Source organism: Lepisma saccharinum, chromosome 1, assembly GCF_977018435.1.
Source record: "Lepisma saccharinum chromosome 1, izLepSacc3.1, whole genome shotgun sequence".
In the NCBI taxonomy this organism is placed as follows: domain Eukaryota; kingdom Metazoa; phylum Arthropoda; class Insecta; order Zygentoma; family Lepismatidae; genus Lepisma; species Lepisma saccharinum.
Window position 1 is genome coordinate 94,642,921 of NC_139229.1, and position 258,550 is coordinate 94,901,470.

At 38.2% G+C, this 258,550-nt stretch overlaps 6 protein-coding genes across 14 annotated transcripts; 4 read left to right on the plus strand and 2 right to left on the minus strand.

The window, feature by feature from the left end:
• Window positions 1–4,164: 4,164 nt before the first annotated feature.
• eRF1 (eukaryotic release factor 1) lies at window positions 4,165–40,490 on the plus strand. Of its 2 annotated transcripts, XM_083134725.1 has the most exons (10): window positions 4,165–4,603; window positions 10,977–11,152; window positions 11,573–11,700; window positions 12,527–12,677; window positions 21,118–21,308; window positions 27,085–27,214; window positions 28,247–28,467; window positions 29,134–29,281; window positions 34,756–34,871; window positions 38,477–40,490. In XM_083134725.1, exons 1-9 carry the CDS (start codon window positions 4,503–4,505, stop codon window positions 34,833–34,835), a joined length of 1,326 nt encoding a protein of 441 aa, XP_082990851.1. In that variant the 5' UTR covers window positions 4,165–4,502; the 3' UTR covers window positions 34,836–34,871; window positions 38,477–40,490. The 2 variants fall into 2 exon arrangements, with proteins under 2 accessions (XP_082990851.1, XP_082990846.1); XM_083134720.1 differs by lacking the exon at window positions 34,756–34,871 and having other exon boundaries at window positions 4,166–4,603.
• Window positions 40,491–57,189: 16,699 nt separating this feature from the next.
• Window positions 57,190–125,385, minus strand: LOC145998323 (charged multivesicular body protein 7). The gene is made up of 7 exons (XM_083134731.1): window positions 124,950–125,385; window positions 122,220–122,400; window positions 115,909–116,280; window positions 66,105–66,224; window positions 64,408–64,512; window positions 63,187–63,397; window positions 57,190–57,776 (listed from the first exon to the last, which is right to left on the minus strand). Exons 1-7 carry the CDS (start codon window positions 125,234–125,236, stop codon window positions 57,697–57,699), a joined length of 1,356 nt encoding a protein of 451 aa, XP_082990857.1. The 5' UTR covers window positions 125,237–125,385; the 3' UTR covers window positions 57,190–57,696.
• fbl (pantothenate kinase 3 fbl) lies at window positions 77,885–153,946 on the plus strand. 4 transcript variants are annotated; one of them, XM_083134734.1, is made up of 10 exons: window positions 77,885–78,005; window positions 131,240–131,411; window positions 131,708–131,886; window positions 133,285–133,458; window positions 136,985–137,152; window positions 139,801–139,877; window positions 140,890–141,066; window positions 142,309–142,462; window positions 148,388–148,501; window positions 151,359–153,946. In XM_083134734.1, exons 2-10 carry the CDS (start codon window positions 131,285–131,287, stop codon window positions 151,410–151,412), a joined length of 1,224 nt encoding a protein of 407 aa, XP_082990860.1. In that variant the 5' UTR covers window positions 77,885–78,005; window positions 131,240–131,284; the 3' UTR covers window positions 151,413–153,946. The 4 variants fall into 4 exon arrangements, with proteins under 4 accessions (XP_082990860.1, XP_082990878.1, XP_082990865.1 ...); XM_083134752.1 differs by having other exon boundaries at window positions 142,327–142,462; XM_083134739.1 differs by lacking the exon at window positions 77,885–78,005 and adding an exon at window positions 125,958–126,023.
• A 4,023-nt stretch (window positions 153,947–157,969) lies between these two features.
• Window positions 157,970–181,575, plus strand: LOC145984984 (cytosolic beta-glucosidase-like). The gene is made up of 12 exons (XM_083118468.1): window positions 157,970–158,215; window positions 165,058–165,273; window positions 172,473–172,606; window positions 172,995–173,129; window positions 173,763–173,885; window positions 174,594–174,777; window positions 175,210–175,304; window positions 176,782–176,929; window positions 178,730–178,869; window positions 179,300–179,434; window positions 179,909–180,015; window positions 181,349–181,575. The coding sequence occupies exons 2-12, from the start codon at window positions 165,123–165,125 to the stop codon at window positions 181,476–181,478; spliced, it is 1,482 nt and encodes a 493-aa protein (XP_082974594.1). The 5' UTR covers window positions 157,970–158,215; window positions 165,058–165,122; the 3' UTR covers window positions 181,479–181,575.
• Window positions 181,576–182,848: 1,273 nt separating this feature from the next.
• LOC145998349 (myrosinase 1-like) lies at window positions 182,849–238,305 on the minus strand. Of its 5 annotated transcripts, none has more exons than XM_083134756.1 (12): window positions 238,185–238,305; window positions 221,063–221,229; window positions 219,968–220,101; window positions 213,789–213,923; window positions 210,428–210,550; window positions 209,131–209,314; window positions 195,080–195,174; window positions 191,696–191,843; window positions 190,543–190,691; window positions 189,224–189,358; window positions 185,200–185,306; window positions 182,849–184,295 (listed from the first exon to the last, which is right to left on the minus strand). In XM_083134756.1, exons 1-12 carry the CDS (start codon window positions 238,217–238,219, stop codon window positions 184,103–184,105), a joined length of 1,605 nt encoding a protein of 534 aa, XP_082990882.1. In that variant the 5' UTR covers window positions 238,220–238,305; the 3' UTR covers window positions 182,849–184,102. The 5 variants fall into 5 exon arrangements, with proteins under 5 accessions (XP_082990882.1, XP_082990895.1, XP_082990900.1 ...); XM_083134769.1 differs by lacking the exon at window positions 238,185–238,305 and adding an exon at window positions 230,246–230,292; XM_083134774.1 differs by lacking the exon at window positions 238,185–238,305 and adding an exon at window positions 227,580–227,597.
• Window positions 238,306–242,598: 4,293 nt separating this feature from the next.
• Window positions 242,599–244,777, plus strand: LOC145984993 (adenylate kinase 8-like). The gene has a single exon (XM_083118480.1). It carries the CDS (start codon window positions 242,760–242,762, stop codon window positions 244,623–244,625), a length of 1,866 nt encoding a protein of 621 aa, XP_082974606.1. The 5' UTR covers window positions 242,599–242,759; the 3' UTR covers window positions 244,626–244,777.
• Window positions 244,778–258,550: the final 13,773 nt, after the last annotated feature.

Sequence of the window (258,550 nt, forward strand, 5' to 3'; positions counted from 1 at the left end):
CCTTTGTTGGAATGTAAACTTTTGTCAGTGGCGTCTCGTCCCTTGGGCTTAGCCCCTAAAGAAAAACTGACGTATTCACGTAATTTTCAATCACCATAATACATAACTATCACACAATCTTTTAAAAGGCGATTTTTACCGACGTAAGTTCATCGTCAGCAGCAACTGATACGACAGCGCTCCTAGCGGCATTGATGTCAGTTATCATATCGGGGCTCGTCGCAGAGGAAGGCGTGGTCTACGCTACACGCTACAGTGAAGGTCACGTGCTAGCAGAAAGAGCGAAGGGAGGGGTGCAATGGGTTTGGATGTTGATTCGGGGCTACTTCCGTGGAGTCGCGTTCGTTGGATCCCGCGTGTTGTAGTGTAGCGTTGTGGTGGCTTTTATTCTCTATGAACAAAGTGGATTTCTTGTTGGCAACACCATTTCAGACATTGAGTGACCAAGAAAAACTTGTTGATAAACAATTAGGTTTAGAGGGCTTCAATGAAAAAATAATAAAAAAATAATAATTACAAAATTTGCTGAGCAGAAGAACAGGAGAGCACAGTTCTTGTTTAAATGAGAACCAACGTTCGTAGAAGGTACGTTTCACAGCAATACCTGTTTCTTTTGTAATTCATGTGAATGGTCATTATATTTTAAATTCTTTAAAAAAATAAGTCCAATTTTGTAGTTTAGAAGAAGATAAATACCTGTTTTTTGTAATTCATATGATTTGTTATTACCTTTTAAATACTTTTTTTAAAAAATAAGTCCCGTTTTGTAGTCTAGAAGAAGAAAAGTACCTATTTTTTGTAATTAATTTGAATTGTCATTATATTTTAAATACTTAAAAAATAAGCCCCGGCCAAAATTTAAGGCCACGAGACGCCACTGACTTTTGTGGTGTCATATTAAGCCACAATCTTCAACACACGGACACGACACAACACATCTTCCGAGGGAGGATTATACTGGCGTCAGTCTGCAACGTCAACAGAAAGGGAAAGAGAGCGAAGGCAGGAAGAGCGAAAAAAGCAGACTGTAGTATGACATGTAACTATACAACATATATTTTATTTATGCAACATGGAAAGACGTAAAATAAGAAAATACATAAGTATGCAACATGTTAACGCTAAATTGTGTATGCATTCAAAGTTTCTTTAATGTATATATTATTTATGAGAATACATTAAATACATTACATAATCAATTCATCCGCTTCGTAACAAATCAACAGTAAAAATAATACAAATTTTGTCTCCTTTTCCTCAAAAGAATTATTCGTGCATTTGAAACAAAACTTTTTAGCAGCAACAGTCTGCAGACATATTTGGTCTTACTTCTCTCTCGGGTAATTTAGAATGCATTACAGAAAACAATCATATTGGGATCGATGCGAGCAAGAAAATTTCAGATCCAAATTTTTCAAACTGAAAACATATTGACTTAATAGGGTGCAAATAATTTCACAGGGCGCCATGGCATTTTCTTTAACACATTTTTAATTTCATTTAGACTGTTTTGGCCCCATAGCAATGGCTCTGAACTTGGACTATAACAATATCAGAAATTGCGAGCGAAGCGAGCAAGAAAAGTTTACGAAAATTTGAAATCAATGGGGTCAATTGACCCTCTGTGTCCCCCCTGCAAGTTCACTAATTCCATCTTGAGTATCCATTTGTCCTACTATTCTTAGATTCTGCTAGTCTTTTTTTTTTTTACTTAAATGTTTGCCCGCCCCCCTAGAATGGACTTCCGTTCAAGGTTGGGAGGACAATGCCCCCCTGCCCCCCTGTGGTTGCGGCACTGTTTGTGAGTGCCTCTTCATCAATTTCACGTCATCACTCATTGTCGCGATTAGCTAGAAGTGGCAGAAAAGCAAAGGGGTTAGAAGTCGGTAATAGGTATAAAGCATATTTTTGGTTAACTTATAGAGCTTATAAAAATAGGTACGTAACAAAAATGAAATATCCATTCCCTCTCTCTACTGCATGAATCACTATTACCAATGGTAGACTTGGGAAACAAAAAATTAAGTAGTTCAAACTTCATATCAACTTCATAGCAACACATCCAAGAAAAAGATCCAAACACATTAGGCACCTTTAATATAAGACTTCTCAAAATGTCATAACTGTTCTAGATACTGAAAATTACGAAATAATTTCCCGAAGTCTGAATCAGGAAGGGATCCTGCCACCCAATCCTAGTACGACATTATTAGGAATGCCACACACCTCATTAAATCACAAAATCAATAAGTGTCTTTGTTAAGTTGCTACAGTAATACAGGATATAATTGTAAAGATTAGTGAGAATACCAGGTAGGATTGTGTTCTGTATATTTCACAGGGGGGGGGGGGCAAAGCAGGCTCTGCCCCCCCTCTAGCTACAGGCCTGCTCACAGCCAGTATAATCTTATGTGGGGTTTGTGTCGGTTGTCCCTATATGTTTATCCATTCATCCATCTTATCTTACCATCATTCATCCTCATCTTCGCGATTAGCCAATGGGACAGAAAAAAGTGAAGTAAAATAAACTAAATCAACCAATCAATAGCAAAAATTCTTGACCACAAGAATAATTTATTGCCTTTTTAGTGACTTCTTGTTGATTTTTTACTTTTTCTTGACTTCCATGACTTTCTTGACTGGCAGACACCCTGACTTTGTTCTCTATACGCCTGCTTACAATCAAATTATGTTGAATATTGAATAAGAATGGGCAACACCTTGTTCCATCAGTATAAACCCTAAGGCAAGAAATTCTGCTCAGGCATTGAACAGTGACGTTATCAGAAAGTCGTCCCAAGACTTTGTTCATTAATTGCTTCCGTTTTCCCGTTTGTTAAATAGCATGACAAACTTTATTATTTTTGTGCAATGACTGAATCAAAATAAATTTCACTATTGAGTTTGGAAGCGCAGTTCATAGACTTGTAACTTGCATGACTTTTTTCTGTTACGTATTTTCCTAATTAATATTATGTGACGCTCAAAATGTAGGACATTTATGATATTTTTCAAATTCCTACCGGACGCCGGACATAATGCTAAAATGTAGGACATGTCCGGGAAAATCCGGACGTCTGGTAACCCTAGTTGAGATGGACCTAAAGGAATTTGGTAGGGATGGAAAAGAGTATATAGATCTTGCTCAGGATAGAGACAGATGGAAGGCCTGTGTTGCTGCAGCCACGAACCTTCAGGTTTAAGAAGGCTAGACTGTTAGTTAGTTTATACAGGGAAAGAACGTGTTCATGATCATGCAAACAGAGAAAGAACATGCTGTCATACAAAATAAAGGCTAGTATACCCTAAGCACCAGTTCGGCATCTTTGACATAACCCCAGAGGAAGCCGTATCTGGTTGCGAGCCACCACCTGTTTTTCTGTAAAGCGCTGTTGTCGCTTTGGCGTGCAGTGTTTAGACATCCATTCATTCACTGCGACGTTTTACTCCCATGGTCTTTATATTGTATTAAAAAAAATGCACAGTACAATAACACAACCTAGCAAAGATAAAGAATCGCAACCTCGCGTTCAAAAATCTCTGAAGAAACTGAATTAGCAACATCTCATTTAGTCCACGTGGAGTTGACGAGAGCTGTCATTTTTTGGACGGACACTATTGGTGGAAAAGGTTTCAGGGGAGGATTTACTGGACTCCACGTGGACCTGATATATGGTTGTAAGGGGGAAAACTGATCTTTCGGAACTTTCTTTGAAGTAAAGTGAGGTTTCTTTGGGGACGAGCGCTATAACAACACTGCTTACAACCAGCTCACAACAATGTAGTCCGGTATGATATTTTCATTGTAATGTGATTTTAAAATATCTACCAATTATTATGTGAAAAGGCTTACTTGTCTCCGGATGCCCCCCCCCCCCCCGCACTGCGGGGTTTTGCGGCTTGCAGATCCGGAACACTGATTACAGTAAGTTATCACATGTTTTCACAATGCATATTTCACAGATAGAGCTTCACAATAGAGTCTGTTTTTGATGTATTATTTTGTAATGTCCTTTGAAACGATTTATTTTAGCGAAGAAATCTTTTAATGATTTAATTTACGTGGAGTTCTTCGATATTCGTCCCTTCGTAGTAACGTAATTATACGGTTTTCAGATTATTCCAACTGATTTGTCATTGGCTGATTCTTCCGACTGACGTTGCAGGTCTATGACGTCGACGGCAATAGACGAACATTCACCCTCACACATGGTAGTTTTACATGGTGACGTGAAAGCTTGTGAGGATTTTGCTGTTTTGTGGGGAAATAAGCCGTATATTGTTGCGAATGTGAGGTGTTGTGTCCATTACACATCTTAGAATAAGTTGAAGGAAACATTTGTGTGCTAGTTGCCCAAGTCGTTGAATCTACAAACCGCATTTGGTGAGACTACGCCAAGAGGACGGATCAGCCGCGCCATTTTGCTGGTGATTTGTTTTAGAACTACTTTGTAGTGTTATTGGCGTTCATCGAGACAGGAACGCTCCATTGAAGAAACACAATGTCTTCGACAACATTTAATGTGGAAGATAATTCGTCGGACCGAAATGTAGAGATATGGAAAATTAAGAAACTGATAAAGAGCCTTGAAATGGCACGAGGGTAAGCAGCGTAGATTGCGAAATTCTAGTGCAATATTGTGCATCTGCATTGATACAGTTTGTTAATATTAATTTGCTGTTTAGAGCAACAGTTGGTGAAATTAACTAACGAGTTTAATGCATCCTAACTCGTGTGACGTTCTATGCATAAATTAACATTAGTGCACTTTTTATAGTGTTTGTGAAATATTTTAATATTGCGTACAGATCTTCTGATTTCTCATTTTGCAAATACCAGCAATACCAAATTGTAGGGGATAATGAGAATAAACAGTTTTCAAATGGCCAGTTCAGCAACTGGAGTATTACTGTATGGTTGCATGCATTTCAGTTTTCATTTGAAAGTATTTTTGTTGGTGAAAACTTCCAACTCACCGCCCTCTCCCCCCTGCGAATTTACATTAACATACTTGCTTCCTACGTAGTTTTAATTGCATATACCATGTTGGCTTATTTACTGCAATTTTAGTTTGAGACTCTTTACTACAACTACTTGTACCCTCAGGGGATGAAAATAGATGAAGGGTCTATCTTCTGCCAAAAAGTTCATTCAGATATGGTGTTACATGCATCATTTGAATAAAAGTGTGATGTCATTGCGTTGTTGATGTGTAATCCCGTATTGTGTGTGTTAATCGCGGTAAATATGCGATATCGCCCGGATGGATTTCTTCAAATTTACAGGAGAAAGTACTTACTGAAATGAGTTTCTTTAGCATTCTGGACGTTCTTGGAGGTATTTTCTTTCACGGAAAGTGAAAACCTTGTTTTTGAATACTGCCAAACAAGAATTAATCACTTTTTATGTAAGAAATTGGCATTGCCTGCCACATTATGCCGTTGTTTCCATTGTGTGCATGCAGATGGCGAGAGCGTTGAAAGTCACGCGATGTCTGCAGTGTTTCCAAATGTGCCTTTGGTACTAGTTTACTATCCTTCGGACACATTTATTTATTTTTACAGAAGAAAATACGGTACTTGTTTACTATCCTTCGGACAGATTTCGTACATAGCCCCACGAACCATTTCCGGTAAGGTTAGGTTAGGTAGGGCCACGCATAGGTTACAATAGTTAAAAATTGATTTCGAAAAAATATTGGTAGCCCCACACACCATTCTCGCATAGCCCCACAGGTGTCCGAAGGATAGTAAACATTTACCTTAAAATTTGGTGTCGTGTTAGTATCAGGATCTAGAAATTGGAAATAATTGCGAACCATTGACGCTAGCCCCACAAACCATTGGCGCTAGCCCCACGAACCATTGATGCTAGCCCCACGAACCATTGGCACGTGGTTAGGTTAGGCAAACATAGTTAAAATTTGGTGTCGTGGTAGTATCAGGAATATATATATATTGTTGTGAAACAAAAAAAATCGCCAAAATCGCCAGTTTCCATTCCGAAAACTGACGCCTTATTTTAGCTTATTTTGCAATTTCTAGATGTTCTACACCTTCAGGAATGTTCCGTGAAGCAGATACGTAAGTACGAATGTCAAAAATTGACGAAATGAAAAAATTAGAGGTGTTCGAAGGATAGTAAATTTTTACCGTGCCTTTTTCTTACGAGATTTTTTTTAACTATGCTAACCCAGCCTAACCTAACCCTGCCGGAAATGGTCCATGGGGCTATCGTGAATAGTTTTTGGTGCTATCGTGAATACTTTTTGGTGCTATCGTGAATGGTTTGTGGAGCTATCCGTCAATGGTTTGTGATGACATAATAAACACGAAATTATGTATTTTTCGGTGAAGAAGGTTGAAACACTGCATACCCACTCCAAATCGACAAAACACAAGCACGACGCGTGATGATCCGTGACGAGTGCACGCCATATTGTCTATTACAGAAGCGGAACAAGTAAGACAAATAATCAATCGTAATATGAAAAGTTGACACTATTTTATGGAAAAAGGCATAACTTCACCTTAAAGAATGTCCCGCAAGGCAAAATAGCTAGTACCAGTGGTAAAATTAAGGAAATAAATGAGTGAAAGGTGTCCGGGCGTTATCGCATATTTACCTTAATCGCGACTGGATCTACAGTTTAAAGTGAAATCCAAACCAGTATGCAATCTGCCTCTAACAGGGATTGAATGCAGGACCCTTTGAATGCAATGCGACAGATTCGTCATTAGGAGGCCTCAATTAGTAAGTATGTCAAATATGAAGAAAATGTGAGGAAGAGTCCGGTCATCTTCAGTCATACCCACTATGTAATCAGGAGGTCGTTTCTTGTTGGCGCACATAATTGTATTGGCCCCATAATATTAATATGGTTCAAGCATGTGGAAAGCACAAAGTACAGGGGTATTTGATTCAAACGTATAGCCCGTGTAAGTAAAAACCTTCTGTCTCAGACTATTTTGCCACTTTTTATTGGTAAAAAAAATGTTTGTTTGCACACTAAAATAGTGAAAGAACACATTGGAAATGGCTGCTACACTGCATGCACTGCTACATTTAAAAAATGCGGGGGAAGTTCAGTTTTGGAGCTGACAACACCAACTTCTCTTGGGTACCTAATAAATCAAACCTTTTGCAATGAGATTTCACAGATTTCCAATTGTCATACCCTGTAATTTCAATTTCTGGTAAGTCAAGTATTAAAACCATATGTTACTATATTTTCTGAGGCTAATTTAACCCAAATTTAAAAAAGAAAAAACTTTATTATTCTAAGTATGGAATGTAGTTTAACCTTACTTTGCAACGTCAGAAATTAGGTGACATACGTTACCTCATTGACCAAAACGAGTTGAATCTAAAAGTTGAGATTTTTACTGTGAGTTGGGTTCATGCAGGGCTTCCTTTCTGCCAAATTTCAGAATTTTTCAAGAGGACCCATCGCATTTCTAAGCACTGATATTTTACTTAGACACCCCTCAAGCCTTAGACTAAACCCCTTCATTGAAAAAATCTGACTTGCTAGCACAATTGCTACCCCAATTTCGACGATAATTTTCGTACTTACGATGCAATTTTAAGCAAAGCATACTTGATTATCGTAGAAAGTATACTTCATTAGCTACAAAATGAATTTTGTTTCAGGACTCTAGCTCTAATGGTTTTTGAGATATTAAGGTTTCTGAAAAGTGCTACATGAGCAAAAAAAGCCATGCGCCATGTTGGAAAAATGGCTGCCCCAGGAGAAGTAAAGACAAATTTTCTTGAAGATTGTTTTTGGTATCTAGAAACATATACAAACGTATGTACTAATAATTATTTTTTTCTAAAATGTTCATGCAACCACCATTGGATCGTTTGTCATGGAATAACCCTGCTACGAAACTGATATGACCGCAAGTAGACTTCCACCTCACAACTTTAAAGGGCTGTACACGCGTAAATATTTGTTTCCACCCTGCCAAGTTTCATGGAAATCGGAGGGGGACACAGGGTTCAGATACCCACTTCAATTTGTCCTCATCTTAACATTTAAGGGGGGGGGAGTGCCCCCTAGAACAGTTTTTTTAGTCGAAACAAAAAAGAACACATTTCTTCCTTTGGGCCCCTCTATACACCTGTAAAGTTTCATGGAAATCGGAGGGGTACACTTAGATAACCTCCCTTGTAAGCTAACAGATGAACTTTACTTCACAATAACACTTTCAGTGATCTAAAAACTTCCCAAGTTCCTTTTGTTTTATTGTGATTTCATCATGTTATGTATGCAATTTTTACATGGTTCGATTTCGATGTACGTCTGTCAACACACACACTGCGGAGTTTTAGCGATTACTTAAGGTTTTGTTCAATATATGCTTTCGTGGTTAGTTAGGCAGGTTAGGTTTGGTTCCCTTAGCATTAACATAAAGTCCCTAAATGCATTCTACTATGGGTCAGATTTACTTCTACATTCATTCCCACGCTTCTACGATATTCACTGTTGCTTGTTGACGGAGAATATCTTGTCCATGAGAAGTGTGTAAGGTAATTTTCAAGTTGTTTTTTTTCAACATAAATAACTTTTTTCAAGTCCAAACAGTGCTCATTACTTTAAGGAAGGTTCAAATTTCGTGTGACAATGATTTCCAAATTTCTACGATAATTAGTCTTTGTGCTAGGAGAAATCCTAAAACAATCTGAACCGTTACCCTAAAAACAACTGAAAACTTTCATAAACATTCAAAATATTTTACTTTCTCGGAGGAGAGTTCACAAGGTCAAGGGTACCATTATATTTACAAACAAAAAAAAAAAAAGAAGTTTTTTTATTTTCAATAAAAGGATTGGTGACTCATTCAAAAGTCAATACTCACAGATGCATGCTTGTTACATCTCAACAACTTGAAAGCATGCAAATCCACAATATAAAGCAGGTCTTACTTGATTGCCTTAGTAATTATACACTTTTTTTCCCTCCATGTAAGATATCCCCGCCAGCAGCGATTCATGAGCATGGTGCTAGTACCATCTAATTTTCTGTAATTTATTACAAATAAATATTTGTGCTGCTTCGAAATGCATGAAATAGTTTATCTGAATTTCAAATTTACCTTCAATCATTTACAGTCCTCTACAATATGCTTATACTCACCGGTACACGACACCATCTTCTGGATCTCTTAAGTGAGCTTTCATACTGAAGTGATGTGGAAATTTCACACTGAAAGTTCAAGCAACATGCGTAACTTCAGTCTAAAGCAAAACATGCATGAACAACAGACTGAAGTGACACGATGCAGAGAATTGAGGAACAGCCCATTCTGCGTGACTTGCAAGAAACAAGCAACACTTGTCATGCTGCGTTAGTTCAAAGTTGCATTTATTTTTTAAGGTTTCCAAGACACACCTGTTATTTGTTGCTTTGCTCTGATTTCATATCTAATGCATGCAGCTCCACGTGAATATCACTTGGTGACACTTGTACACTTATTTCACTTAGTACTCTGGCAGGGTTTCTTTATGTTGCATATTTGTGAAATATACTATTCAGCCTGCATGATTGGACTTTAGTAAAGCCAGAATCTCTACACCATCTGCAATCTATTTTTTTCTTATTAATGTAGATGAAAAAGTTCACAAAGAGTGAAAAATAAGAGTATCATGTACACTACTAAATTTGTTAACTCTGTATACTGTAATTTTCTTGTAAGGGGAAACATGCCACTGAACCACATATGACTGCAAGTCTTGCATAGACTTCAAAAGTCAAAGCTCAACTGGTTCAGTGTTCAACCTTGGCTACGAAACTGTGCACACTCCTGTCTGACCTGAAATGAAATACCCGAACATAGTGTTGCAAGCAGCAAATGTTAACACTGCTAAGCCAGTTTTCCTCCCACCACCAATGACGTAGTGCTTCTCAAAGTGCAACTGAATCAAATCATCTGGCATTGTTGATCATGCTCTACATGAAACATAACTTTCCCCAACCTCCCATCCCAATTCCATTAGTATTCTTGTATGATATGAATCCCTGGAGACCATTACAGGACCTTTTCTTTGTAATCCTTGTTTTCAGGCAACAAATTTATGGAATACTGTTCAAATGCATGAAGTAAAAAGCCCCGAAACATTCACAGTATCTTGAGGTCACTCCCCTCCCCTTCCAAATATAGCCAGAATGAAATTAAACAGCTGATTACATACCTCAAGGCTCATGTAGCTCTCAAAACATCTCCGAACATTACTTGAGTCACAGTGTGTTTTAAAAGTCACATTCTTCATGAAAATGCTCTTTGTGACACACATGTAACATCTTCGCGATGGGAGCCATATCTGGGTGTGACGTCAGACAGGTGGTTGAGGGTTAATCGTGTGCAAAGATCCCCAATAGTTTCCAGGTTCATACACTGTAACTAATTAGTGATTTGGAAAACTTAAATCACACCAGAATTACCTTCCCATGACTTTACCATGATTTAACATTTTATTCAAAGCTTACAAATGAATTGCAGTTCGAACTGTAATAAGTCATCTAGCAAACCTATACTTGGTGTCTCCCTAATCTGGAAAATGAGTGATGTCTTACAAACGTTGACATTTTAAATGAAACACTGCAGTTGATTTTGACCTGGTGTCTGGGAATGGCATTGCCCATGCACTTGGTGTTGCAGACTAACCAATAACGCATCCACTTTCCCACTAACGAATCCCTTTTTTTTTTCTGCCAACTGATTTAAGCTAGAGTACATAAATCTGTAGTGTTATCAGTTTACCACAAAGGAAAAGCAAAGTTGGAAGCAGGCAGAGTAGTACTCATGGGTGAGGTCAGGGAGATACTTTTTATAATTCTGGGGATACCCTGATCTTTCTTCATGAAGTAAATTCTAGCTAGAAAATTTTTAAAATACTCCTTCTGAATTTTGATATTTGTTGGATCCTTTGGTGAATCTGAATGTGTGTGTGTTTTTTTTTTTTTTTTCAGGAATGGCACAAGTATGATATCGCTTATCATTCCACCTAAGGACCAAATTTCTAGAGTGAGCAAGATGTTAGCTGATGAGTTTGGTACAGCGTCCAATATAAAATCCAGAGTTAACAGACTATCAGTATTAGGTGCCATTACTTCTGTGCAACATCGACTAAAATTATACACAAAAGGTACTGTATAATATATATTATCAGTTTTCCGTGAACATGTTATTCCATGCTAAATTTGGCAAAATCTTGAGTTATATTCTTTGACTTGGATACAGTTTTTTTTTAAAAAAATTTATATCAGCTCCATAGTGAGTTTTTAAATGTAAGAGACTTTTCTGGAGACATGAGGGAACAGGGAATAACACTTCTATTTTATGTTGTGAGAAAATTGGAAATATACCACACTTTGAAAGAAATAATTCTGCATAAAGTGAATTTCTCCAGGAATTAGTTTGAGTTTGTTTCTATAAGCTTTGAATATCGGTCATGAAATTGATTGCAGGCATTTTTCTGGTTATTGTTAAAGGTGCAAGATAGCATATTGAAAATGGTTACTGAAATGTGATTGATTTTTCTCAATTTGTTCGTTTCAATTTTCAGTACCTCCAAATGGATTAGTAATTTATTGTGGGACAATAGTCACAGAAGAAGGAAAGGAAAAGAAAGTTAATATAGATTTCGAACCATTTAAGCCTATAAACACATCCTTATATCTATGTGATAATAAGGTGAGTGCCTGTTTTGTGTTATTTTATTTTCTATAATTCAATTTTTTATGGATTAAGTTAACTGTAAATAACACAGTCCTAATGTGGATTGTATTATTTAAATGTTCTTGTTGAAGGTAAGGTAGTGAAACCATTAAATATTTACTGTACTATTCTTTGCAAAATTATGACCAATAATTGATATAAGTATGAATAGTATAATATTGAAGCTGTTGCAACTGAGCTACTTTTAAATGTAAATATTGACTGAAAATTTGCAAACTATGTATATATGTGTATTTATTTGAGGAATGATGGTTATAATTTTCCTTTCAAAACTTTTATCAGTACTTTGTAGCATGATGGCTAACACGTGTGTTTAAAATTTACACCTTACTTGTGGAATTTTAGTATCTATAGCTACATTTTCTGAGTTAAAAGTTTTTAGTGGCAGCACTCATAATAGAGGTTTCATCATGGCTATTTGCCTGGCTACCTATTCATATCTCCAAAAAAAAAAAAAAACATTTTTATTGAAGTAAATCTGATATTGCAATTTTGTAGTTTGTTTAGATGCTTCATTTCTTGAAGTGCTTCATGCACAAATCATGCTGCTTTTCTTGAGTTTGTCTTTTCACAACAAATTTTAGTAAGTTAGCGTATAAACTTTGAATGTCTGTCATTATAAATGTTTCTGCTGAAATGATGCAACTATATTTTACTAACAAATTATCTTGAAATTAGATGAAAATGGAAACTTTTGTTGTTGAAAAACATTTAGGTAATATGTAGATGATGTGTCTTTGTGCCCCCAAGAATTATTGTTTAATTTTTTCAATGGTTACAGTTTCACACAGAAGCCTTGACAGCATTACTGGCTGATGACAACAAGTTTGGATTCATTGTGATGGATGGTAATGGTGCTTTGTTTGGAACCCTTCAGGGAAACACCAGGGAAGTGCTCCACAAATTCACGGTAGATCTGCCAAAAAAGCACGGTATGCATATTTCTCTCCGATACTTCTATTATCTTTATTTTAACCAGTATGTATTAAATTTGAACCTGTGGCTAAATTTTCAAGGGTGTTTGATAAACTGCATCCGTTCATGTCATGGCACTGTAACATAGAAGACCAAAAGACAAACCAGCGGTGGTGGACATTTTTCAACACCTTTTGTTTATCACAAGCCATGCTATGTATTCATGTACCAGGTGTATAAGCTTAAATCTGCTGTTTGCTCATAGATGGCATTAGTGAGCGTATGAAGCTACCATGGGCACGCCATACCTGGTGTTTGTATGAGTTGGACATCTGCCAACACGAATCAGTGCACATCGTCAGCACGTGCAGACAACAACAGACAGTGTTCCTGTGGTAAGCATGGCTAGTTTTGTGCCAGAAAAAGAGCATATGCGGGAAGCTCTGCTTTTCTGCTTCCATTTGAAGAAATCGGCTGCCGAATCGCATCGAATGCTTGTGGAGGCCTATGGTGACAGTGATGTATCGGAAACAACGTGCAGAGATTGGTTTCGTCGGTTCAAATACGACAATTTTGACCTGAGCGACAAGAAGCGTGAAAATCGACCCAGGAAGGTTGAGGACCATCAATTGCAGGCTCTTTTGGACGAGGACGATACCCAAACGCAAAAGATGCTTGCCGAGCAATTGGGTGTTACTCAAGCAGCCATTTCCATGCATCTACGTGCCATGGGAAAGGTTCAAAATATCGGAAAATGTATGCCGCATGAATTGACCGATCGGCAGATGGAGAGACGCCAAAACACATGCGAAATCTTGCTTGCCAGACAAAAAAGAAAGTCTTTCCTGCATCGGATTGTGACTGGCGATGAAAAGTGGATATATTTTGATAATCCTAAATGCAAGAAATCGTGGGTTGATCCCGGCTAACCATCAACATCTTCCTCGAGACCAAATCGCTTCGGCCGGAAGACGATGCTGTGTGTTTGGTGGGATCAACAGGGTATTGTCTACTTTGAGCTGTTGAAACCTGTTGAAACTGTCACTGCCCACCGCTACCACCAACAACTGATCAAATTGCACCGTGCTCTGTATGACAAAAGGCCGGATTATCAACAAAGGCATGACAAGCTGATTTTCCTCCACGACAACGCCCCATCACACACGTCAAGACTGGTCCAAAACTACTTGGAGACATGCAACTGCGAGGTGCTACCCCATCCCGCCTATTCACCAGACCTGGCCCCTTCCGACTACCATCTGTTTTTGTCGATGGGCCACGCCCTCGCTGAGCAGCACTTCGATTCGTATGCAGACGTCCGAAAATGGCTTGATGAGGGTTTGCCTCGAAAGAGAAGGACTTTTTTTGGCGTGTTATCCAAAAATTGCCCAAGAGGTGGTCAAAATGTGCAGCTCGCGAGGGCAAGTACTTTGAATATATTTCTTGTTGCTTTCTATGAACAAACCATGTGTTTTTCTGACTACAAAACAGCAGATTTAAGCTTATACACCTGGTATTTCTGAATAAAATATGAGGAGGTATCAATAAGTTTTGCCTGTTGAGGTATAATTTGTTTAATAATGGAAAGATTGAAACAATGAACATACATATAGTTTGCCTGTAGTGTCCTCTACTCAGAGTTACCCTTCCACACAGTTGCCATCACGTTCGATGCATTTGTGCCTGCATTTTATCCAGCCCTCAAAACCAGTTTGGAAAAAATCCACAGAACACTCCCTGCCCACTGTTCAGAGCTGTTTTAACCTCCTGTAAATCATCGAATCTCGTGCCACGAAGCTCAGACTTAAGAGCCCGTATCACCGCTGGTGACGATACCTAAAAAATAGGTTCTTGCGTCGACGTTCTGTGCTCGAACAGTCAAGTGTGTGGCATTTAAATTTTACTGAGTTAAAGATCAAATATGAAGTTAGTTATGTCACGCAGCCTTTTTTTAAATACATTATCTATTACGTAGTTTTCCTGATCTCAATTTCGTAAAATTAACTTGCTCGCCAATTGTATGTAATAACTTAAATCAACATTTTAAAGCGCAAGAAAGTTTCAACTGTTCTTCTACAGCAAAGAAATGAAACTGATCTTACATAATTTTCTTTAGAATGTCTGTAGTTTGTCGACGTACAGAGCAATGTATGTAAATTTTAACTTCGACTTTTCTAAGCTGGTCGCGCTAGCCGTTTCCCCCTCTGTACAGCTGGCGCTCAACACCCCCCCCCCACTTCTTCGCCGTCCCTTTTGTCTTTCACAATCGGCCAACTTCCAAGAAAACCGCATGCTGAGAGCTAGGAAAAGAAAAAAGAAGGCAGGGAAAGGTTTTGGGGGAGAATCAATGGTTTGGGCGATGCTTGTAAACAGTTCTTTACTACGCTATATCCTAATACTAAATCACAATGGGGTTGTAGTGCAATGACAACAGTGAAGGACGTGGGGATTTTCCCCAGTATATTGTTCACAAATGGGAAGGGCTGGTTGCCTGCAAAAGAAAAATTGTGCCAAATTATAACTTTTTTTTGCGAGAACACGAAAGGGATTTTTTTTAGGGGGAAGGTGACTTTACCCAAAGTTTTTAGGTAAATATTGTGTAAATTCTATCTGGTGGTGGATTATCAACCAGCCACGCGAATGAACGACTTTTTAGCTGTCGATCATAAATAAGTTCAATGAACGTTCATTGTCAGTTTGAGATATTTCTGAGGGTCAATGCTAAAAATACTTGATGATCTGTTATGGAAATAGTGCTATTTTTAAACATTTTGAACGTCCGTTCAATTTAATTTTGAATTTGACTCTTTGAATACTTTACTGCGGTGCTATTTTTAAACATTTTGAACGTCCCTTCAATTTAATTTTGAATTTGACTCTTTGAATACTTTACTGCGTTATTTTATCACCAATTACACATATATATATATATATATATATATATATATATATTACAGTCAGACCCAAAGAAATCACAACATAAGATAGTTCTGTGTCATCATATATACAAAAATACTTTTAGGCATAGGTCTTTTGTAAAATAAAATACATTAATTATATGTTGTTTTTTCTTTTCCAAATACATTATTTAGTGGAATAATATGACAGACTTACTATTGATAATGACCATACAAAACACACGATAAAAATTTCATTCACTTTCAACTTTCTGGGGCCTGCCACCGTGGGGGAGTGGTTAGCACATCGCACTACGATGCCAGGGGGCCCGGGTTCGAATTCCGGCTTGGCCGCGGATGTTTGTGAGTGTCCATTCATCAATTTCATCATATCATCACTCAGTCCCATCTTCGCAAATTGGCCAAAAGTGGCACAAAAAGCGAAGTAAAATAAAGCAAATCAATCAACTTTCTGGATATACGACAAATAACACTATTTCTGTATAAGGAATTTTAGGCATGCTCAGATCTTCCGATTATGGGGAGCAAGGGCCTTGATAAAAGTTTAGCTGACGAAATAAAGCCCTCATTCCATCTCACTGTTTTTATTACATTGATGGGAACAAAACAGGGTCGTGTGTGTCCCGACCCAATTAAAATCACTTTATTAGATGAATTTCAACTTCAGTGGCACCATTGTTCTCTGCTGGCGCTTTATTTTCCATCTCTGTCGTTCAAAGACTAATGTACGTATAAACGTGGTTTAGTACCGCAAATTCAAAAGAACTACACATAATTTATTCATGTGCAATATATGGGCAATTTATTCTGCAGACACATACAGATAATACAACTAAAGAATAAAATATGTGGAGGTGTTAATGAGAAATTTGCTAGTGTGAGAGTCCAATTACATAGGAAGTAATACACTACCCTTTCCTTACGTAGTTACTTGGAACTTTCGTAGGTTTGAAAATAGCATTAACTTTTATTTCTATTAAAGCATAATGTTGTTTAAGAACGGTTATTAGATTCCTCTGCACTAAATTTCTAAGTGAAACTATTAAGGGGCAACTTCTCCCTTCCCCCCCATTTACTCTCCGTATGCAAAGAGTGTGAATACTTTTTTGCTGAAATGGGAAAATGAACCACAGCAAGAAACTAATAAAATACGTCTGTTTTTATGAACAGCTGCAGAATTATCAACAAACTTGTTGAAATTCACAGTTTTGCTAGCTTGTACTCATTCGACGAAATACATACAGCCAGGGACGGCCAGGGGGGATGAAACCCCAACAACAGATCTAAGCTCCCTTTAGCCCCAGATTTTTATAGTACGGTAGACGCCTTGCGATCTAAAATTAAAGAAGTAGAAGCTATCTTACGTAATATTTTCCATTATAAAACTTCCCTTAGGGCAAGGCCATTGCAATGTTCAAGTATATTTCCATTTTCTGCTTTTATAAGATCGCAAGATTAATACAACGTGTTGTACGTAAAATCGTGGTTGGAGATGGCAGCTGCAGATCTGCATGGATCAACAACGGACATTGATTATTTAATACGTACCAAGTAATTGTTAAATCACAAGTCTCCAAATTTGCCAAAAAAATTTAGAGATACTCTGCTGCCTATCTGGTAGGTGGATGTGTTCAGTGGCTTTGGGATTGCTGTTTGGTTGTTGGAGGGTCAAACGATGATGATAATACGATGCCTACGAAGCTAAATGTTAACAATTATTATCCTATGTGAATCATGCCACTATTTTTGGAACAAGTGTTAAAAATTAATTTTTATAAGTTGGAGGATGTTACCAATTGTATTCTGAAGGTAACACTGAGAGAACAAACATATTTTCACTGCAAATTCACCTACACTAGGAGACAAAAGCATTGACTATCAATATCATTGACATAAATCAACGGATACAGTTGCAGCTCTCGCACTGGGCACTTGTGATTAGTAGTGAAAATAACTACCAATAGTTTTATGTGTGTTTCACATCTGATTCATCTCCATGGAATAGAAATTGGCCTCCGTGATGGAGTGGTTAGCACATCCGGGAGTTCGAATCCCGGCATGGATGCTCTTTGTGAGTGTCCGTTTATCAGTTTCATCATAGAATTCATCCTCAGGTGGAGCACAAAGCATGACACCTTAGGTTGTAAGACACGTTTTTATTACGTTAAGAAAGAACATCAAAATCATCTCATCTAGGATAATCCACCAACTGCAGAAAACACAAAAGAATGTCTTCCGCCTGTTCTGCACATGTCGCAACAGGCTGAATAGCTATGCACTACTACAAAACATCGTCATTATTTCCCTAGTTTACAGCACCATACAGGAGAGATATCCTGCTACTCGATGTTATAAACTATTCCATATATGTTGGTCATAGGCGTGCGCACGTGCGGAGGGGGGGGATTGCCCCCTAATCATGCACGTTCGCAGATTTTTCCACAAAGGGACAAGAAAGGTATTTTTTTTTTCATGGGGCATATTACCCCGATACTAATGCTGTTCCCTCAAAAAACACCACTTGAATTTGAAATTATCGCATTCCTGTGTCCCCATTACATAATAATTAATGTAAATTACTATGACTGAAATCTAATTATACTTGTGAAATATATCCTTTTAGGTTGACCTTCGTTTTCGAGGTGTGGTCATCCTTGTCCCCTTGCAGACGTTCCATGCCCCTATATTATTATACTTCCACCTAGAAATTTAGTGGAGAGCAATATTGTTGCTGTTATTAAACAATATTATACTCTAAAAGGAAATGGTGCAACCACAAGGGGACAGGGGGGCATTGCCTTATGCCTTTTTCAACCTTGGACGCAAATCAATTATTGGGGGGGGGGGGCATACATTGAAGTAAAAGAAAGCAAGACTAGCAGAATCTACTAGTAGTAGGACAAAAGGATACCAAGACGGAATTAGTTTTCACGTTATTCTTGCATTATTTCTTCCAGACGGTCAGGATAACTTGCAAGGGGTTACAGAGGGGCAATTGTCCCCTCGACTTTCAATGTTATACAAATAAAAATACATTTCGTAAAATTTTCTTTCTCGCTTCGCTCGCGGTACCTGCTTTTCTTGCAGTCTTGTCAACTTCCGAGCCGTAGCTAGGAAGTAGCGGGAGTTGGCCCTGGGCGCCGAACAATCTGATTGAGAAAAATTGTAAAAGGGAATGCCATGCCGTCTTATGAAATTTTTTGCGCCCTATTAAATCAATACTGTTTTCAACTTTCAAAAATTTGGATCGAAAAATTTTCTTGCTCTCTTCGCTCACAATTTTTCTCCAATACATTGTAAATTACCAGAGAGAAAGTAAGAACAGATAAGTAATTCAGACAGTTGCTGCTATAACAGTTTGGTTTGGAGGAAAACGAGCGCTCACATTTCAGAGACAATCTATATAATTTTTGCTGTTGGTTTGTTAAGGGGCGGATGAATAGATTACGTAATGTATTTAAATAATATGTTAATACCTAGGTATATATACATACACGCGCGCACACACACGTATATATATCACATCAATGCAAAAAACTAAAACAGTGAGATAAAATGAGGTTTTTCTTTCCCGATCTGACTGAATTTTCAAGGCTTTTGCCCCCCCCCCCCCCCTATCAGAGGGTCTGCGCACGCCTATGATGTTGGTACCTTCTTCTAATAATAAAAACAAATTAAAATAACTGTAATATTAAATTAATAATTAAAATACTAATTAATATTGTTATTACAATGGGAAAAAGACGGCATAAGAATATTCATTATCTAGCACAAGAATAGTTCAGATCGCTTCAATTTGTATAAAAACAACTGCCCTGGCAAGGTGATTGTGAAACAGATAAGGAATTGAATATTTGTTGAATAACGAAAAAGGATGTTAGATCCATTTGACGAAAAGAAAAGCTCTTAATTTAATATTTAAGCATATTACTTAAGTAGTGGTGTGCATAAATCTTACTTGATACAGTCATCCAAAGTTGTTTGACCCCAATGTAATCCTTCCCTTAGAATATGTTTGACGGAAATACACCTCTCTCGATTATACGACAGATGCTAAACAAAACAAGCATATTTACATTATTAATTTTAGTACTAAGTCTCTCGTGGAAGATTCGGACTCCCTGGACACCCCGCCTCCCCTAAATAGTCCTTGGCTCTATTACATGTAAGTTGTATTGCGATGTTCATCAATGTGTGTTTTTCTTCTTTCAGACACTCGGAAAAAGTTTTGTCTTGTCCCAGGAAACATGTCGGGGTAATAAACGGTGGGGGCTGGAAAGAAAGGTCTGTTATGGTCAGACTCTGACCTGCATGAATGGGGGAGAGTAGCGGACAGGGAACCTTGTGGTCTGCTTCTTTCCACAGAGCAACCCTCCTTCCAGCAAAGTCTACCATGCAATGGATTTGCCTTCGAAGGGGGAAATGGAATCAATATTGGCAAGACTAGGAAGAATAAATGACATCTGTCCGCTTCTTTTTTCGAGCAACGCTGATACGGGCTCTTAAGTAGTTAAGTTCAAAGTTGGAGAAACCGAAAGTGTGGACATGACAAGGAGTTTCAGGCCATCAACGTCGTTGATCAACTACAACCGCCACAAGGATGATGAGCTCATTCGAGAGGATAGACATCACCATCCAGGAAATTTCTGATGCAGTGCACATGTCTATGGGCCAGCACATGCAATGATGAGAATTTGGGATACCATAAAGTCTCAGCTAAGTCTGTGCTTCGTGGCATGAGATTCAATGACTATAGGAGGTTGAAACAACTCTGAACAGTGGGGCAGAGTGTTTTCTGTGGAATTTTTCCAAGCTGGTTTTGAGGGTTGGATAAAATGCTGGCACAAATGCATCGAACGTGATGGCAACTGTGTGTAAGGGTAACTCTGAGTAGAGGACACTACAGGCAAACTATATGTATGTTCATTGTTTCAATCTTTCCATTATTAAACAAATTATACCTCAACAGGCAAAACTTTTTGAAACCCCCTTGTACATAGCCTTTGATATATTTGCATTTTCCAGGGTCTTGGAGCAATAGAATCGGCCTGTATACCAAATCTTTTGGATTGAGTGTCCATGGTACCCTATTAGTAACAGATTGGCAGGCATTCCTTATTTCTTGAGAGCTACGAGTGCCTTTTTGGAACAAGTCCACGGAATACATTTGCCAAAGATTCGTTTTAAATCACTATATACTTAGGTATACCGAACCAGAACTGGGAATTCAATCCAGTTACAAAACCACAGTGTTCAAATTTCATGTAAAAAGTTAACAAAGTGATGTTTCAGGTTTTTGTAATAACCATTGTTTGGATAGAAATTCATTGTTACTAATCACCCACAAGGAACTTCATTCCGTATTAAAGAGTAGTTCTGTTCATGAATTCAGTTATCTTATTATTTGCTTTATATAACTGAATGTGGTTTGTGAGTGATAGTTGTAATTAGTTTTATTTTCAAGGTTAGGTGCTGCAACATGAAAGCGCACTAAGCTTAAGTAGAGGGGAAAAGCTTATAACCTACTGTCTTCTTGTAGGAAGAGGAGGTCAGTCTGCTCTTCGATTTGCCAGATTAAGAATGGAGAAAAGGCATAACTATGTAAGGAAGGTAGCAGAAGTAGCCACTCAACTTTTCATTGCAAGTGATAAACCGAACATTGCAGGACTTATTTTGGCAGGAAGTGCGGATTTCAAGACTGAACTTAGTCAGTCTGACATGTTTGATCCCGTAAGTATATTTCGATTTATATTTTTTACATGAAGAAATGGGAAAATATGATATTATTTGTACCTAGTTTTGCATGGGTTTTCTACTAACTGCTAAAATCATTAAGAAATTGATTACCTTATTTTGCTGAGGAGTACAAACATTGCAACTACAGTAATGCTAAACATTCCCCAGTATTGCTACTAGAGTTGGAAGTGGTTGGAAAAACATTTTTTTGGTGTCCTTTTTGCTTTTTTTCTTCCAAAATGTGTCAAATCAATTCAAATACATTAGTTGGTTGCATTTTTTTTGTCCCACAGCATTCACTTATTTCACTAGTGTAAAAGACTGATTTCTATATTCAAATTACAACTTCTAGCATGGAATTCATAGGTAGGCACATCTTCACATTTCGGTTGGCTTATTAATTTCGGCTTTAGACGAAAGCATTTCCTTCAGCACTTTGCTAGCATAAATGCAATGTAAATGCTTCCAGAAATCTTATAGCAGAGAGTACTTTACACGGAAGCATTTCATGGAACTTTTCGGCTAGCTTTTGCGATTACAATGTATGACATTAGGGATGGTATCAATTAATCAGTACTCTATTGGTATTGGCCAATATAGGCATATCGGTGTATCAGTTTATTGGTAAAATTACCAATTTTACCGATCCGATATATCGATAAATATCTTATACTTTACTGCAAAATTCTGCCATTTTGTTGTAATTTTTATGGATACTTTCCATGCTCTTCTTTCTAAAAAGTAAATGTCTAAATATTTAGCTTCTCTTGCACTGCAGTCACCTCAAAACACACATTTACGAGGGTGGTTTGAAAAGTTCTCGGAATGGAATAGAAAGAAACGACTTACAACAGTGATTTTTTTTTATTTTTCAATGTAGTCTCCCTGTACACTAATGCACTTGGTCCAGCGATGTTCCAATGCCTTGATCCCATCTCGAAAATTAGATTCCTCCAGGCCTGTGAAATACGTGTCAACTTCGGCTATTAGTTCTTCCTTTGAAGAGAATCTCCGTCCACCGAGGAAACTTTTGAGTTTGGGGAAAAGATGGAAGTCTGAGGGAGTCGAATAAGGCGGATGTGGCAACAATTCGTAACCAAGTTCATGAATTTTTGCTATGGCAACGACACTTGTGTGAGGGCGCGCAATGGCCTGATGCAAGATGATTTTCTTTCTTGCCAAACCTGGCCTCTTTTCCCGTATCTTATGCTTTAGTTGGTCGAGGAGATTAGCGTATTGTCCCGTAATTGTTTGACCAGTGGGAAGATCGATCAACAGAATCCCTTTCGCATCCCAAAACACTGACGCCATTACCTTTCCGGCCGACCGTATTGCCTTTGCTTTCTTTGGTGGTGGTGAATCAACATGATTCCACTGCTTTGACTGTTGTTTTGTCTGTGGGGTATAGTAGTGGACCCACGTTTCATCTGTCGTCACAAACCGGCGCAAAAAATCTGTTTGGTTTCTCTTAAAACGAGTCAAACATTGTTCGGAAATGTCCACTCTGATGCGTTTATAGTCCTGTGTTAAAAGTTGCGGCACCCATCTTGCAGATAATTTTCTCATATCCAATTCAACTGTTAAAATGTGATATGCCCATTCGGATGACATTCCTATAGCTTCAGCAATTTCACTCACTTTCAGTCGGCGATCCTCCATGACCAATTTATGCACTTTTTCAATAATTTCTGGGGTAGTATCACATTTTGGGCGACCACTACGTGGATCATCTTCTAAGCTGTTCCGACCAAATTTAAACTCATTTGTCCACTTTGCAACAGTTGAATATGAAGGAGCAGTCCCCCCCAGTGTGTTCAGAAAATCGGCATGAATTTCCTTTGCTTTCATACCTTTCTTTACGAAGTACTTAATCACCGCTCGAATCTCGATTTTTTTCCATCTTCACAAAGCACTGCACGGGAACAACTACAAAGTGATGTCTGCACCACAGATCTCTACCCAGAACACTGACGCGCCACGTGTTTATGAATAAAGGATGGCCTATTACTATGCGGGAACCTCGTTGTCCTAGCACTGACATCTGGTGGTGATTCCGATAACTTTTCAAACCACCCTCGTATTAAGGAGATGAATTAACATTTCAGGTTCTTCAAGGACCATTTCTAATTTTATATCTGATCGGTAAATTTTATATCGGTTACTTTTTCGGTATCTGCCAAAATTTCATATCGGCCCATCCCTATATAACATATACAGCATGAAAGGCACATTGAGTTACACCATCTATGCTCAGTGCACTGTGTTTACATTTGAAACAACTAAAATATTCTTCAATGTGTGTACAGTAAACGTTGTAAAGTATGCATTTAAGCAGTGCCATTGCTTTATACCTAATAACGTTTTATAGGAAACTTGATTTCTCTCTGTTGAATAGTTGTCGGCTTTTAAAAATGTGAAGTGATACATTGTTTACATCTCACGCGTCCGACATTACAATTGCTCTCGTGACCTAGAGGTCACTTCTGGTTGGTTATGCTACGGAAATAGGATGGGTTCTATCCTTGAGAAATGTCATGAAAGATGCCATGATGTGCATGACATCTGAAATGCCATAAGATTTTTCACTTTACACGGTAGCATTTTTGTCATGGCGTAAATGCTAAGGGAAATACTTTCGTCTAAAGTGAGCCTAAGTATATTACATATTATAAACACATTCACAGAGATTTTTAAATATTTTTTGTAAATAATATCAAATAGTATGATAAAGATGATTTCAGGGGGAAAAAACATGAGTTTGAATGAAAGAGAGTCCATTGTATTTGTTTTCTGGCTTCTAAGTGTATCATGTATAATTTGACTTATGACTGCGTAAACCTAGTCTCAGAGCAAGTTGTGATATGTTGAGAAATGTCAAAATTAATTTTACATTACTTGTGAACTTCTCATTGGTATAATTGTGTCTGAATTGAACCTGGAACCCCTTGATTACATGTTGACATCAATACTTTATGCTATTGGGAGACCCAATCATTAATAGACATACACGTAGCAAGTGAAAAGAAAACATGAAACACTCACCAAATACTGGAAAAGTTCAGCTGTAGTTGGCAGAGACAAGTAATCAAGAGTACCTGGATACCGAATCCTTGAAACCACTCCTTTGACTCTTGTTATCGACATTTTTATATTCTGGACACAAGGAAAACCATCTTCAGCTCTTTCAATTTCATAAGGATCCACTCCACCAATCTAATCACTTCCTAGATGTGAGTGTACTAGGGATGGGACAGATTATTCTGAACTCTATTGGCACAGTTACCAATAATTTTTAGGTGGCCGCGGTGGCTCAGTCGGTAACGCGTCTGACTACCATGCTCAAGGTCCCGGGTTCGATCCCCGGCCGGTTCAAATCCGGGAACTTTTCTAACGGTGGAAGCGGCCCCGGCGCCTACCCAGCGTCGAATAACATGGGTACCTGGCGGAAACCCTGGGGGGTAAAGGCGGTCAGGGGCGTGATGCTGATCACATCACCCCCACTCACGACCGGATCAAGAAAGTGTGGGGCGTTACCCCCACACCCCCTATACGCCTTCATGGCGTGGTGCTATGCACAGGGGAACACTTTACCTTTACCTTTTTACCAATAATTTTACTGGTCAGATATACGAGGGGCATAGAATAAGTTTGTGCCCTGACCCACTTCAGGTAGTGGTATCAGTAAATTTCTTCCATCAGTTTTCGACATAGTCCCCTCCGAGTGCCAGACACTTACAGACGTTTTTCTAAAGCTGCAATTTCAGTACAATAAAATGTTCTGTCCTGCTCCTGTAACCACCCCTCCACATTGTCCATGACATCAGAATCATTGTTAAAATTTCTTACCACGCAGCTCTTCCTTTAGTTTATAGGATGACTACTCACCGGGAATTGTGCGTGAATTCTATGTGGATATTTCTCTATAGACGTGAAAAATTGCAACTTTTATTAATCCAAATTAATTCATACCTTTACAAATGCCCCCAAGCAAATTTTTCACAGTTTAGCTTTTTCTTCTATCGAGGAAGGAATAGAAAAGTGCCTGGAGAGAAACACAATTCTTTCAGTCCGTTTACTTTGTTAGTACACTGTAACCCCGATTTTACATTCCTGCATTATATGTTTTCCTGCTTAATAAGTTCATCCAGCCAGGCCCCGTCAAAATGCCATATTAAATAATAGGATGCATGTGTCAACATTCGAAGTACCCAACAACTACTTTTTTTTTTTAATCTGAAGTGACCAGTTAGAATGGTATGAATGCTACCATTTGATATGCCGATGTGAACAAGTGTCCTAGTAGTGAATGTCCTATCAGTGTTTTATAAGTTGTTGCACACAATCAATAGTTTCCTGGGTAATGGCTGTTAATTGTCTTCCAGTACGTTTTTCATCTTCACATAACTCACAACCGCAGCTGAATTCCCTCTGCCACTTCTTTACCATGGAATATGAAGGTTCTGTATCCCTTAATGTCTGAACCATATCACTGTGGACTTCTTGAGGTGATAGACCTTTCAACAGTAGATACTTGATTGCAACTTTGAAGGCTCAATTTTCCAATATAGCTTCAACCTTCTGTTATGTTTACACCTCGGACACAAAAGGTTTATTAGATACGTGCTTGAAACTTGAAATGTACACAAAGAAAGGATACATGAGTAATACTACAGATTTTGGTTAATCAGACACAACTGGAAGTGGGTCAGGGCACAAACTTATTATACACCCCTTGTATCTATAAACATCTTATAATTTGGTGCAATATTGTGCCATAGCTTCTTTTGCATTGCAGTTATCTTGTAACATATGTTTATTAAGGAGGTCAATGAACCATTCAGATTCTTCAAGGACCACTTGGTACTTTATTGGTATCATCCAAAATTTTATATCGACACATCCCATAACAGTAGACGAATGAAAGTAATTTGAAACATCCTTCCACATGGAACCCACCAACTACATGCAGTACTTAACACTTCTCCAGTTCCTTCTCATTCCACACCGAGAATGTTATCCCATTCTTCCCGGCCCTCAGAGAACACCTCTCCTCCTTTTCTTCCCCTGTTATGCTCTGGACAATATACCATCGAAATTTCCCTTTCATAAAAAAAAAATCCCTCAATTTGCGATAATGTATGGGTTGCATCAACTGCAACACACGATCTCCAATAGGATGGGTTTGCAACACTACATTTACTCGCATAAAGATCGCTGCGTTCACAGCGTTTCTAAATGATGCAACCTCCCCACACATGGCACTCAAGCCAAAACACCCAATCAGCATCCTCTACGCGACTGCTGCAACAGCATCATAGCGAGCGAAACTACCATTGTGTTCAAGCCCCGATTGCAGCCTGGTCTACGCGGGTTGATATCACGGATCACAGACTTCTCCACCATCTCTCTTGGTGGAGGGGCCTGGGAACACTTGATGTTTCAAAGGAGATAGAGTTCAATGAATAAGTATTATAATAATGATTTGCATTACAAATTTATTTGGGTGTGCACGTGTGAATAGGCAGAAGCCACTACTGGCTCAGGCCAAGGCTTGTTAGTAGGCTATAAAAAACAATTGGTATTTCACTGTCTGTTATCAACATAAAAATGTTATGAAATGACATCACATACCTTGTGCTTTCTCTATTTTTGGACAGACTTTGGTTCTTTTCCAGGGAAAAGATAAAAGAACGAATTGTGAAAGGGTTAACAGTGTAGTAAAGATAAAATTAGACTTGATCCCATTTCTGGGCCTAATTGTATTTTTCAGAGGTTACAAACCAGAGTGATCAAGCTAGTAGATGTGTCCTATGGTGGAGAAAATGGTTTCAATCAGGCCATAGAGTTGGCAGCAGAGTCATTGCACAATGTAAAATTTATACAAGAGAAGAAGCTAATAGGTGAGTTTTTTTCCAAATATTTGAATTTCTTTCCAGTGTTTGGTTTCAGATCAGTCATCTTTTCTTTTTTCCCTTCCTTCCTTCAAGCATCCCACATTATCTAGTGCCTATTTTTGTAAGATATTTTCAGACTAGTCCAGAAATTAGTTCTGGTAAAATGATTTTCTTTTACAGTTGACCTATTCAATAATCTTCCCTGACGATTTTTTGTGGCCTGTACACAGTTTTAGATGGTCAATCTTTTATTTGTTGCTACAATTTTAGTGTAAAATTGTTCTAGTATTGTTTTATTGAAATTTCCAATAAAGAAATTAGAAATGCATAGGCTAATTTACATTGACTTACATAAGCATATTGCTTTATCAATAAAATAGCAGATAATTTCACTGGTCAAATGTTACTATAAAAAATTGACATTTTGTGAACTGGGCAGCAAATCTATTGCTACCTGTCGATTATCACTTGGATGTGAAACCTGTGTGTTACTTCTCACTTATTTACATAAATTAATGAGGCAGATACACCATTCATTTCTTAATGTAAAATACTAGGCATGGGACCAATTAATCAGTACTCTATCGGTATCGGCCGATATAGGCATATCAGTGTATCGGTTTATCTGTAAAATTACAGATTATTTTACCGATCCGATATATTGATAAATATCTTATAATTTAGTGCAAAATTCTGCCATTTTGTTGTAATTTTTATGGATAATCTCGATGCCCTACTTTCTCAAAATAGTAATTGTCTAAATATTCAACTTCTTTTGCACTGCATTCACCTCGAAACACATATTTATTAAGGAGATCACTGAACATTTCAGGTTCTTCAAGGACCATTTCTAATTTTATATCGGATTGGTAGAATATCTGTATTGGTAAATTTTATGTCGGTACTTTATCAGTATCGGCCAAAATTTCATTTCGGCCCATCTGCATAAAATACGGAATAAATACATTTTGTATCTTTGCTTTATCAATATTGATACACTCCCACATTGACATAATTTTCAACTGTTTTTCTTTCCAGGTCGGTATTTCGATGAAATCAGTCAGGACACTGGAAAGTATTGCTTCGGTGTAGATGATACCTTGAGAGCCTTGGAGTTGGGATCTGTAGAGACGTTGATATGTTGGGAAAATTTAGATATTCAAAGATATGTACTGAAGAACCACACATCAGGCGAAGAGAAGATCCTTCATCTGACACCAGAGCAAGAGAAAGACAAAACACACTTCACAGACAAGGAGGTAAATTTTGGTTTATTGTAAACTCCTGTTCACATAAAGTGGCACTTAATTGAGAGTTCCTGGGTTCGATACCTGGTGGAGGCACATTGCACAGTAGTCCAGATTCCACTTTAAACTGTAGATCCAGTCCCAATCAGCCTATGTGCATAAAGTGGCCTTAAAATGACAATTCGAAATAAGTGGCACTCTTTATAGGGTTGAACAGTTGAAGTGTACATTCTTCCATTTTACAAGGATTTTGAAAACTTTTGCAATTTGAGAAAACGGAAGATAGAAAAGATGCATGCAAACAGTTCATATTGTTTTCATATTTAACATCTATGAAGGGGCAAAGGCTGCATGTTGTGTAGTCCTTGTGGCAAACTTTAATATTGCAGCATTACTGCCGATTATGTTAAGTGATCAACTTTCAGACTTGCCACTGAACACACAGTTTGAATCCTGGTTATGCCATAACCTGGGCAGGGTGTTGGTGAGTGTCCCTTCATAAATTTAATCCACTCATCCTCATCGTTGCAATTAGATAAAAGTGGAGAATAAGTGACATCAAATAAAAATATGAAATGCTAGATTTAGCTTCAGAAAATGTCAGTACGCTTGGAACAGATTTGTGAGTTGGGGTCCCCACATATTGAGCTTATAAACTTTTTTTTGTTTGTTTTACAGACTGGAGTTGAATTAGAGTTAGTGGAGTGTCAACCACTCTTGGAATGGTTAGCAAACAACTATAAGAGCTTTGGTGCCACGCTAGAGATTATTACAGACAAGTCCCAGGAAGGATCACAGTTCGTGAGAGGGTTCGGTGGAATAGGAGGTGAGTTTTGCTTTTGTTCCTTATAGTATTGTTAATGGAGAATGTTGCTTGTTGTGTGTGTGTATGTGGATGCAGATGGAACAGTGGTTCAAGCACAACTTCTTCCATTGTATCTCTGTACAATTCAACATTAACATGTTCTAATGGCTTTTTTCTTTGATCTCGCAGCTTATACACATACTAAATGGTGAATCTATTACCCCTTCCGTAGCAGTATATAACAACCATAGTGTTGACTGGAAACTTGCCTTTACTACCAGCCTGGAAGTATAGGAAAACAGTGGATGCAGATAATTAGTTCCTGCGTACATGATGTGGCATCATTTACAATGCAGTGTTGCCTGGTCCAAGCATCAAATGGAAAGAAACCTAAATCCCTGATGCAATTTTTGTATCATAGCTATTAAAAAGACTTCAGAATAATATAAACCTCTGAAGCAATCCAATTGTGAACAGATGTGCAGATACCGTGGCAACAGTGCTCCTAAAGGATTAACATTTTTCAGCTTTATACCAACACACTGTTTAGTCCTACCAGCAATGTTATTACTTTTCACTATGATCACAGAAGACTGCACGATGCTAAAAATACCATTATGTTTTATATGCATGTATTAATTTTTGAATGTGATTTTTCATAATGTAACATCTATTCATATTGAGGGGAATAAACAACGTGGTTGATATTATAAGACGTAAGCGAGTTACTAAAGATATATCCGTGAAACTTACTTGTAAATGTTCTATTAATTTCGGTGGCCTCTGCCACCATTGACTTGGGAACTCGATGCTTTGCTGTTAGGTTGACTTCCGGTTCCTGTTCTTGTTTCCTCGACTACTGCCAGTGGTGCTGGTGTAGCCATTTCATCTGCTGCAGGTGATGGGTTTGAGCTGTTGTAATAGCGGGAGTCAAACATGATGAGCCTGACCGCTGTCTATATTCAGCTCATGCATAATTGCATGTGTCTCTTTGATTTTGGTGTCGAATAAAGTGTGTAATGTATGCCTAACTGAAACATCTAGGATCCTGTGTTTGTTGAACTTGAGGTGCCTTGCTAGTCTGGTAGTGGGTAGGGACTTCTTTGCATCCGCTAAGTGCTGTTGTATACTCTTGTTGACAGATCTGATGGATCTGCCAATGTAGTGCGAATGCCACGAATGATCTCTTGTGTTTGCTTAGGGCACTGGCTATTTTGTTCATTGGTTTGTGTGCGCGAGTTTTTTATGTCCTATTGTTTCAAAGTCTTGGCTAGGCGGTTGGATGTAGTCTGGTGGCAAGGGAAGGCAATCCATTTAGCTTTATCAATGCTGGCAGGATGGAGTAGGTTAGGTTGTCGTACTTGCATTTCTGCTTTGCTGCACCATGTAGAGAGTTGGTGTACTGTGTATCCATTTTGAAGTCCTATTCCCGTCTATGTTTAACCATGTTGTCACAGTTTACGCTAAACAGTATTGCATCCAGAGATTTCTGTGAATTAATGTATTATCTTAAAAATGTAAAGTTGTCTAATTTTATGGACACATGTAGTTTCTCCTCTGCTCCAAATGCTTTGGTATTTATATATCTTTTAAATATAATTTCCCTATTCATATTTCAAACAGGCTCAAATGATGACTTTTCATGTTTCCACCTTACTTAGGTATTTGTGTGGTGTTGCTGAAGATATGTTTGATTTTCGAGATTCCTTCAAAGGCAGTATTTGGAGATTTTGTACCAAAGTGACAAGCGACACAAGTCTGCATGGGTCGTTGTCTTCAAATGACTGCAGTATGAGTTCCTTGTCACTTTGCTGTTGAATCTCCCTTATTTGTCATGTCCAATCGATTTCATTCTGGGCTTCGTGGTGATTAGATCTTCGTGTCTATTGTGCGAGTGGACAGAACTGCAGTGGAGTAGCAACTCAGTTGCTAGATGTTCAGGGATAGACAAGTCACCTTTTCTCTGATGTTGTAAGAGCCGGGCTAAAATGTTGGAATATAGAAATGCACTGTATAATTGCAGTTGTGATAGTTACGTGTATTAAAAGTTTTGCTTTAAATTATCAAAAAAGTGTTCACATGGTGGTTAGAACACAATGATATGTGGCTGAACCAATGCAAATGCAGTACTTTGTAATTATACCGAGTAATTGTATGCGATACTGTTATATTCCTTGATAGATATTGATAGTTACAATCACTTCAAAGACTTTGGCTGTTAAACTGTTGCCTACAGGTTCTGGGTTTGTCACAACCAGGCATGGAAATTTGTCTGTGCTGTTCTTTCATCTAATTACTGTATCAATGTGATTAACTTAGGGCACTCTCAGCCCAAATGTTGCATCTACGTGCTTCATGGAAGCAAGAGGCATAAGTTACGCAGAAACTGAAGAAAACGTTTACACATGCTATATTGTTATGTGACTTCTGTGTCTATTAGAGACTGATGACATTTAAATTCCCAATAAGGAATACCGATATTTTATGAATAAGATTAGAAATTTTCCATGAAAAGTGTTGACCTGCTTCTTTTTGTTTTGCTTTGGAAAGAAAAAAGTGAAAATTTCGAGATTAACTTTATGAAACAAAGATACGTGATTTAAACTCTTGTATTTCTAAAATAAAAAACAAAATTGCAGAATTTTACTTAAGAGAAATGAGTCTCATGAGGGTAAAATAATTCACAATTTGTATTAAAAACCAACACACTGGTAGGTTAGCACGTCGTGCTACGATGCCAAGGGTCCCGGGTTCGAATCCCATCCTGGATGTTTGCGAGTGTCCATTCATCAATTTCATCGTATCGTCAGTCACCATCACCATCTTCGCAAATTAGCCAAAAGTGGCACAAAAAGGAAAGTAAAGCAAATCAAGCAACACACTAATATTCCAAAACCAGAATATACTGTTGGATCACTAATGTATCCTGTCCCTAGTATGAATGCTTTCATATGTTAGTGTTTTTGCAACAAAAAGGAAGTGCATAGCATGTAGCTGAGACTTCAGTTTGCGAACTCCCTTAGAGGTTGAAAAACTATGTAAAATAAGCATAATGTAATACAATACAATACCAGTATGTTGGTATTAGTGTTGTTTCTGCTCTATCTAGGATGTCATGACAGGTAGTGCATGCGGTAGTGGTGGTATATTGAACCTTCTTGTAATTCTTGAAATGTAAGCATTGCTTAGTAATTCACTTACTTTAAAACTGAAATGAATCAGTCTGAAATTCCAAGGAACAAATTACTTCGTTGCCAGCAGTTGTTTGGAATTTTATACCAATTCATATCAGTTACATTTCTTGCATAACAAAACATGCCTCTTTGCAGATCCTATTAAATGCTTTATACTAACAATGGGGTTTATGGATAAAATTTGAATACTTGCTTATTTCTCTCTTTTGGAGTATTTACACTGATGCGAATATAACTCCAGTTTTCAACTTTTTCATATGAAAACAAAAGCACTTTAATTAATTTTTGTAAGGTAGCTCAAAAGAATGTTGGGAATTAGAATTTGTAATTTGTGAAATACTTTGAATTGTTGCAATTTTCATATATCAGGGTCGGTAATGTGGGAGTTGGTAATAGTTATTGCAAGTGTCATCTGCTCAACCCAAATTATCAGCAATTGTATTATAGAGCGACCAAAAACAAAAGAACCTTCGGCTAAAATTGTTCGTGCACCTTTCCATCTATCCTTTCAGCTCAGGCCATAAGGAAGCATGGTTCACCCTGCCTCAAGGAGTACGGTGCACAGGAGTCACGGGTCTGCGCAGGCTTTTTTGCCTGTGGTTCCACTATAATAAACTGGTATACATAGATCAGCAGATACGGATAGAATACCCCCCCCCCCCCCAACCAAATGCATGTCAGTTTTGATTTAGTGAGATTTGTCTTGCACAATCTTCTACTATTGTGCTGACTTCTAGCCTGATAGGAAAAATTTAGCACCAATGTTTGTAGAATACCAACAGGTGGTATCAGCTAGAAATCGTATACATGCAGGAGGTACAACCTGAGATTGACAAGTTTCCTTCATACATATTACAAGAGCTTAGCCGTGTGGTGATCAGTGATGTGCGTCAGTCCGCAAACAACAATTGTCTACGTTCTGTGTAGGCAATGTAGACATAAAGATATCTCTTCGGTGGTTACACAAAGAAAGTTTACTTTTCATTTTTCCAGGCTTTTTTACTTGTCTGATGGAGTCACCAGACGGGTGATGAAATCGATCGCAAAGAAAATTTGCACGGAAAAATGAAAAGTAAACTTATCAGAGTAAATGTAGACACTGTAATCATGATGATGAGGGTGAACTTAACAATGGATGTTGTAATGAAATAAAATTATCCTGCATTTCAATTGTTGTAGTGAGAAGTACCGTGTATTGTTCATAACAGTTACAATTTTACACTCGAGTGTCAAACAAAATGAGCTGAGCCAAATGATAAGTGCTGTCCCCCTTGGTGCAAAGTGTCATGGGTTTGATTTCCAGTGGAAGCTCAAATAATTTCACAGTTGACCCATCATCATGAGCTCAATTGGGGAGTCCATTTTTTGCTTTTTATAACTCCCTGCATAATTCAGACTTCAGAAAGAGCCACGTTGGTAAATAAAATATTTCATTTCACCACAAAACGTGGTAGGAATATGCACTTCACACCTTTCAAAACCATGAAAAATTAACATTACAATGTGTAATTAACTGTGATAAATTTACGTGGAAAAATGAGAAGTAAGTTTATCAGAGTTAATTACCTATCTCTGTGTAACCTCCAAACAGATATCTTTAGATACAATAAAAAGTAAAGTAAAGTGTTCCCCTGTGCTTAGCACCACGCCATGAAGGCGTATAGGGGGTAACGCCCCACACTTTCTTGATCCGGTCATGAGTGGGGGTGATGTGATCAGCACCACGCCCCTGACCGCCTTTACCCCCCAGGGTTTCCCCCAGGTACCCATGTTGTTAGATGCTGGGTGGGTGCCGGGGCCGCTTCCAACGTTAGAAAAGTTCCCGGATATGAACCGGCCGGTGATCGAACCCGGGACCTTTAGCATGGTAGTCAGATGCGTTACCAACTCAGATGCGTTACCAACTGAGCCACCGCGGCCACATTTAGACATTTAGATACAATTACAATGTGTTATTTCACATTTAGTGTTTCTGTGAAAAAATAAATATGCATTCCTCTGTAAATAGTATTTTTTTCACCTGGACATGAGCCAACATTTTCTCGTCCCAACAGCATTATAAATTAATTTTTAATAAGTTTACATGTAGAGTCATAGTGTATGGTACATCACTGTCGACTCTTCTATCACAAATCACGTTTACAAAAACAAAATGTAAGTTCAGCATCGGCTGGTTGCAAGAGGCTCACTTCTTATACCATTATAGGAGTCGCCATGTTGGTAACGTATGTTTGTGTGTGTGGATAATGTCTGATAATTTCTCTTTTTTAACGCTCTGATCTGTTCTTTGCCCTCACCTAGGCATTCTTCGCTACAAGGTCGACTTCCAGTCGCTCCAGGCGGATGAACCCCTGGACGATGTTGACCTTGATGATTACTAAAAGCTGCAGGTTGGGAAATTGATCCCACCTCACCAGGTAGACGAAGGCTGTTTGCTTGTCTGTCATTTTTGCTTTTGAGTTTGTTTACAGCCTGATTTCTTGTTTGCAGTTAGGATTTTGCAAGTAGTAACTCGATTTTGTTTTTCTTAGCAGCTCAACATTATTGGCATGCACTCCTGAACTGCGTATTTCTTTAGCATTGTTTTGTTGCATTTTATGGTGGGTAGATCGTTTTTACCAGATCTTTTTTTAGTTACCTTTCAATTTATATAGTAAATTACGGCATGTTCTTCCCCCTGCATAATTTATGTAGTAAAACAGTGATTTTTATTTCAGTATATGTGTATACTGTACATACATATATATTTTTTTTTTGCAGTGTTTTGACAGAATTTATTATGTATATGTTCATAACACACGCATTTTTGTAAGAGATGTGGTGATATTGTCACTTTTTTTTAAGGTTGATTGGTTCAGAAGGTTTTGTCTGTATGATATGACAACTAATATGTATGTGCATTTAAACAAATCCAAAGAGTACTAGTTCAGGTATTCTGTAAATTGAATTTCAAATTTCTAGGGAGGGAGGTAGTGTATGCACATGTTATTTTTCTAAAATTAGGCAATGGAAATTTATCTTTGAATGTAAATTGCTTTCAAATTTACATTGCTCTGTAAGTCACAAAAATACAATAGTGTGATGTTTTAACTTGCACCTTCGGTGTACGTAGCTGAAACACAATTTTGTGATTCCATGCATTTTACGCTTTTCTGGTCGCAGTAAAGCAGGATGGGAAATTTTCACATTTCCCACACTGATACTATGGACAGAATGCCAAGATATAACCCTTGAAAGGTTCTGTTGTGTATTAGGTAATCACACTTCTAGCACAATGATTTTTTTTCACACTATTTTGTTAAACATTGCCTTGTTGCAAGTTAACACTACTTCTTTCATTTTGTTAAAAAAAAACTGCATGCTCTTTTAAACAAGATTTTGTTCACTTTGCTTCATGGGATTGTTCAGTGTTTAACACCATACTTGCATTTTTGATAACATTGCACTCTTGTTCTTTATATTTGTTCTAATTGTATGTTGTGAGAAATCATGACTGTACCTTTCTGAGAAGAATATACATTTTTAGTTTCTAAAAATGTAGCACACATTGTCTTTAAATGCTAAAAATAATGAAAATATGAACATTTTAGGTAAGACAATGAGTTGTAGTCTCGTTTTTGAGCTTCTAGGCTCCCATGTCTTATTTTGTAACTAGCTAAATGATCTGACATAGCTAAGAGAGACATTTTTTGACTACTGCTTTTGGATTTCTATAATTTTTTTTACCTCTCTTGAGTGGTGTGTACAGGGTGGTCCAGAAGTATGGAAACTTCCTTTTAAATCTACAAATATGGAAACTCAAATGGAATGCTTATGTAGCAGAGGGAACAACTTGTTCGTATTTCTCTATCTGTGTTTGTTTTTGATGGATTTTTCAACACTTACCGAACCACGAAAAGCATTATGTAGCCCCTTTTGATATGTTACATGTTCACCTTCAAAAATTGAAGTTCAAGAGGGCTACCATGTTGGTAAATATACCCAAACAATTTTTCCCTATTTCCTACATTATGTATAGGGATGTTTTGTTTGTGTTTGACTATCTGTAGCATTTTAAAAGTGTTTCACACTTACGTACCACCCTGTGTATATCAGATTTACATAAATGGTGGAGTCAAAGGGATTAGTTATAGAAGAGGGGTGTGCATGTTGGAAGCGCAACCCCCATGAAACCTGTCTACACCACTTGTCACTCTCCAGCCAAGAACATTGGATTACTAAATATAGTTTTTTTTTTCCAGCCAAATTACACGTTTTGTGTATGGTATTTTTGGCTGTTAAATGTGCCTTTAACCTCCAAATGTGGTTAAGCAATATATGCTAATGTAGGCTCATTGATTTGAGATAAGTGGAGAGAACAATCTCACCTTTTCTCCCCGAAAAACCATTTTTCTCACCACTTTCAACTCTCAGGAAGAGTTACACATATTATGTGCTGTATCTGTTCTACCCGGCCCTCATAGCAGAGTAGTAAGCACATCATGCTAAGATGCCAGGGGTCCCAGGTTCGAATCCTGGCCTGGGCATGGATGTTTGAGTGTCCATTCACCAAATTCATCATATCACTCATCCCCATCTTCGCAAATGAGCCAAAAGTGGCACAAAAAGCAAAGTAAAATAAAGCAAATCAATCAATCCATAGTTTCTTTGTAACACTTCGGATTATTCTTTTGTTTTTAGAAACCGTTACCTTATATACTTTTTAATTTTGATTTGTTCACTGTTTATGGTGGTATATCCTCGCCTCAAAAACAAATACCTTTTGCAAATCTGTGTAGTGTGCAGAAAATTTAGGAAGATCACTGAAAAGCATCGAAGAAAATGCTGCTGCTCCTTTTGCAATATCACTACTATCAAACATTCCTGCAAATTAATGTTGTGATATAAGGATCGTAAAAAAGTAATACATTTTTGTTTTATGTGCTTATTTTTGGACCATAATATTTAAAAATAAAATTACATGATTTTGATTCACTGAACAATGATGTAACCTAGCATATTCAAGCTCTCCGAGATTTTACTTTGCAAGGTCCAATATTAAAAAATGGCCATGATTTTTATGACGATAGTTAGTTTTCCAACCTACATTTGCACCATTTTGTACAACTCTTCTGTAGCTAGTTTAGCGACGTATAACAGGCAACGATTCAAACAGGGTAAAATGCCTTGGAAGAAATCACACTTACGTTTACATTCATCTAAATTTGTGGAGGTTTTACTGAAGTAAAGCTGATAATTTAGTGAAAGTAATTACTGTGATTTCACTAAATTAAAAGGGGGAAGTATTTTTTTTTTTCATGGAGTTACATAAATACCGTATTTACGTGTGTATAATGCCCACCCTGGTTTTTGATGGGGAAAGTATAAAAAAAATATATCTTGAATATAATACAGGTTCAAGAAATGGCTTTCTTAGTTGCAGGTCGTAAAACTGTTGCTATGCAAATCAAAAGTGAATGACATCATACCTATTCAATAAATCACCTGTTGCTATGTGGACCAAGAGGGGAAGGTTGCTTCATTTTGTGATGAGCTTATTTCAATTGCATTGCACATTAGTGTCGCCATCTTGAATAGAATACTGTTGCCATATTCGGAAACTGCAGAATTTAAGCTTCACAACGATATATAACATGATAGGGTTCCTTAAACATGAAAAATCAATGCAAGTGTCACAAAATCATGGAATGACCCTGTACGGTGTCATGTTGGCTGTCCGAATTATTCCGTGCATAATACGCACCACAGTTTATGGGGGTAAAAAGTTTGGAAAAATGTGCGCATTATACATCAGTAAATACGGGTAGTTCCTTGTTACATTTCTTTTGTGGCTTGTGAATTTTTACATTTACTTTACAAAACCAGGATATATGAATTATACATTTCTATGCATTAAAAATAACAAAACACACTACACTATTCCATAACTATAAATAAATATACTATATAGAAATGGCAGAACAGTATTTTTTTTTTTTACGTTGTGGTAAACTAGATCTTTATTGAGTTCCATTTTTCCCAGGTCTCCTCCGCTACAAGGTTGATTTCCAATGCATGCAGTTGGATGAATTTGAAGAAGAACTGTATGAAATTGATGATTACTAAAGAACTTAAACCATTTGCCAAAATAGAGGTTTTCACCTGGTGAGGATGGTTGTCACGAGATGGAAGTTCCGTATGGAGACAGTAAGAAGAAAGCTATGCTTATTCCATCAGTTTTGTATTTTGAAGATTGCCTTTGCAAAATTTGTAAAGTAGTTAATCTGTTTGTAAAAGGGATAAAAAAAATGTAAAAAGTTATTTATACAACTTTTTTTTTCACACACGTTAAGTTTAAGGACGTAAATAATGGCAAAGACTTGTACAGTTGGGTTTATCTTATAAATAATGCAGTTTTCCCTATTCAAATTTATTTTTCTTTGGTTAAAGGTTATTATACAAAAAAGAATAAGTATTGTTATTTTTATTGTTAAATTAAGAAAAGGATTGGGTTTTCATTATCTCAGGCGTGCTTGTATAATTTGGTCACCCAACAGTTTTATCATCATCTCCAAGCTCCAGGGGCATTTCTAGACAGACAGACATTTTAAAAATGTCTTTTACTACATATACATATATAATGCGTATAGCAGCAGCCTATTGCTTTATATTATTGTATATTAATGGTAATGACTGATCGTAGAATGAACGTAACTGTACAGTGTTTTAGTCATCAAAGTGATGACGTGAGAAACTATTTCCTTATTTTTAGCACATTTCAACTACGGCCACAAGAATAAGACTCCATTACCAACACAAGCAGAGATAACGTGGATAGATAACTGATAGATGAGGAAATTTTGTAATTCTTTAGTCCATTCCTGAAAGGCAAAGTGTGTTTTCCCATTTGTTGAGAGAAACATGATTGTTACCCCATATCTGTGAGGACGAGTTAATGTCATATATTATTGCCTCATTTTGAAGCAAAGAATTTATAATGTCTTTCCTGAGGAAAGCTTCAAAGTCCACTGGACATAATGTTTCCTTCAGTGTGTGAACATATGTTTTGCTCAATATTTGTAACGTACATAGAAGTAAAAAAAAATGCAAGGTTGTGTTTACAGTAAGATTCTAGCATTTTTTCGTTTGATGCCTTTTTTGTGTAAAGGTTGAATTTTGAATGAGGAGAGTTGTTATATGTTTGTGACCGAGTGCTGTCATAGTTTCTATTGAAACTATTCTGTTGCTGATTGTGAGACATTTATATGAATCAAAAATTGTATTCCCCCTCCACTCTGCCCTCTAGGTTTTTATTATTATTACATTTCTTTTTAAATCCTTGTCCTGTCACTTCTGAATCTTAGATTAGTCTCAAATCCTCATATTCTTGAAGTAATTTTGCATATTTGTTTCATAGATGCGTGGAATATGATGGATTGTGCTCAGGTTAAAATAACAGAACTAAAAACTTTGCAGCATTTGTTAACGTAAGCACCATGCAATGCAATGAAGCCTTGCTAAGGATTTAAAATAAACTAAAAAAAGTGTTGATTTCTGCTTTTGCTCCAAACGTGGGAGATAGGTCTTTTCTTGATGGCCCAGTGTCATGCCCCGGGAGAGATGAGCGGATCTTGCCATAGTACTAAAGATTATGGTAAGGTGTGATGGAGATGATGAGACAAGCAAATCGTATATGTACAGTATGTATGCTTTATGGTCCTTAGAAGTGCTTGCATCGTTTTGATGCAGACTGAGTAGTATATTGCAGAAGCAGAAGCATTTCTTCTGGCTGTGATGGTAACTTGTTAAAAAAAAAAATATTAAAATTTTCACTCTTGAACCAGTAAAAGATTTAAATGTTGGTGATGACTATTTGGAATGAATTTTGTGAAATTGTTGAGGACAAAACAATCAGGATCTCTGCTACATATGCGTAATGCTCTTTCACAAGTTAAGAAAAATTTGGACATCGCAAATTTTTACTGTATGCCTAGTGCCTGATGTGTCAAATAGGTGAATACTTTCAATAAAGTGAATGAATGCAATTTTTATGGAAATGCGTGTTGTGATTGTTTCCCTAACATTGTACAGTATGTGCATGTGCTATGAAACAATAGTGCGTCTGTTTATGTACAACAAGAAGTTTTTGTGAAAGAAAAGGTATTTTTAAATTTCTTTTAATTAGTAACATGCAAGTTTTTCATGAGCATGGCCTTGCAGCATGATATATGATGAACAAAATGACAAAAAAAACTGAACCGATATTAAATTTTCTTTGTGAGCAATAAATAATTTCAAATTTTATGCAGAAAGGCCATGTATTGAGGCTAATGCTGGGGAATCTGAAAGGAAGTTGAGGGTTAAATCCTGCTGGTTTGTTCTTTTTAAGTTTTTGTGCAGTTTTTACAAGACATTGCTGAATCATCATCAACTGCAAGACAAACTGTCGGATTAAAAATTAACCTGTAGACCTACTGGGTGCAGTGACAGCACACAGTTTCCATGGTTGAATGGACATCGCGGTAGTTACTGAACATGCTGTGTTGGTTGAACAAAAATCTCTATAAAATATGTTTTGCAATGTAAATTGACAAATGATAATTGAATTTAAAAACGGATGCAAAGAGCTTCCAAACAAAACCAATATCGTATTTGTAGCACTACCCAAATCTAAGAAAAAGTTGTTTCACAAAATGAGCCTTTTTTTTTTTGGCTGATTTAAATAAAAAATAATTAAGAATTGTGTGAAACCTTTCTGTATTTAAATTTCATCACAATCAGACCACAATTTTTTTATTTATAGAATATCATATAGAGCAGTCATTTGGAAAACACCAAAAAAATTGTTCTCGTGGAAAAAAAATCGAAGGCATACTCGAAAAAAATTGGTTACCATTGCTTAATGTAGAATTGAATAAGCTAAATTTTGATGTACTCATTTGTGTGTGTGTGTATATTTAACTATAGTAAATTTTTAATTAGTCCAAACTCTGGTATCCATAATTTTTAATCCGACAGTAATTTCTTCCGAGTTGCCTCTTTAAATGACTACAGTAGAACCCGGATTTTACATTTTCCTGCATTATACATTCAATGTGTATGGTCCCAACATAGCAAAATTTTATAAAACTTTCCTAGATTTTAAATTTTCCCGCATTTTAAGTTTTTCCAGCTTGGTCCCCTGAAAAACGTAAAATCGAGGTTCCACTGTAATCAAATTATCAAGCACCAGATGATGCTCACCCTTAGGGGATGAATGTTTAGGACTATTATGTATAGGGGAGAATTCACACCAAAGCTACAGGTGACACATGTCGCTTGAGGATTTCACCAATTGAGTGCAGGTTTGTTCAGCCTGACATGCCGCTATGGTGTGAAACATTGCAGATGATTGGCTCATTCCCAAGAGACATGCCTTGCTTGTCGCATCAGTGTGAATTCTCCCAGAGAGGTTTGCATTTCCCTAGTTTTATTATTTTGACTGAGCAAGATTCATACCTAAGTCACATTGCCCCTTAGGGAGAATTCACACTGAACCAGTGGCGACAATTTGGTTCCAAAATGGGGGGGGGGGGGACAAAGACAGTATATTTTACTTAAGTTTTTTGCGAGTATAATACGTTTTCTTCAATTACGATGTTTCGAGAGATAACTTCTCTTCTTCAGGTTTCGGTGTTTTAATATAAGCAATTCATAAAGTCATAGCTTCGTCAAAATATTTCTTCCATAGTCATCAGGATTAAAGGTTAGGTGAAATGTGAGCGGGAAAAAGTATAGGAAGATTGATTATGCACTGAAAATTTACGTGCTTTAAAGCCATCATTTACCAAAGTTAAAACCTATAATACAAACTTATTTGTCCTGTATGAATTTTTGAAAACTGTAAAAACTGTTCACTATCACAGTCAAGTTGTGTGCAAGGAGCTTTCCTTGCGAATGTGGAAGCAGTCGAACCGGCTGTCTTTTGTTCATCATTTCTCCTCCCTCCCCTCCTGATTACGTCATATCTAGTTCAAAATCTTGCTCTTTTGAACACCATAAATAGAATTTGGTTTCTCCAAGAATGTAAGAAATGGGGGAATTATTCCAAACTTTGTTAAATGGGGATATAAACCACTGGGAATCAGAAGGGAGGAAAAGTAAAATAAACTTAGACTTAAAATGATTAATGAATGTATAAGGGAAGCATACGGGATAATAGATAGATTGAATAGGGAATGTTTGCAACTCCATTTAGAGCTAAGTAGCAAATTTGACGGAGTGATGTGGAACAGGTTAGAAGAAATGCACCAGAAATTCGTTGAATTCGTAAAAAAAACGACAAAGGACGAAGTCCAAAATAAACTAAAAATACTTAAGAAAATTGCGAGAGGTTATCAGAAAGGGAATGAAAATAAGGGTATAACTGAGGAAGGCAAAGAAAGGGAAGTTGAAGGTTGCATATTAAATTTAACTGGAAAGGAACCCTCTAATGAGTTGGAGATTTTGAAGAAAGGACGAAAGTATGCGATACGGGATAATCATATTGAAAAGGAAGAATTCGTTATAGCTGCCGAAGGGATAGTGGCGATGATCGATGATAGGGAAGACATGAAATCATCGAACACCAGATTAGGAAAGAAAACGTTAAAGTAGGAAGGGAAGAAAAATGAAAAAGAAAAACAGAGGGCAGATAAAAATAAGGTAAATAACGTTAAAAAATGGATTAACGATAATGACATTCATATAATTAGATCTGATAAAGAAAACAAGGTGGTACTGATGAACAAAGAAGATTATAAAAAGAAATTAGAACATTGCTTCTGTAGTAATGACTTTAAAATTGTAGAGAAAAATCCGATTAACAAAATTCGGAGGGAAATAAAGAAGGGAATTGAGACTAGTATCACATTGTCAGGGAGTGAAAGGAAAGTGTTGATCGAAGGGTGTAAGGGGGAAATTCCTATTGAATTCGGAATCCCCAAACCGCACAGAGGGAATTCCACTTAGGCCTATAATTCCTATGTACCCACACCCAGGGTATGGACTAGCCAAAATACTAGTCTGTAAAAGAAAGAATGTAAGGGAAAAAACAGAATATAGCATAATGAACTCTTTTTGAAGTAAAAAATGAAATAGAAAAACATGAAATCAATGATAACGATCGGATAATGAGTTTTGATGTTGAAAATCTATACCCCAGCGCACAAAGGGACAAGGCAGCCGATTTCCTGCGAAGGTGGATGATGGACAAGGGAATAGATGCTGTTGTAGCTTGGAAATACGTTAGGTGGTTTAATCTTTGTACAGATTATAACTATTTTCGTTGGGAGAATTTATATTCAAAAGGCCGGCTTAGCAATGGGGACCCCCATATCAGGATCGATCTCTAGTATCTTTATGCATTACATTGAAAAAGCCCCATTAAGCCTAATGGGAAGGGAAATTAAATATTATGGCAGATGTGTCTGTATTTTGGTTATTGGGGATGCTAAGGGGTTAACGAGACTGACATATTAGGAGAACGAGATGATAGGATAAAATTCACTAAAGACCTTTCGATTCACGAAAAGAAAGATAGAAACCGGCGTTCATCATAAGGCCTTAGCAGGCGAGTTATACATTAATAAAGAATTGGCACACCCCAGAAGAACGAAAAATAAATTTTTCAAAACTTTTTCATTAGAGCCCTTAGGTTATGTAACAACAAAGCAGGTTTGAACAAGGAAATTAATTGAATAATAAGAATAGGCAAGAAGAATGGGTATAAAGAGAGTGAAATGAGAAAAGAACTAAGTAAGGCAAGATCCACATGTTGGAAAAATGCAGAAAAGAATAAATTGGAAAATGACACCGAAAAAGAGACCGGTAATGGAAAGTATGCCCAATAATGATACAATAATAGTCTTAGGAGACATGAATGCCAAAATTGGAAAAGAGCAAAAATATAGAGGAACGATAGGTATGTATAGTCTGCACAATGAATCCAATGAGAATGGAATGAGACTAATTGAATTTGCAGCAAGTAAGAACATGATAATTAGCTCCACTATTTTCCCACATAAAGATGTACCCAAAAGAACATGGATATCACCGGATGGTCAAACATTTAATCAAATTGACCATGTCCTAATAGATAAAAGATTCGCCACAAGCATATTAGATGTAAGAACCATGCAAGGAGCACATTGTGGATCGGATCATCACCTAGTAACAATCATATATAGATGCAGAATGAACAAAAAATAAACCAAGTAAAAATAGTAGGCAGGACAAATACAAGACCGAGGGATTATATCAAGAAGAAAAACTAACCGAATACAGAGGAGTTATAAAGGAAAAAATGCAAAGAAACCCAATAATACCAGGAGAGACTAGAGGAAATGTGGGAAAAAGTAAGGGAGAATGTAACAACAACAGCGATAGAGATCCTAGGATATCAAGAGAAACCAAAACAACAGGAATGGTTTGATACTGAATGTAAGGAAGCGATTGAATTTAGGAATAGAAAATATATGGAATATCAGGATAGACCAACTAGAGGAAGAGCAGAAGTGTATAAAGAAGCAAGAAGGGCAGCAGACAAAATTTGTAGAAGGAAGAAACTGAAATATATATAAATGATAACCTGAGACAGATAGAAGAAGAATTTAAGGCAAATAATATAAAACAAGCTTTTAGAAAAGTTAGATCCTTCAAAGAAGGATACAAACCAAGGACAGATCTAATCTGCAAAAGTGAGGGAGAAATAGTAAGTGAAAGACACGAGATTATGCAAGTATGGAAAGACTATTTTGAACAGCTACTAAACCCACCCCTGAACGCAGAAGATAAGGTAATAGAAACACAGATAAATAGAGAACAGCAAGATAATATAGAAGTACAAATCGAACCACCAACAGAAGAAGAACTTAAGAAAGTAATGGACAGACAGAAAAGGAATAAGGCACCGGGAAGAGATGGCATACCCAGTGAACTACTCAGAAAAGGAGGACCGGAATTAATAAAGGCAATATACCAGTTGATATATAAAATCTGGGAAGAACAACATATGCCGGAAGAATAGTATTATATGCCCTATTTATAAAAGAGGGGATAAGCTAACATGTAACAACTACAGAGGTATATCACTTCTGTGAACAGCATATAAAATATTATCAGGACTTCTTAAAGAGAGATTGGAACCCTTGGTGGAAAAATGCATAGGAGAATACCAAGCAGGTTTTCGAATAGGAAGATCAACAGACCAGATTTACACATTAAGACAGATTACTGAGAGATGCTGGGAATACAATATGGATCTATATATGATTCTTATAGATTTTAAACAGGTATATGATAGTGTATTGAGAGGGCAATTGGAAAATATACTACGGACATTGAAACTGATTAGTCAGACAATGACAGAAACCAAAAGCCAAATTAAAATACAGAACGAACTCACAGAAGACATACTAGTGAACCAGGGATTGAAACCAGGTGACGGACTTGCTCCTTTACTTTTCAATATGGTTTTAGAATATATAATAAGACAAACTAACATAGACAGAAATGGCAGTATAGTATATAAGACCACTCAGATAATGGCTTATGCAGACGATGTAATTATCATTTCAAGAACTATGGCTGCAGCAGAAGAAACATATACTCAATTTAAAAAAGCAGCTAAAACAGTTGGCCTAGAAATAAACTTAAATAAAACAAAAATGATGATGCAGAGTCGAAAGACCAAGACATATGATGCAAGAAAAACAGTATCAGTAGGTGATGACGATATTGACCTAGTAGATGAATTTGTATATTTGTGAGCAAAAATACATAAAGATGGAAATGAAAGCTATGAAATCAAAAGGAGAATAAATCAGGGAAACAAAGTTTATTTTTCCCTATTGCCGATATTCAAAACCAGGGAAGTACACAGAGTAACTAAGGTTAAACTATATAAATCTTTAATCAGACCAACATTGTACTATGGAAGCGAGAGCTGGACGTTCAATAAGAAATCCGAGATGGACCTGGATGCTTTTGAAATTAAAATTATGAGAACAATATGGGGACCAGTAAGAGACAGAGATGGATGGAGACTAAGATATAACAATGAATTATACCATCTATACAAAGAATTATGTATATCCCACTTTATTAAATTTAAAAGACTAGAATGGGCAGGACATGTCCAAAGAATGGATGCACATCGCATACCCAAGATAGTGGCTTATAGTACAATAGGAGGTAGATGATCTGTAGGGAAACCCAGGAGAAGATTGATGGAGGCGGTGGAGGAAGAGTGAAAGGAATGTTAAGAATGAGAAATTGGAGGAGGAAAGCATTGGACAGAGAAGCATGGAGGGGCTCTATTATGGAGGCCAGGGCTCGATATCGGGCTGCAGTGCCATAGGAGAAGAATGGAAAGGAGGAGAAAGAAAATTTTAGATTCATAGGTATCCCTTATTTTCGTGGGTTATCAGAAAAAAATGGAAAAATAGTAAAAGAATATGGAATTAAAACTCTAGAAAAACATTTCATGAAATATAAAAAAGGAGGAGATAAAGGAAAGAAGGAGATTTGAAGGGAGTGTATGGAATAGCATGCAAATGTAATAAAGAGTACATCGGCCAAAGGGGGAGAAACATGAACATAAGGTGGGGGGAACATGATAAAGACATAAGAGAAAAGGTTCCCAAAATGGATTTGTCAGAACATATCCCCGAAGGCCATGTAATCGTGGAGCGTAGAGTTTTAAGGGAGGAGAGTAAATTAGGAAGAAGGAATGTTTATGAAGGATCATATATTTGTAAAGAAAGAGAGAACAAATTAAATAGGGACGATGGGAATATACACGGTAACCAAAAAAGTTCTTGCAGTTCTAGAGCAGTGATAAACAAGGAGCAATACATTGGACGGTACGTACCTTTAGGTTTCGAAGTAATCTCCATCAGCATCCAACACCTTTTGCCAACGTTCCTGCAGCTGCACAATTCCCCAGGTGATACAACTCGGTGGGCTTGGATGCAAAGAAGTCCATGAGTGTGTTCCGCAGGTCTCCCTCATTTGCGAAGGATCTCCTATGGAGGTGGTTGTCGAGGGAATGAAACAGGTGGTAATCTGTTGGTGCAAGGTCCGGTGAATATGGTGGATGGCACAGTGTCTCCCAGCCAAGTTGCTGAAGGGTCTCCCGGGTCCTCTTTGCCACATGTGGCTTGGCATTGTTTTGCAGGAACAGCACAACCCTTGCGATTCACCAATGCCGGTTCCTTCTTCTACAATGCATGGTGCACCCTTTGCAACTGCTGAGGGTAGAGGTCAGCAGTGATGGTCTGACCAGGTGGAAGGAGCTCGTAATGCACCACTTGCCGACAATTCCACCATACAGAGAGCATAACCTTTTCTAGGGTGTAGAGGTGGTCTTGAGGTGTGAGGAACAGGGTCACGTGACGACAACCAATGTCTGGTACACTTGGGAGTGTCATAGAGGACCCACTTTTCGTCACCAGTGAGCAAGCGATCAAATATGGGTGTGTTCAGGTGCCGAGTGAGCAAGGACAAACAGGCTGTCACTCGTTGTTCCTTGTTGGCTGCCGACACTCTGTGGGGTGCCCACTTGCTTAACTTGTATGACTTCCCTATCCCATGCAGGTGCAGTCTGACTGTTTCAGCGGAAACATGGAATCTTTGTGCAAGTTCATCACACGTTAGACCACTGTCCTCCTCGATGTCTGCTTTCAGGGCCTCGTCATCCAACACATTTGGTCGTCCACTGCGAGGTTCATCCGAAAGGCTCACATCTCCCAAACGGAATTTCTGGAACCAATGCCTGGCAGTGCGTTCGTTCACGGCGTTCTCCCCAAATGCCTGGCAAATGCGGCGACTTGATGCGGCAGTTGACAGGCCCACTTTAAAGTCACAACAAACACACGCGAACAAGCTGCTTTGATACCTCCATTTCTCTTCGACGCTGGACGAGCTTTGACAGCTATGTGTGCGCAACGTGCCTGTATTATTGACAGTCGATGGTCAGACTAACTCCCGATCGCTTGGCAAGCACCTGCGTCATTTAGTTTCCTCTCTGTAAGCGCATGATTAATGGGACGTCAAAAACGGCAAGAACTTTTTTGGTTACCTTGTACATGAAGTTTGGACAGTAATGTTTAAAAAATGGGATAAGAAAGAATATGTGTGTCTTGGATTCCACGTCACCCCAGAATTTTTGCGCAAGGCTTCGAAAGAGCAAGATTTTTTACTACAACCTCTGACAATAAAGTTCGGTGAATGATCCTGAATATCGAAAGTAGACAAATTCTTAATGAAACCTACCTTACTGTCCTTCGAAGTAGTCCCCTCCAGGACATGTACAGCCGTTCTCAACGGTGCATAGCCATGGGAGGGGACTACTTCGAAGGACAGTAAGGTAGGTTTCATTAAGAATTCGTCTACTTTCGATATTCAGGATCATTCACCGAACTTTATTGTCAAAGGTTGTATATATGACCTAATCAGGAGGGGAGGGAGGAGAAATGATGAACAAAAGACAGCCGGTTCAACTGCTTCCACATTCGCAAGGGAAGCTCCTTGCAGACAACTTGACTGAAATAGTGAATGGTTTTTAGAATTTTAAAGGTTTTTAGTTTTTAAAAATTCCCACAGGACAAATAACTTTGTATTATAGGTTTTAACTTTGGTAAACGATGGCTTTAAAGCATGTAAATTTTTAGTGTGTAATTGATCTTCCTATACTTTTTCCTGCTCGCATTTCACCCAAACCTTAATCCTGATGACTATGGAAGAAATATTTTGACGAAGCTATGACTATGAATTGCTTATAAAACATGAAACCTGAAGAAGAGAAAAGTTATCTCTCGAAATGTCGTAATGGAAGAAAATTTATTATACTTGCAAAAAAAGTAAGTAAAATTGTAATTTATATTGTTAATCTTGTAATTCGCACATAGTAAATATGAACGCATATTTCCCTTTGTAGATAGGGTTTAGCATAGTACGGGGGCAACTGTCCCCCCTCGCCACCACTGCATTGAACACATGCTTGTGCAGCCTATCATGCACCTACGGTATATGAGAAAGCTGCTGACCCAAGTATGTGTTGCTTGGGTCTGAAATCTCACTTAGAGGCAGTTTTTGTGGAAGCGTGATGCAATTAATCCCTCAAATCGATGAACTATAGGTAGGGGCATGCACATTTCGTTTTTGACGAAAAAACTAAATTTTAAAAAACCCTTTGTAGTGTTCATTTTTCATGTTTTTGAAAGGTGTGAGACGCATTTTGTGACCATGTTTTGTCACGAAATAATGCGAAATGAACTGCAAAAAGCGAAATTAAGTCTTAAACACGAAATTCAGGGTTTATTCACCGACGCGACACCTTCGGAGGTCTGAATTATCCTTAGAGTTATGCAATTCCCGGAAAATTGATTAATTCTGCTGTTAATATTGGAGAAACGAAAATGGACTCCTTTACACAGAAATAAACTTAATACTCTGATAACTACATAAATGTGCTATTAGAAGTGAAATGTTAATTCTGTGGAATAAGTGTAGTTTTCAAATCAAATTTAGGATTATATTCACAATTTTAAACCCAAAATGTATTTTTATATACCACTTTTCATCCAATTTTTCACTGCTATAACTCCGATATTTCATTTTATTTACCGCTTTTGCACCCGAAATTGACTGTTTTTGTACCGAAATTTTGCTTTTGTATTTACCAAAAATATGTGCCTCTAACTATAGGCAATAAGGATAACTATGTGGTAATTTTGTCGCATGAAAACTCCTGATGCACCAGCAGGAAAAAGTGTCATGGCATGCAGATTGCATAGACTATCAACAAGGGAGGTAGGATCTTTGCAGATACCCCCATACTGTCTGTAGCTGTGGCAGGAAATGCAATTGATTTGGTTACTTTGCTTTTCTACCACTTTTGGTTAATTGCAAAGATGAAGATGACTTGATGATGGGACATCATCATCGCCACGACAGACCTGGAAAAATTGGGGAATTGTCAGGGAATTTTGTCTTGATTGACTTTATTTACTTATTATTTCTATTTTAAAGGTCGTTATAAAGCTCTGCATGGGAGTAGGAAATCTTATTGCAAAGTTTCGGCCTCAAATTTTAGGCCCGTTTTATGCACAACACAACCACGGCGCCAGAACAACATGGTATAACATTTGTCGGATGAACATTTTAGGCTCTGTTGATACATACAATTTTTGTCGAATAGCACCGCCCGACAAAATGTCTCACTACAACATGTGACAGAAATTATATACACGACACTCTTGTGGAATTGATTTTTGTTAGATGTCTTCGGACTGCAACATCCAACAAAAATCCCATGTATAAACAGAGCTTTAGACTGCAAATATGCTGCTGGAATTTTATTTCGCTTGTGGCTCACTTAACCTTATTTAATGTAGGTAGCAATGTGTAGGAATGTTTTCTTTCATCATGCTGGCGTAATACTGGTCTTACACAAGTTAACATACGCTTGCAATTACATCGCACTATTCTTACAGTCGGGCCGTGATAAGGAGCGGTGTGCAATCAGAACGCAGAATGGCAGAACATGACCCAATTTTCGTTGGCTGCCATGTGGCTGGGGGTTTTCTGCGTTGCCACGTTCGCAGAAACAGGCGGACAGGCTAATCAGCTGTTGGCAAGCTCGGGAAAAAATAAAACGTCACGTGAAATTAAGCACGTACGTATCAGTATGCTAATATATGTTATTTCCGTCGTAAAGTGATAAATTAACGAATCTAGAAGTTTGAATCTGAAGTTCCTTGTAGGTTAACGTTAACTTCCCGTGTGAATTTTACTTTCTGGCAAGCATGAAACATTTGCTGCTCTACACAGCAACGGAAAACCTTCACTGAAAGAACCTCTGTTGTGTTTTAATTATGGTACATTGCAAGCATCAGCTACCGGCATCTTTTTACTTGTGTTGTATCGTATCACAATTACCTACAAAAGAAAATGCATCTTGTGTTATGAACAACTGTGGCAAATCGTTCTTTGATTTCATGCCACCTCTATTTGCCTTCTTTGTCACACCGTGGCGTTCATCTTTTTCGCAACTCGATACCGACCGCAGCTATGCCTGCCTATTGTTTTTGTATGTGAAACTCGCCCTTCGTTTTGTAATGACATGGAATTTATACTTCTGTGACATTGTTGAAGCTTCAGAATGTACAAATGAAATGCATTTATGCATAAACAAATTATGCATAAACAAATTACGTACAACTTGGTTTCGTTAACACGTTTTTAAATTATATTTTGTGGAACCTACAAAAATTTACCTCTAAAACAGAATTTCACAGAACTGAGTTACTGTATTACGGAGAAGAATTTATCAAGAACAAATCAATTGTGTGTGAATTGATTGATTGATTGAGTTGGTGTTTCGAAGTCCACTTTATGCACACTACGGGTAATCTGGAATGGACTTAAGAGTTGGAAGTGGGATCCGAACCACTGTCTCTCGACAGGGTATTGAACCCAGGACTACTTGATTACAATGCAACGATGCTTACCCTACCACTGTACCATCGGGGAGCCACATGTGGGTGTGTGAAGTGAGATCTTTTGGGAAGCTACATAAGAATACAGGCTCTGCCAATACAGAGTTCAATAAATTACAACGAAACGCTTGGCAATTGCTGGATTTCCTTAACATTAATGATACGTTTGGTGCATGTGTTATTAATGCTTCGAGCTACCTGTATGTAAAAACATAAAAAATGAATGAAAGAACAGAAGTAGTATCAAAATCATTTCTCTTCCCTGTGTACCAATTACTTTCTTTCTTCTTTCCGACATTGCAGTACAATTTCTCCAACAACTCTTACAAACACACACATGAACGCCCGCTCACACGCAAAAGTATTCAATACAGAAATCGGACTGAATATAAAAAAAAATGCACTTCACTTAGCCAAAAGCTCTCCGCCTATTAATGTTGTTCCTTCAAATATGAACAGTCGGAATGAGAACAATTGGAAGTGTCCCGTTGTTGACTGTTTAACCAGATGTTTAATCCTACACGTTTCTGTGGGCTCGCGAAAATCCTGAAGTAGGTCAATCCGGCAACAGCACGTTGCTACCAGAGCGGGTGGTTCCATGCTGGTTGCTAGCACGTCCCGACTTTAGATATCAAGAAGAATCCAACAAAACATGATACATATTGAATAATATCATGAAAAAGTGAAACATAAATCTGCATTGGTAAACGTTATAAAAATTTGGCAAGTGCCTGCTTCCAACCTCAGATTTTATGCAAAATTCGTATTGCAATGAAATTAAGGCTCCCCTCTGTTCTGCCTAGTTCAACTCCTAAGAGATGGTCATTAATCTGTCACTGAATGAAGTTAATATCCAATATTATGAAATAAAATACTATAATAATAAATACGTAAATATTTTAATATCATAATTACTAGTCATCATTCAATCCTAAAAGCATATCACTTTTTTCAATAATTGACGTTTCTCTGCCAGTCTTACAAAATTTTCACTTTTCATCTACTGATTTATATGAGAGGAACCCAGAAAGTAAGTTCCAATTAGTAGGGACCTTGATTTTTCGCAAGCGTGAAAACCGCGAAAAATGTTAATTGCTGCGAAGTGGTGTTTATGAATGTGCAATGAAATTAATGCTCCCCTCTGTTCTGCCGGTTTATACTTGTGAGAGATGGTCATTAATCTGTCACTGAATGAAGTTATTGTCTAATATTATGAAATAAAATATTATAATAATAAATATGTAAATATTTTAATATCATAATTACTCGAGTCATTCAATCCTAAAAGCATATCATTTTCTTCAATAATTGACGTTTCTCTGCCAGCCTTACAAAATTTTCACTTTTCATCTACTGATTTATACGATGGGTGCCCAGAAAGTAAGTTCCAATTAGTAGGGACCTTGATTTTTCGCAAACGAGGAAACTGTGAAAAATGTTAATTGCTGCAAAGTAGTGTTTATGAATGTGCAGTGATGTCTGGACACATTTCTCACCATTTGAAATATCGAAATAATGCGAATTTGGCATAAAATGCGAATTGTTGACATTTTTCGCGATTTTTTAAAAATTTCAATGAAAAATTCCCTGAAATCCAACATTCTTGTTTTTTTTCTAAGCTTAAAAACAAAATGTGCCACATTTGTGTACATAGAAAGTGCAAGTTTTCAAACATTTTATTGAAGAGAAAGCTATAATTCATGTTATACATGGAATAATTCCGACAGCAACATTAAATCATATAATTCCCACAATTTTTTCAACTTCTATCAGAACAATCTGCATCACAGAGCAAAGTGGCAGGGTTCTAACAGGAGATCGAGTGCATATCTACCGTCACACGAGAGCCACATCTTCAGTATTTGTAGCGCAAGAAGTGTTTTTGCTGAGCTAAGTGGTGCGGTTTTCGGGGAGATCGGGAACTCGCCTATCACCACAGGGAAGTTGTAACATTGGCATTTGTCGAGCAATAAATATTGGAGCTCAGTCGTTAGGGCATCTGACTACCATGCAAGAGACCTGGGTTCAATCCCCAGCGAGGAAGAACCAGGATCTTTTCCACCTGTTCCAGCACCCACCCAGCATCGTATCAAGTAGGTACACAGAGGAGAAACTGGGGGTAAAGATGACCAGGGTTGTGGTGCTGATCACATCCCTCCACCTTTGGCTGTGATCAAGAAAGTGTGGAGCCATAATCACATACCCCCTATACACCTTCATGGCGTGGTTCAAAGCACTTCCTCAAAAATGTGTTCCAACATATCAAACTGTCACAAAAATAGGTAGACCATGTGTCCTACAATTTAAAATAATAGTTTAAAAGCACAGTGGAAGTATGAAGTATAACTTTTGGTATATTTGGCAGAAAAATGTTCTAAAACAAAAACGCAAATTTTGGAAAACTTAACACTAACAAGTAAAAAAAAATAAAATATTTTGGTGCCATAATATATCGGTATCTGTCACGTGAGAATGATTGATTTAAATTTCTTTGGTGCATCACCACTTATGGTCATTTTGCACCCATCAGTATGTAGGGGGAAAACTCCATTATCTAAGACTCTTACCTTAAAATTAAAAAGGGAGTATGTGACTTACAATTTGAAACAGTAATTTAAAGACACCATGAATGCATAATTTCAGATATTTGCCAGAAAATGCGCTAAAATGAAAATGTGAATTTTGGGAAAAATAACACCGAATAGTAAAAAATAAAAAAATACACCAATTTGAAAAAAATAACAAAAAATCAAGGTCCCTACCGATTAGGCATAAATAAAACAAGAATAACAGTTGTAATTTATTGCATTAGTAACAGTGAGTCCTAACCTAATTTTCAGCAAAATCACCACCATTGTTCTGGCATTTGTCGTAGCATGGCACTAAATTTTGTATGCCTGTGGCATATGTTCCTGACAGCAAAGACTGGAACTGTGTCTACTGCAGTGTAGCTGTCAAATCCTTGTCCTGCCAGAAACCTCTTCAGCTGAACAAAGAGAAGAAAGTCGGTACATGCAGGCCAGGGCTGTACAGGGAGTGGTCCAAGATATCTCACTTAAAGTGATGCGAAGAGCTCACGTGTACTCAGCTGTATGGGGTTGTGCACATTCGATTGGCTTTCTGTGAATTGTCTGCACCATCGTCTGACCATACTATCACTCACACCGTCCAGTCTGTACACCTCACACAATTGCTGGTGGCTCTGCCAGGATCTGAGCATACAAAAATCTGATTACTACACGTACCTTGCAGTCTGTGAGAGACTGTATGAGAGCTGCCACCTTTAACCTAGAACTGTCCTAAAACGGCTGCATTGCGACTGCACCAGATTACATCCACATGCCACTTCTTCCTGCCTGCGTGTGTGTGTGTCGCTCTCCGGCCACTAGTGCTGTGTATAGGCACCATTGGAGCTTTTTTCTGGATGCTCCTTGTATATGAACTTTCAGAAGCTATTATCAACAGTGTGTTCCTGTTTTAATATTTGATTAACTAGATTAGACTAGATTTATAGAATTGCTTGTGTTAGATTTCTAATACCTACATACCCTTTTCGTCAGCAATAATGGTATAACTGCATGTTGTCATTTCACATACTTCACTTGGATATACTGTACTGAAGGAGAAATCCCATTGATAATGTATGGAAATATGACACTTTCTTTTGTACAATACAGTTGTTTCACTTATGTGCAAGGGTTAAGTTCTTTGCTTTACAGAGAAAAGAGAAGTAGGTTTATGCATCGGAAAATGAGTCTGCACTCATGGTTGTTGCAAGCAGAGGGTTCCAAACCTCAGTGGAAATATGAACATATAATACCGAGAATGGCTAAGGAGATTGATCAATTACAAAATTTCTTTCTTCATCAATCACTCTTCACTAGGGATGGGCCGGTATGAAATTTTGGCCGATACCGATAAAGTACCGATATAAAATTTACCGATACCGATAACCGATATTCTACCGATCCGATATAAAATTAGAAATGGTCCTTGAAGAACCTGAAATGTTCATTGATCTCCTTAATAAATGTGTGTTTCGTGGTGACTGCAGTGCAAAAGAAGTTGAATATTTAGACATTTACTTTTTTAGAAACAAGGGCATGGAGATTATCCATAAAAATTACAACAAAATGGCAGAATTTTGCATTAAATTATCAGATATTTATCAATATATCGGATCGGTAAAATAATCGGTAATTTTACCGATAAAACGATACACCGATATGCCCATATCGGCCGATACGGATAGAGTACCGATTAATCGGTCCCATCCCTATTCTTCACTATAATCTTATTTAGTCGTAACTTTAAAAATAATCAAATATTTTATTTAAAACTGACTGTGTATGATAAGATCCCATAATTCCTCCCTAGCTTGTGAATTGTAATAATTTTCCAAATTCACTATTTTGCAGTTTGAAGTCAAATTATAGAGAATAGAGAAATGAAGTCAATTTCTTGGAAGATAATATTGGTACTTAACACAATACATACATAACACAATGTATGAATTTATAATTTCCATTTGTAAAAACATTGATTTAGTTTAGTTTTGTAATTGTCAGGGAAAAATGTAAATTTTGTCCTGGAAAAGTCAGGGAATTTCATTTCTGCTTGTTTGTAGCCACCCTGGACATTCACAAATAACACCCATGCCCAGCTGGGACCTCTGGCATCATAGCACACTTCACTAACCATTCTGCTCGGAGGTTATCTCAAGCGAGAGTTCTGTATCATATAGTTTAAGAATAAAACATGAAATGTGCAAAAAAAATGTATATAAACTCTATAACGGCCTCAATGTTAATTCGCTGTTACTATGAGATGACTCTTGTTTTTACTACTCATTTCTTTCTTGTAGTTTACAGTTGTCGCAAGCATAAAATCAGTTTTTGTTGCAACATTTTGGGAGAACACATGCACCCATTATCAGATTTATTTGTGAATCAAACTAAAAATGTCAGATGTTCTCCCGAAACGATCACATGAAAAACGGTTTTTTTATGTTTGCAAGAGCTGTAAACTGAAAGAGAAAAATAATTCTACAATGCAAGCAATTCATAGATACAAGAAAATTTTTACTAAACTTGCAATGGCTCTAGTGCATTGCAGTTCCCTCGTGGAAGTAATGGCTTTTAACTTTACATTTCATCTAAAGAGAGTGTTGCTGTGGAAGAAAAAGTTATATATAAACCTATTTAGAAAACCAAGAAAGATGCACAAAAGAGTGGAGTATGTTCAGAATAATGTATTTGATCAAATTTCATTTTACAAGTTCCCCCTCTCCTTCAAGCAACACCTTACAAAAAATTTTAAATCACACAGTGAACATGGCTTAGGAAAAGTCAACTAAATAACTAACTTTATTCACAAACCTCTCTGTTAGTGTATAAGTATTCAAATAGAAAAAAATGAAGACACTGGCAATCAATTGTAAAGATTAGTTCATTGCGCTATAAAATTAAATATGGGACCTAAATCAGCGTAGGAGAGTAAGATTTCATGATGTGAATTAATCACCACATGATTTTCACTTATACAAACTGCGTTATACTTCATATTATGTTGCTTCGATAAAATGCTTTTAAAACTTTCAAAATTTTACACTATATATATGTACACACACACAATTGTGTATAAAATGTATTTACAAAGATAAGGCCACTTCAGTACTATTTACAAGTGCAAAGTAAACTTGCTGTAAACGCACGACTGATCACAGCTCTTACAAAAATAATATTTATAATGCATATTCACTGGCAAGTTGCTTTTTTCTATCACAACCATCTGATAAGGATGCTGATGGTGGACTTGGAAGATCTGAAAAGATGGAAGGAGAGAAATTTTAATACTACCATAGAGACAGGAAAGTGATATAAACGACCAAAAGTACATCTAATATATACAAGAGTTTGTCCTCTGACTCAACAAGTCAGCCCAAGCCCTTTTCAAGTCCTGTCATAAGTGCCCTCTAAGAAGGGATTTTTCAAAATTAAACGCTTAAGGGGGAAATTGACTGAGGAACATGAAAAACAAATACTGTATTTAGGAATGTGTAATGCACACCCTGTTTTTTGATGGGGAAAAGCAACAAACATATCTTGTATATAAAGCGCAGTACAACTTAGGTTCAAGAAATAGCTTTCTTAGCTGTAGGTTGTAAAGCTGCTGCTATGTACCCTCTTCTGTATACAGTGAGTCACCAACCCATGCCCACTCTCCCTTCAATCTTGTGTTTAGCATCCCAAAGCTCTCACTTCTTAACCACCTTGTTTATTCTGTAGTAGAAGAAAGCAAGATCAGAAGTATATTATGGATTTCGGTGCTCAGGAAGTGTTATTTTCTATTATTTCTTGCCTGACAAATACAGCCGATACCCATCCCATGTGACAGGAGGTGCATGCTCGAATTCTGCCAGAATGGCACAGCGCCGCTTTACTCGGTGTTGCAAAATGTTTCGTTACAAAGTGAAAAATCATGGGAAATGGTCATTTCACTTTTATAGTGTTTTTTAAAGAATTATTATTACTAAAGAAATTCAACCTGGTAATGAGTATTTGCCCCTGTTGATATATACGTGTTATGTACAGTGACCGTGAAAGCATGGGTTTAATGTCAACTGTCTGAATTATTCCGTGCATAATATGCACTACAGTTTTGGGAGGCAAACATTTTTGAAAAAAGTGTTCATTATACATGAGTAAATATAAACAAAAGTCCTCAATGGATGCCACTGGGTGTCCCCTATATTATATTACATAGTACAAATTACCCCTAGATATATATCATGTGTATATTTATTTATAACATATGTATGTATTTACATAATATAACTGGAAACATAATGTAACAGTACATTGTTTGCTCTATCCATTGTTGTTCGTGCACCCCCACACAGGTCACTAGCCATTCTTCAGCTCTGTAACTATATCTGCTCACATCAGCCATGGTGCAACTACTGACAGACGAATTCAAGCAAGTGTTCCATGTGACCTTCAGAGCTGGGATGCCAACCACGAAAACAAAACCATTCCTAAGCAACCAAATACTGGCCAATTTTCAACATGGTCGCAACAGGATACATGCAAGTAGGGGTAAAGGGACTTCTTGGACATGCTGCACATCTTGATATGGTTGTCTTTTGCTTAAACATACATAAACTAACTAATGAACATTTCTATTATTCTTGTGAATGCTAATTTCTGACACATACTGATTTTGTACTAAACTAAAGCTTCAAAATGATGTGCTACTCATTCATTTTATCTTGACAATGTGGCTTGAATCTGATTATTGATGTAGACATTTTTTGTCATCTGATGAATAAAAATGACAGGTGTCTATAAAGCGAGTCCCACTTTGAGTTCATAATTAATTTTGTGCCCCCAATATATATGGATGCATCATGTATCACATGGATGACCATGCCATCATTTTTTTTGGTGTAATTTATTCTAGTGTAGTTACTCCTGATGGCCACAAGATGTGCTGTATGCAATGCAGCAAGATGGCATTTTCTGGTGCTCGGAAAGCATTTTACGTTGTAAAAAGGTAAAGGGTTCCCCTGTGCTTAGCAGGGTAACGCCCCACACTTTCTTGATCCGGTCGTGAGTGGAGGTGATGTGATGTGATCAGCATCACGCCCCTGACCACCTTTACCCCCCAGGGTTTCCCCCAGGTACTCATGTTATTCGACGCTGGGTGGGTGCCGGGGCCGCTTCCATCGTTTTACGTTGTTCAATTTGATTTACCACCATGTAAATTTTCTTGTGGGGGAGCTGATAAATTATTCATGTCACGTATGCTACGTGATCTGCAAGAAGAAAAGTGAGCATTGAAGAAGCAGTGGCATCTGAAATGTGTAGAGTCGAGCAGGGGATCGACTATTGCTTCAATGTTTATTGCATCACACACAGGACTCACATTTAGGCACTATGCTGTAATGTCAGGATTGTAAAACCTGGACATCTTGTGCATTTGTAAGTCATAAAACATCACGTAGTGGGACTTACATTATAGACACACTGTATAATACAAAGCATGAGAGTCACTAGTATATTATACAGGGTTTGGTACTTTCTGCAGTTTGAAGTATCCACGTGATGCTTGAAATGGTAGTGGATATGATGGGCTACCGTTTTTAAAAATTCCAGTCATGCAAGAAAAGTTGAGGCACCATTTAATATATTGGAACATTAACATTTGGTGCAGTCTACAGTACAAAGAAGCTCAAGTTTCTCACATTTCAGTATGCCACACAGTATTGGGCCATTCCATGTGAAATCAACCGGTGAAGATGCACTTTTCAACCTCACATATTTTGATTCATTTGAAATTTGGCATACTGGAAGGGCCACCTGAGGTGGGAAAATATGCAAATATCCATATCTTCTGTATTTCCGAAATTACAGTGTTCCAAACTATGCAATTTTGACCATTTTATCCAACATCTCGTTAACTTAAAATTGCAATATTTTGGCATTCAGACGGCGTTGGAAAGGTCTTTAAGGGCTCTTTCACCCAAAACATTACATGCTTATGTCAAGGTATAAAAACAATTGAAGGTGGTATAAAGGAAACTTTGGTAGCCATTTTCTCAAAAATGGGTCTTTTAATTTTTTTCAAAAAAGTTATATATCATACATACATTATAACTCAATAACTATAAAATTTAAAAATGGGATGTCAATGGGATCCGGAGTTATGTTAGTTTTAAGTTAGGTTAGGGTAGGTTAAGTAATGCATGATAACTAGGCCTCGGATTTTTAGGTTCTAAAAAGTGCTTTTAGGTTCCAAAAATCCTAAAATAGGTTCTAAAAAACTTAAAATAGGTTCTAAAAATATTAAATTAGACTCGAAAAATCCTGAAGTAGGTTCCAAAAAACGTACATTGTACAAAATTTCTGAATAGTACTGATTAGATACACTCGTTAAAAAAAATCACAAGAACCGTAAGAAATTTTACAAGGTATATGTAACAACCAAATAATAATTTTCTAACCAAATTTTCATTTGTATGCATTATTTTCAAAATTATCCACAAACTATTGTGATACTTTATCAAAAGTTACTTGTTGACATGAAAAATGAATTATGAATGTAAAATTTGCTCCACAATATCAGGGCAGCTACTCACTTTGAATTATGGTAATTATACGTGAATTACTGGTTCTGGAAATCATGCGTGAATTCTTGTAAAACATGAAAAAAAAAAAAAGATACAAGCAGCTGTTTTTCTTTTAATTATCTTTCAACGGAAACAGCCAGTGGTGCACGTCATGAATGCCACATAAGGAACTGACGTGAAAGTGAACAAGGCCAAACAGATCAGAAGTTTGCATTTTGGACTGTGCAGGCAGTAGAGGCGATTGGTAGGCCAAGAATGGGAAGTCGGGGAGGGGGGGGGGTAAGGACAGGTTACTTTATCTTAGTAGAGAAGGCTTAGAATTAAAGAGTCCATTGTGTGGGGGTAAAAAGTAGGTGGCAACTGCCCCCTCTAATCGTCGCCACTGTGTGCAGGTAATGGTGGCGTCACACATTTTGATTTGTTTAGAGCTTTGAAAAACATCATATGATTTAGAGGGGGATCGACAGAAAACGTGTTTCAAACATGCCAGTCTTTGAATTGTTTCGTCACTAAACCGAGTAAATACCTCTGTGAGATATAAAAATCCTTTAAAACCTAAAATAGGTTGTAACAAGCAAAATAGGTTATTTTAGGCACTATAAAACTTCTTCAGTTGTTGCATTTTTTAATGATACACTGACATAACTTGTTATTTCATAATTACCAGCAAAGGATAAAATAGGTTAAAAATCTAAAATCCGAGGTACAGTCTGAACGGTGCATGATACGTTGAAAATTCAAGCACTTTAGATTGAAAAACTCACCTATTTCCAACAACTTTCCCCTCTTTCGAATTTTTGCTATGTGCACTAATAACAGAGTTGCCTATGCAACAGGACTTTTGAATCACCCTGTATTTCTAATAACTGGGAATTTAAACATCAGATTCATGTACGTTAATTCAAACAATATTGTATTCAATTTCTGTTAGACTTTTACTTTTGAATTATAGCAATTTATCTATCAAAATATGTTATCATGCATTACCTAACCTACTCTATCCTACCCTAACCTAATCTAAAACTAACATAACTCTGGATCCCATTGGTGTGCCATTTTTAAATTTTGTAGTTATTGAGTTATAATGTATGTATGATATATAACTTTTTGAAAAAAACAAACAAAAAAGAACAGTTTTTGAGAAAATGGCTACCAAAGTTTCCTTTATACCACCTTCAATTGTTTTTATACCTTGACATAAGAATGTAATGTTTCGTGTGAAAGAGCCCTTAAAGACCTTTCCAACGCCGTCTGCATGCCCTGATTGCCAAAATATTGCAATTTTAAGTTGACAAGATGTTGGAAAAAAAAAATGGTCAAAATCGCACAGTTTGCACCACTGTAATTTCAAAAATACAAAAGATATAGATCTACTACAACTTTGCATATTTTCCTACCTCAGGTGGCCCTTCCAGTATGCCAAATTTCAAATTAAACAAAAAATGTAAGGTTGAGGGCCTACTACCTCTCATGGAGAGATTGATTGCCCATGAAGATAATTTGTGCTACAATAAACTGTTTAAGTTGGTAGATCTTGGTAGTCCACCAAATTATATGAGGATCAAATTTTTGTGCTGGTCCTGCATTCTTGCAAAAAAAATAATAATAATAATAATTGGTGCCATGACTTATATCTCATACAAACCTCATATCTTGGCAGCTTTGTAAGAGTCAGTTTGGAAACTAAGCAGCTTTCAGATCAAAGCAACATGGTGTTTTCACACCACGACGACAAGCAACACAAGTTCCTTCAACATACAAATTCACCGTACATGCACGAACAAAAGAGCGAGGCAACAATGCACAATATTGAGGAAACGGCCCAGTCTGAGCAACACGTGCAGCTTGTCACTTTGGTTTGAAAAGTTGCATTTATTTCTAAAGAATGGTTTCCAAGAGATGCTCATCGCTTGCCGCTTCAAACATAAAGCTGCTAAGGGAAATTTACACTGAAGTGACAAGCAACCCATATCATACTGCTACAATATAAAACGTTGCTATTGATTGGTTCATTCTGAAGTAACATGTGTCATCCATAAAAGAACTGGTTAACCAATTCAAAGTGTCACATTACCCAAGTGGTGGCTTCCCAGTTGTACGTACTTTCTATTGTCAGTCCTTCTAAATCCTGTGCAAGACCTGCAGCTTCTACATGGCCAATGGCCACAACTGGAGATGCTGGGGTCTGTGGAGAGGCAGATGATGGTTTTGGCACATTTGACAGCAACAGTTGATTCAGTTCATCTTCCACATCATAATCAGTCCCAACAGGCTGAGAAAGAATTGCCTGTAAGTCGTCATGGACTTCAAGCACCTGAAAAAAGCATTAAGTACTCCAATCAAAAACACTTCATGTAAAAGGAATATCAAAATATTTTCTAAAATAATTATTTGGATAGAAATTCAAGTATTATACATAATTTAGCTAATAGCACATATTATTTCAACTTTTTTATTTACTTTTGTTTTGTATTGTGTCCCACCTGTGACACCAAGAAACAAGTAACTTCATCTGTAGCTTTTACATTTTCCCTTCAACTCCACTAGAATATTCAAAGGTCAATTACTTCCTCTCTTTATTTTTCATTATTTAAAAATTCACATAAACGAAAATAAAAGTTCTTATTAAGTAAAGAAGACGTGTTTTATCTGCCCCACCCATGACAAAAAATTGTTCACCTATAGTTATAAATCTGTGAAAGTATTCTAAGTATGTTTAATCAACAGTGTTTAGTTTCATAATTCATTGCACAGAAACTGTAAGAAAAATGTTGCTCAACTATTACTAGATTAGTTACTTTAATGTAAAGTAGTCTGTGCACAGATATATATAATATGTTACATTTTATGTACATTTTCTCACATTTATGAATTTTTCTGTAACAATTGAAAGTAAAAAAAATATATATAACATTGCATAAAAGTTACTGAAAGCGTATTCTGAATAGGTAATATAAAATTCATGAAAATAACGTAAAAACTTCCTAATGGAACCGAACTCTGAAGCAGCATCATCATAAGATATTTCCACAATGTGGATATAAATTATTACATGCTATTCTCAAGAGGATATACAAAAGTGGAACCTAATTCGACATGAGTACAAGTAAAATTCAGCAACCAAGAAAACGTGACATCTAGCTGTTGAAATTTCAAAGAGGTGGTTACAACACACATGGTCAAGAGACACAGTGCGATTATAGCCCTTTGTTCATTCACAATGGAATGTTATAGCCTGTCGCTCACCCAGAAAGGGTTAGGCTGCCACCAACATTTCTATTTGTATTAAATGGATTACTCTAATAACAATAAAAGTACACCAACCTCCTCAACTTCATCCATGGTTGAGGCTACATTCTCTTGTGAAAGCCCAGCATCACTGAAGGTCTTCTTCATAGCCTGCACTCCATATTTGTAGCATTCCAACACCTGGAAGAACATATTTTATACATAATGATAGTCTTCTGATGCAAATGTTAATCTTGTGATGCCTATACAAGGATAATTTATCTGAATTGGAGATATTTTATTGAAATTTCAAATATTTATTTATCTATTCAAAATAACCAGACACAAGGCTCATCCAAAACTAGCTCTTGACACAGAAATATGCATCTTTGATGCCCACGTTACCCTGAAACATTCATTCTTTACTAGGAGTGACACCAGTGCTCGAGGTGAGGGGGGTGGCATGTAGCTAGAAAAATTTTCGCAAAGCATCCTCTCAGTTGTCGCCAAGTTAAACCATTAAGAGCACCTCCAGGTAACCCCAATGGCTTGACAAAACTTACCCCCAGCTAACATTATCCACTTCAGGGACTGAGTGACAAATTCTAATTTGGTTATTTTATATTGCTTTTCTACAACTTGGACTAATTGGGACAATGAGGATGAATGATGAAGTAATAAAAAGGTGATGGGGTGAGGACAATGATCTGTCAGCAATCTGGAATCTGACTCAAAAAGACTTAATCCAAAGACTTGAACGTATTCAGTTAAAGTTCTTTACATATATCAAATTTAAAACCTGTGAGAATATACAACATTTTAACCATGTAAATCTACTTTAACAGTACAACTTCAGCGAACTAGCACTCTTGATGACAAGTAAGTGACTTGGTCTATCTCTACGTAATTAACAGTATAACAGAAAATTTCAACATTATCAGCCATAACATTTACTTTTCCCATTTTTAAAATGTGGCCCAAACACAAAATCTTTCATTGCCAGAGAGCAAAAACATCAGTTCTTTCAGCCTCTCTTGTGGGGCAATTCAACACGATTACATGTCAAAAAAACACCACTGATATTTGTGGTGCTAGTTTGCACAAGCTAAAAAAACACGTAAACATTGCAGTGAATCTTGTAATTATAACATGTACTTAAATTAGAGCACTATAATTGATGGACTCTGCCTGTTGGCATCTATAAAAAAAAATCCATGCCTGACCAGGTTGAAACCTGGCACCTCTGGCTTTGTAGCATGTAATGCTGACCACTCTGCCTAGGAAGGCTGAATAAAAAGAATCAAACTATTATACATGCAAGTTTGTAAATACGGTTTTTCTTTTGTCACGTCATTCTAAATTTTTTTAAAGTGTGTAGACCAAGGCAGTACTAAATAGTTTACATTTTGTTTGGAAAACTAAATTATGTACATTTCAAACTGTCAGGAAGGTAAAAATATACAGCTCAAAATTGATCCCCAATGCCCTGGCCAATACAGAAAGATAGAAAACTGACTTAACAATTCCAAATGTTCTTTTGCGACCTCCATGGCAGAGCTGTTAGCACAGCATGCTACAACACCAGTCTAATCTCGGGGCTGGGCATGTGTGTTCTTTGTTAGTGTCCCTTCATCAGTTTCATCATATCATCACTCACCCTCATCTTCATGATTAGCCCAAAAGTGGAAGAAAAGTGAAGTAAAATAAACCAAACAAAAAAATACTTTTATATTTGTATCATGCCCGAAACCATGTAGTTAACAATGATAGTGGTATGGAATGAAACAACTTACCTTGCTGTCTGAATCTGCTTCTTTGATCCTATAAAGCAGTTGCTGGACGTGATCTAAAGCTGCGGATCTTTTCTCTATACACGTCTCTAGGTTCTTTTTCTTCCTTAGACAGATTTTCGCCTGGTGAATACACAACAGATTCTTTACAGGACAAAAGTATTAGTCATTTAATATACAAATAAAAAGGAGTAGCATATTACACAGAATGGCAATGTAAGTTTTACCTTAAATCTGTATTGTAAGGTTACCACTTGGTGATGAGAATGAAAAATGTAAATAACCGAGCAAAGTACGGGCGTGTAGCAGATTAAAGACCTCTTGTATAAATCGACCACAAGGAAAAAACCTTGGATGAAAAGTCCCCACGCAGCTTTCCCTTCAGCTCGGGCCATAAGGAAGCATGGTCCACTCTCCCCCTCCCCTCCTCGCGGGAGTACGGTGCACAGGAGTCGCGGGTCTGCGCAGGTTGTCTTGCTTGTGGTTCCACTATAGGACTGACTTTTTCCACTGGCAGCCCTTGTGTTTTATATGGGGGTTTAGAGCGCAATTGGTGTAAATCCATTTTGATAAAAAGGCACATTTAAATAACCGAGTACTACACTATATCGCCAAAAATCATCGGACACTCAAGTAAAAGTGGCAGTAGTGTCATAGTCTGGGGCTGTTTTTCCTGGTTTGGGCTCGGGCGTTAGTTTTGCTCAATGGCAACATGAACAGTGGTGTTTATGAGTACATTTTAGACAATAACATGCTGCCCACACTGTGGCAACAGTTTGTAATGGGCCCTTTTCTCTATCAGTACGATAATGCCCCTGTCCTTTAAGCACGAGTCCATTGCATTGCGCTTTGAGGACAATCAGCGGGGATGTGCTTAGCTGGCCCACTCAAAGCCCCGACAGGAACCCCATAGAACATCTTTGGGATGAACTGGAGCGTCGGTTGCGTGCCAGACCCACTCAACTGAAAACCACCCATGAACTATTCACGAGGCTACAGAACGAATGGGGGAAAAAAAATCCACAAACAATATACCATAACTTAATGGAAAGCCTGCCCCAAAGAGTAAATGCTGTAATAATAGTGAAGGGAGGTCCAACATCTTATTAGTTACCTGGCTGGTGTCTTTCGAATGAACAACACTGGATATCTGGTGACTTTTGGCTATATAGTGTATGTTTAGCTGTTGGAGCACATCGTAGTGCCTCTATGAGCAAGAATTTGAAACTTGGGAGATACTTACTTCTAGCACTGAAAAGTTGATACTTCACAGTTCTATGTTATACAAAAAGTGGAGCCATTGCAGATTTATTGGTAGTTTTAGAAGTTCCCGTAGGAGGCATATCCATGGTTCAGGGTTCAAATCTGAAGGTACTAGTGAACAATTTATTGCATAAAAGCTTCAAAATTGCAACGGGATTCAGACCCGTACAGAGGATTTTTTTGAGGGGGGGAGCAAGCCAAAAACCTTGGTTATATATATATGAAATTGTCATGAAATATATGTCAATTATTAAATAATTAATTTATATCATTAATTAATTAATTTATATATATTTATATTTATAAACATAATAAAATAATTAATTTGCTACATTTATAAACTAGCAAATTAATTCTTTTAACGACTGGTTCAAAGTGTCGAGAAATTATAAGATACGGAAAATGTTTTTAATAAGTGTTAGATATTAGTTAATTACTGCTTTTTATTAAAAATGATAATTACATTTTCATACTTTTATTGTGTTATGTTTTTAGAATGGTGTAAATCTATTAATAGTCTCTCGAAAGGAAATACCATGAATGTGACCACCAACACTATGGAATTATCCTTATAATAAAGAAAATGTCTGAATGTGAATTAACCACAAAGAGAGGACATTTCCTCATCAAGACTGCAGTTCGAAAGAAGTCAAAACAGGGAGTAAATATGGTGAATTGTCCCGACTAAATTGGAACATTTAGTAGTTTCGCATAAATGGTTATAAAATTAAAATTACTAAATATAGTGTAGACTGCAGACTTCTGCCAGAAGTCTTCTGGTGTCTGCCTCTCTACAAAGACAGCCCATTCATTTATACAGGAAGAAAATCTAAATTCTTGCAAAATCTTAAAAATTATCCATGTTATTTTTGTAGGTTTGCATCAAAATATTTCATGGCTCGAGGGGGGGGGGGGATGGCCCCGTTTGCCCTTCCCCCCGGGTACGGGCCTAATGGTATTGATTACTCTTTGTATGAATACAATAGGCAATAAATACAGTACAACTCGTGCATATACTTCTTACTAGGTATTTGCTTAATATTTGACTTTTTTTCTAACCTCTAGGTTAATCACAATTAACAATGTTACGAGGGTCACTATTTATATTTTGAGCCTAACAATGAAAAAACAGGAATTTGGCATTGAAAACTGCTTTATTGTTTTTCGAAGTATTCTCCTGTATGGTCAATACACTTTTGCATTCGTTCGAACCATTTGTCAAAGCAGTTGTTCCAATCGTCTTGAGACACCTCCATAATATGGTTTTTGAACGCATCAACGGCGTCTTCCGCCGACGAAAATCGTTGTCCACGCAATTTATTCTTGACATTCGGGAACAAGAAGTCATTGGGTACCAAATCAGGACTGTACGGCGGATGCCCCATCAATTCGATTTTTTGACTGTTCATAAAGTCGGTTGTTAGACGAGATGTGTGACAGCTGGCATTGTTTTGATGAAGAATGATCCGACGGCGTTTGTTTGTTTTCCGTATTTGACCGAAGACCTCTGGCAAACAAATTGTTGTGTACCATTCAGAGTTGACCGTTCTACGTTCCTCTAAAGGCACAGTTGCCACATGACCAGTTTTACCGAAAAAACAGGCGACCATTTGTTTCGATGTGCTTCGAGCGCGAACAACTTTTGTTGGATTGGGTTCATCTTGAAACACCCATACAGTCGACTGCTGTTTACGTTCCGGCTCATATCCACATATCCATGATTCGTCACCTGTTACAATCTTATATACGTCTTTTGAAGCACCACGATTGTATTTATTGAGCATTTGTTTGCACCAATTGACGCGAGCGTCTTTTTGAGTTTTTGTCAAATTGTGTGGGATCCAACGAGAACATACCTTTCTCACAGCTAAATGATCATGTAATATTTTATATATACTGGTGGAACTAATGCCTATGGTTGCCTCAATCTCACAGTATGTCACATGACGATCTTGCAGTATTAGTTTTTGCACAGCATCAATGTTTTCTTGAACAACAACTGATTTTGGACGGCCTTCGCGAATCTCGTCGGTGAGCGAATGGCGGCCACGATTAAATTCGTTATACCAGCGTTTCACAGTGGCAAAGGATGGGGCTTCATCGCCAAATGTGGAAGTAAGTTGATCGATGCACTCTTGTCTTGATAATCCACGTCGAAAATAGTAAAAAATCATCGCACGAAAATGTTCACGAGTTAATTCCATTTTATTGTTGTCGCGCAATCTCCAAGGCAACATAAACAACACAAATCAAGCTATTGACAAAACATTTGAAGTACGTTATGGTCAATAATACCAGACGATTCCGTGCAAACGTCAAATCGCGCCTAACTTCAATCAGTGTTGCCAAGGCTCAAAATATAAATAGTGACCCTCGTATACTAGAATACTGAAATGTGAATTATTCCACTAAAAAAACAGTATTCTATTTAAATCTTTAAAAAGTTATGTGTAATTTGAATTTCTGGATCATGGATGTAAAAATACATAAAAAGCTGAAGCTCTTCCTTGTTAATTGAAAGCAAAGAAGTGCACGCTGCTGCAAACGTCTGCTACACAGGCTCCTGGAATAGAGTATAAAGGTGACTAGAACAACACCATGCTCTGGTCATCTTTAAGAGGCCATATCATGGGCAGCGGAAAAACAGACCTTCATTCAGAACACTTTTACTCGAAAACTATTTGAGGCATTTGAATGAGCTTTGTGGTGAATTGATCAGAAAGGATGAATCTTAACAGTGATTATCGATTTTTTTTATCACTTCCATATTTTAATAGATATTAGCTGTCAAATATCTCAGTTTTTGGATCGGCGTATAGAGCCCGATTCTAAGTTACTGTAAAAGGTAAACCTTGCAAGCCTTTCTTGCATCCTTCCTGAGTAAACTGATTTTTTTTATTTTTCAAATTGAGAGGCCCATTGTGACAATACGCCATTGCAAACATTGATATGCATTTTCAAACACCTTTGAGAATGGCTTTATTCGAGCCATAGCGGGGCTGGCCATCGGCTGGCGGGGTTATGTTCAAGTCCTACAAGTTCAGCCGTCTGCCGATAGATGACTCTGACCAGGTTTTACAATAGTGGGCGTGGCTTGGATTACTTCTTCTTCTACCCTTGGCATCGTCTTTTCCCTTGGGGGCGGCTTTTGACCGTGCTCCGACCATTTCGGAAAATCCAAAGTTGATTTCCTTCACCCGGCTGTTTTTTCATTGTGTTTCATTTGTCTTATTTCTATTTTCCAAAAGAATAAATACATTAATACAGAGACTGTCCCAATTGAATCTTACATAAATTATAGCAAAATTAAATTTGTAAGTCAATTACATGCTCAAATAGGGTAATCGGGACTGGGGCTACAGGATACAGTGGGATCCAGACCACTGTGTAGTTCTACCGGGGATCGAACCTGAGACCCCTTGAATACAAGTCGAGATAATTACTACTAATTTCATCGAGGAAAGTCAAGGACTTATTTGGGGAGGGATCCGGATCCCTCCCCAAGAAAGACTTACCAAGTGCAAAAACTGAATAATAAAAATATATTTGTGTAGCATTTATTACATAATCGATGGTTATAATTTCCTCTGAACTTATTGATTGATTTGTTGTTTCTAAGTCCACTTTTTGCACAGAGAGGCTAATCGGGACTGGACTTACAGCTTAAAGTGAGATTCGAACCACTACTTGCATCCACCGGGTATCCAACCCGGGATTCCTTGATTACAAGACAACGACGATACCACTGCGCCATCGAGGAGGCCCACTCTTTGAACTTATTAGAAGAAAGATTGGAATTAGGGGGCTTAGAAGGACAGTACCAATTACCAAAGATTTATGCTTGCACGCTACTATTTATAACAATATGCATAAAATATTAATCAGGAACTTTACTTTTCGCTAACCGGATCTAACATTCTCTTTTATTCAATAAATATTCAATTCTTCATCAATTTGAAATGAATTTTTTTGCCAGGGCACTTGTTTTTTATGCAAATTATGCCGATCTTAACTACAGGTAAGCTAGATAATGAATACTTGCTGTTATCCGATCTTTTTACCTATTTATGTGATAATAATATAATTTTAACTTAAACATCATATTATTATTATTATTATTATTCCTGACACAATTGGTTCGGTGTATTTCTAGATACGTGTAGATATGTAAACGCTCTCTCGTTTTCGTCTCGATCTCTGAATATAATTTCAATTATAGTTACATTAACTTCAACGCATTTTAAAAATACAATTTGTGTCTATACAAAGAACACGCTTGGGCAGTACATTCACATTTAGAGAACACCGATGTATTTCATAAAGAGGTAAGACAACTATGCTGAAGGTAGATATTTAAATTTTAAAAATAATTCACTGCACATTCAATTATACTATATGTAATGTTATGTTATAATAATGGAACCTACATCTTGCAATTTTTTTATTCTAGTTTCATTAATATTTTACTTTCGATGATATGTGAATACATTAATCGTGGAGGGAGAAAACAAACCGGAACGACAAGTGACCGGCGACACGTGTCGCCTGAGAATTTCACCAATCGAGCGTAGGCATGTGCGGCCTGTCATGCCGCTACGGTGTGAAACGTTGCTGCTGATTGGCTCGTTCCCAAGCGACATATGTTGCTTGTCGCTTCGGTGTGAGTTCTCCCTAAGAGGGCGAGTGACAATGAATTCAATTACATCTTCATAGCTTGTTCATGACTGAAAGAAGCTACTTGTGTCGCATGTCGCTCGGACTGGGATTTTCTCTCAATATCGTGTATCATGTCGACTCGGTTTGTTGTTCGTTCATGTTTTGCTTTAAACTGTGTTGCTTGATGTGAATGTTCCGTGTCGCTTGGGAACGAGCCAGTCAACAGCAACGTTTCTCAATGTAGCTGCAGACCGACGTGACAAGCGACACATACCTCTAGAGAACAATCGAATCAACAGCAACTTCTTACACAAGCCTGCGTTCAATTGGTGAAATCCTCAAGCGACACGGATATTTCACGCCGTCTAAAGCAAAATATTCACTGTGCATGCGCGAACAACAGGCCAGGGCGACACGATGGACGGTATGAAAAAGAACTCAGTCCTAGGGACACACAAGCAACAGACAACACAAGCTGAATGGTTGATTCTGTTTATTACTGAGAGCCAGTTACCAAGAGACACGTGTCGCTTGTCGCGTGTTGCTTCGATATCAAATATCCCTAAAAGTAAGCAGCTTTTGAAGCACAGTATGAATAGTTAGTAGGTAAACAGCAGTGACAAAACATATGATTGATTGATAGATAGATAGATAGAAAAAATTGCCTATAAATCCGCACCCTAATCATAACTTATTAAACATATCAAAACATATTTTTCATTCATCAATTTTTTACGCTTACAATAACCTCTAATTATTACTAAATCAATTATTATATTTTCCATCTAATATCTTATTATATTTAGCTCTTGCCAGTAGACATTTTATCTTCTTATGTACATATTTTTTTTGGCCTGCATCTCATCAGACTTATCATTCATTAATTTCCTCAATTATCTCATCCAACTCGTTTGTATTTCCACCCTTCTACATAAGAGTTGTAGCTTTCCTGGCGACGTCAATCGACGTTAGCTTCCATCGTATACATTGCTCTCGTCTTCAGGTAGGAGATGTTGTTGCTATGTATGTGCTCGAAACGTTGGAAGATAACGCCGATTTAATCTGGCTGGTACACCTGTTCAAACCCTTCTACATTCCTTCTAAATTGAAACAACAATCTTTCGTAATCATTAAACAGGATGGAATAAATAGCGGGGAGGCTTTGGTAATATTAATAATTTGAATTACTTCCCCATTAAAAACTGAGCATCCTCGATGGCGCAGTGGTAGCGTCGTCGCCTTGTAATCAAGGGATCCCGGGTTCCATGCCTGGCCCAGTCCCGATTAGCCTTACTGTGCATAAAGTGGACTTAAAACACCAAATCAATAAATCATTAAGAATTAATTTTAAAATTTTATAATGAATTTCGGGTGAGAGATTCAATATACTAACCTCCATTATTAATTCAATGCCTAGAGAATTATAAAAAATGGGGGGGGGGTTGTATTTATATACACGAACGCTCGGGAGCCAATATAAGTTTACAACCTGCAAATCGGGTTTTCTCTACCGATTCAATATCTCCAATGTTGTTTGTGTTGCACCTGATTCAAAATCGGTCATAATTTATTTCGGAAATTATTTTTGGGAGGATAAAGACAGTCGATAGGAGAGCTTGACTGCCCGGACGTTGGATTCCCGGAGGAGAGGGTGAGGAAAGTGGGCTCTCCCACTGCATGAGGTGCATCTACGTACAAGGAACTCTACTATATAACTACGTGGGGGCATAGAGACGATTTGCATCGCCTCTATAAATAACCGAGACTGTGAATATGTAAAGAGCCACCCACCACCCACCCACCAATATGCCTTCAAAACACATTGCATAATGCAGGTTGGTGGCTTTACCAATTTCTTTCAAATACAAGTAGTTAATTATAGTAACAAAACATCTCTTTATACATAATTGGATTTTTCAAAATTACAATAAAATAACAAAGCAACCAATTTTATTGTAATTCTATAAAGAATAAGTTAACATAGGCCAGAATCGGTAAACTTCCCGTTCGGACAAATGTCGCAGTTGAAGTAGTGGTCTAAACAGGTAAAAAAAACTGCTTACTGACACGTAATCTGACTTAAATTTGGCATAAAGCAGTCTATTTTTTAGTTTGAAAGACCTTGTGACATTTGTCGAGCCGGGATGAAGTTCTTCTTAACTAATGGGATAAAGAAAAAGGAAAATTTAATTCGTAACACTACTAACAGACTTATTGCGCCATTCGCATGATGTAATTAATAAACACAATAATTCTAATTACATGATTATTAAAAAGCAAACATTTCTTTGTAAATAATAATTTAAAATGCCTGTTTTTGACCAATCCCTCCCCTGTTGTAGGTTTGTTATCCATGAAATATCAATCTGGAATTTTTTGTTTCACAGGTACCTGTCATAGAGTAATCTTTACGCTGTAAATATCAATTTTTTTAGCTCCCCGATCGGAGACATCTGGGTTCAAAATTTTGAAAAAGAGAATCAAGAAACGATCAAAGAGCTATAACAGTAATTCAGCCGAAATACTCTAATATTACATAACTTCCCTAACAAAAGTATCCTAAACTTTGAATTTTGGTCAAAATCAATATGTTGAAAAAATACGCGAAACATACAATATAGTTTGAAATGTGCTGAAAACAATGTTTTTTACCCAAGCTATCATTTTTCTTAGATGAGTTATCATAATTACCGCAACTGTCTACAAAGGCTAAAAATGCCGCAAATCGTAAGTCAAACAGGGCCGCAATTTTTAAACGAAGTCATGTAAAGGAAAATACTACCCTTGCATAGGGGTTACAACAACAAAAATATAGGCTATATAAATAGAAAAAGTTGACCATTTTCTCAGTTATTATCTTTTTGGACCACATGGTATTAAATGGCCATATTTTGCTTTAGACCTAATCCTATTAATTAAAATATGCAAGTTTGATTAAATTAGCGCATATATTGCGTATCAGTGAAAGTTTTATAAAAATAGATCAAATACATTCACAGAGTCGGTTTTATGTAAGGATAATGTTGGAAAATTTTCCGCTTGAAATCATTCACACTGAGAATCGAAACCTGGGTTTACTACGTGGCAGTCCGATGTCATATTTTCTCTGCTATTCTCATATATCAGTATTTACTCAGTTCCATAAGGGCCGCGGTGGCTCAGTCGGTAACGCGTCTGACTACCATGCTCAAGGTCCCGGGTTCGATCCCCGGCCGGTTCAAATCCGGGAACTTTTCTAACGGTGGAAGCGGCCCCGGCGCCTACCCAGCGTCGAATAACATGGGTACCTGGGGGAAACCCTGGGGGGTAAAGGCGGTCAGGGGCGTGATGCTGATCACATCACCCCCACTCACGACCGGATCAAGAAAGTGTGGGGCGTTACCCCCACACCCCCCATACGCCTTCATGGCGTGGTGCTATGCACAGGGGAACACTTTACCTTTTACCATATTTTTTAACATTCACATTCAGAACATAAACATCCATGTCTTACTTGGGATTCGAACCCGGGACCCCTGCTGTCGTAGCGCGCTGTACTGTGACCTCGCCCCGGAGGTCAAATAGTAGACTACTGAGACTCCTTATTCGTTGAAGAGAAGCTTCCAGTTGCTGCAGGACTCTATATTATCGTCTGGAATTTTGACACGAAATGGTAAGATCAGCTGTTGACAATGAAGATGCCAATCGACCCGAACAGCAAAACCTAGGACATGTCTGAGAAAAGAAATGACAAGGGTTTTACGACCTGTCAATCACTAACTGCCCGTGTACCGGAGGAGGCGTGTTCTTGAGGGCCTCGCGAAGCGGGCCTGGACAAAACATCTGGTGGTGTAAACGCTGTGCGCGCTCTATCGGCAGAAGGAAGGCAAATTCGGAAAAGGCCTTTCCATGATATACAGTCTTAAGACTCTACGACGGGCGTCTCTTTATGCAGGGATATTGCATGAGAAATATATTAAATTATAAATTCCCTCAGAAAAAATCTGGTGATCCCCATGCATACGTGTGTGACCCACGCGTGAATGCTCATGCATGAACCAGTATTCCCATGTGCATACAATACTACCAATCATCCCACTGGCACTCGTGGTTATGCAGCTGTGAACTTTGCTCTTTCACGCAAAGCAATGTGGTATATGAGTAAGCGGAACGAATACTTTTTTATGCTCGCGTCTGTGTCGTCATGTTCCTCCTCATAGTGCATTCTGTTGGATTTTAACGACACTTTTCTTTTTCTCCTGTTAAAAAAAAAAAAAATTACATGTGGGAAGAAGTACGTGAGTTATGTAAGCCTTGGGTGAGAAGCAATGTTGCCAACCAAGCTTGAGTAATGTCCCGCGCGTATCTACGTTAAACAAGATTTTAAAAAAGGAAGCCCCCCGCCGCAAGGAAACAAGTGTCGAAGCGGTCGGTCAACCGCCCCCTTCTCCCCGAAATTGGCACCGTTAGTCTTAGCTAATTAATATCTCAGCAAAATAAAGAAAGTAAAAAATAAGTAAAAAGAAAGTAAAAAATAAGTAAGGCCGAAAATCAAATTATAAAAACTGAATTCTTCCTCTGGCTTTCAAAGATTTTTCTTTACGGAGTAAAAGTTGCAACAAAACATGAGAGAGAGAGAGAGAGAGAGAGTACGTGCATTAATGGTTTCAAATCTTAAAAAAAACAGCTGTGCCTGGCCGCCCTCCGTGGCGGAGTGGTTAGCACAGCGCGCTACGACACTAGGAGTCCCGGCCAAGGCCCGATTCGATCCACGGTTGGGACACATTGCACAGTGGTTCGGATAGTTTTGAACTGCAGGCCCAGTCCCGATTAGCCTATCTGAGCGTAAAACGAACATACTATGTCGATAGGGTCAAATCTGGAGAGCTGTCCTGCCAAACAGGAGTCTCAACAACACGGAGGAATCCCAGGAAGACTCGAGAAATATGCGGACGAGCGTTATCTTGCTGAAAAAGACCCATTAGTTTTTTAGTGTATAATTCAAGTCACCCAATAAAGCAACTGGAAAAATCGACTACTTTGGCATGCTCTCTTAAAAATGTCCATACATATACTCTATCCCTGGAATCTCTCGAGCAAGGTTGCGCATAACGGTAGAGAAGGGGAGAAAACGAGTTGGGGAGCGAAGCAGGGCGCGCTATCACTACTTGCGCTGAGACTTCTTTTTGTTCGCTCGCTCGATATTCCAGGGACAGCCAGGGTTGGTAAAGGTCCAGGAATCCATAAATACTAATGGGTTCTATTGGGCTCCGTAACAGGACCGGAAAATTTTTTCTCGCACAATTTAAATTCGGTCCCAGTTGCGTATTGTTTCATTTCAGTGCCGAACTTGGATAGTATCTAAATTGATCCGAAAAAAAAACACGTTCCGGGACAGAACTTATTTTTTAGATTGATTGATTGATTTGATTTATTTAACTTTGCCTTTTGTGCCACTTTTGGTTAATTTGCGAAGATGGAAATGAGTGATGACATGATGAAATTGATGAATGGACACTCATCCACGCCCTGGCATCGTAGCGCGATGCGCTAACCACTCCGCCACGGGGGCCGGCCCGGGACAGAACTGAAATATTTTAATGATAAAAAGGTTTTTCAGGGTCCAGAACCCATCAGAACTTAATTTCTGATTTTTTCTCTCCCGGACCGGAATTGAATTTATTTACAATTCGCAGACCTTTAATAACCCCAAGTCAAAGAAGCATCATCGAAGTTAGTAACACTGAGAAGAAGCTCTAGTTACGCCACTTCGAGAAGCTACCTTGACATTGCCGCTTGGCCCCGCCTGGCCCTATCGCTATATCTTGACGTCAGATGTCGTAGTAAGAGCGCTCTTCCCCTTCCACTTCTCCTCTGGCGAGGTACTGGAGTACCCAACACCTAGTCAGTGGAATCACTTTCAGTCGAGTGTTTACTCTCTCGTGGATCGTCAGTCCCTCGAGAAAATTCCGACTTTCGCCACCGACGTCGAGGCAGCACCGTTTCGTAAGTACTTACTTAACTTTGTGTTTTTCAGCGAAGGAAAATGAACAGTCTGTTGACACTTGTGGTTGTTTGCATTTTTCGCGATTCCGGGCGGAAATACATCGCTCTAGTGAGAATACTGTATTTTTGTGGTTGTTGTCAAAGCTTATAGTATTTAGAGACGTCACATGATACGGCGACAAGCTCATTTTTTTTTCAACAAAATCCCCGAACTAAACCATGTGGTGCAAAATCCCGTTGAGATCAAGGGCCTGCCGTGTTGGATGACGCATGGTCAGCGCGTCGAGTCCCATCGCCGCTTTTTTATGGCACTTAGACTGAAGTCTGCGACTTCTGTTTTTAATAGTACATTCCCAATCATAGGCGTCGACTCCATGGGGCTTGAGGGGGCTCGAGCCCCCCCCCCCAATGTTAACGATATTGGGCAGAGCCTCCCTAATAATTTTGCTTAAGATGATCTAATGTATTATTTTGCTTCTCTTGTAAAGTTTACTCTGAATTGTGCCACATGAACTTAACTTTAAATACACATTTGAAATGTTCTAGACCATCAATTTGGGGATCTGAGACCGCTAAACCATCAACTTTGGGGGGGGGCTATGACCAGAGACAGCAAAACACACGACTTATTACTATATACTAAGTATGTAATTATGAGTATTGTTAAAATTTTTACTAAAAAGAGTTTCAAAAGACGATGTGCATGAACTAGGGTAGTGGATGGGACGTTTGGGCTACAAATGACTCTCACATGACATTCTCAACGAGAGCATTGATATATTAGGGAGACCTGTTTTGCGCTCCGTGGTAGCAGATATTAAAAGTCGGGAATATTTTGCTATTATGGTTGACGAAACTTGTGACATATCCATCCGTGGACAATTAATATTCTGCATTAGAACTGTGAATAAAATTATTGATATTTTTGAGGAATTCGTGGGCTTTTATGAGATTCCGAACTCTTGAGGCCAAAACTTAAAAAAGGGAGAGAGTGAATCATTCATTAATTTATTTCAGTGATCAGAGGCCCCCCCCCCCCAATAATTTTGACAAGTCGGCGCCCCTGTTCCCAATTCTAACACTGAGGCCGTGTCCGAAAGGTGAGAATCCTCCGAGTATGGTCTTGCAGTGCGGTCTTCAAGTCGTGGACTGGAGCATTTTCAAATGTTCGTACACAAACATTTCCACACATTAGAAGAACTATAACCAACAACTTGCTGGCCCATAACGTATATCTACCTGTGTCGCTGGCTTTCTACCTCCGTGATTTTAAACAAATGAACACCGAGTGCGGAAACCACGTGACCTAGTCACAAACAATCTGCACTGCGAGCTGTGCACTTCTGTTCATGGCGCTTTCGAACTGTACTAGGTGACGTCACTTCCGCCAAGACCATACTTCAAGTCTGTACTTTGTACCTTTCGGACAGAGCCTGAGTATGTCGACCAGAGATCTCGTACCAAAGGCGAGAGCGCTAACAAATACGTATCTATAGTAATATATTTCTGGGAGGGGGAGGGGTCCGAACCGGTATCTGAGAAATAATAATAATATAAATGTTTTCCATTAAGACACTAATATAATTTATAAGGCTATTCATAATAATATGTAAATTAATTAATATTGCATTGCTATTATTGTATGAATAGGTAAAAGGCGGGTTAGGAATAGATATAACAGTACATGTTCATTATCTAATTTATGTGTAGTTAAGATTTTTGAGAAGAGCGGATCTCTCCAATGTCTCTGAGGAAGTTGAAGTTTTTAGTGTATTCTTACTTTTTTAATGTATTTGTCTGCTTTACACCCCCTTTTAAACTCTCAGGTAAGGATTTTAGCTAAAAGGATACTGTGTGCAAAACCGTGTACACTGAAGGGTGCAAAATGGCCTTATCTGCAGATGCATCCAAGAACTTTAATTCAATCTGAATAGGACACGTGTGTTGTAATAATTTTACATTTTTTGTACCTACTATCTCGAGATCGCGACGCGATCGAAATATCCCTTCGAGAAGGAGGCGAAACTAATGCCGCGTCCGAATTGGCATCAGATGTCTCCTAGAGCACCGTTCCATCCGGGGAATCAGCCTTCCTCCGTTGTCCGAATTGGCGGCGTACGTGGAGTCGGAGGGGAGAGGTCGAAGGCGCGACAGATGCACGCTTCAACTCGCTGTGGCCCTGCGCCTGGCAGCCATATTGCAAATGTCACTTGCAGAGGCAACGTTTACTGAATAGACTGTGTAAAATTCAGTGCTAGTCGGACATTTTATTGATAATACTGTACGTAGAAAAAAAATGTAAAGTAAGAAATCGCATGCTGTATTTTAAATATGAGTAGTAAATAGGTGGAAATCACTGTGATGTTTGGTTGGCGTCTGCCTTCTGCTTCCGTACTGTGGGTGACGTTCGAACTGACACCTGGCGGGAAAAGTGGCAACCGTACTGCAAGAGGACATGTAAATTCGGACGATTGCGACGGCACATGAAACGAAAGCAAAACGGGACGGAGCGCTTGCCAATCCGGACACGGTCTTGAACGAGACAGCCATTTGGAACTCGCAATTATATACTATATATAGCTCTGCCGCAGTTAATGGGGTAAGTAAGCGTTCAGACCGAAGTTACAAGCAACAGGCGACACATGTCGCTTGGGAACGAGCCTATCAACAGCAACGTTTTACACCGTAGTGGCATGACGGGCCGTACAAGCCTGCGTTCTATTGGTGAAATCTTCAAGCTACACGTGTCGCTTCGGTGTAATATATCCCTAACACGCTAATATATAAATGTTAAGTTTTCAACTTCGCATGCTAATCAAATTGTTGAAGTTTATTTAGCATTGATGAAAACAAATTTAAAAAATCACGTGTACACATATTTTTACACAAAATATCCACAATGAGGAAGTTTGCTACAGAAAAATGTAAAATATTTTTCAGGTCATAATCTTGGCAGGGGAATCTTCGAATTCCCCTGAAGTTTCACCTTTATGAAACTTTTTACAAAATTACCCAAGCTGATTCTTACAGGATTTTCAGGTCTGTCTATGCTGTGCACTTCGCTAAAAGCAAGAAAAAGGGTTGGGGTCACAGAATTCGCTTTATTTGTTATCTGTATATGGAACTCCACGAGCATTAAGTTTGCAAATACGTGACCATAATGAAAATAGGGAAGATCCCGCATTTTACGGGAAATCTTGGGAACGATACTTAATCTGCTTGCTTAGCTGCTTGTAGCCCAGTTAACCGAAGAAATCAAGATTATATTTGTCACCATGAATTCGCGTCGTCAACAGGGACGTGACATAGATAGGTGGTTTGTACTAAATCCTTTCTAGGAAAGTAGAGCCCGTTATCGATTTGGGGTGGAGAAAGGAGTCTAGCTGCAATGACACCTGTATCATTTAGTTTCGGACTTTCACTTGAGTGGGCGCTGTTACTGGTGCCGTTCCCTAAGGCTCTGCTGGACCAATGGCCGACGCCACGGAAGCAGTTTGCTAATTTTCCTGTTTTTCGAAAAACCACTGTGATATTCCAAAATCTGAAAAATTACATATGTTCAAAATTCCTTCTAGAGCGTTCATGTGTATCTTCGTGTCGTTTACTTTCGCTGTTGCCTAGATATCCACTATATTTTCGTAAGCCGAGTTTCCTTTTGGAAATACCAGATCAAGATGCTGGGTCGACATCAACATTTCGCGGGGATTGAACCTGAACCGCTTGTGCCTAAGGTTATTACGGAATCCATTAGGCCATGCGCCAGCCCTACCATCTACTCCCACCGAGCATATTTTCAACAACAAAAGCCAGTGTTTCGATTTTTTGTTTGCTTGGGTACGAGATTGTCAGGTTTGTTCAAATGCAACTTCATGTTTAGATACACTAATCGGGTGTGGAGTTGCGGTATAAAGTGGGATATAACCCCTAAACTGCAGTGCATAAGAATCAAACCCGGGACCTTTTAATCACAAGGTGGCTGTCCACTAGAGAGAGGAGCATTAACTATACCTAAGAAAAATGGCTGACGGCAATGTGAACTATGCAGAGCGTATAACAACGTGCAGCTACCCTCATGGATTGATCGTTTATTTTACCCTCCCTTCCACGTAGTACATCCTGGACTGCATTTTGCAGACTAGCGAGGCTCTGGCGCCTGGACTCACAGCAAGTGGGGCTCGTGTTGTGTCGTCCATATATGTCTGTGACTGTCCTTTCATGCATTTTATCTTATCAGCATTCATCCTTATCTTCGCGATTAGCCAAAAGTGGCAGAAAGGCGGTTTATTTTACGATTTTCTTCCGTTTTAGCTAATGGCGACGACGAGAGGGTCGATCAGGTGATATGGATAAAAATACAATCGCAAACTCACGGAATACAAACCCACATGGGATCACGGGTCTAGGTGCAAGGGAGACATGCAATTTTGTGTCGTACGTAATTTGCATTTTTTTTTATTATTGTGCGTCTCTTTTTGCTTACACCAACTAATACGAAGATTAGGATGAAATATTATTAAATGAAATGGATGAAGGAACAATCACGACCGGGTTCGACCACCCAAAGACAAGCCCCGAGACTTTCACATGAAGTTTTGCGTATCCTATGGATACTCAAAGATAGCAACTTTTATTTATACTGATTCTTATTAAGCAAGGTGGATTGATTTAAATCAAGTTGATTATTTTTTTTAAAAATATATATATCAGTGGCGTATACTGGGTTAAGAACCTGAGCTATCGCATCATATCATAGTGTTCGAATGGACAAAAATTTGCTGGTGGGGGTGTTTTGTTTTTTTAACTCATTTGGGGTGGCGGGTTGAAGTGATGTGACTCTGATTAAAAATATATACCTCATAAATAAAACATGGAAATGTACACTGTCAGTAAGGAAAGGATTTCAAGAATTTCATTCTTATTTGCATAAATAAGAGGCCCATATTGTGAAATATTATGTAGGCCTATATACGAGAATAAAAATAAAATTTCAACCTACTTATTTTCATGATTTTAAGTGTGGGTACTCCTTGTTGGCGCAATGGTTACGTAGTTTCCTTTAAACTAAGGGATCCAGTGTTCGAAACATGGTTGTTTAGATGCCACGTTAACTGTAGGTCCGATCCCCATTAGTTTATCTGTTCATAAAGTGGACTTACAAGAAAACCCCATAACGATTTGGAGCTTATCGCCATTCGTAAGCCGAATAGACAGCTTGTTAATTATGTCCCTCATTTCAGTTTACTAAACAACACAGCACATTATCATTCACAAAACTACAATCCACTCACTACTGTATTCACACGCTGCCTCTAAATAAATTCCACGCACCAAGACCACTCGACGCGATCTAGACTAGAACTGGTCCTTCATTTCGGTAATTTTTAGATGCACTCATAAACCATTCCCGCTCAGCCAACAATTTTCTACCCCCCCCCCCCCCACTGTATCTCTAGTTGTTTGAAGGTCAACGACCTCTTTTTCAACTCCTCTGCAAGCGTTCAATGATGTTCTTGTCCCTGCATGTGACACACTTCCCCCTTGCTGCGATAATTTGGCTTCAAAATTCCCCATTCCTGGGAAAATTACATGCTAGGAAAAATTGGTTTGCAACATTGACCCAGACTGCTGAGGAAATTCAAAGGGTTTTCCCCGCCATATGCAACCCTGTTCTCTCTCCTGTAACAGTTTGGCTCCACAATTCCCCGATCCTGGGGAAATTACATGCTTAGAAAAATTGGTTTGCAACATTGATCGGGGCCTGTCAAGCTTGACCACGGTGAACCCCGTGGAGTTGCCCGCCGGCGATGCCCAACCGTCTCGCGAATTCAAAGAAATTCCAACTTCTCTAAGAAATCAGGTTCATCTTCTTATTGAAATTAACAATTTTATGCACATTTTCTGATATATATTTTTTGTGTATTTTATTCAGTGAGTCTCGGCTTCGCAGATAGCTTAGATAGCCCCGAATACGCCTCTGATATATATAAAGTGATATAAATGTCTTTAAATAAATAACTTGTAGAATAATGGACATAAGAATTTTGCAGGTATCAGAATCACATTTGGTGAAAGTTCATTAATCTCGTAATCATTTAATGGCGTTTATTAGGTTCTAAGATAGGAAAATAAAGGAAATATAATATACATGTATATACTGATGGTGTGAACTTCTTACGAAAGGAAATGTAACATGTAAACACACATCTCTCTGATTTAAAATTCAATAATTTTTATAGGCAAAAGTAGTAAACATCTTGTGTAGAAAAATATACAAAATACTAATTACTAATCATGTTAAGCCGTAAATAGTGTCATTATCATTAAACGGTAAATAAACATGGTAGCTGATTTTTTTCAAACTATAATTAAAAAAATCCGCAAAATTCGGCTACAAAGACTATAAAAATATTTAAGTTGCTATTTCAAGCAACAATTATAGAGTACACCCAGAATATTATATTTTCACTGGAATAAAAGTTACTGAATTAGTATTAGTTTCATTAACACACTCAACGAACATTTCCATAGTAGATGCAGTATCAGAAACAGAAAAAATGTATATTTAGGTATATTTTTTATTTGCTTTAATCAAACCGCTCAAATATTTTACAGGGCCGATTACTAGAAAAAGCCTTTCTATAAAAAAACATATGTATGGTGCCAAAAAACATACAAGCAATTTTAAGTGTTATTTAAAAATAAAAAATCGATTTAAATCAAATAAATCAATAAAAATGATTTTTTAAAAATAAAAATCATGATTTTTATTCACTGTGTAATTAAGATGGCTACTTTTTTCTTATCTTAATTATTTATCCTTGAAAATTGACCACTGCAAATGCAGTTTAATGAGTGGCTTTTAATAAATGTGACATTCAGTCCAAGTTAAAGAAAAAAATACTTGTAATGAATGCACTTCCAACAACTCGATGGTTTTACAACAGAGTGCATTCTGTTGGTAGATAAGTTGGTATCTTATCTTACTTCATAATGTTACTTCATGGGCAAGTCGAAATGCATTTACTACAGGAGCATCGAGAATGTTTTCTTCAAGGACATTAGTCAGAAGCCGGGTGATACTTGATTACCAATGGGAGGAAAATTCCAGTAAATTCTTTCGAAACACAGGGAAATTATACAAACCGTATTGGCCCGAAAATAAGCCGTAAGAAAATAATAAGAAATAACCCTAAAAATTCGATGGGGGTAAAAGAAAAAACAATAATCAGAGCGATTGAGGGTAGAAAAATTACCGGTAGCATTTTTTTATATATAGGTGGCATTCCATGTGAATGTGCCCCTGAACCCCAATTTATAAAATTAAATGTAATGCTGTAACTTTATCATATATTGCGAGCGAACAATCTAAAATTGTCTTTTGGGTAAAAATTAAATATTTAACATGTTATTAGTTTATTTTAACTTTACTATTTAGTTGTGTTTTCTATTGTGTCCCACCCGTGACACCAAGAAACAATTAATTACTCCTTTAACTGTTGCATTTCCCCCTCAACTCCACTAGAATATTCAAAGGTCAATTACTTCCTCTTTTGTCTTAAATAATTTATCTTTCATCATTTGACAATTCACAGAAATTAACATAAATTTCATATTAAGTGTAGAAGCAGTGTTTCATCTGTCCCACCCGTCACACAAAATTGTTCACTTATAGCTACAAATCTTGGAAAGTATTTCAAGGGTAGTTACGTTTAATCAAGTGTTAAGTTTAATATTTCATTGCACAGAAACTGTAAGAAAATTGTTGCGTAACTATCAGTAGAATAGTTACTTTAACATGAAAAATGTATTCTCCGTGTCTCACCAGAACAATGTAAAGCCCCATAGGTATGTAGCATTTGGAAAACAATATGTACCTACAGAATTTTCCTTCAACACATTTATTTTCTTGTTAGGCACGGTATACAATAATACAGTAAAATCAAACACTGCGATGTTGCGTCATTAGAATGGCGCCAGTTTCGTTTATACACGCTACCTGTACTGTTGCATTATTTTAAAATGAGAAATAATCACCATTTTTAAACAGTGTACGATATGATGAAATGTCGTAAAAGCCAAGGTCGCGAATATAAGCCGCACGTTAACTTTTCCCAGCTGAAATATGGATAAAAAGTGCGGCTTATTACCGGACTAATATAGCCTTCACCCGAAGGCTGAAAATTTACAGAGAAGAGGGTATTCCATCTCCTCAATACAAATACTCGGGAGCCGCGGTGGTCTGATCCGTTCTATCTGGAGCAAGCGAACGAAAACAAGTGTCTGCGCAAGTAGTGACGCGAGACGGCTCCACCATGAACACGTGGGAGGAACGGGATTGCGTTAAGGGGGAAGCGACTGCAGTTAGCAGCCTTCATAGCAGCGTGTACTGCTTCGCTCTGCCCACTTGATTTCCGTCCCTTCTCTACCGCTATGTGCGGTCTTGCTCCCGAGATAGTTGGGACAGAGTATAATCGGCAGGGCGTCTGACTGACACGCAGGAAACCCGGGTTCGATTCCCGGAGTGGGAATTTTTCGGGCAAAAAGTGGCTCTGGGGCTCACCCTGCCTCAATTAAATGGGTACCTGTGGAAAACCTTGGGGGTAAAGGCGTCCGGAGCGTGGTGCTGATCACGTCACATCCACAATGGCCGAGATCGATAGAATGTGTGGTGCCCTACTTCCACATCCCCCTGTACATGCCTCACGGCACGGTGCAAAGGTCATGAGGGACCTTGCCTTACATTACCATACAAATACTACTCCTTGAAAGAAGTTGCAGAAAACTCCCATTGGAGGTTTCGGCTGCCCATATGAACGAACCAATACTTCCGAAGACGAAATATGTGACAGAAATCACCACAAGTCTTCATATTCCCATGTGCCTAATCCCCTGGGTGAATTGTTTTGAATTTACAGGAAACAAGGTCGAATTTGAACTGTGTATGAACTAGGTTTTTTTTCTATTAGGAAGAGTAGGAAATTTCAGGACTGACTCTTCACTTTCCATCCAGACCAATTTAAATGTTGAAATTACAGCAACTCGGCATTTCCGTTATTTCAATTAACTCTGTCGTTCTAATCAAAGGGGTTCCGGTACGATTCCCGCCGAGGATAATTTAGTGGTCCTCTACCACTTGAAGCCAGGGTTGTTAAAGGTACAGGAACCCACACATTCTAATGGGTTCTACTGGCTTCCGCACAGGACCGGAACCTTTCTTCTCGCACAATTTAAATTCGGTCCAAGTTGCGTATTGTTTCATCTTGGATCATATTTAAATTCATCCGAAAAAAAGGGTTCCTGGACCGAATTGAAATACTTTAACCATAAAAAGGTTCTTTACGCTTTAGAACCCATTTGCACTTGATTTTCTCTCCCGGACGGAAATTGAATTTAACTGTAACAACCCTGCTTGAAGCTGTACCCAAACAAACCTTGCATTCACTGTATTTACATTTCTTTCCAACACATAGCTGAAGCATTGACGGGTGGTCAAATCGTCAGGGCGCATGACTGCCGTGAGGGTGACTCAGGTTCTATTTCTAGGTTGGTTGATCTCTAGCTGGGATTTTCCCGTTGATGTCCCTGAATAACAGGCTCTGGGACTCACTTGGCCTCTGAACTGGTACACTGGGATGCACAAGCATTGCTGGACAACTTGTCCATTACTATTTTCATTATTTTTCCTTCGTCCTACGTGTTTTTAAACAATGGATTCTTACATCCTCTGGTGAACAGGTTGTCAGCAGCTTATCTGACGCTTTTTTCAATACTTGAAGCTCTCATTGGGTAAAATAAAGAGAATAAACATGGCGATGGACAATTTGCTTGGTAATACTTATGCATTCCAATGTACTTGGTGGCTAAGGGTGGATGGAGCTGGTGCTGACTACATCACCTCCACAATGGCAGATCAAGAACGTGTGCCTTCGTGCACGGTCCAACGCATGGGGGATGAATATCTTTACATTTTTATGTCGCTCAAATAATACAGAATTCGATAAAATGTGATAAGAATTACGAATGCTAAAAACACACAAGAACAATACCAATATTAACATGACATCACTCAATCTTTTGCACAATTAGTCTCAAGTCTGTCAAGCAAAAAATGGAGGTGTTTCATGTCTTTAATTAGCAAGGAACATGGGAAAATGAGCGTGGGCAGTCATGGGCAAGTTGGCGTAACTAGCGTACATAATTAATTGCGTATTTCATAAAACTTGGGAGTGAAATGGGAGTTCCAAAGCAGTAGGGTCTCCAGGATTTTCGAAGGGGTATACTTTTTTAAGTAATCAGCCCTCATTTTGTCATCTTTTCCTGTCATTGAAGTTTATTTAGGAATATTAGGCCAAAGGAATGGTTATAAGGCCCCCCCCCCAACAACCCCCTCCCTTGGGCACACCACTGTGCGTAAGCCTTCAGACTAAACTGAAGGAGAACGGTAAAGTTTACAAATAGGTGTGTTTCATCTACGTCACAAACTGTTGCATTGTGGGATCGAGCAGCAATGAATGTGGCGGGTTCTTGTAAACATTCGGAATTCAAACGGGGCGGGTGGGAGATTTGAACCATTTACATTTACAATGGTATACTTTGTGCAATATTAGGTTGTTTAGGTCTAACAGGCATTCACGTTTATCCTAGAATTTTCTGAGAAAGAACAGAAGGTGCAATTCACTGGACAGAATTTTCCGATTGTTGATTAGAATACGCCGTCATGGCGAGAATAAATCGTGCCAACATTAATGAACAAAACAAACAGTACAGAGCGGTGGGGTGAACATTTCTTTTCAGGTAAGTTCATATATCGCATTTCTCTGTGACTTAGTACAAATAGATTTAACTGGTGTTTTTTATCATACTTGCAAGTAGCGTTTCCTAGTTATTGTTTTATTTGGTAGAAAGGTGTTGATAAGTTTGACGATATAAATTATAACATTCAAAGTTAAATTCATCTTGATAATTGCACGCTTGTACTTGATTATTTATATTTCATTCATTAACGCAAACTGTTATTAATTGTTATCCTATTCATGAGAAAAGGTGCCAGTAGTAGGTTTTGCGTACTGACAGAAAAAAATCACTGTTTGGTTTGATTGATTTGGTATTTTTAATCCACTTTATGCACAGTAAGGCTAATTGGGATTGGACCTACAGTTTAAAGTGGGACCCGAACCACAATGCATCTCCAAGTACTGTTTGGATAAAACATGTTAATGATATATCAAAGTACCTCAAATTGATTGATTTATTTGGTTTATTTTAATTCGTTTTTCTGCTATATTTGGCTAGTCGTTAAGATTAGTTATACCCTGGCCGAGATTCGAATCCGGGACCCCTAGCATCGTAGTGCGTTGTGCCAACCACTCCGTCACTGAGGCCTGCATATCCCAAATTGTTAAAGCAAGGAGTGAAATTACTGTTTTTGAACAACTCAACATTTCAAATTACTTGTACTACGTTTGAACAAACGTTAAAAGGAAACACAGAAGATAATGGAAGGCTAAGTCTTGGAATTTTCATTTAATCTGTACTCAAGGTCGTCGATGACCACTTTCTCCCACCCCGAGTGGGAAACATAGGTTACTTACTGGATGTAAATATTTCAAGCAGAATCCGAACCACTAATAAATACGAAAACAAACTGATTCCATGTAGCTGGTTCAAGTAAATAAACACAGGTGAACTATACTAATCGCAGGCCCAACTGACGGTTGACCTACGTAGCCCCATTTGTCCACCAATCGTCTTGCGTGGTGTGTGGCTCGATGAGTGTCAAGAATATCAGTTGCGAAGTAAAAGCTGTAGGGGTAACATCGCTGTCCCGTTAGAACGTTGCCAAGCGTAAGTCTGTTTTTTCCAGTTGTTTTTATTAGCTTGTTTGTACAGTGTTAAGAGTGTTTTGTGTACTAATTTTCCGTGCTTTGTGTACTATTGTATAACTTTAATCCAGTAACGACGCTGAACAACTTTCTCTACCCACCGTTTTACAGTACATTGCGGTGTATCCAATGTTCATTTGTTTCGTCCCGCCAGGAACTTTCGGTGTCTTGTGACACGAAAATGCCAGATGTTAGCCGAAGAGAATTCAACTGATTGCTGATTCGTTGTTTCCCAGCCGTCAGCTGGGAATGCGATCAGTATAGAGTTGGCCTTTTCGTTGCATTCTTATGCAATGTTACAGACATTTTACACAGTACTAACAACAAAGGTGCACTTGGAGAAGGTGTAACGAACGCTCCGTGGTGGGCATTTCCTTGTAGACGACAAACAGCTTTGTCGCAAACATGGCGGCGATGCGAATCCTAACGTCACATGAAACTCACCTATAGGAAGTATGTCACGCAGTCTGCTTCCTTCAGTTTTCAGACAAGTCTGGGTCAGCTTCCGTTTGCACAGCAACTCTTCGCGTGAAAAGTTGCAGAACTCTTCTTTTGATGGCTCGTGGAACGAAAACCGGAACAGAATTTTATTGGTTGAGAGTAGTTTCGTCTCGAGACATTTCAAAGCTGTTTCCATTTCCATTTTACTCCGTACAGGAAAGTTTAAATATTAAGAGAGCAAGTCAGTATTTCCGGAAACTCAAGAATTTAATTAACCGAGCAAGTCCTTGATAAAAAAAAAATCGAAATTAATTAATGGGGCAAGTCAGTTATTTTCAGAAAATCTAGCAATTAATACATGGTGCAAGTGAGTGATTTTTCAGGAACTCTATAAATTAATTATTTGTGCAAATTGGTGATTTCTCTGAAATTCTAGGAATTAATTAATGAAGCAAGTTAATAATTTTCCGTTATATAGAACTTAATTAGTTGAACAAGTCTATGATTTTCAGAAATTCTAGAAATTAATTAATGGACCACGTCAGTGATTATCAGAATGCTAATTTCGAGAGAGAGAGAGAGAGAAAAAAAGCAATAAGAGTGTTATAATTTGCAAGTTCTGCGACTGTAATTTGCAGCCAATTATGAATATATCCACCAGTTGACGGGCTTGAGTACGGTAAAAGCGGAAAGGGTGTTATTTTGGGGACATACAATAAGGATTAGCAACACTAGCAGTCCACAATTGTGTCTGAAGATGGAGGCAAGATATGCTTGAGTTATCATGAAAATCATGTATTGTTTGTCAATCTTCTGAATCATAATTAAAGGCTCACAAACGCACACACACAATGAGGTAGATGCGGGCCACTTATTGTTTTCTAATTCATGGACGATCAAAATTTAAAAAATCCATAACAGTAATAAAAAATCCAGTATAATCCTCTGTTAGGCTCATGTGTGCTGTCCGTTTGTGTTTGCCACTATCGTTTCATCTGTTTCAATATCACCATTCATCTTCATCTTCAGCGGCAGCGCCAGGATTAACCATGTAGGGGTGCTGAGGGGGTGCGGAATGAAAGTTAAGGGGTGCGACGTTGAAAAGAATGAAAACCAGAAATATGCATGCATATTTTAGCCACTAAATCTAATATTAATCATCTGTTAGTCATTTATGATAATATGCCATTGAAACTAAAGAACACTAGCGACTTGCTTCAATTTAGCACAACGACATATTTGGAAATTTGAAAGGAACAGCTTGTTCAAGGAAGACCAATGATATATTACATGGACGACCGGAGGATTTTTTTCCCACGAAGAGGCAAGCAAGGTATGTTTCCACGGGGAGGGGAGAAGGGCGGCAAAGCAAACGAGGCATATTTTTCTCCCTAATAGTGTTGATCTCTAGGGAAAAAAAAAACTCCTTCAATTTGAAGTCAACCTGTTCTTGCAACGCTCTTATAATAATTAACATAAATTACTGTGAAATGAAATTATATGTGTTGACGTCTGGACGTCCATGATGATTCTGTATTACGTCATACGCTCCAAGAAAGTGGTCATAGAATGGAAACATTCACACACACATAATAATGTTATGTAGTGAAATACAAAATAAAATTCTCCTTGACTGTAAAATCACAATTTTTAAACCTTTACAAATGCATTGTAGGAGTTAGTGTTTTTGGATGAACATATGTTTTGAAGAGGGGGTGCTGAAGGTGGTGCGGAAGAAAAATAAGGGGTTCGCAGGCACCCCTTCACGCCCCCCTGGTGATTAGCCAAAAGTGGCAGCAAATCAAGTAAAATAAATCAGTCAGACAAAAAAATGTTAACAATTCTGTGATCATGGATACTACCGTAAATTTAGAGATCACTTATAAAGTTTGTATGAAGTTCCCCTAGTGATAAGGTATTGAAAGTATAAGATCCAGATAATCTAGTAGATGAGGGTACTTAATGTCGTCAACTCTTGTTAAAGAACCGACTTAATGTAGTAGGAACGTGGCAATGAGAGAGTACAAGAGTACGAAGATAGTGGTGTGATAAATTAAAAGTTACCTCAGATTTGATCTGCAAAACAAGGAGAAAACATGTTGTGAGATGTATTCGTGATCTTGATTAGAGAAGAAGGGCACTCGGTTGGCATTGTTCTTTGACCCACCTTTTCGAGATAAAGAGAATATGTAATCTGTAGGCCTTCGTGTGTGTAGCTTTAGCGATAAAGGTAAAAAGGTCTCCCTGTAATTAGTACATGCATATGCACGATATGAAGGATCTAGAGTGGGATGGGCGTTGGAATTTGAATTGAATTTATTACTCCATATAAATCATACTGGTTCATCTTTGTAGTTGATCAGTGGTGATTCATTCATTTTGAGTTTTTTGGACGTTTAACCACTGTGTATGCATTTCGGACACTGACTCTGTCTCCGTCCTCAGGGTAGTGTGTTATTTCTAGATCTAATAAATCATTTGTTTAGTCCATGGATACATGATATATTTGGGGGAGGGCGTCTATACATGAAGTATAAAATATGTTGCCTTGGAAGATTATTTTCAGTGACCAAGTCTCCAACTCGTCTGCTGGTCATAAATACCTGTTGTAAGTGAAGGTGCTGGGGAGGATTCAGTGGCACAGGCTCTCCTTGTCAGAAGGTTATGGGTTGATAATGTTAGTAATCAACCAGAAATTGTTTTAGTTAATCTCCTTCAGTACAACTGTCAGACCCTGAATGGTTGTGGGCATACAGTTCTCCCAGTGCGTGTGCTACACTGATCCTAGTTTCAATGCTGACTGGCCAAAGCAGGGTTGGAGGGGAAACTGTAAACCTTGGAGATTCAGTACTGTTCTCATTTTTCATTACAAGACCTACATACAGGGCCGGACCTAGGTCCGAAAAAAATCAGAGATTTTAGTTCCTAAGTCAGAAGTAGGTGCAGGTGTCCTATATACTCACATAAATATTATGACAATTAATCAACAATTATTTATATATTTCGTACTATTACCTAAAGAGCAATATGCAGAACATGTTAAAGGTTAAAACCAAGAATTATGGGAGGCCAATGAGAGGTTCTAAATTAGTGTTTCTTTCCATTTCCTATGTGCCACTGGTGTGACGTCATTATATTAATTACAAAACTGGGCATGATCAATATCTATCCAAGTGGTGATTTTTAATAACATCCAATAGAGTTCTCTATCATAATTCTCCATGTTTACTTTCACATTGTAGTGAATTTACATGGTAAGGTAAGGCAAAGTTACCCGTGCATTTGGCAGTGTGCCATGAAGGCACATTTTACATGGTTTCGTATAAAATTATATTTTCACTTCATGATTTCATTCTATAATTAAGGGAATAGAGCATATTCACTATTTTGTACTGAAATATTTTATATCAATATCATGCAAATGATCTTGATATGGGAGCCATTTGGCAAGTGGCAAGAAAAAAATAGCTGTCTTATACTTCTATAAAAGGCAATTCCATACATTTTTCTTTATGGCAATTAGAAATTAAACTTTGTTACCTTCTTACATGTAGTTATCTTCTCAATTTTAAACAAAAGCCTAAATTCTGTAAAAAAATATCAAGATATTAACTTATTTCTACCGCAGTAAAACATTCAGAAACAATAAAGAAAAATGATAAAAAATACTCAAATCCAGAGCCATCTATTGTTCACCATAGCAAACTATATCTGAATATCGTACCGATTATTTTTAAATCAATTGTGCTTTCGAATTATTCAATACTAAGATAAAATCAGACAATATTGTCAAAAAAACATTAAAATTTGTTATTATAAAACTTTGTAAAAATTATGTCAGCCTGTATTGATTCTGGAAAGAAAAAATATCAATAAAGAAGGACGTAAAAAAATATCATCACGACTGCTAAAAGAAGATGGCAGAGGCCTAAAATCAGAAAAATTTGCAAGTAATTTTTTATTTATTATCCCAGGTTGTGTATGCGTTTTACCGAAGGTATAACACTTGTGATATTCAGATATTTTGCATAAAGTGCCTGAAGAACGTGTTATAATTTGTCTTGTTTCTTTTTCTTTAAAAATAATGCCAACCTTGAATAGATTTGATTTGGTATATTTTACTTCGCTTTTCTGCCAGTTTTGACTAATTGCGAAGATGAGGATGAGTGATGAAATTAATGAAGGGACGCTCACAAAGAACATCATCCACGCCCAGGCCTGGATTCGAACCTGGGATAAACCTGATGAGAGTACAATGGATCAACTAAGGTGTCAAAATTTAATAACTTTTTTCCCCGGGTGTCAACAATGTTTCCCGGGGAATTCCACTGCGATGCCACGTTACGCTGAAAAAAAGATAAGAATCTTGGTGAGGAGCTTTCTCAGACAAAACCCACGGATGTGAAGATGTTTCCTTTTGTGGAGCTTCCGTAGAGCTATGCACACAGTGAAAGTGCCTTTCCTTCCAAGGACTGCAGTGATGAACGCCCGTTTCCCATTTGCAGTGAAAGTCCACGAGCAATTCCGAAAAGGAGGTCACGATTACTCCCACCGTTACACCGTAGCGCATTACGCTTATTAGTGTTTTTTCTTCTTTTTTTAATGGCGCTTCCTTGTATGAGACATAAAAAATGGAAAATGACTTAAAAACAACAAGTTGAGCACTTTTCTGCCTGGATGTGCCATTCTCTCGGGAGATAACAGCAAAGTCCACACAATATCAGGAAGTCCTGAAAGTACACCCGACGGCAAACGTAAAGTAAGTAAATCGTCGATTCCTATTTTCATTTGTTTTCTTTGACATGTGTACATAGGTTGGCACCGAGACCATTGTTTAAAAAATCGAGACTTGAAGTTTAGGTAGCCACGGAACTATTGCGAATATCTATCTCGTAGACAACAGTGGAAGCAAACCAAACGAAACATTCGCATGAATGCTCTAGTAGGAATTTTAAGCAGATGTATATGTATATTTTTTTCTGGTTTTGGAAAAGTTAGCGTGCCACCGTTACTGTTTATTACGAGAGCAAAAATTCCACGATGGCGTTAAGAAACACTAATTTTAAAAATGTTTAAGGGGAATGAGTAAAATAACCACACAGATTTGAGTACTCGTAACACTATACCCCGTCCCAGCTAACTGTAGAGCAGGGACGCGCATAGCGGCAGAGGAGCGAAATCGAGTGGTGAAAACGCAGCGTTGCCAACCGTACGGTCCTGACCGTACATGTGCGGAAATTACACGGCATGTACGGACGTACGGTCCAGACCTTAGTCCGTACGCTAAATGCACGCCTTGTCAGAATTTGCTCTTTCAGTTTTATCCCTAATATTTCCCTAAAAAATTCTAAAACCAAGCGTACGGACCTGGAGACAAAAATACGGCCAGTTTGCCATGTGTATACGGTATTATCGTTTTCAAGAGTCAAGCAGGGAAAGCGGATAACTCCAGTCGTCAATTACGCAATCCCGTGTCTCTCACTGTCCATTGGCGGAGCCGTCCCGCGTCACTACTTGCGCAGAGACTTGTTCCCGTTCGCCTGGTCTACAGTTAGCTGGTACAGGGTTTACTAACCTCTCATTGCAAAGGAGCAACACCGTCGACTGCCTCGTCACAACTTGAAGAACCATTCAAAACAAGAACGCACATACACAATAAACCACCTGACACCCACGGAGGCCCATTTGACGAACATTTGGCCGGGCATTCTCCACCTCTTCCCAACACGTATTTGCAGCGAGTGGCATCAGCCAACAGCTAGCTTCCCCAATCACGGAAAACAAAAGAAACGAATGCGTTTTTGTAAGATGATATGCGCATTGTGAGATTGAATCGAATTGTTGCTGTATGATCACTTTATGCACAGACGCTAATCGGGACTGGACCTACAGTTTAAAGTAGAATCTGAACCACTGTGCAATTTGCATCCGCCGGGTATCGAGTCCGAGACCCCTTGATTAAAAGGTATAACATTACATTCCCTACACATGCTGTATTCATTCTTTTTTCTTCAAATATTAACGACATTTCTTTCTCACAAAACGCTCGAATTTGGGGACGGTGCTCTCAAACGTAAAAGCCCATAAGAGCAACATATCGGTTCTTTATACATCATTTTTGTTAAATGTCGGTCGAACTGAACCTTGCACAAAAACGCTGAATAAAGACGCAAATTGTGGTTCGTACAGCCAACGGCAAAGATAATACGTAGTAAGGTAAATTGTCCATCCCTATTTCCATTCCTTTCTATTCTACATCATACTACAGTGGAACCTTGATAACTCGAATAAAACCTTGATAAGACGCAGTGGTGTCACGTGGAGTAAATCGTTGGGTGTTCACACCCAGCCTAAATTCACAGAAAATTTTACGACGAATGTTTGATTCTTTTAAAAAAAAACATTCCATAGCCATTTGTAATTTCACAGGAGCTTGGTAAGTAAGTCTCTGGCAATGCTGAAACTTCATGATGCGAATTGCAATTCGCGAGCCGGCCCCCGTGGCGGAGTGGTTATCACTTCGCGCTACGACGTCAGGGGTCCCGGGCATGGATGTTTGTGAGTATCCATGCATCAATTTCATCATATCATCACTCATCCCCATCTTCGCAAATTAGCCAAAAGTGGCACAATAAAGCAAATCAAGCAATTCGCGAAACTTAAAAAAATGTTTTAATATTTACCTGTAGGAGTTTACGCGAGATAGTCGCTTACATGTGTGCCAATATTAGTTTCTACTAGCAGTGTCTTCGTCTTCTTTCTTTTTGACTTGTCTACATTATCTGAAGGATTAAGCAACAATTTTAAATGTCCAAATGGTAGAGGTTATAAATAAAATACACCTTGGGCGTCTTTTCTGCGAATGTTTAAGGATTCCTCTGCTCTTTAAATAAACCTTTTCTCCTTTATTGTATAAATATGATTTATATTTTAGTTATACCAATTTGAACGGTACAGAACTGTTCTAGTGAAGTGCTCCGATTCCCAGTGTTCTTCCTTGCTTTTTTCGGCTTCTTGCGTCGAGCTAGACAGAACACGTTCAAATTGGTATAATTAAAATATAAATCATATATATTTATACAATAAAGGAGAAAAGGTTTATTTAAAAAGCAGAGGAATCCTTAAACATTCGCAGAAAAGACGCCCAAGGTTTATTTTATTTATTATATACATAATAACCCATAGCACGACAGCCCTCGAAGGGATCACTGATCCACAGCGTAGTTTCGGGCATGTTTGGACCTACTTCCCCCTTCGTGTTTTGAATCGTCCACTGGGACTAGGCACGTCTTCCGTGTCCGAACAGTATCAACCTACCAAGCACAATATGAAGTGGCATTTCAGTCAGGAATCGCCTGCGTCATCCATTTCCCGAGAGTTAATTCCAGTCACGTAATTGGGTGGGCGTCACTGGTACGGCAAGATCCATTACAACGGAATGAGCCACGAAGAGGAGCTTTAAATTCTTCATTTGATGATTCGGAATGCGGAAAGGAGGAGAGATTGTGCGCTGTCATTCACCTGCCGTGGCATTTCTGTTCGGGATCGAGAGCGTTGACAGGAAAATAAAACGTCCTTAAATTAATCCGATACACCTGGTTCCGAATGTTAACCGTAGGATGACCAACTGTCCCGGTTTTCTTCGAGATGGTTTCTTGACAATATTTATTAACGCCATTAAAATGACAAATGTTAGTGTATGGCTGACTGACGCGCGCTTCGGTTCCTGAGAGGGTAAATGTCAGGTGGGAATTTCCCGTTGATACCCACACACAACGGCTCTGAGGGTCATTCAGCCTCTCATCAGAGCAACTACGGGGGTCAAAGGGAGGTCACCTGCATTTTGCAGATTTACGAGGCTCTGGCGGCTGGGCTCACGCTCGGCTTTAAAACAAATCGTCAGTTAACATTAACATAAAACAAATGGAGATCATCCCCCCTCCCCTCCCCAACAACTAAATTCAAACAATGACAATAAACCTTCCATGGGCTAGTGAATCACACCCTGTTTTTCTGCAGTCCAAAAATCGGCATATAACCTTTCAATCGCGTGATCGTCACATCGTTGTGTGAGATAACAGAACCATTGATAGTGACGCACAATCTTCGGACACACAAGATCAAATTTTGTAAATCCGTACTTCGCAATACTGCCCTAATTTTTTCAAGCTTAATATTTCGACTATAATGCACAAATCAATAACAACTAATGCGTTCATTTGGAAAAATGTTCGCTAAAATGTCACGAAGAAATAATGTGCGTCGATTTAGACTATATTCAATTTTAACGTATACTATTCACGAGTATTCTGTGCATCCTAATATTGCATCACAGACAGTTTAGTAATAAATTGTTGTTTAAGTACTGGTAATACCGGCACAATATTTTCTAAAAATAAAAGCTTCACGTCATGGTCGCACTCCACTTTCTCGTTTAAAAAAATTGTTATAAAATCTGCGACGAACTGCGCTGAAATATGGTAAGTTTTTCGTCCCACGCTATTACGTATGTGTATGTGTGTGTCTAGTGACGTATTCAAAGTACAGTTATCGAATATGGAACTCAAAAATATGTAAATCCACTGAGTAAACCACACATTGAAATCTGCAACTGCGGAGCGTCTATGATACGATATATTTTGAAGGCTTTGTGTTTGTGTGCAAGCAGCCAACAATTGTTTCTTAGTCTTAAGCAATTTGGTTGTTTTCAAATAACTTTATTTTATGCATTTCCCCCCATTTTTAAAGAATTTCTGATGTTACTCCACTATAGCTGAATCGCACGTAGTTGCGATCATTGCAATTTTTTCCGATATATCTAAGATTCTCACCATGACCGTGCTTTTATCGTAGACAATTTTTATCTCTAGCAGTCACGGAACTAACTTATGCATGTTTACAAGGCGATCAACTTTTCCGGATCTGCATTTCGCAACAACCCTTACCACCGTCCGACACAGCTGTAGCCAAAGGTCACATTCAAGGGGGTCAACGATATTTGGATTTCAAGCGCTTGTTCGAAGTTAGCATGCGCAATAATCTAGTATCACAATGCATAGGACATAGTCCTCCTTCGGATTATTAGTTTACTCGGCTTATCGGATCGGAGTAAGCCCCGGATTACCGACAAAACTTCATTTCAGCAGTTCACGAGTTAGACATCACGCGTGTTGTCGTTACGTGATTGGTCCTTGGATCAGGATAGTAAATTCTTCCATGTCTGTATCATCCCCATGCCATGTAACAAACATGTGCATATTACATAGCGGATCTATTTTCTCTTCTGGGAGGGGTACACAATATGCTGTACGCCCATGCAGTGACGGCGCCAGCCTGAGATAAGTGGGGGGCTACAGATTTCAGAGTCAAATTCTCGGGGGGCTAACTAATACTATTTAAAATGTATTTACTTAATACTTTACTATGGTATAATTTGACCAGTGACTTATTTTACAGTCAGAACCAAAGATAAAGCACTGAGATGTTGCTTTTTGTTCTATCATATACAAAATAACTTTTAGGTACGAATCTTTTATATCAAATAAAATGCAACAATTATATTGTTCTCTTTTCCTAAGCCATTATTTCATGGAATAATATCACAGACTTACAATTCATATGAACCGAACACTACAAGATATGCCATAAAAACTACACTCATTATCAGCTCGCTGCATATACGAATAAATATTACAAGTAACACAGTTTCTAGGTTGTGAGTACTTCTTTGCTAAAATGAGAAAATGAACCACAGCAAGAAACTGCGGTAAACAAACGTCTGTTTCTATGAGCAGCTACAACTTTGTTTAAATCCAAAGATTTTGCAAGCTCTTTAAAGGGGAGAGAGAGAGAGAGCGCGCTCAACCACTCATTATCAATTCGATTACGTAGGTAACACTTGATTTGCCGCAAGCAGCCGTTGATGGGGGTATGCACCAGTGGCGTAGCGTTATAGTACGCCCGTACGCCCGGCGTTCCCAGATTTAATATTTAAAAAATGCGTAAATGCTGTAAATATAAAGTAAATCTTGACTAATTTCATATATGTCTGACCTTCATGGCATTATAATAGCTATTTCTCGCGATCCGCTTGCAACCCTCCACTAACAACACTCGTTCTAGCATTTTTTTAAAATGCCTTTCCTGGCCGTACGCCGAGCAGGTTCGGCGTACAGGACCCTATATTTCTTGCTGCCTTTCTGGAGGGAAAGCTTGGATCTCTAAAGCACGCGCCCAAATGCTCTCTCTTACGCCCGCGTATGGAGCAGAGGGCTACGTGATTGGTTCACGTGACCCTTCCTGCCTTCTGAAGCAGACGACAGCGGTAGAATTTCTACCCGGTTCTTCGCGCTCGTGCCACTCGTGCTATGTGTTGCTACAATACGCAATATTGACTGACTTAACTTTACCAAACCGAAATATAGCACTTCTTAATGGCCACTGCATTGTATAACTTATCGCACGAACAGCAATGTGCATTAAAAACTAAAAGATCAACACAGTTTTTGTCAAATAAGTTGCTGAAGTCCTCGTGGTAGAAGTTCAGCCTGTGGCTGCTCTACTACTTAATAATAATAAAAAAATAATAGTTTTGCGGGTTATTATTTTTTAGTTATTATGTAACTGCTTAATATTGTGTCAATGGAAATGTTTAGCATTCACTTTAAAACTCTTAACATCGAATGGTCTCTGGACAAAATTATTTTAAAATGTTTATCAACATTCTCAAGACGTAATAAACAGTGGTCTGAATTACTAATCGGCACTGTTATGTTAGTAGAGTGTACGATAGTTGGATCATCCGCCCACCTCCGTGTCAGACTGTTTTGCACAGCGCGCCAAGACGACAGAGGCCCGTGATTCGAATCCCGGGGTGAGCACGGGTGTTCTTTGTGAGTGTCCCTTCATCAATATCATCATCATCACTCATATTCATATTCGCGATTAACCAAAAGTGGTAGAAAAGCGAAGTAAAATAAACCAAATCAATCATTAGTTGGATCATTCACAACAATGATGTCTACTGTTGTCCAGAGGCTTGTGATTCAGGTAGGTTTTATAATGATTTGTGTCATGCCGAAAGGTATAAATCACCAGAGTTCAAAACATTTGTTGCATAGTGAGGCATCTAATTTTCTAGCTAAAAACTGCATGGATGATGATGCTTTATTGCAAACCCAGCTGACTGCAGGCAAATAAACAACACCTGTGGCGACTAATTGCATAAGTAAATTATTAACCAAAAAAGGGCCGACCTTTCCTTCGGACTTGGCGTTCCCACCCGAAATGCCCATGCTACGCCACTGGTATGCACATTTCAATAACACAAAGCAACATTCGTAGAAGGCAATTTTGAATTTTTCAACCATTGCACGCAGCTGCTGAAGGGTTTTCATTTTGAGATTCCTTCTGTCTCATAGTGTGCCATAACTCTAAACTGTTCAGATCATAACAGTACGAAGCGAAGAAAGATTGTATAGCTTGTCGTGTTTTAGAAAATCGGCACTAACTTAATAAAGTAGCCATCAAATAAACACCCCACCCCCACCCTTGAATAGAAAGCCTGTTAGTGATACCATTTTCTCTGCCATGATGAAATATCTTAAGTCTTCTTGTTCAACGACTGGAATTCAGAACTTGGGTGTTAAAATGGGGACGATGCAAGAAAATACGCGTACAGTCAACTTAGGAGGTGCCACTCTCAAGGGGAATTCTCCCTTAGAGGTTTCGTGGAATGAGGGGGAGAGGGCGATCGCCCTCCACCCATGGCTAGCAGAGCAATTTGTGCTCCTCCCTTATCAGTTCTGCACAAGTACAACGGATCACCCTCAACAAAATACCGACTCTATGAGATCTCTGTTCATTACAATGTTCATTCTGTTTGCCTCGCGACATATGGCGTTGAACTAATTAGACGAAAGCGTCAACAAGCCTGGGGTCACCTCCCCCCGCCCCCTCTCCATATCAGTATTGGCACTTGAAGAAAAAGTAAACGAAAACTTCGATGAGTGACGGAATAGTGAAAACATTGCCGTTGTAATGTTTGTTTCAAGTCCACTTCAAGCTCAGATAGGCCAGTCGAAACTGGGGCTACAGTTAAACGTGGGATTGGAACCACTGTGCAATGTGTCTCACCTGGAACCTTTTTAAAAAGGCGACACGTGGCTTTCACACCCTAGTTACAAGCGACACGGCTACTTCCAGAATGGAAAAAAAAAGGTCACTGCGAGAGGCGAAACAATGCACACCATTGAGCGTGTCACGCCACTTTGATATGAAAGCTTGCATTTATTTCTGAAGGTTCGTTTCCAAGTGATACGTGCCACATGTCACTTAGGCATGAAAGTTGCCTTACACCTTAAAATTCTATAATTTATATTGCTTTTTGACAGACTAGTCGGGAAGTAGTTTATACACTGTGCACTACAAGATGCACAGTGTTTTCCCCTTACACCGCCATTTTTGTGAAATCCTGACAGAAATTTTCGGCCGGAACACGTCTTGACATTGCTTTGTGGAGTTGTAGGAACGTTTGTGTTCTTCTTATTTTAAGTCGCTTTTCTTTGGGTAATCGCAACGTTGAGGATAAATGATGACGGGATGAAACTAATAAAGAAACAACGAGAAGGAACACACATCCGCAGGACTCGAACCGCAAACCTTAGATTTCTTGCTCACAGAAGAATACGTCCGGGATGGAAAGAACTTTTAGCTCAGAAAGCCGCGCTGCAAGATGATGCGTGTAATATGATCCTGGGCGCAATCAATCTTTCTGCCCTGAGGGTAGATAGATACGTGATGCAGGCATTAAGGATAAGCTGACAAACCTATCTTTCCCAGCGGAGGCGGTTTCACAAAAGAAACGAAAGGGAATTTAGCATCGCATTCAGTAACAGCTTCTAACTGTGCTTTATGGCGTTTGGATGGGAAAGCCAAACACCCAATGCCATCGATGAATTTCCAGTTCTCATGAAGGCTAAACTTGATATGCGTAAATGAAGACCATATGTGAAGAAAACTTCGCTCGAAGGTCAGAGGCTTTTAATTTCGTTATGTAACACAGGATGCGAGTCACCCGATTCGCAGATACACTGTGCGTGTTGACATTTCCCATTTGATGCGCCAGAAGGATGAGAAACGAACAAAAGATACGGTGGTAGTAACTGGGAGGAAATAAGTGAAAAGGGGAGGAAAACAGAGAAAGAAATCGACTTCCACCCCTTCACCCCATCCCATTGTGCAGTGTCGTGTAAGGACTAGCTTTGGGTTGTCCCTGATCCTTGGACCAGTATGCTTGAAACAGGGTAGTGTGTGTGTGTGTGTGTGTGCTGTGATCATTTCATGGATCTTGGGGGCATGGGGGGGGGGGGGGATTTCCATGTCGATCCTGACTTAAAGATATAAATTCCAGAATTTCAGGATCCTGAAAAGTTGGGAAATTTGCTGGTAATGAAAAAGTTTCATTCCAGAACTTTAAAAAAAATCAGGGCGAAATAGCATGCAGAATAAGAGATTTTGCCAGTGTATCAAAACTTTCCACTTTTTCTTTTTGAAATGGTAAACGTTTCCTGTCACAAATGCCTATATTTCTTTATTTCCCATCCTGGTCCATCCCACACAAACCTACTTGAAACATATGGTGGCGCTATTGATTAGAAATTTCGGAATTTTGTACTGAAGTATTCACTTAAAAAATATTTTTTGAATGAAAATGTTTCATTTTACATTACTTGAAAATATTTCCTAGTAATATATTATATAGGATGCCCAAAAAAGAACTCCAGGGTTTTGAATTCTGGTTATTTTGTTACATTTAGACTCGTAGATGTATGTAACATTTTATGGAAGTACAACATTCAAAGTTTCATTAACCTTAGTGTAATTTAATGTGTGCACCATTTACTGCCCTTTGGAGCAGGTGGTCAAGTGACTGGATTTTTTCTTTATACACTTACTTAGCTTCCAAAGAAAAAATCCACTGGCGCCAAATCGGGACTGCATTAGACAAGGGGGGGACCTACTCCGGCTGTCCATTTTCGTGAAAATTAGTTTCACTCTCTATGCTTAACTTAGCTCAGCCTGTACAGCTATGTGACATTGCTGCTATCGGATCAGGAATGTGTGTGTTTGAACTTGTGAACTTGCTTGTTGTTGCTTAACGATTACGCTCAAAACACCGTTGCATGCTGCAAACAAACTAAGATACTCATAGTAATTCTTGACTAATCTTGAAGCTTTCCTGGTGGCGAAAGATGAAGTTTTCTCGGGATATCAGCCAGGTGATTTCCGGACAGGCTTCCGAGCTTCACTTCAATTAACTTCAAGTGATTTCACTTCAATCCCTGAAGATGAGAGTGACATTAGCTATCGAAAGCTCGAAAGCCTATCCGGGAATCACCTGGCTGATATCCCGAGAAAATTAAAAGTAATTCAGGCTTCATAAGATACTCATGTTTGAAACGCCTGAGTTATTTTTCAGATGCGCTGCATTTACTGTAAATGTGATTGGGTCCTACATTTTGGGGTAGCGGGCCCTACTTCATACTTATAGTGATCTGTTAGTGCTACTTAATTTTCTTTTTGTGAAAAAATTCACGCACACTAGCCCCAAAATAGAGCCTTCTGGGAGGGGTAATTACATGAATAAAAAATATATACAGTCCAGTGGCGTGGCGTGAATTTTTAAAAGTGTTACCGGTTTTAAGGGAGACTTGGGCGCCTCCCCACCTCATGCCCCCCCCCCCCCCAATGTCTTCCAAGTAGTTCATATAATATTAATCTGGTACGTATGCAATTCAATACTAGATTTTGGTAAAGTTATTAGTCAGGAAAAAAAATGTTGACATAAGGACTAAAGTGAAATCGCAAACATTGGTTGTTGACACAATAATACGTAATTTGATACTTACAGAAACATCGAAGGCTACTTATAGAGCAGATCAATCCGACTTTGAAAATAGTTATATGATGCTGGGATCCCGGGTTCGAAACCTAGCTTGGGCATGGGAGTTTGTGATGTCTATTCATCAATTTAATCATATCATCACTCATCCCGATCTTCGCAAATTAGCCAAAAGTGGCACAAGCGAAGCAAAGTCAATCAAATCAAATCAAAAAACTTCTATGATGCTGTCATAAAGTGAAGTTTTTCATTTGAATTTGAATTTTTGGGTGCGTCATGGTCATGGTCCATGTTATCCACATCTGAATTCGACACGTTTTTTTTTTTTCACCCGAAAATAGAGTACATGGCCAACAAAAGAGTTTCGACAACTGCACACATCCACATAACCACGGATAGTCGTTATACCACGAAACATTGAAATGTCGGTCATATCCAGCAGACGACTTGGTTTTTAAATCGTTTAAAATAGGCTTTGGCCTCCCTTTCGCCACAATTTCGATTTTTTCTGCAAAATAACGAACCGAAAGATTGCTTCAAAATATCTTCTATCGCACGATTACACACACTGTCCAGATAGGATGAACCCGCCACCTCGGAACTCGGAGCAAGCTTCATTAATTAATTGACAATGCCCGAAAACAACATAAAGACCAAAGACACCAGTCACAAAACTCCCACTGCACAGTCCCTCCCACAAACCGTTGTTTACTTTTGTAACACGTGAAGCACCCTCCTTGCCCCCTCCCCTCTCAGCAATATTTCCTTCGGAACCTGCAAGATGTCCAGTTCTACTAATGTTGCCATCTTAGTTCTTTTGAAACCAGATTTGCCCAAATCGCGAAACTTTTCGTTTCAAATAAGGCGTATGTAGAGTAGATGTAGTCTTCATCTGTTTCATAACTACTCCCACTCCCATGTTTCGCTAAATCCACTGAAATCTCATTTCTGACACCACTACTATTTCGTATGTTTTACGTCCTTTGCTACCTTTAATGCTTTCGCTTTATAGGATAATCGTGACGATGAGAATGCATGGTGAATTATTGAAATAAAATTATTATTTCTTTGTCTATGTAATTATTAATTTTTATAATGATGTAAGTAAAATAATAACAACGAACATTGAAATAATCATTTCTTGCTGAGGATTCGAACCTGCGACACCTGACACTTCAGAGCGTGCTAAGATAACAATCGGGAAATTATGCTTGTAAGTATTGTTTTCACCCAAAAACAGTTCTACCACCTCAAAAACATTGCTTCAATCCGAAATTATTGCATTCCTGCGACAACGTATGTCAATCTCAATCAGTATTATCAACAATTATCACAAATTCCTGTAACCGAAATAATATTATATGTGTGAAATATAAAATTTTAGGTTGACATTTTTAGAAGGACGGCGGACCCCTTGAACATGCCCATCCCTCTCCTCTCCTTCTCGCCCATGATGTCGAAGAAGGACAAAGAGGACTTTCATAATCGCTGATATTTAGTGTAAATACAAAATATCACTTGGTAGTTTGCTTTTGCCCCCGTGTGATTTGATTTTTTTAAATTTTTGATTTGGCAATTTAAGTCCACTTCATGAACAGTAATTCTAATCGGAACAGTTTAAAGTTGGATCCGAACCACTTGTGCCTCCACCGGGTATCGAACCCGGAATCCCTTGATTATAAGGCGGCGACGCTACCACTGCGCCATCGTTCCCCAGTGTGACTGGACACCTTCACAGTAAGATAGACCCGATTAGGCGACTTAGCTCTTTTCTGTCAATTGAATATGGCAACACTGGCATGTTTCCGGTAAGGATCACCGGCAACTGCGCCGGCTAAACAGCCCGCCTCCTCCTCCCGCCATAACAGTCTTTGCCGCTACGCGAAGTCTTCCTTTGTGCGCTCAGGACCCTTTCCTCATGTTGCCTGTGGAGGGTACCGGATCAGTTTTCTTCTTCGCTTTTGCCGGTGTGAGAAAAAATGTCAGTCTGCAATGTTTACTTTACGACAATATTAACAGTTTATGTACGTAATAATATTTTAAGACGGGTTCTTCAATTCTTTATATTTTGGTGTTACCTGCGGTAACAGCGGCTACATACACGCCACGCCTCTGATACAGTCCCTATCAAAAGTTTAAGACCACCTGTCATGTGGTTTTCAGACAAACAGAAAAAGTACATATGTGAGTGCTTTTCATGAAATAAACACTTTAATTAAAAATTGGAATTATTATGAAATGTTATTGAAAGGTACATCAAGATCAAGAAAGTGTAAGGGCATATTAATGCACTTATAACTAATAGATGCAAGTAAAGTTACAATTTGTAAAATCATTAAATCTGAACTTTGAAAATATACTTGGAAACAAACATTTCTCCTGAAATTAGATGACTGAAGTGTGAAATTTTAATAGTCAATAGGTCCACCTTTAAGTTTCAAGCACATTTGCACACATTTTCACATGCTGCGGACCAATTTCTGGCATTCTTGGGGCGTAATCTCATCATGGCCGTATTTAGAGGGGGGGTTTCTAGGGTTCAAACCCCCCCCGAAACGTCTGACATGTTGGATTAATGGAAGTTCATAAACCAAAATCTGTAACTCATTTTCAAATTTTTTTCGAAGCATCACAAAAATACATGGAGACAATGTTGAAACGATCGAGCTAGAATTTTCATACATTTGGAATTCTGAAACTTGAGTGAAATAGGATTTATTCTCAGAATCGTAACCCACCCGCGACTCCTCCATTTTCACTTGTGCTGTCCTCTTTCAGTGTTCCTGCGTCACAAGGCATATAGACTGAAAATTTCCTCACGATTGTCCCAAAATTCCCTTTCCAACTTTTAAATTCCCTGTCCGATAAAGTCGAAAATCCCCCTTGATATGAGTCCAAACGTAGGATCTCCAGTTTCGTAGCGCATTACATTCGAGATTGAGGTTATACAATCCATGCACCAGGCTAAGTTTTTAAAAAGAATAATTGGTTCCAAACTTTTCAAAATTCCAAAAATAAGTTTTAATGTCAAACAACAAAAACTTTGACTAAAATTTCTATCTAACTTTTAAAGCTTTTTCTAAAAGGTATCTAAAATTTAATAACAAAGTATAATAATTGTGCATTTCAGTACGCTCTCTATGAAACGTAAAAAAAAGGCCTTGTGCTGGATATTCACTCATCTGCTGCATTGAGTAAGCCCTCTTGAGGATATAACAATAATAATAATTATTATTTATTATTATTGGTATTATTATTATTATGGAAAATAATTGTTTTATTATTAAATTTTAATTATTATTGTATAATTGTTATTATTTCTATTATTCAAATTTCTGGCAACACCCATGAGAACAATTATGAATGAACCCCTCCCGAAATTTTTTCCTGCCTACGGCCATGAATCTCATTCCATACTTCGGAGATCTGTTCATGAAGTTCCTGGACATTCCTTGGCTGGCATCTGGCTACACAAAGACCAATGGCATTCCATAGGTTTTCTATAGGATTCAGGTCCAGACTTCGTGCTGGCCAAGGCAATAATGGGATTTCCCTCACTTGAATGCAAGCCATTGTTGCTGCTGGAAGATAAAGTACCCGTTGTGGAGCTTCTGGGCAGACGGGAGCATGTTATCTTTCATTGTTTCGATGTATTCTCGTGAATCCATGAAGCCAGGAATGAATCTCAAAATCCCGGTCCCTGCAGCAGATATGCATCCCAGATCATGATTGATTGACCCCCACCCTGAACAGCTTGCATGAGACATTCGGGGAGAAGTTTCTCAGTTGCTGTCCTGCAAATTCTCACTTTTCGGGAGCGGTACAGCACGAATCTCGATTCATCACTGGAAAGGACCTTACCCCAATGTTCCATGGAACAGTTTCTTTTATTTTTGCACCACTTCACACGATTTCTCTCATGTACATTGTTGAGCAATGGCTTTCTGAGAGAAGCGTAAGATGCAAGTCCACATTCCCCCAGACAACGCGAAATGGACATCTTTGAGACAATTTTATTAGTGGAATCTTCAAATTCCCTCATTATCGCTGGAAGAGGAGCTTTAAGGTTATTCTTTGCCCTGGGGTGGCCGCAGTGTGGTTTATCAACCACTGTACCTTGCTGCTTGAATTTGTTTATTGTGTTTGCCACGCAGGTTTTACTCACATTCAATGGGACTGCAATTATTTGCCATTTCACGGCCACTGGCAGATTTTTTCCCCATTATAACGTAGCTTGCCATTCAAACATCTTGTTTATTATCAAGCGAACCGAAAACAGGTTTGAACTTGCACAATGCTGCTACACGAGATATGTCTTTCTGTGCCATCTACTGACACACATTTCAACTAATGACTGATAAAATTTGTTCACTCCAGCGCAGTCGCTGAGGAAGATATTGTTATCTGAAGGCCTCTCTGTTTTCGCTGTATTTTTTTCATTTTGTGAATTTTAGAAGAAAAAAAATATAAAACATGAGATTTTTTTTATTGCGCCAAAACCTTCGTTCATGTTCCACAATACTGGAAAAAATTCAGTACTGTCATAATGACGTTGGTTACGTGTATACACATTCATCTGTACTTCAAAATGCTTGATTTTTCAGTTAAGAAATTTGAATTTTCCACTTTCGTATCTCAAGAACTACAAGACGTATACCAATATTTTTTCGGCAATATATGCCTCACACACTATATTACTTCCATACAATTTCACTCCATATTAGTACCAAAAACTTTCGGTCAGGATTCATTTATATGAAAAATGTTGGTGGTCTTAAACTTTTGGTAGGGACTGTATATATCGCACAAGGTAAATTTGCTTTCCCGCATTACAAACAGCACAGAATATAAAACATTAAAATGCTGACGAAGGTTTTATAGTATAAAAAATAATTGTGAATATTCGCCTGAAGAAGACCCTGTTAGAGCATGGAAATGTTACTTTATTATGTATATTTTTTATACAATAAAAGTTTGCCTTGGTCAGCATTTTAATGTATTATTAACATGGAAACAAGGCTTAACAGTATTAGCACAGAAAAATTCAGAAAGAGAACACAGGTTACTGTGATGCAATCGTGACAGGTTGCAACCACAATGGAAGGTTATCTGTTTGCATCACTCCCTGTGGCGCACCATTGTGTAATAACAACTCTGTAGACTATTACATCACAGCCATTTCTTCACAGCATGCATCAACCTCGTTTTAGCAACAAAACTGGAAATGCAGGGAATTTTAGTTCAAAAAATAAATCCTCCAATAGAAAATAATATGCTGCTTGAAATGCGGATGCTCATTGCCAAACTTTTACAATGGCGGGACCACAATATTCCTTGTTCAAATTCCTATTTACATGCATATTCTTGGGACATTCCAAAAAATGTAGTCCTACTCCATGGAAATAACAAAATGAATTAATCTGGAAATTATTATAGCTTTTAATTGCATTAAGGTTTAAATGTTTGTGAATGCATATAATTTGCACATTTCACCAAGAAAAATTATTAGGATTTATAGCCAGGTGTACAAAAACTAAAAGTAATTCAGGCTGCAGCCCCTTTTTCTCAAGAGCCACCATTTTTTATTTTCAAATATAATCAATTTTTACACCGGAGTGGCCTTTCTAAAGAAAGCTCAACTGGTAACAGCATGAATAACTATGCAATACATTCTAATATAGGGCTGACTCTACCATTTCGCTGCAGATTATTAAAGTTCAGCTATTTGCTGCAGATTATTCAAATTCAGCTAGCAACTGTGCAGAAATTTATAATAGCATGTTTATTATTCTAATTTGATGATACAAATGCTACAGAAAACATGCAAAAAATAAAAAAAAACCACTGTACTCATGATTTTTTAAAAAAGTACCGTAATGGAAATTTCCATAAGTGAATTTGAAACATTAAAAAAAATGGGATAGATTTACATGTTCTTGGTCAGTAATATACAAAAATTACGTTCTGGAAGGAAAATATCTACATTCAGGGAGTTTGTTGTAGATTTCTGGGAGCCTGTAAAACAAGGAGCATTGTAGAAGGGATAGCCTAGTGGTTGGGTTGTGGAAGAGTTGCAGGTTGCATGTTTGCTCTTGGGGTACCTAAGTGTAAATTCACTGATTAGGAGATCTGTTCTGATTTTGCCATTTATTATCTTGTATAAAAATTTCATGTCAGCTAGATCATGACGAAAGGATGGAGTGTGAATATTCAGAGCAGCCATGGTGTCTGATTTGGATACATGTCGAAAGGAAGGTATTCTATGGTGAACAATTGCAAGAAAGAAACTGAGAACAGAATCTATTCTGGTGAGATTGGTTATTGACACCATTGCCCAAATTGGGGAACAGTATTCAAGGATGGGCGAGATGAAATATTTATAGAATAAAGCAAGAGATGATGGGAATTTCGCTAAATCTGTATAGAAGACCGAGAAGGTGCATGGCTTGTTTAGTGGTAGCTATAATATGATAATTAAAAGTTGAGTTTTTCATCCATGATAATACCTAGGTCCTTTTGGGTGGAAACGTTTTGGATTGGATTGTTTTCAATAGAATAAGTAGACAGCACTTTGTTCTTTTTTAGGGAATAAGTAAGAAAGATAGAAGAAAGGGTCTCTTCTTGGGGGATAGGAAAGGGGAAGAAGAAAGACCGACCTGCACCTCCGCCCCCATCTCTCCCACATAAGGAAAGAGCATTTCTGAGGGTTTACTTCTAAATTCCACTGACGACACCACTTAACAAGTTCTGTGAGAGCATTTTGAAGAATCATCATGTCATGATGCGATGAGATCTCCTTAAAGAGTTTACAGTCATCCGCAAACAAAAGTATATTGATAGGAAGGGAGGACAGTTTTTCAGGGAGGTCATCCATGTACAGAAGGAATAGGAGCGGCTCTAAGACACTCCCCTGGGGAACTCCAGACATAACGAGAAGAAAGTTAGAAGAGGTACATGAAAGAACAACACGTTGCTCACGTTCATGGAGGTAGTCCTGGAGTAAAGAGAGAAATTTGCCATGGATGTTAAATCTGGATGATACTTTATAAGTTGAAATTTATGATAAATTTTGTCAAAGGCTTTCGAAATGTCCAAATATATAGTGTCAAGTCGGAAGTTATTATCAATAGCTCTGGCAGCATGCGAAAGTAAGATAGAAATATTTGTTAGGCAAGAGCTGCCTGGAAGGAAACCATGTTGTGCTGTGTTGATATATGGTGACGTAAACTGAAGTAACCTGTTTTTGATGATTTTTTCACAAATAATTGATAGTGGCGATAGAAGTGAGATTGGTTTATAGGATTTTACACATTTTTTGTCTCCAGTTTTGTGAATGGGCACAATGTTGGCCTGTTTGAAGTTTTTCAGAAACACACCCTTAGAGAAACATTTGTTGAGTAAGGCAGGCAGAGGAAGAGCCAAGGAGTCGGCAGTTTTACGTAGGAATATTGTGGGGATTTTATCTGGACCTAGGGACCGGTGGAGGGGCAATGAAGCGAGAAGGTATTTTACTTGCTCGGGGGATGTTTTGATAGTGTGTGAGGACAGACAGAATTTATGTGGGGGAGAGGGTAGGAAACTGAGGGAGGTGAGAAGTTCGGATGGTAAAAAAAAAACCTTGAAAGGTTCGGCTCTTTCTTCTCCACTAGCAATATCAGTATTATGAACAATTTCTTTAGGTATACGTGGGCTTTGTTTTCTTAAAGGTAAAAAAAAGGTAAAGTGCTCCCCTGTGCATAGCACTATGCCATGAAGGCATATAGGGGGTGTGTGGGTAATGCCCCACACTTTCTTGATCCAGTCGTGAGTGGGGGTGATGTGATCAGCATCACACCCCTGACTGCCTTTACCCCCCGGGGTTCCCCCAAGGTACCCATGTTATTCGATGCTGGGTGGGCACCGAGGCCGCTTCCATCGTTAGAAAAGTTCTCGGATTTGAACCGGCAGGGGATCGAACCCGGGACCTTTAGCATGGTAGTCAGACGCGTTACCGACTGAGCCATCGCGGCCACCTTTTTGTTTGCTTGAATTTAGTAATGTGAAGAATCTCTTAGGGTTTGTAGTACATTCAGTTGTTATGTTATTTTTGTGTTCACTATATTTTTTTCTGGGTAGGTATTTTGAATGACGTCTGATGTCACAATAGGTACCATGAGTGTGAACATTAGGGTGCTGCTTCCATAGGTACCAAGCCTGTTTTTTTTATTTTTTAACACAAAGAGAACTTCTCTGTCGAACAAGAAGGGGTATTTCGTAGATCTCGGTCTCGCAGTGGGTACGAAGTCTTTAATCGTGTCATGCAGAATTTCAACATAGTTCTCAAATGCTTCATTCACTTCCTCCTCCATCAACAAAAAACCAAGGGTAGGCGTTGAGTGCAAGCTGGATGACATTCCATGGAGCTTTTCGCAATAGGTGGTGGTGGGGTACATTCTGCTTGACAGATTCCTTGTCTTTCTTCATGGTAGGCAGGTGCGTTGTGATGTCGAGTTGAGTCATGATCGGAGGTTATATGCATTCACAAACACCTAAACTTTAATGCAATTAAAAAAAAAACAATAATTTTCAGATTGATTCATTTTGTTATTTACATTGAGTAGGACCACTTTTCATGTGTTTCCCAACCACAATGGTGGAGAGGTCAGCACAGCATAGTACGATGTCATTTGAACCATTTTCGAATCCAGGCCTGGGAATGGGTGTTCTTTATGAGTGCCCCTTCACCAATTTCATCACTCATCGTTACAATTAGTCGAAGTGGCAGAAAAGCAATGCTAAATAACAAAAATCAAAACAAACAAATGAAATCAAATTGTTCATAGAGTCCAGCGCAGATAATTCTGCCGTGCGATGCACGAAACAACTAAAGAAGCAGTGTTGCTAATGGAGCAGATAGAAAAATCGCTGCAGTGCGCCGATGCACAGCTGTTACGTACAACAATAAAATTAGATAATTCAGGTCTATCTAACGTTGAGTTTTAAACGTCATGCATTATACCAGGACTAGGATTAATATGTACTAACAAGTGGCTTTGTATGTAGCTACATACATATGGACTAAAAATTCGCAAAATATGAACTAACACATAAGTAAAATTACCAAAAATGCTGCAAAGAAGACTTCTTCATACGATTCCTTATTTGAGTGATTTCAAACAAAATAAAAAAAATATATATATTATTTTTCATTGTATTAATGCACTGGTGGCGTTCTAACTTTTCACTCCCGAAACCCGTATACACTGGTATGGAACTGCAACGGCAGATAATAACATGCCAACGTGTTAAACCGCTACAATTGCACCATAACACTCCTCCTGAAGCAGTATTATTATTTCCTCTCTGAGATCGGCGACAGTCGGTTGGCTTTGTTGTACATTTACAAAGGATGCCGGCTTCCACAACAATAACAAGTACATATACTGCCACTAGACGATAAGCTGCGCGGCTTTTTCTTTTGTTATGAACCAGGGCCGGCGCTAGTCATTTTGCCTCCCTGGGAGGTGGCGGCAGATGCCGCTCTATTTCGACCCCCCCCCCCCCCCCCCGGTCATTACGCAGAAACGGAAAATTGAAAATCAATATATTCCTAACTAAAACATCAAAATATAAAATAAATAATGAGACTTCTTATGCTATTTCAATACTATTCAGCGCAAAAGAATATCTCGCTCGATCACAGTTTTCAATAGGCTTACTTTTTTCTTCTCTTCAAATGTTGCCGCTCTGGGCGATGGGACGGTTCGCCCTCCTCTTCCGCCGGCCCTGCTATGAACTTGGTCACCCATCAAAGCATGGCAATTTTAACACAGAAAACAATATGTATCGCATTAAGCAGCAAAAATGACAGCCTCCCCTATGCAATTTCTACAAGAACACGTGCCGGAGCCAGAGTTGAAATGATGTTGGAACCACATAATTTATTTATTTTGAATAATTCCAAAATTATGAAATATGAACAATTTGTTGCTGCAGTTCGCTGCTCTCTTGCCAAAATGCTTTATTGGGATGCTAACACCATGACTGGCTTCCTCCTTCATGAACTCGTGCACGTTGCTTAGAATTTCCCGAGCTTGACTATGCAAGGTTTTTGATTTCAACTTCGACAGAACTGGAGGCATTATGGAATTTAACGTTCATTAGCAAACACACACTTTTACATACACACACGCAATACACGCACACAACGTCAAACCGGTCAAATACTTAGTATAAAATAAAAATATGGTGCTTCCAATCCAACAAAACTCACCGCCACTTTACCTGCCTTTTCCCCTTCCGTGACAGAAATAGTGCTTCATTATTACAGTTGGCAACACTAGTTACTAGCTAGCCAATGAACATGCACTGCATAAAAGAAGCAAGCACTACGCCGTGCTATATTGCCACATTAGCGTCCCTACCGAACGGTGGGAACCGCGAGCTGGAGCGCTATTCAATTGTTTTCAATGATGTTTGCGCGAGTGTGTCCAGGAATGGAATGACAATGTGGCAACAATAGCGAAGGTTTTCGAGCAGGGTAGAACACATGATGCTAAGAGAGAGGGAGACGAAACGAAAATTCGTTTCTACGCAACGGCAAATTTACGTGTGTGGCACTCTACTAAGCCAAAACTCAAAAGCATAAGCACAGCAGACAGCAATACCTAAATGTATGTTAAGGTATTCTTGTACTCACCCTGTTTCTGGACCCATTCCGAACATGATTCCTAGCTTCTTCAAGAACGTGACCCTTCTCCTCTTCCAACTGTTGCAATATCAAGTCCAGTTTTTGTTCGTTGTTCTTCAACTGGTGAACACCATAATCCACACTAGTAACCGATGATGCTTTTGTATTTTTTGGTGCAATCTTTACGATGGTAGAAGATCCAAATTCTCCCACTGTGATATGCTTTTCTTTCCTAAGCCACAATACAACAATCTGAAGATCCTCAATGTTTCTTATTTTGTCACTGCACAATTCATACAACTGCTGAATCTCGAGCACACGGTCGGTCACATCATGTACCACTTGCTTTTCAGCCACTGACAACACATATTCTGACAACTCCTGAGAATAAAAAGCAAAAAAGTATGTTAGAAATATTCATGGTCTGATATCCAAATGCTATATGATTTCACAAGGCATACAGGGGGATGAGGAACACATCTGAAGGCTTGAAAACAAGTTGTTTGATTTAATTGATTTAGTTTATTTTACTTCGTGTTTTGTGCCTCTTGGCTAATTTGTGAAGATGGGGATGAGTGATGAAATTGATGAATGGACATTCACAAACGACCAAGCCCAAGCGGAATTCGAACCCAGGACCCTTGGCGTCGCAGCATGATGTGCTAACCACTCTGCCACAGGGTCCGGCATTGTTTGATTTAAATAACTTTAAAAATGAAGATATAATTTATAGAATAATGTAGGTATCAGAATCACTTTTGGTGAAAGTACATTAATCTTTTAATTATTGAATGATGTTTATTAGGCTCTTAGATACTCTAATATTTTCAAAGGAAAATTGTGGGAAGAAAATACACGTATTAGTTCTTAGAGCTCGGATTCGCATGATTTACACTTTGCTCGATAACCCTTGGCACTTGCAGTTTGAGTACGAGTAAATGAGAAACACGTACTATCATTTTTCCTCCCGGCCATTACTGAGAATTTGCTGATTGTCTACTTCCTTCTGGAAATGACAGATGATCTTAGTAGGAGAATACTTGCAGGTTCAGAGAGGACCATGGCAATCAAAGTGAAATAACAAAGCTTAATTCGGAAATTCCCCAATACACAGAATGAACAATGCATGCCCTAAATCGAAAGGCAGGAACAAGATTTTTAACCTTTTGACACAGCATTAGATCAAGAAAACTCCTAATTTCTATGAAACTATGCAGGCAGGTTTTTGCCACAAGCAGCTCTTTTGATATACAACATAGCATTCTATCTACAGACCATAGAAAGGAAAGGTTGATCAGAAAACACCTTTCACATTAAAAAAAAAGTATCATCAAAAATGATTTTTTAAATAAAAATCATGATTTTTAGCCACCTAGCTTGAAAATGAGTGCTAGTGTCCAAAGTTTGCAGAACTGTTATTTTTGAAGCTTGAAGAAACAGTAATTGTATCAAAAGTAAGTTCTGGAAGTTTGCATTCACAAATTCTAGCTCCTTGGAGTGTGTTTTTGGTTTAAATACAGCGGAATCTTGATTTTACGTTCTTCAGGGCACCAAGCAGAAAAAAACTTAAAATACGGAAAAATGTAAAATCAGGGTTCTACTGTATTATATTAGGGATTTTCCAGTACCTATAGTCTACTGATATAAAATTGTTCAGGCCCACGTTGAATACAAAAGACATCATTAACCTCTTTGTTTCATGTATGTAACTAGGTGACTGCAATAGGTTTTGCCTTAGAAAAGGATATGCATGCTTTGTTATTTGCTTTACAAAACAAGAGCATATGAATTCTTCTTCTTCTTTTGCTCTACAGCCCTTGGTGGGCTCTGGCATCCCAAACAATCTTCCTCCACCTCGTTCTATCTTGAGCTACATTTTTCCAATTGCGTATATTCATCCTTCTCAAATCTTCCTCAACCGCATCGATCCATCTTCCCCTCGGTCTTCCTTTTGGCCTTGTTCCCCACAATTTCTGATTGAATACCAGGCGTGGTAGCCTATCCTCTTCCATTCTCATCAGATGTCCTGCCCATCTTAAGCGTTGAGATTTTATATATCTCACATGTTCATATTGAATCAATCCTTCTAACTCCATATTATTCCTAATTCTATAGGATCCATCTTCATTCCTAACGGGGCCAAAGATCTTACGTAATATCTTCCTTTCAAAACACATTACCTTGCTTTCTGCTTTAGATGTAAGTTTCCAAGATTCTGCACCATATGCTATAACTGGTCTAATAAGTGTCCTATACAGTCTTAATTTTGTGTTCCTAGAGAGGTTTTTTGACTTAAATAATTCTATATGTGCATAATACTGTCTATTTCCAGCCTGTATCCTTTGGTTAACAATCTCTTCTTCTTCTATGTTGTTATGTAGAAGAGCTCCAAGGTAAGTAAAAGTGGGTACTCCCTCAAAGTGATATGTGCCTACATTCAAAGCCAGAGAGTTTCGTCTGGCTGGCGATCTGGACATTCTCATATATCTTGTTTTAGTTTCATTAATTAATAGTCCTATTTCTCTGGATTTACTATCTATCTTTAAAAAAGTGCTCTTAAGATCTGCAAGTGTCCTTGATATTATTATCACAATATCGTCAGCATAAGCAAGTATCTGTGTTGTTTTGTAGAATATACTCCCCCTTTTTTGCAGTGGACTGATAATATCATGTAGTACAATAATGAAAATTAGGGTGGACAGAGCATATGAATTATACCTACATATTGAGTTGTTCTTTGAGTTGATAATAATCACTGTTAACACAAATAACACAGAATTACTTACATTTCACAAAAATCTACTAATGCTATAAGCTTATAATCAAATGGCCCTGGTGACGTTTGCTGGTGAAGGTGCAATGCACAGTGATTTGGATTCCACTTTGAAGGTCCAGTCCCAATTATTTTATCTCAGCACATATTGTGAGTCCTCTTCTTGCTCATATAGGCTAGTCAAGACTTGACCTACAGTTGAAAGTGGAAACCAAACTACTATTTGCCTCCACTGGTTATCAAACCCAGGACTCTTGAATATAAGGCAGTGATGGTTCTGCTACACAGATGCTGTGTATATTTGAGGTTCTTTTCAACATCTAGAAAAATCTTATTATATTTCTATTATTATATCTTACATGCATAGAGCAGGAGTTCCCAAACTTTTTTGCTTCACAGTGCCCTTAGTGTTTCAAGATTTTTCCACGGTGCCCAAGTCAGATTGTAGGCCTATCTAACACTTGCAACACTGTTAGTGTGTGTCACCTCTGTCAACACACATTTTTTCAAGCACAAAAATGTTCAATCTGTGTTATACTAATTAATGTTGAAATCTTTTCTTTTAAAAATGTTAATTTCTTTCTTTAAAAATGTGTAATTGTTAATTCCTCTATAGGTAAAGGATTGTTTAACTTAATTCTTGCAGAGATGCTAAAACTATGGATATGTAAACAATCATGTAGTTACCTTCGAAAAATGTAAACAATTTTTTTATATAAAAGAGCAAGACCTTTGTAAACCAACGGGACATTCTCCTGCTTACTGAAAGGCTGATGATTCAGGGGACGTTGGGGAAATATCTTGCTTCGTTCTTCGATTCGGCTGGTGTACTTATACTCCAGGTTGGCAGATATTTCACAACCCAACTCTGAATAAGGTGTTCTCCTGCATCATCAAAAAGACCAGGGTTATAAACTTCGGTACAACTAATAGGTTTAGGCCTACAAGTTGTATCGGGTGATTTGCCTGTTTGAAAAAGTATTTGTATATCATCGGAAGTTTAAATAAATCTTCGAGTAAAATATCTTCATGATCTTTCATTTCAAACCTACATAGGTGATAATTAAAAAGAAATCCTGCACCACAGACCACGCAAGGGCTTGGTCCTACTAACCCTGAGAAGCCTTTGAGATGTCCGATAAAAGGGTTGTAACTGACTAACTTAAAGCCCTAAAGGCAGAACGTGCGTGTCAAGTGTGGTTAGGTTGCTTGCTTTAAGTTAAAAAAATAAACATTTATTTTAAATTAAGAAACATTTTACAAATAAAAAGTACTAAATAAGCAATTATTTGGAACAATCAGATCACTGATTGAATTTAAGTGAAAACATTGAAACTATTCGTGTCCCTAACCACTGGCTTAGAGAATATTCTATACCCCTCACAAGAAAATATATTTTAGATTCGCCTACAAACTCACATGGAACAAAACAGTTGAAATTTTCAGCGAAAAATTCCGGCTCGACCAGGACTCGAACCCACGTCTCTCGCATACAGTACCATTGCTCTACCACTGAGCTACCGAACTGGCATGGCTTTGCCTGATTTTTCGCTATCGCTGTTTTACTTGCGTAGAATCGTCTCTGCCAGTGCTACTGCAACGGGATCTGTTGCCTTTGAAACACATGTATTTTACGCTGAAAATTTCTACGTAGTACATCCCCTGTGTGTGCCTAATCTTCAAAACAGTTGAAGTTTGTAGCAAGACTTGAAGCTTTCCTGGCGACGAATAATGAATAGATTCTCTCGGGTTAACTACCAGGTGAGTTGTGGAAAATATTCAAAGCATTCGAGACCTTCAGGGTTGAAGATGAGAGTGATGTTAGCTATCGGGATGCTTGGAATATTTTCCACAACTCACCTGGTCGATTGCCTGAGAGAATCTATTCATCATTTGAAGTTTGGTTTTGTGTAAACATTGGTGCAATGTGGTTGTAGGTTTCGGTACTAATTTACTATAGTTCAAACAGATTTCTTCATATTTACAGAAGAAACTACTTACCGTAATAAGTTCCTCTAGCATTATCTAAAATCGGTAAGGTGTTTTGTGTGATGTGGGAATGTATCATAGCGGAATTTCATGTTCTTCGTTGAAAATTCATGCTCCGACGGAGAATAGCCTTTGGCCCGTACACCTTTGTACATCATCACACGTCGTGAGTGTGTTTTGTTCATGTTCATTGGGTATCCAGTGTTTCGAACCATCTGTGTTTGCAACGAAAGTTAGAAACATGACGTGTCGTGGATGCGTGGTGAAATTCATACTGGTTGTGGAAGATCCAGTGGATTTCTTAATTTAATTGAACACAGGATCATGAAGAAAGGAAAGGAATGTCAAAAATGTGGCAGTGAATGTAAGCTACTCATTAGAAGGAATGGGCTGTGGGTATATGCCTAATATGACATGTCGTGGATGCGTGGTGAAATTCAGGTAAGTTTTCCGTATCCTGGAAACGGATTTCAAATTTAAAGGGGCTCATTTGGGGGCAGGTGACTCCGGCCAATTTCTAACATGCCTTTAACAGGGACTCTATAGAGAAAGCTGGGGAGCCGGAGCGGAGCGGAGGTGGGCCGCGGCAGGGGTAGGTCAATTACCCCAGGGGCGGACCCCGGAATAGGTGGGAAATTTGGACTCAAATATTTCAAACAAAAATAATTTTTTACTTTAAATTTTCCACCGATTCCAGGACGGATAGCCCCAAAAACCATTCACGGATAGCGCCACGAAACATTACAATTTCCTTCGTAAAAAATACGAAAAAGTTTTTTTAAAAAAATTACATCAGATGAGCTTTGTTCACGGGTATTTCTTGGGTTCCGAAGGTTGAAACACTGCATAACGAATGAAAATCGACAAAAGACAAGCACGACGCACGATTATGTAGCAAGGTGTACGTGCCATATTGTGTCTGAGGCAAGCGAAAACGAGAAAGAAGTACTTGTAATGTGAAAAATTGCAATTACTTTGATCAAAAAAACGTCAATACATGTTAAGGAATGGTCCGCGAAGCAGATAGGCAAGGACAACTGTCAAAAATTGACGAAACGAAGAAATTATAGGTGTTTGAACTATAGTAAATTGTTACCTAGGTTTCTTAGTGTTACTTAATTTGTAATCAATTACTATGGGTGGACAACACCCTCGCCCAGTTTAGTTTGGAAATCAACCTTACTGACTTACCAAATTATGAGGGATTGTATCAAGTGAATGAAACAAATACTGCTGGCAGCAGAAATTTTCAAAATTCATGGCACGGACAACATCTGTGATTTTTTTCTTTATGATGAAAATAAAAACAAAAAGTGGCGGTATGTACAGTATACAAGGAAGCTAATAATGAAAAACTACTGAAGGGGACCCTCGTTTAATTCATTCTGTTTTTTCAACTGGAAACATGCTTTAAGAAAATTCAGATCCCATGAAACCTCCCACTTTCGCAAAGAATACTCTCGCTTAGTGTTAGGAAGGGAAAATTTCAGAGATGGCTAGTATTTAGTAACAATGATGATAAAAAAAACATCTACTCATAATAATGCAAATACCATACCTTGACAACACTTATTTCAACATATTCTTCAGTACTTTTATCAGCTGATACAAGTCTCTCCTTGACCCTATCTAGGGTCCACATTAAGGGTCTTTTAACAAGCAGATCCACTGCCCATGCACTCCAAGTGTCATCACTCGAGTATTTCATGTAATCCGATAATTTTTTAATCTGACTGGACCTAAAAAGCAAGAATAACTTTAGGTACACAAAATCTAGCAAGACAAACATAACAACGTCCAAATATAGTCTTTCATGTAGAATTTCATCGAAAAATGCAGGATCAACCAGGTCTCTGGCATACTGTGCCATTGCTCTACCAACTAATCCAGGCTTGTGCTGTCGCTGTTTTACCTGAGTGGAATCGTCTCTGTCAGCTCTACCGCAATGGAATCTGATGAGAACATTGATCTGAATCAATATTTTACATGTGTATTTGATGTTATAATTGGAAAGAGGCTATTAGCTGCATGGCATGTCTAATGAACCTCAATTTACATTAATTAATTAGCATTTTACTGTAAGAAAGAGTATTTTTTACTCTGACTGGCATCAAGGGAAGAAGAAGAAATTGTGTTATGGAGAAGTTGGCAGTCAGGTTTCACTTTGTCCCTAAAATGATCCTTGCACAAGTTCTGATTGTATGATTTCTATAGTGGAACCACAAGCAAAGAAACCTGCGCAGACCCGTGACTCCTGTGCACCGTACTCCCGCCTGGAGGGGAGGGGGAGAGTGGATCATGCTTCCTTATGGCGCAAGCTGAATGGAAGAAAGGAAAGCTTGCCGGGGACGTTTTGTCCAAGGATTTTCTTTTGTGGTTGCTCTATAACTCAAATCAATTTCTATAAACTTGGAACTTGCATCAACCGTCATTGTGAAGTATTATATGCACTTTCCTTATTTTCCTGTACAACATGTAAACATCAATACACAATTCGAACTTGAGCCATGAATCTTTCATTTTATGACAGTTCTTTAACATGTTCAATTAGAATACAATAATGCTGCGAGAAAAACTATACCATTTACATGTAAAATGAAGTTACCTCATTAAACACCTTCCAATCTCCTGTAAATTTTCTGAAAACTGCTTCCAAATGCCTTTTATGGTAAATATGCGATATCGCCCGAACACCTCTCACTCGTTTATTTCGTTAATTTTAGCATTGATACTTACCTATTCTGCATTGCGGAAGATTCTTTAAGGTGAAGTTATGCCTTTTTTCATAAATTAGTGTCAACTTTTCATATTACGACTCATTATTTGTATTCCTTGTTCCGCTTGGGTAACAGACAATATGGCGTGCAGTCGTCATGGATCATCACGCATTGTGCTTGTGTTTTGTCGATTTGGAGTGGGTTCACCGAAAAATACCTATTTTCGGGTTCATTATGTCATCACAAACCATTGATGGATAGCCCCAAAAAACCATTCACGATAGCCCCAAAAACCATCCACGATAGCCCCAAAAACCATTCACGATAGCCCCACGAACCATTTCCGGCAAGGTTAGGTTAGGCTGGGTTGGGTTAGGTACGCATAGTTAAAAAAGAAAAATCTCGTAAGTAAAAGGCACGTTTGGAAACACTGGCGAGACCACGTGACATTCTACGCTCGCGCCATCTGCAGTACATAATGGAAACAATTACATAATGTCAGAAAATGCAAGTTCCTTACATAAAAAGTGATTATTTCTTGTTCTGCCGCATTCTACTGTGAAGTGTCACAGTAGACTTTGAAAGAAAATACCTCGAAGAACTTCAACAATGCTACAGAAACTGATTTCAGTAAGGAGTTTCTCCTGCACGTTTGCAGAAATTCGTTCGGGCGTTATCGCATATTTACCCCTTTTATTCAACAAAAAATTGATTAAAATTTCAATCTCCGCGAAACATGTCAAATTTGTTTATTTTGTTATTTTTCACATTTGTACTTACGTATTCTGCATTGCTTAGGATTCTTGAATGTGGTATTTCGCTTTTTTCACGAAAACAATTTCAATTTCCACATATCAAGTACTTATTGTTCATTCGTTTTTCGCTTGAAATCTTAACTCGCGTTGTCTATCATCAGTGGGCATGCAGTGTTTCCAACCTTCTTCAGCAAAAAATACCTACTTCAAGAGAACTATCTCACTGATGCACAAGTGCCATTGCTTTCGCTACGTGAACAGGATGCTGCATACGTTTGATGACGTAACCCCCTGTCAATGTTTCCAACCCCCTTTTTTAAAACTATGCTTGCCTAACCTAACCAAACCTTATCGGAAATTGTTCATGGGGCTATCCGTGAATGGTTTGTGGGGCTATCCGTCAGCTACCGTACATAATCTACAATTTGCACACGTGACGAACACGATAGTAGGTATTTTTCGAAGAAGAAGTTTGGAAACATTGCATACCTACAACGCTAGTCAACCTCTGCCCGCCATATTGTGTGTTACGGAAAAAAGGAATTACAAAAACTACTCTCCATGTGAAAAGTTGTGTTTGTTTTCGTGTAAAAACCATAATGGCACCTTGAACTATGTTCCGCAATACACAATTGGTAAGCACGAACCATGCAAAACACAAAATATCCGATTTTAAAGTGTCTCGGATATAACGAACTGTTACCAAACTATTAATATAGAGTATTATAACGTCACAAAAAGTACAAGCTATTGAAAGTCGTCATGAAAACTGTCTTGATTTTAGGCTAGGAAAGAAATCAACTCAAGTATTTTTACCTCTGCATTTCTTCAACAACAGTTGCTAGGCATGCTGGTGCTATTTCATCCTTGCGGAACACTTTTTCCAAATCTTGCACTGTAAACTTTACTACACTGTTGTAATGACACCATTTGTTTATTGTAGTTTTCCAAAACGTAAGTTTCGAATCCCAGTCTTGAACATTAACTTCCCGCTTTCGGAAAGGTGCAAATAAAGCGTTCATTCTCTCGTTATCATTCCAACAGTCCGGGCGGATTTCTGGGGGAAATAAATCAAGTTTCAACTTTGAACGATCGCCTTCCATTGTGACAATATGCGTTAAGTGACAATAAAACACGTCACACGTCTGCAAGCATCGAAGTATTAACCTTCAGTGGCCATAACAAACAACAGAAACCAGAAGAGTTGTACAGAATACGGGTACTGACGTCATACACGCCAAGGTACATAGAGATATACACGCCGTCCGTCCTTCAGATTCTCCTTCTTCGTTGTCATAGCAACTACGAAAATATTTGAAGGTAGTTTGCGCATCTGGTTAATGAACAAATTTAGTGTTTTCTTTAATTCCGTGAAGGATATCAGCCAAAATGTTCTATCTATTATTTAAGTGAACACAACAGCTGTACTGTAGCTTTTGAATGTACGTATTTACGATTTTACCAAGGTTTACATTTAATTTCTCAGGAGTGATGTTGCTGGTTTGTCTTGAAAAGAAGGACGAAAGTAGCACAGATGACAAGATGCAGATAAAAGTATAAATACTTTATACATCGCAATCGCGTTCTGAAAGCATTGCGATTTAGTGGACATTAAGCTATTTGATAAGTTACTTGAATCATTGGGAAAATTCCAAATCCATCAAGATACTTTAAAAAATGTGAGATTTTTTTTTCCTTGTTTGGATCCCCAAATTCCAACTGAGCAAGGAAGGTAAAATTATCGAAATACTAGAATTACTCATTAATGACGTCACGTTGACTTATTGTAGTGAGAAATAGGTTTCCCCATTTTAGTAATGCAGGCGCAGAGGTAGAGGCAGAGACAGTTTTGTTAACTCTGTTTCGTGTGTTAAGATATGTTAATTGCAGGTTAGCGATTATGTGGAGACCAACAATTTTTGGCAATTTTGCATTCTTGTTGAGACATAGAAAATGGATATGAAAAGCTAGATTGTTAGTTTAAGAAATAAATGCGCTATCAAGGAAAGGTATATATTATTAACTTCCCTTAGAAGGGTTGATTCTTTCAGGATATTCCCTTTATGTGAACAAAATATTGCAGTTTTGGATCTTAAGTTGTATTTATTATGTAGGTACAGTATTTACTGATGAACTTTATTGTAATCAAATTATGAATGTACCATCAGATTTATTAAATTAAATTTATATCCATGAGTGGTACTATTATAGTATGGGGGTGACACCTATAAATCATATATTTCGCACTTTTTTACATTGCTAACGTACTATTTTGGAATGCGGAACATTTCCTAAGGTGAAATAATGCATTTCTAACTAAGATAATGTCTATTTCTTACATTTACGAGTACTTACTGTTACTTGTTGTTTCGATTCTGTAACGCATTATGGCGGGCGATAACGTACTGGTTCAGGGCGCGTTGTTCGAGTGTTTTGTCGATTTTTGGAGTGTTGCAACCTCGTTCACCGGAAAATACCTGCTTTCATGCCCAGACTTGAAATTATGCTAATACCTCGCAAATCATTGACGTTAGCCCCACAAACCATTGACGTTAGCCCCACAAACCATTGACGTTAGCCCCCACAAACCATTGACGTTAGCCCCAAAAACCATTGATGTTAGCCCCCGAAAACCATTGACGGTAGCCCCAAAAACCATTCACGTTAGCCCCAAAAACCATTTTCCGTAAGGTTAGGTTAGGCATGCATAGTAAAAAAAAATAATTAAAAATACTCTACACGTCATCTTCTAGTGAAAAACACTGCCAGTTTGAAACTCTGACCACAGGGTTTCGTCATCTGACACAAGGAACATTGTGCTCTCGTGCAATGTATTCGCATTAAAATGGATCAAAACTACATTCACGAACTTCCACAACACTACAGAAAATAATTTCCGTAAGTACTTTCTCCTATAAATTTGAAGAAATCCGTCACCCCTATACTACCGTGCGTTCATTTCGATCTGCAGCCGAAAGATCGGGCGAAGCGTGGCGGGCGGCGCTGGCGGAGATGCCGACATTTGCGGCCTGTAATGCCCGCTTATTTTTATGGACATATGCAGACATTTATATAAATATTGCAAAACGGGCACTAACCTGTGTTATAAAGGTACAGTTTTAATTTTAGTAGCTTTGTGGCTGTATGTGCTCATGATTTTGACACTCCCATCTCCTGTGAAACACTGCGTAGAGGTTTGTTTGGAGAACGTTCTAACGCTACACCAATTTCATCGAGTTTTCCTTCGGTTAGAATACGTCGTTTTTGCTTAGGTATTTTAAAATTTAACGATCAAGTTTCTCGTAATTTAAGGACAAGATGTCTAACCGTATCTCTATGTGGAGGTGAAACACCTGGGAATTTCTGTAGAAATTGCCTACACACGTCTCGACACGAGTCTGTTTTCACGTAAGTGTCATACATAAAAATTATTTGTTCTAACGTGAACCTTGCGGCTGGCATTCCAATCGTCTCACTGACACAACACACATACACACTGCAATAACACAAACAAGTAACGGCAAGTAACCAAGAATAACACTCTTGGGCACAGTACGAAATTAACATGCTCTTTGTTTACATCTGCTCGCCACGATAGTCGCGAAGGAACAAAAAACTCTAGCTCTGAGATTTCGGATTGCAAGGAAGCTCACGAACACCACTGATTTTTAACGGTTTCATCTGCAGCGTAATCTTGATACAGTGTTGCACATTCGAAACCTCCAAACGATCCCCATCGACACAAAACTCTTCCAAGGATATAAACTTAAGCAGGACGTTACTGGTCAAAACTATGATTAAAATGTTTATTATCTGTGGCTCTTAACATCATTTCTAAAGCGTATTTATTTGTGTATATAACGGCAGAACTTGGATGAATTACAGAATAACTTTTGCGTGTTATAACACAGGTTAGTGCTGGTTTTGCAATATTTATATAAATGTCTGCATATGTCAATAAAAATAAGCGGGCCTTACAGGCCGCAAATGTCGGCATCTCCGTCAGCGCCGCCCGCCACGCTTCTCCCGATCTCTCGGCTGCAGATCGAAATGAACGCACGGTATAATGTTACCAAACACTGTTCTGAGATTTAAAAAAAATTAAAACCACAAAAAACATTCCTGTATTGCTGGAATGTTAATATACAGCATTAATCATATTTATGGAAACTATCTCAACAATATTTTCATATTTTATTTTTCTTAACTAATCTATTGTCAACAGTGTTGAATAAACTTCATTCTTTGTCTTTGAATCTAATGTTGAGGACTTCACATTTATATTTGATTAACTTGTTTAAAATAGTGTGGAAAATTATTTGAAAATACCTGGAAAAATCATGGAATTTGGTTTGGAAAAATTATGGGCGAAACCTGATTGGGGAAGCTTGATTAAACATATTTTGGGGTATAATGTAACAATACAGGGAATTTATCCAATTTGTTTGAAATTTGGGTAAATATGCGATATCGCCTGAACAGATTTCTTAAAATTTACAGGAGAAACTACGTACTGAAATCAGTTTCTGTAGCATTGTCGAAGTTCTTCGAGGTATTTTCTTTCGCGGAAAGTGAAAACTTCACCATAGAATGCTGCAGAACAAGAAGTAATCACTTTTTATGTAAGGAATTTGCATTTTCTGACATTATGCCATTGTTTCGATTATGTACCTACAGATGGCGCGAGCGTTGAAAGTCACGCGGTCTCGCCAGTGTTTCCAAACATGCCTTTTTCTTATGAGAATTTTTTTTTAACTATGCTTACCTAACCTAACCTTCCCAGAAATGGTCCGTGGGGCTATAGTGGATGATTTTTGGGGCTATCATGAATGGTTTTTGGGGCTATCCATCAATGGTTTGTGGGGCTATCCGTCAATGGTTTGTGATGACGTAATAAACACGAAAGTAGGTATTTTTCGGTGAAGAAGGTTGAAACACTGCATACCCACTCCAAATCGACAAAACACAAGTACGACGCGTGATGATCCATGACGACTGCATGCCATATTGTCTGTTACCCAAGCAGAACAAGGATTACAAAGAATGACTCGTAATAAGAAAAGTTGACACTATTTTATGGAAAAAGGCATAACTTCACCTTAAAGAATCTTCCGCAATGCAGAATAGGTAAGTATCAATGCTAAAATTAATGAAATAAACGAGTGAGAGGTGTTCGGGCGATATCGCATATTTACCGAAATTTGGGATACTTGTTAATTTGGGCCTCGTAATCACGAATAGGCACTTAAACTTTGGCGTTTATTTGGGGGCAGGTGAATCCGGCCAATTTCTAACATGCCTTTAACAGGGACTCCATGGAGAAAGTCGGAGCGGAGGCGGGCTCGTGTTAGCGGTTGTGGGCGGTAGGTCAATTATCCCAGGGGCGGAGCCCTGAATTGATGGGAAATTTTGGAAATCGAGGGTGTAGATTATTTTGCTATTTCCACGTGTGAGCGCCAAATTTTAACTGCAGATTCGTGATTAGGAGGCCAAAATTAGTCAGTATGCCGAATTTCAAACAAAATGGAAAAATTCCCGGTATTGTAAAATTGCTCCAATGACATAACCCCCAGTAAGTGTTTCAAACCTTGCCGTCTTTTCACTATAACATGACGTGTTGAGTATTTTTATTGGTAATGGTTCCGATTGTTTTATGATTTCTCCTAGTACAAAGACTAATTATCATAGAATTTTGGAAATCATTGTCACACAAAATTTGAACCTTCCTTAAAGTAATGAGCGCTGTTTAGACTCAAAAAAAAGTTATTTATGGTGAAGAAAAACAACTTGAAAATTACGTTACGCTAAAACTCAGCAGTATGTGTTAACAGACATAAATCGAAATCGAACCATGTAAAAATTGCATTCGTAGCATGATGGAATCACAATAAAACAAAAGGAACTTGGGGCTTTTTATTTTTTTAAAAAAAATTTAAACTATGCTAACCTAACCTAACCTTACGGGAAATGGTTTGCGAGGTATTAGCATAATTTCAAATCCGGGCATGAAAGTAGGTATTTTTCGGTGAACAAGGTTACAACACTGCATAAATCGACAAAACACTTGCACAACGCATGATGAACCAGTGCGCTGTCGCCATAATGTGTGTTACAGAATCGAAATAACGAAGAACAGTAAGTACTCATAAATGTAAGAAATGGACATTATTTTCCTTAGAAATTACACTTAAAGAAATGTTCCGCAATGCAGAGTAGTACGTTAGCAATGTAAAAAATGCGAAATAAATGATTTATAGGTGTTTGACCTATACGAAAGTAGTACCTTGAGCACTTGTGGTGCACCGTTTCTGCATTTTCATATTTCCAGTAATTCTTCAGGATCCACTTTCTGTCCTGAACTGTCAGGTTGCGTGTCATTACAAATCACCAACCTGTAAAATACAAAACAAAGACTGTCAACCTACTTTTGCACTACCATGTACATTGCAAAATGGTTCTAAACCTTAACCAAAGTGAATTCTGCATAATAGAACATCAACACCTTTTTCAAGAATGTTATGCACACTTACATTTTTTCGGTAAAAGTTTACTATCCATCGGACACCTATAACTTCTGAGTTTTCGTCAATTTTTGACATTCGTACTTATCTATCTGCTTCGCGGAACATTCCGTGAATGGTTTTTGGGGCTATCCATCCCGGAATCTGTGCGAAATTTAAACAAAAAAATTATTTTCGTTTGAAATTTTTGACTCAAATTTCCCACCAATTCTGGCCTCCGCCCCTGGGGTAATTGACCTACCACCCCCAACCGCTAACGTGGCCCCGCCTCCGTGGCTTTTTCTATAGACTCCCTGTTAAAGGCATGTTAGAAATTGGCCGAAGTCACCTGCCCCCAAATGAGCCCCAAACTTTTAAATTTGAAGAAATCCGTTTCCATGATACGGAAAACTTACTTGATTTTCACACAAAACACCTTCCTGATGTTAGAGAATATTACAGGAACTTATTATGGTAAGTGGTTTCTTCTGTAGAAATCTGTCCGAAGGATAGTAAACTAGTACCCATTTTTCTTTGTTGTCCATTTTAGAATTGGTTACTTTCAATGCAATATGTTATATTAATTGCTCTCCTCTTTTCTTTCAGTGTGTGCAACTTTCCTGGTGTACTGTTCACATCAAGGTGTAATGGATGGGACCAAATAGGACTATATTTAGGAAGTGCCAAAAAATATTTATAATGGCAGAGGGTCATGAAGTATCCCATTTGATGGTAAATGGCCTAAGCCAGAGTGAGAATGATTTGGATAGTGACCCAGGTACTTTTTTTAAAAAAATATTTGTTTGTATTGTCTAGATCATTTTAAAAGTTCTCTTTTCTATTGCATATGTTTCATGATACTGATTTGACAATGCAAGTTGAGGAACTATCTGTATAGAGAAGTGTATACATCATATTGCATAACTTACTAATTCTAAAACAGAATTTTCAGTTTCTGGTTGCACGACCTTGGTGGGAGGGACATCATTTTTAAAAGAAAAGGACTTTCTCCTTTGGAGTTAAGTTAATAAGCATATGCAGGGTCTTAGTTTGAATAATTAAATATTTTTTCAGCTATGCCATGGTTTGGAATGGACATTGGAGGTACCTTATCTAAGCTGGTATATTTCGAACCGAAAGATATCACACCTGATGAAGCAAATGCGGAAGTTGAAACACTGAAAAATATCAGGAAATACTTGACTAAGAACTCTGCTTATGGAAAATCAGGACATCGGGATAGTCATCTTCAGGTGTGTAGTGATATATTTTTCTTGATGTAGGTTGTAAATTGAATTCTTCACTCATACCTTTTTCAACTTAGGTAATGTTGAATATTGTGTCATGTAGTTTGCATATTATGGACATGTTTTTTTTTTATTAATGCATTTGCTGCTTTTGTAACATTTAATTCCGCTTTGAGAATTGTAATACAGGGTGGGGAAGAAAATCCTGATGATTTTTAAAATGATATAACACAGTAAATAAAAAGAGTTTGTCTTTTTTCATGTGCTAACCATCCAGCCATATGTATGTCATTATTATTTAAGAAAAAAATATGATTTACACCAACATTTAGTGCAGAAAATAACATCTTGCAAAATGGCGCCAATTTTGGTCCACACTAAGGATGGTAAAAAGAATCTGGAATCCGGGTTCCGGAAAAATTTGCTATCCGGATTTCGAAGGGAAACTGATTTGGGAGGCAATCCAGATTTCGATACATTTTTTTTCAAGTATTGTCGCATGAATTAAACAATATACTGTAATCTAGTTTCGCTGATAAATTGAGTACTAGTTTCTCCGTATTTATCATCCATATTGGGAGATTATGACAGTGTTTTAACAAATGTTTTTAGCTTTTTGAGAAGAAACCTTATACTGTTTCTAAGGAAGTTTTAAGTCTCTTCTTACCTTTTAAATTTGTTTTGTATGCCCTGTGCAGGAACCTTATTTACAACCTTGCACTTCTAATTATTTTCAAGGGCTCTTTACAACCCTTTTTAAAATTTAAGGTACATTTTTTAGATAAAAGGATTTTTCCTCGTCTAATTTGAAGGCTGCAAAATAGTGATATGTGCCGACACACCCAAAACTTTTAACTTTGTCACTCATTCAGTTACTAACATGCTGAAGCATCACTGATTGATCAGGAAATTTGTCACAATTTCGTTGAAAATCAGGGAATTTGTTTTGTTGAAACGATTATATATCCTGCACGATCAATCTACCAAGATTCTGCTTTCAAATATTTGTAACTTTCCGTAAGAGATACTAATTTTTTACCAGACAATAGAGATACAGAATTAATGAAGAATGCAAATTTTCCTAACCCTGCTAGATAATCAGCCTATGTGCACCAATATTGGTTCATAAATTTGATCAGTATTTTCAAATAAATATCGCCATGGGTCCCAGGTTCGAGTCCCAGTCTGGGCATGTGTGTTCTTTGTAGTGTCCCTTCATAAATTTCTTCATATCATCACTCTTCCTCATCTCTGCAATTAGCCAAAAGTGGCAGAAATGCAAATTAAATCAGTCAATCAAATATCCATAACAGTTCATCTTTAATTTGGTTGTGCTTTGTTTATTTTGCTTGAAGTGTACTGCTTTCAAGATTATAATAAAGAAAATAATTGTTTTGTTTGCAGATGGACAATGTGTATATCCGTGGTAGGATGGGAACTCTACATTTTGTCCGCTTTCCAACCAGCGAGATGGGGAACTTCCTTGCGCTTGCCAAGTCCAAAGGCATGGCAAGCCTTGTGACAACTCTGTGCGCGACTGGGGGTGGTGCTTATAAATTCGAGGATGATTTCAGGAGGGTGCGTATAAAGAATATTATATTTTTATTGATTTCTCTGTGTACAATCTTCTAAAGCGCAGTTTTTGACTTAAGAAGTGGTAGTTAGTTGTTGGTCAACTAATATTACTATTTAGTAATATTTTTGTACAATATTTAGTTAAATAGTATTGTCTTCTTATATTAATATTCATGCCTACATTAGTTGCAGTGGTATAAACCTAATGTCGTGTGAAGCATCATATTCCATTGTTGTTTACATAGGAAGTTCATTGAAATATGGATGGAATATATGATTTTTTGCCATTGCAGACATATCTGTGTTAGATAGGTTTAAGTTTTTGTTTTTTTGATAACTATTAAGAAATTATCAGAAAGTGCAGCTTGATGTGATTTCAAACTGTTGGGTGTCTTCGAGTTGAAATTCAGCGAAAATGCTAAATTTCACCGAATTTTTAAAATTGAATAAAAAATTCAATTTTGGCGGGAAAGTTACAATTTTTGGGGGGAAGCAAGCTGCATGATGCTGCTACCGTAAACCATGCAGGGTGATCCAAAAGCAAAGTCGGAAGTGTGTTTTTTCTAAGTGGTGTTGCATGTCACCATAATTTTTCACGAACTTTTCATTATGGTGTTACAGTTGCTTTTATACATGTTACGTTATGCCTGCACTCATGTTGTTTCAGATTTAAGCATTTTTTAAAATGTTTTCACTATTTAGTATAGCTGAGTCCAGTATCGGTATCGGCCGATACAGGCAGTATCAGCATCGGTGAGTATCGGTTGGTTTTCTTTTACCGATACCAAAGATTTTCATTGGCTAGAAAAGCGGGCAAAGGCAACAGCTCATCTCAACATTTTCCCTTTTTAAGAGTTTGTTCACCCTTCCATGTGACAGATTAGGAGACCAGCACAGGAAGTTCCATAGATTTTCCTAGAAACATTGGATAAAACCCCACCCTCCTTGGAAGCAGATGACAAGATCAAAGGCATGGGTAAGTGAAAGCTGAACCCAAACGTGACCATGACGGCATGTAACTGCTTAGTTAACACTGAGGGAAATGAAATAATCCATTCATTGCCAATTCGTGCTTGAAGATAGGTGGATGTTTCTAACCCCCCGCCGCACTATTGCCGGGTCCGGTAGTTGCGGAGTTCTTGGAAAAGAGGGATGAAGGTCACTGTGAAATTAGCTTTTTTAATCTACGTTCAAGCATGAATTTATACTTATCCTCTTCACTTCTGTCTTTCCCGAGACTGCTGGTATTGGCCAATGATGGCTATTTATTTTCACCGAAAACTGGCCCCCGTGGCGGAGTGGTTAGCACATCACACTACAATGCCAGGGTTCGAATTCCGGCCTGGTTATGGATGTTTGGGAGTGTCCATTCATAAATTTCATCTCCATCTTTGCAAATTAGCCAAAAGGGGGCACAAAAAGCAAATCAATCCATAATTTCTGCCGAGATTAGATTAGGAACATACGGCTTTGAATGACAGTACTAAGAAAGATAAGCTAATTGGGACTGGACCTACATTTTAAAGTGCTCGAACCACTATGTGCCTCCACTGAGTATCGAACCCGCGATCTATTGATTACAAGGGGACGGCGACACCATTGGAGAGGCCCCTCTAAAGATTTATGTACACCATTACTTATAATAATGTACATAAAATATCTATCTGAAACTTTACTTTTCATCAAATGGATGTACCATCATTCTTTTTGTTATTCAATAAATATTCAATTTTTTACTTCTTTGACATAAATTTCCTTGCCGTGACTTGTTTTTACACAAATTGTAGCGGTCTTAACTACACGTAAGCTATAACTGGACAAGTTTAAAAACAAGATGCTGCAATCCATTGTTTGCGCACCTCACACTTTGGTTCGCAGTGTTGCAGCCTGGAGGGAGCTGAATCGTCTGAGAATTTTCAACGAAATTTGAATGTGAAAGGCATGAATTAGTATCCCCTCACCTACACTACCTATTGATTACACTAAATTCTAAATAATTTTGATATTTTCCCTTTAAACCTTAAATGAATTAAGTTATATTAATGATATTTCTTACCAGCATAAGAAATGTATGAAATAAAACGATAGAAAAATGAAAAATATATAAATGATAGAACTGAGCTCACCTTCTAAATGTTTTCCAGTTCTCCTTCTTCAGTTTCACTCTCCCACTCATCCGAGTCTGTGTCTACCGATGAATCTGTGTCCGTGTCTGAATCGGCTTCACCAAGTCTAATTATCAGTTCATCTACACGCTCGTCCATAAGTCCATCTCTTTCAAAGTAAGAATCTTGCAGCCAAGAGTAAAGAGCATGAACATTTCAATTCTTTAGAAAAGAACACAGGCAAGCGTGTTATCAGATTGCCTTCTCGTAGTGATTGTTGTACGATAAACAAATGAACCACCACCCCACTCGGTTAAAAAAAATAAGAAAAAATGCTCGATGTCGCATTCATAAAATGAAGTCATTCGCCCTGTAGTTTCTCTTCGTTATAAACCCTAACGCACATGCGTAATACTACAGTTTACGATCGGCGCACCGCACACATTTTCAAAGGCCGGATTAAATAAAATGAACCACTGATATAATAGGAGCCTGCATGCACCGTCACGCTAAACAGTGAAAATTGTTTGTCATATTTGTTTTAGCTTAATTTTGCTGAGTTGGCACCACTGGTACTCTCAACGCCAGACCAGTGAGTAGAAGAGTGGTGGGGAGGATGACATAATAGGAAGTACTCCGCAACGATCTGCACATATCGGGACTTAACTTGTCAGGCTATAGATGATGAATATTTGCTGTTTTATCTACTATTTATGTAATAACAATATTTTCTTAGTCTTTTCTCCATATATTAATCTGTGATTACATACAACAATACTCCATACGCATCAGAGAAATTAAGTACTAATTATTTAATTTTCATATTATTACAAGTAATTATATTAACATATTAAATAGAAAGAATGTTATTATTATATTTCTGAGACACTTGGCTCTGACTGGCTTCCCAAATTATATATTTCTAAATATGTGCCTAGTGATGTGATGAGTTAGTATGACACGGTAACTAGCCTTTGTTATTTTGTACAAGTATCGGTATCATCAAGTGGTGGTATCGGCTCAGCTCTACTATTTGGCATAATTACACTTAATGTGAACATATTATAATAAAAACATTTTGTGTAAGTGTAGATAAAATTTAAATATGTAATTCATATTTAGGGAAATAGACGTGGCAGTAAATAATTACAGAGAAACTTTATTACTCACGTTTTCTGCTTAAGTTCCAACAAGGATGGTAGCAGTGGCCACCAAAATTAATGGGACAAACTAAAATCACATTTGCGGAAAACGTGAGTACTGAGTTTCTCTGTAATTATAAATAAGTATATGGGGAAGCGGGATATATAATCTTGATTAGCAACACTAGAAGTCCACAATGCAGGCAACAGGTACCCAAATAATGCCATAACACAGATAATGGATTAGCAGATTTGTTTCAGTAATGAATTAAATATTTTCAGGAAGTCAACATGCAGTTGCTTAAATTTGATGAGCTGGACTCTCTCATTCGAGGCATTCTGTTTGTGGAGACTAACAACCCTGACGAGTGCTACTACTGGTCTAATCCAACAGAGGAAGAAAAGTGTGAAAAAGTTGTATTTGACTTCTCCAATCCATATCCATTTATGGTAAGAAAGTGTATTGCGTCTACAGTTTCTATCCATGTACCTGATCTTTAGAACCTGCAAGAACGTTTTTCATCACTATTTTTTATACTTGTATATTTTTCGTAAGTTGTTCTATCCCAACATAATGTGATGAGTGGAAAATATCAGTATGTGCCAACACATCCATTAATATAGATTAAGTCACTTTTTTGTACTTCCTTTAAATAACAGGAAGTTTATTAATAACTTTTTTAAAAGCTTGCTTACAGAAATTTTATTACATGCCCGTGTCCAAGGTAGAAAATTTTTAAAGGTGGTGTAAACAAAATTCTGGTAGCAATTTTCTCAAAAATGGCTCTTTTAATTTCTTTTAAAAAATTATATGCCATACATACACTATTACTCAATAAATGTACCAATTTTGAAGCTGGGATGCCAATGGAATTCGGAGTTAACGTTAGATTTAATGTAGGTTAAGAAATGCATGATAGCATATTTTGATGGATAAATTCCTGTAATTCAGAAGTAAGTCTTAACAGAAATGAAATACAACATAAACACAATATTATTTGAGTTAACATACATGAAACTGATATTTACATTTGCAGTTTTATTTCATTTCCGTTAGACTTTTGAATTTGTAATGATGCGATCATTACTGGATCCTTTTTTTATGTTATAAATTGTGTATTTCTATGTATTCCTGTAAGTTTGAGTTCTTGGCCGTTGGGGAGCGGTAAATTTTCAGTAACGGTTTAGGTCATTAGCGGGGCCTATAAATAGGAAGGGCAGGGGAGCAGTGGGTCTCAGATATTTGGCGGAGTACAGTGATGTAAGAGGTATCATCTTCTCTAAGGGGAGCGGCTGAGCGAGCTTTCTTTCCTTACTATGTGAACCGACGGGGATGTTAACTTTCTTTCTTTTAATACACACACTTGCTCTTTTCACATTATTCCAATAGTTTATTTCATGTGGGAAACCGGGTACACAACACACATACCTTCAGCCACCTTTTTTGGTACTTAGGGTTATACATACATACATACATACATATATATATATATATTTACTTGTGGAGCCAGTGGCTACGCTAGTCTACACACTCTCTTCGGTTAGGGGGGACAGGGTACACCGAAATGTAGATTTTGCGAATAACGGCCAAGAATTAACTTACGTAAATATAATATGAATAAACCTATATATATATCTAAAAGGAAATGAGCGTTAAGTTTTAATTTGAAGAAGTACATGTCTATTGCCTAAACTAGCATCCACAGAACTTCAGGTACTGCAAGTTTTGAACCTAGGGACAAGGATTCAAAAATGTATGGTTGTGTATATTGTGTATGTTGCTGAGAATTGGCTTAAAAACCCAAAATATACCGTTACAAATTGTAGGAATTTATCCATCAAAATATGCTATCATGCATTACCTACCCTACCCTACCCTAACATACATTAAATTTAATATAACTCTGGATCTCGTTGGCATTCCATTTTCAAAATTGCTACATTTATTGAGTAATAGTGTGTGTGTGATATTTAAGTTTCTGAAACAAATTGAAAGCCCTATTTGTGAGAAAATTGCTACAAAAATTTAGTTTACACCATCTTTAAATTTTTTTACCCCTGACATGGGCATGTGATATCTTGGGTAAAAGAGCTCTTCAAGACCTTTCCAATTGCTTCTGAATCACTTATATAGGTACCTGGATTGCCGAAATATTTCAATTTAAAATTAACAGGATGGTGATAAATGGTCTAAATTGCCCATTTTACATCCTTGTAATTTCGGAAATACAAATGATATGCATCTACCTCAGGTGCAAAGTTTCAAATGAATCAAAATATGAGAGGTTTGAAAAGTGTCTCTTGTTGATTTCGCATTGAATGAAACCTAACCAAACCTGGGACAAATTAGCAAACACACTGTTATGTTCTCAGGGCAGTTTGATGAGTGACTACACTGTATCTATCCTGGCCATATATTTGAACCACCTGAAGCTGGTATAGCTTTGTGGTTTTGTTTCTTTTACCTGTTGAGGTTGGACACAGTGTATGTGATTGTGAGTTGAGACTATTTTAACAATTATTTAACCATAGTGGGAACTGTATTTTTATAACCTTAATCAAATTCCATTCTGTATACAGTAAACCTCAACTTTACGTTTCTCCAGGGACCAGGCTGAAAAAACACAAAATGCTGGAAAATGTAAAATCGAATAAAATTTTTAAACATTTTTCTATGTTGGAACCATCAAGATTGAATGTATAATGCAAAAAAATGTAAAATCCAGAAACGTAAAATCGGGGTTCCACTGAGTATACTTTTACTCAAGACAAGTTTATTGTGTTAAAGAAAATGCAGTTGAACTTCAACTATACATTTTTCAAGGTCCAGAGCCATATCTAATATCTGGGAAACATTTATTAACATTTTTATTTTATTGAGAATGGGAAGATTTAAGTGTGTGTGTGCAGAAAAATGTAAATTCAGACTTCGGATCAAGAAAGTGTGGGGCGTTACCCCCACACCCCCTATACGCCTTCATGGCGTGGTGCTATGCACAGGGGAGCACTTTATCTTTACCTTTGACTTCCATTATATCTAAAGGAGTTCATGCTAATTTCTATGTATTAGTTGTATTTTTAAAATTTTTCTCTTGCAGATTGTTAACATTGGTTCAGGAGTTAGCATATTGGCTGTTTATGGGCCTGATAACTGCAAGAGGATCTCGGGTACAAGGTAAGCTTCTTGAATTGTATGTCTAACATGCACTGCATTTTTACAATGAAATCATATTTGAATGTTCTTTAATGGAATTGATGATTATTTTGCCAGTCTCATATTCCTACAAATAGTCTGTAATTTATTGCAAGAAATGTCATTTTGTCCTTATTTTTCATGATTAAAAAGGTACAATTCATTTGCCTTTTTTTTTTAAGAAATGACTAAAAAGAAACAGGATAATTTTTCAAGATAAAAATCGTTGCATTTATCCTTGTTAAGGATAAGGAAGTTCACCAGCCCCCGTGGCAGAGTGGTTAGCACATTGCCCTACGATGCCAGGGGTCCCAGGTTCGAATCCCGGCCTGGGCATGGATGTTTGTGAGTGTTCATTCATCAATTTCATCACTCATCTCCATCTTTGCAAATTAGCCAAAAGTGGCACAAAAAGCAAAGTTAAGTAAAGGAAATGAATTGATAAGGAAGTTCATCGACTAGGTGGAATTTTCATGGAATGTTTGCACTTCTCTATCGGATTGGTAAATTTCGTACTAGTACCCAGAGAAATTGCTCTACTCCCTCTGTAGCCCATTGGAAGCGAATGCTGTTTACAAAATAGTTCAAATTTTCACTACCAGGTTGAAAAGTGGCTCTAAAGTAACAACAATGAGTAATTTCATTTTGTCTGTACAGCATTGTTCAATGTACACTCTGTCAATATGAATGATGCTTTTGAATGGTAAGACAGTGTGATGAATATTCTCTTGAATTGTTTCCCAGGATGTTGTTCACTGTGCACTAATTTCAGAGCCACATTTTCACCTGCTGGTGAAAATTTGAACTAATTTGTTTTTTGTCTGTATTTGCTTCCCGGTGGTCTGCAGAGCTTCTATACCAAGTTTCAGCACAATCTGTTGCTTCGACCAAGCTGCAGAGGGCTAGGACATTACCTTTTTTCCCCCTTTGCAATCGTTTTGTTGAAAATGCATAATGATCTTGGTGCTTGTTAAAAATATAATTTTTTCTATAGTTTAGGTGGAGGCACATTCCTTGGTCTGTGTTGTTTACTCACTGGATGCAACACATTTGAGGAAGCCATTGAATTGGCCACCGAGGGTGACCATACAAGGGTTGACAAACTTGTGAGGGACATTTATGGTGGCGACTATGAACGGTTTGGCCTGCCGGGAGATTTGGTTGCCAGCAGGTGAGGATTTGCATGAGTTGATGCCTATTTTTGTCAAGTCTTCACTTATTCTGTCATTGCATTTGTGGGAAATATGTAATAAGTGGAAGTTTTTGTAAGGCCAACTTCATTCCAGAATTGGCACAATATGTTAAGCAATTCAGGCACTGTCCTCATTTCAACATATTTTTTTCTGTTTTAAATAAGAGATTTCATAATAAGTGGTCTGCTCTAGTGAATATAATGTTTAGTATTTTATTATAATTACCAGTATTTTGTGTACTTAAAATAATACCGCTACAAATATTTCCAATATACAGAGTGACCCAAAATAATTTCCTGAATCTAAATAGTTAGTATTTTCCATTAGTTCCACTGAACTCGTGGTATCTGCTGCAAGTAAACTCAAGTTACTGTGGCAGTGTGTGCACAGTGCACGGCTTATTCATAGACCTGTTCTGTATTTTTTTATCCATCAAGCATGTGCACTTCTGCATATTCTCTCTCTCTCTCCCTCTATCCCTTCCTTCCCCCCTCCCCCTCTCTATTTGTTCGATACCCGGTGGAGGAAAAAGTGGTTCGGATCCCACTTTAAACTGTAGCTCCAGTCCTGTTAGCCTTAATGTGCATAAAGTGGACTTAAACCAACAAATCAATCAATCAATCATCAGCCCCTCTTTATTTCTCTTTTAAGGACATTTTGGGACACACTGTACATATTAAAAATAGAAGTTATTTTGTAGCAAAACATAATGTAGCCGTGGTGGTCTAGTCAGTAGGGCACCTGACTGCCATGTGGGAGACCCAGGTTCTATTCCCAGGGTTGGTTATCTAAGGTTGGAATTTTTCCTGCCTTGTCCCCACATAAAGCGGCTCTGAGGCTCACCCAACCTCAAATCAATAGGTACCTGGGAGTAAAGTCAGCTGGAGGATGGTGCTGAACACATCACCTCCAAGATGGAGACTGTGGAGGGCCCTACCTCTCACATTCCTTAAATGTGCCTTCATGGCGCGGTGCTATATGCACGGGGAACTTTACCATACCTTGCATAATATGATTTGTAATTGTATAAGCACTTAAAGATTAACAAAATTATACCATTACATTATTTACATGACATTCAAAGCGAAGATTATTACATTGCTTGTATGAAGTTCATTGTTTGTTCATTCCAGAACTACATACAGCTATTACTCTAATTTATGATAAAAGATTTGTGAATTGTATTTTTGATTTGTTAGTAACTGAGACTATCCGAACAGTTTTTTTAATATTCACAGCTTTGGGCACATGAATTCCAAGGAGAAGAGGGCCAAGGTGACGAAGCAGGATCTAGCTAGAGCTACCTTAGTTACCATTACAAACAACATTGGCTCTATAGCAAGGATGTGTGCTTTGAATGAAAAAATAGACAAGGTAGATTTCTTGGTGTCACTAATGCATGTATTCTATAGAGTAGATTTCTCATGAGCAGTCAAGTATTTATGGGGATTGTTTTGTACTTTTGGTAGAGATTGGTGGAAATTGCCGAAAATGGAATTCTCATACAATTCATGTATTTATTCACATGAACTATATGGCGTACGTGTTTAGAAAAAACATGAGTTCAGCCAATACGCAGCCAGTGCTGTCGCCAAACCAACTGCTAGCGGAAGGAAAACACAGAAAATTCGTTGTGTCCAATATGCAACTTTTTATATGTAATGCATGCATGTGATGTTTGATTACAATGAAATATATAGTGAAGAATTCTACACAGGATTATACGAGGGTCACTATTTATATTTTGAGCCTAACAATGAAAAAACAGGAATTTGGCAGTGAAAACTGCTTTATTGTTTTTCGAAGTATTCTCCTTTATGGTCAATACACTTTTGCATTCGTTCGAACCATTTCTCAAAGCAGTTTTTTCAATCTTCTTTAGACACCTCCATAGTATGGTTTTTGAACGCATCAACGGCGTCTTCCGCCGACGAAAATCGTTGTCCACGCAATTTATTCTTGACATTCGGGAACAAGAAGAAGTCATTGGGTGCCAAATCAGGACTGTACGGCGGATGACCCATCAATTCGATTTTTTGACTGTTCATAAAGTCGATTGTTAGACGAGATGTGTGACAGCTGGCATTGTCTTGATGAAGAATGATCCGACGGTGTTTGTTTGTTTTCCGTATTTGACCGAAGACCTCTGGCAAACAAATTGTTGTGTACCATTCAGAGTTGACCGTTCTATGTTCCTCTAAAGGCACAGTTGCCACATGACCAGTTTTCCCAAAAAAAACAGGCGACCATTTGTTTCGATGTGCTTCGAGCGCGAACAACTTGTGTTGGATTGGGTTCATCTTGAAACACCCATACAGTCGACTGCTGTTTACGTTCCGGCTCATATGCATATATCCATGATTCGTCACCTGTTACAATCTTATATACATCTTTTGAAGCACCATGATTGTATTTATTGAGCATTTGTTGTACCAATTGACGCAAGCGTCTTTTTGAGTTTTTGTCAAATTGTGTGGGATCCAACGAGAACATACCTTTCTCACAGCTAAATGATCATGTAATATTTTATATATGCTGGTGGAACTAATGCCTATGGTTCTCTCAATCTCACAGTATGTCACATGACGATCTTGCAGTATTAGGTTTTGCACAGCATCAATGTTTTCTTGAACAACAACTGATTTTGGACGACCTTCACGAATCTTGTCGGTGACCGAATGGCGGCCACGATTAAATTCGTTATACCAGCGTTTCACAGTGGCAAAGGATGGGGCTTCATCGCCAAATGTGGAAGCAAGTTGATCGATGCACTCTTGTCTTGATAATCCACGTCAAAAATCGTAAAAAATCATCGCACGAAAATGTTCACGAGTTAATTCCATTTTATTGTTGTCGCGCAATCTCCAAGGCAACATAAACAACACAAATGAAGCTATTGACAAAACATTTGAAGTACGTTATAGTCAATAATGCCAGACGATTCCGTGCAAACGTCAAATCACGCCTAACTTCAATCAGTGTTGCCAAGGCTCAAAATATAAATAGTGGCCCTCGTATCATATCACTGCAGCATATAAGAGAAACTCGTACCTGAAAGAAGTTTGAAGGTACGTATTTATTGTAGAGGAACTGCAAGGTCATCATCATTGCTCTAGTTTCTGTTTTCTGGCATGTTTCCCAGGAGATTTGAATATGGGTTCACCGATTTCTGTGGTATATACAGGGTGTCATTTTCTTTTTTTCCTGTTTCCAGTATTTCCATGTCATAGACCATCACTAAATTTTCATTTTCTTTTTTTCCTGTTTCCAGTATTTCCATGTCATAGACCATCACTAAACACACCTTTTGTTGCCTTCAAACATCAACAGTGTTGCCACTGTACCTCATAATTTTTTTAAAACACCCATTTCGACCGGTACGCCTTTAGGAGGCATTTCAGGATTGGCTATACGCGAAAACGATCGGTTTTCTTCTCTGAACTATAGATGGCGAAATAGTCCACCTACCCAAGGTGGAAATTGACGTCCAAATTTCCGTACAAATGTTTGACATGCAATTTTCCATGCTTTGTGGAAAAATAAATTTACACTTTCACTTACATTGGGCAACACTGCACCCCGTTTGTTGTTTCTATGTTTAAAAATATCTACTTGGACAGGGCTAACATTTGGTGTATGACTTATGTATGTACAGGTTTCGGTTACAAAGTAACGCCACTTTTAATTCCCAGTTGCGCCGTTTCTTGGGACACCCTGTACTTTACCCTGTTTTATAATACGCGACACAGTATGCTCACATACACCACACGCTTTAGCCGTAAGTTCTGAAAACACTGTTTCAGCACACACGTCTCCCGACGCCAATTCCTTGAAGTAAGAATACACTTTATAACTAAGATTTCTGTCTAGTGAATGTAATATTTTACCCTTGGTGCCTGTACTACTAGTACTAGTTTTCGAGAGCGACAGTGCCCGACCCTGTGGCCGAGTGGTTAGCACATCGTGCTGCGACGCCACGGGTCTCAGGTTCGAATCCCGGTCGGGCTTGGTTGTTTGTGAATGTCCATTCATCAATTTCATCACTCATCCCCATCTTCGCAAATTAGCCAAGAGGCACAAAACGCGAAGTAAAATAAACTAAATCAAATCAAATCAAATCGAGAGCGACAGTATCAATTTGATTTGATTTGCTTTATTTTACTTCGCTTTTCTGTCACTTTTGGCTAATTGCAAAGATGGGAATGAGTGATGATATAATGAAATTGATGAATGGACATTCATAAACATCCATGTCCAGGCCGTGATTCAAACCCGGGACCCCTGGCATCGTAACGTGATATGCTAACCACTCCACCATGGGGGCCGATGCAACATTATTAAATAATACTCACACTATTGCACAACTATCGAACATAAGGGCTGTATTGCACAGCGTGCTACAATGCGCGGGGTTCCCAGGTTCGAATCCCAGTACCTCTTCATCAATTTCAGCATATCATCACCCATCCTCATCTTTGCGATTATCCATAAGTGGCAGAAAAGTGAAGTAAAATCGATCAAAGAATCTTCTCTCAACTGTTCTTAGTGGCGTACTAGTAAAACACTGCCCTTGTTACGAAAATGCTGAACTCAAACTGACTCGCAATGTTCGTGAATGCCCACGACAATGAAGGGTCATTGTGCATATTAAGCCAAATTTAACACCCATAGCTTTACCAAGACACAACAACTCAGCAGGGTCAACACGATGGCGACGAAAAAAACAGACGGAATACTGAAGGAAAACGAAAGGGTTATTGTCGTGTGTGTGTACAGACTTGTTGTTTCCCGTGTTTCTTCGAGAAACGATAACTCCGGTTGTAGGGACTTGGACAGTCAGGTTCAAAATGTCGTGCCCCATCTTATGATGAACCTTAGAGTGACGAATTTTATGAATACTTCTTGCACGCAAGACAAATACAGAACACGGTATTTGACTAGCGTGCCACAGTTTGCTAACTGCACAACGTTGCACTCCTGCTATTGGCTGGTTGCCAAGGACTTCGCCCGATATCGCTTCTAAAACCGTGCGTCGTATAATACAATAATTAATATTAAATATTCAGTATATCTGATAAAAAGTGTGGGGTTTGATTTGCTTTATTTTACTTTGTTTTTCTGCCACTTTTGGCTAATTGCAATGATGAGGATGAGTGATATGATAAATGGATGAACGGACACTCACAACCCATGCCTGGGCCAAGTAACACATCGTCGTGGCATGGTGTGCTAACCACAGAGGTTGGCTGTGTTCAAGAAGATGGCATTTCTATCCTATTTTTGTTTCTGAAGTTGATATAGAACTTTTGTTTCCTAACCAATAGTGCAGTCAATTATTATTGCCTTCTCCAAACGTAAATTACTATGAAAAAAAATATAAATTTTGTTTGTGATGAACAACCCCCCCCCCCCTCACCTTCTTTGGTGACAGTACGTTGTAAAATTCTCAGATTGAAAAACCCACAGATGAGAAAGGCCAAATTACTTGCTAGCAGCCTGACTGATTTGGTTCATTTTACTTTGCTTTTCAGCCACTTTCAACTAATTATAAAGATGAGAATGAGTGATGATATGATGAAATTGACGATGGGGATACTTACAAAGAACACCCATGCCCAAACCGGAATTTAAACTTGCGACCCCTGGTGCCTTAGCACACTGTTAACCACTCTGCCATGGAGGTCAGCACTAGCAACCTGACCTTCACCATTGTCTACCCTCTATAGTTTCCACCACAGAAGGGTCCTTGTGAATCGTGGAATCCTAGTGGATATGGCAAGCTGAACAACAATCAGACAGATAAATAAATAAATACATTTAGAAAAAGAACATTCAACGTAGGAAATTCACAATTAAACAAAATGTTCGGGATTCTGTTCATATTTCCATTTGATCCATTTTTTGATTGCTTCAGTAACTGATTAATAGTCAAAATGAATATAAGTAAAATCAACACACTATCTATCATGTGATTATTACAATCTCCATAAATACCTTCCTCTGATCATAAGGCTAGAGCCAACAGGGAAATTTTGTTTTCAAACAGTACCAACCAACAATTCTGATGTTTCTTACTTATGATCTTAATGAGAAAGCAAAAGCAGTATTGCCAATCATTGTTTAATTATGAACATTTATTTCCCACTGTGTCGTACTTTTGTGTGAAGTTCGATTTGCAGATATTATTTTGGATGATTATGAAAAATATGGGCAGGACAGAGTAAACAGTGCTCTGTGTATGTATATTGGTAACCGTTTTGTGTACCTTAGTTTTGTAAAGTAAAATTCAAAATATCAATTTTTCGTTTAAGGGAAAGTTATTGATAACACGTGTTTAAACACATTGATTAATGAGGTTAACAACCCATTCATGTACTGTTTGTAACTTGATCTTATAGGTAGAATATCACTTATTGGTGTCTGGTGTCTGTAAATTTTACATTGGTACTTGTGGGTACCAGCTAAAATTTCATATTGGTCTGTTCCCAATAAAAATAGCGTTGATGACTTGATATAAATCGAAGGTAAATTATGATGCCAAATCATTATCTACAGAATAGTCCTACTTTCTGTTTTGTGTATTACACTTTTCTGAGCAAATTGAGCACCTAATGATATTTACAATCTTCACAAGAAGAAATTTCTGCATGTGTCGAATGAAACATAGTGTTTATGCATGTATAATGTGCATGCATATATAATGCGCACCCTACCCTGGTTTTTGGTGGGGAAAATTGAAACAATTATACCTTGTACATAATATGCAGGACAATTCAGGTTCAAGAAATGGCTTTCTTAGTTGTAGGTCATAAAGCTGTTGCTATGTGGATCAAGAGGTTTTGTATATACAATGAGTCACCAAGCCACGCTACCCCCACCCCCCCCCCCCTCTCCGTTGTGTTTAGCATCCAAAAGCACCTTCTTTATTCTGTAGTAGAAGAAACCGAGGTCAAAATTACATGTGGCCGGAGGTGTGTGTTCGAATTCTACAAGAACGTGTCACTTTTCTAGATGTCTCAAAACGCTTGATACGAAGTGTAAAATGATGGCAAACGCCCATTTCACTTCTACAGTTTTTTTTTTTTAAAAAAATATTATTACTAAAGAAATCTAACCTGGTAATTTGTATTTGAGCCTGTATTGTTTCATGTTGGCTGCCAGAATTATTCCATGCATAATACTCACCACAGTTTGTGGAAGCAAAAATTTCTGGGGGAAAATGCACATTATACATAAATACGGTATTACAGGATGCGAAAGTTATATAACTGAAAATAAAATAGTAATTGTTCTTTGCAGGTGGTGTTTGTTGGCAACTTCCTTCGAGTGAACCCTATTTCTATGAAGCTTCTAGCATATGCTATGGAGTACTGGTCCAAGGGAACCTTGAAGGCTTTGTTTTTAGAACATGAAGTAAGGATTTAGGATTATTTGTATGATTTTTAGAGGGTTTAATCAGGCGAAATATAGTGTTGTTATTGAATCAATGAAACACACTCTAAAATTTCTAATTTATAACCTTTACTGCAAACAATCCTAATAACTGATATTGTTGTCTTCAGTAAATGATGTAAATTTTTGCATGTGTGGCAGTAATTTAATAATATACACTAAGTTTCTCCTGAATGTACGTACCGTGGTGGACAGAGAAGTACTTCTCCTATAGGGCTTTTACCTTTAGCAGACAGCCAGTTTCAATCAAAACCACCTCCACATGGCAGCAATTAACATGTCATATCTTTAAAACTACAGATGATAATTCATTTCTGTCTTTTTTGCTCATTTATATACATATAAAGGTATGCTATACTCAAATTACAAAGCAACATATGCATTGTTACTATTATTGACAAGTGCTTATTGAAAATATATTTGTTTTCCCACTGAGTATTGTGGGATAGATCATATAAAATGGGCTATAACTCTTCAACCACCACTTTTTGCTGATATATTTCATTTGTTCGTTAAATAATGAGAACAAAGGAACACTTTAACAAGGTAGGACAATTAGAGTCCAGGGGGGAAATGCTCATTTTTTAAAAAAAAATTCAAAAATTACAATTTCCATTTTTTTTAAAAAAAATAAAAATTGGGGGATGGGTATTACATGATCTCAAAGAGAGGTCTTTTGTCATGCTTTCCTCCAAATTTGGTCCATGTAACATCCATAGGGCTATGCTGGAAGCAATTTTCTCGATTTATTTTGTAAGCTGGCAACACTTCCACTTATACATTGTTATATTTTCCTCAAGAAGTATCAACGTATTTTCAACAAAACTTTCATGGTTGTAAGAATGTACCACTACTATATACTACATTTTTTGGTCTATTGTGATGACCACAGGGGAATACCAAATACCAATTTTTTGGAAAATTTTATTAACTTTCGTGTACAGTGTATAAATTTCACATCTGTTGAAAGCCCTGTCATTCCAAAGAAAAAAACGTAACCAATTTATCCCTCTATGGCAATTTGTTCTCGAGCTACAATTTTTTGTACATTGCGGCAAGTTTGAAAATCGTGTGCTTGAAAAGTTCCCGTCTGTAGAGGCTTACATGCTGGAGAGGTTCCTCTCTAAAGGTTGATACCAATGCAATGAAGTATTACCTTTCCCCATGGTACACCTATGCACATTTTCATTCTTGCAGAGTTGAAGTTGGGCCAGTATTTTCTTAGACTGTAAACATTTGTTGCATGTAGTGTTTAGAAAGTTACTTTTTAAAAGTAACTAAGTTACAATTTGCTCAAAAAGTAACTGTTAGTTACTTATACAGCTACTTCAATGTACCTTATCTATGAACTGTATTTTCTTTACATGTGACCAATACAAATTAACTCTCATTTTCTGTGGTTTTCTAATAAATGTCATAGTTTAATTATGGGAATATAGAAGTAATAGCATTATGAATGAACTCTAATTTCCAATAATTTTATGGTAACTTCATCGCCTTATATTCAAGGGGTTCTGGGATTGATACCCAGTAGAGTTACATAGTCATTTGTATCTAACTTTAACTCTTTCGCTGCGGGATTTTGGCACGCTGATATAGCTTTCGCTGCATCGTTTTTTGGGGGAAATATTCAGAATTCCATAAATTTGTAAAAAAAAAAAAAAAGTATTCTAAAGTACTGATATGAATTCTTCCCCTATTCTTTGAAAAAGGGCCATAGCTGGTAGTTACCCTTGGTGTTAGATTTTCATTGATATGGAAGTGGATACAAAGGCATGCCCAAGGGAAGAGAGCAGGGAAAAGGGGTTGGTAGGGCTCATAACCCTTCCTTTTGGTCCATCATTCCTAAATAAAAGAAGAATATTAAAAGCAGGAGGGATAGCGAAATGAGGGCTGACTACTAAAGAAAACTGCATGTACGCTTACACCATTTCAAAAATCTTGAGCACGCCACTGATCCAAAGCAAGTTATTTCCTTCGAAAATAGATGACAGCATGTTCTGGTAATGCTTTTTCTTCGACACCAGTGACGAGAATATTCTAAATTGACTGCAGTCGCTTTCTGTAAGTTATACATATTGAAGGAAATCGACTCAAGTCGCTTGCCACAGAGAAAGAGTTAAAGTGTATATCCAGCCCCAATTAGCCTATTGATGCGTAAAGCAGACTTAGAACAAACTTCAATCAATCAATCTAGAAGTTTTGTAATAAACGTAAAAGTTTAATCATGGGAATATAGAAGTAAGGAAAGTCAAGAAAAGTCATTAGACTTGAAAATATTACATGTTGCAAACTATTTGCTTGCAACAAATGTAATAGATATGGGACAGATTAGTCAGTACCCTATCGGTATCAGCCGATATAGGCATATTGGTGTATCAGTTTATCGGTAAAATTACCGATACGTCTATAAATATCTTACAATTTAGTGCAATATTGTGCCATTTTGTTATAATTTCTATGGATATAAACATATAATTTCCATTTCATAATTTTTTTAAAAAGTAAACTTTAAAATATAAAGTTTTTGCTTGCATTGCAAAAGCATGGTTCATCTGCTAACATACATTTATTAAGGAGACAAGTGAACCATTGGAAATTTATATCGGATTGGTAGAATATTGGTTATCGGTATTGGTAATTTTTGTATCAGTACTTTATTGATATGAGCCAAAATTTCTTATCGACCCTTCTCTAAAATATAAGAATATTAAAATTTGAATGGGAACACTCTTTATAGAACCAATATAAAAACAACATAATTGTAAAAAATATATATAATATGGCATGCATTAGAAAGGAATATTTTTACTTCTAGGGTTATTTTGGTGCTGTAGGCTGCCTACTGAGGTTGAATTCCCGACTAAGTTGAGCATATTGCAATTAGACGATCAATGTGAAGCACAAGCATTCCTGTGATGGATTATCCAGTTCGCTTAGCCAGAATTTTGTAGAATAGACGTGACATACTATTCCAGTGCATTTAATAGAAACCGGCAAAGGTAATCAATTCTTGTTTGTGTTAGTTATCCATATTTGGAGATGCACAGCTGAGGACCTATGGATAACCATAGTTTATGTGTGTTAAGCCTTTTATATAAAGAAAAAAATGTTATCTTAAATATTGTTAAAGAACAGCCATTTTGAATGTGGCTCGCTTGTTGGACATATATATATATAAAATGGTATAGATGTGTGTGATCGTGTTGGTGCATCTGTGCGAGCATATGTATGCCTGAGGTACTTATAACCTTTAATGGACATTCAACAATCATATCATTTTTTTTTGTAACGAACTGTCTTGCATATATGATAGCATGTTTTCTTTTGAGAGATGAGAGTTTGCGGGCAAAACTGATTGCTTATAAAAGACGTAATGCTTTGTTAATAATAATGTTTATTTGTTGTGTATTATATGTAAACTAAGAAATATGTTTTAAAGTATTTGCGTGGAGATATTTTTTTTTGTGTAAAGAGAATTTTTAGTAAATTATTTGTGGAAATGGAATGCATAAAATAGTATTGCATTTTTTAATGTCCTGTATTTAGTCATGGCAAATATGTACGAAACAGTGCTCTTGGTTTTGGGTGATATTGGCATAATGCATTTGAAGTTTTCTTTAGGTTAAATATAATATTTATTAAAATAGAGCATGGAAGTTTGATGGAATTCTTATCATCCCCAACTTACGATGCATACATTTCCATTTTGTTTTGAAGATTGTAGTCATAAACAGTTGTATTTAAACCATGGAAGTTGTAGTCAGTAATGAGCTCAATTTTTGTATACATGATGTGGAAATGTGCAAATGAAGGTCAAACCAAGCCTTGATTTGGCATCTTTCATGTACCAAGAATAACTGTATTTCAGGTAGAAACACAGTTAGAGCTTCTGTTGTGAAAAAGTAATGTTTATATGAAAAAAGGGGTATATACCAATTATTGTTAAACTTTCTATATTACCTTTATAAAGGTTATGCCTGATAGTGGCCCTTTTTTGTGACATCATCATCTTCGTGTATTTTTCTTTAATGCTGACTCGTTAACAGTGCTATAATTGCAATTTAGCATTAATCACAAGTACCAATAACCATGACTTTATATGTAGAAAGTTTTTAAAAATTATAAGTTAATTCTTATTTATATCTGTTTTAAGGTTGGTGTATCAACTTGATAATTATAAGGTGGTGCTCTAATCTTGTCAATAATATAAATAGCTAATTTTGAAAAAGTGCATTTTTAAGTGAATTAATCAGTATATTTTGAAGTTTGTGCAATTTAATGTAGTATAACATTTCTTTGCTAATTTGTCCTCCCTCAGAGTTGTTTCATGTTATGTTTTAATTGCTATAGAAATAGTTTTGTGTATTCTATTATCGAAAAATAGATATTTTTATATGTAGACATTAGGAACAATTACTCCATTCCACAGCTTGCTTATAATAAACCACAATTTTGTTAGTGATAGAACTATTCCCCACCCACTAGTAGCAGGCAAGGTTAGAAATGTACGTGTCAATGTCTTGAAACTTACCTGAACAATTACAGTAGTGTTGTGAGAAAGTTTAAAGATAGAATCATTTTAAGTGCTTCTTTTACACACAAGGATAGTCGAATGTGAAGTATACTCATATGTCATTTGAGAGAGAAATTCATTTTTTTTTTGATTGTTTATAATATGCAGTGTGACTCAATAGAACATAAGATAGGTACAATATAATAGGTCAGTGGTTAAGTAGCCTGTTTTAAGTGGTTATATGTATTTTATATACAACTGTAGATTCATCATTGCAAATAAATTGAAATCAGATCAAACAGTAATCATTCAGTGTTGGTCAGTTGGAATGTTTTGCTAATGAAACTCTACCTCAAATTATTTAAAATGATGGATACTGTAAGTCTCTATAAAATATATACAAGATGTTTCAATAAAAGGTAACTGAACATGGTGTGTTTTGGAAAGTTTGTTACCTTTTTATTGAAACACCCTGTACAAAGCCTGTTTTCTTGCCAAACATGAGCTTACAGTTAAATAGATGTACCTATTTCAGCATTATCACATTCATATTCAGAACAATTTTGTATTCACCAAATATATTCTGCATGTTTATTTGAGTAGTATTAGCTTATTTTTGATCCTGTTTTTCAAATTTATATTCCAACCATTGTCAAGCCTAATATCCTGAATAGAGGAAAATTGTGTTAGTTTGGTGGACCATTTTATGTGTATTAGTTTTTTCACATTCCTTGTATTAGTTTTTTTGTACATTCATGAAATGCTGAAATTTTTTACTTTAAAAATGGATAAAGTGAATAATGTCAGACTGTTAAATATTGTTTAGTGGCATACCCTGGCTTTGTGTGAACAAATTGTCTTAAGAACAAATACATTTTTTTTGAAGTAGACTGTGTATTGCATTGTTACTCCCTGGTGTTATCATTTCTTCTTCTTACCTTACCATACACATATAGGTCTCGGTGTCTAAATTTGTACTGGAAGCAGAGCCGGCCCTAGGGAGGGTCAACTTGGACACTAGCTGTTCACTTGTGGTTATACACAATTCATAACCGCGTCGACCTCTTATTATGTATAGGAAATGGGATTGGTTAAGTGTGTGTGGATAAAAGCATTAAAAACCTAACACCCATAACTGGTGCACGTCATATTATCATGCTGTTTTCCTGATTAAAAATTGCTCCTTGAAACGTTGAAACTTTAAAACTAAATAGCCATGGCCCGCGTGTGCTGCAATTGCAATACTCCAAGGTTTCCTCGTAGAGCACGGGGTCGGGTGCCTCCCCTCTATTTCCCCTCCAGTCTTTCCCCCCACATCTCTTCCTTTTCCAGTTCACGTGAAGTCAAGTGAAAATTCCTCTTCCATTTGAGCTTGGCGTGCTACCAGTGGCATCTCGTCCCTTGGGGCTTCCGGGGCTTAGCCCCTAAAGAAAAACGGACGTATTCACGTAATTATCAATCACCATAACGCATAACTATCCAACAGTCTTTTAAAAGGCGATTTTTACCCACGTAAATTCATCGTCTGTTGCAATGGATACGACAGCGCTCCTAGCGGCATTGATGTCAATTATCGTTTTCTGGGGCACGTCGCAAGGGAATGCGTGGCCTACGCCCACCTACGCTACAGTGAAGGTCACATGCTAGCAGAGAGAGAAGGAGAGAGTCCAATGGATTTGAGTGCTGATTCGGGGCTAGTTCCCTTGCGTCGCGTTCGATCTCGCGTGTTGTTCTGTAGTGTTTTGGTGGCTTTCATTCGCTATGTTTGAGTGAGTTTGGCAGGGTTGATGTTCGAACACAAATTGATGAAGGACATAGGCTGTCAATTACAAGACAATGAATTTGTCCGGAAAAATAGGCATATATTAAATAGAATTATCGATTGCTTAAAATTCTGTGGTCGACATGAACTTGCTCTACGAGGACATAATGTAAGAGAACAATCTTTAAACAGAGACATCTTCCCAGATTTATTATTCCTTCATAGAAGAGGGAAAACTAAAGAGGGAACTTCGTTTTTTTATTGTAGTGAAGAGTTGAACAACATAAACTCTATCAGTAGATTGCATTCATTTTTTATTTAAAATTATTTAGAGGGTACCTTTTCAGAAACAGTATAAATGACAAACATAGTTTTAATAACTCCAGTGGCAACAGCTGAATCTGAACGATGTTTCAGCACATTAAAACCTGCTTAAGAAATGCAAGGGAAAAGACAGACCAAATGCCTTGGCACTTGCTTACAATAGAGATTTCAAACATAGAGGGCTTCAACGAAAAAGTAATAACAAAATTTTCTGAGCAGAAGAACAGGAGTCATCGTTTGTAGAAAGGTATGTTTCACAACAATACCCGTTTCTTTTGTAATCATGTGAATTGTCATTATATTTTAAATTCTTTAAATAAATAAGTCCAGTTTTGTAGTTTAGAAGAAGATAAATACCCGTTTTTTGTAATTCATGTAATTTGTCATTACATTTTAAATTCTTTCAAAAGAGTAAGTCCAGTTTTGTAGTCTAGAAGAAAAAAATACTTTTTTTTTGTAATTCATGTGAATTGTCATTATATTTTAAAATCTTTAAAAAATAAGCCCCAGCCAAATTTGAGGCCACGAGTCTAAGGGACCCATGTTTTAATGTTTTTGCAAGTACAAAAAAATGTATTACAAATTTTTACACAATTCATCAAAGTGTAGATAATATGTAACCATTATTTTTTAATTAATTCAATTTTTCTTCCATAATGCAACACAATGGTGGTGTTGGATTCTTGTTAGATTCCTTTGTGCGTAAATATCTTGCATACTGGAAACTAGAGGGAATCATTATGAAGCATGATTTATAAAGGGCTCCCTTAATCAGTTCTGCAGAGATGCCCAAAGCTGTTGGTATAAATTAATTGTCTATTAATATTATCGACCTGTAAATATCAAATAGATACAGTCCCTATTAGCCTATTTATGTTAAACTTTATATTCTTTGGCAATCTGGAAAGGTCATTATCGAAATGTTGCTATTTTTTGATGTTGCTCGAAGTTTTTTTTAATTCCTTTTCTGTTACTTATCTCTTTTGGGGGAGGGTGCAACTGCCTCTATGTATCCTGCCATATCTGCCAATACGACCCCTCTAGGACTGACTTTGACCCCCCCCCCCCCCCTTGCAAAGAATTTCAGGCTACAGGCCTGCCATCACCATTTCTAAACGAGATGCGATATAAAGGCCACAGTGAACCTTTTTTTGGCATTTTGCAGGCCCAAGTAACATATTGGAGAAATAAGGCAGGTTTGTTGCCTTGAAGTATCTTGTAGCCACAATCATACAGACCCACACAAAAACATGTTTATTAAATGAAACATGGGATGTATGTGATCCTATCTATTGAAATGCCAGAAAGACAGACAACCTCACTGCCACCAAACCATTAAGGGGGCTGGAATGACATTGGCATTGTCCTAGAGTCCACATTAAAGTTAAATTAGAATTCTGTTTTGCCATGTTATTCGCTCTGCTTTCCATCATGAGACAGTTATAATTTGAACAAAATGCTAATAAACAGAGAACAACATCTCTTTTATGATCAGCACAAGATAAAAGAACGAAAATAGTGATGGGTAATTTGTCTACCGTTATTTTAGCCACTGATTGTACAGCGGATGGCAAATTGTCCATCGTTAATTTCATTCCTTTTTATTCTACATCCTGTGTTGTTTTTAAGAGTGAGATTCTGCAGATATCCTCTGCTTATTGACGTTTTATTTTAATTCATGTTTAGGGGTGTAAAGGGTAACCCTTTAGAAAGGAACCCAAATGACAACCTTGCTTCCATATAGTATACCCTGGACTGAATTTTGTAGACTAACGAGACACTGGCGCCTGGACCTGCAGCCAGGATAATCCTCTGTAGGATTTGTTTTCTGTCATCCAGGGCCTCCCCGATGGAGCAGTGGTAGCGTTGTTGCCTTGTAATCAAGGTGTCCTGGGTTCGATACCCGGTGGAGGCACAAGTGGTTCGGATCCCACTTTAAACTGTAGGTCCAGTCCCGATTAGCCTTACTGTGTATAAAGTGGACTTAAAACAACAAATCAACATTTTCTGTCGTCCATGTCCGATGAGATGGTCATTCATATCGCCATTCATCCTCATCTTCGCGATTAGCCAAAAGTAGCAGGAATATGTAAAACAATCAATCAATTCATTCATTATTATTGTATGGTTGAAAGCAGACTGAATGAAAATGATGATGGGCAATTACTTTTGGTGTTGGGTGTACAGTACCGACAAATTTTCGTAGAGGACATCAACGTTCTTAGTCACGTTGTTCTCTTTGCAGCTTCGTTTTGACCTCACTAGCCCTCAAAAAGCAACACCCTATGCATAATCGAGGCAATCACGCAGCACACATACATGGTTGCCACATTTTTTATGAATGAGTCCCATTAAGGGCCTAGCCAAACACGTTGTGGGCACAACGAAGGGTGAATCGCCCTTGGCATCTAAAACTAATAAATATTTAATTAGCATGAGGGAAATAGATAGCAGACTTCTCTCTTTTTTAACATCTATAAAATTATGTATTCAATTCACCCTTCCATGAGATACCAAAATGTAAATTACATATTGAATGAATACGATACAATTGCTAACAAAATAATCACCAGTTGGATCCTCTGGGCATAGACAGATTGTGAATTAAGGTAGAATAAATGCCGATCTCTACTTCCTTGATTTTTAAAGTTACGATACTCCACCCAGCGTCTAAAATTAACAATAAATCTTCACTGAACATGGTGAGTGACGGTTAATGCAAAGGGCAATCTTTCTCAGATAAGGTAGTTAATCCGCCACTGAAACACGGTGGGTTGTTTAACTCAATTTCTCACATCATTGCCTGGCCGAGCGACGTGGACAGATTGTTCCAGTGACCTTGGCCAAGTGTTCATGCTATGTGCTGTTCTGTAGCCTTATTCAAGGCATTAGAGATAGCAGTGCAATAGACAGTTCTCATTCCCAATCGTGTGGCAGTATCAGGGTCACGAAATTTCCACATAGGAAGTAAAAAAGTGCCAGGTTTTGGGGTTCAAGTAAACAAAGTTTAACATTGTCGGCTGCTTTACACGAACGCAACTTCTAATTGAAGAAGACAGCCTGAGGCTATCACGTAAGTAGCTTGCTTTAAATCAAGAATTCTTACCTAGTGCTGTGATGGTTTACCATGGTTATTATTTACAGTGGCATGCTCATTATGTTAGGTGCTGTAATATTAAAAATGGATAATTGCGTTGGAAAATAGAGCACCCAGTATTTACGGTTTTATTTCTGATGGAATTACGTTGTTGCAGTTTGTATTTTACGTCGCTCTTCTACCTCGAGGTTAATAGCAACGAGGAGGGTGAAATGTGAATTGATAAATTTGGATGAAGAATGAACCTAGGTACTTGGTTTTGTAACGCGTTACGCTAGGCTAGGAAATATGTCATGAGTGATGGTACGATGAAATTGATGAATCAATACTCAAAGAACAAAATATGTCATGAGTGATGATACGATGAAATTGATGAATCAATACTCAAAGAACACCCATGCCCAGCACGGAATTCGAACCCGAGACCCCTGGCGACGTAGGTCGCTGTGATAACCAGCCCGCCACGGAGGTCGACCTTGACGGGATTCGAACTCAGAACTCACATAGTTTAATGTACTATTAGTCACTAGACCAAGAGGGCCGTTAGATTCCAGTTTGCAGTACAGTGTTTCGAAAACACGTGTACAGTACTCAAGTTGTTTGGGAGAATTCACCGCGAAGAGACACGCGACATGTGTGGCTTGGAAGCGAACGCTCAGTAATCAATGCAACCTTTCGGACCGAAGAAACACGGCAAGATGCACGTGTCACATGTCGCTTACGTGTCTCTCGGACTGTGCCGTTTTCTCAATAGACGCCTCAGTTTGTTCACGTATGCACAGTGAATGTTTCACTCCAACGAGCTATATTTAGACTCTACAACGTGTTTGAAGCAGGGTTGTTAAATGTCCAGGAACCCATAAATTCTAATGGGTTCTATTGGGTTTCGCTGCAGCACCGGAACCTATTGTCTCGCACAATTTAAATTCGGTCCAAGTTGCGCATGGTTTCATTGAAAAGAGTTCCTGGACCGTATTTAAATTGATCCGGTAAAAAGGTTCCGGGGCCGAATTGAAATGCTTTAAATATGAAAAGGTTCTATCTACACTGTCTAAACTCATTTACGTGTGGTGATTGTTTCTTCCAGTCCGGGATTGAACTTATTTACAATTCCTGGACCAGGGTTGACGGATCAAAAGTTACCTTCTAAAAATGTCCGCGAGTACGTTTTACATTGGAATGTCACACTGCGGTTGTGGAAACCGTAGCGTAGGAAGGAAATCTTAACGCTGTTGTTCTCTCGTGGGCCACATTCAAAAACGTCCCTCGTCGAAGTGTTACATATTGCAATGAACCATATTAGTGTGACGTCACAAACCCGTCACGTGTTGCTCCGGCATCCGATCCAGGAACCGCAGCCAATAGGAGCTGTCGATGAGGTAACGTGAGGCTGCAGCTATCACAATAGCGGCGGGCAGTGTTGCTACATAAAGGGAAATGTACTTTATGCAAGGAAATTCTGAGCAAATGTGGCTGTTCATTGCCAAACTTTTCCGGTGCCCACGCCACCCCTGTCTTGTCCCTAAACAATTTCGTTCGTCACTTGGTTGCCCTAAGCATAGGCGGAGTTCTGGAGGGGCCAGAGGGGGCCTGGCCCTACTGGCTCAAACTCCCCCCATGGCCCTAAGATTTTCATTGCAGCGCGATGGGATGGTTATTCAAGCGTTCTTTTCAACGAAGGCAACAAGCAAGCGACCGAAAACAAGTCTGCGCAAGTCGTGACTCGTGAGGTCTCAACAGGGACGGCGCCAGAAATTTTTCACCGGGTGGGCAGAAGCTGTATATTTATAGATTAGGGTGGGCAGGTATAAATGTAAGGCCATATACATATATGTATGACATACATGTATATGTATCCCCTCCCCTCTTACACTCCCGATTTCCCTTTTCATTCTTACTCTTTAATGCCTTGTTATATCTTTCTCAGCTTGTTAACTGTTTCTCCGTTTCACCTTCTGTCGTTCCATTCTTCAAATGTATGTGTGTTTGGTGTCTTTCATCTTTCTTTTCTAATATATTCTCGGATCTTGTACCACTTCTTTATCTCCGATGGATACAATTATTTCAAGGAAGTGTTTGTGTGTGCGTAGCCATACATTCGAATCACATTCTTTCATTCATGTCAATGTAGTGAAATAAATGTGAATCGGTTGCATCACATTTTGTCCTTCAAGTGTAAAAAATGCATGGCACATACTCAATTTTATATAGTTATCTGCCACAGTGATGGAAAGTGTGATTGTAGACAATGGTGAAGAATTAAATTACTTTCTGGTAATTTAAATGCATGTTCCTGATCATTTAATTTTCATCATATTAGTTTTTGACTGAAACTTGGGGGTTAATGATCACTTTTCTTGGCTTACAAGGTTATTGCAACTGACAAATGTCTGAATGTATGTTTGCAGTAACGGCGATCGTGTGCCAAAACTTGGGGGCAAGGACAGTTTACTTTTTTTGGTAGGATGCAACGAGTGGCATAATGTGGCGGGGGGGCGGACTTTCCCGACTTGTTCTTCCTAATTGCCGCCACTTGATATTTGGATTAAAATTAATGTCTTATTGGGAATGTGCGCACACACTCGAAAAAAAAATCTTTCTTCATTCTGCATAAAGTATCCCAAGGCTATTTTGACAAGACATCGCCCAAAAGTAATAATCAAGTAACAATGAAAAATCTGTTAAGAATTGAAGAGATTATTTCCTTGCTAAGTTGCTATTCGTTTTCTGAAGTTAGTCTTCGTTACTCATGCGGGAGAAGTGATGCACGTGTGGTTAGATAAACACATGCACTGAGGTAACAAATAGTTTACATTTTGTAGAATGTGATTTTGGACACAAGGAATTCATCGAAATTGATCACTATAACCGGTAATTCATCTCTTTTTCACAGATAATTTGGGTTGTATTGCGCGACCTTTTCGAAAGCGCTCAAATGTCAACCTCTATCCTGCCAAGCATACCCTGGAAATCTTGCAGGTGACCGAATCTCTGGCGCCTGGAACCACAGTCAAAATAATAATTTGTGGTGGGTTGTATTTTCAGTGTCTGCGTGCATTTGTTTTCGTCCTGCGTCACTTTCAGCTAATCACCATTGAACCTCATCGTCGCCATTAGCCAAATTAGCAGAAAAGTGACTTCACATAGAACAAATCAGTCGAATCAGCAACAACTTACTCTTTCAAAAGTGGAGTTTCATTAGTTCATATCCTTCGAAAGTGAGGTGGTAGTTTCAATTTCATATTGTTTTTCATTCTTGGATCAAGGCAGCCAACTCAGTGAACAATAACGTTGTTTTCCGAAAGTCTCAAATATTTGTCTCTGGCAATACACCCTCTTAAATGTGGTGATAAAATGACACCTTTCCTGTAAGTTCTTTCTGAATATTTTTTTTCTCCAATGGCATAACGTTGCCTCCTTATAATGAAGAGGTTCTGGCTTCTACTGCCACCTCCCGATTAGCCTATCTGAGCATAAAAGTGGATTTAAATACAAAGAAACAAAATTTCCGAATTGATACTTCGTGACACCTTCATCTGCATCTACAGATTCTGTCGACCTTTTTGGCTGAACCTCTGATGCTTCTAAAGTTTAAAGCATTCTCATCGTGATTGATTAGTTCTCTGATGCCCTCAAAACAAAGCTTTCCTACCAACCCCTTTCTTCTTTTAATTCTACGTAAGTTAATCACAAGAAAAATGGCATGATTACGTAACTGATAGGCTATTATCAATTCAATAATTCTGTAGCTTTTTCCAAACCCACGTAACTGTTACATCACAATTTATACACCTCGGTATTGTAGTGATTATTGTGATTACTTCTTATTAGTATTTATTAGCAGAACGAATACAAAGTTGTTGTTTGTATATCACGTAGACATTTGAAGATGACATGTATGTAAAAATTGTAATGAAATAAAGAAAGAGACACTTCTGGAATTTCAATGTAGACCTAATTAAAAAGTCGAAATAATTTATTGTGTTGCTAGAGGAAGCAACGCTAAGATGGGGTTTTTATTTTTATTTATTAGAGATTATTTTAATCATGCGCAGGCCAGGATTTATATATGTGAAGGCCCGGAGCTTACAACACGAAGACCCCTCTCCAATCCCCTCCACAGTCTCAGTTATAACTTTTCGCTAAGCTACATGAGGTGGTTAATTATACGTATTTCTACATTTTTCATTACATCCGAAGTACCTCATTTTTTTATTTATGCTGTACTTTTCCAAGCAGTTTTCCCCAGTGAAGGCCCAGAGCTGCAGTCCTCAAGATCACCCTAAATCCTGATCTCATCTTGACCATACCCTGCATAATTTTGCACCTCCTAAGTCTACTAGCTGCTTCTAATTATAGAAGTATTCAATTGATGACAGTTTATTTTGTTTCAAGTTCTCTAGTAATTCTCTTTATTTGCATTCTAATGACAAAGTTAAGACAGCTTTTTATGGGATGATGATATGTGAACATTTCTAGTATACATAATCTTCATGAGTAAAATATACAAGTAATGAATACGAGAATATACTTATTTATTGAAACATTCACATATCCCTAAGTGTATGTACTTAGTGAATTTGATTGGGTGGGCAATCGGGTGGGCACAGGATTTTTTGGGTGGGCGCTTGCCCACCCGTGCCCACCCCTGTCGCCGTCCCTGGGTCTCAACCGAGAAAAGGAACACGCGCACCCATTTCTACCGTTTGCACGGCCTTGTTCCTTAGATCCTCATGACCGCCAGCACCTGGATTAGTCTTTCACGCTCACAAGTGGATAATTGTTTTTCGTCAGGTCAGGTCCGTAATGAGAAGCAGGGATGTTGGAGGTCCAAGAACCCATATGTTCTATTGGATTCTTCAATAGGACCAGAACCTTTTTTTCTCGCACAATTTAAAATTCGATCCAAGTTACGTATTGTTTCATTTCAATATGGAACTTGGACCCTATTTAAACTGGTTAGGAAAACAGGTTCCTGGGCCATATTTAAATTGATCCTGGAAAAAAAGTTCCTGGACCGAATTTAAATTCATTCAGAAAAAAGTTCCTGGACAGTATTTAAATTCATCCGGATAAAAAGTTCTTGGACCGAATTGAAATACTTCACAGATAAAAATGTTATTTACGGTCCAGAACCCATTTAATCTTGCTGATTTTCTCTCCTGGACCGGAATTGAATTTATTTAAAATTCCTGGACCTTTAACAACTTTGGTTTGGAGTTCAAATTTGTTGATATAATGAAGTATCGATATGTACAATGTTCTAAGATTTAAACAGAAAGTTCTTTTTGCTTTTTTATCCAGTTATCGGCTGTAATTTGCCTTCAACATCGTGTAAAGAGGCCGTGTTTTCGCCAATTACGAAGTGACTGCTTTTATTTGAAAAAGAAAACAGCATATGGAGGCACTTTAGTCCAAAACAGATCAGTCAACATGGTATCAAACTATTATTACTCTTTATGATTATGCTAGAATTTATTTATCAATATTTAATTTCATAGGTAGGCTACATGTTAATTCACAAAAAATCTTAAATGCTGTAAAGATTTACGAGGAAAACTCTTTGGCTAAGGGCATTAACTTAAAAAAAAATAAAAAATACCGGGACATGGTTTCACGAAGGTTGAGAACCATTTCTCTAGTGTTTAGGTCTTCGCTTTATCCAGGCTGGAAAGTCTAGCGTATACAGTGTGAGGTCAGTGCATATTATTTCTCAGTTTTCTCATAGCACAACATGCCTGTCCTGAGTTTCAATAACTTGCGCACATATTTCACACTGCGATTTAGACATAACAATGTCTCTTGTTACGTTTTCCCGGGTGACTAATAAACTGATTAATGCAATTATATCGGTACCATTATTCAAACTCAGCAAAGAAACAAGTATCGCTTGTTGCGTGTTGCGTGCATCTTGTCTCTTCGGTGTGAAACTCTCGTGTCGCGTGTCTCTTCGGTTTGAATTCTCCCTTAATCACCACATCCACGTAGTAGTTTGGCTCCCACTTTAGGAACTAGGTTCAGTCCCCAATCAAACAAAACCCTAAAAAGGACAGAAGTTACCCTTTTTAACATCACCAGTATCTATTCACTCCCATGGGAGTCCGGAAGGGGTAGCGGGCGTGCCTCTCCCCTGCGAAATGAAAGTCAAACAAAAATTATATATATCACACATATAATTTCATTTCAGCCACAATAATATGTATTAATTATTGCACGAACATGATAAATTCAAATTTAAGCAATGTTTTTTGAGGGAACAACACTATTATTGGGGAAAATGTACCTTGTTTGCCCCCACCTGAAAAAAAAACCTTCCTTGCCCCTACCTAGAAAATATCCTGCGCACATCCATGTTCACACCGTGTAATCTCATACACTATAAAATTAAAGTGATTCAAAATAGTGAATTCTTCCCATGTAATCTTGGAAATGTAATATATTTGCAGAGATTTTATATATTATATAAAATCTCTGCAAAATGACTAGAATAGATTCCCTACTAGATGAGTCACCCTATGAAAACGAACCATATGTTATGTAATATATTTGCAGAAATTTTATAAATTATATAAAATCTCTGCAAAATGACAAGAATTGATTCCCTGCTACATGAGGCACCCTATGAAAACGACATTCATGGATTCGGACACTGCTACACTGGCGCCTCCATCGGAAAACTTGGATAGTAAACACCCCATTGGATTTCTGATCTCGGAGGCACCGTACTGTAGATATTCCACCTTGTTTCTAGACAGGTCACGCGTATTTGTCATTATCAGGAAATATTACAAAGTATCTTGCTTTATTTTGTTTGACAGTGGAGCTCTGGCGTCCTTTAGAACTTCAATAAAATATTTCCAAGAATCCCCTTGCACAAGCAGAAATGGCGAAGGAAACTCCAGTTTGCATATCAATGCCACCAGATGTGTCTCTGCCACTGAAGGATGAATTCTGTCACGACGTCTTCCCTGAGGACTTCAAATGGGGCACTTCTACGTCAGCTTATCAAGTAGAAGGAGCATGGAATGCGGATGGTGAGTGTATTGAAACAAAATTGATATGGTTATAAGAGCATTATTAGTATTCAGGAATTGTCTATTAACTCAGGAGTTTTGTTTCATTCGCTCTACCAATTTGTTTCAAAACAACAAGTAATGTTTGCAGGCAGCAGACAGTGTGGCCACAAGGTCAAGGAATTTTATTTTAGTGTGTAATTTATACAGCGCAATACTGATAGTAATTTTCATATGTAAACTCGAGTAGAAACAAAATCATCCTCTTGAATAAGGATGAAAGATATACTGCACGAAAGAAATAGTTTTATGCAGGCAGGGATGAACAGGTTAGAGTCCCTTAAGGTGAAGTTTAAACTTCAAGTATTACCTTTAAGTATTATTTGCATGACACAAAACAAAATAGCAACGTTTCGGAGGCTGAATCTTCTTCCGTCTTCAGGGTAGTGTGTAATCTACTAAATCATAGAGTGTCTATACAGGGTGTTTCGTAAGTTTGTTTACAACGCTTGGGAGGTGATTGTACGAGTGAAAATAAGGTGGAAAGTTCGTCTAACGAAATTCCGGAAACTGCTTTGTTACCGAGTTATTGACGTTTGAAAACGTGGGAAAATGATTTTCCGAAGTGAATAATAGCAAAACGGGTGGAGAGAAGTCGTCGGTGTTGGGCGGTCCACTAAGAAATTGGGTACGCTCTTGTCAAAAAATCACGCGGCAATGTTGTACAGTGTCGGCGCAAGGGATTCCCCAAAGGACGCGAACGAAGATGTTGACGGGAGTGGGGTGGGTGTGCGTTCTGCGTGAGCTGGTATCGACGAAAATTGGCATGTGTTGAATGGCACCAAAAAACAAAGAAAATTTCCTGAGCGAAGGGCACCATGACGTAAAAACGAAATAAATGAACTGTCATAGGTTGCATACCCTGAAGGGCAGATGGGTGTCCGTGTGATCTGGCGTTAAGTACCACATTTTCCGCTAGGGGCGCCAACAGTATAGGTTTCCTCATGAAGGAGCGCACGTGTCTGTGCCATTCGTGCTTCAGGTGCTGTGCCAGCAGCAGGTTGTTAAACATTCACGGTTGAATGGAAAGACGTGAGGTTCTTGGACAGTAGTGTTGGTCAAACATTTGACCTAACAGTGTTACGTGTTAATTCTTAGCCACAGCCCATAGTGTTCTGTGAAGTGTACTAGTGTTAATGACCATAAACACTTGTAGCCCGGTGTAAGGGATGGCTGCATACACGTCCCAAGAGCTGGCGGGCATGCATCTAATTTATGGGGAGGCTGGAGGTAATAGCCGTGCTGCAAGGCGTCTGTATTGGGCACGTTTTCCACACCTTATTTCAAACTGCAGACACTCGACTTCGGGAAACAGGATCAGTGTTGCCACCTAGTCGAGAAGTTGGACGACCGCGAAGTGTGCGAACACGACGGTTTGTGGAAGATGTGCTAACTGCAGTGATGGATCATCCAGGCACCAGTACGCGCGTACTAGCCCACGAACGAAACACCTCCCATGTGAATGTGTGGCGAGTCCTGGAAGAAGAGGGGATGCACACGTACAAATTGAAGAAAGTGCAAGACCTTTTACCTCGGGACTTTGGCCCACGTGAGGACTTTTGCCAATGATTTGTTCATCAAATTGAAACTATCCCCAATTTTCAGAATACGGTACTATGGACTGATGAGGCTATCTTCACTAAAACTGGTGTATTCAATAGTAAAAACAGTCATGTGTGGGAACATGAAGATCCACATGCACTGCTAGTGGCACATAATCAGAACAGATTTGCAGTGAATGTGTGATGCGGGATACTGCATGACCATTTGATTGGACCGTACATTCTCCCTGTTCGCCTATGTGGACCCACTTATCAAGAATTTCTCAGTGAGGTTTTGCCCGAACTACTAGAGGACGTGCCCTTGGCACTGAGACAAAGACTGTGGTTTCAACATGACGGTGCACCCCCCCCCATTTCGATCGGAATGTGCTCCATTTCCTCAATATCGTATTCCACAACCAGTGCATTGGCAGGGGAGTGCCTGTGCCATGGCCACCTCGATCGCCTGATATTACGCCCCTGGATTTCTTCCTCTGGGGAGAGATGAAACACCTCGTTTACGAAACACCTGTCGTGTCAGCCAAGGACCTCGTTGCCTGTATCAATGTAGCTGCAGCATCGATAGCAGAAACGCCGGGGTTGTTGGGTCGCACTAAACAATCCTTGATTCGCCGTTGTCGCCTCTGCTTGGAAGTACATGGTGGACACTTTGAAAACCGTCTGTGATGAGGCTCCCTTCACATCTCCATTAAGCATACTGTGTGCCCTTCAGGGTATGCAACCTATGACAGTGCATTTTTTTCGTTTTCACGTCATGGTGCCCTTCGCTCAGGAAATTTTCTTTGTTTTTTGGTGCCATTCAACACATGCCAATTTTCGTCGATACCAGCTCACGCAGAACGCACACCCACCCCACACCCGTCAACATCTTCGTTCGCGTCCTTTGGGGAATCCCTTGCGCCGACAATGCACAACATTGCCGCGTGATTTTTTGACAGGAGCGTACCCAATTTCTTAGTGGTCCGCCCAACACCGACGACTTCTCTCCACCCGATTTGCTATTATTCACTTCGGAAAATCATTTTCCCACGTTTTCAAACGACAATAACTCGGCAACAAAGCCGTTTCCCGAATTTCGTTACATGAACTTTCCACCTTATTTTCACTCGCACAATCACCTTCCAAGCGTTGTAAATGAACTTACGAAACACCCTGTATAGAGAGCGAGAAAAGTGGTTGCCCTGGAGGATTATTCTCGGTGGTCAGGGCAACCCTTTATTCTCACTCTCTATATAGGTGTGTTTCACCTACGTCACAAACTGTTGCATTGTGGGATTGAGCAGCCATGATTGTGGCGGGGTTCTTGTAAACATTCGGAATTCAAGTGGGCGGGCTGGAGATCTGAACCTTGTTTACGGTGGTATACTTTGTGCAATATTAGTTTGTTTAGATCTAATAGGTACTCACGTTTATTGTAGAATTTTCCGAGAAAGAACAGAAGGTGCAATTCACGGCACAGAATTTTCCGATTGTTGATTAGAATACGCCGTCATGGCGAGAATAAATCGTGCCAACATTAATGAACAAAACAAACAGTACAGAGCGGTGGGCTGAACATTTCTTTTCAGGTTAAGTTCACATATCGCATTTGTGACTTTTAGTACAAATGGATTTAACTGGTGTTTTTTATCATACTTGCAAGCAGAGTTTCCTTGTTATTGTTTTATTTGGTAGAAAGGTGATGATAAGTTTGACGATATAAATTATAACATTCAAAGTTAAATTCATCTTGATAATTGCACGCTTTTACTTGACTATTTATATTACATTCATTAACACAAACTGTTATTAATTGTTGTCCTATTCATGAGAAAAGGTGCCGCTAGTAGGTCTTGCGTACTGTCATAAAAAAGCACTGCTTGGTTAAAACATGTTAATGATATATGAGTACCTCAAATTGATTGATTAATTTGGTTTATTTTACTTCGTTTTTCTGCTATATTTGGCTAGTCGTTAAGATCAGTTATGCCCAGACCGAGATTCGAATCCGGGAACCCTAGCATCGTAGTGCGTTGTGCTAACCACTCCGTCACTGAGGCTGCATATTCCAAATTGTTAAAGCAAGGAGTGACATTACTGTTTTTGAACAACTCAACATTTCAAATTACTGAGCTTGAACAAACGTTAAAAGGAAACATATAAGATAATGGCTGATAATTTTCAGTTAACTGTACCCACCCCGAGCGGGAAACATAGGTTACTTACAGAATGCAAATATTTCAAGCAGAATCCGAACCACTAATAAATACGAAAACAAACTGATTCCATATACTGGTTCAAGTAATTAAACACAGGTGAACTAGAGTTGGCTTTTTCGTTGTATTTTTACGCAATGTTACCGACATTTTACACAGTACCGTAAGATCAATATTCACAATAATACATGTATCTGCACAAAATGTAATAATTATGTGTATCAGAGTTTTAGAAACAATCCCGAACTGTTAAAACTATATTACATCCAAAAATACATTTTAAGAATAACTTTTTATTTTGTCTGAAGTCACCACTCAATGTTGTTCATTCTCATTTTCTGTGAGACCGGAATTGACATCTGGAACCCTCTTTAAATCTTACTGCCGATAAAATAGTTTTGGTAGGAACGTCCTCTTAACTTATTTTTATATTTCCTTGGCATGTCCGAAGTCACCTCACGCTCACAATACACTGAAATTCAATACAAACGGACCGAAAATAGAAACGATACACGGTTATGATCCCACAAAGTATGCTTCAAGAAATTATATAAATTAAGATAGTATTTCGTTACTCATAAGGTGCTAATGTCAAACACACACGTCTGCACAATGAGGTTTTACTGGAGTCAATGCAAAGTTGACAAGCCGACTGGCTACAATAATGTGTTATTTCTCCGCTGATCACAAGATACTTGACCTTGAACCCATTATAATGCAATTGTAAGAAGGTTAGCTTAGATTATTTCCCATTGTTGCGTTTCGGTGGCGGCCTACGTCTGACCCACAACAATGGAATGTTTTGCTCATGCACGTGTCCGAAGTCACCTCGCATGTCTGAAGTCACCCCACTATACGGTACTAACACCAAACATGCACTTGGCGCAGCTTTGCCGCAAACATGGCGGCGGTGCGAATCCTGACGTCACATGAAACCCACCTATAGACACCCTATGATTTAGTAGATTACCACTACCCTGAAGACGGAAGCAGATTCAGCCTCCGAAACGTTGGTATTTTAAAATCAACACAGTGGTTAAAAGTCCAAAACTAAGAATGAATGAATCACCACTGATCAGCTACAAAGAAGAATAAAACAAAATAGATTATACCAAATGTCAGTCCTGGATTCTTAAAGCCATAGGCGTACGCAGAGGAAACTGATGGGCTACAGTCTTACGAGAAATTTTGAGAAAATCAACATTTTCAAATGAAAGCACTAAAGAGAGGACTCGGGAGAATCAAAGTGGTAAATGCATACTCACCTCAAAATTACTTCCATTCCAGTCTTTGAACATTCTTTAAAAATAGGGTTAGAAATGATATCCTACCCCTAACTACAACGCGGCTATGTGATGTCCACTATTACAATTCCACCCCCCTCCGACAAAATATCCTGTGCACGCTATTTCTTAGAGCCATCAAAATACTCCATTTGGTCGATTTTTGTCTGAACTCATTGCAGAGAAAATTATTGGCTAAAATGTTTTGGCGCCAAAAATATTCATTCGAGATTGTCCCTGTAGCGAGAACAGTAGAACCTCTTTAAATGTCGTGTTCAATATCGTTATACATGGTGTCCATAAAGTCTCTTTACAACTTCAAGCTTTTATTCCAAACACATATGAAGAGATAAGTAAATTAAATTTGTCACATAGTAGCAGTATATATTGAAGTTTTTTTCATAACTTAATAAACCTCAATATGGGCACCATTGGTTGCACGAAGGACGTCAAGGCTAAAATCGATTTCGCGCCATGTCCGCTCTAGCATAGCCTCATCAATGGTGGCAATGGCATCAGTGATCCTTTGTTTGCGGTCAGTAATGTTCCGTACATGTGTTCGATACACAGTGTCTTTAACGTAGCCCCATAGAAAGAAATCTAGGGGGGTTATGTCTGGTGAACGAGGTGACCAGGGAATAGGGCCATCCCGTCCAATCCACCTACCGGGAAATGTTTGGTCCAGGAAGTCACGAACATTTAATCCCCAATGTGGTGGTGCACCATCCTGTTGGTAAAGGACGGTTGGTTGAAGGTCAGCCAGTTGTGGTGTCGCATATTCAGTCAAAAGTTCATGGTAAACATTTGCAGTAATTGTTTGCTCCGCAAAGAAAAATGGACCAATGATTCGATTGAACATCAGTCCACAACACACATTCACCTTTGGACTGTCTCATTTGAGGTCCATTGTCGCATGGGGGTTTTCTGAGTCCCAGATTCTAGCATTGTACGTGTTCAGTTTACCGGAAACATGAAATGTTGCCTCACCAGTAAAACACATTCGGTTGAGGAACATTGCATCCTTCGATATTCGATGAAGCATGTCCACTGCAAATGTTTTGCTGTTCGGTTTATCATTTATCATTGGGCTCGATGACATTCAACAGTCGCACTTTATACGCAATCAATCGCAGGTTGTGGTGTAGGATCTTGTGCACTGTTGATGGTGGTAGCTGTAACTGTCTGGCAGCAGTGCGAATGGATTTCTTTGGAGAATTAACAAAGGCTAGTCTTACACGGTCGATGACATCCTCTGATACTAGCTTTCTTCCACTTCTTGCTTTATCGAAAATTGAACCGGTCTCCATGAATTTCCTGTGCCATTCACGAACTCGTCGTCGCCTTGTAATCAAGGGGTCCTGGGTTCTATACCCGGTGGAGGCACATAGTGGTTCGGATCCCACTTTAAACAGTAGGTCCAGTCCCGATTAGCCTTACTGTGCATAAAGTGGACTTAAACACCAAATCAAACAACCAACCATTCACGAACTGATGGACGTGCTGGTGTTTTTTTCCCATACCTAGTCCTGAAGGTTCGCTGAGTCTGAGTGTCACATTTTGTTTCAGTGAACCACGCCACACATTGTGCCTTTTCTTGCGGAGTAGCCATTTTTCTTTCGAGGACCTCTCTTTCTTCACTATGTTACCGGAAATACACAAATTTACTATTAGTACAAAATTTAATAGTAAACGAGTACAACAAAAAAAAATCACTCAAATATCTCATCATTTGCATTTGTAGTGAATTTTTGAAGTTGTAAGGGGATTTTATGGACACCCGGTATAATTTCATTATATCATGAATATCATTTAAATACGTATTCACGGCACCACGTTTGTAAGAATATTCGTTGCCGTGTATTATTAATTCGTAAAAACAATATTTGAAGTTCATCTGATTTAAGTAAACCTTAAGAAGATAAGCTTGTCAATGAGCTCAGATTGACAATGTGTACATGCGCTTGCATGACGTCAACAGGTAGAAAGGAGAATTTTGAGAATTTGCTTTGAGAATGTGACATACCAGAGGAACTTATAATGAATCGTTTTAAATATATACAGTTTTGAGTACATATTACCTGGACACATGGTGTGTATATCATCTTTTTTTTCCTACACAGGTAAAGGCGAGTGTAACTGGGACAGATACTGTCACGCGAACCCTGAGAGAATTCTAGATAAAAAGAACGGAGACATAGCTTGTGATTCTTACAACAAGTACCAGGAAGATATCAAGTGCTTGAAGTCATTAGGCGTAAGTAGAAAATAACAAGGATTCAGTTCAGCAAAGTTCAGTTTATCCGATTAATTATCATTGGAATATCGCTATTATAAATAAACAACTCGTGGCGCAACAGCCCGTGAAGGCCAGGGGTTACCTGGTTACCTACCGACTGGCGGCCTCACTCCCGGGATTGTGGAAGGGAGACTGGCAGTCAGTCAGTCGGGAGATAGGCCAAGACCCTTTGAGGGCTGTCGAGCCATGGGTTGTTATTATTTTCTAGATAGCGCTATCCTTTCAGTATAGTATAGTAGTCTTGTAAAATTTCGGAAAACATGTTTTACACTAATAAACAGATGAGATATGGTTGTAAAAGCTTTCGTTTATTAAATATATGGTGCCATAATGCTTTCTTTTCTAGGTGAATTTTTATCGAATTTCATTATCCTGGTCACGTATCCTACCAACTGGAAAGATAACTTCGGTTAATCAGGCAGGAATCGACTACTACAACAAACTAATTAATGAAGTGCGAGCAGAAGGAATCGAGGTTGTGGTGAGCAAATAATTATTAGAATGCTTAATTGTTTTGCATTGTAAATAATATGATTTGAAAAATCTGTAACCGTCCTGCATGCCATTTTGCAGTTAAGACTGTCCCATTAAGACCCACTTTTAAATTTGCACCGTATGCTTGGAAAATATGTTCATTTTTTGTTAAATTTTTGAAAATACTGGTTTCTGAAACTATTTATTTTTTAAAAGATTACCAATTTTCTTTTCTTCTCAGAACAAACCATGTTGCATGTCGTAGAAAGTGTATTGTGTGAGTTTTAAGACGATAACAACCCTGTCTCTGTAGATGTTTCAGTAGGAGCCGAGGAAAGAGCACTAAAAAATTCCTCTAAGTTATAATTGGTTACGTTTTTAAATGGTTATTAAAAGATGGATGGTCCAAATAATTTAAATTTTATTCATTCTTTCTTATCTGATGGTTAGGTTAGTAAAATGCATGACATCAACGTTCAGTCACTGGTTGTTAGTTGCAACCATCGACACAAGTGCGCATACGCATACGCTAGTCCAATGGTAAAATGGGCAGGTAGCAATTGCATATATTCTGCGACTTTGTTCATTCGACCAACCATTTCTTTAATGTTCACCTTTCCTTTTCTTCCTCCTGCTGTAGGTTACGATTCATCACTTCGACATACCTCAAGTATTGGATAACGAAGGAGGCTGGGTGTCTGAGAGCATCATTACTCATTTTCAGGATTTCGCAGATTTGTGCTTTAAGAGTTTCGGGGACAGGGTAAGTTAACTATCATAAATATGCATATATAACATAGTTACTTCCTTTATTGGATAAATTTCCGTATTTTGAATATTTATAAATTAAATTGCAAGCCCCGGGCTGGGCATGACTGTTCTTTGTGATTATCTCTTCATCAATTTCATCATTTCATCACTCATCCTCATCGTCATGAATAGCCAAAAGTGGCAGAAAAGCGACACTAAATAACAAAAATCTAATCTAATCTAAATTGTAAGCTTAACTGTAACCTTACTGCAAATAATAATAATAATAATAATAATAATAATAATAATAATAATAATAATAATCATGATGATAAAATTATTGCTGACTAATGAGATCTGTAATTTGGATTCAAAGCCAGTATAATCCTCTTGGATTGTCCATGTGTGTTTGTGATTGTTCTATCATCATTTCAACGTATCACCTTCATCCTCATCTTCGCGATTAACCAAAAGTGGCAGAAGAGCGAAGTGAAATAAAGAAAATCAATCAAGCAATAATCTTAACCGAACATAATTTTTTTCTCAGGTGGGTCTCTTTGATAGCGTGGTGGTAAGGCTTACAAAAATCAAGGGGTCGCGGGTTGCATACCTCGTGAAGGCATATTGCACAGAGGTTCGGATCAAACTTGAAATTGTAGTTCTAGTCCCAGCCTATCAGCATAAGGCGGGCCTAAAACGACCCTTTTCTTGTCTTTATCAGGTGAAGCTATGGATGACTATAAACGAGCCCCAGGTGTTTCTCCACGAAACATACGAATCGGGAGATTTTCCACCCGGTCAAAAATGTCCAGGAAGAAGCTGCTACATCGCTGGTCGGAATATGTTGCTCGCACATGCTCGAGTGTGGCACCTGTATGACAGGAAATTCAGAGATCGACAACAAGGTATTTCTAGTCCATATTTTCCGTTTTGTCTTGTCTCAAACAAACTTATGTCCAGCATGATCGTCTCGTGTCTAGTTTGAGGAGTAACAGTGCGTACGCTAGTTACTGAGAACATTAACTGTTACTTGTACCTACAAGTAAATCGTTATTCCAAAATCCTGACGTTGGTGGTGTAGTCTGTGTACATACGGTTGAATTAAAATGTCTTAATATGTTTATATTGTCTGGAAAAGTAACACATCACTTTCAAATCAATGCAAAGCGTTAAATTTTTGGTATATTAATGGTACTTTTGAAAGAAAAGCAAGTTTACTTGTAACACGTTGCTTTTATTTCTGTAACTTTGACATAAAAGAATGATAATGGTGATTGAATAAGTCAGGATTTTCAAAATTTGTGATAACTATGTTGAAACCTTTTCTTTATGTGCAGGCATGGTTGGAATATCCTTGAACTCCAGTTGGTACGTTCCGAAATCTAATACAGTGGAAGACCGAGAAACTGCTGAAAGGGCGGTGATGTTTGAGGTAAGGTTTTGTCAGCATAAAAAAAAAAAAAAAAAAACACTAGGTTTGGTTTACTTTACCTCGCTTTTCCGCCAATTTTGTCTAATTGAGAAGGTGAGAATGAGTGATGATATGATGAAGGAACACTCACAAAGAACATCCAAGCCGAGGTCGGGATTCGAACCTGAGAAACACAAACTTGGGAATGTATCGTTGAGACGAGATACCGTCGAATTTTATACCATCTGATCACAAGCGGCTTACAATTCACTGGTTAGCCTACGCAGCACTTCGTTATTGTTCACTGTTTTCAAGTAATTAACATATTAAACTGAGTTTTATAGTATTTAGGACACAAATCCAATGTACGGATCAGAAATTGTTGGATATAATGCTTTAAGCCATTTTTATATTATAATATAAGCTTTCAATAATAAATTTGAGGCTAGAGAACTATATACTAATACTATATATTATCAGAGGATATTATTCAAAGGCAGAAATTAGGGCTGCCGAGAAGTGGGGGAGGAGGGTAAAGCCCACTTTAGACGAAAGCATTTCCTCTAACAACATTCTTGCTAGCATAAATGCTACGTAAATGCTTCCTAAAATCTTATAGCAGATCGTACTTTACACGGAAGCATTTCATGTAAAATTTCGGTAAGCTTTTGCTATTACAATGTATAACATATACAGCACGAAAGACACGTAGAGCTACACCATCTATGCTGAGTGCAGGATGTTTACATTTGAAACAACTAAAATATTCTTCCATACGTGCACAAGTAAATGTTGTAAAGTATATATTTATGGAACGCCATTGTTTTGTACCTAATATTGTTTTATATTAAACGTTATTCATCTAGGTTGAATAGTTATCGGCTTTAAAAAATGTGAAGTGATACATTGTTTACATCTCGCGCGGCCGCCATTACAGCTGCACTCGTGACCTAGAGGTCGCTTCTGATTGGTTATGCTGCGAAAAATGCTACGGAAATAGGATCGATCCAATCCTTGAGAAATGCCATGAAATATGTCATGGCATCTGAAATGCCATAAAATTTCTCACTTTATACGGTAGCATTTTGGTCATGGCGTAAATGTTAAGGAAAATTCTGTCTAAAGCGGGCTTAAAGGGAGAAATCCCCCCCAACACCCCCAAAGGGGTCCACAACAAGAAAAAGTAACAAATATCGTATAAAAAATGTCCTGTTCGCTTCGCTGGTAATGCAACGTAGGTATAAGGGTGACACCAAATTGATCAACTTTAAAATCAGCTATTGTATACGAGGGGAGATTACAATTATGTGCAAGGACATTTTCAAAATCTGATATGGTCAGAAGTATCCCGCCTCGCGCTTCTTGCTCCTTTTACGTTTAATCTGTTTCACCTTTTTGTAATTGTTTCGTTTCGTTCTACCACCAGACCCACATGTTTTCACGTCAAGTTTGCAACCTTACTTGTGAGACAACGAGGTTAACCTTCATTCTTTTGCAGATTGGTTGGTTCCTTCACCCACTGTTGAGTTCAGAAGGAGACTACCCGAGTGTAATGAGGCTGAATGTGGACAAGCAAAGCCAACGAGAAGGGTTGCAGAAGTCGAGGTTGCCGCCATTCACAGCAGAAGAAATTCAACTCTTGAAAGGTAGTGAATTCGCTAGTTGTCTTTTTTTTTTAATTGGTGGCATTATGAGTTTACAGAGTGGAACTACGTTCGTCTAAGACAATCCCTGGCAGAGAAACATACCGATCTTCGTGTCGGAGTGGTTATCACTGCGCGCTATGACGCCAAGTGTCCCGGGTTCGAATCCAGTTATTTACGATTTCCTTCTTCACTTTCATCATATCATCACTCACTTCTCATCGTCGCGATTAGCCAAAAGTAGCAGAAAAGCAACAATAAATAATTAAAACAAAAATCAAATCAAGATGGAGAAACAAAAATCAAGCGTTTCTATGGTCACTAATTATTTTCCAGAATAATTTAATGTTAACACATACACAGGGCTCGAAAAATCCCGGTCGCCAGGTCGGCGACTGTGATCTTTTGCTGTAATATGTACGAAATTTTGAAGATTCTAAGTCCAAATTGCATTACAGCGTAAGTTAGCATTTTTTTTATCAACGTTTTGAACATTTCATAGAATCAGTAACAATTTCTTACTCTTTGTCCCCCATTTCCTGCTTTCTCAAATGATTTAGCGATGTTTTGAATACCGTGATACTTAGCTTCTTATACATAATGTTTCAAAAGTCTCACAACCCAAATTTTGAAAATGTATATCGTGAAAACTGTAAGAGATATTTACACCGGGTTTTCTGCATTATAAAGCCTCATCCATTGAGATATTTCCAATGATAAAAAATTATCAGTCTACGCCACACAGAAAAATAGATAAATTAATAACTGGCAGAAGGCAGCGTTAACATTTTTCCAGAAATGCACTTCTGAGTGAGAAAAATATGTAAGAAATTATTGGAGGGTCAAAATTAGATGTCTGGTGCCATGCCAATCTGTCATTTACGACCAATATTGGTCATGTGCAACATTTGATGGATTTTTGACTGACGAATTTATGTGTAAAAGTTACATTTTTGAGACATATCTCCGTAGATGGCAACACTAGCAGGTCGAAATATTGTCAACAGACGCACGCAACATGTGCCTAAGTATTGGCCATACATTTACGGGCTAACAATGTTTATAGCTGGGGTTGGTGCTAATTTTGAATATGATTAATTATATTATTATTATGTTATATAATATAATAATAATACTAAATCAAGATTTTGTGCCGAAATTGAACTCTTGAGAGAATCGTAGACTGTCCCTGGTTATCCTGAATTCTATTTGCTCACTTTCGCAGCTACTGTGCCTGTTTATTTTTATTGATTTAGCATGGCGTATATATTGGAGCAGCGCGTGTGCTTTGCTGAAGAGTATTTTATGATACTACTAATTCTTACACTCATGTGCAAGAAGTTTTCAAAGAAAAATACCCTGCTTCTGCTGTACCTCACAAAGCAACTGTTTTACAACTAGTCAACCACCAAGAAATGATCCCACAAATTGTTAAGAGTTTGTATTTATGGTTGAAAATCAATTCTAAGATGTTTTCAGCAAATTAACAATGTTTTTTCAATAATGTAATTTATTTTATTTGGATAAATGCTAACATAAATTTATTAACCCAATGATAGACTACATGATCAGTTTAGTGCAGAAAACCAGTGTAAATATCTCTTACGGTTTTCATGATATACATTTTCAAACTTTGGGTTGCGCGACTTTTGAAACACACTCTAGTATGCACAATTGCTAGTAGGTGGTTTCTTGGCGCCTGATTTTCAGAGCTGGCGCCTAGCTTTGAAGATAATTTTTCGAGCACTGCACATACATATTATAATCTTAATATTTTGCTCATGTGTCTCATTTCTTCTCCAGGTGCTACAGATTTCATCGGCCTGAATCACTATTTCACTAAACTGATAGAAAATGGCGAACCGGAACTGCCTATTCCATCATATGGTCACGACATTGAAGCAAAAATCACTTTCGACTTTTACTGGCCACCAGCTGTCAAGGTAATTGTCATTTTCATAAGATTATTTCACATAATTTTTTGCCAGCTCCACTATATTTCTTTGGCAGCTATAACGGCCCAATGTTCTTTGATAAATTTGCAACCATCTATAAATGTGTATTTAAAAATAACACTCGACATTAACACAATTGCATTTATTTTGGATAACTTGGGGATCATTTGTTTCCAAGGAGAATTCCCGTGGAGATTTTCATAATGGATAAAAGCATGTTAAGAAAATGTTAGGCCCCCCCACACCTCCGAATGTACAGATGAAACTCCGCCTATGGGTGTTCGTCGTACCGACCACATGTCATCCCGTAACTGGTTGAATGATCTCTCACCTCTGGTGGGAGTCAGGCTGGCATTGGCCCTCACGGGCTGTTGCACCAAGGGTTATACAAATTTATTATAATATCATTTCCTTCCAGACTGTTCCATGGGGCTTCCGTATGTTGCTGAACTGGTTGAAGCGTCAATACAACAACCCACTTATTTACATTACGGAAAGCGGTTTCGGCGACAAGGGGGATATCCACGATCAGCATAGGATAACTTATCTGCAGGTAACACAGTTTGGCAAATATAGGATTTCATTTTGGGAGAAGACTAGCTTTACTTATCAAACCACCCTCGAATATTTCATGTGGAAAAGTTTAACAAGATTTTCAATGAATGTGTGCAAATATTTCTGCTGCGTACATTATATGGATATGTATTACATCCAACTGAATTAATATTTTAATAATAAAATGATAATAATATGCGCTAACCAACAACTCCAAGACAGCCCCATGATTCTTTAGAGCAGCGGATTTGTAATATAATAACAGGTCTGTCGTAGGTTCGATTCCCAGCACCGGGAAAAAAGATTGTTCGCTTGAAGACGAGAGAAGAGGTGCACTCTAGAAACATAGCGTTAGAATTATAGTTTAAAGCACTAGACCGTGGATAATCCAATTAACATAGCGTGCTAATGTAGAACAATTGTCACTAACATTCAGAGAGTTATTAAAATCTGCATGTTTCTTGTCTTTAAGGGCTACATAAATGAAGTACTCAAAGCTGTAAAGTTAGATGACTGCAATGTGAAGGGCTACAGCGTTTGGAGTTTAGTAGACAACTTCGAATGGGACTTTGGCTACAGGTAAGTTTGTATTGACTGATTGATTTGATGTTTGAAGCCCACTTTATGCACAGTAAGGCTAATCGGGACTGGACCTACAGTTTAAAGTGGGATCCGAACCGCTCGTGCCTCCACCGGGTATCGAACCTGGGACCCCTTGATTACAAGGCGACGACGCTACCACTGCGCCATCGAGGAGGCCAGGTAAGTTTGTAGCATGTTGAATAGGATACTTGCTTGTACACACTTCATTGATTAAATATTTTTAAGGTTCCAGTTCGGCCCACTTTGCGTAATAGTTTTCAAATCTTGTAACCTAAATCATTAGAATGTATAGTTGTAACTAACGTCGTCAGCAAAAAGTGAGTGGGGATGGGTGGAAGTGAGTCGTAAGTAAGATTTCAGGATATCATACATAAATTCTCTACCCCTGACCTTCCCTGGCTTGGCTTTGTCATTAATGGGACTAATTGTGAGGTTTTGTATGAACTTTCGCCTTTTCTTTTAACGTATCATTTAAATGTATTTCTTGTAATTTTGTTCTGTACGTTGAGTATTATTGTTGGAGCATTTGAACACACTTTTGGGAAAAGACTAGAAATTTTTGTAGGGGAGTATCCGGCTATTTATAAAACTTGAATAGTAGAAATAATAATAACAATTAGCATGTTTGTGATTGTTATTCAAAACACAAACTGATAAAGTATATCAATTTTATTCAATTTATTATTATTATTATTATTATTATTAAATCCTTGGGGAGAGATTTCTACTCGATCCACAAGATGAGTGAATATCCAGGAAAGTGGTTTTTCATAATCTTTTTACATTTCATACAAGAAATACGTAGTTATTCTATTTTGTTATTTTTAAGATTTTTAAGTGTGGAATCGTTTATTCTTTAGATGAAATAGTAGAATATGAAATCATAACCTGGGTTCTGTATTTTACACTCATTTTTTTCGATCTGACTCAGTTTTTGAGTTTGAATTGTTTGAATACTAACTTACTGAACTTTGTTACTGGTATTAACTATAGAATCAAACGATTTATGCTTTTTTGTGACTTGAAATAAATTCTCAATTTTGAGGGAGGAAGAGGGGGGCGACGGACTGATAAAATCATTATTTTAATTTTTTTTTAAAAGTACCAGTGGTTTTGAAGTTATTCCATTTAATAAAATTCACAAAAGTTATACAATTTACCGTTCAAAAATTATTTTCATCATTGCATGTGAATATTTGATATCCATCATTACTGATAGGAGCACCATCGACTCATAAATCATAATTGTTTCATACTTATTTGATCTTTATTACTCAGTGCATTTGATTTTTCTCCATCGCCTTTGTAGCATGAGATATGGACTTCACTCAGTGGACTTTGACCACCCTGATAGACCCAGGGCAGAGAAAGACTCGGCTAAATTTTATCGCGAGGTGATTAAGAGCAATGGATTCCCTAAGAAGAAGAGTGTGCCTTAAATTTCAAGGCCACGGATCCATGTGGTTATCTGCAGTACAGGTTGCTTGGATTTGGTTGGATTTGTAATATGTTACTTTCTTGTAATAAATAATGACCACACTTTTTGAATGTTTATATCTTAAGTATGCTATGAATCTTCTATTTGCAATTTTAAAACAACTGAACATTTTATCTTATCTTATACATTTTATCCTATACTATTTCCATTTCTTATCAGCGGCGTACTTGCTCACAGTGCAAGGACATATTTGATCCCTTGGCTTCAACATGTGATAATATTTGGGTTTCCTTGAATTCGATACTATTCAAATCAAGGGGATACAAAATTTACATATTTCTAGGCTGATTCGATCCCGATGGCTGAATTTTATTTATCGTTACCGACCGTTACTTTCCCAGCATTTGATCGTTCCCGGGGTCCGCAAAAAATTCCCATCGACACTTGCGTGGAGTCTAATTATCCTTGAAGTTGTGCAAAAGTCGAAGTTTCCGTTGATTTTTTACCAATATTATATGTGATGTGATTACACTTCTATATATGTGACTTATAGCATGGCGCAATACGCCGGGGACATTTTTTCTTTAGAACGTAAACAGTTAGGTGGCTGAATGAAATGCTAGTAAAGGGTGTGCCAACAAGAACACCGGATTTAATAACGTGAAAAAGATCTTTTATTTTCATGAAGGAATGTCATATATTTCTACATCATTACAAAGGATACATGTTGCCAGTTACGTATGAAAAACAATGTCTGTCATATGTTTCCCATGTGTTCTGCATGTAGTCACTCTATCGACCTCGTGAGGACAAATGGGCGAGTTACTTGAAAAGAAGTAGCGGGCTCAAGTCTCGAAAGTCAGAAAACAGCGGCGATGGGACCCAATTCGCTGACCACGCGTCACCCAATAAAAAAGCTGCTCTGGCTAATCTCCCCCAACAAATTCATAGCGGGCGGAGCAGCCATATTGGTGATTCTTAAGGCCCTGGCCCTTAGAGGTCAGTTGCGCCATGCAGTTTTGTTTATTTTTTTGAATACAGGAAAGGTTGATAGGTCCAGCTGATGAAAAGTCAAGTCCCTGATCATTATTTTTATGCATATTGTTAATAGTAACTAGTGATACGTAAAACTTAATAAATCACAATACAACCCTTACCTTTATGCAAGTTCTGAGGAAATAAATTATACAACAGTAAACAAGTACTATGCTCATTTAATTTTTGACTTAGTAAGCCCAAAGGCTCCGGGGTGGAGGTGTCCGGACCCCATGGACCTCCCTCAAAAGACGTGCTTGTATTTATTTCCCACTACTAGTAACTAGAGAATATTCTGGATATTTTATAAACATTGAAACTTATAACCTCAATTAAACTTATCTTTATTTCTTTGTTGATTATTTACATGAATATCACAAATCATTACATGCAATAGGATATATATAATAGTTTCTGCAACAGTCGTAAGCAATCGAATGCCATAAAATTTAAATTCAAAATCAAGCAACTTCCCTTTTCAATATCGAGTAATCGGATTTATTGCCTGGGAAAAAGTACTTCATTGTTGCCACACTAAGTTTTACATATACATTTTGATATCCCAATCCAATAAGAATAATTTGCATTTTAAAGCAACTGAATATGCACTTAAACATTATTCACGGTTAAATAAAACCTTTCTTCCTTGTGAGGATTATATAATCTGAAATAAATTCTAACTTTTCTTCTGCTGCATAAAACTAGTTTCCATTCCACATTCAATGTCTTTCTTTAATTATTATTTTTTTAAAAATGGGTTTGCAGTTGTGAAATTTTTGTGCTGCAAGAAACTTTTTAAGATACAAAATCGACTCATATTCTTCTACTTATATATGTCATAATGATTTATTTACAATCTTATAAAAGTGCATTGAAGAAAGCTTAAGGAAATGTTTGTACTAATTTCACGTGAAATTTATTTCTATGATGTGTGCATATACTTGTAATAAAAATGATAATTTTACATTAATAAAGCATTCACTATAATTACACAAATAAAAATGCACGCAAAGTACATGTAAGCATATTGTATAAATGAATCGCTGCTGAAAGACACTACTAATACTGCAGTACGTTATACTGCAGAGCATAATACTTTGTTTATAAAATGAGAAATTATGTTCATTTGCAATTACTAGAAGCAAAATATAAAAAGCGTAGAATAAACAACAATTCTTCTTGGCGTACATTTGTCTTTTCAGTATAATAATTACTTATTATCATTAATGAAACGGGCAGTTATTGTTTTAAGCCGTAACGTTTCAGCTATGCTGTTGAAACTTTTGTCAGACTAAATAACTTTACAAAAGAAAAATACTATAATGTGTTCGGGAACGAGAAATACTTTTGTAATGAGAACAATTTAATCAATCAAAACCTCCAGGATTACATTAACACTGTATTTCGAGGCCGATTGCTTTCAAGACAGGGTTATTAAAGGTCAAGGAACCCATAAATTCTAATGGGATCTGTTGGGTTCCGTTACAGGTGATATGACTAGCTTGCTATCTTACAGTAAGGAACATTTAAATTATCAAGGTAAGAACAGACAGTTGGATCTTCTTTGCGATTCTTGGAAGGCAAAATCCTTTACTCTCTTCCAACAGGCTCCTTGATGATTTGCGTATTCTGAATGTTGGTGCAGGTCCATTCTGGCGAACTCTTTTCAGGTTTAACGAATCCATGGTTTCGGATTACTTGCCTGTAGAAACGCGCAGATTCCTTCTCGGTTCGAGGTCTTTCTGGATCGTTGAAGTCCACGTGGTACAGCCCGAACGCCACTCTGCAATTAAAAGGAAATCGTAACTGCCAATATCTTCGCACGTGAATTGTACACAAAGGTACGTGATGTCGCAAAACACCAACACTGAAATCCTATGCTATTCTTATGAACCCCTTTGCTTACACCTAATCTCTAATTCTTTCCACTCCCTCTACCCCTACTCGCTGTGTGTTCTTCTCTACCAGTCTCTGCCCACGCTGGTGTACGCACCCCCTCCCGAAATTTTGAGAAAATCAAAATTTTCAAAAGACGTAGTAAAGAACTCGGGAAAAATCAGTGTTAAATGCAAACTCCCCTTAAAATAACCCCCGAATAACATTTTCGTCTTGGAACAGGTTCTACAATAAAGGTCAAATATGGTAATTACGAAATATTTTATAGGCACCCTCTATATCGCTATGTAATATCCACCTTTACATTTCCAACCCCTTCCGAAAAATATCTCCGGTGGCGTAGTGGTAACGTCGTCTCCTTGTAATAAATTGGTTCAGAGTTCGATGCCCGGTGGTATCGGATCCCACTTTAAACTGTAAAGGTCAGTCCCTATTACCCTATCTGTGCATAAAGTTGACTTAAAATAACTCAAACTCCTTATTTGTTTCACCCTCTCTATTTCTCTAACACCCTCTACTGTGTATTTCTATGACTTTCTTTAATTTTATCTTTCCCTGTTTCCATCCCTTCAGTCTCTTCAGCTTTCAATTTCTCTTTCCTCTCTTCCCCCTTTCTATGAATGTTAAACGATCTGCATGCAACTAATGATGGCATTTAAAAGTATTTTATGTAATTTATAATCATTTGTCTGCTTTGAATTGTAAACTTAACACAAGTTAGAGATCTGTACTCTTCATACCAGTAAAATAAAGTATTATTATTTTTAGATTACTTTGTTGAAAATACTTACGTATATCCAATTGACCACTCAAAGTTATCCATCAAACTCCATGCCGTGTAGCCAATCACATTGCATCCATCTAACTTAATGGCCTTGAGACAGTTATTGATGAAGGACTGAGAATAAAGGAAGAATAAATGATAGAATATAAGTAATGTGTTAAGATTTACCTTATCCATCAATAAATGATGCATACAGAAATTTAGTGCGCGTTTGTATGTACAATTTAAGGAATCTTCATTGTCAAAGTTGTGTTCTAACATTTTCAAAACATTGCAAACAAATGTATAAAATCTATTTAAACAAGGCAAATAATACAAGTTTTACAAAATCTTGAAATAATGATAGCATATATCTTAAACTTTAGAAGCGCTTTTGTCTCTGTTGTGCGATGGAAAACACATATAGTAACAAGATTAACTGAATTTATTAAGGAACTCACAAAACAACGTAACACTTTACATTATAACGAAACTACGTTCACCATTCCAGGTCCTGTTTGCACAGACTCTTGTCTAGCAACAGTAGCTTGTTTCTTCTTCCTCTAGGAGGCAGCACTACATTCCTTCCAGAGTTACAAAAAAAAAAAAATTAACAAGGGTACCCGTATCTGTCAGGGGGTACCTTAATCCTGGTCGATCTTCTAGGCACATGAGGAGTGGATGTTGGTAGTGGAGCAGCGTCAGCGTCTTGGGGTTGATGGACATCAACGTCTGGTTGAGGTGGGGTAATTTTGGAATCTGAATTTCGATTCTCCGCCGCACCTTCTGGTCCGGGTGGACTATCATCATCCCAGGTTTCTGGATGGTTTTGTTGTCTGTGTGTCCTGTGACGAATCCAACGTGAATGTACCACTCTTTGAGATCCATCTGTAAAGCGCACTTTGTAAAGGTGAGTGCCACCCAACCTTTCTACAATATCTGCCTCGTTGAAGTTAGGTGACAAGTGCTTCGGTGATTGAATCCATACGGTTTCAGTAGGTGAAAATGTCCTGTATGGTTTGCTGTGGTTGCTCCTAGGTTTCAAGAAAGGAGGAGCTTCTGTCCTCTTGTCATCTCTATTATGATCACCACGTATACAGTTCCACCATGTTCTTGGAATGAAGGTGAGGACTGAGGCTGCAGGAAGACTACGTTCCTCTCCCAACCGGGAATTCCTCAAAAACAGCAGGTACTCCGCTAACTTTGCATCGAACTGTAAAGAAGTCAGATGTGGATGTTCATGCAACACCTTCAACATGCCAGTCTTCACCGTGCGTACGTACCTCTCTGCAAGCCCGTTGCTAGGACTGTGGTACGGTGGTATTATGATGTGTTCAATCCCGAACTGTTGACAAAAGGAAAGGAACTTTAGGCTGATAAATGCCGGACCATTATCCGAAACTATTGTTTGTGGAATTCCGAGAGTCGAACATGACTGAAGAATCCAGCGTATGGTCTCCGGTGTATCTAAGGAAGATACTGGCCAGACATCTATCCAGTGACTGTAAGCATCCACAAGCAACAGGAACTTCCTCCCAGCCAAGAAGAAATGGTCGACGTGGAGTCTTTGTCCTACGGATCTAGCTTCCGGCCACCTATTACCTGAACCTTTCTTGACTTTCGGACTTGAGGATTGACAAGTTTTCTCTTCAACTAATCCTTCCTTGTTAAAAGACCTTCCGCTATCCGATGTAGGTGTAGCATCTTCACTTAACGGTACGTGTATGGTGTTGGACATCGGCTTCATTACGACTACACCAGTGTTAGAAGAAATGACTGGATCTGAATTCGACTGCGAGTGTTGAAGTTGCTCAATCTCTGTAGATATCCCTACCATAGAACTTGCCGGCTCTGAGCGTAACAGTAGCGTTCTCCAATCCGGAGTAACGATATCTAACCAGGTACGACCTATGAGTGGATAATTTAGATGTTCCTTGCACAAAATAACAGGAAGTGAGTAAGTCGATCCTGAGTGTGTTAGTTCCAGTTCAGCCTGTCCTTGCACTGAAAGAGCATGTTTCCCTACGCCATATATTTTTATAGAGGAATGGTTAATATCAGTCATTGGAAACCAGTTCATGAATGAATCCGCTTGGAACAGAGTTACGGCAGATCCTGTATCGAGCTCACATTGAATAAACTTGCCGTTAATAAGTAAATCCTTTAACATTGGATTCTTTGATAAAGAATAATTGGACGTAGGTAACCCGCTGATGTATGAGTCACAACTGCATGAGATGACACTAGGTAACCATGTTGTTTGCTCGCCAGGTGAAGTATGAGAAGTTGACATCTTCAAATTTTCGATTTCAATAGTTTGTCCTACGTTATTATTACTATTGGGCTTCTGTTTAAGCTTCTCTCTCTTCCTACACCGCTTTTGCCAGTGACCACGTTTCCTACAGAATGAACAAACAGAATCCTTGGCTGGACAGTTGTCTTTAGAATCATGTTTGTATGTACAGTTAGGACAGCTGTAATCAGTATATTTCATTCCGTGAATCGTTGGATTAGATGAACTATAAGTATGTTCTTTTGTATGTTTGTCCCCTTGCACTGTTCTTTTTGCAAATTGGGTTGAGGTGCGTGAAACTGCTGACTCTTGCTTTACACTTTCTGATCGTATTAACAATCGGGTTTCTTTCTCTAACATTTCATTTTGTAATGTCAGTTCCTGACATCGCTGAAAGGTTAGTGACTGTACTGAAAGTAACTTTCTTCTAGTAACTTCAGATCGTATGCCCAATACTATCTGTTCAACTATAGCTTCGTCCAGATAATTGCCGTAGTTACATTTTATGGCTTGTTGCTTCAGCCTTATGAAATAAGCAGAAACGGTTTCACCTTCCTCTTGCACACAACGTCGAAACTTATAACGTTCAACAAACTTATTAGTTACAGGTTTGTAGTGTAACAAAAGACTATCCTTTAGACGAGAATACGACAGATTCTGTACAAGGTCTGGTGCGACTACATTTTTCAAGACTCTAAATGCCTTTGCACCTATAAAGGCGATGAGTATAGGAACTCTCTGATCATCACTGAACTTTTGAATGATACACAACTGTTCGAAACGTAAGAGATAATCTTCAATGTCCTCTGAATCTTCGTCGAAAGCGTTAAATGTCATGTTTGTGTACATATTTATGACTGTAAATCCAAACGTTTAACCTAACAACTATGAAAAGTGAGTTTTCACTTATAATTATACTTGATCTGCATCGGATCACAATGTATCTATGAACGTGACAAAGCCTTTGTACGTTTCATGATTATAACTTGTTTCCACGTTAGAAGGAATCTTGATATATATATTTACACCACACTATTTTTATAAGACTTAGACGGTTTATGCTTACCGTATTATGACAAATTGCGTCAAACCGACACGTTTATGATTGTTCCAACAGTTTGCTGTACGAATGAGGACAGTCCGTCCGAGATGAAAAAAAACTTACGGAAATGTAAGGTTCTTGCAAATCCTGCAATCCATGAAGAGTCAAGTTCTTTTATACCGACTGCGCCATAATGTTGTGCGATGGAAAACACATATAGTAACAAGATTAACTGAATTTATTAAGGAACTCACAAAACAACGTAACACTTTACATTATAACGAAACTACGTTCACCATTCCAGGTCCTGTTTGCACAGACTCTTGTCTAGCAACAGTAGCTTGTTTCTTCTTCCTCTAGGAGGCAGCACTACAGTCTCTAAAACTAATTGGCCACTATGGAGGCCTGTGAGGCCCCTGTCAGACAAACTGTAACCGAAAAGAGATTGAAATATATATTTTACTTGTTATTTAATATTTATTATTCTTATTACTGAAGTATTGTATTCGTTAAAGCACAGTAAAGACCTGACGACTGATATGTTTTAAAAGAACGTAATATTTTCTATTCTTATTCTTGTGGAACATTAAAACTTCTTGACAGCTTCAACTCAATCTCAATGTTTCTTCTGCCTTTCCCGGCAATTTAAGTTTTTGAATTATTTGATTGCATATGTTGTTTTCTAATTTCCCCCTTAACATTTAAAATTATATTTACCTTATAATACTGAATTCTTCCATGATCCATAATTTCTCCCGTATCACTGAATCCATTTTCTGTTATGATGACTGGTGGGTTGTTGTAATTATCTTTGATCCAGTTCAGCAGAAGCCTCAAACCCCAAGGGACAACCTACAAGTAATAATCTACTGGTTAGGATAATTTGTAGCTGTTTTTCTACGTAGCAGCGTTTCTTTCCCTTTCTTGCCTCGGATTATACGGAACATCGGATTATTGAAGCTCGAATTATAGACTCTACCATGGACGTCCGGAAGGGGGGGGGGGGGGCAAACCACCTGGAAAATGAATGTCAACCTGAAAATTGTATATTTCACACATAATTTCATTTCGGCCACAATAATTTGTTAATTATTATAAATACGTTGAAGGAACATGATAATTTCAGACTGAAATAGTGTTTTTTGAGGGGGCATCACTATTAAGGGGAAAATATGCCTCCTTTGCCCCCTGGAAAAAAAAGTTACCTTGCTTGCCCCTCCCTGTAAAAAAATCGTGCGGACGTCCATGGACTCGACTGAATATGACAAAGACTAACTTAAAACTAACCTGCTCATCTTCGCGATTAGCCAAAAATGGTAGAAAAGAGAAGTAAAATAATACAAATCAATCAATTAAAACTAATGTTATATGACTAGAAAACAATTGGTTTGTATCACAATCTGTCGACATTTTAAACAAAAGTAAATGAACTTTAAGGAAATAAATTCAACACGCTTCTTGGGGTGTAAGGGGTAACCCTTCCACGTAGTAAACCCAAATGGCAACCTCACTTCCACGTGGACTTCATTTTGCAGACTAACGAGGCTCTGGAGTCTAGACCTATGGCCAGTATAATCTTCGTAGGACTGTGTGTTGTCCTGCGTGCTAAGTGTCCCTTTACAGCCTCAGCGTTTAACCCATTTTTGAATATTTTAGTCCTTGGGCATAGTTATGTTACATAGTTATATTTTAGTTATGGTAAGGGGTTGGACCTTGGATAATGTGACGGGTGCAAAATAGCTTAAGTGCTGATTCATCCACAATTTCAAATTAAATCAATCAATCAATCAATCTAACACATTTCTTAGTGAGCCTTATTAAACATTAAATATAAATTAAAACGCTCAAGAATATTTAAATTATAAAACTGAAAAAGAGCAAGTTTTGGCCTCGGTAAAATAAATACACTTTGCTACCTAGAGTACAAGTAAATGGTGAGTAGTATATTTTGAGAGATAAGGAGAAAATATCTTAAACCGGTGAAACTAGCTTCCCACATTGTACTAACTCGGATAAATGGAAATTAGACTACTCACGTGGAAGACGGGAACAATTTGTGTATACCAAGACGGATCCTTGCTAATGCTGAGGGTTTCATCCCAGACGGAGAGGCTGGTATCATCTGGTGGGCCCTCAGAGCCTAGCTTTGTGGTGTAGTGGTTCAGGCCGAAGAAATCGTAAGAGCCTGAAATTGAAATAAAAAAAATATTTGATAGCAAAATAAGGTATGTTATAATGTAATATAATATTATAATAGTACACAGTAAAATCTGTTTAATGCAATTAAGCTCAATTCAGATATCCGGCAAAATGAAATACTTAAACAAATTGAAACATGGAATTGAAAGAAGCCGTGGGAGGCCGCTGCTGAGGCAGTGAACATTTTATATGATTTTATCTTGCACTATATTATTCTTTACATTGTGTAGTATTATTTTAAATTCAAAATAAATGTGTCTTTCACATGGAGATTTTATGTATTTCCTACATTTTTATAGTGTATCTGTTATTCTGGGCTCTCGTTGATAATTGATCTAAATTAATGACATTCTACTGTCATATTGAACTCTAAAGTAACCGCGTATGTAACACTTTAGAAATTCGGAAGCAAGTGTGTGGTTTCTCGCCATTGCGTGCTGAGTCACGTGTGCGCTATTGGCGACGCAGCAGCGTCCTAGTATCCTCTTGTCAATGTATAGCTTCCTGACTGGTCTGTATCGTTAGCTAGAGAGAGAGAGAGAGAGAGAGAGACACGTACCACAGATACACGTATTATAAGCAGATAGTGAACTCAGGCAGCAAACCTTCTGCGCTATGAATTACTGTCTGCAAGAAGTTCTGGAATTGTCCGCTGAGAGGCGCCACTCCCAGTATTTGCTTCACTTCTAGACCAAACTATTTACAAGAGTTTGGGGAAGCATGACGTCCCCAGAGCCAGTGCCCGGGATGTATGTTTGCATTATATATTATAATACGTTTATCTGTGGTCGTACTGTTCACAGCAAGCAGTCATCTTCAGGGTTTGTTGCTCACGTCAGCTCAACGTGGCGCCAACACTTATCTACCTTCCATCACTCTGCGGCGCTAGTCTGCTTTCTAGATAGCCACGCACAGCCAAATCAACGACTTCCGTGCAAATAATAATAATAATAATAATCATAGCGCATGTAATAGAAACCTCATACCTACCTCGAATCATTTTTACTTGCTCTGGAGTGAACTTGGGCAACCTGGATTCAGATCGTCCTTCCATTTCGCTGTTCCTGTCTATGATTTCCCTCATCGTGGAAGGGTAATCACCCTCCTTGCTGTATATAGGGTGAGCAAACCACCCCAACTAGAAAGAAACAGATTATGTTAATACTCCAATAATGACAAGTGAAAGACAAATATCTGTTTGTTTTTTCTAGGAAAAACAACAGCCAAGATTATGCATATTTTGGAATACTTCTCCGCAAGAATACGGGCGCTTCCCAATAGATGGTACAAATGCATTAAGAAGCAGGGAGACTACCCTATTTTTCACAATATCATGTATTGTCAATAAAATATGTAAGTTATTTATTGAACCATTCCAGTATATATAAAAAGTGGCAGAATTTTGTCTCTGATCTCGTATGAAAAGCTTAAATGTTGGGACATAGTGTGGTGGCGGATTGACAACATTGCCTAATGGGAGGCAGTCCGACCCTGTGTTCGTGCACTGTAGTTGTCGAGACATGACAATGTCCTTGCCAGGTTTATACGTACTTAACCCATCTCCTACAGAAACTACAGTGCATGTCACAGTTGATATCCAAGGCGTTGACACACCTTGTCCCTCTTCTCCACAAGAAACTGGATTTCCAGTAGGAATGCCCTAGTTGGCGCTGGACTGGCTGCATGGCTGGAAATGATGGCTGCCAGGCGGGCGGCTGATAGACTGATTCTGAGACTACTAGACCGTGTTCTATTTGCAACTGGCTTTCTCTGCTAGATTCTGTGGAACAGCCAATCAAAGCGAAAGATAATCTGTGAGTTTGGCATGGGACAGATTTTTGTCTGTAGTTTCCGAGTGTTGGTTGATTTTGATCGCTGCTCGATGAAAGAAAACTTGATGATGTGCATTCGTGTTCATTAATATTTAGGAATTTATCCAAAGCGATGAGATTTGTACACGACAAATGTGATTAGCCGATAATGAAAATCCTTATTATTACCAGTATTCACATCTTTAGTTGTTTTGTGTGTGTGTGAATGAGACCTGCAAATCTCATGCATGAATACCTGCCCCGAGTTCATTAAAAAGCTTGTTGAGTAAATCTTGATTACCATATTTTCTTTTGTGCCAATTTCTAGCCCATACTTTTAATTTAATTCTTTTAATTTTTAATAACAGCAGTAGCTATTCTTTTACAATGTTATTCAAATCACTCGTACATATTTTTCGCTTGTGTATCATGTAACAGTAAAAGGCGAAAACTAGCAGCTGAGCCAGTACCACACAACTAGTCCAAGTCCAACTGGAAAATCCAGCAGAAAATCTAGCCTGGTGTGATTCAGGCATTAGTTAAAATGACTATTTATGGACCTCTCGGTGCCCCACCCTTTCACTGCACTTTTTGGAACAAGGGGAAGTTGCTCACCCACACCACCGTGAAAGTGACTTAAAAACTCTGAAGCAGTCGTGCTTTACCGACGGTACATAAACCTCAAGGTTTGTGGATGTGGTTTCTGCCGGGGCCGAAGGTAGCAAAGAAGCACTGTCAAAAATTTCAAGACCATTTTGTGCTCAGATAGGAGTGAACTGGATTACTAGCGTACTCGTGAAAAAAGTTGTAACTGAATACTCTCTTAAAAATGACCCCGATTACCATTTTTTGGGGATATCTTTTGAAACTATATTAAAAATGGTAATTATGAAATATTTTACTTCCCCGAGAACGCAGCTATGTAATATCCTTCTATACAAAATCCAGCCCCCTCCGAAATAAAATACTGCATACGCCAGTGGACTAGATCTACACCTTAAAGTGCTGCGTGAACCACTGTACAATGTGACTCCACCGGAAACTGAACCCGGGACCTCTTGATTCATTTCTTTCATTTTGCTTCGTTTTTCTGCCATTTTTGACTAAACTCGAAGATGAGGATGAACCATTGTCAGGAGGCGGAATAAAATGCTGCGTAATCAAAAACGCAAGCAGTTCCTGTGTGACGAGAGGTCGCCGGGAGGAGGCTTGATCGGGAGAGCGAAGCGCGAAGTGTGTTGCGAGTGAAACTATTGAAGTCGGTCCGTTTAAAAGGTCTGGACGAACCCACTGAGGACACCTTCGTGACTCAGCCGAGGAACCACGAAAGGAAACCAGGTACAGTGGTGACACTTTGGGTTTATCATTATCAGTGTTTAGATATCTTGCTGGCTCGTGAGTGATCATCCTCCCTCGCTTGTGCGGATTCTATTAAATATTGGTAAAGGGCAATGCACGTAATTTATTCCGCCTCGTGACACCATGATATCTTGAAAATGATGCAGGGACACTCACAAAGATTCGAATCCGGGACACCTGGCGTTGTAGAGCGCTGTGCTAACCACTCCGCCACGGAGGTTGGTGCGGGACTTGTTGATTACATGGCAACATCGTCACTACGACATCGGGAAGACCATGGGTGTTTATCTTGTTCTCCTACCGAAAATCTTTTTTACAAAGGAAGGAAAACTCCGTGAAATAACTAGGCCTAAGCCGATACTACTTTGAACCCATCCCGATACTATTACCGATTCTCACTGATACCGATGCTTGAAAATTGTAATAATTAAAAGCTGTTCAGAATATTGATTCATATTATTGGTTGAGTGTCCCACTTCAAAGCATCAATTTACGGTAGTTTGGCGTTAAAATATTTAAAAAATTACATCAGAATAAAAATAAATACCTGTTAGGTAATCACAAAATACATTTTTGCACGTAATGTTGGCAGAGCTGACCTCCGTGACGGAGTGGTTGGCATTAGCACAGTGCACTACGACGCAAAGATTGATTGAATTGGTGTTTTAAGTCCACTTTATGCACAGTAAGGGTAATCAAAACTGGACCTACAGCTTAAAGTGGGATCCGAACCACTATGTACCTGCACAGGGTATCGAAGCCGGGACCCCTTGATTACAAGGCGACGACGCTACCACTGCGCCATCGGGGATCACACGACGCCAGGAGTCCAGGGTTCGAATCCAGGCCTGGGAATGAGTGTTCCTTGAAAGTGTTTCTTCATCAATTTCATCATATCATCGTCCATCCTCACCGTCGTGATTAACCCAAAGTGGCAGAAAAGAGGATGTTAGAAAAATCAAATCATAATATTGGTACAAAATCAATATAAACTTCGAATTTTGTATAACCCAGGATAATTATATCTAATTGTAATTAGACTCCCCGAAAGTGTAGCGTGGTATTTTTGCAGATCCCGGGAACCATCAAAACAGCAGGAGAGTATTGGCCGAATACTTTCAGATACTGATATTTTAACATCGCTATCGGCTCAGCTCTGGAAATAACTAAAATGAATATCAGAGAACATGAGCACACAACTTACATGGAACTGCATGGCTCGTTCTGCAGCTGCTTTGTCTTCCTCGGAGTCCGTTTTAGGATGGATCCACAGAGAGTCCAGGGATATTCCGATTTGTCCTAAAAAAAATCCGTATATTTCACCTACAACATTCAAGTTCACAAAGGATAGTACAGTCATGGAAAGTAGTTCTTGGGCCACGAGACCTACGATATCGTAACATCTTAAAGCCTGTTGTCTATGCAACCCAAATAACAAAATTGTCTCTTGGATTTGCCTGGCAGACCTGGATTCTCGGGAATGATTGAGTATTGACAGCAGCGTGAGTCATACCCCCAGGCCCAGCCATAACAAACGACAGCTGGGTGCCGTGAGACTACCAGAAAAAAAATCAGGAATTGGTTTCTTAACAACAGCTATTCGTAAGAAAATGTTCTCTTTTTTGATATTAGAGTCATTGTCAAGAAAGTTATCTGAAATGGTGGTTTTCGTCGAATCATCATCGCGCAACACACATGCTGTCAACCCAGAAGTCCTTGAAAAAGATTTGAGTTAAAAGTAACTACTTGACAAATGATAAGACGAATCGATATTCATTAGTCCCAACTTAGAATTTTGTGTAAGACATGGATCATCATGTCCTATCATCCATTTCATAACTTAATTAATCATCCTCATCGCCTTTGTTGACGCCAAGTGCTAGAAAAGCAATATAAAATAAGCAAAATTAAGAAATTAATAAATGACATTTTCAGCGATTTCACGCAGCGACTCAGTTGCATGTAGACAAAGTTTCATTAATTGGGAACCAAGGGCCTCGTTGTGTTTCATTGTCATTTTCCCTCCACTTTGCCTGCCACGATTAACCTGATGTTGATTAATGCACAATCCACAAAGTGCACCAAAGGTATGAATAGGTAAACTATGTGATATTATGCTAATTTAGAATTTAGTAATAAAATGTGAATTTTGGGGGGTTCAGTTAAGTGGCTGCACATCCATTACGTAATCGCGATATCATCAAATTGTACGAAGCGTGTCTACTCCTACGTAAAGTGTCAGTCCCCGTCATAGGCGTGCGCAGACTCTCTGATTAGGGGGCATAGCCTTGATGATAGTTCAGGCCGGAAAAGAATAACGTAATTTCATCTCACTTGTTTAAATTTTATTGCATTGATGGGTGTGTTTATATATACACCCCTCCCCCCGCCCCACACACACATATAAATACATACATACATATATATATACAACACACACACACACACACACACACATATATATATATATACTTATATACCAACAGTAAAAATCATATAAATTGTCTCTCAAATGTGCGCGTTCCTTTTCCTCCAAACAATTGTTCATGCACTTAAGAGAAAACCTTTTAGCAGCAGTACTTCTCTCCTCGGTAATTTAAAATGCATTACAGAAAACAAATTGCGAGCGAAGCGACCAATAAATTTTCAGATCTAAATTTTTGCAAAATGAAAACAATGTCGATTTAATATGGGGAAAAAAATTCATGGAGCGCCATATTATTCTCTTTTACAATTTTTTTCATTTAGATCGTTTGGCGTCAAGGGTTAACTCCCGTCGACCCCTAGCTACGGCTCTGAACTTGACTAGACTGCAAAAAAAGCACACATTGCGAGCGAAGCGAGCAAGAACATTTTACAAAAGGTATTTATATTTGTATAAAATTTGAAATCAAGGGGGCAATTGCAGCTCTGTCCCCCCCCCCCCCTCCGCAGGTGCTCTTGGCAGTCTGGAAGAAATAATGCAAGAAAGACGTGAAAACAAAATCCATCTTGAGTATCCTTTTGTCCTGCTACTCTTAGATTCTGCTACTCTTGCTTTGCTTTACTTCCATGTTTGCCCCTAAAATTGATTCCCGTTCAAGGTTGTGGGGGGCTGTGGTTTCGCCACTGCACCCCCTTCCCCCGTAGTTGCTTTGAACTTTCATCGGCTTGAAAATACTTAATTTTCTTTAAGAGTATAATATAGTTTAATAACGGCGATAGGATTCATCTATCATAAATTTCTAGGTGAAAATATAATAATATAGGGGCATAGATGTCTGGAAGGGGGGCAAGGATTGACACATCTTTCCCTTAGAAAACGAATGTCAACCAAAAAGTACGTTTTCACATGTATAATTTGATTTCAGTCATAATAATTTACATTAATTATTATAATGAGGATGCAGGAATGCGATAATGCAACACAATTATCGGGGTAATATGCCCCATGGAAAAATACCTTGCTTGTCTCTTCGTGGAAAAAATCTGCAGACGTCCATGATTAGGGGGGCATTTGCTCTCCCCCTGGGCCCCCTGGGCGCACGCATATGATCCCCGTGATGGAAGATGTAGCGCAAAGCCAGGGCTTTAAGATCAAATTTGTTTTGTTATTGTTTTTATTAGTAATTACCTCAGTTTTCTTCCTCAGAAGTTAAATTATTCATGACGCCGATTTATGATTACATTAAAGACATGAATGAACATACACAATGGACCCATTTTGGTCGGAAGTCAACTCGGAACCTTGTTCGGCAAGAAATACAAATATCCATAAGGCATGAGTGTTTCATTGGAGATGTTCCTCTAATTCCGTCATTTTATCACTAATATATTTCTTTAATATACAATAATAAATCACAACTACCTAAAAATAAATATTATTTTGCATTTTCGCGTGCATATGTTTTTTTTACGGTTAGAGTGTGAACTGGTACCTGTTTATTTAGATTGTTCTTTATGTTTCGTGTGTAGTTAAAGATAGGAAAAATGCTTGAGGAACGATTAGGGCTATAAGAATTCCGTCCGTGACGGAGTGGTTAGCACAGTGCGCTACGATGTCCGATGTCCTGGGTTCGAATCCCGTCGTGCGTGTGGGTGTTCTTTGTTAGTGCCCCTTCATCAATTGCATCATATCACTCATCCTCGTCGTCGCGATTAGCAAGAGGTGAAAGAAAAACGACGCTAAATAAAAAAATAAAAAGACTTATAAGAATCATTCTTATTTCCGGACGTGTCCTACATTTTATAGTTGTGTCTGGCCTCCGGAAGGAATTTGAAAGAAATCTCAAATGCCTTATACGTATTTTGGGCATCACGTAACTTCAAATTAGATGGAGAAACAGAAAAACTGAGGCGAGTCTAAGATAATGTGGTTCCTTGGAGAAGTATGCTTAAATCAAAGAGTGTGCATAGTTGCTACTGGATGTTCGGAAAAGCTCAGAAATTACTTCACGATTTTCTAGATCCGGAAAAGTCCGGATATATGTATAAAAATGCTTACTTTGTGAAGTTTTATCGATATAAGTGTCGGTAATTTGTTCGAAGTAACAAGTAATTACTCTCCTTATTGGAGAAATAAGGCACACAATTCTGTTTTTTCCCAGTGTATAGTAGTTTTTTACATATTAATAAACAAGAACTTCGAGACTTTGTTTACGAAATTGTGAATTTTTTCCTTCCCGAATTTATGGATTGTTTTCTCTTCCTGGCCCCACATCGACGAAAAACGTTCTGTCTTACATACACAAGTTGAAATCACATACAGCCGTGCTATTAATTAGCAGTTGAGGAATTTTGAACTCAACCGTTCACTTAAACATTAATTTTTGAACTGAAGATGTCATACTCTTGTTATATGCTAAGATGTCATAGTAAATACGTTCGTGTCCAACATTTTGAGACAATTTGTCTTACTCTCCGCTGAAGAGCGATCTGATAGCCCTATGCGTGATGAGAACAGTTTTTACTCAATTTCTGATATAATTCATTCCAGCATTTCCTTCAACTTCTAAAGGGTCCCGGGTTCGAATTCCGGTCGGGCTTGGTTGTTTGTGAATGTCCATTCATCAATTTCATCATTTCATCACTCATCCCCATCTTCGCAAATTAGCCAAGAGGCACAAAACGCGAAGTAAAATAAACTAAATCAATCAATCAATCAATCAACCTTCAACTTCTATTACCTTGTTATTGCCTCCAATGCTTACACAACTTTTCCTTCGTGTTCGACCTTTGGGTTCAGAAATGTTTACAACACCCCCATCTCCCACGTGTAAATAGCAGGAGGCAACAACACACTGGAAGACCATAATGTATACAACTTGTTTACTACATATTTTACGAAAATATTAGAATGATAGCTTGATATAACTGTGGATTGGAACGAACGAAATAAAATACCTGTTTCATACGCACACTGGAACGAGGGAAGGCCAGCTGTGAGTCACTCTGGCAGTGAAGGTCATTGATCGAAGCAGTTGGTGCTTGCTTCCTACAAGCAGACGCCTTATCTTTCCTCAAGGAAATACGGAAATCTTCGTTACTTTTTTTCGCCAGACTAATGGTGAACATTTACAGGAACGTAAGGAGTAGTATCGTATTCTATTGGAATTAGATTTCGTGGTGTTTGAAAGATATCATAACAATATGTAAATCTCTTTTGTGACCTACACTGAACTTATTTTAAAGTTTCATTGACACGTGAAAGCGGAAATTCAGAGATCCTTCTTCCTTACGATTTCTAAACAACCGAAGAGTGTGGTGAACGTGAAACTACTTATTGTTCGCAGCAATGATATGTATTATACAAATGGTCTCTAATCAAAAACCCTATTACATCACAGGAAGTGATATTTAAAACAATTCTACCACGTATCCAACGTAACCAATATTCAGATTGATTCCAAGCTTCTGTTTGGGTTATTTTGTGTCGCATTTTTACCTCTTGCGATAATCGCGACGATGAAGATGATGGGTAATGATACGAATGCAATGCTACATCTAAGCCTCAACAGGTTTCAAAAATGAATCCTCTGGCTTTGTATAGAGTTACGGTGATTTTTATTTTTATTTTCATTTGCTATTTTAAGTCCACGTTATGCACCCAGAGGTTAATCGAGACTGCATCTACAGTTTAAAGTGGGATCCTAACCACTGTGTCTCCACCGGGTATCGAACCGGGGAATCCTTGATTACAAGGCGACTCCTCTACTACAGCGCCATCGGGAAGGATGAGAGAGAGAGAGAGAGAGAGAGAGAGAGAGAGAGAGAGAGAGAGAGAGAGAGAGTTACGGTGACTACGATAATGAAGAATTGAAAGTAGCAGAACGACTAAGCTATTCGTTTGTCAAAATTGGGATTGTTAATGAATGTTATGAATGTCAGTTCAAATTGAAAAAAAATAAACTAAAAAATTTCCAGAGTGCCGTTACAAATCGTTAATTTTTCTCTCTCCACACATTACTTTGCTACTATGTAGATATTTGCATGCTAAGATGTAGAAAGTGCTGCATATTCAGTGTGTGGAATTGAGATTTATTTCTGAGAATGGAGTGAGTAGTGGGAAAAGGATCACCTCACATGTTTGGATTATACCCCCCTCCCCCCTACACACACGCACACAAAATATATCGGCTGTTGTTCTTATAAGGAAATATAACATGTATGAATTGTGTCAAGAAATATTGGAGCCTATTCACATCCCTACGGAACTTGGAAGAAAGCCCACGTAGAGATTGGGAAGTTTTGTTACGACAAAATTGGGATGTATAGTAAATTAAAAAGCAAAGTCCTACCTTGTGCTTTGCACCAAGCCATGAAGGCGTATAGGGGGTGTGGAGTTAGTGGAGTTGGGGCCCAACGCTTTCTTCATCAGGCCGAAGGTGGGAATGATGTGATCAGCACCACGCTCCTGGCCGCCTTACCCCCCCCCCCCTTCCCCAGAGTTTCCTCCAGGTACCCACTTTATACGACGCTGGGTGGGCACCGAAGCAGCTTGAACAGGTGGACAAAATTCCGATTATCACCCGTCGGGGATCGAACCCAGATCTCTCGCATGGTAATAAAACGCCCTAACGACTGTGCTACTGCGGCACATACAGTAATTAAGGCAAGAATTGTTTGAGCGTGTCGTTCAACGTTTTTAGGGGAATCATTTTCGGAGATATAATTTGTAGCTCTTGTCGGTTCTGCGACCTGGCTTGAGAAAAGGCGAATTTCTGAAGAATAACATTCCACCTGACAAGTCACGTGACTTTCCTACATTTCCTGTGCCTGTTGGCTTTTGCACGAAAGACGAGTTGCTCTTGAGACAGACAGAATCACCCGATCACCTAATGGTGCAATGTGTGTTGCCTACCCTTCCGGCATTATTTACTGCCATTAAAGTCTTATGGGGAAGAACTTTTTTCCACCACTGTACACGAACCATCGTTTTGAGAGCAAATTGAATTGCAGAATCATCTCTACTCTACTCTACTGGGAGCCAGAGTAATATTCCATATCTTGCTCTTCAGTCATTAAAACCTCTATTTTACCTTTGTTATTATTATTATTATTTCTTTTACAGATTTCAAACTTGAGATTGAATTGAAAATACCTAATCACTAACTGAATTTATGGAAAATACAGGAGGAGTAGACATTAATTAAAAATTCCTATAGTTATTTAATTGTGCCATATTTATCCATTATTATTTCCCTTAACTTTTAATTTATCATTTTATACTGTTTATACCATACATGCCTTCATGTATGAAATTCTACATAGTAATATCTCCTTTTGTGTATGATAAATTTTATGTAATATTTTTAGGACATGCCAGATTCTTAACAGTCATACATTGTAAACTATTTGTAGACACTCTTAATACTTCACTTGCCCGACCCTGTGGCCGAGTGGTTAGCACATCGCGCTGCGACGCCAAGGGTCCCGGGTTCGAATCCCGGTCGGGCTTGGTTGTTTGTGGATGTCCATTCATCAATTTCATCATTTCATCACTCATCCCCATCTTCGCAAATTAGCCAAGAGGCACAAAACGCGAAGTAAAATAAAGTAAATCAAATCAAATCAAATTAATACTTCACTTGATACTCTGGACTTTTTCTGTGCCTATGTATCACATGTTTACGGAAATAATAATAATTATTATTATTGTCAAGTCCATACACGAATTTAAATAGAAACTTGCTTCCTTTCCATAAACATCTATCACTTTTTGATGAACGGTTGGTTCTTTGTCTTTTTTGTATTCTTCACGATGCAAATACAAAACTAAACAGAAACCACTTAATCTGTTCTCTTTCATGGTACCCATCATCCATGTTTTCAAATTTCAATTTCACCATCCGAAGTATGTAAATTTTTTCAGATATCTCAGGGGGGATAAGTGCCCCTCTGACCCTTCTCTGCGGGTGCCCTTCGTTTCACCAATTATAAACCAAACAAATATCATCTCAAATTTGGTCAAAGAACTACATTTGTTGAAAAAGTTATGACATTATATTATCACATACACAATCATATAGTAGTTTCAAAAATACCAAAGTTAAATGTAAAAATAATGCTGTTATGATTAATATAATTAATGTACAAGAAACCAATGTTTAGATCCAAATTGTGAAGAGGGAAAATTTTATTGATTATATTTCAAAAGTATTTATTGATAATTAATAAGCAGTAACAATTAAACTATAACTATTAGAATTTTTACTATCTTTGGGCTCCTAAGTTGAACGCCATCCATTATTTCTTTATACAGCCACGTTTGCGGGACTTGCGTTGTGTCTCCATATATGTTTGTGATTGTCTCTTTATCTACTTCACCTTATCACCATTCATTTCCATCGTCACGATTAGCTAAAAGTGGCAAAAAAGCAACGGAAACATAAAGTTTATCGGTGTTTCCCCCTAAAATCGTTCTCATGCAGCGATTTAATTTTCCAGACTCGACACGGACGCCACCTACAGCATGGTAGGGCATTGTACAGAAAGTTGAGCATCGAAAGTGCTGTTTTCGGTAGTGGTCTCACTTATTGCACAACACATGAGCACTTTGTGTTCTGACGTCACGGGACGTGACTAGATGCCCACGTTGTCAGGTTAGGCTAGCTAGGTTTAGTTCTCTTAGACTAAATAATAAAATAATAATTTTTCGTTGTATTTATGCTAATTGAATCTAACGTAATAGGCCTAACTTAACCTCGTAGGCATTCCTTGTCTGACGTCAGAACACAATGTAGCAAAACTTTTGTGCGGAGAGGAAGACCCTTTCGGTAGGACGGTGCATAGCAGAATTTGTCTCATTGTTCGTATCGCATCGTGGTAGTGTTAGGCCTTGGTGTTAGGCTGTGTACGGTGTGGAGTGACAGTGACCCTGATTTTGTGCGAAAGATCTGTTTGACCTTTGGTGTTTCTGAAGGAAGAAGATTTTACGCAGCATAAGGCTCTGAAGCAGAATATTTGCTGTCTTGCTTGTAACTTCTGCTATTTGTCGTGAAAGTTGCCACTAGTTAATTGAACCGCTTCTGATCTCTGAAATTTTACGTGGAAGTTAGACGGGTTGAATGCGCTGTTGCGTTGTTTTAGTAATATATAAACGTGTCTCTCTCTGATAATAGTTCTGAATGTCGAATGACTTTTTGCAAGTTTTATAAGAGTAATAGAAAGTGACTTTGAACACTGGAAACGATTGTGGAAGTAAGTTCGAAGTTTGGACAAACTAATTAGCACAGTTAAAAGCTTCAGTATGTATTATTTACCGGAGTCGTACTATGATTTAAAAAGTATCTTACGCGACGCCCTTCTCAGCAGTTCTTGGTCTGCAGTTGTCTCAAATACTGAGTTCCAGAGGATTTTCATTTGAGGCTCGAGGGGGATTTCGTGCTTGAGACGCGATATTACGTTATCAGGTTTTTGAAGCATTTAGGGACGTTATTTTAATGCTAAAACCCCTAAACGTGACCCACCTAACGGAACACGACATCATTTAGGGACATAATACCCCAGACACGTGAAGGAGATGTCAACAGAGGTCCGTATCCAAGACTGGCTGCTCACAAATAAAAATCGTATAGCAATGTAAGGAAGGGGGAAAATAGTTCTCTAGAAAACGCACAAGTTATCACTGAGCTTCTGAATATAAATTGAACCACCTAAAAGAGGTCTAAGCCCCGCGACAGGTTAAGTTTGCAGCAGATTTTATGTATTAAATCACGCGAGAATGGCGCTCAGCATTTCCCATGCAAGTCTTGCCTCAACTGCCGAGCTGTTCATATCACAGACAGTGAGAAAATCGTCAGTATTGCAGCAGAACTACATTCTGTGTGCACGTTTGGGTCTATTATATGCGAAAAGTTGCTGCAAACTTAACCTGTAGCGGGGCTTACGTACCATGATTAGTTCGGAATTAAACAATCGGAACTTGGCCCCTTTGTCCCTTCTTCGATCAAAATTTTGTTCATATTAAGCCGATGCAGAGAGGACATGAAAATCTTAAGAAAGTACATTTGACTGTAGGAAACTGCCACTTGTTCGCCAAAAGGAATGACGAGTTGGATTTGACCTCATTCTCGCCGAGTTAATGTAAGATTTTTGGTGCCGCAACAGCGTACTTCCGTCCGTAGACACAGGTCAACCAGATGTATAAGGTAAGTGCATTATTTTCTGTATATTTGCCTGAATACTATGATGTCCTCTTCTTTCCAGCGATAGGTCGAACATATCCACCGCAACGTATTTGTTAACTCGCGATGAGTGCCGATGGCGGCAGTGGCTGATAATGTCTTGTTCGCTTTACCTAGCGGCCAGGCAGCCGTCAGCAGCGTGACAATACGCGAATTGCTGTATGCGAATTAAACGTTTTGTTTTGGGGGAGGGGGCAGGTGCAAACCATTGCCGATTCAGTTGGAAGCAGAAAATGCACACCATTTGGTATTTTTCCTGTTTACGTCGCTTTTCTTTAGACTGATCGCTGATATAAACAATAATGAATAATCAATGATTAGGTGAAACTGATGAACTCGCAAAGAAACACTCAGGACTTGAACATTTGACGTCGGTGGCGAGATCGTCAGTTCAGCACTGTCACCGAAGCGACAAAATGCATTTGAGATCCACTCTTGTTCGGAATACACGTAATAATTATTAGAACAAAACATATACGTGGATCTTTATGCACAAACTTCTCCAAACAGTTAGCACCCACCATCAATCGTCCAGCATATATTTTTTTTAATGGAGAGAAAGATGACTGTTATTGCTTGGTATTTATATATTATTATTCTCCTCCTCTCTTTAACTTTTTCGTGTTTGTACTTTTTTCGAAATTTATTTTCATTTCTATTTTTGTTATTTAGCTTTGCTTTTTCTGCCACTTTTTGTTAATTACGATCATGAGGATGAGGGATGATTAAATGAAATTTGTGAAGGGACATCCACAAAGTACACCCATGCCCAGGATTCGAACCCTGGCGATTCGAAAGTCGACCACTTAAAGTGCTACCGTCCACAGAAGCGGCCTGTATTCAAAGTGTGTCCGAAATTAAAGATGTTGGGAAATATCGTAATTTTGAGATTGAGCTTGTGTACCTATGGACTTATAGTCGAATTCAACGCTTTCATTTCTGGCCACTGACGTCTTACCCTGTGTAGAGTAATAGCACAAGTATCGTCTGAAGAGAAGATATACTAATAAATTTTTCGACAATAAATGAAGTATTTACATGATCAGTATTTCGCTGTAGACATATAAAGTAGGTTGCACAACAAAATGTTTAGGGCTTTTTCGCACGGTTCGATGGCCAGGGACGTGTTGCGGGTGAAAGGGGGAGGGTCCCTGATCCCCCACCTTTAATTCCCACACTGCGCAAGTTAGAAAGATGCACCAAGCAATACTCTAGTAAGAACGACGGAAGAACTAGACCAGATTGTGGTAAGTACCATTTTTCATCTTATCTTTTTCTGTAGAGTTGATCTGTAATTGTTAACTGTTTCCTTTTTCTTTCTCTTTGCACCAGTAAAAAAGAAAAGAGACGAGTCGGAAATTTGGGAATACCAGGACTATAGCGGTGTCGGTTGGAGTAGTACTAAATCGATATCTACGTACTTCAAAAGAACGCGTTAGAAATTACCATCAATTCTACCGTGAAAATTTTAACAGTCTTCCTGTTAATTTACGAAAAGGGCGCAACCGCGTTTTATTTAAACTCAAATGTCTTATGCACAAGGATAGATAATTATTATAAATTACAGTTGAGTGCACCATAAATATATATTTCGAAGACAGAGTCCTTGAAATTACATTAATTAAGGCAACTAGTAAATACTTTAAGAACGGTCATGGTCTTTTTTACGTTAGTTGGATGGCAGATGAAATTCACGGTTTTAGACCGTTATTTCTCCAGTCGACATTTACGATCGTCTGTTTCGATATGAAAGCTATTGCTTTCCTCGATATCGAAATCTTTGATGTCGATAGTTTCATTCGATATATTTGCTTTTATTTACGTCTACATGCGTTGTCTACATGTAATCTACGCGTAGATTACATTGGGTTGTAGTTTACATAGACTACGTAAACAATCTAAAGTGTATTAAAATTAATTTTCAAGGGTTTCATGAAAGTGAAATTTTCAACTATACTTGTTCCCAATAAAATGAAAAGAATCCTATTTACAACAAAATTTCTCTTCTCTTCTATTATCTACTATGGAAGAAGATAAATATAATGCAAAAAACAACAACAGATGGCAGTCGTGAGGCAAGAGTGGTCTTTTACCCATAAAACACTAGAATAGTTCATATAGGCTATTAGGTTCCTTCCTAGGTGAGAAATTGTTCAAAATTGGAAGGAAGAGTATGAACACATCAGCAACTGATACGCAATATAATTTTGTTATACTTCCACGGTGCCCTTTGCTAAGTTATCACCTTTCGCCATATTGTTTACATAGATTACGTTATCTACGTATATATAATAGTCTACGTGTAGAATGTAGACTATCGTTGTTTACGCGTAGACGCACATCACTGGTGCCGTGTCAACAGTGGTGCATACATTAAACATTTGTAGGTGTTAAAAAAAACTGAGTTCTTCGTTCGTTCTGGACTGGTTTCATTAACGTAAGTTCAATACTTTACTTGCAATAAATATTTGTAACCCCTCAACAAGGACGTATTTAGGGGGGTCCAGGAGGTTCGGACCCCCCGAAAGACTTACTAATTACAAAAATTAAATAATCAAATAACAAAATAACTAAAATTAAATAATGAAAATATACTTGTTCTTTAATGGATGTTTATATATTTCCGCCAAACTTATTGGAAGGCAAGGATTATATATTGTAATCATACTACTTTGAATGACAGTGGCAAAGTAGATTTATACAAGATTTGTTACTACTTATAACGTAACATTCACAAAATATCACTAGGAACTTTACTTTTCGTCAACGGATCTAACAACCTTTATTATATTTAATAACTATTCAATTCTTTATCTATTTGACATTAATTTTCTTGCCAGGGCAGTTTTTTGTACAAATTTTGCCGACCCTAAGTACACGTAAGCTAGATAATGAATAATGCTGTTATATTACTATTCTTATACCGTCCCTTTTACCTATTAATTAATTTGAATATTTTAATTAGTTTAATATAATAATTATTTTTGTTTAAACATAATTATTATTACTATTATTATTTTGAGACACTTGGTTCGCAACCCTCCCTCCCCCCCCGAAACATATTTCTAGATACGTGCCTGCCCTCAAATATGAAACACCGGTACAAAGGAGCCCTTCAGTACGAGCGACTGTGTATGCAAGAGAGATAAGGTCGGCATGCATGTCTATTGCTGTCTATTTCAACTCTATGTGTATTGAATGAATATTATTTAACAATAATTACTTTGCGAATGATACAGGATTTGCTGCTGGGCATAGCCTATTGATGGTGAGACCGAGAGACTGCGAAGTTTCGTCTCGAGTTGTAAATGTCTGTCTCGTTCTCAGAAAACAAAATCCTACGTAAGCTATTGCTCTCTCCACGAAAATAGACCAGTCAAGGTCGGAGCTTGCCCTTGCCTCCTCCACACCCCTGGCCCTCCACGGTTGCCATACTACTAAGTTACTCAGTCGACACTTTGCGCGTTGGACATATGCGGTTGATTACGTCGGTTGAAATTGCTGCTTATTGGCAACACTATAGGTGGGCGGCGTGACCTTGACTGGACTATTTTCATGGATTTAGCTTTAGTGCTTATCACTAGACCCCGGATTTTTATGTAATACCAAAGTACAAAATATGTAAATAAATATGTAACAATAATTGATAAAAGATGTACCTAAATATGTATTATCAAAAGGATATGTAGCTAAATATGTAGTATCAAAGAATATGTAATATTAATAACAATCGAGTATCCAAGCAATTTCAAGAATTCTGCTAGATATTTATTTTATTTGAACATATTGAACATAATTTGAAGGACATAAGTTGTTCATATTAAAATTTGTATCAAATTTATAAACGCAAAAAAGCACAGCAACGTGTACATATTTAAGAATCGAACTTTGTCAACTATTAATTACTTTTCACATCGCAAATTATTGTATAATATGTAAATACGTAAGAGAGCTCTTTGTAACTTTCCACACAAATTGTAAAAAGAAGCAACAGAAAGAACAATCGAATGAAAATATATAGCTAGTTTTGTACTTTTTGTACAAGGGAACATATTGTGTCGCTACGTTCAGGAAAGGAGCTTTGTTGTCCACCGATGCCAAGCTTCTAGGTGCTTTGCCTAAACCTAAAAGCGAAATGAAAATATATAGCCAGAAAGGGGAGGGGGAGAAACTCCCGCATCTTTCAATAAATAACAGTTCCCGTATTTTTTTTTCTTCAGCCTGTCTTTCGACTTGGCAGTCAATTGTAGGTGACCGTAAGCACTTTGCATCTCATTGATTAGAAAATATGACACCACATGATATACAAATTTTCTTCATAATGTTTCAGACATGGAAAATATAGGGAAAAGGATCAAGATAGGAAAAAAATACCGAAATATGTTGATTTATGTAAAGTAAATTAGCAAATATGTAATATCCTGGCAAATATGTAACATAAAACTATGCAAAATCATGTCAGTTATGTAATTCGTTGACATTTTCCTGCTCAAGGCATGTATCTAGAAAGAATAGAATGTGTAATTACATACAAATCCGGGCTCTACTTATCACGCATGCATCAAGAATAACCTTCAATAACTGGTCTTACCGTTCTGAGTTGGGCGATACTCCTTGTCGTAGAGATGCCAAGATCTTCCGTGAGCCAGCAGCCAGTTGTGGCCAACTCGGTAGCAATCCTCGCCTGGGTTCTTCACCCCGGGGGCAAACAACCCCTTCTCGTATCCCATCACTGAAAATATCCTCGGCTCGTTGAGAGTGACCCAGTATTTCACCTGGAAATTAAATACCGTGGTTTAACACATGCACAAAAATGAGACGATAGGTTATAATTCCATTGCGGCGGTCTAAGTTGGTACACAGAGAAAAATGTTAGTTTTGAACAGTGGCATGACCAGAATTTTCGAAAGGGAGGGGATTATGTATACTTTTTAGTAGGTAGCCCTCATTTTGCCATCTTTTTCTGCCTTGGCGTTCTTTTTTTTTTTTCAGGAATTCTGAGCCAAAGGGGGAGGTTATGACCACCACCGAACCCCATTGGGCACCCCACTGGATTGGAATAAGCAAAATATAGTTTCAGGCAACCAAACTTGTTTAAATAGGTTCACCAGAACCATTTACATTTGTTTAAATAGGTTCCCCAGAATCAGTTCTGAAAAAGTAAGTTAGTAACCAAAATATCTGGTCAAAGTTACGAAATTTCGAAAAGGCTACCCAAATTTTTGTTTGATTACCAAAACGTTTAACCATACGTATTTTGATAAACTAATCATTTTTTTCTGTGTAAACATTAATCTAGCGAGATCCTCTCACACATTTTTCGTTGCTTTTTATTTTCAAACTTAAATCCAGTTTCATCTCTCCATTTTCTTTTCTCTTTTTCCTTCCATCTTTTCTCTTTCCTTCCCCCTTTTCTCCTCTTTTCTTTGCCTTTCTATTTTTTCCTCCTTTTCCCTTTTCTTTCTCCTTTCCTGTTTTATTTGTCTTTCTCCTATCTTTCCTCCTCCTTCTTTTTCCATTTTCTCTTTACTTTCTCTTTACTTTCCTCTTTCCTGTTTAATTTGTCTTTCATTCTCCTTTCCTTCCTTCTTCTTTTCCCCTTTTCTCTTTGCTCTCCTCTTTTTATTTCCTCTTATATTTTTCATCCTCTCTTTACTCTTCTTCCTCTTTCTTTCTATTCCTTCTTTATCTTTCTCCTCAAATTGTCCATCTTTGTCTCTCCCCCTATTTCCTTTATCTATCTGTAATGCGTCACTAAACAAACGTTAGAACTTTTTTTGTAGACAGGTTACATTAGATAAGAAAAACAAAACTATCATGCATCAGTCTGACGTATTCCTATTTTACTTGAAACTCGTTTATTTTAGCACATCTTAGCTGTGATTTACCTTATCACCAAAGGTTCTGAAGCAGAAATCTGCATATTTCTCAAAATGGTCCACGGTGCTCTCTTTCAACCATCCGCCATCTTGTTGAAGTACTTGAGGAATGTCCCAGTGGAAGAGCGTCACCTGTGAACAGAGAATGGAAAATTATTTTTTTAAAAAGTAATAATTTCAGCTACTTAACCCAAAAAGTTTCAGTTAACCGTTTGAGAAAGTAAGCCTCAGCGTTACTAAAAAGTAACTATTACTTTTACATAACCTTACAAGTAAATTGCTACTTCCAAAGATTTGAATTGATAAATATTCCATATGCAATGGGTGGTATTTCCGTGGGAAAGGTGTAAGTAAGAAAAATGGCTCTACTCTGGATGTTTGATTGCAAAACAAATATTTCATTTCAGGAGCGGGGAACTAAATTTCGTTATGGTTTCTTTCCCCTTCCTATTCTTTAGATCAGTTTTCAGGATCATATGTGCTTGGAACTATAAAGTATGCATTTGATTTCTGTCAGTTTCTTAATGAACATCAAATCACCCTTTGACTGAATGGAATTTCATATCCTTGTGGAATCGTTAATTGGTCCTTTTCTTTAGATTCCGAATTGGACGACTAACCTTCTTCTCTTCTGTTGTATACAATGAATAAAATGCATTACAAGTTCGGTAAATTCATTCATGAATAGTAGAACAAGGTCAATAGCAGTATAGAGATTGAATGAATGGATTGTATTATACTTTGTACTTTGGGGGGTGCCAGGTACGAACTTCAGGCTTAACTTTTTATTGGGGGGGGGGTAGAGTCTAAAAGTTTTTCATCTCATAAAAATAGTGTCCAGGATAATTTTCTAAGTAACTGTTCCATTTGCGAAGTCACAAATATTATTATTTATTACTTAGCTCCTCGGGTCTCAGGATGTTAACAAAAGTATCCTTAACTTGTAAATTTTTTACACAAACCTCAAAATTTTGAGGGGGCAAGTGCTTCCCTTGTCTCCACCAAGTTACGCCTATGATTCTAGTTATGACGTAACGACGATAGAAGGCGAATTTATGAATGAAAGGAATACGAAATCTATGCGCTAGTGTTGCACTATGCAGATAAAAAAAAGTGTCACGCAACTGAACCGATGTAATCGTGCACACAAATGCGAATTTCCTTATGTCAATTGCTTTTTTCTTCATAAGCAATAAACACATGTACAGTTTCTGGCTTCAGTTAAATTGAAAATACTAACAGGTACTTATTATTCATAACATGAAATAAAAACTGTTGCCCGATGTTTAAAATTAGCAATATGATAATTTTTGTTTCAATATTTTACAATGTAAACACAAAATTTAACACAAATAATACTCTACAATGCAATTTAATCATATATAGTGAATCACTGTATGATTCCCCAATGCCGACCGTTGACTAATCTCTAATTGCTATTATTGTCCATGCTTTTGCGACTTGAAAGTTGCCGTTCAACCGTTTGATGGCGCTTGTGACTTCCACATTGGTTTTTCCATAAGCTATGGTAAACATGTTTACCTAAAGATTATTCTTGTTCAAGGTGCTTAATTACCCCATATTTCGACACTGTAGTTTCATCGTTTTACATTCTAGTGATGCATTATCTTTGCCACCAATACGTCATTGCACACAAGAAACTTAACACCTTGGAGTTAGGCCGGGGTTGACATGTAAGTGCGGGAATTCTTGTGGTAAGTTACTTCTGATAATGCTCCAAGCCTCCAAGATTCACTTCTCTCACTTGCGTACGTAGGTTTTTTTTCCGGAGGAGGCTTGAATTTTAAAAGTGGGTATTACATAGTTGTGTTCTAGGGGGACAGAGGGATATTATTGGAACTCGAAATAGAAGAAGACAAGTTAAGCTACCTAGATGAAAAGGAAGAGAGGACAAGAAATTGAAACCGCTTGGCTTCAGAAGAAGTGTGCAGCAGGGGTATTCTGCCACAAAAGAAGTGATGTAAGTGAGATGACAAAAATAAATTTTATAAAGAATATGGAGGACAGAATCTAGAAAATATGCACGAAAGAATGTGAAAAAGAAGGCAAAATAAATAGCCTATGGAAACAGCTGGAAAAGAATGGCTATGAGAAGGAGGATATACTGGACACAAACAGAAGAAGGAAGAAAAAGTGGCAGGGGAGAATTGGAAGAGAAAGAAAAAGAGAGAAGGTTTGGAATAAGGAGTATAGGGAAGACCACAGAAAAGATATGCAAAGTGCTTAGGAAAGCGGGCATTAAAACTTACAGGAAGGGAGGGAGAAGCATCTTAGGAATAGCGAAGAATGCAAACAAGAAAAAGGAAAACAGAGAAGAGGAAGAGGAAGGTATTATCTACGAAGTGAAATATAAATAATGTCAGAGTGTGTACATAGGAGAAACGAAAAAGAGGCCGAAAGACAGGTTGAAACAACATAGGGATGATGTACGACTTAAAGAGAGAGAGAGAAATGCGATATTTAAACACACGAGAGAAACAGGACATGACATAGAGTGGGATGAGGCTAAGCAGATAGGAAGGAAGAAGAGAATACTAGTGAGAAAATGGAAGGAGGCCAAGGAAATAGAGAAGAAAGGTGAAGAAAACACAATGAACTGGAATGGGGGACTGAAGTTGAACAAAGAATGGAAGGTGTTAGAAAGAGTGGAAAGGACAAGAGAGAAATAGGAGCGAAGAAGAATGAAGGAAAAAGAGCGTGAGATAAAGAGTCCAACCACATTCTAGATGGAAGTAAATATGTTTAGCCTTTTAGGTGAGAGTACAGTTGACAAGGGAAAGCCACCTGCTAGAATGTTCCAGAACAACTTTCTAATAGTCTGGAGGGGAGTAATGTTTGTGTATATATATCGTCCTGTTTTTGTACCGTGTTACATTTGTACTTTGTGCAGAGTCTGAAGAAGACCTTGCTAGAAGGTTGAAACGTTACGTTTAGTTTATGTTTTATCATATAATAAATTACTGCCTTGGTCAGTTTGAGTTTTTTTTATTGAGTTTTTCACTATAAAATACGTATTTCGTAATTACCATTCTTAACCTTCGTCGTAAAAGTTGTTCAAAGACAAAAAATTGCAATCGGAGGTAATTTTAAAGCGGAGTGTCAGTTACCACTTTGGTTTTTGCCAAGTTCTTTACTGCTTTCATTTGAAAATTTTGATTTTATCAAAATTTTTGGAGAGGCTGTAGCCCCTTCAGCCCCCTCTGCGTACGCCGGTGACTTATCCAGAAGTTACTGGAGTTCCACTTATTGGTAATTTTTCAAACATAACACTGATTCTCATGAAAGATGCAGTGTGTACAAAAACATGAAGAAAAAAACCTAAGCAAATGCAACAGCTTCTTTGGCTTACCATTGGCTGAATGTCATTCTTCAAGAGTTCGTCAATAAGGTTCTTGTAATATGAGACTCCAGCATCGTTAACGAAGTCAGGAGTAGCCTTGGGGAGGACTCGAGACCAGGCAATGGAGAATCTGTAGAAATTGACCTAAAATTGAGGTTTTAGAATAGATTAGATTAGATTTATTCTTTCATATGCGGGGCCATAAGCTGTACGCACTACATAACATTTGGATTTTTCTACAATACATAGATACATACATACATATATATATATATATATATACACTTTGCATTTAGTTTATCTTATATGCTGTCTCTTAGTTTGTCCCCTATGTACACATTCTTTCCCCTCCCCTAACAGCTCATTCACCCCACTCGTTCTTCTTCCAGTCTTTCTTCCTCGCCTCACTTCTCTTTTCCTTCACTTTCACCAAAAACACTCCCACTTTCTCCACACTTGCTGCACTCTGTTCCACAACTAATTTCAGTGCTTCTTCTTTTCCCACACCCTCCAGCCATTTGTCCTGCAGGGCGCGCGTTCCCGGGCATGCAAACAGATGATCCGTCCCGTCTTTTCCCTTACATATTATACATTCATATGTACCTCCCTCTCTTTTCAGCGCACTATGTCTCCACCCCCAGTCTCAGCCATACTAATCCCTCTCTTGGTGTCTTGCTTATTTTATTTATATAATTCGCTTGTCCCATTTCCCGAATGTCCCTTGTCTGTAGGTCTAGTGATAGTTTAGTTGCAGTTTCCATCATTATTACTTGCTGATCTATATCTTCTAGTCGCTGTTGAACGAGTTCAAGTGTTCCTTGGTCTACGTGCTCTTCTTCCCATACCCATCCCAACAAGATTTCGAATAGTTTACCTTTAACGTCTTTTGCCCACGAGCCCATTTCCCCTCCCCTTACTTGTTGTATGAGAGCTTTCCCTTTGATAGTGTCTCGCCCTGCTATTATAAGAGTTGCCCAATATTTAACCCTTCTTCACGTTAGTCTGGTGTTCTCCCTCGCAAGCCCAAGTTCCCGTAGTACCCCGCTGTTTGCGGTGCCTGTTGCGACATGCAGGGCTTTTTGGAAGTAGCTTTACTCTATTTGGTTAATTATGCTTTCCCCCTTTGCCCCACAGATTTCGCACCCATACCCACCGGAAGATATTAATAGGGCTCGATATAGCTTATCGACGAAGCTCATTTCATAGTTTTGCAGTTTTCTTGTTATTCCCATTATTGTGTCCGTTATTTCCCCTCATTGTTTGTAAGTGTCTCGCCCATGTTCCTGTCATAGTGATTGTTAGACCCAAGTAATTTATCCGTTTAGTCCTTTCCACTTCTCTCCCTTCCCGCACACACACCCATTTTTAAACACAACATTTTTTTGTTTTGGCCTCATTTACTTCTAACTTAGAGTCACGACTGACCCTTTCCAACCCGCCGAGCGATTTTTGCAGCCCTATACTGCAGTATTCAAATGTGTTCAAATACACTACAAAATTTTTATATATTTGTAAATCCAAATACAGACCTCATCAATTTTTAACCTAAGTGTTTTTTTTTATTTAGATTAATAAAATTGTATTTGCTCACGTCGTCACTATTCGCACACATCAGAAGCTATCTTGGTCATAAATTGTAATACCGCAAGATACACCCAACAGCAAAAGTAATAGTAGGCAAATGATCCTTTACCATTTTCATTCACGCTGTTTACCACAATGAAATCCACAATCATGAATTAAAATAAAACTTCAATAAGCGGAGGACAACATCTGCTTCACATCAACAGAATTCCACTCATTAAAAAACACAGGAATGTAGAATAAAAAATGGACAATTTGCCTACTATTATCTTTGCCGTTGGCTGTACCATTCACGGAATTTTCAATAAGATTGTAGCCATATTTTTTGTATATGTTTTCATCGATTTAGGCATTGTGAAAATACATTACTTAATTTCAAAGCGTTCCTATGTACACTGGTCAAAACAATTAGGGGAGCAAGCAAGAAATCCCAAAACCAAAGTTATAAAGTCAAAAGTAGCAATGTATATTGATGAAGTGAGTGTGTCCTCAACCAGTACAATTCATCTGTGATGAATCATCAGCATGAAGAGCTCTCTAGTGACACCATAAGGCACGTTGCAGAATTTGTGATATGAGGAGCAATCACGAGGTCACTTGGGAACACCGGTTGTTTGGTGCTGGCAGACCGTAAGTGCAGGTGGGATTCAGTTGAGTAGTGTTGAATAGGAACGATGGCAGAACAACCCGATTTAGGGGAATCTAGCGCATGGAGAGCCATTGGGAGGATGGAAGCAGGGCAAACACAACGTGAGGTGGCTGCAGCCCTTGGTGTGTCACGCAGTGTCATTTCCAGGTTGTGGACACGATTTCAACAGACAGGTACAGTACGAAGGAGGCCTGGGCAAGGTCGCCCATGGTCAACAACAGTTAGGGAAGACCGGTACTTAGCATTGTCGGCTTGCAGGAATAGGCAGAAAACTGCAACTGACTTGCAACATGGCCTTGTTTTGGCAACAGGACGAAGAGTCTCGGGCCAAACTGTACGAAATCGCCTGCGGGAAAGGGGTCTTTATGCAAGAAGACCAATGGTGTGTGTCCCTCTGAATGCCCAACACCGTAGGGCCCACTGACAGTGGGCTGTGGAACATCGTGAGTGGGGACATGGAGAGTGGAGTTCAGTTCTCTTCTCGGATGAGTCGCGTTTCAGTCTCCAGTCAGATAATCGACGCATTCTCATCTGGAGGGAACGTGGGACTCGCAATTATCCCGCACATGTGCGCGAAGTGTCTCAGTATGGTGGTGGTGGCTTAATGGTATGAGCAGGGATCAGTGTTGATCGACGTACCCCCCCTGCACATTATCTGGAACGGTACTTTGACAGCTTTACGGTACCGGGATGAGATCCTCAGGCCTCATGTTGTCCCAATGGCTGCAGATATCGGTGATCGTTTCATTTTTGTGGACGAGAATGACCGACCTCACCGAGCACGTCTGGTTGATGCCATGCTACGGGATGAGGGTATCGAACGAATAGTATGGCCAGCATCCTCCCCAGACTTGAATCCCATTGAACATGTGTGGGACACACTCGGAAGACGCATTGCTGCTCGGCCAGTGCCGCCTACAACTCTGCAACAGTTGGAATGGGTGAATATCCCGCAGGCTGTCGTTGATAACCTTATTGGTTCCATGCAAAACAGATGTGCAGCTGTCATAGCAGTTCATGGCGACCACACGCCTTATTAGAGGTATGGATCTGTTGCGTATCTGTCCATTTCTGTTGTCTTATCACCGTGCTGTTCTCCTGATTTTGTGCAGTACCTTGCAGAAATCACCCCTAGAACTCTGTTGTGCTAATGACTCAATAGACATGTATTGTACTGTTTGAGGACTCACTCACCTAATCAAAATACATTGCTACTTTTGACTTACCAACTTTGGTTTTGGGATTCCTTGCTTGCTCCCCTAATTTTTTTGACCAGTGTAGGTTACCTGACACAGTAGAGAAGTAAAATATATTAGTTGAAGAGTTTTAGCTATAGTATGCTAGGTAAAACTTGTAATTTGTATTTTTTTTATTTGACGTCACTATTCTGTCACTTGTGCCTAATTGCGACTATGAGTGATTATATAAAATTGGTAAAGTGGCACTCAAAGAACACTCACGCCCACGCCGTGATTTGAGCCCAAAAACTTCTGTGGCTATATCATCCACTTATGGTGTGTTGCTTATAACTACTTTGATTACACTATTATTCAATTTTTTTTCTGTTTACAACAAAAGTAAGAACCGAATATAAAATACTATTGCTAAGCAGCTCCCACAAGTGACTGAGCTTAGAATGCAACTAGTTTATCTCATACTCGGATGACGCTTGTGGTTGGTTGAGGAAATTGCCGTAAAGTTCCATTGGCTGTTGGACTTTGCATTATCGTGGCTGCTTCCAAATTCTGTGCATGGACCAAAAACACTCTCAATATATCAATATTGGTTGTATGTAGGCATCATACGATAGCAGAGATGAAACAATTGCATCCTAAATAGACCACAGCCAAAATATCTCGATTTGTTTACAATTTCGAGATAGAACATTTGCATTCTCAATGAACGATTTATAGAAATTCCAGTGTGGTATTTAAGAAATTTCCAGGGGGGGGAAAATTCTACTGACTGTCTAGAGACAGCATGATGTAATGCTTCAAATATATGTGTGTCTGTACGTTTGTGGACGCTAGAGGGGGGGGATTACGGGGGAGGGGTTATCTCGATAATTTTAAATGGTAAATGGGAGTCACTCGACACTTCATTTCATGTCACTCAACTTTAAAAAAAGCTATGAACAAAACGTATTTTTAATAATTGCTGAAAATTGCCGATTTAAAAGGCCAAGTCCACTTTATGATCAGAATAGCTAATCGGGACAGTACTTACAATTTTTAAAGTGAGATTTTGACCCCCCCCCCCAAGAATTCTAGCCTGGGACCTAACTTTTATGGACCTGAATCGAATTTAGGCATAACTTTGGGGTGGGTAGAGCAGAATCAAATAAAATTCTACCCCATAAAAATAGCGGCCAAGACTACTTTCATAAATTACGGTTATATTTGTGAAATCATAAAAATTACTCATTAACTTGATTCTCAGGTCCCAGGAGCTTAACACAAGTTTCATTAGCTCGTTAATTCTGAAAATTTGTTATCTGCGCAAGTGTTTCCGCCAACTTACGCCTAATTAGTCTGGAACTCCTTGAATACAAGACAATAGCAATTACCACTACTATATATCTAATGCCCATTATTGTGTACGTAATTTCATAACCAATTTTTGTTACAGAACTGATCAAGAGAATGAATTCCATATCGATTCTTCTGTACTTTTAGTCATGATATTTTATAAATGTGTTTAGCTTGCCATAAGATTACAAAACTACCAACTTGACAACGCATGCTGAAAATATTTCCAACAAAAAAATACCACATTCCAACTGGCCAATGTGTTTTAGTTTGATCGGTTGATTTCGCTTATTTTACTTTGGTTTTCTATCACTTTTGGCAATGGCGATGAGTGATGAGATGAAGAAATTGATGAATGGACACTCACAAACACCCATGCCCAAACCGGGATTCGAACCCGGGTCCCCTGGCGTCGTATCACGATGTGCTAACTATTCCGCCACGGGGGGTCGGCCCATGTATTGTAATTCAGTGATGTTGAAAGATAATGTATGTGTAACTTCATCGCTAGATACATCAAGCCATGGCCGTGTAATTTTCCATTTGTTAAATTTTTCACAGGCAGCCAACTGTCAAAAGGAACTCGCCGCTTTAATACTCCTGCCTTCTTGTGTAGATGCACTTGCAAATTTTTAGAACCCATCCTTTGATCAACACAGCCTTCATCCCACCAGTTTTATCAGATTTCGTTCATTTCGAAGGCAGATTCCTGATATTGCAGAGTCTGAAACTCCTAATGCTCACTTTTTCCACTAACATTCTAGTTTCATAAAGAAATCTAGTTCATTATTCTAGAAAAAGAGCACACATGTTCTTTAAAAAATGACTTTGTAAAGGGCTATTGCGCTCATTTAGAAAATTCCACGTAGGCTATCTTCGAGCACTATTGTCCCTCTCATACAAATGACAGATTCTGTGGTGACAAGTACGAGTCATGTGACTCATTCATTTGTAACTTGCACATTCATTGGGGTTGCATCCTGCCAAATTCCGTGGAAAAAGAAAAAGGAAGAATGAAGTTGGTCGTCAACCCTGGCCACTTGTTTGACAGTTCCACAAATAGAACAGCCCTTGAGGCCACATCTGCGTTCTCCAAATTGAGCTTCCAGTTGTCGGACAGAAAATGTTGCAATTGAATGGCGAAATGGGAAAAAGTAACTAAATTGCCAGTAATTATTGTTTCCCCCCAAATATCATTCCCCCCGGGGATAAAATTTATCAAGCAGAGAGGGAGACACAAGTATCCAGAGAGGGGGAATTCCCCCCATCCCCCCTACAAATACCACACTGAATATATCATGAGTTGCCTTGGTTATCAGATGTACTGACTTACAAATGACACAGTCCACGAAGTTACAGAAATAGAAATGGATATCGAACATATTTCGATTATTAAGTGGATATTCTCAATGAGTGATAATCCTTACCCCCATAGATTTGAGCATCTTCACATCTTCCTTGTAGAGGTGGTAGGAGTCGCACGCTCGGTCTCCACTACTGCCATCTAGAATTGGGCTTGGATCCTGGTGGCAGAAATGATCCCACAGGTGTTCGCCTTTACCTGCAAAATAGAATCGTAGGTTTAGTCACAAGTTGTATGATACATAAATAATTTTCGCAAAATAATAGGAATGCTTTAACAGCAAAACTAACACAGATTAGTACATTAACTATAACTTGAAAAATGGTCCAAGGTAAGTATTTCTAGGCTATCCAATCATGCTTAGAAAGTCATCTCTGACGTAGCTTCAGAGAATCAGGACGTACCGCCAGTGTTACCAGACGTTCTATTCTTTTCTGGACATGTCCTACATTTTGGCACTAATGTGCGACGTTTGGAAGGAATTCGATAAAAAACTTACATTTTTGAGCATCACATAATTTGAAATAAGAAAACACTTTTCAGTTGAAGAAAGAGAAAATCCATAGATGATTTTTTTAATGAATTTTGTTGGCGTCTCTTTTATGCCAATTTCGGCAGTACGTCAGTTGGGTTTTACAATGAGGACGAGTGATTATATGAAATTGACGAAGGTACACTTAACGAAGCCCAGGCAGGGATTCGAATTCGGGACCCGTGGCGTCGTAGCGCACTGTGCTAACCACTTCGCCAAGGAGATGGGCTAAATCTTCAAAAGAAAAATATATCTACTGGCGAAATTTACTACTATACAGTCTGGTATATGGAAGACATTCGAACGTGCATTCTGTCTTTATTAGGAAAATAAAAGTGTTTCTTGTAATAATTTTAAAATCATCTTTTTTTCTTTTTTGAACGAGGAATGTGTTATTTTAAATTATTATCAAACGTTTATAAGTGTGGGAAGACTGTGACAAAATGAATGCAATTTCTATGCAACATTAAGTTTCGAAACTACTTTTTGGAGTAGTGACGTCCAAGGAATTGCCTAAGTAGTTAGGATATTGTCATAGAGAATTCTAACCCCCACAAATAGCATTGGACACGCCACTGGTTCCAATGTAAACGGTTAAAACAGCAATAACATTCGATGTGGTCTTACCATCCTCGTCCCACGACCCCTCCACCTGGTACGCCGATGTAGCGGTCCCCCACAAGAAGTTCTTGGGAAACTTGTCGTACAGGAACTCATCCTTCATTGGTAGTCTGACATTATCACGTGCTTTCGCAACTATATTCTCGTTTTCACCCATGTTGGACAAGAAGCTCCTGAAAAAAAAGGAATTTATTTTATAAATAGTGTAAAACATTGAAAATTCGAGCTTCTTTACAGAGTATAAACTTCGTGTATCAGTCGGCGGGTCGAACCGGCCGGTCAAACCTCCCTGGAAATTGGTATTATTCAACTTTAAATTATAAAATAGAAATAAACTTATTATGCTAATAGTTAATAACAGAAATAAAGTTCAGTTAAATAGCATTCTAGCGGAATATGCAAAACAAACAAACAATGAAAGAAAAGAGTTAGCACAAAGACTTGAGTGCAAAATGCAGAAGGCAGGTCAGAACTTCTATGTTTTCTTTTTTCTACCACTAAATACAAAGAGTAAATGGTTCCAGAAATAAGATTTTTGTATAAGAGCTCGCTGAACGTAAACTGGACTGAAATATTCCTCTAACTTCTAAATCTTTTCCTTGAACGAAGTATATAAAAGTTATCAACAAAATGGTATAACCATAAATTTCAATATGCAGGGTGATTAAAGAAAATGTTAACACTATGTGGGAAATATAAAATTTTCTTTAAAAAAAGAAACTTTGCTGCAATGACACTTGTTATACAGGCTACATGGGACAGGTAAAGATGTGGAGAGCATGTAAAACATTGTCATGTAAATTTGTTCAATATAATTAAATCATTATTTTCCATTTCCCATATAGTGTTAACATTTTTTTGATCACCCTGTACTATCAACTGTGTGACGTGGATATTCACTAATCTGGTGTATCGAGTAATACTATCTCTAACTAAACTAACTACCTCTCTAGCCTTCTTAAACCCAAAGGTTTATGGCTGCAGCAACACAAGGCCTTCCATCTGTCCCTATCCTGATCTTTTCCATCCCTCGATTTAATTTAGGTTCATCTCAACGTTATCTCTCCATCTTCGTCTTGACCTTCCTACTGGTCTCTTACCATCAGGTTTCCCAACAAGAATCTTGTAAACTCTTCTTTCCTCTCCTATTCGTGCCACATGGCCTGCACACCTAAATCTTCTTGATTTAATTATTCTAATAATACCTCATAGGTTATAATAACAAAGTTATTATTAGTCATTTTAATAATAATAATAATCAAAATATACAAAGAAATGTGCACACGTCCATTTGATATAGTTTCATAATTAAGATATCGTTATTTCTTGTTTTGCTAAAATTAACCGCATAGAAAGAACATATAAATAAAATGGTTGGCTTATGGGTAGCCGGCAAAAAAGGAAAAAACAACAACTTGAATGTATGCAACCACGGAGCACAGGTTCACCATTGCCACTGATATCTGATGAAGTCTTGTAGTAAATAACTTTGGTTGGGTACTCGGACACCAAGTCTGTCTCGTCTCAATTTTAAAAAGCTTTCTCGGTCTCGTTCCTAGTCAAATACATCGTGGTTCATTGAATTATATTGAATATAATATATATATATATATATATATATATATATATATATATATATATATATATGTGTGTGTGTGTGTGTGTGTGTGTGTGTGTGTGTGTGTGTGTGTGTGTGTGTGTGTGTGTGTAACTTAACTCTGGAACGAAGAGAGAAATTAGGCCTTGAATCGACCATGAAAAGTGAGCCAATCCATTTGTCACGGGTGTTACATTTTCCATTTCCGAACTGTGAACTTAGCATGACTTATATTTCTTTCCTAATTATAACAGAAAGAGAAGCAGTACATCAATAACTTCCTGCAGACAAAGTTACATGAATTAAAATAAAACCTTGTTAGTGAAACTGAAGGGAATATACTATCACTGATGTTAACAAATATGTGAACTATCTTTGGAGGTGGAAAGCTTGAACTAAAAAAAAATCTCTGGTCCCTGAAGGAACCTTATGCATTGAAATGTATATTGTTATGTATACAGAACAAAGTTTTACTTTTGAAAATCTCCTTAAATTCATTATTAAAAGAACAAAAAATCCTGTGTCGCATGTGGTACGAATGATCTGAAAAGTTCAAGTTCATTACTATACCAGACAAACATTTTAAAAACAAAATTGAAACTTAAACTCATTGGATGCATGCAATATGATATTTCTATAAACTAATAAATCTGGTTAAGAATTCCCCCCCCCCCCCGCAATATTCCCACTTTTCATGGGTTTGCTAAACGACGATCTGGATTCGATTTAGACTTGGATCAACAACAGTAGCGGCGATTAGGGAGGGCAGTTATTCCCCACTTTTGCCCCCGCACTATGCTAAACCTTATCTACAAATTTGAAATATACTGCCTTTGCCTCCCCCCCCCCCCCAGTTTTGACATCTTGTCCCCGGTTTTGAAACTAAATCGCCACCACTGATCAACAATATTGCTAATCTAGTGTGACCGTGTTTCCAAGAGCAGCAAAATATCCAAGCCCAAAGGCCATTTACTTTCATCGTTCATTTGAGGAAGAGTACTGCACTAATTAATAACTTTTGTTTCCTATCGGAGCGTATCCTTGGAGAAAGGACAATGCCAGGAACCGTTGCGTCAGAACTGTCCTTTTAAACACATCATCAACTTTAGCGGAACAATTGCGTTTAAAATCCGTTAAAAATGTTAATTGTGAGAATTATAACAGTCTGCAAGGACGACTTCCAGTGACTAACATATATTGTTCAAGGTTTCACACAGCTGTGGATGCCAAGAGACTGAAAAAAGTTGCAAACTCTTATAAAAATGCTAATCAAGTTACGCAACATCCACTTATAGTTACAATGATAATGATAATGTTTTAAATAATAACCATGTTTTATTTGAGTGCATTAGTAGCATACCTCTAAGATAATTCAGCTTGTCGAAGTACAGTGTCAAATAGCCGGCCTCCGTGACGGAGTGGTTAGCAGAAGGCGGGGTTCCGGGTTCGAATCCCTGCCTGGGCATGGGTGTTCTTTTGAGTATCCCTTCATCAATTTCATCATATCCTCATATTCGCGATTAGCCAAAAATGGCAGAAATACGAAGTAAAATAAGCCAAATCAATCAATCAATACAGTGTAAAATAGTAATACGGAATAACTAGGCATGGCACTTGATAGTATAGTTTCAAGTTTTCTCAATGTTCAATAGCTTCTGGTTTATAAGTGGTACGTGTACAAAATTTTAATTGCGGTTACAACTAATTGAGGCTATCTACCGAATGCTAATTCTAATCCGTGATAATAGCGTACTGTGGTAGAATTAGAAACCTTTGTATTAAACTTTCCTAATAGGACATATTGGTATCATTTTTGTGTTCTTCGTACAAAACATACACTAGAACCATTTATCTCAGTATTGTTCGTTGGCACCTCGTTTCAACTATACGTGCCCTCGAGAAGACACACATTCTACCCTGCATATACGCAACATATAAATGGTTGCCACAGACATTTATTATTTCTGACATCACACTGAAACCTGTGGAAACAGTATCCGGCTATCAGAAACCCCACCGTCTTTCAATCTTCACATTATGTGTGTATTACCATATATTGTACTTATTCTATATGTTGGCCCTCTCTTGTGAAAGGTCTGTTCTTGGAGCCTCCCCGATACTGCATTGGCTAACTCTGTCGCCTTGTAATCAGCGAGTTCCGGATTCGATTCCCTCTGGATACACATGTTTGGATCCCGCTTTAAACTATAGATCCAGTCCCGATTCTATCTGGGCATAAAGTGGACAAAAAAACCGACCGTAGCATACCGGACGTTGTGGTACATTATCAGACTGACATATTACATGGCAGTGGCAACAGTGTCGAACCCTAATACACACGCTGGTATATCCCGTGATCATCATAAGCTACTAGGAGGGGCATTTATCGTCCCTCCCTTCGCCCAAAAATCTCCAGGACGTGGGGTTCATTTTTTGCAAATATTTGTCAGTAAGTGATAAATATGGCAGTTACTTCAAATGATAGTTATCGAAAAGCAATATTGTAATCTATAAACACTGATGGTTTGCATAGTCAAAAAAGTCTACTTTTAGATCATATCTGTGATAGTACTTACAGCTAGGTCAGGTAGCTTGTGAAACACCTTCTAACCTGTAGACCAAAAATTGTATCTTTGCAAAGAAATAACTGAGAATCAACTCCACCTTCAAAGTGCGTTTTATGGTAATAGCAAGCTAGTGATAGCCAAAAGGGACTTTTTTTTCTCCCGGAGTACATATTTCATGCTTCGATTCGACCTTGACAGTCGAGTGCTAACGTAGAAGATGCTAGCGAAGGAAGAGAAAGGTTTTGTTTCGATATCATCTGGAAAATTTTTGAAAGGAACTTTGTTATAGGTGGCCCTCGTTACGTAAGAGTGTCTCGCAAAAAGTTGAAGAAAAAATAGACGCGTTTACTTTGCATGTGAAGGTCATGATCATGAACAAGGACAACAGAAAGTAGACTGTCTCCTTTTAGCGAGCTCTTTTGCGCAAAACGCTGCTATTTTTTTCACTACTTCGATTCCGATCTGCGGTGTGTACGGAGAATGTCTATGGGTAGAGTTAGAGAGTGGACGAAATGTTGTTAGGGGGCCCTGCTTTGGTGCACACTTCGTCTTGTGTTCTTCATACTCGGATTTTTCCTTTTAGTCTTTCTTCCCCTTTTTCTCTTTCTATATTAATTTCTACCTCTTGTTTCTCTCTTCCCCTTTTTCTCTTTTCTCAGTTTTCTTTCTTTCCACATTCCTTCCTCCGATTTTCTTTCTCTGTTTTCGATCTTTCTTCCTCTGTTTTACCTCTTTCTACATTAATTTCTATTCTTTCCCTCTTCCTCTGTCTTTTCTGTTTTTCTACTTTCCACATTTTCCACCGCTTTTCTAGCTCACTTCCTGTATTGTTTTCCCGGTACTTTAGTATTATACGGACTACCTCCTTTGTCTACGTGACTACGAATGCTTACGAGGTTAGGTTAGGCCTGTTAGGTTAGGTTCCATTAGCAAAAATACAGCCTAAATAATAATTTTTCATTGTATTTATGCTAATGGAACCTAACCTAACAGGCCTAACCTAACCTCTTAAGCATTCCCCGTCACGTAGACAAATGAGGTAGTCCGTATAATACTAAAGTACCTTTTTCCTATAACTTTCTTAATTTCACATCGAAGCAACAGGGACACGTGTCGCTTGAGGATTTCACAAATCGAACGCAGGCTTGTGTGGCTTGTCATGTCGCTACGCTATGAAACGTTGCTATTGATTGGCTCGTTCCCTACCGACACGTGCCGCTTGTCGCTTGGGTCTGAAATCTTCCTTAGACATAACGTTTTTCTGCTTGACGCTTCAAAATTATCGACTGAATGCTTATCCTGACAGCAAGCAACCACACTGTACAGATTCATAGTTGGTACTAATAGATTAACCTTATATTTACGATTAAAAAGAAGTGCAAAATATTTGAATAATCAGGTAACCACCGACTGACATGTCTAAATATGCCACACAATAAAGCTTTTTTTTCCTAGTGAAAGTTATCAGTCATGGTTTCCTCTGGATTTTCCAGATGTCTGTCTGTCTCTGCACTTACATATATTGTACAGTGTATTTTCACTTTGGCATTTACTATAAACATACCTTTTGGCAAGGCACGTGTAACTTCCATCAACCACGGCACCAACTGATTGAATGAACTCCGAGTTCTTACCAAATTAAACATTTTGCATGGTTTCCGTTCGATCCGTGTAATGTATAACACTAATAAGACAGCGTACACTAGCAACTGTCTCCTTCACCACCACTGAAACGTTTGTCGATGTGTCGTTAAGGATATGAACGTGCCATGAAGTACGAGCCAATTACATGACCAGGCATTTGGGCATAGATAAATGACAAATAAACGTAGGCTGATTCTGCTACTGTCAAAGTAGATATGCAAATATAGTTGCACAAAATCACGCACCTACCACTGAAAGTTATAATTGTTGTTTGTGAAAGGCAGGGAGAGGTTAAATTTTTAACCAGGATACATTTAAGCAAGACAAGTTTCTACGGATTTTGAACGTAAGCCTTTGTACAAAATGCTAGTGGGGGAGAGGATAAATATAATTTGGGGTTGTTGAACACAGAACACAAAATGTGTCAATCGACAACTGTTTTGACTCCAGTATCATATATTAAGTTACCTTGAGTAGCACGTTAAGGAGCATAAACTAGTGCTGCGGTTCTTGTGTATCGAAATAACTGCACAGGAAGAAATTATACAAAGGGTACAGTTTTCAGCTGTTGTTCTGTGTGATACACTAACAAAATTAAATAAATACACGTTTAACTATTTGATGCAAGAATAGTGCATCTACCTTCGTTACGATGCATTTACAGTTCTGCCTAATTGTTGAAAGTTGTGTATGTAATTTCTTGAGGAAAACTTACCTTTCCTCCAATTAGTAATGTTTTCCTTGTCAGCACCTCGTTTCAACTGTACGTGCCGACATATACGTACGAGAGCTTCAAGAATTAAAACAAAACACTAGGCAAGCTGCTGACAACTTCTGTACGAGGCATACATAAGATTTGAAAATACAGTACTTTCAACCTATGTAATGGATTGCACAAATCTCTGCACTGTTAATTTTGTTTATATAATTAGTACTCTATGTACGCCAATGGGAAAGCTTTGAATTCGTTAAATCTTCCCCTTTTGTAAGTCATGTACAAATTTGTACAAAAAAAATCCGTTCTGGAGGGCCCCTTTTTCAATTAGGTTTTATAAATTCTGACTTATGTAATGGATTACTTGTATTATCGGTCTATGTATGTTTGTATGTATGTATGCTAATTGTATTGGTTCTGTTTGTGCTTATTGTGTATAACTATAAACCAATGTATGTGTATGATTATCTGCATTCTATAATTAGATGTTTTACCTCTGTTGAGGACAGTAATTAATGATCAAAAAAGTTCTGCCAGTTTCTGACGATGTCGAACGTCAAACCAAGCGCTCTGCACACAAAATTGCAAGTTCCAAGGTTGGACAGATAAGAAGGTAGTCGGTTGTTGCTGGCTGTATACACGCTCAACCAGCCCAGCAGGTTATACGCTACAAACAGCGTGATAAGGACCTGTATGTTGTCTGATGTAAACTTGAAACATATGGGAAAGGAATTGTGTCAGGCATTCGGCAATGAGGTGGCGAATAAGTGTACAGTGTAACCGTAATTTGAAAGATTCAAGGACGACGATGAATCCCTCGAATTCCATGCTGGGAAACCAACAGCCGTAGACTAGGGATGGCCAAACGGATCCGGATCCGAAAGTTCCAGATCTGGATCGGGATCCAAAAGTTCCGGATCCGAAAGTTTCGGGCCTGAATCCGGATCCGGGTCCAAAAGTTTCGGGTCTGGATCCGGATCCGAAAGTTCCGGATCCGAGAGTTTCGTATCTCAATCCCATTATAATATTACCACACCTTAAAAGGTATTATGATCTTCGATTACAAAGAAAATTTTCATTACTTAGTCCTTCAAGATTATTTTTCAAGTGTTTTTTGTTAGCCGTAGCCGATGCGTAGCAAATTATTTTAGGAACAAGTGTTGTTCCTAAAATAATTTGCTACGCATCGGCTAACACACTCGTGCACAAAAATAATCTTACTTGTTTAACATAAAATGTCAGAGGTGATTTTGTAAATGCCATTGAAACGAATATGTATTCATTCGAATGTATTGGAAATGGAAACACATAAATGTGAGACATTCCATTCCAGGATGAAACCTTTAACACATTTAACAAGGTAGAAATGTTATACAAAAATTATACAATTGTTCTACAGTTACAGATTTAAAAATTAAAATAAAACATTATAATATATGCAGTGTTATATAATTACAAAGTGTAAGACTAACAAGGTAGGTTATCTAAGTGTCCATGAAACTTCGGAGGTGTAAAGAGGAGCCCAAAGGAAGAAATACGTGTTTTTTGTTTCGGCTAGAAAACTGTTAGGGGCAACCCCCCCCCCCACTCAAATGTCAAGATGACAAATTTAAGTGGGCATTTGACCCCTGTGTCCCCTTCCGATTTCCATAAAACTTGGCAGGTGTATAGACGGGCCCAAAGGAAGAAATATGTGCTTTTTTGGTTTCGGCTAAAAAAAACTGTTCTAGGGGGCAACCCCCTCAAGTGTCAATATGAGGACAAATTTAAGTGGGCATTTGACCCCTGTGTCCCCCTCCGATTTCTATGAAACTTGGCAGGTGTATAAACAGGTGTTTCAGCTAAAAAAAATGTTTTAGGGGGCAAAACTCCCTCAAATGTCAAGATGAGGACAAATTGAAGTAAGGATCTGACCCCTGTGTCCCCCTTCGATTTCCATGAAATTTGGCAGGTGCATAGAGGCGCCCCATGTCCCCTGTTTCTTCCTATGCCATATTTACGTGGTTTCGGGGTCAGACCCTGTGGCCGAGTGGTTAGCACATCGCGCTGCGACGCCAAGGGTCCCGGGTTCGAATCCCGGTCGGGCTTGGTTGTTTGTGAATGTCCATTCATCCATTTCATCACTCATCCCCATCTTCGCAAATTAGCCAAGAGGCACAAAACGCAAAGTAAAATAAACTAAATCAATCAATCAATCAATCAATCAAAGTTCAGAGTTGAACATACATCACTGATGATGACTGAGACTATGTTTGCAAGCAGGTGTCCGGTTAAATCAGACCTTTCTTGGTTATCGTAATACAAGCAGTGGCGGCGATTAGGGGGGCAGTTGCCCCCCACTTTTTGCAACTTTCGCTCCCGCAATACGCTAAACCTTATCTACCAAGGGAAAGTAAACTGTCCTTGGCTCCACAGTTTTGACACCTTGCCCTCCCCGCCTCTCTCAGTTTAGGAACCCAATCGCCCCCACTGGATACAAGTATCATTCAACGTAAATTAAGAATTCTGTTGAAAATTAATTTGATAAAACCAAGGAAAATGAACGCATTGTTTCTGGAGGAAGTAGGGGTTGTCCCACTGGAGAATTGAAAAGTTTCAATTGATTATAGCTGCCCATTTTGCTAACACGATACAACACACGGAGGAAAAAAAAACAGTGGACTTACCACGTGCCGGTTGTATTTGTGACAAAGTTACACTGGAATTGTTTCGTCTTCTCTCTCCTTATCCAACTCTGCATCTCAATGGAAATATTTCGTTATCTCTTTCAAACAAAGCGATGCTACTCATGTAGTAAATATCTATATAGGTCGTTTGTCGAAGAATTAAGGTTAAGGTGAGCCTATGACAAATGTAATTTCCTCGTGCTTATGAAGCATGCTTAAGAACTCATTTTGGAGTTCCGAGCTAGTAGCCAAAAGAATACAATCTGGTGGGGGTAAATGTTGCGTGAATAAAATCTGGTAGGGAAAATGTTTGCGAGAATAACTTTTGGTGGGTGGAAATATTGCGAGAATAACTATTGGTGGGGGAAATGTTACGAGAATAACATTTAGTAGGGGAGATTCTGCGAGATCAAAATGTTCAGAGATTAAAATTTTGTGGGGAAAAAAATAATCCGAGAACAAAATTTGCAAGTATTGCTTTCAGGAAAGTACTGCTGGTGATCACGCTTTCTGGAAAAGTGTGAATATTTTTTTTCAAAATTGTAAAACTTTCCACAGATAAAAAAACAAAAGTTGACATTAGCAGAAAAGCATAACAATTAATTAACATCTTACGGCCTCATTAAAACGAAAACATACCTTAATTACACCAAACGAAGTTGCAAACAACCTAATCACTTTTCACAATGTATTTCGCTGTTAACGATATGAAATTGTGCGAATCCTCACTACGCAACCGTGCGTGCCAGACGATGAAGAAAGAATAGGGATATATATAACCAAATTTCAGCTTTAAATGAGGCTCTTCCCCTCCTAGGCCCCCTCCCCTAGTTGTTCCTTCTATGTGCTCGGCCTACCTGGAAACACGACCTTCAAGATACGGAATGTACTGGAGAGGGGGGAAAAAGTTCCGAAGAAATAAGCGGAAAGTGCGTCAGCGTGTGATTTTCCCAAACGTTTGAGTAGCAGAGCGTGTGCAAGTGTTAACTCGACCATCCACCTGAATCATACCAATACCAGACGTATTTCTCATTGAACAGGGATCGCCACAGGCTTTTGTCGCTCAACTCGCTAACTCGTAGTGTGGCATGCAGTAGCGGCAATTGGGTGCCAAAACTGGGAGGTCAAGTCGTAACTGAATTTCCAGTAGGAATGCCCTAGTTGGCGCTGGACTGGCTACCCATTTGCTAGTTTTCGCCACACACGATACTCGTTACCGTACTTGTCGATAGACTTTTGTTCCCATAAGACATTGCGCAGAGCAGACAATCTGTAAGGATGGACGAACAATTTGAAGAATGTTGTAGGAGAATTGGCTCGAAGAAACCATGGTAATCAATGCGTACCGAACAAGCTTTTTAATTAACTCGGGTATGCATATTCATACATGAGATTCGCAGGATTCATTCACAAATTTAAAAAAGAAAACATTTAATTTAATACGCTTGTAATAATGATTTTCATTTTCGGCTAATCATATTTGTGACGTACAGATCTCATCGCTTTGTATAAATACCTAAATATTAATGAACTGAACACGAATGCACTGCACGTCATTTCTTTCCTTTTTTTTATCGAGAAACTAACAAAAACAGCCAACACTCGGAAAACACAGACACAAACTCCCCTTTGAAAACTCACAGATTATCTTCACATGGCCAAACTTTGCTCTGATTGACTGTTCCACAGAATCCAGTCGAGGAAAGTCAGTAGCAATTAGAACATGTCCTATTCCTCCAAACTAGTCAAGCAGCGAGCCAGGCAGCCATCACATCCAGGCAGGTAGCCAGTTCAGCGCCAACTAACTGGATATCCAGTTCTGTGTGATATCGCCTTTAGACAAGGTTTAGCGGCTATAGTGCGGAGCAAAAACTGACAAAGACCAGGGTGCGAAATAGGGGGAACAGGGGATATTTTCACCAACAATCTCGGCCTCAAAGATCACCAACACAAACAAAAAAAAAATCCCGGGAGGAGAGTATTTGTTTAACAACAAAAGGTAAGTAATTAGTTTTGACTTCAAACGTACTTCAATAAAGATTATATCGAAAACACACAAAAGTAGTTTGCTTATGAGTTTTTAATATGTGTTCTCTCTCTCTCTCTCTCTCTCTCTCACTCTGTGCGCGCGCGCGCACACAGAGTTTTGTATTTCGTAAATTCATGAATGAAGTTCCGGGATTCGATATTTTTGTGAATGGTCAGATGTCCTGTGCATCGGAATATTTGTTTCCTAGTTTATCCCGCAGCATTTTTTAAATTTTATTTCTAGTATCCTTTCAATGTAAACCCGTTGGCAACACTTGCCTCAATCCGTGTCAACATTTTCCCGGAACAAAAACAAGAAGCTTGTTTATTTTAGTAACAAGATATCCCGCCCACTCAGTGGAAATACCATCTTGCTCGCGGCAATGGAAGCAAAAGAATTTCGAAGAACTTGTGCGAGAAAAATGCGTACGGTACTTTCTCTGCCAGGCTACGCTCACGCGTATAGACATTCGCAAAGCTCTGTTGCGTGTGCGATGCGTGGCGGTGACGTAAGGTGAGCGATTTTATGGCCTTCGTGCGTTAGTAATATTGCAAGCTTGAAAATTAAAATGCCTGGGGAAACCTGGAACAAATTCCTGCAGAACTAGAAATAAGGAAAAGCTTCTTTTGCCTTTATTTCCTACAGCAGTTCAGAAATGGTCGGATTTATTTATTTCTTTTCTTTTCTTTAGGGTTCAACCCCACCCTCTCCCAAACTGCCAGTTTGGATTAATGGAAGACCAGAAACCAAAATCGGCAAGTCACTTTCAAATATTTATTCAAACCTTCACAAATATCCAACTGAGAGACAATGCTGAGAGAACCAAGTAGGGATGGACGATATAGGAAATTTGATATCGCGATATATCGTCAAGAAAACATCGTCACAGACGTATATCATTGGCGATATATCGTCTCCACGATATATATTGCCAAATATCGTGACGATATAGAGCTGACACAATATATATCGACAAAATATCGTGTAATTGATATCGGGACGATACATCGCCCAATACTAGAACCAACCCTTCCTTGGAACAATCTAATCAGAATTTTCAAACCATGGGCGTATATAAGGAGAGGGTTTAACGGGCCCAACTCCCTCCATAGGTTTAGTAAACATTTTGCACTAATTATTAACCAAACACTACATTGTACTACAGTACATTGGTTGGAAAGATTCTGAAAGCTATGTAAAAAATATAAGAGTTTTAAAAAAACTAAATTTAAATGTAAAAATAATAATGTTAGGTTAATGTAATTAATGTACATACAGCGGCAATAAAAATGGGACATGTAGATCCTGAAATACCGTCTTTTATGCATGGAGATGTGTGTGTTGCCGAACTTTCTATTGAAAAGTTGCTATTGATGTTGGCTTATCGCCGTAAAGTTAGGCAACACACCCAACACCAGGCCCGTAGCTAGAGGGGAGCAGGGGGGCAAATGCCCTCCCTGAGAGCCTGCTTCGCTCCCCCTGTGAAAAATACAGAACTCATTCCTACCTGAAATTCTCAATAATCTTTACAATTATATCATGTGTTACTCTAGCAACATAACAAAGACACTTATTGATTTTGTGATTTATTAGGGTGTATGAGATTCCGTATAATGTCGTATCATGATGGGGGGGGGGGGGAATTCCCTTCCAGATTCATACTTCGGAAAATGATTTCGCAATTTTCAGTATCTAGAACAGTTGTGACATTTTGAGTAGTCTTGTATTAAAGGTGCCTAAAGGTGTCGGATGTTTTTCTTGGATGTGTTGCTATGAACTTGGAACTGCTTAAATTTTTGTTTCTCAAGTCTACCTTTTGGTAATAGTGATTCATGTGGTAGAGAGAGGGAGTGGATATTTGATTTTTGTTACATAACGTTGCTTTTCTGCCACTTCTAGCTAATCGCAACAATGAGTGATGACGTGAAATTGATGAAGAGACACTCACAAACAGTGCCGCAACCACAGGGGGGCAGGGGGCATTGTCCCCCCTCGACCTTGGACGGAAGTCCATTCTAGGGGAAGCAAACATTGAAGTAAAAAAACAAGACTTGGAGAATCTAAGAATAGCAGGACAATTGGATACTCATGATGGAATTAGTTTTTACGTGTTCCTTGCATTTTTCTTCCAGACGGCCAAGGGCACTTGCAAGGGGAAATTGCCCCCTCCATTTCAAATTTTATACAAATAAAAATAAATTTCGTAAAATGTTCTTGCTCTCTTCGCTCGCAATCTCTGCTGCTATTCTTATACTAGTCCAAGTTCAGAGCCATAGCTATGGGGCGGCGGGAGTCTACCCTAGAAGCCAAACGATCTATAGTAAAAAAATATGTTATTTGGGGGAGGGGGCACGTGCCTCTGTGTACCCTGCTATATCTGCCAATGCGACACAATATATTAAGAAATTGCCCTGTTCTAGGATTGACTTCGCCCCCCCCCCCTTACAAAGAATCCCTGGCTACGGGCCTGCCCAACACGTTGCAGGGAACGAGATATTACAGGATCTAGATGTCAAATTTTTATTGCCGGTGACTGTACCTCAAGCATGTGTTTGGATTCAAATTTTTAGATATAAAATTATATTGGTTATACAGTAAAACCTCGTTAATCCGGACTAATGGGGGAATAAGTTGACCGGTTTAACGAAAGTCCGGATTAACTTAAATAACCTAAAAGAACAGTAGAAAGTGCATTAAAACTCCGTTTATAGCAACAAAACACGTTTATTATGGTGTATTTAAAGGGCATAGGCCTAAATACACTATATAGTACAATAAAATGTAAAGCAATACTGTACGTACATACAATGCAGTACGTACGACGAATGTGATTGTTGACTCCTAGCCACATTTAAAACCTTGCTGCTTTTTTTTTCCTGTCCGGATTAAGCGAAGTCCGGCTTATCGGAGTCCGGATTAACGAGGTTTTACTGTACTTCAATCGTATTTCTTAATAATAAATAGTAAGTTAAATTAGAACTATTAACATTGCACTAGGCAGCTAAGATCAACCCCTTCTATTATATATGCTTACATACGGCCATGCCTGGTACTTGTGCAAAACAGATTTTATTCTTATAATCAGTCCACCTGCGACCTCTCCATCTTTAACTTCTCGCTGTCCTCGTCCCAGTGTTGTTCCAGCTTCAGACAGAAAATTCCCTCACCGCTCCCTCAAAATTTCCTTTCCGACCATTAATTTCCCTGTGTTCTTGGATAAAGTTTTAATACCCCTTGACAAAGAGTTCAAACCAGGGACCTTTGGTTTCACAGTGCGTTACACTTACTCCCCCCTCTCCCAGCGATTGGCGTAGTATTTAAATGTCCCATAAAACATATTTTAATGGAGCATAGAGACTGTATATATACTCTTAGTGTAGGACCAATTATGGATGTCCCCTCCCACGAAAGTATTTTCTGTCTGGGATCATGTTTTCTTTCTTTCCGGGCCTATAACCAAAATTCTTTCAGGCGACTGCAAAAAAATCCTTAGTCTGAAGTACAGGTGTTCTAAACACTCACAATATAAACATTGTTACAATTAAGAAACAATGAATATACTGTATATATATTTCATATTACTTAAGAACAATAAGCACGACATTTTGAAGGTTTGAACAAAAAATTGTGGGAGGCTAATAAAAGTTCTAAATTAGCGATCCTCTTCATTTCCAAGTGCAACTCCGTCGTCGCCTTGTAATCAAGGGGTCCCGGTTCGATACCCGGTGGAGGCTCATAGTGGTTTGGATCCCACTCTAAACTGTAGGTCCAGTCCCGATTAGCCTTACTGTGCATAAAGTGGATTTAAATCAATGAATCAAATCCAAGTGCCACTTGGTGCCACGTTCATTATATTTTATTAGAAAACTAGGTGTATTCAATATCAAATTATAATTTTACGCATCGAAGTGGCAATTTGTAATCGCAATAACATTCTCTATCATAATTCTCTTTTGTTTACTTTTCATTTCACTGAATGTTGATGCTGTAGTGAATTTACACTATTTCATATGAAATAATATTTTCACTTCTTTCATTCTATAAATAAACGAACAGTGTATATTAACTATTTTTGATTGAAAATGTTGAATATGGCTTTTATGCAATACTTTCTTTAGAATATTTCAGTAATTTTGTATAATTTTAAGTATGCCAAAACATTCCATGAAGTAAGGAAAATCAGATTAGTTTCTTAATTGGAAGCCCCGGCGACCTATAAACTCGCAATATGCCGAACAGAAGCAAATAATTTTATCTAGGCCGCGGCCCCTTCAAGCGTGGGGCTAGATCTGCTTGAAAACAAGTAGCGGGAGTCTTTCTAGTAGTCTAGGAATACAGATAAGAGCGGCGATGGGACTCGATGCGCTGACCACACGTCACCTTGGCGCTGAAACACTGATGCGCCACGGAACTGTGTTAATTAAGGGGGCAACCATCCAGTGTAACAAAGTGAATCACTTTCTTCTGGGTAAAAACCCCAGGTCGTTCACTTGGACCTGTTTTTCCGCAATGTCACTTGAGCCCTCAGGGCAGACCAAGGCCAGCACGTGGAAAAGCTTCTTTCGTTTTTTCCCCCTCAATAAACTGAGAGACAAAATAACAAGGAAAACTTTTAATAGAGGACTAAAGTTTGTTCGTTCATCTTCTGTAGTCATAGTATTGGAAGACATTAGGACATGTACATGGGCGTCACCAGTAACTTTCGTAAGGGGGAGGGGGTCAGGCCATTGACAAAACTTGGAATTATAATGACAATAATTATTACCACGGTCATAATTATTACAACTAATAAAAATAATTTTATTCCAAATTTATTATTGTATAAATGGGGAGACTTCACTAATCGATCCAGAAGTTTAGTGACTGTGTTCTATTAATTTTTTTTTCAATTTCGTACAGTTAGTGTACAAAAATTCATAGTTATAGTATTATTTTTACACACTTCCGTCAAGAAAGCTTGAAGAATTAGTTTGTTGTGTGATCTCTCAAATAAAACTCTAACTTTGGGAAATTTGAAAACTGTGGAACTATTTATTCCTTGGATTTAATGGCAGAATAAGAAAGAATAAGTTCTGACCTGAGTCCTCAATTTTACACTCGTTTTTACGATCTAACTTAGTTTCTACTTTATTTATTCCGTTCGAATACGAACTACACGAAAATACATTAGTTATTAACTATAAAAGTAACAAGTTTTCTGCTTTTTTTTGTAACTTCAGATGATCGATGCCAGTTTCCAACTCTTCCCCCTCCCCCTTCTCTTGCGCCCATGGACATGTCTTATGAACTCCGTTTGAAGTGTAATGATCGATAAGTATTCATCCTAGGCCGTGACCTTACTTAGGCGTCGAAGCGCCCTCCCATGAAAATTAACATCGTCAATCTTAAATTAGAAAGTAAGCAAAAAAAGAACACATTATTTTAATGCAAACAGAGAAGATCTTAGCTAATTAATATTCCAGTACAATTCTTAAAGCAAAGTACGTTAGTTCAAAATATTGAGTGTAAAATGCAAGAACCAGATCAGAACATTATGCTTTTTCACATTCTACCACTTAGGCCTATTTCATATGGATGTGAACATACAGTGTGTGTTACCCTTTAAATCAAATTGGCCACCTTCCATTAACCTTCGGATAATACCCACCCCTCCCTAGGTAGATAAAAATTCGTAATGGTATTTCTAGAATTCGTTTCACATCTTTCAATTCTTAAATATCAATCTCCGTTAACATATTTGATTTATTGCAGCAGAGAGTACAGTCATGTACAGCTCTGGGTTGTAATGAATCTATTGAAAGTCAGTGGTATCCTTACAAATCGGAAGCGTCCGTGAGTGTACAGTTCCTAACTTGTACCGAAGTCCGCAAATGACTGTAAATTTTGAAATTTAAAATGTATGTGCCTTACCTGAGACAAACTTGGTCCTTAGCAGCATTTTGCATTGCGGACTTTTAGACACTAATCTGCTGGAGTTGGAGAAAGAATGGAAAATAACACGGGAAGGTATGCCTCTATAGCCTGAAAGGAAATGCTCAGGAGGAAAATTAGAAGCGGAAGGACGATTAGAAGATAAGTCTCCAAGAGGAAGTTGGTCGTAGGAAGTTATAGCCAGGCTATTTATCCGAGGAACAAGATATTCCTTGGAGAGCAGGCCACGATGCACAAGTATTGCTCGGAAAATTGTCCACAACTTTTTCATTAATTTTCTTCTTCATTATTTTTTGGCTCACACCGCGTATTTTTGCGATTTCTAGCCAAAGTTGCCGAGTTCAGGTACTATTTTAATATTATTGTATTATATATTATAGAAATTCGTGATTGTATTAGTGTGGGGCGTTACCCCCACACCCCCTATACGCCTTCATGGCGTGGTGCTATGCACAGGGGAACACTTTACCTTTTTTTATTAGTCAGAATGGAGTAGGGACTATTAATAATTCTAGGAAGGTTCTTATTCAATTTAGTGATAAATTCATAATTGATGATGTTGGATCTAATTTTTTTTATTATTTGTTTTTTGAGGGGTCGCTGGTTCCTACTTTATTTCTGATTTTAGGGTGGGGGTTCCAAACTGTTGATGAATATCTTTCACTTTCTTCGAAACACTATTGACTTATTGAGTGCTGTAGTAAATTCTGTTCTTATGATATAACGACTTTGCGAAGTATTTTGGATGTAAATTATTGTTAGGGTCGTGGATGTTTAGATTGTAAACCTATGTTTTCTAGCGAAACTATAAAGCATCCAAATAACTGTAGTACGAGGTTCAGATATTAATGTAGATAAGGATATCGTAAATGGAACCTGTGAGTGTTGTAAGTTTTTATATAAAGAGTCTCGGTGTTGTTGCCTTAAGGGACATTCAGAAAATAAATGGTTGAGTGTTTGATTAGCTTCATTAATTTTCTCTGGCATACTATGTGCTTTTAAGAAAATATTTTTACGTATGGTAGTTCAGAGATTGTTGGAGATTTGTTTCAATTCTTGAACCTCTCACTGAGTAAAATAAAGGAGAAGAAATATCAGGGCCTCCCTGATGGTGCAGTGGTAACGTCGATGCCTTGTAATCAAGGGGTCCAGGATTCGGTACCCGGTGAAGGCGCATTGCACATATTAAAAAAAAAAAACACTTAAACTATTTTGTGAATATTCGTTTCTTTGTTGACAGCAAAAAATTATGCAAATTTTATTTTAAAAATAGAGAGCCAAGTGGCCTGATCTAAAATGGAATGTGTCTATCTATAGGACCATTCGAACACACACACAGTAGTGGACAATTTGCTTGGTAAGAATTATGCATTCAATTGTACAATGGGATTCATAAGTATTACCAAGCAAATTGTCCACTACTGTGTTTGTGTGTTCGAAGTATGTTGTACAGTGGGATCCATGAGTATTACCGTGCAAATTGTCCATGACTATTTTCATTCATTTTTCTCCAACATCCTCTGTGTTTTTAAGCGATGGGTTTTTATGTATGCTGGTGCAGAAGTTGTCAACAGATTGTTTTGGGTTTTCTTTTAATTCTTGAAGCTCTTATTGGGTCATTTAAAGTGCACAAACGTGGTGATGAACAATTTGCACGGTAATACTCATGGATCCCACTGTACACCCAACGGCGAAGGAAACAGTAGGCGAAATGTCCACCTCCAATTTTATTCGGTCTGTATTACACAACGTGATGACAATGAATTGAAATAAAGACTTCAATAAGCAGAGGGCAATACCGGCTTCGAACCAACATAGTTTCATTCCTTAAAACAACACAGGATGTAGAATAAAAATGTAATGAAGATAGTGATGGACAATTTGCCTACCATTATCTTTGCCGTTGACTGTACACAGAAACATTGCATTTTATATCGGGCCACATGCCTATCTATTTTTTAATTTTTTAAAAAAATTATGGATATTATCATAATATTTCTTGAACAGGTTTAAACAAACATGTACAATTCAGGAACAGATGAAGTTCTATCCTTCATCCCATCGTTTTAAACTCATTTTAAACCTTCCTTACTTTTAATAAAATTTTCCGAGAGTACAGGTCAAGGGAAGTAATAAGTTCGACAACGGCGGGGGGGGGGGGGGGGGAGCAGTTGCCCTCTACTTTTTGCCATATTTGCCCCGCACTACTTATCTAACAAGGGAAAGTAAACTGTCCTTGCCCCCCCCCCCCCCATCAGTATAAGAACCCGATTGCCGCCACTGCAACGTAGTGTAATGGATTTGTTGTGGTTTCAATTCTTTTAGGTCGGGATATATGTAGACAAAATCAGGTTTTTGCGTTAAGCTAGGAAAAAGAGCAGTGGCGGCGATTGGGTTCCAAAAACTAAGGGGGGGGGGACAAGATGCCAAACTTGGGAGGCAAGGAAAGTTTACTTTCCCTTGATAGATAAGGTTTAACATAGTGCAGGAGCAAAAGTTGCAAAAAGTTTCGGGGCAACTTCCTCGCCGCCCCTAATCGCCGTCACTGAAAAAGAGTCTTTGAATGGCATCAAATGTCTGTCAATTTATTTGAGGGGTAAAGGGATTACAAATGAGATTTTAAGGGGTACTGTATCCCTTTTTACTGCGCCATGCTAATAGGCCTCTTGAGTTTTCCTGCTGTCGTAATATACAGACACTTTGAGTTTTCTCTTGAAGCTGGTACGCGCTTAATCGATTATAAAACCACCACTTCTGCTAACTGTTAAAATGAAAGAACCGGTAATAAACGCTCGCTGGTGTTGATTACAAAGAATTCTCAAACTCACTGCTTGACCTTGGAACATGCATGGGAAACAAAGAACGGACTCTTCCCTATTTCTTGTTAGCAATACCTCATTTAGCACCCAGCGATCCTTCCGACAAGCCAGTGATTTTCGCTACCTAGAATGACACCCTTCATCAAAGTTACACAACAAGTCTGCTGTGGAGGTTTCGCTTACGCTTTGAACTTGACTTCAACGTGAATCTTGATCTCTGTTGGAACGTTTCATTTCCTTATTTCCATATCAAGGACGTCTACGAAGAACGTCAATTTTTAATGTAGAACCGTAACGGTCTTCGAAATATAAGATTTTTCCCCCCAGGGTGATTACATACAGGTTGGTTTGCAATACTATTTTGTGTTCGTGAATTTTTCCGTCATGTAGATTCGAAGGTCTCGCAGATTTGCACAAATCAATTTTTCTGAGGCACTGTTTGGAAGTAACGAGTTATTACTTACGGAGTTACAAGCAACAGTTACTTCATGAATCTACTTAATTTATTTTACTTCGCTTTTCTGCCACTTTTGGGTAATCGAGAAGATGAAGATGAAGGGTGATAAAATGAAGTGGATGAAGGGACAAACGCAAATGGACATCATATGAACACAAATCCCACAGAAAATTATACTGGCTGAGAGTTCAGAGGCCAGAGCCTTGTTAATTTGCAAAATGTAGTCCAAGGAGAGGTTGGCATGTGGGTGCCTTCCCAAAGGTTTCTTCTTTCGAGAGTTATTAACTGCATGTAGTTACTTTTTGAAATAACTATAACCTGGTTAGTTTTTTAGGTAACTAGTAATTTATACTGTACGTTTCGACAGTAAATGAACAGAATTACGATTTGATAAAAAAAAATGGAAACAAAAATTTCAATATTCATATACACATTTTACGAGAAAATGTTTAACGGCGTGAATTTTCAAATATAAAGGTTTATTTCGAATTTTCTTTATTCTATATTTTAATATTTCAACATGTGAAGTTTATTACATAAAAATATGGTTCTAATGAAAACTTGGTGTTAATTTTTGATCATATGTTCATACACGTTCTACGAGTTATAGACAATCAATATATCCAAAAGTACCTTATTTTCTTTTTAAGGTAACGTAACTTTCTACATTTCAAAAATAATAATAATGTGACTTGCTTACATTTTTAGTAAATAAATGTTGCTTTAAAATTTTCTGAAAGCTATTTTGAAGTGTGTTTTTAATGGGCGTTTTGAAAGGATAATTCAGTGTAAGTTAACGCATTTGTGAGAAATTAAGTACATAGAAATATTGAAATTATTATTCGGGAAATGACGTGACCTCATCTCACTGTTCGCTGAATATTGCAGACTTATCACTTTGATTTTTTACTTCTCTAGAACAGTAGCTAAATTTTTTATAATATTCATATAAAGTCAAGAACCTTCATATGTCATATATTTTATACCTTAAATTTAACCGTATTCTATGTAGTCTATCTTGATTTTAACCTTGCAATCCGATCCAGGAAAATTTGCATTATCCTTCTAAAAATTGATTAAAATAGTTCTGGTCTGAAACTGCATTGTTTCTGCACTATTATTAGTTGGTATAGGTGAGCTTTTTGTGATGCCAATTAGTTATTTCAAGTAACTATTTGATCCTTCTGAACATATTTATTTATTTTTAGTGCAAGTAGGTCTATGACCTGAATTACTAGTTTATAAATCTAGGTTATTTACAAGATAAGCATTGGAACAATGGTGGATCAATCCGTTCGCCCTTTGAAAATTCCTCCTAAGTTCATTCCATATTTAGAGACACACAGGATCTACGAGTTGTTTCAAGAACTGAGTAAGGAATTAATAATCCATCAACCTTCTGATCATATTCAATTCCTCTATGATCGTCTTAAACCTACAGCAAGCAAAAAAGATAGAGTTCGTACTATTATCATGGGATCACCAGATATAAATTTGAAATTATTTGCAAAAGTTCTCGCAAGAGACACTGGTGCAGTGTGCATAACTGTAAAAGAAGTTTTCAAAGCAGTGAGAAAGGATTATGCCTTCTACTTTAAAAAAGTTTACATTGGCCCACCAGATGTTGTAACACAAATTATTCTTGGAATGATAGATACAGATGACTGTGTTAAGAACGGATGGATTTTGATTGGGTATCCTAGAACCAGACCCGAGGCACTATCTTTGCAACGTGGAGGAGTACTGCCCACCCACGTGATATTGATAAAAGATCCTCCAGAGGAACTGGTGGTTTCAAAGTTACCCAAAAGATATGTAGGGCTTCTAGCTAGATGCTTTCCAACTAAGGGTTCTGTTGTGAGGCCAGAACCACTAGACATGTCCAAACATAGAGAAAAATCAATAATAAAATTCAAGAGACACCTGACAGGAATTATAGACGCTTACAAGAACATTCTGAAGGAAATACCCTCAAATATACCTGCATACGATATTTTGAAGATATGCAAAGATTTTGTTAAGAGTAGATCTCCACCCGGAGCCCCTTATATTCCAAGAGCAGTGTTCATTGGTCCTCCAGGAGGTGGCAAAAAGACTCAGGTAAAAATTCTTCAGAAGAGATTCAACATTGTACACGTTGATTTCGACCATCTCATGGCAAAAGTTCGACAAGACACAGGGAAATATGGTAAAGCGGTTCGGATCTTGGAATCTAGACGGATTCCAATATTCCCAGATATTTTGCTGATGATAATTGAGAGACGTCTACTGCAAGATGACTGCATGAAGTACGGTTGGATTTTGACAGAGTTTCCACGAAATGTGGATGAAGCAATGCTTCTAGATATTATAGAAACACCGCCTAACCGAATAGTTTTCTTTGATATGTGTTCTAACGAATGTCGAGACAGGTTGCTTGATTCAAGAATAAACATGTACACTGGTTCCAAGTGTGAATTGTCTAAATCTCCCAAGAAAGATATAAATATTCTTGCTCAGCACCCAAAAGATAAGGAAGAATCCGTTAAAGATCGTCTAATGGATTACTTAGAAAACAATGAAGATCTTCAGCAGTACTATCAGTTCGCAACTCATGTCGATGCAGAGCAAGAGGTTGGCAATGTGACAGAGTGTCTAGAAATCGCCCTTGTCAATCCACCAGCACCAGGCCCACCTAGACAACCTGAAGAAGACGTCCAAGTTTGGAAAAGTGGGAAGACAATATCTCAAATCTTCCAAGAGCATGGTATTTCAATGGATGAGGGAGAGCAACCTGACCTATTCGTAGAACATGCATCCGAATGCCTCGAAACAGAGTCTGCTCTACAATTGCTCGACGTTGCAAATTTAATGAGTGCAGATGACATCCCTCAAATTCCTGCATCGTCGCTGAACAGGTCCAGTGAAGATACAGTTGAAAGCACTGTGCAACCTGTTTCACTGCGTAGAATTTTCCAAAAGCGAACCGTGGATGAATCCATTGCTAAAGAACCCAGCATACAACAAGGTTCGATAGAAATTGTGGGTAGTCTTCAAACATCAAAGCTATCTATAACCGCACGAGACTCGACCATGAGCCGATCCAAATCTCTAAATCCGCCTCATGCAGTTTCTAAAGCCAGCAAAAAAAGAAGTTCAACCTAAGAGTGTTCGCCAAAGCTACATCATTTGAAGGACAGGTGCATAAATTCAAAATCCAAGATTCCAATTAAATAACTTACATTGCAAAACATTTCTCTAGAAATATACGTGTAAAGTGTATTTCAGTACTTCATCTAATAAAAGTTTCAGGGAAAGAAAATATTACAAGTCCATGTCTTTTATGTAATTTCATGACGTTCTGCTGATAGCTCCAGAGAGTTTGGGCTTATCTTAAAGCGCCGATCTCCGTGGCGAGTGGTTACCACAACGCGCTACGACGCCAGGGGTCTTGGGTTCGAATCCCTGCCTGGGCATGGATGTTCTTTGTGAGTGTCCCTTCATCAATTTCAACATATCACCACTCAACCTCATATTCGAAATTAGGCAAAAGTGGCATAAATGTGAAGGAAAATAAAACATAATTTATCTTAAAGCATTATAAACTGATATACAACTAAATGGGCATGACAACCTTAACCGTTTTACTGTATCGTCACCAAACAGTTAATGTATTTCTGTTTGAAGCTTAGCAAATACCTATAAAATAACATGTGAAATAGTAAACTCTAAAGCATTGTAACACATAAACATGAACATTCACACAACTGGCTGGGCTAAGATTAAATATTTAATATTTGTTCGAAAGCTGTTCAATCTATGGTCGGCTCGCTTTCTCCTTACCGATGGATCCGAGTTATGATGTTTCTTGGGCTTGAAGATGAAAATATAAGGTAAACCGGGGTATTAATGACCACCAAATTGCTATTTCATTGAAGAAATACAATAATCTTGAACTACGTAACACAAGTCTTGTTTGTTCATTCCAAAAACCCCACTGAGCAAATAGAATGAAGCACTCCTCTAATTGTGATTCTTCTGCGGCTGTTAATGTAGTAGACGTTCCAGGATGCGCTTTTAACTTCATACAGCCGCTCAGCAGTTCTTTATGGCGTTTTCGCGCGTCTGCCTTTTGGCTGGTTCCGCTTCCCGGTCTTAACAACGCAGCTTGCACGCCATTTGTGTGCAGAATACTATTTACATATACAAAAGAGGATCACAGACCGTCCACACGGCTGGTGCGCCTGCTGCTTCGTATTTCTTTGCGCTTTTTACGAAATTCTAGCACACGGTCCTTAATGCTCCGTGATCCTTAGATACGCACTATAAACAATAACAGGGTTATAGAACATTCTCCGTCCTGCCTCGATAATTATCTATCTCCTTAAATTATCGTCACATTATTCAAGAAGACAAAAACCTAATTTTGTCTCGTGTAAACTGAAAAGTTTCCTGGGGGAGGGAGCTCGAGACACCTGATGCCCACCTTGGATACGCACTATTAACAATAACAGGGTTATAGAACATTCTCCGTCTCGCGTCGATAATTATATATATATCTCAAATTATTATCACATTATTCAAGAAGCCAAAAACCTACGTAATTTTATCTAGTGTAAACAAAACAATTTCCGAAAGGGGGGGAGAGGGCTCGAATCCCTGATCCCCACCTTCGATACGCGCTATTAACAATAATAGGGTTATAGAACATTCTCCGTCTTGCCTCGATAATTATTTCTCTCCTTAAATTAACGTCACATTATTTTATATGACACCACAAGAAACAAAAAATCTCATTTTATTTAGTGTAAACCGAAAACTTTTGGAGGGGGCTCGAGCCCCCTAAGCCCCTCCTTTGATACGTGCCTGGTGGAAAGCAGGTGGAGGCACATAGTGGTTCGGATCCCACTTTAAACTGTAGGTCCAGTACCGATTAGCCTATCTGTGCATAAAGTGAACTAAAAACAAACCGGCGATGGGCCTCTATTCACTGATAATTTGTCACTCAATGAAATACCGATTGGAAAGACTGGGCCTCCAACAAGGTTGTTGCCACACGGATAGGGTGTTTAATTTTGGTGTTAGTGAATCTCAATATTATTATTCATAATCTGAACGATGCCATTTATTCTTTTCGATAGACCACTGAACAATTTCTTAAATACTTTTCATGAAACAGGAATAGATCATCAGTGCTCGAAAAATTTCATAAAGTATCCACCTACTGCGTTGTCTTCAAGTTAATTCCAAACTCGAAAAAGCAAATTCGCAGCTAGGAATTTTCACTTCGAACATTGTAGATCACAGAATCGTAACACACTGGAAAAGGAAGTGGATCGACAGAAATGTCCGTATAATTTCAATATGTAAGAAAAATGAACTTCACAAAATCATCTAAAATAATGGTGACATTACACACCTACGATGCATGCCCTGCCTGACAGGAGAGGTGTTATTGGACCTCACGGTAAAGGGATAATTGCCCCTGGACTCCACCTCTACTGAGTTTTTGGGCCCCTTTGAAGTAGAACTTAACAAACTTGGAAAATGTGGGAAATTTATCTGGGCACTTATTTCAATATGAAAAGGGTTGGGACCCCTTGAAAATATTTGGTGCGAAGTTACATTTTAAATATCACTTGTAAAACTAATATTAGCTGTAAAAGATCTTGAATTGCTGTAACTATAATGGTATGAGATGAAGGATTTTTCCTATCAATGGCCATTGCGAGCAAGTACTTGAGTTAATTCTGCATTTCGCAGGGGACCAACATGTCAAGTTGCCACAAGCTTGTAATGGCTGAAGAGCTCTGATGTAATTACTGTGTTCATGGCTTTAAATGTAGTTCTTCGCTGTTGAGATTGTTCAAGGCCAAACGTGAGACAATTGATATCAAGGCTATTGAGGTAAGGAAAGGAAGAGAGACGTGGGGAGGGGAGGGGTGAAATGCAAGAATGGAAAAGGCTAAATAAAACTAGTGTTAAAATATAATGTATGTTTAAATGAACCTGTTAAAAAAAATAAACTGTAAATACACGGTTTGTGTTTTTGGTAGAAATGTTAATGGAATTCAAGGAGAAATCCTTGCGTTTTCATTCTGTGCATTTCATTTTGACATATACTTATTAATAGGCATACATATACGCAGGAGTAGAAAAATACAGCGCCTGAAAATTTTCATCTGGTGCCTGAATTTTCAAATTCACAGTGCTAAATGAAATACATACTTTTAATATTTCGAGTTCGCTTATGGAAATTTCCATTACCTTTATATATAACCCTTTCGGCTCTGACGGTTACATATGTGTACCTCATTGGAATATTTTTTTGGCTGCCGCCCTCTTACAACTACGATGCTGGCGGTTGATTGATGACTTCTGAAGCTGTGTTTAGAACTTGTTTTGGAAGCTGGCTGGTGCCGCCACCTCATCTTTGAAGTTAGATAATATACAGTGTATATTGTGAGAGGTTGCAGACATGGCAGGTGCTACTCCTGGTAAGTCTTCATTTATTATTATGAAAATAATTGATTTATGCAATATAATGCGGGTATATTCTAATTTCTATGTTTGCTAATATTCATATTTTTAGAATCTTTAGATAGTTTTCGGTTTCATTGTTTGTGTTGTTTCTTACATTGCCGGGTGCTAATAAAACCTAGTAACCACTAATTTGACTGGATTTCGTGTTTGACATTTTCGATTCAAAGGAATATGGCCACATATACACAATACCAACCCACAAGAAGAGATATGTTATCAGATATTATTTTGTAAATTGGGATTGTTCACATGTTGTACATAAAAATGACTATTGCATTATCCTATTCTTACTGCGTGGGAGTCTCTATTACTCCTTTGCATTTGTCTAAAAATAAAAATATAAAATATAGGAAGATAAAAGTGCACGGAGAATATTCATTTTATATTTCTCTACTCGTAAGGTAAAGTTCACTGTGACATACATACATTTAGAGTATGTGGAGGTAGGGACAAACACATTCTCGATTTCGGCCATTTTGAAAATGATGTGATCAGTACAATGCTCCTGCCGCCTTTATCCCCCAGGGTTGCCCCCAGGTACCCATTCATTTGAGACTGGGTGAACCCCAAAGGTGCTTATGCGGTGACAAAGCCAGAAGAATTCCAACCTTAGATCAACCACCGCGGGAATCGAACCAGAGTCTTCCATGTGGTAGACGCCCTACCTACCGACTAGATGACCACATTTTTCAACCGTAGATAAAATAAATTATAAATAAAATACATTACATACATTATTCGGATACTAATGTGGATTAAATTTTACTTACAAAGTAAATGTTTTTTTTATTCCAATTTGTTAGGTAAGGATCAAGAGGACACCCTGCAGTAAATTTTAACCCTAATTTGTATCTGATACTGTGTAAGGAACAAAATAAGTAAATTTGATATATTTTCTTATATTTCAGGCCCTTCACATGACAAGAAAACATCGTGCTAAACCAAAACCATTCTGAAAGAGAAGGAAATTGAATGCATCTTGAACTGCTTAAAAAATGGCAATTTTTCAGACATTGATGAAGATGCTCTGTATGAAGCTGTATTGAAAAACAGTGAATTGGGTAATTGCAATGAAGTCGATTTGGATGGCACACATAGTGATGGAGATTATTTGCAAAAATATAAGATATATTGTATGGCTTATAAAAACCAACTCAGAATGCTACTACAAAGAATTACCATTGCGACCTGTTGTACTCAAAAGTGCTCCTCTCGTACTCGTATTTCATGAAATATAATACTTTGAACAAAAATTTCATCGTTTTGTGTTTCCTTACTCCAAAAAACAAGTCTTTAATTATCGTGATTCTTTTAAGTAAAGTAAAGTGCTCCCCTGTGCATAGCACCTCGCCATGAAGGCGTATAAGGGGTGTGGGGGTAACGCCCCACACTTTCTTGATCCGGTCGTGAGTGGGGGTGATGTGATCAGCATCACGCCCCTGACCGCCTTTACCCCCCAGGTACCCATGTCATTCGACGCTGGGTGGGCACCGAGGCCGCTTCCATAGTTAGAAAAGTTGAACCGGCCGGGGATCGAACCCGGGACCTTTAGCATGGTAGTCAGACGCGTTACCGACTGAGCCACCGCAAACCGAAAAAATCAGGGCTGAAAGGGTTAAATGGATGCAATTTTTTTTATGTTTGTGTGTTTTCTCTATCAGGCGTATCATTAAATCAGAATAATAAACATGCTATTATAATTCTTTTCACCGTTGCTAGCCGAATTTTAAAACCTGCGGCGATATGGTAGAACTATAATGTATTGCATACATAGTTATTCATGCTGTTACCTGTTGAGCCTTCTTTAAGAATACCACTTTATCGCATGAATTAATTTTAATCCAACCTTGTATTAATTAATAAATTAAATGTTTTAAGATAATATTTCAAAATGTGTAGCTTTATCTTAGTTGGATTCATGGCTTTCTTAGATCATATATAAAAAAAAAAACCACTGAAATCTGGCTCCTGAGAATAAGGGGCTGCGCCTGAATTAGTTTGTTTTTTCTACCCCTGCATATATGTACATTACTTTCGTTAATATCAGAACTACAGTATTCTTTAAAATATAATTGAAATATATCAACTGGAATATTTTATATTGAATATTAAAAGATAAAAGTATAACTAAAATAAAAATACAAAGACAATTCTGTTAGGACATTAACTGGTATCACCACGTACATTCAAAGTGTGCAGAAATATTGCAATGTGATTGTAACAATAATAACTATTATTAGTAGTACCTTTGCCTGACTAAAGTTTAATATACCGTGCGTTCATTTCGATCTTCAGCCGAGAGATCGGGAGAAGCGTGGCGGGTGGCGCTGACGGAGATGCCGACATTTGCGGCCTGTAATGCCCGCTTATTTTTATGGACATATGCAGACATTTATATAAATATTGCAAAGAAACTAGCACTAACCTGTGTTACAAAAGTTATTCTGTAATTCATCCAAGTTCTGCCCTTAGATACACAAATAAATACGCTTTAGAAACGATGCAGGCGCGGTTGGCCCTATAGCGCACAGGATCAGTGAACCCCCAGTAATATACGATAATCACCTCGAGAATGAACAATAAACAATGTCTTTACATTTTCACATTATTTCGCTAAAAATTCTACACAATAAGTCATGTATTTGTGCCCGTAATACGGTGAACTCTCTTGCTGAGAAGAAGAAACCACGATTCGGCCGCCCTGATACAGACCCTCAGTTGAACCCCCACAGGACAGCTCTTGCCATTGTGAAAGCTTCGTGCGGGAGCAGAAGCTCGAGGAGGGTATAGGACAAAATACATGGAAGATGAGATTTGCAGAACCTATGTTCAACCCAACGGTCATGCGCAGTTCGTTCTCTCGCAGAAGGCGCGGGACAAGGCTCCGATCTCGCTGCTTCCTCCCTTCCAGTGTTGCTGTGTGCGGTTCAAGTTTGAAGCACACACATTACATATTCAATATTCTCTTTGTATCATTTTTGTACTGAACTTCTTGGAATAAATGCAAAATTGTGGCAGAGATGGATGAGTGGAAACAAATAAAAGCTGGAATTAGATGCGATGAATTAAAATAAAGGAGATACATTACCAAAATAGCTCGTGCATGCATTCAGAGGTTTTTCCTTAAAGGTGGAAACACTTCGGGTTCGCGAAAGAGAAAGAATGGCGCGAAGACGTGACTCGCTGTCGCTCGGTGTCAATCGTCTCAAGTTTGTTAGTTTTTGAAGTGCTTGGATACTTGTTGGAAAGTATTAAGTGATGCTGCGAGTGAAGCGAGGGATGGACTTTACCTAGGTTATGTCACATGATGCAGTGTAGGCGTTGCAGTCCGCGCAGGTAAGAAATTACCGATAGAAATGCACGTAATTAACGTAAACGAACTTCCTTGTCCACTGAAAAAAAGCGTGTGCTGGTCGACCAGCCCCAAATTTGAACAAAGCTATCTTGTATCAATGAAAGGGTCTCAGGTTCGATTTCTAGTATGCACATGCCATTAGTTGCCATTTCCCTTTAATAAATGTAGGACCAGTTCTGATTAGTCGGCATGGACGTCCGGAAGGGGAAAAGGGGGCAGCCCCCCATGGAAATTGAATGTAAACCAAAAATTATATATTACACGCATATAATTTAATTTCAGTCACAGTAATTTTTGGTAATTATTATAAAAGCGTTGCAGTAACTTCAGACTGAAGGAGTGTTTTTTGCTCCTCCTGAGGAAAAATATATTACTTGCCCCTACTTGAGGACGTCCATTCCAACAAAACTCAACTTTTTTCATAAAGGCACAATTTATTGTAGTTTCAGCCCTAAATTTATTCGCACACCCCTAATACAAAACCTTATACTCCCATATAAAAAAAATTCTGGACAAATCTTTTAAGCCCGCCCCCCATCCTTTTGTTAGGCGAAGGAAGTTTATTTTGCGGAAACTGAATATATGTCACATGACTTCAGTGAACCCCCGGGTAAATAATGCACGAGCCGCGCCTGTAAACGATGTTAAGAGCCACAGATAACAAAACATTTTAATCATAGTTTTGACCAGTAACGTCCTGCTTAAGTTTATATCCTTGAAAGAGTTTTGTGTCGATGGGGATCGTTTGGATGTTTCGAATGTGCAACACTGTATCAAGATTACGCTGCAGACGAAACCGTTAAAAGTCAATGGTTTTCGTGAGCTTCCTTGCAATCCGAGATCTCCGAGCTCGAGTTTTTTGTTCCTTAGCGACTAGATGAAGACAGAGCTGTGAATATAGTGGCGAGCAGATGTAAACCAAGAGCGTGTTAATTTCGTACTGTGCGCAAGAGTGTTATTCTTGGTTACTTGCAGTTACTTGTTTGTGTTATTGCAGTGTGTATGTGTGTTGTGTCAGTGAGGCGATTGGAATGCCAGCCGCAAGGTTCACGTTAGAACAAAGAATTCTTATGTATGACACTTACGTGACTCGTGTCGAGACGTGTGTAGGCAATTTGTACAGAAATTCCCAGGCGTTTCACCTCGACATAGAGATTCGATTAGACATCTTGTCCTTAAATTACGAGAAACTGGATCGTTAAATTTTAAAACACCTAAGCAAAAACGACGGATTCTAACCGAAGCAAAACTCGATGAAATTGGTGCAGCGTTAGAACGTTCTCCAAACAAACCTCTACGCCGTGAGATGGACGTGTCAAAATCATCACCACATACAGCCACTAAGCTACTAAAATTAAAACCGTACTCTTATAACACAGGTTAGTGCTCGTTTTGCAATATTTATATAAATGTCTGCATATGTCCATAAAAATAAGCGGGCATTACAGGCTGCAAATGTCGGCATCTCCGTCAGCGCCGCCCGCCACGCTTCTCCCGATCTCTCGGCTAAAGATCGAAATGAACGCACGGTATAAGTGCATAGGCTTATTATGAGTGACGACGCCATGTTCAATTCTCGCAACTAATTAGTCTCTTTACGTAATATATTGAAATCAGCAATTCATTATTTCTGTTGACCTATGTTCATAGACATGGACACGTCAATGAAATATAGAAATAAATATGTGTTTGATGGAATGAGTGGAAGGTCGAATTCCGATCTGGGCATGTGTGTGTTGGATGTTCTTTCATCAACCATCATTCTCGTAGTTTTGGTTATTCTCGACTATCTCGATTAACCTGAAGGGGTCAGAGTAGCGACACAAAATGAGAACCCTACAAGATGAAATAATGACAGACACAATTGAGATGCCATCTTGACTACTTCTATTTATAATATGTGGTAATTAGTATAGAATTTCAGGCTCAATCAACAGGAAAATCATATCACCGAATCTGGGAGATTAAACTCGCTCAAAAAGCACAAGCACTGCAGGTATAACTTATGCAGAAGAAATGCCACGATAGATCCAACATATCCTAAAACTAAGAAGAGTAGAGCGCCATGGAAGTTGCATGTCGAAAAAGGCTCTGCAATTTTTCTCCCCTTTTGAGATGTCTTGAGAAAGTCCAACATATAGTGGTAACCAAGACTTCTTGCAACATCACTTTCCCAATGCTGTACAATGCCAGACTCGAAGAGGCGTCCGGTCAAGCGATCGAAGGTTTTCATGTAGGGCGATTTCTTCTGCAGACCCAGCACCAGATTGTATCTCATGACGCATTCTTCCATCAGCTCCAATTGGTTTGTATTTCCCCCTTCTAAGTCCTCTGCTCCGACCAAGTAACTCTGGCCAACCGTTTACACCATGATAGTGTAGTTACCTTGCTGGATCATTGCATTGCGGTGAACTATCCCAACCTCCTGTTCAAACTCCCTGGCATAGTCAGCCAATCGTGTGTCATCAGTAGAGCCCGGAAGTTCAGGCATTTATTTTCGTTAAAATAGGTAGGCAAAAAGGCATTTATAATGTGGTAAATAGGCACTAAAAATAAAAAAAGGCAAAATAAACCGAAAAAAGGCACATTTAGAAGTCGCTTACTTTTATCTATAATTTCTGGCAAAATGTTAAAATCTAAATTGGGAAGAGCATTTCAATTTTCTCCGTCTTGATTGCACATAATTACAAGGTGCTTTTTAAGTTCTCAACATTCATTGATAGTCGTCTGTCAGAGAGAATGTTTTTCATAATAGAAAATGATCTTTCTACTTCGACAGAAGTAATTGGAGCATACATATAACAAGCTAATGTAGCTGGACTCATTTTGGTAACAGCATTTTCACCTTTTAGAATATCACAAATTGTTTTCAATTGTTTCAAGTCCTCATTTGCACTCACTACCCGTTAGCACTTTTCTGCAACAGCTGACCCCTTTTCTCCTGGCACTTCCATCATCTGCTGCATAGATTCCTCGAAGATTTTCATGGATGCTATAATTGTAATTGTCTCTGGCAATGCACCATAATGTGCAAAAGTAAACTTGAATAGCACAGGAGTTTTTTCACTTCACGAATTGAAGCCGCTTCATTTTCTGGAAGAGCATCGATCACCTCACTGATTTTTTGAAGGTTGTTAGCATAATATATAGCTGCTGATATCCAGGTTCCCTATCTCGTCAAGACTGATTGCTGTGGTAAACTAAGCTCAATCGCAACTTCCTGAAATTTTCGGGTTCGAGAGGGAGATTTCAGAAATATTTTGTTTGTGTTCGAAATCAACCTGTCCACTTCAGCAGTCAATCATGCACAAGAAATGTTAACCGAAAGGCAATATCCTGACTCAGCATGAAATACTTTTTTCTCGCACTTTTCTCCTTCAGCAATGTTGAAACATGCGTGAGTTCAATATTACTTAAATAAGGCGAAAATTATTCACATAATAAACGGAAGAAAAATAAATGCCAACAACGTTTTTTGGGAGAAAAATAATTTATATACACATTTTTTTCTAAAAAATGTCAAATTTCATTGAAAAAGGCAAAAAAAGGCATTATAATTAAAAATAGGCAGTGGGGTCCCAAATAGGCAAAATAGGAAAAATGAAAAGGCTTCCAAAACATTCGAAACATCCGGAAAAATTTTATCAATATATGCAGTAGATAAAAAGAGGCATTTTGCCAAACTTCCGGGCTCTAGTCATCAGACTTGAGAAGGTAATGCTGCGATTCGAAACCGGTCTCTCCCCAGCTGATCTTGATTTGAAAAAGGTCGTCTACAGTGCGTATAGGGTCTGAGAACGTCGGAAGTGACAGCATAGACTTGTTCCCGGAACAGTAAGCAGACAACGTCAGCAGGAGATAGAACCACCAAGACCCAAGCAAGTGGTAAAGCGGTTCTATCATTGGGGTGCAACTACTCTTACTTACAAATATCAAATTTCCAAAGGAAATCAATGCGCTCTGAGCAAGATTGCAGCACCGTCTTGCAAAATGACTCTTGTACAAGAAACACCCCAACGCCAACGAGGTAAGCCACAGAGTTGCAGATGTTCCCGTGATTGAGACCAGTACCAGCACTCACATAAATGTCTTCAAGGGCAAAAGTAGCTCTTTGTTCTTGGATATACTCTCAGGTTTAGGCACTAGAAAAGTTAGACACTGGCTATTCCACGGGATCGTCATGTCAAAACTCAACAAATTCCTCGACGAGATCCACAGCGAGCATAGTCCGACGTCACTCCTACCTCCCGCAAGGTCCCCAACAACTCCCGTCAAAGATCCGTTCTCAAGAGTCCTTCCCCATCTTTCATTATCGACTCTTCTCACTATCTTCAAGGTGAAAGTCAACAAACTTGCAAGCTCGACCAGAAATCTTGCCTCGATACCATCCTGAAGCTGGTTGGCTCGTCCGTGTCTCTGAAACATGATGAAGGATGGGCAATGGAAAGCACTAATTCTGAATTGTCTACCTCGTAGGTTGCTCGATTGGTGTGGAAAGAGGGAACTGTACGTCACAAGTCCAGTCCCTTCTTTCCGAAACCCTGCTTCCTCGTCTTCCTTGGTCGGAAAGGAGACTCTCATCAACGAAGAGTTACTCTGATGTGATACAACGAGTAGTTCTGATGTCTCATAGAAAGCTGGACATTTTGAAAAAACCTCTTCCAAACCTCTTTCTTCATTACTAAACACAACTACTCTATCTTCCATATTCAGAAACAAATCTCTACTGTATGGACCGTGTTAAAAATGTAAACATAAACATTGGTGAGGTCTTGCCCGCTCCCCCCGGAACTTCCGGTTTAGGCCAGTTCCCGTTGTTTGCAGTACAGATTCACCGGCATACGAAGTAAGAAATGAGCGCTTGTTTTCATCAATTGTGCGACGATAGTCAAGAAAGGTATTTGTTAAAGTTCTACTATGACGGAGTGGACGTCAAGAATCCGTCGGATGATCAACTGCAGAGCAGATTATTAAAACATGACGTGTCTTTGTGGCCGCCAGTTGTATAGCATACGCCACTACGTATCTCATGTACACGCACGACGAACTGAAAACGTACGAAAGTTTAGATATATTCAATTATTTTGTAAATGGAAAAGTGAGGGAAAGAGAATTCTATAAAACTAGTGATATTCGTATTATAAAGTATGCTTAAGTGATTTTTTTCCAACAAATCTGCAGAAGTAATGACACATGCAAATGCTAGTAAATATGTGTCCTTTCAACTTCGCCTTTCAGCCTGAGGGATTTAGGGAGAACTTATGATGTGGCATGCCACTTTCACTTGCACGAATTTACTTCAAACAACAAAGGAGTTTTCAGACTGAAGCGACAAGCGATATCGAGATTTCGCACAGAAGCATTCGATATAAGGCAAACCATTCACCACGTTTGCGCAAATAACAAGCCGAGGCAACACAATGCACAGTGTTGATAAAACGGCCCAGTCCGAGTGACATGAAAGCGACAAGCGATTTGTCATGACGCTTTAATTCGGAAGGTGTTGTTTATTTTTTAATGTTGGTTTTCAAGAGAGACGTATCGCTTCAGTCTGAAAGCTTCCTTTCAAACCAATTCACCACGAGAAAATGCACGTGTCGCTTGGACTGCTCTGTTTTCTCAGTACTATGCATCGTGTCGCCTCGGTCTGTTGTACTCGTATGCAAGGTGGATTGTTTCCTTTAGATTGGATTGTTTCCTTTGCTTGTCGGTTCGGTGTGTAATCTCCGTACCACTTGAAAGTGAATCCTCAGTGATCAACGAAATGTATCGAACCGAAGGGACGCGACAAGCTGCACATGTCGCTCAGATTCCCAATGGCGTGTATTGTGCCGCCTGAGACTTGATTTCCCATGCGCGGTAAATGCTTATTTATAGACTAAATGGACCTGTGTCGCTTGTCACTTCGATGTGAACCACTGCTGTCACGTGTCGCTTCGGTTTGAAACCTTACGAAGAGCCGCTCTTTTCACCACAACACAATGCGCAGATAACATATCAACATGCTTGTAACAAAATGCAAGTGGTACAAATCCTTTCCGGCTACCAATACTTTTTTCGTTCTGCTTGTATCCACAGGTCTCGTCTCTCTACGTCCTTCGGAAACCTACAAAGTGATACATGACTCAATAAATTTGTTCCCGATCGAACTGTGCAACCATATGCTATGCAGCTGACATGCTATTTCCTTGTAAAAGAATCTCCACTTTGCCCTTCCATATTATCGTCCATAGCACCGTAAGCGTAACCGGATGTTCCAGGGGAGCCAGACGAGTGCGCATGCTCCGCAGTAGCTCCGCCTTTAACACCGTCTATTCTATCACTGGCCTAGGTTTGTTCAGAGCAAGAATATAGCCATTGCATTCCTCAGTCTGTCCTTTCAGTACCAAGTCAATCCAACCCTTCACACTGCTGGATCTACAGGAGTTCACTTGTATGTTGAAAATATGAACAGGGACTGAGGAATATGCAGCTGCTGTGATTTCATCAGACATACGTAGTTCCTTCGTCCCTCAACAGATGGACACATTGGAACGATTGGAAAGCATGCGTGATGATCTGTTTGGCAACTGGTGTAAAAGAAGCGTGATGGTCACTCAACAGTTTGCACTGAACTTTAGAAATCAGCAACGTGTTCAATCAGAAGAGTAACCTTGCGGAAAGATGCATCTTCATGTTACAATCTCGAAGAAAATATAAGTATTCAGTAGCACAATATAAAAACTCGAAGTAATTATAATAGGTTCTATATGCAATCTGCAAGCTGGTTCATTAGAACATCATGCCACGATCATGACATTCATAACACTTGTTCTGTTATGTATTAATTTTTGCTCCACTTATGCTACTATCTCTAATTTTTGAGGAGAGGAGACCATTTACTTGAATTCTACACTGGGATGACTTGCAGGGTTTTGGGCCGTTGCTATGAAGGCTGCTTCGAGTTTCCTTAGTTTCCAGTTTGGTTCATGTTATTCCACTGAATTCTGTGATTCATTCCATGTATGTTTATCTATTTTCGACCTATTTGTCGAAGGAGATAGGATAGGTCCGGAATATTGTACTGTTGAAGGACAGTTACAGGTTTTTCCCCATGAGTCTCTAAGAACGGCAATTTTCTCCTGACATCTGACTGTCAGTGGCGTGCCCATAGGGAAGGGGGGGAGACATAACCTCGCTTTGGCCCCGCATT

Excerpts from the sequence above, each read along its gene's own strand:
- LOC145984984 (XM_083118468.1), top strand. The coding sequence starts at position 165,123 with ATGGCGAAGGAAACTCCAGTTTGCATATCAATGCCACCAGATGTGTCT. Across the intron at positions 176,930-178,729 it reads AGAAATTCAACTCTTGAAAG|GTGCTACAGATTTCATCGGC; the intron begins GTAGTGAATTCG and ends TTTCTTCTCCAG. Across the intron at positions 179,435-179,908 it reads ATAGGATAACTTATCTGCAG|GGCTACATAAATGAAGTACT; the intron begins GTAACACAGTTT and ends CTTGTCTTTAAG.
- fbl (XM_083134734.1), top strand. The coding sequence starts at position 131,285 with ATGGGACCAAATAGGACTATATTTAGGAAGTGCCAAAAAATATTTATA. Across the intron at positions 131,412-131,707 it reads TGATTTGGATAGTGACCCAG|CTATGCCATGGTTTGGAATG; the intron begins GTACTTTTTTTA and ends ATATTTTTTCAG. Across the intron at positions 142,463-148,387 it reads TGAATGAAAAAATAGACAAG|GTGGTGTTTGTTGGCAACTT; the intron begins GTAGATTTCTTG and ends TGTTCTTTGCAG.
- LOC145998349 (XM_083134756.1), bottom strand. The coding sequence starts at position 238,219 with ATGCAAAATGCTGCTAAGGACCAAGTTTGTCTCAG. Across the intron at positions 221,230-238,184 it reads AAGGACCAAGTTTGTCTCAG|GAGCTTCTTGTCCAACATGG; the intron begins GTAAGGCACATA and ends CTTTTTTTTCAG. Across the intron at positions 185,307-189,223 it reads GAAGAATTCAGTATTATAAG|TCCTTCATCAATAACTGTCT; the intron begins GTAAATATAATT and ends CTTTATTCTCAG.
- LOC145984993 (XM_083118480.1), top strand. The coding sequence starts at position 242,760 with ATGGTGGATCAATCCGTTCGCCCTTTGAAAATTCCTCCTAAGTTCATT.
- eRF1 (XM_083134720.1), top strand. The coding sequence starts at position 4,503 with ATGTCTTCGACAACATTTAATGTGGAAGATAATTCGTCGGACCGAAAT. Across the intron at positions 4,604-10,976 it reads AGCCTTGAAATGGCACGAGG|GAATGGCACAAGTATGATAT; the intron begins GTAAGCAGCGTA and ends TTTTTTTTTCAG. Across the intron at positions 29,282-38,476 it reads AGGGTTCGGTGGAATAGGAG|GTCTCCTCCGCTACAAGGTT; the intron begins GTGAGTTTTGCT and ends CATTTTTCCCAG.
- LOC145998323 (XM_083134731.1), bottom strand. The coding sequence starts at position 125,236 with ATGGAAGGCGATCGTTCAAAGTTGAAACTTGATTTATTTCCCCCAGAA. Across the intron at positions 66,225-115,908 it reads GGAATGGGTCCAGAAACAGG|GCGAAAATCTGTCTAAGGAA; the intron begins GTGAGTACAAGA and ends TGTATTCACCAG. Across the intron at positions 63,398-64,407 it reads CCATGGATGAAGTTGAGGAG|GTGCTTGAAGTCCATGACGA; the intron begins GTTGGTGTACTT and ends TGCTTTTTTCAG.